The sequence below is a fragment of the Heloderma suspectum genome, chromosome 5 (genome assembly GCF_057233095.1).
Source record: "Heloderma suspectum isolate Gila_16-S chromosome 5, 16-S_ref, whole genome shotgun sequence".
NCBI classification, from domain to species: domain Eukaryota; kingdom Metazoa; phylum Chordata; class Lepidosauria; order Squamata; family Helodermatidae; genus Heloderma; species Heloderma suspectum.
The window spans coordinates 141,910,426-142,198,783 of NC_139462.1; the positions used below are offsets into that span (position 1 = coordinate 141,910,426).

General features: G+C 44.9%; 1 protein-coding gene across 1 annotated transcript; it reads right to left on the reverse strand.

Annotated features, from left to right (window-relative positions):
* Nucleotides 1–7,021: 7,021 nt before the first annotated feature.
* Nucleotides 7,022–120,017, reverse strand: VWC2 (von Willebrand factor C domain containing 2). The gene is made up of 4 exons (XM_084857702.1): nucleotides 119,362–120,017; nucleotides 115,429–116,222; nucleotides 79,784–79,913; nucleotides 7,022–7,961 (listed from the first exon to the last, which is right to left on the reverse strand). Exons 2-4 carry the CDS (start codon nucleotides 116,146–116,148, stop codon nucleotides 7,810–7,812), a joined length of 1,002 nt encoding a protein of 333 aa, XP_084713828.1. The 5' UTR covers nucleotides 116,149–116,222; nucleotides 119,362–120,017; the 3' UTR covers nucleotides 7,022–7,809.
* Nucleotides 120,018–288,358: the final 168,341 nt, after the last annotated feature.

Genomic DNA, 288,358 nt, shown 5'->3' on the forward strand with positions numbered 1-288,358 from the left:
CATAAGTAATGTTATGCTACTTTGATTTAGGGATTATATAGTCACTATAGTAGCTTTATTCAGTTTTTTCCAATCTGTATTGATTAAACACATGAGGAGGGGGAGTGTACTAGCCCCCCTTCATCGCTCTCTGCATGTGGAGGCTGACTTTCTGAACAAGAGAGCCTCCTGTATCTGGAAGTTCTCCATGCAATTTCAATCACTGGAAAATCAGCATTCAAAATCATGTGGAGAGCCACAGATATAGGAGGCTCTCCCCTTTAGAAAGTTGCTCTCCACATGTAAAGGTAATGGAGGGTCTGGGGTTAGTGTGCTCCTCCTTGTGTGCTTATGAAAACAGATTGGAACAACTGAAAAAAGGCTATTGGATGACAAGTTTAGTGTAAATCAGATGCTGTGGCAGAAAAGGTATAGCTGTATTAACAAGAGCAGTTCCCAAGACTTGAAGATAGTTGATTGCATAACTGCAACATTTGACATCATATAATTGGGATAGACCCATTTCTGCATATTGGAACCCTATGCTATACTTGACTGAATTCTGAAATGGAAGTAGTTAAGTTAAAAATGCACATGCCAGTAATTTAGAAAAGTAACTATTAGGCTGTCGCAGCAAAACAACAGAGTCTCTTGTGGGACTTTTTAAAGGCCAACCTGTGGTGCCACAAACTTCATGGACATGAAAGTTTAGGCCACAATATATTTGTTAACATTTCAGGTGCCATAGGGCTCTATGTATGTGCTATTCTCTAGTTCAGGGTTAGAGAATCTGTGGCCCTTCAGATGACGTTGGACTCCCAGCTCCCATGAGCCCAGCCAGCATGGCTAATGGTCAGGGAAGAGAGGGATTGTGATCCAACGTCTGGAGGGCCAGAGGTTTCCCATCCCTGCCCTTGGGCATACAAATAACATCCGTATTTCAAAAGGTTATGGTTTTGCTTATCTGCATTGCTGCCTCTTGCCCTTCCATGTTGGTTAATTTTCTGATTCTCAGGGAAAAATAATACACCACTTTGCAAACATCACTTAGCTGAATGTTTTCCTTATCCTTTACATTGGAAAGTACACTTGTAAAATTACTTTCTGGCAGTCTGTGGAGGATGTATGAAGAGGTATTCTGATGCTTGTGCTCCTTTTCCCCCCTGACCCATAGGTTGCCTTTAAGTATTCATAATTTCCATGTTCCTTATTGGAATTGTGAACTGAAGTGCTGGCCACAGCCATATATATATATGTGTGTGTGTGTGTGCGTGTGTGCACGCGCACGCACGCATGCGTGCACGCACATGCATGCTACTGACAGCTGCCAGATTCGGCTAATTTCACATCGGCCACTGAACAGCCGTGAAATGATAAGGTCTCTTGCTAGCTACAAGGAAAGCTAGAATTGTCCAATGACATAGATGTGAAAAACTTCTGTGTGCCCACTATGAATCCTGTGAGCTTCCTTGTCGTTGTTCCTGGCATGATCTTAAAACAGTAACTTTTCCGGTTAAAAGAGCAAAAGGACATTTTTGGTACGCCGCATTTTCCCTTCAACACCTTGAAAACTTTCTGTCTTTTTTAAAAGGCCCACTATTACGGTCATTGCCATGAAAGTATTATTGTTTGAAAAAAAAGGGGTGCTTTAATACTCTACCTGACATTCTGTACATAACCACATATCTCAGGTGCATATGAAAGCAAGATTGTAACTGACTTCCACTCAGTGAACTCAAATTTGGCTCTGTTCTATCGAATGCACAAAATCTTTGATAGAACTCCATGTCTTCCCTAATAGCAATCTCATACAGCCCATAGTTGTGTGCACTCTGCAGAGTAGGTTTATCTGTCTTCTGATTCTTCAGCTATTCTTGGGACCCAATGAATTGAAAGAAAACTTGTTTGAAATATTTTAAAGTATGAAATATTTTAAACGTAGTTCGTTGGCACAAAACATACTTTACGTTTTGTATCTTAGGAATGCAATCCTATACTGACAGGAAATGTCCAATTGCTCAAGACAATATACTAAACCAATACCTGACGGAGCGCCTCTCCTGACACGAACCTACCCCTACACTCAACATTTAAGGCCCTCCTCCGGCTGCCTACTCTGAGGGAAGATCAGAAGACGGCAACAAGGGAGAGGGCCTTCTTGGTGGTGGTCCCCAAATTATGGAATGATCTCCCCAACGAGGCCCGCCTGGCACCAACGTTGTTACCTTTCGGTGCCAGACCTTTCTCTTCTCCCAGGCATTTGGCAGCATAAGTTAAATTTTAATTGATCCTGGAATGGCATATGGTTATAGTTGTTTGCTTTGAGATTGCTTGTTGAAGTTGTTTTAGATACATGTTCTTGTATATTGTTCTGTTTGTGTTTTTTTTAATGGAATTAGCTTTTAAAATCTGTATATTGTATTTGTAAATGTTTTAATCTTTGTAAACCACCCAGAGAGATTTGGCTATTGGGCGGTATAGAAATGTAATTAATTAATTAATAACTAACTAACTAACTAACTAACCCCTTTGCAATCAGTTGCTATTGTTAACGTTGAGAGCATTTAAAAACACATAAATAAAATTAGGGATAGTACATTGTGCTTTACCCAGTAGTTTGGCAATATGCTTTTGTGGTGAATAAATCCTTTATGGTTTGCTGTCAAGAATAAGGTGTGAATTCCTATATGATACCCTGTATATATTGCAAATGGATTTAATAGGACCATAACAAAGCTGCTGGTATTGCTCCATTTCAGTATTCACATCTCCTCGGGTATCCAGATGTTGAATGTGTTACGGGTTGCTAAAATGAAACAGTTTATCTGTACAGTGATACCTACACAAAGAGAATATGCTACCTATGTTCATTCCATCAGTGCCTGATTTCTGCAAGGGGAAAATCTGACTTTCAGAATACTTGGAGGATGTCCAGAAACATGTAGTGACAGGCAATCCTTTAGACATCCTATACTTGGATTTTCAAAAGCTTTTGACTTAAGTCCCTCACTAAAAGTGTTTTAAGGGATAAAAAATACCTTCTTATGGATCAGCAATTCATTAAAGACAGGAAGCAGATATGAACGGGTTTCACAATGAAGAATAGAGTCTCTAAAGCAGGGGGTGCAAAAAATGCAGCCCATGGGCCACAGGCAGCCCTCCCCAAACCCTCTCTCGCAGCTAGCCAGAAAAAAAGGAAAGCACTGTATGACCAAGCTCTGGTTCCTGCCATAGATAACTTGTTCCTAAAGCATCTCTGGAGTGCCCTAGGAAGTAGTACTTGGAAGCTCCTGCCCGCTTCCTAGGGTGCTCTGACAGGAACCATAATGCCTGTTTCTAGAGCATATTTTCATCTCTTTTCCTGTATCTCCCCCCCCCCCCATTCCAGGTAACAGTGTGGATGTTAGGCTCCTTCAGCAAGAGAGTGGATTAGAGAAAGGAGAAGGGCTAGGTGTCAGGATTGCTGGATGGCTGGGTAGTTTGAGAATGGAAGTTTCTGGGAGGAGTGTTGGTTTTATCTGATCATGTACCAGGCCTCTGAAATGCTCTTGGGCAGGATTTGGATTTGAGTGGTGTGTGTGCGTGGTGTGTTGTATGTGAATGTGTGTGCGTATGCACATTTGCAGACCCCCCCCCCCCGTTAGATTCCCCATGTGGCTGAAAAGTTTGTGCACCCCTGCTCTAAAGGATCTGTGTTGGATCTAACATATTTATGAATAAGGTACTGGGAACTCTGAGGTAGCCAAATTTGCAGATGAAACTGAATTATTCAAGATGGTGAAAACCCAAGCAGATTGTGAAGTCCTCTAGAAAGTTTTCTCCAACATGGGTGAACAAGCAACAAAATGGCAGGTGAAATTCAGTATCAGTGGAAAATAATGTACATTCGGATTTCCACCAAACAAAAAACTAGTTGACTATGATCATTTTCTTTAGTGCTGTGCCGAATCCTGCCCCCTATTTTCTTTTCAGGAACGCTTTCTCTCCCTGTGAAAGAGGCATTGCTTTTTCTGCCTCTTTCACATGGATGGGGAGAATTTTGGAGAATTTTCTCCTTGAGGAGGGGGACAGGGTTTCCACATACCTTTTTAAGTGTAGGTGATTCTTCAGAGGTTTTCTATTTTTTAAAAAACACCCCCTGCACTTCCAGGAGCCCAGGCCTCTTCTCCAGCCCAGCAGTTCTTTCTGAACTCTCAGGAGATCAGGTGACCTCTCCCTCTCCAATAGTGACTCAGCAAGAACTTCCAGCTGGAGAAGAGTTCTGGGCTCCTGCAAGTGCAGGGTTTTTTTGTTTTTGCTTTTAAATAGAAAGAAGACTCCTCAAATACCACCTACACTTAAAAAGGTATATGGAAACCATGTCCCCCTCCCCAAGGAGAAAATTCTCTGAAATTCTCACCTCTCCCAGCCTCTTTTTCCAAAGTATTCATTTTGCCGCCCCCCCCTCCAAATGCCGAAAATGGAAAAATTGAAAATTTCGGCACAGCACTAATTTTCATTGGGAAAGATCACCAAAAATGTTGAGCTGTGTCGTGACAGTGAAGAAGGAATGCTCAGTCTTAGGAATGATAAGGATTGAAAAACTGAATGCTGGTGCAACAGCATTTGGAAACCATATAGTTCTGTGGCCCAATCTCATAAATGGTATATGGAAAGGATAATTTTAGTCCTAGTTCTCACTTGGGTAGTACTGCCTGTGGCTTGAATCTACTATTTCAGACTGCAAGTGGAGGTTTGTTTGAATGCTCCATACAAAAAATAAATCCCTAGACATAGAAAGGTAGATGTCAGGGAGAAAGCTTCTAGCCAAGTATCTTTATAACATGCTAATTTTCTATATGGAGGGGGCTTTTTTGTATGGAGGAGCATTCTGCCATGCATAGCATAGTCCAGAAACAGGTTTACTGCTTCAGGTGAGAACCAGGCCTAAGATGACCAGGAAATGCTAGAGAATGTGGGGATGTATTAGTTTAGAATGAGTATCAATGAGACATAATGGAGGCTCACTAAATTATGAACAGCATGGAGAAGATACAGTGAAAAAGTTATAGTAGGAACTGAGGGTCACTCAAACAAACTGATTGGCAGTAGACTTAGGACAAACAAAAGAGTACACACAACACAGAACAACCTTACGCAAGTCATCACCATGAGATGTGGCTGCAATGTTATTAAAGATAAAAGAGACAAAGTTATGGAGAAGAGGGCTGTCAACCACTCGTAGCCATGATAGATCCTTGGAGGAAAAAAGGCGGGATATAAATGTAATTAATAAATAAATAAAATAAATAAATACTCGGGAATACTGGGTGCAGGGAATAAGCGATTGAATGACCATCCCCTTCGTGTTCCTCTAGTGAACTTCCAGGGGCAGTGGGCTGGCTTAGCTTGGAAAGAGATGCTGGATTTGATGCTCTAAAACAGGCATCCTCATGATAACAGTTTTGCTGAAGGAGAATTAAAGCATCTAATTGTGTTCTGGCAAAATCCTTGGTCCCTTTGAAGTGACCTTGTGCACATGCATGTGTGGAGAGGTTTATCCAATCGTTTATCCATGTAACCTTTCTGGGGAAAAGCAGGAGCTGAAAGAAATCTAGATCAAGGTGTCGTCCCCTAGACCAATTATCCAATTCTGACCATTTTCCCAAATGCATGTGCTAACAGGATCTTTTCAGAAACCTTTCTGGGGTCTGGTTTATACGTACAGTAGAATGAGGTTGGAATCTATCCAGACGTAAGGTTGTATTTTTGAATATTCTCCCTATCTAAAAAAAAATTATCCATCTGTACAAGTAGAAAACTGGCATAGCAGTGACACTGCAGGCCTACCACATTTCACCCTGATTTGCTAGATTTTTGCTTGCAGAATTTCCTCCCACGTCTGCAGCCTGAAATGTTTACTTTGCCATATCATTCTGACCTATGTCTTAGCCTCAAACAAGATAGGACACATGCCTATCAGTATCTTTTCTCTTTGTATGGGAGAATAAGCTTGTGGGGTGGGATTTTGAGGGGAAAAAACAGCCTTAAGTGAAAGGGTTCAGCTGCAGCCTCTGCGTAACCTTGCATCCTTACAAGTCTGCTTTAAAAAACAGATCGGAAAGCTATACATAACTGCATGCCTGGTCTAGTTCAGGCCTTAAGAGTATGAGCTGTTACACTGCAACCAACTCTCTGCCAGATGTAATCGCTAGTGAAAGATGGCCAAGTCCTGTTAACTCAATGAACACACTAATATTAGATGCGAGGCAACGTTACATCCTAGGTAGAATCGGCAAAATCCTGTACAGAAAATTCTATTTTAATTATAAAAATTGGGAACTAATTTATGGCCAGGCTCCCAAGAACGACTTTAGGCATGCCAAAGAGCTTGGTTGCGCTTAGTTGGATGTTTGACTTCTCTTTGAATAGCAGGACATTCTTTTTGCCAATCCCTTGTGGGCAGACCTGGTGGCACACTTGAAAAACATTCTGTAATGCTGCTTATTTTTCTAAGTATTTCTTAAACAGCAGTTGTCTAGCAGTATTACATTAAGTCAGTTCTTTGGTTTACAATGCAACCATCTGATATAAAGCTGAAAAATATTAATGTTTACATTACTGTAATTATTTTAGTAATTTTAAATTATCTTGAGCACTTTTTGTAATAAAGTTGACTAAAATTGCAACCCTATACACACTTATTTGGTAGTAAGTCCTCTTGAACTCAGTAAGACTTACTTCTGAGTAGAAACATACAGGATTGCACTGTAAAGTAGTATAAATGAATACATGTTAAATAACTGGGGTCATGAAAATGTCCATTTTTTACACATAAACACCAGCATTTCATTAACTTTCAGTGATTTTCTAGCTTAGGAAATGCGCTTAGTTGGGAATCTGCACTCCTTAGAAGCATGGGGGTTTCTCTCAGGGGAGTGCTCAGTTTGAACAATGATTGACAACCTAGCCTTCCAGGGATAATTTACATTATTAGTGTGAATGTCCGGAATGATGTGTTTTATCTGTCATGACTTGCATACCAGGAAAACTATTTAATTTCAAAGTAGAGAGCAGCACAAATTGTTTTTATTCACACCTATTAAATGCTTAACCACTGGAAATTCACAAATAATAATCTTTCAATACTAGTGATGGGAGATGAATCTGTTTTATACCAGAAAATAAAAATTAATCAAGATACCAAGCAGGTCACAGAGTAACCCAATGTTTCCCACAATACATTTATGCCGGTGTAATCAATATTCTTCCACATCCGAAAAAAGTGAATCTGGTTCATATTTTGCATGTTTCACACAATTCTGATCTCACTTATAGTCAACAACAAATGCCCCAATGAATTTAATAGGTCAGCATTGGACTCCTTGTAAGGTTTCTTTTAAAGTAGGCCCTCTGCAACTACTTATAATTTTCAAATTTATCCTTTCCATGTCTACTGTTGCTGCCCCACAAAAATAGCTTATATCATAAAACTGTATTTATTTTAGACATGACCAGGTATGCAAGAAGACGGTCAATCATTCATAGTATTTTAATCTGTATCATCTCTATAAAACATTTATTTTAAACTCTATAATGGGATTATAGAAATAATATAATCTTTGAGTGTACTTTAGAGTACTCACCTTGGAAATATAATACATTTAATACGACATAAACCGTTTAGTCCAAACCTCAGAATATTTAGCTGTGGAAAAAGAAAATATCTGTAGGCTACTTTGTCCTCAACCAAAACAAATTTTCTTTTGAAGTTGATTCTTGTTTTCTTAAATATCATCTGGTGCATGGAAATATTTTATAAAAACATATTGAGTCACTGGATTCATAAATCTAGATTTGCTTGCATTCATGTCTGGTACACATAGCTTGTCGTTCAATTCGCCAAGTAACTTCTTCGTAAGTACAGTGACATATAGTGCATTCATCTGTCTTCACTTCTCGGCCTGCTGGAATAACTGTGGTCTCTGCAAAGCAGTTGGGGCCTGAAAGAGAAGAAAGGGATGGTACTTAGAAGAGCTGTTTCACATGATCCAGATTCCATGGGGCTTGTGGTGGATGGAAAATTGGGTTTGGATGTGGAGCCTCAATGTGACATCCCTTCAATACGATCAAGTTCACAGTACGGCCTTGGGCAAGTCACAGCCTTTCAGCCCGACCTATGTCACAAGGTTGTGAGGACAAATGCTTTGTACACCCAAAAGTGCTGTGTGGAGTTATTTCAGTTAATGACTCCTACGGCGCCTCCAAATAGGTTTTGAAGCCAGTTCTTCCATCTGGCTTTTGTGGAATCAGTTGTTCAAGTGATTCACCAAGAACACATCAAGATTGTGGGTTCACAGTGTACCTGCTAAAGTCACATTCAAGTTTGTGAAGACCTGTGATCATGGGAATGTCAGCTGGTGAAATGAGGTAGAGTCTGTAAAGAGCTGCTTAGCAACAATCAAGAGGTGGGCACATTATTACCAGCAGGCGAAATGTGGAAGAAGTGGATAGTTAGATCGTGAATGTGCAGGGGCTTGGCTCTTAAATGGCCAGCAATACTTGGCATAGCAACCTCCCAGCTGGACTACTACAATATGTTGTACATGGGGTTACTTCTGAAACCAGTTCAGAAACTTCCATTAGTCCAAAACAGAGCTGCTAATTTATTACTTCGGACTGGTTGATACGATCATGTGATGCCACTACTTTGTCAGATGCACCAGTTTCCATTTCCAGTCTCAATTCAAAGTGTTTAAAGCCCTAAATGGCTTGTGTCCAGAGTAGCTAAAGAAACATCTTGTGTATGTACTTGCTCAGACCCTTAGGTCATCTTCAGAGGCCCCCACCAAATGAAGTTAGGCGGGGGGCTACAAGAGAGAGGGCCTTCTCAGTTGTGGCTCTGCTCCGATCCTCTTATGGAATTCCTTTCCCAAGGAGGCTAGCCTGGCATGCACACTGTTACCTTTTCGGTGCCAAAGTCATTACTCTTCCAGGAATTTTAGATTTTATAGTTAGATTTTGAGAATTTTTAAGTGCCCATAGAATGTTGGAATGGCTCTGTTTATATATTTTATATTGATTTTTATTTCTTGTGCTGATTGTTATTGTAATTAAAGTTGTGTATTTTTATTATTTTAGTATTATATAATCTGCTCAAAAAACTCTTGTTACTGGACAGACTAAAATAAAATAAGCAAGCCAGTGGCTGCTGGGCCCACCTCCTCCTTGGTCCTTGCTCAGTGGTGGTGGTCTCTTACGACCCTCTGCTATACTGGCCAGCCATTAGGAGGTTACAAAATAGTAATCTGGGTCAGTTCTATCTATATCTTAGCAATTATTTGTTTAACATATTTATATTCCTCCTTTCTATTAATATATTCAAGGCACCTAACAGACAAGCTGAACCAATACAAAAATAAAATACAAACGCTACAAATCAAATCCCCCCAAAATTGTGTGAAATTATCTGTTGTTTTAAGTGCTTTACCTGGAAGTACTCGTCAAACTTCAAACATGTCACAGTTTGCAATTTAAAACGAGATGGAAACAGTGGTCTTGCTTTTTAAATGGAATAGTGCAATTGTGTTATCTGCAGCTGGAATATAGTTATGCTACAGGTGACAGCATACAGATTTCCTGGAACAAGGTAATGCACTGGATGCTTGTTGACATTTTAGAATGAACTGCAGTCACTAGACAATACCTGCAAAATACTGGTTTTCTGAAAAAATTGACTAATTTTTGACTTATCTGAAATCAATCTAGACTGTTAGATTAGAGAGCTTCCAGAAGTAAACAAACCTAGTATGAATTACACCATAGAAGAGCTAGTTTGTTCAAGCTGATGCCTCCAATAGCTTCAGTCTTTTTGCTTCAGATGTATATCTAACACACAATCTAGAACTTTCTGCCAACAGAAGAAAATCTGCTTCCATTATTCTTCTGTTTTAAAAAGCTTTCCAACCGATTTTAGTAATATCTTATACATTTTCTATATGGACTTCATCTCACAAGAAACACAGTATCATCACTTCAGGAGCTGATTGTTAATTTATGTTATACAATGCACTAAAATGAATACACAGCATACTGCATGTTTAAATGCATTTGGAACCTCAAAGAGGTCAGAAAATTTAAGTGGTTGGATTCAGGGTATGCCTTCCTTGAGAGGAAGGGCTCTGTTTATGGAAGGTCCCTCCACCAGAGTTTTGGGGATCCTCCTGCCCCCCACCCACAGCTCACCCCATTCAGCAAGGTCTCCTGACTCTGTGTAGCACAGCAGTCCCCAATAGTTTGGGGTTTGGTGGCCACACTTGGAATTTTGAGTGTGTTGTGGGCTCTGTCATAAAACATTTCCCAGAAGGCAAACTGGTGACAATAAAAGAAAAGTAACTTGCTCAAGAAACTAAGTACGAGGCAGAGGTAGGGCCTCATCTCTACAACACACAGCTCTACAACACTCCTTTGAAAACAAAAATGGCACTGGGGACAGCCTTTCATTTTGCAGCATGCCAACCTGCCACTTAAGAAGTAATTTAAAAAATCTTAAACTAAATAAAAATCAGGTGGGGCAGGGAGCCTGACACCAAGGGAGGTGTTTGTGAGCATGCTGGCGCTTGTGGGCACCAAGTTTGAGAACCCAGGTGTAGCATTTTCAGGGGGCTGGAGGGATTGCCATGAAAAGGAGGGGGCAGGGAAGTCCACTTCTGCCAATGCACTTGATCCAGCATAAATCTGGATCCAACCCACTATAAGCAAAAGTGGAAAAACTAAGTGTTGTGTTGCTTGGAAAATGTTAGAGGTCTCTTCATCCATAGCAGCATCAACCAAATACAATACCCGTAGCAAAATCCTGAGTGAGTCCCAGTAAAAACTCAAAGGCCTCATTTTGTGTGCAAAGAATACAAGCGTATAAGCTACAGCAGGGATGCAGAAGCTCAGACTTGGGGGCCAAATCCAACCCTTCTGGGTTTCCAGTCTGGGCCTTGGGTTCCCAAGAAGGCTGCACCCCTTTCCCCTGACCACCAACTATTTGGCAATTTTCCAGCTTTTGTGCAGTTTTTTCCCCATTCTAAAAGGCTGAAGTGCCTCTCCTAAGGCTTCGTTACTGCAGTAAGAGCTTTAAGCCAAAATATGCTGGTATTTGGCCTCACCCCTTTTGCATTTAGCCCTGCCCACCACTGGAATGCGGCCCCCAGAACCTTCTCTGAAGTGGAATATGGCCCTCAGGTGCAATACTGCTGAACTTCTAGATAAAGACTCTGCAGCTAAGTGATATAATTAGAACATTAGCACGGAATTTCAGCAAGGCCAGCTTATGCTCTAGTATAACCTCCTCCATCTTGGTGCCCTCCAGATGTGTTGGACAGCAACTCCCATAATTCCCAGCTAGCTAAACTAGCTGGGAATTATGGGAGCTGCAGAATTATGGCAGCTGCAGTCATACAGAATCTTTCCCAGCCCTAACTCGAAATGCCTGGATTAAATCTGGGCTATTTTGCATGCAGAGTTCGTGTTTTACCACTGAGCTATGGCTCTTTCCCTAGACATTTTTTAGAAAGGTTCAGCCTTGTCACTACTCACATATGCTTGTCTGGGATCTTTCTTGTCAAATGTAAAAGTCAATCAAGCTCTTTGGACAGACATCTTTAAGCAACATGAGCTATTTGATATTCCATCCATTAGAATTGCAATTTATGCACAGCTATGAATGCTTACACGTTATTGAAATAAGCAGAATGTAAATATGTATGTGTGCTGGATTGCACCCCATGAGACTGCCCTTGAAAACAGACTTAGAGAGGGCATGACCTGTTCACATAACGTAACACTTCAGCCAAAACTGCTTAGAGAGCATTTTGCCAAAGTCTTTAAACAGCTAAAGATCCTGACTCTTTAAATTCTGTGCAGTGCACATGTCTGTCCTCAGGGGCAAATGTCGCCCTCTTCCCTTATACCAGTACTGGGAGCTAACCTTTCCCACTCTACCAAAGCAACACTGGTGCTTTAGCACAGGAACACCACACAAAGTAATTTAGGCAGTGGGGAGGGACAAGGTCTCCGTCAGCCACTTGCACACCCTAGCTCCTGATGTGGGCACAGCTTTACAAGTTGTGCAGCTCTAACCAGCTTGCTTTGCACAGGAAGCTGTAGTAGTTGGTACAACACAACAGCCACAGGACGAAAAAGGCCCAGGCTCTCTTAAGTACACAGTCACTAGATCATCCTAAATTGACACATCAACCTTCAATCTGGCTTAAATACATCAATCATTATTCCTTGGAGCAGTGTTGGGCAACATATGGCTTGTGGGCTGCGTGCAGCCCTCCTGGCCGTTTTTGTGCCTCCCTGCTCCTGCTGCCAAATTTGTCACTGTGGTAGCCGTGGCAGCAACCTCCCTACCCCGTGATTTTTATTGCAAACAAGGTGCATGAGGAGTGTTTGCCTTGTTTGCAAACAGAATAGCGCTTCATAAATGATCTGGAATTAGGAGTGAGCAGTGAAGTGGCCAAGTTTGTGGATGACATCAAATTATTTAGGATGGTTAAAACAAAAAGGATTGTGAAGAGCTCCAAAAGGATCTCTCCAAACTGGGAGAATGGGCATCTAAATGGCAAATGTGGTTCAGTGTAAGCAAGTGTAAAGTGATGCATGCTGGGGCAAAAAATCCCAACTTCAAGTATAGCCTGATGGGATCTGAACTAGCAGTGACAGACCAGGAAAGAGATTTTGGGGTTGTGGTGGACAGCTCAGTGAAGAAGTCAAACCCAGTGTGTAGCCTTTGTAAAAAAAAGTCAAACTCCATGTTAGGCATAATTAGGAAAGGAGCTGAGACTAAAACTGCCAATATCATCCTGCCCTTATACAAATCTATGGTGCAGCCACACTTGGAATACTGTGTCAAGTTCTGGTCACCACACCTAAAAATAGATACTGGAGAGCTGGAAAAAGTGCAGAAAAGGGCAACTAAAATGATCAAAGGGCTGGAGCATCTCCCCTATGAGAGAAGGTTACAACAGCTGGGATTGTTTAGTTTGGAAAAAAGGAGGGTAAAGGGAGACATGATAGAGGTGCACAAAATTATAGGGATATACGAAAGGCACTTACCTGGTCCCGCAGCTTGCTTCGCGGTGGGGGGGAGGTGCTTCGGTTCTCCCCCCGAAGTTCAGGCCGGGGGGGAGTTGCCCCGCCTCGCCCGGCCGAAATTCAGGCCGGGGAGAAGCGCCCCGTCTCCCCGGCCGCGAAATAAAAAAGTGGAAAAAAACCCCCCACCCATGATAGGCTACGTAACGATTAATGTAGCCTATCACGGCTAGATTTCCAAAGTCAGCCGTGATAGGCTACGTAAATTGTTACGTAGCCTATCACGGGTGACTTTGAAAAAAAAAAAAGTAATTTTTTACCTTTTTGCGTTCCTTATTTGGTCCCGGTAGTCTACGTAAAGATTTACGTAGACTACCGGGACCAAATAAGGAACGCAAATGGCGGCGCCCATGGGCACCGCCATTTGCGTACGTGCTTTTTTTTTTCTTCCAAAGTCACCCGTGATAGGCTACGTAACGATTTACGTAGCCTATCATGGCTGACTTTGGAAATCCAGCCGTGATAGGCTACATTAATCGTTACGTAGCCTATCACGGGTGGGTTTTTTTTTTCCACTTTATTTTGTAATGGCGGCGGCAGCAGCCGGTCGGAAGACTGGCCGCTGCCCCCGCCCTCAACGAAACGCTGCCGAAGTCCCGCCGGGACCCGCCGCCGAGAGGGACATTTGAGGGAGGTAAGTCCCATCCCGGGGGGTGGTGGTGGAGAATTTCACCAACAATTTCGGGGGGCCGAATGCGTTGGCATTCGGCCTCCCCGAGATTCGTGGAGAAATTCTCCGCCATCTCTACAAAATTATGCATGGTGTGGAGAATGTGGATGGGGAGACATTTTCTCCCTCTCTCAAAATACTAGAACCTGGGGTCATCCCATGAAGCTGATTGGTGGGAGATTCAGGACAGATAAAAGGAAGTACTTCTTCACACAGCACATAAACAGTCAATTTCCGGGCCCAATTCAAAGTGCTAGTATTAACATTCAAAGCCCTTAACGGCTTGGGGCCAGGTTATCTGAAGGATCGCCTCCTCCCACATGTGCCTGCCTCGACCTTAAGATCATCGTCAGCAGCCGTTCTTCGTGAGCCTGTGCCAAAGTAAGTGAGGCGGGTGGCTACTAGGAGGAGGGCCTTTTCTGCTGTGGCGCCCTGGCTGAGGAATGAGCTCTGGCACCTACATTGTATTGCTTCTGGCGCCAGGTGAAGACCTTTTTATTTTCCCAGGCATTTTAGCATTTTAGCTTTCTAGTCTTTTAGCTTTGCTGTTTTAAATCTGTATTTTAAATCTCTGTATTGCTGGTAGGTTTTATTCTGGTAGTATTGTTATATTGTGGTTTTAATGCTTTTATATTTTATATTGTTTTACTGTGTGCTTTTTGGTTTTAATTTCTGTGAACCACCCAGAGAGCTTCGGCTATTGGGTGGTACAGAAATGAAATGAATGGATGAATGAATAAATCTATGGAATTTGCTACCACACCATGAGGTGATGGCCACCAATGTGGATTACTTTAAAAGGGGGGTGGACAAATTCATGGAGGAGAAGGCTATCGATGGCTACTAGTCCTGATGGCAATCTGCTACCTCCAGTACCAGAGGAAGTGAGCCTATGTACACCAGTTGCTAGGGAACATGGGTGAGAGGGTGCTGTTGCTCTCCCTCTCACCCATGAAGCCATAGGCATAGTCTCCCTCTCACCCATGAAGCCATAGGCATGGTCTCACGGGAAGACTTACATTTCTTTCCATTTCTTTGAGAGTGCATAAACAATACAGGAGTAGCTTGTGCGTGCACACACACGCATACACATGTATACTAATAAACACACTTGCTATTGGCCTCATAGTCTATCGGTATGGTAATAGATAAGTGGTTCATTTTGCATTCCGTGGCTACCACCTTTATCCCTGACAGAGGCTGTGTGCCTTCAACAGAAGCAGTAATTCAACAGGAACAGCTTTTTTTCTATGAAGAGACCAGGATGGGATATACCTCCTTGTGGGTTCCTGGTTAACAGCTGGTTGGCCACTGTGTGAACAGAATGCTGGACTAGATGGACCCTTGGTCTGATCCAGCAGGGCTCCTATGTTCATGCTAACATTTGTTTTTGTTTAAATAGTAAGACACGTTATCACAGTTTTGTACTGACCCCTAAATACAGTAAACACCAAGCCATTAGAAATCTGTACCATCTATATTTTGAAGTAAGACTAAAAGTACAGCCAGTGTGGTCTAGTGGCTACAATTTTAGACTAGGACAGGACAGACCTTGATTGAAATCTACACTTAACCATGAAGCTGACTCAGTGACCTTGTTGTGAAGATAAAATGAGGAGAAGGGAATAATATATGCTATCCCAACCTCTTAGGAGGGAAGTTGGGATAAAATGTAACAAATAATACAGTAATGAATAAACAGAGCATATCTGTGTAACTTCTGTTCATTTCAGTTAGATTTGGCCTCGGATTCTCACAAAATCCCCAGTGAAACAAAAGGAGGATGTAGATTTCAACCTTGGTTATTTCCTCTTATCCCATTATAATAAACAATTCTCAATGCTATTCAAAAACATGAAGTTTCTAATACACCATGAAGCACCAAATCTTTTTAAACCTCTGATACTTTGTCTGTAGGATCCTATTAGGGATGTACGAAAGTCACTTACCTTTTCGCAGGGGTGCTTCGTGGTGGGGGGGAGGCGCTTCGCTTCTCCCCCCGAAGTTCAGGCGAGGGGGGGGAGGCGTCCTGCCTCGCCCGGCCAAAATTCAGGCCAGGGAGAAGCGCCCCATCTCCCCGGCCGCGAAACAAAAAGTGTAAAAAAACACACACAAAAAAAACCCCCGTGATAGGCTACGTAATGATTAACGTAGCCTATCACGGCTAGATTTCCAAAGTCAGCCGTGATAGGCTACCTAAATCGTTATGTAGCCTATCACGGGTGACTTTGGGGGGGGGGGGGAAGTGCGTACGCAAATGGCGGTGCCCTATGGGCGCCGCCATTTGCATTCCTTATTTGGTCCCGGTAGTCTACGTAAAGATTTACATAGACTACCGGGACCAAATAAGGAACGCAAATGGCGGCGCCCATAGGGCGCCGCCATTTGCGTACGCGCTTTTTTTTTTCAAAGTCACCCGTGATAGGCTACGTAACGATTTACGTAGCCTATCACAGCTGACTTTGGAAATCTAGCCGTGATAGGCCACGTTAATCATTACGTAGCCTATCACGGGTTTGTTTGTTTTTTACACTTTTTGTTTCGCGGCCGGGGAGACGGGGCGCTTCTCCCCGGCCTGAATTTCGGCCGGGCGAGGCGGGACGCCTCCCCCCCCCTGCCTGAACTTCGGGGGGAGAAGCGAAGCGCCTCCCCCCCACCGCGAAGCACCCCTGCGAAAAGGTAAGTGACTTTCGTACATCCCTAAGTAATACAAGATTTTGAGAAGACCTCTGTTATGCCCTGCTGCTGGCATTGATATTCGCTTTTGTTCTCTTGATCCACTTATTTAGCAATATCTTTTCTGAATCCTCCTTGCCTCATTGTACCTGATCCTTCACTAGTTCCTTGCTCCATCTACACTACTACACTCAACATAAATTGGCAAATTCTACCCTCCCCACACACCATCCATTGAACATACATATTGTTATGCCACGGTTTCTCTACTTCACTGGAAACCTCTGCTTTGCAGTTTACTGCCTTGCTTCCCTTAGATGCAACGCTGTACTGGCAAATTTTGATGCACAGGTGCTCATCATGACAGTCCCCAAAGCCACACCCCGAAGAGGCCAAAAACAATGCAGGCAGTTGTGTTGATTTGTGGGGGGGGGGAGGGGGGAGAGAACACACTCCAAAGAGCAGCAGTACATAGCATAATACCCAATGTGTTAAGGTCAGCTGACAATCATAGACTAGTGAGCTGGCAAAGGTTAGTGTAGTGGTTAGTATGTTGGACTTTGGCTGGAGAGACCTTAGATTGCATGAAAAGGGAAAGACGGGGACACAACATGTCCCCAAACAGCATAAGACCACCAGCCCAAGATTTTCCCAGAGTTTCTTTTCCCAGCACCTGGGAGAAGCATTTTGTCTCAAAAGTTAACAAACCAGTTCTTGCTGTTTTCTTTCCATCAGGAACACATCTTTTGTAAAGCCAATAGGTCTTAATTGTACTTCAAGACCAAGCCACCCCCAAATACTTTATATTACAACAGGAATGGCTCGCAACAATATATTCATTGTTGCTGGGAAAACAATTAATGGGAAAGTTTAGCTGAGGATTGCAGCTAAACTTGGAGGAAACAGGGAAATCTGAGGGGGGTGTGTGTGAGGACTGGAGCAAATGATGTCATAGTTCCTACTAATAAAAAAGTTGACCTGGCACCACTACAACACTACTTTGCTGGGCTAACAAAGCTATTTAAAGGTAAAGGTATCCTCAACCAGTCGTGTCCGACTCTAAGGTGCGGCGCTCATCCCCGTTTCTAAGCTGAAGAGCCAGTGCTGTCCGAAGACGCTTCCGTGGTCATGTGGCCGGCATGACTGTACACCGAGGTGCACGGAACGCTGTTACCTTTCCCGCCGAGGCGGTACCTATTTATCTACTTGCAATTTTATATTCAGAGGTTCAGCAGGAAGTTAATATTCCAGCATAGACTGATGTAATGTAAACAGGGCAAGAGCACAATCAGATGAAGGGCAGATGGCTTTTTTCTGTGTGTGTGTGTGTGTGTATATATATATATATATATATATATATATATATATACATACACCCCCGCACACACACACACAAACAGGGGTGTATGTGGCCACCTACTCATTACCGTGTTTCAACATTGATTAATGTTAGGAACATAGGAAGCTGCCTTATACCATGTCAGACTACTTGCCCATCTAGTGCAGTATTGTCTACCCTGACAGGCATCAGCTCTCTGGCAGAGGTCTTTTCTATCAACTACCTGACCCCTTTAACTGGAGATGCCTGGGATTAAACCTGGGATCTCCTGCATGTACTCTACCCCTGTGTTATCATGTGTCCCCAATTACATGTTACACTCAATATGCAAATGCACATGTGTGGTTGACTGACATGTGCAAATATAGATTCTGGACCTAGAGACAAGGTGTGTCACAGGGAGGCTGCACTTTTCATTAACACCAAGGGGAAATTAACTACTGAAGATTGATCACATCTTAAATCAAAGAATACAGGCTTTATACAAAATGGCTTTGATTCAGAAGTGAGAAATTGGTTAGATTAGCCCTATATAATCAGAAGGTAGACAAAGAAAGAGAGTGGCAGAGGCAAGGAGGTTATGTTTGCCAAATAAGAAACAAGGAGGGCACTTGGGTTTTGGCAGGTGATCTGGAAGCATAGACACAATGGGGCAAACCCAAAATGTACATTGGCCTTTATGTTGCAGGCCATTAAGCTGCAGATCACTGTCTCCTTTTGACCCATCTTGCAGGAAAATAATTGGAACCAAAGTATTTTTTTGCACATTTATAAATTTAACATCTTATTCTCTTTTATTCTTAAGCAATTTGCTAAGGGTAAAGCTGGAGTCACTGGCTATTTAGTAGACTTTTGTTTTTAATTCGGAATCTGTATAGCCAACGGAAATGGAGGTGCATTGTGGTCAAGCAGGATACCTCCCTGACTAAGTTTTAACTAAGCTGCCCTGCTCTGTCAGACAAGGCTGGGGCTCTTATGCCTTTTGCATGCCTTTGCTGCTTATTATTCTAAAAACTGACTATGGATAATTTATGATAAAACTAAGATTATGAGTTGGAGCCAGACAAACCTGAAGTCCCATTGATTTCAATAGGTCTACTCTTCTAAGAATGACTAAGGCTGGATTCAACGCTGTGATTTTCTCTAAATATAGAACTTTTACATGGACTATAAATGGTACTTGAATTGAACAGGTCTCAAGATAAAAGTATTTTAGTATCTATTTACAATCTTCCCTTATCCGGTCTTTGCTAAGCAATAGGTTAAGGCTAGGGATGCTAGAGAAATCTGAGACAGACTAAAATGAGCTCGGATTTCTAAGAATCCTACCCGTGGAATCTGCAGCAGAGCAACCCCCGCAGGCCATGCGGAGTCCGTGGACTTTTTTTTTTTTTTTTACTTTCCCAAAATTTATGCATATTTATTCGTAGGAAAATACGAAGTTCCTACTGAGGAAAAGTTGAATGGAATGGAGGACAATACAGTAAATGTTATGTACTAAGGTAAATTATGTAAATTGTTACGAAACCTCTTACATAAATTATTTGCGCATTTTTTTGTACGACGAAAAGAATCGCCTCCGTCTGTGAGCGGATGATGGCACAAAAGGTGCCTGACACTCCACAAAACACACATAGCGAGGATTCTGCAGTTCGTATATCCCTAGTGAAGGCTGTGGTAAAGAACTCAGCTTCTGCAATTGTCTGCTTTTATTGCACTAAAGATGGGACCTACGTGTCCTAAGCACTAAATGTTTTAAGGCCACATCTATTATCCAGTTGCTGTTTGGAGCTGCAATTTGGATTAAATATGCAGGACCATTTGCGGAGGTGGTGTGTACAGCTTTCCATGGGCCTGACAGTCTTCCAAAACGTGCTGGGGTTTCAGCTCTTCAGCTGGAGGTTGGATTCCAATCTAGCTCAGCCCTTTGAAACTCTGGATTCAGTTATACGGTTCTGAATCTGTAGGGTGTCTTTTTTTGGAGTCAATGGTGTTTTTGCATGGATGAAACTGCATTGGAACCAGATATATGCACTTGGGTTTTCTCCTGAAGTTCTGGTAACGATGAAGGTTAATCAGGCTAAAAATGTACTCAGAGAATTAGGGATTCAGACTTCCAAAATATGTGATTTCTAGTAAATAGAACTTTTTGTTGTTGTTGTTTAATCTCGGTTATGGGATTAAAGAGGCAAAATATTTATAAGTATTAAATCTTCCTAAATATAGACATGCTCTAACATAAGCTAGGTTCATTACCCTCTGTACAGCTACAAGGAAGATTTCAAACTATTCCTTTTGCTTTGTTTATATTGTGGGATTGGAGAGGTTAATTCTGTTACATATTTCTTATTATATTGTCCATTTTATGCAGAGATCAGGTTGAAATTATCAGATTTCAGGAAATCTTTGAATCAGCTAATTGGATGTTTTGTTTTGGTAAATAACATATCAGATTGTGGTTTCTTTTTCTGTAAACATCTTTCTGCTTACAACAGGAAATTATTCTGGAAAATACCTCATAAATTCCAGGGATGTCACTGAAGCAGTGACCACTCCTGAAATAATAAAGATCACATGAAGTTTATGATCAAAGTTCCAAAGTAGGATTATGTGCAGTCTCAGACTAAGTTTACGATGAGCAATGATATGCACAACTGATCTTCATTATACACCCCAAGACTGAAGAACTGGGTGCAATCCTATGGGTTGCGCCCTCACAAGACGGAAGCCTCCCAACTCGGAGTCTTCTGTGTAACCAGTGTATCCAGCCTTCCCGTCCTCCGATCATTCCATTTTTCTCTAGATGGGCTTTTTTGCCAGCCTAGTGACAACACTTCACACAAGGAAGGCCGGAAGTTGGAAGAGGCTCAGGATAGCTCGTACCTTGTCCTCTCTGGTCTGCTCTCCTCCCCATCCATCAGAATGCCCCCTTTTCCCCTCTCGAAGGTTGATTTTCCAACCTTAGAGGCCAGCCAGCATGGCTCTTTCCACACCAGCTATGAAGGGGTGGGGGAGGGGGTCGGATCTCTGACTCCCTCTTCCAAGTTTGGAGCGCTGTCTCTGACCTCAGAAGGGGGAATCCCCACTATCCTATGGCTCCTCAGACAATGTCTATGGGTCATAAGATTGCTCCTTCGAGCAATTAAAAACACAAAGAGTCTTGTGGCACCTTAAAGACTAACACATTTATTATGGTATAAACTTTTGTAAACACTTGTTAACCTCAAGTTGGCAGATTCATAAGCATATGTTGGGGGTGGGGGGAGAGGGTGCTGTAAACAATGAGGTTAGAGAGAACTGAAATGCAGAAGGAACAGACAGTGATAATTATCTTAACAGTGGAGCGGAATACAAATGTTGTAAATAAATAAATCAAGAAATCATTGCAGTGTTGTCTTTCAGTTCCCACTGCATTCCAATTCTGTCTGATCTCACTGTTTACAACCCCATGACTCCATGCCCCCGGCCTATGTATATAAATCTGCCAACTGCAGGTTAATACTTCATGCAGCTGATGAAGTGTACAGTGTCTATGAAATCTGAAGCCATAATAAATACATTAGTCTTTAAGGCGCCACAAGAATCTTGGTTGTTTTTGCTGCGACAAACTAACATGGCTACCCCTCTGGAAACTGTTAAAAACACAAGAATCCCTAGAAGAACATTCATTTAAAGTAAGCCTCCTGCAGGATAGAACAACCAATAAAATGCATATTTGCCTAAATTAAACCACCAAATGCATGCCAGAAAGGAGCACTATTACAATGCTTTTATATATTGTTTGGCTCTGGCTAATCTCCAGGGTAAGAAAGTTCTATAAATCTGAAGCCACAACATGCCCTCAACATTCAAATTTTACACATGAATTATCCTATTACAAGATGCAATTGGTTCTCTTGGCTGATTGAGGGGACTGTGATGGGATGTGTGGTCACAGTGGGAATTTGTGAATAAATGTTATTAGAATACTATATATGTACTGGATTAAAACTAGAGAATTACTCTCCATATAGTGTTATAAAATGAAGACATTATGCTAAACTCTGAACTATTTTAAATCCTTTTTTTTAAACAAGGAAATTAGGAGGAGGAAATATGAAAAAGTGAAAATGGGAAGCATTTAACTCCAGGCTCATCTTTTCTTTTTCTCCAAATCTAATCACAGGTTTCTGAAATAAAGCAACTCGTATGTATTTTATCTCCTTCCCAATCTTGTAATCTTTTCTTTAACAATAGCTATCTTCCCAATTTGAGTCTTCCAGTATGTTTGCCTATGATGTATGTTTTATGAAATAAACTCCACTCACAGCAATATTTCTTATGGAAAGAAAAGGGTGCCGTTAGATCACCTGGTAACTGTGTTCGGAGGCTGGCATGCTGAGTCATTCTGAGACACAAGTTCATTGCTAGTCACCACTGCAGTACTGACTTGTCTAAATCCAATTTTGTCTTTTACAATCCCATATATCTCTTTGGTTACCACTGGAATTGTGGAGTGTTTTCAATTATAAGAGCAGGATTCACTTTAGAGCCAATTTTAAGAACACTTTGGCAGTTTTAAAGCACAAATAATGAATGGGCATCTTCTTCAGCTTAACAGGATCTTTCTCCACAGTGGTTGTTTTAAAACAATCAAAACATCTTTTAGAGCTGCACTGGATGTCTACATTAAAGGGACTGGGAAAGAAGCTCAAGTCCATTTGTAGTAGTAGCTTCTGTAGAACATGTCTGGGTTATGGTTTAAGATAAGTGTTGCAATATATTTCATATGGTCTGAGCAACTTGCTGAAGAAATAAAAAATGGGGTGAGTGGGAGCGGGGAGAGGTTGTCCTGGATTCCATACCTCATACATGCATGTTAATTGGCTAGTCAACCTGATGCCCCCTTTGCTATACTTTGTCGGACCATCACTAGCCTCTTTGCCAGATCAGGCTATGAAAAAGGTTTTGTGGGGCATTCCGCAACAATTCTAAATGGGAAATTAGGCTTACTGTAAAGTTCTGTTCAGCCTATAGGAGAGCAGGCCGCAAGGGATTTAGCTCTTCTTTGATTAGAAGATAGGGCCAGTGAAGTGGAAAGTTGATGTCTCATCTCGACAGTACATCAGAAACTGACTTGATAAAAAAAAAAGTGTACTTGATAAAAAAAAAATGAAACTGAACATACCGCAATTATTTGTATGGGATGAAAATCAATACCAGAGAAGCAACTTGCAACAGACTAGGTCATTCAATGCAAAGGTGAAAAGGAAGGAAGTGCAGAGTGAAAGAAACAGATGGATTTCCAAAGGTCTCCCTATCCTATACTGCCCAAATGTCAGGGGCTTGTGCAATGCAGAACTGCTGCCCTCCTCTAGAGATTAAAACTGGGGAACATGCTAAATAGAAAGGAACATCATAGTAAGTCTAACGGCCAAACTGGACATGACTTTAAATGCCTCTTTGCATTCAATGGCTGGGTTTTAAAAATGTAAATAGCATCAGCTGATAAGTATCAGGATTGCAGCAGGCATGGAGGGGGGATTTAACCCTTCTATTCCTTGCTGCAGACCTGAGTAAAATTCCTCTTCTGAAGCTGGTATTTGGCAGGAGAGCAGTGGGGGTGGGTTGGACCCCAGCTGGGTTGGTTGGGCCCTAGCTAACCAACTAACCACCTCCTGTTGGCCTGAGGCTCCTTTGTGGTCAGAGCCATCAAGCTCTAGAAGAGTGGTTGGTGCTAAAAGGCATGCAGTACCCTTCCGTTCCTAAGGTGGAAGGCCAGTATAAATTGCCATGGTACTCAGCTGTGGCCAAGCAGGTGTGGAGGAGCAGGCAGATGGGCAAGGCTGTTAGGGTGTTGACCTGTTGCAGGTGACTCCCTTCAGCTCTAGCCAGCATAGCCAATGATGATGGATGATAGGAGTTGTAGGCCAAAACATCTGGAGGTCTACCAGATGACCACCCTTGAGCTGGTGGCTGCATACCTTCTTGCTGACTGTTGAGAGAATGCCATTGGCTTTATTCTCCCCACATTCCTGGCCCTCTGGCTGGGCAGATACAGGAGATACATCTCCGTGCAAGCCGGCCTGTGTTAGCATAGCAGTTCCTCCTGCCTGTGAATGGGGGTGGGGTGTAGGGAGACACAGTCCTGAGACAGTGGAGAACATGAACAGGCTGATGAAGGAGAAAGCTAAAAGGAGCTAAACCCCTTGCTGTCTGCTCTCCTGCAGCCTGAAGAAAAATATGGAGGATGGTTAGAGGACGATACTGATATATGGTGCTGCTATGGTTTATGGATGGAAGGTGTGCTTAGGAATTAGTAAGTACTTTCAAAAGTTATGGACAATCCCACTTCCTAGAGGGTTCATAACTATAGCTATGAACTATAACTATGAATACTGTTAATGGAATAGGGGGGGAAAGCATCCTCACAAAATACCAGGACTCCAACTTATCTGACGAAATGAATTTGTCAGTATATTCTGGGTGGACAAAAGGAAATACTTTATATAATGCCACAGGCTGTAAACTATTACATCAATTCACTGATCGCTATTGAACTCTCGGTCTGACTAATCTACTACTGTCTGTCTAGTCCAGCTGCAGCAGCAATCCAGGGTCTTTCCCAGACATGCTGCCTGAATGGAATATGTAACCTGAGATCTTCTGAATGTAAGACATTTGTTCTACTCCTGAGCCCACCCCAAGGTATTTTGCATGTATTTTAGAAACTGCTCCTGCTATATTTATAGTACTTGTCCCCTGAAATCTGAGTTACCTATTCTTTCTTCTGCATGTAACTGGAATAAATTACTCTTCGTGCCCCGTCATCCCTATGATTGCTAAATTTAACAATAATTACTCCCAGTTTTTAGTAAACTGACTTTAACCCTGCTAAGTAAGTCAGCTATCACCTTAGAGAGTATTCATCTTTGAGGGACAACAATGAGAGCTCATTCCAAATGCCACCAAGTTAGCTGTCTGAGGGAAGACCTCCATGGCAGAAGCAGTCCTGCCCTCCTGGCTGGGACATTATCTGATCTGTTCCTGAATTTGGGGTGGGGAGGAGGGTTCAGTACTTCTGGGGGGGTTGTTCTCCAAGATATCCAGAACCTGCAGAGATAACCAAGCGCATGTTTAGGGCAGGGGTGCAGGACTCCGGCCTGGGGACCAAATCCTGTCTTCCCAAGGTCCCAGTCCAGCCCCTGAGGGTGCTCCAGATGGACACATGGCATTTCCCTGGCCACACCCTCTTTCCCCTGACAGCTGATCACTGGGTGGTTTTCCAGCTTTTCCATGTTTGAAATTCCAAGCTGAAATGCCTCTTCGAAGGCTTGGCTACTGGCAGTAAGAGCTTTACGCTAAAATATGCTGGCATTTTTGGTATTTTGGCCCCACCCACTATGCAGTCCTCAAGAGCTTCTTTAAAATTCGACCCTTGGGCTGAAAGACCTTCCCCACCCCTGAGTTAGGGAGTCTGCTCCTTAGGTTGAAATTAGAAGATTTACATGGAAAAAAAACCTTCCTTGCTGAGAATTTATTGAAACATGCTAGGGCCACATTTTACTATGTAAACTGCTCTGACAATTTTTGTTTGTTTGTTAAAAAGTGGTATACAGTAATTGAATAAATAATTTTGATGAGGATTATACTGATTAATGTTTCTGCAGTGATACCAAAATCCAGTCTGACACATAGTCAAAGTAAAAACATTTGCTCTAAAACAACCCACCCCACCCCACTGAAAAGAAAGACTACAGTATCACAGAATTGGGACTCTGTGTAAAGGATGAATTGTAGTTGGAGCATATGCCACTGGGGGTGGGGGATCTTCATGAAAACGGAATGGGAGGCACATTGGAGTATTATCTGGATTTTAATGGAATTGGCTTTGGTCTGTCAGGGACGCATGAAGCAAGTTAAGCCGAGTGTGCCGTACCTTTAAAATCTGGTTTTCAGTGGTCACACAGCGCTTGAAAGGAACATACATCCGGGTGGGGTAGGGGGAGTAGAACTGAACGTCATCAAACTGGCAGGGGCTGCTCAACCAATGAGAGAGGCTTGTTTCCCAGCCCATATCCAGGCTTCCCCCTGCTATTACATTATTATGAATGGAGAGCAACTAATAGGCTCCCTATGAGAGCATCCCCCATCCCATTTCACCAAATTCCAGCAATCTGCCGCAGAGTTATTCCTCTCTCCCCTGATTCCCAATGTGCGCACTTTTGCCTTGAGAAGCCCAAATCCCCAGTTCTCAAGTGCAGCATCTGAAGGTTCCCCCTGACAGCATCCCACCCTATTTTTGTCTCATTCCAGAAAACTGTCACGGAGTTATTTAAGCGTTATTGCTCCCACCCAATTTTTCCCCATGCGTGCAGCAAATCCCCTGTAAGGACAGTCCCCAGATACATTAAAACTGCTAAATCCTGAAGTGCTAGAAAACATGACTCATTCAAGGTTTTCCAAATCATATGTCCACTGGAGTCACAGCAGTTCTCCATAATGCCAATTATTTCACAAATTCACAACATTCACACAATGGCTCTTTCTTTTGTTTGTTGCATTGCATGGTTGGAGTAGAATCTGCAGTTATATAAAAGTTCATAACTGAAGAAAAGTTCTTAACAATGGGTAGTATCCAATGCTGCTGGTGTATCCAATGCTGCTGGTGGGGACCCACCACTAGTGCAACAGGAAGCTAGTGCTTCCTAGAGCATCTCTGGAAAAGAGCCAAAACACTAATTTCAGGACTGGTCGCCAGAGCTCATTTCTGCTAGTTCCACCAACATGTTCTGTTCTGGAAACAAGTGTTTTGGCTCATTTACGGTTGCTTTAGGAAGCACTACTGGTGCGTCCTGCTGGCATATGGGCAGCACTGGATGCTGTCCTACATTGGCACTTTTTATAGCCTACAAGTACATCTTGTTTTGTATGTTTTGGTTTGGCTTAAACACAAAGGCACAGCCTGTGCAAGGGGTAATTAGTGGAAACATGCACTAAATGAAAAAACAAAATTATGTAGTTGTACATAAAAACATATACTTCCTCTTAACCATACTGAAAACTTAGACATAAAATCATCTAAAAAACTGGCTTTGCTAAAATAAAAACAGTTTGCAGGCATCCTGTCTGCCAGCAGCCAGCTCACTCTGGTGATGGGCTGAACTTCTGTGATACGGAATAATCGTAAACATTTTAACTGTCACTAATAGAGCAGTGGAAAGGTGGGAGTTTCCTTTTTCTCCCTACGAAGGTACAAAGGATTTATTAAAATTTAACAGGGGGCTAGGCGTCCATTCTTACTGTTCCATGATCTGATCTTACCACAGCAGAGTTCAATGCCACTGTCAGCAATATAATAATAATAATAATAATAATAATAATAATAATAATGCCATGAATTCCTTCACCTGTATCAAAGCTTGACACTCTTGCAGCATCTGTAAGGAAATAAACAACTATTTCCCCAACTACATTATCCAAACCATGCTTTTATATCCATCTGTCATCTCTCCAATTTAGCTAGGAGTCCTGATTTCTTTCTATTTTTCCTTATATATTGAAAATGCTCCACTTTTATTGCTAAGTTCTGCACCTTCTCCAGCTTCTGTATACTCTATACTTTTTAAGATAGGTGATCAAAGCAGTACACAAGGTGGGCAATACTGGTTTATACAGAAGCGTGATACTATTATCTGTACTGTCCTCACTTTCTTTACCAACTGTCCCTAGTATTGTTTGCCTTTCCTTTGGCTGCAGCATATTCAGCTGCTGTTTTCAGACAGCTATACACAATAGTTCTAAGATTTCTTTTTTAGCATTAATCCTCCATTTAGACTCCAACAGTGCATAAGTACAGCTGGGGTTGTTTATTCTTCCCCAATGTGCCTTGCATTGAATTTCATCAGCTGCTACTTTGTGTTATAAGTTTTTTTATGTAGTAGTACATGGTTTGCTGCAGAATGAGTTGTCCTGAATAGACCTGTATCATCTGCAACCTTTGCTGTTCATACTTTTTCTTCAATTACAAGCCAGTCCTTTCTGATAATTTCTTGTAATCATCAATGCACAATTTTTTTTTACCAGTCCACCTAGAAAGGTAGCATGGATCTGACAAACTATTTTCCTATAAATCTGTTAGTCTGTAAGGTCTCACAAGACTAGTTATTTTTATTTGCTCATATGAATTGTCGTATGCCATGGATGCATGGCAACTAAAAGTCTGCTATACATATAAAAACATGAAAATACATATATACGTAAAATATACACATACACAAAAATGACAAAATTTGTACCTGTATCTAGTGCTCCAGATACATACTGTATATCAGGACCCTGTCTCTACAGCATCCAAGCCAGATGGTAGATTTTAATGACTTGACAAAAAGCCTAAACCAGGGGTAGGCAACCTGGTCCCCTCCTGATGTTTTGGACTTCAGCTTGCGTAAGCCTCAGCTTATGGTTGGAGGGTATGGGAGTTGTAGTCCAAAACATCTGGAGGGCACCATGCTGCCTACCCCTGGTCTAAACCAAAAGGATCAGGGGCAATATTCTTACTGTGTCATACATAAGTGTACTGAAGATTTGAGTTTAGAAAAAGGAGAAAGGGGTGTAGAGTCCAAGACATCTTTTGAGTTCATATCATGATTCCCCCACCCTCACCCAAAATGAATTTACAGTGCAATCACAAAAGCTGCTAATGGACTATGATGTTCCCAGTTGCAGATATGATTTTAAACAACATTTTACAACCATCATCATAAGCTGAAAAGCAAATGTCCCAAGGTGTGCGTTGTGACTGATATATTTCTCTTGGGACCATGGGGATCACTGTGATCAAAGTTTTTATACCCAAACACTGGAAAGTTGGGGGGCGACAAGGTGATCCATATGGAAATTACTGGAAAAGATCGTCTGAATACCTTCATCCTTAGCCTTAAAAAAAATCCACATATTTGCAGCTATATATACAAAAGAACATGAAAACTAACACAATCTCATGTACAGTGTTCCATTAGAAGAGGCCCTGTGCTTATCAAATCTTGAATCCCAATGCAACACTTAGGACTGGTGTACTGAATAAAACTGCTACGAAGATATACCTTTAAAAACAAGTGGGAGGGAAAAAAAGCCTTCTTAACACAAACTAAAAGTTGACTTATGTAATATTCCAAAGAGTAGAATATACTAGAGACAGGAACTTTAGTAAGGAGAAATCATAGATTTTAAAATTCCTTTATGATGTGCCATCTGTCCTAAGAGGGTGTAGGGATAGTGCAACAAACAAAGCCCAAAATCTGCAGAGGTTTTCACTACCCGATGAGGTGGCACTACAGGCATACCCTGAACAAAGAACAATCCTGTTGGACAAACTCCTTTGCAAAAGATTTTGGGAGATGACATCATGGGAACAGGAACCCGTAAGGGAGATTTCACTCCCTTCACCACTTCCTTTTCTCTAAAGGTATTAACTCCCTGGAATTATTACTAAAGCATTCAAGCTATATTTACAGTAATTAAATTACTGTAAACCTCTTCTTAAAATATTTGCACATTATAATGTTCTTCTTTGTAAGATTATTTCTGAAGGCTAGTATTATGGAAATGTAGGAAACAAACAGCTGGCACTTTAACATTTATCTGAAAGCTGTATTTGTTTTCTCTTAGGCAAGAGTAGAACCTTCCAAAACTAGGAATTAATTCCTCACACACTAAAAGACTGGCTTCCAGTAAAACTCACGATGGGTGCACTAAACAACAACAAAAGGATAGAAAAGAAAGCCACTGTGTACAGCCAAAAAGCTTAGTTTTACTCTTCTGATTAAATTGTTCCTATTCTACAAGGCAAAAGGAAAACTTTTGAGAATAACAAAGAGAAACACCTGGTTTCTTTAAATTTAAATTTATTTAAGAGTAGGAGAAACAAGGTTTTAGTTAGCATGTTTCAGCTGGCCTTGCTCAATTGTGAACATAAACTTTGTGCAATGAATATACTTGCACTGTTTGCCATACGAACTGGTCCAATAAAATTGCCACCTTGATGCTACCCTTCTCTGAAGTCAGCACAATAATTTTCTTCCCTCCCCTCCAAAAACCAAATCAGAACCCCAGACACTGTCACTTTCAACAATTCTGATTTTTTAAATAATCTGGGGAATGCAGTTAAAAATACCAACCATGGCTATAGTCAAACAGACCTGGAGGGTGCCAGGTTGGGGAAGTTGTTTAGTCAAATAGTTATTAATATTGTATTGTTTATTAACTGAATTGTTTACTTAAGTACTGAATCAAAAGTTAATAGGTTTATTGTAGTATTTTTGTCCTAAACCTTTTCACATTGTTTGTTTGAAATTATAGTATATGTTTCTGTATGGTGCTAGCCACTTTGGGTTTCCTTCTGGAGAGAAAAGCTGGGTACAAATGAACTGAATGAATATGATCAGGACCTCCTTATCAGTTCCTCTTGGCCGTGTGCTTGGGGGTGCATGAGGCTCCTTGATTCTGTGAGCCAGCCTTTTGTATCACAGAAATCAGGAGGATTTCCAATGACTAGAGGTATATCTCTCTGAAATTAAGACAACTTACTCTGAGGTAAATGCTTTTAGTATAGTGTGTAGATTATGGCATATGATTTTAGTTTCTTCCTGTCCTATGTTTTTATCCTTCCTATAGTACTGACAAAGACTAAAGAATCAGATGACTTAAATGGAAATTAAGACACCCAATTACAGAAGGAGAAATATCCAACACACACATGCACACACAGCTATATATACATGGATTCCCACAAAAGCAGCGGTAAGACAAAAACACATTGATCTTCAAAACCAGTAGCTTGGAATCTGAGAATGCAGTGCACAAAGAACTACTCATTCCAGAGTTCTCTCACTGATGTTCAATTGAAATGCACTGGCCTATTCCAGGACTGCCCTGTAGTAGGCTGTTTGTAATTGCAACCCCCATTAGCCTTTTTCAGAAGACAGATGAGAATAATGAGCACATACCACATTCACAAATAACAGGGAGATTATAACGTTTGAACTCCAGAGTGCGAGTGTGTGTGTATCCCCATATACATAGCACTAAAACTAAAATACATTTGGAAGGCTAACACAGGGAAGCTAGCAGGTGGATTACCTTGCCTTGGAGTTGGAGGCTGGGACTAAAGAACATTTTGATAAATTAAAACTCAGAGGAGGTTCTTCCAGGTGGAGGAATCCTAGTGTCAACAATAAAAAGGCACTGTGCAACTATTCCATCTTTTCTTCCTTAATGGTTCTTTTTCTGGCAAGAAAAAAGAAGGAAGAACATGGGACAGCTGGACAGTAAAGACATCAGTCTGGATCCTGCCCTCAGCCCTGATAAAATTCCATGAATGAGGCAGTGCAACTCCATAATAAAAGCCTTGTTTGGAGGCACACCAGGATTCTATGACTGAGGTTTTCCTTTTAAATTAACTCCTAAAAACGACTTAATGTTTTATATAGTATTGCTGTTAATAAGGGCTTGGTTCCAGGATCTGCCTTCTGTAAGAGGAAGGGCTCTGCTCATGGAAGATTCCTCTGTCTGATTTTGGGGGATCCCCCCTCCACACTGCTGCTCTCCCCATTCAGCAAGGTCTCCTGACTCTCTGTGTAGCGTTTTCAGGGGGCTTGGACGGAGGGGCAGAGAAATCCACTTCTGTCAGTGCAGTTGATCCAGGAGAAATCTGGAAACAACCTATAGCACGTTTGCAAGCCAAAAATAAATGAAAGTGAAAGATTAAAAGAGTTTAGCTGCATGAAACATATCCCATTCCTGTAGTATCCAGATATAAGTGGTCTGCTCAATATGACCACCTTTTGACAAGCTACTGGCACTCATCTAGAGTGCAGACTACAGGGAAGACAGCCAATACATGTAATCCCAGTAATAGAATTAGTGCTCGTATTGCTGTTGGCCAACATCCCACATTTAAGGGAAATACCTTATATGATAGGCTCACTCATCATTCCAGAGCATTACCTCTATAGAAAGTACAGGGTAGCCTTTAATTCAAAGTTCTATGATTTCAAAGGATTTACATCTTTTCAAAGTTTTCTTGTTTATGAAATGTTGACTCAACTTCTGTTACAAATGTAATTAGTGCAATTAGGGCGCAATCCTATGCTTGTGTAGACAGAAATAAGTCTTACTAAACATGCATAAGATTGCGCTCTTAGTCAGTCATCTGCTTGCTGGGTAACCAACAATTGCCCTTAGGGAAGTGGCAGCAACCTCTCCAGGTTTCAGAGTACAGTGTTGTTTCTGATCTCAAGAAAATATGGATGCCATATTACTGCAGCTGTACATATATCTTCTGCCCATTTTAAGGGCAGAAGAGGCATCATGTACAGGCAAAATAGCACACAAGCATCCCCCATCCCAGCCACGTTGGAGTATACTGCAGCTGGCCCTCCTGGCACTTTAAGTTGTAGATAGGCGGGTGTGATAGTGCTTTAGCACTCTTGTCCCCTGAGTGTGTGTGGGGGTGTCCTCCATGGTCAATTTGCTGCAAGCTGGCTCCGTTTGGAGGTTGTTCAGGGCACATAACATCATGGCCATCCTGCAGCCACCCTGGAGCTTTTTGCGGAACACCCACTTTTTCTGAGACCACTTTAAGTTTGATTTTTTTTCTTAATTTGGGTTCTCTGCACTATAGCTGTTATGTGCCCCAACCCCTGCATTTACATTGGGCATGCTAGCCCTGCCCAGGGGTGTGCCTTTCACTGTGATCCTGGTCAAGGGGTGTTTCCTGTCCCTGTGTTTCCCAGCACAAACCTATTAGTGTCTAATCAGAAGTAACTCCCATTGTGGTCAATGAGGCCTGTCCTCTAAATCCTCACTCCTGAAGTTACTGAGATCCCCATCAATCAAAATAGCACATTTTAAAGCACTAATTAACTCCCCAAAAGGCTCTGAAGCGCTATCTTGAAGCTTCGTTTCTTTGATGTTTGGTTTATTGCTGTTAGGCAGTAACTAATGTGCAGCTTTGATCCTTCGCAGCACCAGGTTTGAGAGGGGGCTAGTTGGAGCCACAGTCAAGTGTTTACAGGGGTAAAGGGTGACTGGAATAAGTCCCCTAATTGGGAGCTTAAGGGGGAAGGTGAAAGAGGGGTAGAGCCTGGAGGGCAGGGGAGCCTCTCTTATTGGTTGAGCAGCCCCTGCCAGTCTGATGATGTTCGCTTCCAATCTTCTTGCCCCACCCTGAAGTATGTTCCTGTCAAGCGAATTACAAAAGTGCGGTGCACTTATTCGTGGGTCCCTGCATGGACCAAAGCCGATTCCTTGAAAAATCCGGGTAATCCTCCATTTCCGTCTCCTTCCGTTGTTGTGGAGATCCCCCCACCCCCGCATGGGAAAGATTTTTCAGGGTGTGGCAAGTAGGAATATGGCCATGTATCACCATGTTTGGACATATGAATGTGCCTTGATTTTCCTCATGCAAACCGCTTGCTTGAGTGGCCTGCTCAATAAAGACATTCTGTGTCCACACATGGAAACAGATGTTTGAAACTCAACATACATCAGGCACAATCACTGAGAATATCTCCTGCACAAACTGACTTCAAATTAAATAGTAATGCTCTTATTCAACTCCTGGATTACAACAATTTAAACTAATTTCTACAGAGCATACATTGTCAGTAACCATTATCTTATGTTCTTTTTCAACTAGCTTGCTTTGTCTGTTGACCAGCTCACACTAATGTGCCATGTCTATTTTTTTAATGTATTTTTTCTCTAAGCATTGCAGCTAGTGTGAAGAGCAAATGCTCACTCTTCTTCTTTTTATTTCCATCAGTACACTGGTCCAATAAAAGATAACATCAACATAACTTTTAGTTGTTCACTATTTTTATAATGTACCAGCATTTTATTTTTTAATTTCTTTGAATTAATATTTTGTTCAACTAATATTAAAATTATATAAAATTTAACAAATCAATATGCACATATTCATTCACCCATAGTCTGATTTTTAAAAATATGAATAGTCCATATTAATTAATATTAGCTTGACTACAGGAAAAGTGAATAACACTCCTCTTTATTTCTGAATTCTATGACTGTTTGTGGTGATGGGAAACAGAGAACTTTGCTAATTTACAATAGATGTTATAGGATACTTCAGAACAGGTGCGGGGGGACTGACTTCTGCCTTGTGTGGTCTATTTTTTGGTTGTAGTTTTAAGACTCAAATCCCCATGGCCCACTAGCGCCACTTAAATTTGCAAAGCAAGAGTACACAGATAAGACTTCTTAAAAGGTAATGAATAACTAATCTGCATTAAGTGATCCTGAGTATACAAATTGCAGAGACCTCTGAGGGCTGCTATCTGGTTTTGTAGGATGTCTGTAAAACTTGAAGTGGCACCTAATGTGCTCCATTTGGCCTGAGCAGCACCACTCCTTGAGCAAAGTTGTTTAGGGAGTGGTGCTTCTACACACCAAAAATGGCATACAAGGTGTTAGTTCTTACATAATGGAACCATATGTGAAGCAACATCATGCCCCAAAGTCATATGTTATTGTGTATGGGCCTGTGAGGCATGCTCCCAGTTCATATACCCTGTCCTGTCCAAGCACTTTGGAAGCAAGTCACATGCCCCAGGACCAGTCTAAAAAGCTGCCTATCCCTGCCTTACACTATAGCAGGGGTGGGCAACTTGTGACCCTCCAGATGTTTTGGCCTACAGTTCCATCAGCCCTCACCAGCATAGCCAATGGTGAGGGATGATGGGAATAGTAGGCCAAAACATCTGGAGGCTATAGTTTTGTGAACAGAGCCACTGTAAAATGTGAAAAGAAGTTAAGACACTTAGGAATGAAGGCATCTACATGAAATTTATATAGTTTCTGGCAAAGCTTTAACATCCAAATTAGCCTTCTTTAAACATTGTAAGTTCCTGCTTTAGCTCAATTCCATCATACTGAGAGCAGTGCTCTGGGTAAGAAACGCACCAATAGTAGGACAAGTTAATCCAACTGTAAAGATTAGATTATCAAGAGAATTGTGTAGCCAGAAAACTCTCAAGTGTTCTTTCACACTAAAGTAAATACTTCAGAACACTGAATGTATTTGCTTTTCAGGATCAAGCCATCAGTCCCAGAATACTCTACTGAAACTGGGACAAAGTCAAAAAGCTCTAATCACAGGTAGATAATAATCTTGATAAATGTAGATTTCAGGTTTTCAACATTCTTGGCATAGTGTGCCATTTTCCCTGAGGCATGAAGCCTTAAAAAAAATAAAACAACCCTACACCTGTAATTACAAGACTCATTTTTGACTAATTATGTCCTATTTATTCATACTAAATAAAACTCTGTTGACAGGTTGTGACTGAATGCAGACACCAACTGTCAGGAAAGAGGCAAAATCTTAAAATAGAATGAAATGTTTGGTCTGGCTGAAAGAGGCAGCAGAATTCCACCTTTTCCTGTGACTTCCAAGATACTTCTCAAGCACCTTTCACTGTAAGGAATATCTCGCATTTGGCAATCTTGCCAACAGACTGCCTTAGGTGCAGCTCCTAAAGGGGCAGGAAAGTAGGGGAGGAAGGGACAGATGTTTGAGATGCTGGCAACCAAATAATAATTTGGGGACAGAAGGGATTGAAGACTGGCAGACTGGGAGAAAAGAAGTTGTGCGAAGTAAAGAAGTCTCTCCTCTAATCACTGGTAAGCCCCATTCTCCCACTGGCCTTGGAGTCTTTAGCAAATATTAAAAAGCTGCATACTATATTGTTCCTATAACTAGGAGAACTAGAAACATGCCCCCTTTTTTTACAATAAGTTTTGATGCTCAAGAATCTGATGCATGTACTAGTTTCTGAAGACACTTTCATGGCCCCACCAAAAACCAGTATTCCTTGTGAACTGTGGAGTGAAACTGATGCTCACAAATGGGGAAGGAGTAGCCTAGAGTTTCTACTGATTTAGTTCTATCTCTTTTTCGAGCAGGGTAAGGGTGCTTTTGAATAAGGTTTATATGGTGCCATTGCCCTGCCTCATTCATGGAATTTTATGAGGGGTTCAGATGTCATCATCTTCCATTTGTAGCCCTCCTGAGTTTTCCTACCACTTCCTCCATCTCTTTTCCTTACCAAGAAAAATCCATTAAATAAAAAAAGATGAAATTGCTGCACAATGCCTTTGGATTGTTATCAGCAGAAGTCCTCCATCTGGAAGCACCCTAAAATGCACCAATTGGATGCTGCAACATGCTCTGAAATAATACTTGGAATGGCATATACTTGTAGAAACATTTTGACTGCTGACCGTTACTAACTTAATGTGATATCAGTTTAGTGAATTAGGTAAAGCCATTCTAAACTGTGGTTCTATAAAACTAGAAATCCTCCCTAGAACCCATAGCAGCTTAAGAAAAAAAAATCCCATTACATTTATTAAGAATTTCATTGCTTTGTGATCACAGGCATCAAGGTGCTTTGCTATTATTAATAATGAAATTAATACTGTCCTTTGAAAATAAATTGGACATACTGGGAAAGATTTTGTAGGATTGGGTTTAGATTATCTCAAAAACATTCTATCATATTTGGCAGAAGTATTTCCTGGATTTGTGTGAGAAATTGCACAACACAGCACAAATATGGCACAACAGACAGTATGTATTAAAATAAGCACTGACCCCACCCCCTAGTTTGAGGCATACTTTCAGTGCTGTCCTTGGTGCTGAATATGTTGTCTGCCTTTCCAATCTACTGATTTACAAGCAATGCTTTTGAAAGTTCAAACCTGAAAATGAGTGCAAAGTCATCAACATCTATTTTATTTTCACAGTGAAAAATAATCATTTAGAAGGGAAAGAGTATTTGGGGGTAGGGAAAATTTGAAAGAGACAGTTTGAACAGCAGACTATATGAAACATGTAATTTCAATTTCACTGAAGATCATGCCTCTCTTATTCATCTGCTATAGTGCCGAGAGCTGATTGCTTGCTTCCCTAACTCCCTGCTGGAGAAAGCCCAATGATGATTACTCATGGCATATTAGGTGCCCATGAGAGGGAATTTACAGGAAGCACAATGGCATTTCTTAAGAAGGAATTTAACCGGCAGACACACAAAGAAATCCCATAGCATCATGCTGAAGCAGGATGATTTCAGTGAGGATCAACAGCTAGATGCATAATGTTATTCCCCGGTCTGCACTCCCCTCCCAATTGCAAATGTGCATTGGTTAAGTATAATTTACTCAGAAGCAAGAGCCATCTCTATGGTCTCCAAAATTGTTCCTCTGTGATACTTTATTTCCAGGGAACTCACATAAAACCAAATCCTACATAATTCGTTTGAATGAATTCACAATATGCATGGGGACCTGGCCTGCTATTTGTTTTCAATGTGGAGAACACGTTCTAGAAATACCTTCTAATGGCTAGAAATACCTTCTAATGAAGTCACAAAAAAGTACCAATAACCACAACATTTTTTCTAAGTTTTCCACCTCTCCCATTTTGGAGTACACTTCATGACAGCATGGCATCTTGTATTTGAACCAGCTATGAAGTACCTTAGTGGGGGTGCCAAAGAGAAGCACTTTTTGTGTACAATTCTGATTATGAGGCTAAGTATATTCAGTGCCAATTCGTTACTAATGCATTCTTAGTATTGTGCATTGCCTTAGGTGCCTACGGTCATAAACTTATAAATGCTATCAATGAACAAAGACCATACTTCTCCTGTAATATAATCCATTACTAGTTGTTCAACTTCTCTACAGAAGATTGGACAACTGCTCCCCTGCCATTTCTTTCTGCGGTCCTGTTAGAGAAAACTCTCCAAATATCCTTCTTCCTATCTTTTCTTTATTGATAAGCTTTCCAAAGCCCTTCAGTCTTGCCTTTCAGGACTTTTAATCATCTTTATAGTTCTCTTCTGCAGCCTCTTCCAAACTTGTCAACGTCCAATTGAGTGCCAGAATTGAACACAACACTCCACATAGTGTGTTCTGTATATCCGTGGCTAGGAATAGCAATATGGGTCTATCCCAGCTGCCAGTCCTGGCTTCCAAGGACCAGGCTGTAAGGTTCTCCTGCATACACCCTATTGTAGTGAATCGGGGCTTTAGACCAACAGTCCTTGCTTATTGACAGACTAAGCAGCCACAAGTTAAGACCACTTTGCTATGTCAACACATCTAGAAGCAAACAGCAATAGCACCCATATATTCAACATTTACAAAGATAAATCTATGGGAACAATCCAGCCAAAGTCCCATTTTTTTCAATGGGGAAGTTAGATGTGTTCTTAAATCTCTCACACTTTATTTTGGCTGAATTATACTCTATTTTTAAAAGACTGAATATTTAAGCTTCTTAAAGACTGAAATTAAAGTATCAGTAATTTAGAACACTTTAAAATGGTGTCCTCTAAGTGGTAGTTGAATACAGTAATAGTACACAAATTAAAATGCAGAGAAAGGAATAATTACCCCACAGGTTTCTAAAACTCTAATTAATGCATCTTAATCAGGCTGAAGAATGATTAAAGCATTCCTGGTCAATGAAAATTGTATAGTGGGGCCTTGTTATTTACAGTAGCTTTTACTGTGTTTGAAAATGAATTCATTAATTTAAAAACCATAAAAATTTCTACAGGATCCTTCACTACCAATCCTAAAAGTAATTGCCTCATTATCATTAAAACATGCTTAAGTGACTTGTTTGAAAGGGCCTGAATGATAAACAATGAAGATTTTAAGGCCCCTTTTAATGTGGTATGAGCTAAACATTTAAGTTATCAAACTCAGAACTGTTTTTTAAGATTGATTTTCCATTTTAATGGCCATTCAATTTATTGTTCCATTCCACTCCCCATTTTTCACTCTGCCCTACTTCTCCATTTGTTGTCAAATGTTATTTGACAAGTGGGCAAAGATGGATTTGACATTCTGAATCTAGTTTTGCTGGAGGGCCAGAATTTTAGAAAATAAGAACTTTAGCTTACTAGAAATGTAATGTCATGATAATGACAATACATTATTTGATTTCTAAATTGTTGTATAGCTCAGCCAACATAAAGACGTATTTCAACTTCTCTCTGTCAATAACCTAAAGATTAGCTCCATTTGCCTAGAAAACAGAAAATAATCCTGGAGTGGCTTCCTGCCACTAAACACATATTACTTTTTAATCTCTCTGTAGATGGAACTCCAGTTCTTCTCAACCTTGCACATCAGTGTATGATGTAATATATTTTATTGTTTATCTATGCAATAATCTTGCACAGCTTTTTAAACAATTCAGCCATGCTTAGGGAGCAATCCTATAGCCGTTAGGCAGTGGCTAGATGGCCATAGGATATGCTGTTTTCCAGAAACCGACCTCCCCCCACTTCCGCGCTGCCTCAGAGGCAGCGCAGAACAGCCCCATCCTCCGTGCTCACAACAGGAGCACAGAGCGGCCGGAAAGGGGCGTGGCTGGGGGTGTTCCGGGGCAGGGAGAGCATAACTGCCTGTACAACACATCCTATGTGTCGTACAGCAGCCTCCTTCCCCGCTCCGTGTTCCCGCAGCTAGACAGCCGCAATTGGCTCTCTAGCCAAAAAAGCAGGGCAGGAGAAGCATGGAGGGAATGATCCCCTCCATGCTTCTCCTGCCGTGCTTTGGATAGGCGGTCGCTTCTGAGTTCGGAGGCGGCCGCCTATCTAGATAGGATTGCTCCCTTAGTATACAAAAGACGGAAGTGGGTTTTAAACACTCCAGCTATAAGGTATATAAGTAGTGAGCTCTCTTGATGTTATTTAAGTTAGCACCTGGAGGATGTACACTACATGATGGACCTGCTGTTCTACAGCACAAAAAGAGAACTGGAGAATACAGCAGGCACAGTAACTTAGTGTATAAATAAAAATCCACTCAAAAACTGAAACAAAGATTTAAACAAAATAATTTTCTAATGGTATGATACAGCTTTGTAATTCTAAAAACATAAATAAAAGGATATGAAACAAAATCACCAGTTTGTTTGTTTACAACATTTATATATTGCTCCACATCTAAACAGATTCTGGAGTGGTGATAAATAAAAGATGAAATGATAAAAAGATAAACAGAATAAAACACCATATTAAAAATATTCTTTTAAAAACAAAGTGCCAATAAAAACTGTGGCCAGTCAGTCAAGGAAGGCTTCCTGGAATAGAGCTGTTTTGGGGAGGTTCTGGAAACAACACAGTGATGGTGCCTGCCTGACCTCCAGAGGCAGGGAATTCCACAGAGAAGGGGCCACTACACTGAAGGCTCTTTTCCAGGTGGACTGAAGTTGGGCCATAGATCCATGTAGCCATGTACGAAAGTCACTTACCTTTCCGCGGATTAGATGGTGGGGGGGAGGCATTCTGTCCCTCCCCCTGGAATCCTCGACGGGGGGGGGAGGCGATCTGTTCCTCCTCCCTGGAATCCTCCACGGCCGGCTGTGCTCTGTGGCAGCTCCGCGGGGCAGCCGGCCAGGCCCAGCCAGGCCAGAGCCGTCTGCAGCCGGATTTCCGGCCGTGGAGGGCTCTGGGGGAAAAACAACAAAAAACCCGCGTACGCAAATGGCGGCGGCTACGGCCGCCGCCATTTGCGTTCCTTAGTTTTGGCCGTTTTAATCTACGTAAATATTTACGTAGACTACGATGGTGAAAATAAAGGGGAACGCTAATAGCGTAGCGGGCACTATTTGCATCCCTTTTTGATCCACCATTTTACCTACGTAAATATTTACGTAGGCTAAAACAGCGAATCAAAAAGGGACACAAATAGTGCCCGCTACGCTATTAGCGTTCCCCTTTATTTTCGCCATCGTAGTCTACGTAAATATTTACATAGACTAAGATGGCCAAAAATAAGGAACGCAAATGGCAGCGGCCATAGCTGCCGCCATTTGCGTACGCAGGTTTTGTTTTTTTTAAAACCCAGCCATGATAGGCTACGTAAAACTTTACATAGCCTATCACGTCTTTTTTTTTTTTTTAAACCCAGGCATGATAGGCTACGTAAATCTTTATGTAGCCTATCACGTCGTTTTTTGTTTTTTTTTTACACAAGACTGCAAATGGCGGTGGCGGCAGCAGGTTGGAAGACCAGCCACCGCTGCTGAAGCCGCTGCCACCCGGAAGATCCGCCCCAGGTGAGTCTTGTCCCGGGGGGGATCCGTGGGGGGGTGGCAGGCCGTTCCGCCATGGAGTTCGGGGGGAATCGTGGCGGAATTCTCTGCCATCCCTAGATCCATGCAGAACCACCAGGAGCATACCTTCTGATGACCTCAGTGACTGGGCAGGTTGACAGACTCATATCGCTGTTCCCAGTGAGGAAATGTAGTATTATGTTCAGTTCCAGGCACTAGAGTTTGCTGGCTACTGATAAGCTGGAAAGGGATTTAGAAGAGAGCCACAGGGGGACTGGTACAGCAAATTTAGCAAATTTGACAGCAAATTCTGTCAAACTAACTTGAATTCCATAAAAAGAAATATTGGGAAGCTAGTCTAGGCACATAATGTAGCCATGATGGAAGACCCATATAGGTAGATGAAACCTACAATGCACAAACCAATTAAATCAGAGTATCTTCAAGTCAATGTGACTTGGCTAGCTGGGGCATGCTGGGAGTTGTAGGCCTTTTTTTTCTGCCTAAACATCCATAGGATTGTGCCCTTAAAATGTTAATTGGTGTTTAACTTAAAATATACCCTTTCAAAATCCAAATATTTGGTTTCAGTTTGTGGAATAGGCTGAAAGAGAACATTGGAAGAATGGAAGCACTGATGGCAGTTAGGAGCAGATTTCAGTGTCTACTATGTAGAGCTTTCGAGCAGAGATGGGAGAATCAGCAATTTTCAAACTTGCCTAAACTCTTTGAAAATCATTTGAAGCTTGATTCAGCTTCCTCCCATTTTTGTTTTTGACTGTTTTTTTTGGCTCATTCAAATGGGGAAAATACGCATTTTGAATAGGAAAAGTACTCATTTCTGTGCATATTTTTCAAAATATGCACTTTCTCCCCATTGACTAAAGTGTAAAAATGCACATTTGTTTATTGCGTTTGGGATTGTGAATGTGGCATGTTTGCTTGATTTGAGAACAGAAACAAAATTCTTGTATGCCCCTACTTTAGAGAACCCCTATATTCCAGTGTTGACCAGCAGTAATCTAGATTGTCTGGTATTCAGGTCCCCTGCTGGGAATGTATATCCCTGGGCTCAGACCTAATCTACTTTTCCTGTTTAATCCATTTTTCACAATAGCCAGCTGGTCCAAACTGGCTGGCTCTTTTTTTATCATGGATGTTTTAACTCATTAGGAAGATGGGAACATTGTTCTGGTTTGGCTACCTGAACCACTAAATCAGACATGGAGCTTATTTTGTGACTGATTCAAACAACATGCCATCTCAGAAAGGGGTCTGGCTTCCACTGGTCTCAAATTCCCATAAATAAGTGGAATATAGCCACAGTGTTTGGTCTTCTTTGGGAACTACATGTGCTGAAACCCAAGGCTCTACTGCAAGCAGGAAGGGAGGCTTGGAGGCTGGAGCCGTTTAAGTATCTGGGTTCATGATGTTACAACTAGGGATGTACGAAAGGCACTTACCTTTCGCAGATTATGTTTATGGTTGGGGGGGAGGTGTTCCGTCCCTCCCCCCGGAATCCTCGCTGGGGGGGGAGGCGCTCCGTTCCTCCCCCCCACCTGGAATCCTGGCCGGCCGGCTGTGCTCCACAGTGATTCTGCGGAGCCACCGGCCGGCTCCGCCAACAGCTGGACATCCGGCTGCTGGCTAGCAGTGACGCAAATGGCGGCAGCCGTAGCCGCCGCCGTTTGTGTCCCTGCAGTCAGCCGTGATAGGCTACGTAAATGTTTACGTAGCCTATCACGGCTGACTTAAAAAACAACGCGCGTATGCAAATGGCGGCGGCCACGGCCGCCGCCATTTGCGTTCCTTATTTTGGCACGTCTTAGTCTACGTAAACATTTACGTAGACTAAGACGGCGAAAATAAGGGGAACGCAAATAGCGTAGCGATAGTGTTTACGTAGACTAAGATGTGCCAAAATAAGGAACGCAAATGGCGGCGGCCGTGGCCGCCGCCATTTGCGTACGCGCGTTTTTTTTAAGTCAGCCGTGATAGGCTACGTAAACATTTACGTAGCCTATCATGTTTTTTTTAAAAAACCTAGCTGTGATAGGCTACGTACATCTTTACGTAGCCTATCACTTTTTTGTTTATTTGTTTTTAAACTGGAAATGGTGGTGGCGGCAGCCAGTCGGAAGACTGGCTGCCGCAGCCGCTGCTGCCGAACCGCTGCTGGAGCCGCCACCGCCAGGAAGATCTGCCCAAGGTAAGTCTCCTCCCGGGGGGGGGGGGCATTGCGCCACCAATTTTGGGGGGCCGAATGTGCTGGCATTCAGCCTCCCCGAGATCCATGGCAGAACTTTCGTACATCCCTAGTGCCAGGTGGTGACCGAGCTCAAACAAGCGTTTCAGCCTTTGTCCAGAAGGCTTACAATATACATCTAAAAAGTGGCAGTGGGGTAACAGTCATGGACCGATAAATGAGTTGCAGTGATCCAGTATGGGAGAGCAAAGGAAGGTCAAGTGGCGGTGGAGGAGGTGCCGGTGGATTAGTAAGACGTTGACTTAAGAAGTGAGTATTGAAAAGGGACTTGAAGGTGGAGATGGAAATGGTTTGACAAAGATGACCCTGTGTGCGAAAGGTGTATTTGGTCCAGGTAGAGGAAACAGTAAGGTAGGAGACACATAATGGGAGAAGAAGACAACAAAACTGCGGGGTGGGAGGGGGTGTAAGGTAGGGAATTGACCTTTGTTTTGTTTTGTTATTTTTATTTTATTACGGTTCTCCAAACATCAAACATAACGACTCTAAAAATATTCTTTTACAGCCCCAAACTGCCCCCCATATCTTTCCCCTGCCCACCTGCCCCTTATCCCTCCCTTCACCTGTCTGCCCTATGATTATATAACGGGATTAAATTTATCCCCTCAAAATAAAAGAAAAAAAAGTGGAAGAGGAGCTGAGGCAAGATAAAGAAGGATCAGCGGCTTCTCTTCGTGGTTGGAGCACAACTCTAAATAGTTGCACAATTCTGTACAGTTATCTTCATTGTTTCTTTTGGTTCATGTCACTTGCCTCTGTGCTGCCTGTGCCAATAGGTCATGGACCACTGGTCGACATCTAGGGGTCACTTTGATCTCCAGTTTTTGAGAACTAATCACTGAGACTGTAGAATCATCACCACATCCACTGTGGCTGATTTAATACTGGAAATTGTTAAGAAAGAGAGGCAGGTATCAAAATATCCTAATTTTAACCCTACTAGCACCCACATTTAGAATATTATATGCAGTTTTGATCAAATAAGAAATGCTACATCTCCTCTAGGGAGAAAAAACGTTATTCACACACTGTGACCTTAGTATTACAAGGCAACTATCCAAAATAACGGTTCAGCAGGTTTGCTGACTGTGCTGGTTGGCATGAAATTACAGTACAAAGTTATAAAGCATATCTAAGAGATACATTCTTTTTTATATACATGGGCCCACTGAACTATGAATTATGGTTAATTCTTGTTTGAGCCAGAAGACATGCCAATATTAGAAACTGACCCATGGGACCTGTAACAGACATTCTTACAAATACAGTTTGACATTAAAGGAATCGCTAAGCTGTTTCACAAGTTAATTTAAACAAACACATTTTAAGCTGCCTTTACTGTGTCAAGTATTCTCAATTAGTCTAGCCCTGGCCCTTAATTAATCAAGGGCCAGAGCTTAATTAATCAAGGGCCAGGGTTACCAGCCCAACTACAAAATTATAACCACCACAGGAAATTCAACCATGTGACCACAACAATGAATGCACACTCTCCTCAACCTTGTATCCACAGGGGAATGGTAATATCCAAAAGCATGCATAACTGCACACAGCTATTTTGCTCGTAACTGAAGGCACACATAGCTAGCAGAGAGTCTATGTTCCAAAGGCTCTCTTGGGGAATGCTGGGATATGTAGGACTTTATCCATCTAAACATACACAGGATTGCGCTCTTATTCTCCTGGCAGACAAGAGGAGAGGTAAAGATTAGGCATAGTGATAAATGAACTCCCCCTGCCCCCCGCCCACCGGCTCAGTTCAGAATTGAGTTCACTATTTATGAGCTTTCTTGGTGAACTTGTCTGTTTTCTGAAAGTTCTCTCCCAGCTTGCACCCTTGGAGCTTGAGTTCTATTGTGCCTTATAAATTATCGTATTCCCTGCCCTAGGAATTGTAGTTCCCAGGGTCAACCATAGAGGAGAGCTGTTTCGGAATTCAAAACTTCCTTGACAACAAAGAATGGTTTTAGATCTGAATGAAACATATCCAACTATATGTTTGCAACAAACGATCAAGAAATTTGACCCAAAATAGTGTTTCCGTTTTATTTTCTCTTTTCTTATTGTCAAAAAGCATCTTCATTTTTTGGGGAGGTCAGAAAAAGTGCCCCTCAAAGTTTATTTTATTTTTGCCCTAGTCCTGGACACTAATCGCAGCTCAGACAACACTTCCAAAGTCTGCTTTTTGGGACTCCAAAGAACGTTGCAGTCCCTGCTAGACACAGCTCAGGGAAACCCCTGAATGTTGGGAGCAGCAGGACTGAGTACACCAACCTTCTACAGTGTGGTGCCTGTGCCTGCCAGATATTTTGGACTGCAACTCACATCATCCCTGATCAGTGGCCATGCTGACTGGGGCTGATGGGAGCTGTAGTCTGACATATCTAGAGGGCGCTACATTGGGGAAGTCTCATGTAGACTCAGAGCTTGTCTTTGAGAAGCTCCCCAACCAAAGTGGGCCAAAGTTTAAACAAAGCTCTTTATAATTCTCTGTACCCCCTCCCCTCCTGACTGCGGGGGCTTTGTTATCCAACAGCTTATAAAGAGTATATAAAAGGAACTCCCTACATTTAGCTCATTTGGGAAATTCCTGCAGGCTTGGTAACCAGGGAGGTAAGGCATCTTGCTCTAATGGACTGGGTACCAATCAGGGCTGTATTGTCCAATCTGGTCTTACATGTTCCCCAATTACAATTTTTAGATGACTGATTTGTTCCCATTTGTAGAATTTTATACGTGAACACTCTATAACAAACTACAAGTTATGTATTAACATGTAGTAGAGCTGATTACATACAGCGAACAAACTGTTTAATTCCTTTTAACAATTGCAAGGTTTACACTACTTACAAGAAAATTGCCACTGGGAGGGCTTGATCCTCAAAATAACAACTGAGCCTTGATAGAGCAAAGGTCTTGGTGGTAACACTCCTCACTGTGTTCCCTTTCCTTCTGTAAGTTACGTATAGATATGGTTTGAGTCCTTGCCACATCCTCTAGTTGGTCAAAGCAGGCAAGAAGAGTGGCCTATGCCATCTTCTGCCCTATGTTGGTCTTAGCAGTCAAGTTGGGGGTGGGTAGCACTGGTGGCAGGCAGGTTGCTGGTATTATGGGTGGTGGGGAGGTCTTGTGCCCATACCATGCCAATCTGTGGAAGCTGTAATTTAATAAAGCTGTTGCCTGATTTATTTTTGGAAATGTGAGAAATTCTTGTGGGGACCACCACTAAATGGCTGCCATGGGGCCTGGCTAGTCACAAAACAGACATCATAAGAGGCCTGGCTAGTCACAAAGGACAAGTAGTTTGCCCAAGAAACTGAGTACAGGGCAGAGGTTGGGTGCGAGTCCCAAATGCCAAACCACATATTTGACCCCAAACTGCACAAAAATTTCTCAATTCATAGAAACGAATCACCACCAAAACATACATGAACAGGCTTTCTCATACAGAATCACCACCTAAACACGCATGCGCGCGCACACACAAAATCTTTCTCTGGATCACCCCTAAAACTCTTTCCTTCTCTTTTTCTCTTTCTCATACACATGCACCCACACTTAAGTCACACTGATTTCAATGGTTCTGCTCAAAGTATGACTGAGTCTGGATCCAATCCACATACTGTACAATACAACCTGTTATAGGAACTCAGTAATCAAGACCTATCCTTTGTCTAAACATGTTATATGGCTTTCCAAAAACTTTCTAGGCACATGGTACCCTTGCAAACAGTTTGTTGTTGTTTATTCGGTCAGTCGCTTCCGACTCTTCGTGACTTCACGGACCAGCCCACGCCAGAGCTTCCTGTCGGCCGTCGCCACCCCCAGCTCCCCCAAGGTCAAGTCCGTCACCTCCAGAATATCATCTATTTGCCAACAGTACACTCCTGTATTATGACACTGCTCCATTGTATGATTGTCTTATAATGTTTTAAAGTATTTATTGTTTTTATTGTCCTTTCTCTGTTTTTATGTTGGTTTTGTACTGTACTATATATTACTTCCAAACAAACAAAGGATACTGACATGCTTAACAGAAAGTATACTTGACAGAAAGGAAAACCTCTGGATCTACAAACTCAGAACCGTTAGTTCATATGGCCTTAACCTGGAGGACAATTCATAAGTTTCATACCACTCACACTTCCAGTTTTTTCTTTTTAGGTATTTTCATCTTCTGGCATTCCAAACTGCCACCCTTGGTATCCATTTAACATCACAGCTATAGATAAAGGCAGAAGCTGAAATGGTTGTGTCCTTTCTATATCTTCTTTGGCTAGAAAGACACAGGAGTAAGGAGTGGGGTTTTTCTGCAGCTTGCTTTACTGAAACTTCTAGAAGAACTGAGAAGCATAAAATGGGCCTGAATGGGCCTGAATTTCTCTGCAGGCAGCCCTAAATAATCATAAGAGAACAACAGATCACAGGCATGCTCAATCAACTACAGTCACAACAACACTGACCCAATAAACTACACTCCTCCCTCCTAGAGAGAACCAATTGTATATATACAGATTCATTCTGGTGGTTTTATTTGAGTGGGGTACCGACAGTTACAAGTAGAAACACTTGGTGTGTCTGGCGATTCGGGCACTATGGAACTATCACCAGCAGAGCGTTCCCTTTGGGGGCAGGTGTTGATGGTGCTAACTCAGAAATTGCAGGTGGAACTCCAGCCATATCCGTTGCTGCTTCTTTGATCTGAACCTCTGATGTCTTCAGCTGGTCAATGTGTCATCTCTAAATATTGTTGGGAACATTATCTACAGTATAAGAGAGAGGTCCAGTCCTTTCTTTGATTGTTCCAGCTACCCACTTCTTTTCTCCTCTGTAATCTCTTGCTAGTACAGTCTAATGGAGAAGTGTCATGCTTGTCTAATGGAGAAGTGTCATGCTTCTCTGTGAGAAGATTGCTCAACTTGTTTCAGGTGTTTGTCCTGACCACTTCTTCTCAAGTTAGATGTGAGAGGATCTAACCTGGAATGTAAGCTACAGCCCAAGAACAACACTGCAAGTGCTTGGTTTGTTGCTGTGTGAACTGCATTGTGATATGCAATTTTAAAAATTGCAAGCTTTTGGTTCAGTGTGATGTTTTCCCCAGACATTGCTCACAAAGCATTCTTTAGGCTTTGAACAAACCTTTCAGCCAATCTGTTTGTAGCTAGATCATATGGTGCTGATGTTATATGTCTAATTCCGTTCTTTTTCAGGAATGTCTGAAACTGTTCAGCTACAAATTGTGGTCAGTTGTCACTCACTAGTTCAGGAACACCTGTTCTTGCAAAGAGTTCCCTCAATACATCTATGGTATGTGTGGCCGATGTTGAAATCATTGGAAACACCTCTGGACACTTGGAACATACATCCACCACATCTAAAAAGGTGGTGGCCAGAAATGGTCCTGCAAAATCTATGTGAATCCTTTGCCAGGGCAAGGCAGGCCATTTCCACAGGTGAAGTGGAGCTGTTTTGGCATCTTTTGGACATGCTGACAACCTGAACAAATAATTACTAGCTGTTTGATTTGTTAGTCTATTCCCAGCCACCAAACACAATTATGAGTTAATGCCTTCATCTTTACTATTTCTATATATCCAGCATGTAGCTCTTCCAACACTCGAGCTCTCAGCTTGGATGGAATGATGAGTCTTAGCCCCCACATTAGACAACCACTGTCAAGTGTAAGTTAATTATGGTATTGATAGAACTCCATGAACTGAGATTTCTGCCATGCATTCCAGCCACTTTGGGTTGCCATGAAGACTTGAGACAGTGTTGGGTCGCTCCTAGTTTCTCTTTGTATCATCTCCACTGTGATGGGAAGACTCTCAGTCTCTGTGAGAGAAAATATGTCAAAGGAATCTCCATCTGATGTGTGTGTCTCAGATTTTTCACCCTCTAGGGGTAAACGGGACAATCCATCTGCATTTGTGTGACTGTATGTCCTCTTAAATTCTACTTTGTATCAGTGTCCTCCAAGAAACAAGGCCCATCACTGCACTCGGGCAGCTGCTGTAAGTGGAATCCCCTTTTGTGAGCTGAAAATGGACAGTAGCCACTGATGGTCAGTGACTAGGGTAAACTTTTGCCCATATAGGTACTAGTTGTCAGGAGCGCCCTAGCTGCCTCTTGCAGTCCCCACCAATAGCCAACTCAGGACACAGACGACGAGGAATTATTTCCAATACTTTATTCCTTTATGACTCTTTCAGAATACTAGTCGCTAGCCCCAAAGCAAGGAACAGCACTGGGGAAAGGTAGCTGAGTAGCCTAAGCTCCAGGTAAGGCAGTTGGTCCCCGTTTGAAGGAGAATCACAGGAAGACCCTGAACTTATGGGCTAGGGAGAGATCCTCTTTCCCTTGGGTCCTTGGGACGTGACTGTTGTTTGTGCGCCAAACGAGCGCTACGCCTCCTTTCCACGCCCTCCATCTGACGTCGCTCCCTGCGTCTGCACCGAGCGTCCAGCAAGCCCCCCTCCAGTGCTCTCTTACTGCCAGGGTCACTATCCCAGGAGTGCTGGCAGGAGGAATCTCTGCCAGCTGCTGTGCTTGTGAGAGATGAGTGAGCTCCTCTCCCATGGATTGCTGTTCCTCCTCAGAATCAGAACTGCTCTGGGGCTCTATTGGCTCAGTTTCCACCCTGACACTAGTTGAAGCATTTAACCCCCGAAACTAGACTCAGGGTTTCCCTAACTGTGCATAATTTTTCTCCTCAGTTGTGAGTGAACATGATGCAAAAGCTATTGGGTGTTCACTGTCATCTTTCATGATGTGTGACATAACTGCACCAATGCCATATGGCAAGGCATCACAAGCTAGTTTCACTGATAGGTGTGGGTCATAATGTGTGAGCATAGTGTCTGATGTCACCATTTTCTTTGCTTCCTTGAAAGCTTGATCACACTGTTTTGTCCACTCCCATGTCTTCCCCACCTGTAGCGAAGTGTTCAAGGGAAGGAGCATGGATGCTAAGTTGGGCAGGAATCTGTTGTAATAATTAAGGAATCCTAAGAAGTATCATAGTTTTGATATGTCTTTTGGCCTTGGAGCATTTACAATTGCTTGGATTTTGTCTGCACACTTGTGTAGAATTTGTGCATCCACAGTGTGACCACAGTATGTAATACCAGGTTTAAAGAACTCATATTTGTTGTGTTGTGCTCTAAGTCCATAGTCTGCCAATCTCTGCAGCACTGTCTTGAGGTTTTGTAGATGCATCTCATCATTCGCTTTGGTGACAATGATGACAATGGTGTAGCATCTAAGTAGCATTGGGTGGACAGCCTTGTAACACCTGATCCATGGCTCTCTGCCAAAGTGCTGGTGCTGATGTTGCTTTAAAAACAAGTCTGTTATAATGATATAGTCCTTTGTATTTATGGTGGGAAACACTTTAGAATCTTCCTCCATAGACTTCTGCTAAGTCTATTTTGCTGAAATGTGGTCCCCCAGCTAGGTTAGCAAAAATGTCCTCAATTCTGGGCAATGGATATTGTTCAACTTGTAATACTGGATTGATGGTAACTTTAAAATCACCACAGCTCCAGTCGTCTTAGCTACGGGAATCACAGGTGTAGCCCATGGGCTCCAATCAACTTTTGAAAGAATTCCCTTAGTTTCTATACAGTCCAGCTCAGTTTTTACTTTTCTGCATATGGAACTGGCGGGCCTTGTGAAACTTGGATGTGGTGTTCACTTGTAATACTATTTTACCTTTGATGTGCCTTAGTGTGCTGATACCAGCTTTGAACACAGGCACAACAGTATCCAACACCTTTTTTAGCCTACTCTCGGTCGACTCTGACATGGGGAGTGTGGTACACAGACTGCTGATGGCACTCCAATCCAGCTGCAGCTCCCTCAACCAATCATGGCCTCAGATTGCTGGTCCACCTGTTTACACCACATATAAGTCCAATACCTTTTGGTGGTTATTATATTTCACAGTTACAGGCTTCATTCCAATGGAAATGATCTTTTATCCAGTATAAGTTTGTGACTGTATTTCTGAAGGCCTTACTTTAACATGTTAGAAATGCTGCTCAAATCATGTTATAACTGATATAGCAGAACCAGTGCCCAATTGCACTCATATTGTTTTGGTATTCACTTCTGGTGTAAGCCATATGGCTTCTTATTCCACTCTTTACGTTATGAAGTTCCAGGCTAGTTAGCCTTGTTTCAATTTCATTATCATGTTCTTTATCTATAGTATGCATCTCTGCATGCTTTTTTAAGTGGCTTCTTATTCCACTCTTTATGTTATGAAGTTCCAGGCTAGTTAGCCCTGTTTCACTTTCATTATCATGATCTTTATCTATAGCATGCATCTCTGAATGTTTTTTTAAGTGGTGGTGTTATCTTTATCTCTGTCATTAGCAGAGGATTGGCTTTTCTCTGAGTGACAGGCTCTCTGAATATATCCCACCTTATTACATTTTCTGCACGTTTTACCTCTAAATCTGCATTGGGCTGGTGTGTGTGAACCTCTGCCACAACAACAGCAGAGGCCATCTGAACCTTTTAATCTCTGCTTTTATCTTACTGCAAGCTTATTCACATTTGCTTTCACTCCTGACTGCAACTCTGTTGCATCTCTGGCAGCCATTTCCATGGATATAGCAATTTCAATTGCTCTCTTAAATGTTAAATCTGCCTCTATTGAGAGTCTTTTCCGAATGCTTTCTTTTAGAATTCCACAGATCAGCCGGTCTCTCAACGTATCATTTAGTCCCTCACCAAATTGACAATGCTCAGATAACCTTTTAACTTCAGCTACATATGCTGCAAGGGAGTCTCCCTCTTTCTAGTTTCATTTATGGACTCTGAACTGCTCTGCAATCAGTAATTGGTTTTGGTGCCAAATCCTCCTGCATTATTTTTTTTACTAATTCTGCAAAGCTGAATTGGGAGGGTTTTTGTGGAGCAGTTAAACTTCTCAATAAGCTGTATGCTTTGCCTCCCATAACACTTAGTAAAACTGACATTTTCAGCAGCAATCTCATTTGTTTCAAAATACTGTTCAAGTCTCTCTGTGTATAATATCCAATCATCTGTTGCACTATCGAACATATACATCTTTGCAATACAGCTAGACATCCTGCTGTGCCCTTTTTCTCTTTGCCTTTACTCACTATGACGAGGTCTCGTTTTTTTGTTTCTTTGTTTCACTGGTCTTTTTTTTACAACTCCTCTCTCCCCTTCTGGAGATGAGGCTATGCTTGAAGGCTTCTAGTATCCCATCCTCGTTGCCACTGTTGTAGCCTTTCTATCTTCTTTGGCTAGAAAGCCACAGGAGTCAGGAGTGGGGCTTTTCTGCTGCTTGCTTTATTGAGACTTCTAGAAGAACTGAGAAGCACAAAATGGGGCTTGCCTGAATCAGTCTGCAGGCAGCCCTAAATAATCAAAAGGAGAACAATAGATCACAGGCATGCACAACCAACTACAGTCACAACTACACTAATACACTACAGAAATGTTAAGCACTAAATATATGTTTAAATTACTCTGTCAGTCTATCATTCATATATATATATATATATATATATATAGAGAGAGAGAGAGAGAGAGAGAGAGAATTTAGGATATTAAGTGTTATAAAAGTAGTATGTATGCATGTATATAAATAATTTGTACTGGCAAAAATGACCCCATCAGTGTTTGCATAAGTCAGTACTATACTGTGTTCCCTGATTATATTCCAGAGAAGTCCTCGGTTTGTAACAAAATGCAGTCCAATCTAGAATGAAATGGATAGCCATTCCCAAATTTCATAAAATAAAACCTTAAATTAATTCATCAAGATTCCTTTCAAACTACAATCTTTTGGGGGTATGAAAGTGTGATAAAATATACTCTAACTTTATCCTGTATCTGCTTATTTCAGATTTCTACTTAAGGCCAGTCTGTATTTCCAAAGGATGGCTGAAAGCACCTTCCTGGACAAGGTGCTTGAGAGGATGGTTGCAGGACAACTCCAGGCTCTCTTGAATGAAACGGATTATCTAGATCCATTTCAATCGGGCTTCAGGCCTGGATTTGGAACAGAAACTGCCTTGGTCACCCTGTGGGATGACCTCTGCCAGGAGAGGGACAGGGGGAATGTGACCCTGTTGATTCTCCTGGATCTCTCAGTGGCTTTGATACCATCAAACATGCTATCCTTCTGGATAGGTTGTCTGGGTTGGGAGTTGGTGGCACTGCACTGCAGTGGTTCCACTCCGACTTGGATGGCCGATTCCAGAAGGTGGTGCTGGGGGATTATTGCTCTGTACCATGGCAATTACGCCATGGGATTCCACAGGGCTCTATTTTATCTCCCATGCTGTTCAACGTCTACATGAAACTGCTGGGGGAGGTTATCTGGAGGTGTGGGCTGACGTGCCATCAATATGTGGATGACACTCAGCTCTCTCTCTTTCTCATCAAAACCAGGTGAGGCAGTGGCTGTTCTGAATCAGTGTCTGGGCATGGTAATGTACTGGATGGGGGTCAATAAATTGAAACTCAATCGAGACAAGATGGAGGTACTGTTAGTGGGTGGTTCGTCTGCCCGGCTAGGTGATATTCAATCTGTTCTGCAGGGGGTTGCACTCTCCCAAAAGGATCAGGTTTGTAGTTTGGAGGTATCTTGAACCCAGAACTCTCACTCGAGGCACAGGTGAACTCAGTGGCACAGAGCACCTTTTATCAGCTTAGGCTGGTATACCAACTACACCCTTATCTGGACAGAGATAGCCTAGTTACAGTTATACATGCTCTGATAACTTCTCGTCTGGATTACTGCAATGCATTATACATGGGGCTGCCTTTGAAAACGGTCCGGAAACATCAGCTAGTCCAAAATAAGGCAGCAAGATTGTTAACACGGACTGGCCAACGAGATCACACTACGCCAGTAGTTTTCCAGCTGCACTGGTTGCCAGTCTATTTCCGGGCCTGATTCAAAGTACTTAACAGCTTGGGGCCAGGTAATCTGAAGGATCGCCTCCTCCCATATGTGCCTGCCCAGACCCTAAGATCATCCTCAGTGGTCCTTCTCTGTGAGCTCCTGCCAAAGGAAGTGAGGCAGGTGGCTACCAGGAAAAGGGCCTTTTCTGCTGTGGCACCCTGGCTATGAGCTCTCTAGAGAGGTTCACTTGGCACCTACGTTGTATTCCTTCTGGCGCCAGGTGAAGACCTTTTTATTCTTCCAAGCATTTTAGCTTCTTAGTCTTTTAGCTCTAGTGTTTTAAATCTGTATTTTAAATCTCTGCATTGCTGCTAGGTTTTATTCTGGTTGTACTGTTATATCGTGGTTTTAAAGCTTTTATATTTTACATTGTTTTACCCTGTGCTTTTTGGTTTTAATTTTTGTGAACTGCCCAGACAGCTTCGGCTATCACGCAGTATGGATATATATATATAAATCGAAGTTCAAGTATTTCAACAGTGCACCCATGTTGGCTCCCAGTGCATAGCAAATCACTTGTGTATGTCTGTTGCCATGGGTAACTTTTTTGTATGCTGCCACACTCAGTGACTGCACTATGTGGCGGCAGGCCTAAAGCCAAATCCTGCATGTGATAACAGATGCAACAGCCAGCCCACAAGCCAACCAGGAGCAAGTTTTTCCCAGGATAACAGATAGCTACATGCCATACATCCGTATTTGTAGCATTTAGACACACTAATCTCCTTGTCACTAACACAATATTTCTGTGCAAGTGACTGATCTGTGCAAGTGTCTCGTTTCAATGAGGACCATTTTCCTGAGCTGCCATTTATTTTCATTTTGGAACCAGGATAGTGGATAGGGCAGCCTTCCCCAACCCGGTGCCCTCCAGATGGGTTGGACTACAACTCCCAGGAATGTTGGGAATTGTAGTCCCTCATCAGGAGAGCACTAGGTTGGGGAATGCTTGGGTAGGTGGGGCTAATACGATGGGAGTAGGTGACTGAATAAACAAATTTTGTACAATCCAGAGATACCTGAGCTTGTTCCAAACAAGTTACAAGAACATACTGTTATTAACAAACCTAAATCCTTTCTGGGCAGATGGGATTGTCTAGACCACAGAACTAAACGTAAAACCCCAGGATTTTTTTTTTTTGGGGTCTCTAGTACTTTGGTATTGAAAATGTACAAATCAGCACTGGGAGGCAAGCTAGTATCATTCCTATCATAGCAGCTTTTCTCATAGCGGCTTGTCTCACAAGATTTAATAAAGCAATAGGAAATGTTTGGCCCTTCAACCCTAAAGAGGGCATCCCATAGACATTAAAAGCATACCTCATTAAATTAGGCTCTTGGCTCCACTAAACTCAGCCTTTCTTATGTCTGTGATTACTGTCACCAAGGACTGTGAATGGATGTTCTCTAGCAGTAAACTGCACCCCATTTATGGTGTGCAATGTATTAGTGAAAGTGGCTGGGGCATGCCCCATTGTGTGCAACAGGAGGGAAAGACTTCCCATCCCACTCCCTGGTCTCATCTAAATGTTACTCTATTAAACATGTTTTAACTAGAGCTGAGCCTTGAACAGACTAAGATATAAACATGTTTCAGCTTAAATCCATTTTTTCTGGTTCTAAAAAGAAAACTGGATATATTTTACTTAGATTTTATGAAGATGAACTTAAAAAAAATCATTCTGAATATACTCTGGCAAAAGTCTGGACTGATAATTAAAGATGCGTGCAACTTTTATCAGATTTGTCTCTTTTGAACAGTAGGAGTCTATAGGAGAAAGATGAAGATTCCCATTTGTATTAATATTTTCTAGGGCAGCCACATCTTAAAACTCTTGAGGAAGGTCAGGCCTTTATTAGACTATCTGATATGAGAAATAAAATTGATGTCAAAAAATATATAGGGTTTTTGTGCATTTGTTTGTTTTAGGAGAAGTATGATGTGTCTATCATAGTCTTCTCTGTAAACATTACAGAGATGGTATATGAAACAGGATTTAAATGGATGATATAACATGGAATTCTTTGCAATGTTTAAAAATGAATATAAAATAAAAATAAATGCAATAAAATGTGGCTTTAAAAATGAAGCCTATTCTAGTATCTTCTCCGTAACAACTATCAATTTGAGCAATGAGGGTGAAAACAAAAAACACGCACTTCTGTCTCTCACACACACACGCACACACTCCCTAACAAAGAAGTGGACATCATTAAGTCTTCTCTAATAAGATGTCCTTATGTCGCTATCCTCTGTGATTCTCTTGCCTATGCAGTTCTATTTTATACAGGGAAAGGATAGAGCACTTAGTATGCCCAACACAAAAGCTGTGATATTTGACTTATAATCTATTTAACTCATATTTAGTACTGGATCTAAATATATTTATTCTTTAGAACTAGGGGGGAATCTAAGAACTGTGTTCACAACAGGCGTCAGTTTTTCAGTCTTTGGAATAATGATCTCCTATTTATTCAGTAAAAGGGGATTCACTGAACGATTAGTGTGTTTTAACAATCTGGTTTCCCAGCTCAGATCCTATAAAGTGATCAATCAATCAGTTTGAAGTAGGATGGCAGTTTATCTCAACTGAGAGTCATAACTTATTCATATACCCATGAATCTTCAGCTAATCAATCCCACCCCCTCATTTTCTATTGGTTAGAGATGTTGTGAATATTTTATCATGGTCCTCTGAACAGATTTTCTACATCAGTTCAATGAAAATTCTTGAGGGGAACTATGATTTCTTTTCCTAATCCCCCACCTTTCTACCTCTTGCTTGTTGCCTTACGTTCTATAAAGCCAATCTTTGCTACAATAGCATTTACTACTGAAGCAGCTAAGTCTGTTTCAGTCAGCAGTGGTATTTCAAGGCTGCCACACCATCCCTATATGTCGGCTATTAGTCAGAGAAGCAGCAGCCATGATTGGTGTTTACAGACTGCGCAGTCATGCTGCCTTGTTCACAGAATTTTTTGGGTGGTCCAGATGTCACCGTCTTCAGTTTGTAGCCGTCCTGTGCTTTTCCACCACTTCTTCTATTTACTTACTAGAAAAAAAAAAAACATTAAGGGGGAAAAAAAGATGGAATAGCTATACAATGCCTTTTGAGTGATAGTGTTAAGACCTCCCTGTCTGGAAGCATCACTTGTGATATATGAAAAACAGTTGTCCTTTGGCTTTCAGGATCATTAGGCCTAATCCAGGCAACTTTTCTATCCAAATTCTTATTTGAACATTACATTTAGTAGGCATAGAACTAGTACTACAAGTAATGACTTTGTAATATGCCTTATTTTGTATTCTAGAATTATATTCCTTCTTTATTTTAAACAAACATTTCTATGTTGAAGTTTAAACATGTTTTGCCTTGGGTTTAGGGGACTGTATCCATCTTTAAGTTTCAGACCACTTAAAACAGCTCAGTTCATATTTTAGAGCAGGGGTCCACAACCTTTTTCACCCTGAGGTCCACTTCTGGTGTTGCTGAAGGGTCCTGGGGCTACACACACAAGGACCCATGGGGGGGGGGAGGCGTGCACACACACACACAAACTGCGGAGGGGGAGAGGCACGATGTTGTTGCATTTAAAATGGAAACTGCACTACTGGTTTCTATGAACTGGGCCTTAAATCAGGTCATAATGTAGTTCAGAGCTTTCCAAACTTTTCGTGTTGGTGACACACTTTTTAGACATGCATCATTTCGTAACACAGTAACTCAGTTTTACTAGCAAACCGGAGGTTAAACGAACCCGTTATAAGAGATACGGACACATACATAAATTGTAATAACGAAATGTATGGGGATACAACATATCTCATGAAAAACTTCCATTTATATTTTTAAAAATATATGATTTGTAAGATAATAACATACATTGTTGTCATTTATGAGTAACAGTATGTAAATATGTGCAAGAATTTTAAAAAGTTGAACAACACCAATAACTACTTACCATTTCCAGGTTCAGGTAGGAGCTCAGCTGCAAAAACACATGAAGTAGAGAAGCAAAAGTCCAACAAAAATGGTGTAAATATATATGTCTCACTACAAGGCTATACTGCTGTAAATATTTTCAATGCCTATGTCCAGAGTCCAGTTCCAGCACTCCCCAGTGGTACACTGCCAGTGGGTGGTTAATCCACAATTACAGCAGAGTAAAAATAAAAATAAATGGCAGAAATCAACTGAGCTCCGTTCCGACTGGCCAAGATGGCCGACGGCCTGTTCGGTGCAGTCCCAGGTGGCGTTTCCACCTGTGTGTTACTTTGGCCTGGCCACGCGGCAGCGCGGTGCAGAAGTCTGCGAAGGGCATGCCCGAAACCACGCAGGGCTGGTGGCCGCTGCCACTTCTCCGCGCTGGTGTTGGCCGAGCTCTGCTCCCAGGGCAGTGCCTCCCTTCCCCTCTCTTCACCCCGCGCCTCTACCTTTCTGGGGAGTGCAGGCTCGAAGCTCCTCACCTGCCTGGCGCAGCCCTCCCTGCTCTGGGGGCGTCCAGCAGGCCGTTGTTCTCCCCTGCTGCCCTGCAGCCGCACCGAGGACGTGGGGAAGCCTCTCGCCCGAGCTGATTGAAAATTGCTCAACTAATCGCTCTGCTAACTTTGAATTCTCCACACTCCTCGTGCAGCCAGCATTACCACACTCCTCGCCGTACTACTCCAACACCGCCAATCACGTGCGTCCTGCATCAAGACGCCACATGATCCTAAAGCAGCTAATGTTAAAGCACCTAAGCCTTAGCAGCTAAGCTGCTTTAACATTAGCTGCTTTAGGAAGTTCCGGGGGAGGGACCAAGCGAAGCAAACGTAAGGGAACTCCGTGGTGCCCTTCCGCACAATTTTTGCACGACACACCTACACACTGCCGGCGACACACTAATGTGTCGCGACACACAGTTTGGAAAGCTCTGATGTAGTTGATAACTTCCTCTCTTCCAGTTTCTGGTTAGGATCTATTTCTTTGTTATGAAAAAATGGATGTGAATTTTTTCAGGTAAACGACCACTTGGCACATGCAAAAAGTATTTTGTAGTCTGCCACTCTTACTTTCTCTAGAAAACTGTTCCAAGTACAAAATCATCTACAGAAATATACTATCCCTTTTTATTCCTTTCTAATTCTCCCTTCCTCCCATATTTACATGGATCAAAAGAAATTCTACCCCTCCTGCTTGCAGAGGCCTCAGCCCAGACCTATGTACTGCTCAAAAAATGATGAGAGAGTTGGATGTTCTTGTATTTTAGGAGATTAAAAAACAAACAAAAAATATATCAGGCACCTGGTCGGCTTCTACTCTTGAGGTTTATAGAAAAATCACTTGTCAGGGTCTAAATTAGTTCAGCTGCAACGCAAAGAAAAAGCTTCTTACTCAACCTACAAGCCATGAAGGCACATACATGTACATTTTCAAATCAGGTGTGGAATTCAGCAATATGTTCAAAATACCAGAAATAATAGTTAAATGTGACAAAGTGAATATTACAAATTCCAATTTACACAAGAGCATTCAATCCTACCATTTATATCCTAGGTACAACTAGGCAACCCAGACTCCCTTCAAATTGCTAATTTAGGTCTATTATTACTATGTTCTTCTTAGAAGACCTTAGATTATCAAAATATTAACAAACCACTTTCCCAGGAAGTTCAAACAAGTTTACAATTAAAAATACATTTTAAAATCAGTAATATAATAACATACATAACTTAAAACCAACATAGAAATAGCTACCAAAAACACGACTGAAAGCAAAATTGTCAACCAAAACCTGACAGAAGGGGGATGCCTTAGACCCCTTTGAAAAAAACATCAAAGAGGTAGTTTTTCTCTTCTCTTTAGGAAGAATGTCCCACAAATATAGGACAATTCCTGTAAAGGTCTGGCTTCTGGCCATCACTATCTAGACTGGTCACAGTGATGGCATGGTCTAAGGCTCTTGACTAGATGTGAAAGGGGCCATATGGGGAAAGCCAGGTCTCAGGCTGTACAAGGCTTTAAAGGTTGAAACCAGCACCTTGAATTGGATCTGCAAGCAAACTGGCAACCTATGCAGTTGGCACAAAACAGGCTGAGTATGTGCGTATCTCCCAACAACTGTTAGAAAGGTCTGTGGCAGCACTGTGACCAGTTCAAGCTTCTGAGTCATCTTTAAGGCAAGCCCCACATAGACTACATGGCAGTAATCAAGCCTGGAGGTTACTGAAGCATGGATCCACATGGCAAGGTCTCATATATCCAGAAGAAAATGCTTCCTTATTATTTTTTATCTATTTGCATTATTTATCTGTTGCCCCTTTACAAAATGTTATCTGGATGGAAATCGTAAAATGGAAAAAGGAACTCCTAGCAACGACCCCAACCAGCTTCTCAAGAAGCAGCGACAGGTCCAGGAGTTCTCCCAAGCCTTTTAGCTAATCAGAAAAGGTCACAAAGACCCCGTCAATCACAGACAGGCTAACCCGCTTCAGTCTAACCCGCTCCAGGAATATCATGCTCCACAGTATCAACAGCTGCTAACTGGTCCAAAAGAATCAGCAATGATTCCCCTTGTCAATCTCCAGGTTATTATTTATTTTAGAACATTTATATTGTTGTTCAGTCGTTAAGTCGTGTCCGACTCTTCGTGACCCCATGGACCATAGCACGCCAGGCCTTCCTGTCCTGCGCTCTCTCCCGGAGTGTGCTCAAATTCATATTCATTGCATCAGTGATGCCATCTAGCCATCTCATCCTCTGCCGTCCCCTTCTACTTTTGCCTTCAATCCTTCCCAGCATCAGGGTCTTTTCCAGGGAGTTTTCTCTTCGCATTTGGTGGCCGAAATATTTGAGCTTCAGCTTCAGTATCTGTCCTTCCAATGAGCAGTCAGGGTTGATTTCCTTTAGGATGGACTGATTTGACCTCCTTGCAGTCCAGGGGACTCGTAAGAGTCTTCTCCAGCACCACAGTTTGAAAGCATCAGTTCTTCGGTGCTCAGCCTTCCTTATAGTCCAGCTCTCACAGCCATACGTTGCTACTGGGAAAACCATAGCTTTGATTATACGAACATTTGTCGGCAAGGTGATGTCTCTGCTTCTTACTCTGCTGTCTACGTTTGCCATAGCTTTCCTCCCAAGGAGCAAGCATCTTTTAATTTCATGGCTACAGTCGCCGTCTGTGGTGATCTTGGAGCCCAAGAAAGTAAAATCTGTCACTGCTTCCATTTCTTCCCCTTCTATATGCCAGGAAGTGATGGGGCCAGATGCCATGATCTTCGTTTTTGTAATGTTGAGTTTCAAACCAGCTTTTGCACTCTCCACTTTCACCCTCAACAAGAGGCTCTTTAGATCCTCTTTGCTTTCTGCCATTAGGGTGGTATCGTCTGCGTATCTGAGGTTGTTGATAATTCTCCCAGCAATCTTAATTCCGACCTGTGATTCATCCAACCCGGCGTTTCTCATGATATACTCTGCATAAAAATTAAATAAGCAGGGTGACAATATACAGCCTTGTCGTACTCCTTTCCCAATTTTGAAGCAATCGGTTGTTCCATGTCTGGTTCTTACTGTTGCTTCTTGACCCTCGTGCAGGTTTCTCAGGAGACAGGTAAGGTGGTCTGGTACTCCCATCTCTTTAAGAATTTGCCACAGTTTGTTGTGATCCACACAATCAAAAGCTTTAGAGTAGTCAATGAAGCAGAAATAGACGTTTTTCTGGAATTCTCTTGCTTTCTCCATGATCCAGCGAATGTTGGCGATTTGATCTCTAGTTCCTCTGCCTCTTCGAAACCCAGCTTGTACTTCCGGTAGTTCTCGGTTCACATATTGCTGAAGTCTAGCTTGTAGGATTTTGAGCATAACCTCGCTCGCATGTGAAATGAGCACAACTGTGTGGTAGTTTGAACACTCTTTGGCATGGCCCTTCTTTGGAATTGGAATGTAAACTGACCTTTTCAAGTCTTGTGGCCACTGCTGAGTGTTCCAAATTTGTTGGCATATTGAATGCAGCACTTTAACAGCATCATCTTTTAGGATCTTAAACAGCTCAGCTGGAATACTGTCATCTCCGCTAGCTTTGTTGTTAGTAATGCTTCCTAAGGCCCACTTGACTTCACTCTCGAGGATGTCCGGCTCAAGTTCAGTGACCACACTCTCATGGCTATCAGGGACATTAAGATCTTTCCTGTATAGTTCTGTGTATTCTTTCCACCTCTTCTTAATCTCATCTGCTTCTGTTAGGTCCCTGCCTTCTTTGTCCTTGATCATGCCCATCTTTGCACAAAACGTTCCCTTGAGATCTCCGATTTTCTTGAAGAGATCTCTAGTCTTTCCCATTCTATTGTTTTCCTCGATTTCTTTGCATTGTTCATTTAAGAAGGCCTTCTTGTCTCTCCTTGCTATTCTCTGGAACTTTGCATTCAGTTGGATATATCTTCCCCTTTCTCCCTTGCTTTTTGCTTCCCTTCTTTCCTCAGCTACTTGTAAAGCCTCATCAGACAGCCACTTTGCTTTCTTGCATTTCTTTTTCTTTGGGATGGATTGAGTTGCTGCCTCCTGAACAATGTTACGCACTTCCGTCCATAGTTCCTCAGGCACTCTGCCTATCAGGTCTAATCCCTTAAATCTATTTGTCACCTCCACTGTATATTCATAAGGGATATGATTTACATCATACCTGAATGGTTTAGTGGTTTTCCTGACGTTCTTCAATTTCAGCCGAATTTTTGCAACAAGAAGCTCATGATCTGAGCCACAGTCAGCTCCAGGTCTTGTTTTGACTGCCTGTATAGAGCTTCTCCATCTTTGGCTGCAAAGGACATAATCTGATTTTGATATTGACCATGTGGTGATGTCCATGTGTAGAGTCGCCTCTTGTGCTGTTGGAAAAGAGTGTTTGCTACGATCAGCGTGTTCCCTTGGCAAAACTCTATTAGCCTTTGTCTTGCTTAATTTTGTACACCAAGATCATGCTTGCCTGTTATCCCGGTGATTTCTTGACTTCCTACTTTAGCATTCCAATCCCCTATGATGAAGAGGACATCTTTTTTGGGTGTTAGTTCTAGAAGATGTTGTAGGTCTTCATAGAACCGATCAACCTCAGCTTCTTTGGCCTCAGTGGTTGGGGCACAGACTTGAATTACTGTGATGTTGAATGGTTTGCCTTGGATTCGTACTGAGATCATTCTATCGTTTTTGAGATTGTACCCCAGTACTGCTTTTCCCACCCTTTTGTTGACTATGAGTGCTACTCCATTTCTTCTAAAGGATTCTTGCCCACAGTAGTACATAAAATGGTTACCTGAATTCAATTCACCCATGCTTGTCCATTTTAGTTCGCTGATTCCCAAGATGTCGATGTTCAATCTTGCCATCTCATGTTTGACCACCTCCAGCTTACCTTGATTCATTGATCTTACATTCCAGGTTCCTAGACAATATTGTTCTTTACAGCATCGGATTTTCTTTTCACTACCAGACACATCCACAGCTGAGTGTCCTTTCGGCTTTGGCCCAGCTGCTTCACTCTTTCTGGCGCTACTTGGAAATTCCCTCTGCTCTTCCCCAGTAGTATACTGGACACCTTCCAACCTGAGGGGCTCATCTTCTGGCGTCATATCTTTTAGCCTTGTGATACGTTCCATGGGGTTTTCTTGGCAAGAATACTGGAGTGGGTTGCCATTTCCTTCTCTAGTGGACCACATTTTCTCAGAACTCTCCGCCATGACCTGTCCATCTTGGGTGGCCCTGCACAGCATAGCTTATGGCTTCACTGAGTTACGCAAGCCCCTTAGCCACAACAAGGCAGTGATCCATGAAGGGGAGAACATTTATATACCACTTCCCATTTTAAAAATCCTGAAGCAGTTCACAACGTATTACAAAACAATTACATCATTAAAAGGAGAACAGCATTTAGATTTATGGTTGGGAAAAGCCAAGGTAAAGAGGTTAATTTTTAGTAATTGTTGAAAGCACATGATTGACAGTGCCTAATGTATCACAAAGGGGAGGTCATTCCAGTGGGAGGATGCCATCACAGAGAAGGCCCATTGACATGATACTGCCTGATGGGACTTTTCAGGGTGTGGCACAGACAGCAAGGCCTCCCTTGAAGATTGTAGTGCTCTAACAGGTCTATATTGGCAGAGACTATCTTTCAGGTAACCTGGTCCTAAGTTGTTTAGGGCTTTATATGAGAATAATAATACCTTCAACCAGGCTAAGTCACAAACTAGAAGTTCATTCACTAGGGTACAAGGGTATATCCACCAAGGTATCTCATTAATTGTCAAAACACATACATCCTGTCTGGAATGTTAGTACTATTTCCATTTTACAAAAGCTGAATAGATGCTACAGGCCAGAAAGGCAATTAATAAATATTGTAATGAATGAACAAATACCAACAATAGTGTTGCAGTGGTGACACAGTGCAAGGTCTAAGCAAATGCTATAGTTGAATCTGCATCAGGAGGTAATCTTCCAAACTGTGGTGCAACTACGTTACATAAGAAAGGCAAAGTTCTGTTAGTAGAACTCCCTGCTCATATTTTATGCGGTAGTTGTGCTGTGCCATGCCAAGAGAATTGTGGTCAAGACCATCTAACCTGGCCCCAGTTCCCTCTCATCACAGTGAAAAAATGAACACACCCTGCTGTTCATAAGATTTTTCTGTTTTTTTCAAGCTCGCCATGAGAAAAGACTGAAACACTGCAGTATATTCCAAAGCAAGTCTAAACAGAGAGCCTACGGATTAAATGTAGCTGTCCATGTTCTTTCAACCCAGAAAATGGTGATAATCATTGCTTTTGTTGTTTAAAAATCCTTCTATTCATCATGATTGCAGAGATCAATCAAGAAATCAGTTACCACTTATGATAATATTTGCTTTAAAATATCATAAAATTATTTAAAACATTTATTTATTTATTTCTATATCGCCCAATAGCCAAAGCTCTCTTTTTAAAAAACATTTGAAATCCTATTACATAACAGGTGGATCTCATTCTTTTCAAATGAGATCCAAAGAATGAGATGCCAGTCTCCAGTATAAACTTCAAGATTTATATTCTAAGCCTTACAACACTGCTTTTCTGCATTCCCATCTGAACTGTTATGCTACAAGCACTGAAGTTAGGTATACTATTAAATTAAGGGCACAATCCTATCCCCCTATGGGGATAGTCGGCCACCTCTGAACTCAGAGGCAGCTGACTATCCAATGCAGGGTGGGCAGAATGCGGAGGGGATCTTCTCCTCTGTGCCCTAGCCACTATGCATTTGCAGCTGGACAGCTGATTTCGACAGTCTCAGCAGGGCATCCTCGGAGCAGGGGGAAGGGGGAGGCTGTACGGCGCATAGGAAGTGTTGTAACAGCACTTCTGCAGTCCCCCAGCCCCCAGGAATACCCCCTTTTCAGCTGCTCTGCGCTGCTCTTCTGAGCACGGAGCTGGGGACGACCCACGCTTCCTATGAGGTGGTGGGGGAGTGGAGTTGGATTTCTGGGAACTGAGCTCAGACCACTGGCTCTGAGCTTGGTTTGCAGAAACTGAAAAATCCTATGGCCATCTAGACGCTGTCCAGGGGCCATAGGATTGTGCCCTAAATTATTTAATATGAAAGTATTTTCTGTTGGTTCAAGTGATATCTTTTACAATTTTTTTTACACAGATCCATACAAAAACACAATCCTATCAATGGGCAAAATATTTTGTATTCTTTCTTTGTTGTCAGTGCACTATTTATTTAGTACCCCGCCTTTCTAGCATAAAAATGGCACTCAAGGCAGCTTACAGAAACAATTAAAATGGATTAAAACAATACATTAAAATACAATAAAAACTTAACTTACAGAAAAACATTTTATTAAAAACAGCACATAACCCAACAGAGCCACTTACAGGCCAAAGGCCTTAAATAAAGCGGGCTTTGCCTGGTGGCGGAAGGACAGCAGAGCCAGTTCTAACAATTTCTGCACATTCTTTCCTAGGCTGGGCGGGGGGGGGGGGGAATGCCGGTCAAGATTACCCCCACATCTCCCCACCTATTCCACCGGAATAATGATAAACCTTAAATACTTGTCTGAGCAGAATGAGACTTTGTTTTCTCTTGGATATCTGGTGCATTGTCAGATTTATTACAGTTTAACATGGATTTGTGGGCCTTCTTTACTGATATGCAGTTGTTCTGCCTTGCTGGAAAATAGCCAGTGGCAGCTTCCAGCTGCAAATCTGAAAAGCTGTAAGACTGAACTTTATCTCACCAGTAGTCTCAAAGCTCATAGAAAGAGAACGACTGTGAAACCTCCCTTTTTGTTCAAACAAGGCAAATTGGGTTTCTTTCAGTCTGACTATAGTGCAGCTTTGTCAAATGCCACTAATGAAATGCATTAGCTATAGATAAATAATATGTTTCTTTGGCTGACTGTATAGATTTAAGGGTTTTTATATGAGAATCATTCAGTTTCTTCATAAACTCTTCAAAAGCAATGAATTGTGGTGTGTGTAAGCATTTAACCTAGTTCTATAACTTGTAAACACAGAGAGGTGAGATTGAATAATTTCAGTTTAAAATGTTCTCTTTAGGGTAGAGGAGGGGAATTTCACTTTCTTGCAGCACTCCAACCTTAGCTTAAGTGCTCCATATGAATAGCTGCTGGGATTTGTGGATAGGGATGTCAGAGAATTCCGCCACGGATCTCGGTGAGGCCAAATGCCAGTGCATTCAGCCCCCCAAAATCTGTGGCAGAACGGCCTGCCCCCCCGTGGATCCCCCCGGGGACGAGACTTACCTGGGGCGGATGTTCTGGGTGGTGGCGGAGGCTGGTCTTCCGAATGGCTGCCGCCGCCGCCGCCATTTGCAGTCTTTTTTTTTTACAGAGACATAATAGGCTACGTAAAGACTGACGTAGCCTATCACATCCCGGTTAAAAAAAACCAAACGCGTACGCAAATGGTGGCGGCTATGGCCGCCGCCATTTGTGTTCCTTATTTTTTGCCGTCTTAGTCTATGTAAATATTTACGTAGACGATTATGGCGAAAATAAAGGGGAACGCAAATAGCGTAGTGGCCGTTATTTGAGTCCCTTTTTGATTTGCCATTTTAGCCTACGTAAATATTTACGTAGGCTAAAACAGCGAATCAAAAAGGGACGCAAATAGGGCCAATACGCTATTTGCGTTCCCCTTCATTTTCGCCGTAATAGTCTATGTAAACATTTACGTAGACTAAGACAGCGAAAAATAAGGAACGCAAATGGCGTATGCGTTTTTTTTTTTTTACCGAGCTCTCCGTGGCCGAAAATCTGTCGAGGATTCCGGGGGGGGGGGGGGAGGACCGGATCGCCTCCCCCCCCTGTCGAGGATTCCAGGGGGAGGGACGGAACGCCTCCCCCCCCACCATGAACATAATCCGCGGAAAGGTAAGTGACTTTCGTACATCCCTATTTGTGGACTTGAACCATCCTGGGCTTAGATCGCCACCTATCAGGGATGCTTTAGTAGCAGATCTCTTGCATCAGCAGGGGGTTGAACTAGATCGGGGGGGGGGGCTCTTTCAGCACAAAGGCTGAATTCAAGTTTGGATAAGGTCTCAGGGGCCACATTCCAGTTTGGTTAGGTGGCTGCTGCACTCTCTCATTTAGCTTCTGCTGTCCCTGTGGTTGCTTGCGTAATGCATGGACAGTCTCTTCAGCTGACCTCTGTTCTTTTGCTTGAGCCCTCACTAACTCTAGATACGTTGAGAGTTTTTTCTAATGTGAGATCTTCTTCATGCAACAGCCTTTTTTGTATTGCATTCTCCCCAATACCACAAATAATCCTGTCTCTGATCAGAGAGACTGTTAGGGTCCCAAAGGCACAGGTCTTGCTAAGGGTTTTTCGCTCCGTAGCATATTGCTCTATGCTTTCCATCCATTTTCTGCATGCATGAGCGTACTCATACCAAGCAAATGGTGTTATTTATTTTTTTTATTTATTGCATTTATACCCCGCCTTTTTTCCTCTTGCAAGGGACCCAAGGCGGCTTACATTCTCCTCCTCCTCTCCATTTTATCTTCACAACAACAACCCTGTGAGGTGGGTTGGGCTGAGAGTCTGTGACTGGCCCAAAGTCACCCAGTGAGCTTCCATGGCCGAGTGGGGACTAGAACCCGGATCTCCCAGCTCCTAGTCCAACACTCTTGCCACTACACCACACTGGCTCTCACACTGGTGTTGTTAGTGTGCTTCAATGATTTACCTTGGGAATGTGTACATCAGGGGTGGGCAACTTCAGTCTGGCCCGGGGCCATTTCCACCCTACGAGGGCTGTACTCCTGTTGCTGCCATTGCGCCAGAGGCTGAAAAGGGACACATTTTGCTTGTTTTCAAGCAAAATTTTACCCTTTTCACCCTCCTGTGAAGATACAACTTTGGCTGCAAACCACAATTTTCATTTTTGTGGGTGGCATGATGGGGGTGGTACAGGCTGCACTAGGGATGGGAGGCCACATGTTGCCCACACATTGCCCATGGTTTATATGACATAAATTGAGTAATCACAGCATATGTATGTATGTGTTTGTGTGTGTATCATCTATCAATTCATTCATCCACCCATATTTTCCAAACAGAACTTGATCATAGGTTAAAATCAGAGGGGAAAGACTAGGTTGCCCTGGGACTGGTGCTCACTTCCCCACTTCCTGCCAGAAATAACACTCAGCTCCAACTGACAGTTGCCCTGGGACTGCAGAAGCAAGGGAGAAGGAACCCATTGGCGTCATCTAACAGCCAAAGGAAGAAGAGCCACCAATTGCTATTCAATCCAAGGGAAGATCAGTTTGGCCCAAAGTGGGTATAAATGCCCACTTGTAACTTACAACTTTGTTTTGGCTTTGAAGAGTTTATCTCCTTCCTCTACCTTTTCTCTCCACTCCCTTTCCCTTGCGTGTCTTGTGTTTTTAGTTTGTAAGCCCGATGGCAGGCGCGCGCTCTCTCTCTCTCTCTCTCACACACACACACACACACACACACACACACTTTTTTATTGATGTGATCTACTTTGGGAGAAAGTAATTGCCTGAAAAGAAATAAACATGCAGTAAATAAATGACAGTAAAAAGTACAAAAGCCATTATTTAGGCTATTGTGTACATGTACAAGTCAAGAACTGGTATTTAATGGCTTGTAACTTAAAGTGCCATATATGGGTTCTGCACCTGGATAGAAAAGCTTCACTGCATTTTCTGTCCCTGCCTCTTGAAGAAAGTTTTGTGTGCTCATGTAAGAACATAAGAATAGCTGTGCTGGATCAGACCAAAGGCCTGCCTAGTCCAGCATTCTGTTTGCACACTGGCCAACCAGATGCCTCTAGGAAGCCCACAACAGGACATGAATACAATAACACCCTCCTGTTTGTGTTCCCCAGCAACTGGCATACCAGAGGTACTATATAGCCATAATGACTAGTAGCCGTTGATAGCCTTCTCCACCACGAATTTGTCTAATTCTCTTTAAAGCCAAACAAGTCAATGGACATCACTACATCTTGTGGTAGTGAATTCCATAACTACGTGTTGTGTGAAGAAGTGCTTTCATCTGTCTTGAATCTCTCACCATTCAGATTCACTGGATGACTCCGGTTTCTAGTATTATGAGAGAGGTCTCCTTCGCCACACAATACACAAATTTATACACTTCTATCATGTCCCCACTTACTTGCCTTTTTCCTAAGCTGAAGTGTCTCAAACATTGTAACCTTTCCTCATAGGGGAGCTGTTCCTACAGCTACTCTACAATATGTATGCTGGGACAAAACTGTGTATGCTCATTCTTATATTACTTCATAAACATATTTTTAAATACGTGTTTGTGTGTGTGTGTGTGTGTGTGTGTGTTTTATACATGCTGGAATAATGCCATAGATTTACTTGTGAACTGGTCAAGGCTTCACCTGTGTTAGTAGTACAGCTCTGAAGAGTTCATTCAGAATACAGCTAGCAAGAAAACACCTATTACAGAAAAGTAATTAATTGATGTATTGGAGTGACACATCTCTCTCTATTACAGAAAAACAATTAATCATATCACAGCGGGTATGATTAATCTAGTCCACAACCCTCTGTTTAATTAACTTGACTGTTTTATTATCTTAAATACCAAGGAGCTTTCCCAGAGACCTTGTGTAACTTGCTAACTCCAACACTAGGCTGCATGATTTGTGGTTACATGACAGTTTATGGAAGTCTAGCTTGGGCAAAGTTTGCTAAGTTGCCTGAATGTTCACCACAGCAAAAGGCACCCAAGTTAAGGAGTATTTCTTGCCATCTGTGCATTCACTGAATGCATGAATGGATTCAATGATGTTGCTTTTCACACTCTTATCACAAAATAGAAACACATGACACAATGAATTTGTGGGCTGCTACTTTCCCCTTAAAAAAAATAAAAATAAAAATTAGCTGGGAACTTTAAATATACAGTACATTTACTAAAAACAGTGACTCTTTGATACAAAAGATTCAAAATCGCAGGAATGCCAGTTGCAATGGGAGAACTGTCCAAAGGTTTCTAAGCTGTGAAACTCAAAGAAGGCAGCCGTTGCACAAGGAGACTGTGTACTGATATTTTACTCAGCTAGAGTAAAAGCTAGAACCAGAAACATGTGCAGTACTTATTTGAAAGAGAGGTTTTTCTCTCTCTCTAATGAATAGCACTTAATACTTGCCACTTCCTTTACATTTCAAACACTTTCGCACTTTGGCAAAATTCAAGGCGTGATTAGTAAATTAAAAATCACTAATGACAAGTGGGACCTACAACAAAATGTTGCAGTATGGTGTCCTTCTGTTCACTGTTTCAGTCACCCATGCCCTCCTCCACGATATTAGATTCCTTTCCCTCTCCCACCCAGTTTTCTGCTCCCCCCTTCCCTAGTCAGTCAGCTTTCCTTGGTCACTCAGTTTTCATTAGGCTTTGTGTGTGTGTGGCGGGGGGACGAGGGTAGTCTCCCCATAGAGTTTGTTTGGACTTAAGATTTTTTTTTGTAATACTGCAAACCTTGGGGTTCCCCACAAGCCTGCTGATACCTCCCTCATCTGCACAGAGGGTGCTGTTTTGGCTACATGAGGACCAGCACTGCCTCTACGCATCAGAAATACAGTAAACAAATAGTAATGAAACACATGGACATGTGATCTCAACACTAACATGTATTTATTTAGTTTCATAACCTGTCCTAAACCGGAGTTTCAGTGCAGATAATATGAAATGTATGTGTGTATATGGGAAGAGGGGGCAAGAATAAATTATATTGTTCAAAAATCATTTGGGAATCTTGAAGATCATGTCTGATTAGCAAATGGTCTTTGGTTCAAGCTCAAAATTTTTGCTTTTGAGCCAAATGGAGAGCAGCACATGCTACCTATACTAGGGCAAACACTGCTACATCACCATTTACAGGGGCTCAGACACACCTCACTGCTGTTGAGCGTTTTCAATCTATGTTCCATTTCATAGACTCAACGTTGGAAGGGACCTCAAAGGGGATCCAGTCTCTCCCCCACCTCCATGCTCTCACACTGCAATTTAGAGTTAAAGCTAACTTGAGGGTTGTTCAGGTAAGGACCTGCTTAGTTTTGTTGTTGGGAGTTTCAATCAGCCTAAGGGCTCCTTCACGCCGGGCTTTTATCCTGCGACTGAGATTGCTCCTTTGCGGACGTTTGCGGGCTCATTATATGATGCAGCGACCCTCCTGCACTAAATGCCCTTTGTTCCGTTTTCAAATAGCTTGCAAATAATGAGCCATCAAATTACCCTGCTGTGTTCCGCTTCAGTTCCCTCCGTCAAAAGAGTTAAAGCGGCAAGAAGAGGCGCGAGATCAATGAAAGATAATGGAAGACTCAGATACGGGGAGAAGGAGGGGGGGTTGCTTTATTTGCTATCGCTATGCTTTAAGGCATGGTATTGTGTATTGAGGAAATTGTGAAAGAAAGTAGGAATATGAATACTGGGAATCAGCCTAGTCCAGATGGGTTTCCAACTGAGTGGTATAAAACATTTTCCAACCTGTTCGTTCCAAAACTTCATTTTATAATTGTATTTTTTGGACCAGGCTCCCTTTCTTCATTGTTAAATGATACTTACATTACTGTGATTCCTAAGCCTGGCAAGGATCATACTTACGGTGCTACTGGGCTATTTCATTAATTAACATAGAATTCAAAATATTAACTGCAATTCTGGCTGACAGATTGCAAGACTATATCACAACATTGGCTTGAACAGTTCAGGTGGGATTTATTAAACACAGGCAGGGGGCAGATAATCTCAGATTAGATGTGGACCCTATAGCTTTAAACACGGACAGAACAAAACAGACAGCTACTGTTTCTTTGAACGCTGAAAAGGCCTTTGACAAAATTCATTAGAAATTTATTTTCATTACGTCGAGTAATTTTGGCTTTCCTGCAGAATTTCTGAAATGGGTTAGAATTTTACATTCATCCCCAAGAGCTAGAGTTATAACTAATGGTCTTTTTTTTTTTTTTTTGGCTTCTTTTCACTTGGGATAGGCACCAGACAGGGATGTCCACTTTCTCCTCTGATATTTGATTTATGTTTGGAACCTCTGGCTTGTGCTCTTAGACAGACTAGTCGTATTCACAGTTTTGTGTATGATAATTTATAATTATTCTTTCTGTTGATGATCTTTTATTGTTTATCTTGAAACTTCAGTCATCTGTTCTGGCTTTGAAGCAGCTGATTAATACTTTTGGTAATTTGTCTGGCTATTCAGTTAACTGGTCAAAGTCTGAACTGATGCTGACTGGAGATACTATATCTTGCAGTGTATTAACTAACTGGCAATTTTGATGGTGCCCAGATGTTATTACTTATATGGTAATACGTAATTATTATACGTAATTATTAATAAGTAATAATTAATAATTAGTAATAAGTAATAATAAGTAATAAGTAACTGGCAATTTTGATGGTGCTCAGATGTTATTACTTATATTCTATCTTGCAGTGTATTAACTAACTGGCAGTTTTGATGGTGCCCAGATCCTATTACGTATTTGGGAATACTCATTCTCAGAGACATATCTCAAATGATCAAGCTCAGTTTGAATAAGCTGATTAATGTGATCTCACAGTTGAGTTTGTGGGGTACGGTAAATACTCCCAAGATGAATTCTTTACCTCTGATTGTTTATGTTATACGTGGGATTCCATGTTCTACTACTGACAAATATTTGTAAATTTGGGTGTGTGTGTGTGTGTGTGGGGGGGGGGGGGGAGATATTCCTTCCTGCCACAAATATCCTTGAAAAGTATGTAATTTCCAATTAAAGAAAGTGGGTTTGGTTTCTGGGTCTTGCTTTATATAATCGGGCCTACTTGCTGACCAGTACTAAGCATTAGTCTTTTCCACTTAGATCAGATTTTCCACCTTGGTCAGTTTTGGAATCTTCTTATCTGGATCCTCTCTCCAAAATGGATGGTATTAGTTTTTCAGTACATTAGGGTTCTTCCCACAGTTACGGCTGTTAGAGACGTGTGGTGTATAATGTCATGTCAACTATATTTTGAGCCATGAGCAACTAATTTTCCCCATGTGTGAAGATTTCCCTGAAGAAACCAAAACCCCCAGTTCTCCAGTGCAGCATCTGAAGGCTACCGAGAGCTGCTCGCCCACCCCAATTTTGCTGCATCTCAGCAATCTGCTGCAGAGTTATTGCTCCCACCCCATTTTTCCCCCATGTGTGCACTTTTGCTTATTGCTTCCACCACCACCCCTTTCTCCTTCTTGCTCGTAATGAGAAGCTCCCATAAACCTAAAAGATCATTACTGCAATAAAGCAGAGAAGGGACTTTACATAACAACAGAGAAACTACAGAACACCAAAGAAGCACAACATCGCAATAGCGATTTAAGAGAACATTGGAGAAGCAAAAGAATGGGGCAAGTTACTTAACTTAACATTTAACCCTTTCACTGCAAGGGAGTGAGGCTTATCTCTTACTTCTGAGTAAACATGCACAGAAGGGGGGAATATATTAAAGATTAAAAGCAGACTAGCTAAGGTGAATGAGTGTCCCCACTACTGCGGTAATGTGAGGGGTCGCTGCTGTGCTCCTGGGGGTTTTCTCAATGGGAAAAACTACTTCCATTGGGGAAACAAGAGGGAATGGGGTATCCCACCCCTTTGACCACATTACTACCAGGTCACAGAGGCACGCCCAGGATTTAATGCGGGTGCGGGGGACACGGCACACTGTGGTAAAACTGCCAGGGAGTCGCTTTCATTAAAAAAAAAACTGAGTAAAAAGAGTTTCAGAAAATGTGGCATTTCAAGAGGGAAGCGGCTGGTTGGCAGCAGATTGGTGACGACGTCATCTGTCGCAAAGGAACTCAAACTGCTCTAACTTTGCACTGAATCGCTCATGAAGACAGCCACTGTGTTTCTTTTAAAAAAGACTGTATAGGAGCTCCATTATATGCATTTGCATGCAACATGCATTTAGCCTTCTGTTGTAGGAAAGAAAAACATAAATACAATGGATGGCTTGGATACAAGATCAATTCTACAGGGTCCAATATGTATCTGGCATAGCAGAAAACTTCTGTTTTTTAATTCTTTGTTCATTATCCAAGAAATTTTACGACAAAGGATTTTCATCCTAGGATACTGTAACTGTCCAGTTTTTTTTCTTTTCTGCCCCATGCCAAGTACTGTTAATTTGTTAATCAAATTATCCCCAGGGAAATAATTTCAACTACTATGTTAGCAGAGCAATCATACGGGCATCTAACCCATTTCTCCCATAGGCTAAAGAGTATTAAAAGTGTTTTGGCTGTTGTCAAAAACAAAGCAAGTCACCACGTCTGGGAACAGGTTGAAACTGTCTCATGAGCTTTGGTTTACTGGCCCCCATCCAGTTCATTACTAGGCCCAGAAACTGATTCAGCACTTCCACTGCCTCACCAGAATCCGATGTAAAGGACTTGTAGAGTTGAGGGTCATCAGCATATTGATGGCACCCAACTCCAAAACACTGGATGACCTCCAAAAAGTTGTGTTGCACTGCATATCTATAGGCACTTATATTCCAATGCTAAACAAATTGACTGGTGAACTATTTGTCATTTTTATTGTATTCTATTCTAATTTTCTCAAGTAGTGACTGAGTTCCCCATCCCCATTCACTGGCAGAGGCCCATCTCAGTGAAAGGAACATGTCTATTAACTGTCCAGAGCGTGTGGAGTTTCAGGATATATCTGATGGCTACTGCTGAGCAGCAACAACAAACAAGTCTAGTTCTCGCAGGCCCAGCCCCGTATTAGTGGGAAGGGGGATGAAAGGCGCCTGCCTGCCCACAGCAAAAGCAGGAAGCCATCTGGGGAATAAAAGGTGAGGCCCCTGCTCCTCCAGATATTGAAAAGTGAAGACTGCCTTCTCAGCCTCAGAGGTGACAGGTGAGGCTTTCCCTATGCTAGCTGTCCTCTTCCTTTTTTGGGGGGGAGGGATTAATTTTTCCCCAAAATGTCACTCCCCCCCCCCAAACCGCCTCCTTTTAGGGCACAATCCTATTGAGATAGATGGTCACCTGAAACTTCCTCTGAAGTTGGAGGCAACCGACTGTCTGATGCAGGGCGGCTGAAGGGGAGGAGAGGATTCCTTCTGTGCTCTGGCTGCCCTGCCGTTTTCCTTAGATGCCCGATTTTGGGCGTCTGAGCACGGCTTCAGGGAGGGGGCGGGAACGGGGCTGGAGACCGCATAGGAGGCTGTCTAAAACAGCTTCCACGGTCTCCTCCCTGCCCCCTCTTCACTCTGTCCGTCCTCCGTGTTATGAGCATGGAAAGGCACAGAGACTGGCACAGCCGCTGTGGTTCTCTCCACCCTGGCTATGAGGGGAAGGGGACAGGGAGCATAGTTTCCTGTCTATGAGCTCGGAGCTGGGAAACCAAAAAATCCTATCTCCCCCAGATGCTGTCTAGGGGATATAGGATTGCTCTTGTAATTTTAAATTTTCCAGAAATGTTTATGGAAATAGTTGTGTGCCTCTAAGCATTCCTGAAATAATAAAACTGAGTACCATGGGACTGGGCTCAGACTAGTGTTTTATCTTAGACAGAAATGAATGCCTAATGGTGAAAATAAGTACTAAATTGTGTCTTATCTGCTTAAAACACAGGCTCTACAGCAGAAGTGGGCACCTTCTTCAGAAATTCAGGCTATTCAATCAGGTGCTTGAGCAGTATGTATTTCCAGTGTAACTTCCATGAGGCTCCATAGACTTTCAACAGAAAGCTTTGCTTTCTTTATGAGATGCCAAGGTATCAAAAGGCATGGATCAGCAAACTGTAAAACCGGGCAGTTCCATGGCAAACTGATATTAGCATAAGGGTGATACCTCAGGAACAAGCCATAAATCCCATACTCCTCATCTCCCCCACAATAAAGTCCTCCAGGTGATGGTAGACCAAGCGTGTTGTTATTGTCAAAGATAAAGTGTCCTCTGCATTCATAGCAATGAACAGCAATGGGCACCACATTTATAATAATTTTAGATATTATCTTTACAGTTACATAACTTCGTCACTCTACTGCAAAATGTATGATTAGAGCATCCTTTTGTAGTGTCTTTGCAGATCTTGCCAACGTTCATAATTGATTTGTTTTGCTGGTGCAGGGGCCTTCATTATGTATGTGGATATAACTTGCCACTGAAAATTTGACCAATAATGTCCAAAAGGTACCTTTATTTTAAATAGAATTTAATTTAAGATTCTGAAGCCTCAGTTTCCATTAATAAATTATTCTCTTTAATATATTATGAACTTGAAAATCATGGACTTTTCTTTAAAGCAAGTAGAGGCAAACTTATGGAAAGGACTTACAAGAAAAATAAATGAATAAATATTATAATGTGTATATATAGTAAACTTTGATAAAGGAACAACTATGGCAACGGAATGGGGTTGATTTTTTTTTACTTTTTTTTACAGACAGATAATGTCTAATATAATCTAACTTCCCATCATTGAAGGCCTAAATATCCTGTCTATAATTAAATCAGCACAGCTTATGTGGAGGTGTGGCATTGCTGGTGGTATTTTATGTAAAAGATAAACAAGTTAAAAGCCGTAGATGGTCAAGACTGCCCTTGTAATCTGTTGAGTTAATATTAGGGATGTGGATCGGATTCAGACAAAGTCTGAAGCCTGAGCAGAATTGGATCACTTCAGTCCAGTTCTTTTGGGTCCTGAGGCAAAGCAGACTTCCTTCTGAAGCCAACTGTCATGTCCCCCTTGGAGGAATCCTCTTGAGAGGATGATCTCAAGCCTCCTGAGCCAGATGTCCTCAGGGAACAAATCACTTCAGGGGATCCTGGGCCTGACTAAGAAGGTGCTGGGCCCTCAGGAGAGAGGGCTTCAGATCACCCCTCTTGAAAGGTGGAAAGCTCTGCTTCCAAGTCAGAGGGGGATGATGAGCCACCACTCAGCTTCCAAGAACACCAGTGCCTGAAGGTATAGGCTAAGAGCTTGGCCTGGTGAAGGAGTGCCCACTTGCAGAAAAGGTCTCCTCAGGAATAAAGACCTTTGTGAACAAGGCCCTCCTCATGAGTAGGACTTTTGCCAGGGGGCTTCTAATGAACTGCAGCTGAGCCTTGGGTGGGGCTCTGGAAGCTCTGGCTATATAAGCCTTCAGTTTCAGTTACTTTCAGCTCTGGCATTCCTGACTTCTGCTTGCCTCTGCTCTTTGGACTGCATTTCTGTTTGACTACTCTTGCATCTGTGCATTGAGGCTCCTCAGCTTCACCTGTCTAGCTGCACACACAACAGGTAGCATTTCAGAACAAGGTACCTTGGAGGTCCTCATTTTCAACCTCCCACCTAGAACCCTAAGTTTGCCTTCCAGGACCTCCATGTCATTGATGCTACTGTGCTCCATGACCATGGACTCCACTCCAGCACTATCTACCTGGCTATCTAGATATGTAGGACATCATCAAAGTTCACACCAGGTAGGCAAGTCACTGTGTAGTCTACATGCCAATCAAACGCAGGTGTCTATGTTTCTAATAATTTAATCACCAACTACCAGGAGACCACCACCACCCAGGGGCATATCCTTCACATGGGCCCCTTCTAAGGGATCATTTCCTCTGCCTCAGAGTAATACCCTCCTTCCCCAAGACACTCATTCTCTGTGATAGCAAAGGAGGGGGATGCTGGTATCCTGTCTCCACAGGCCTTGTTCACCAACCTCTCTCAGCTTCTCCAGGCCTCAAGGGAACAAACTTGTTCCCTGAGGGTCAGAAGCTCACTACCCTGAGGAATTCCTCCCATTGTACTGTCTTGAGATGGAGAATTTGTCCCCAAAGTAGTGTACATCTCTCATTATCAAGAAGGATTGAGAAAGAGAAGGCAACAGCAAGAAGAGGCTGAAAATTGTGGCTGTGTTGGTAATAAGATTCTAATGTTGCTAGGGACTGTAGTGGTATTATGGAGAAAAGATCTGGTGGACATGTAGGATTACACAGTGATGGACTACTGTACATATGTGTGCAGGTTGGAAGATATATATTATATTTATGGGCAATGGAACACATGGACTATAATGTTTGGAAGCTAGTGATCCTTGACAACATGTTGCCATGCTAAGATTTAGTTGTTGTTGATGTGCATATGCACAAGGAGGATTAATGCAAATCATGTGGAACAGGATTGTTACATGTGACATCACATGTCTCTATATGTATAATCTGTAAGTACAGTAACATGTTCCTGTAACGTGTCTATGGTTATGATTATGTGTTCCTGTTATATCTCTGTGCTTTATGGTGAGTATCTCTGGTGTGAGCGAGATGTGTGAGAGGAAGAATGGTGGATTTGCATGTGTGTGTTGATTGGCTGAATGAGTGAAGGGGGAGTGTGTGTGTGTGCTATATAAACTGTGCTGTGTTGAGAGAGTCAGATAAGATAGGGAATTGATGTGAGATGATTTAGATCAGAGACAGGGACTAGGAATGAGGGATAAGATCAGAGTTAGGATTTGTGATGAGGATATACAGAAATAGGGTTAGGATTTTAGGATTGAGAACAGACAGAGAGCAGGAGAGAAGTCTGTGGTGATTCGTGAAATGACCGTTTGAGAATATGGTTTGAGAGAACATATACTGATAAAGCCATTAATAGTTACCTGTTTATTATTCAACAACTTATTTGCTATAGTTAATAAAGTTTATTTGTTTAACCAAATCCTATGCATTCTGCTTTGGGCTACCTAAGGGGAAGGTATAAATGGAACAGTACATGGTTATAAGTAAAGTCTGTGTGTCCTTGCAGATACAGGGCTGAGTAATGGGTTGGCCCTAAGCCTTAAAGGTCCTGGCAGAAGCGAAACCCTGTGTGTGTGTGTGAGAGAGAAGGTGGTTCCTGCTGGGGGTGAGAAAGAGAAGGGGAATTCTCACTAGGAGAAAGCAGGAACACCACATACACATCACCCAAAGCAAGAAAAATGTAATTTTGTACAAAGAAGGCACATACCTGTTAAAACTAAACTTTTGTTAATATTTACTGGCAGTTTTACTTTAATTGTTGCTAGCATGAAACAAAAGCAGACTTTAGTGCCTTCTACTGAAGCTTGATCTGTTACTTACCATTTTTGCAGATGGGACAGCACTGATCTGGTTCATATACAGGGTCCACACAGTCAGTTTGCGGACAAGCAGACACCGTGCACACGACTTCACCATTGGCTTCGCAGCGGCATTTCTCACAAGGTGAAACCTGAAATAAACCCAACTATATTTTAGTCCAGGGGTTGGTAGACATCAGGTTTGAGGATCTACTTTGTGTACATTTTTACTAAACCCTAAGGTCCACCAACCAGAAACAGGTGCAAAACAGAGCCTCAGGTGTGTGTATTGCAGAACCACATGCAAAATGATGTGTCAGGGGTTGGAACCAATGACCTTCTACACCCACCCTATGAGTGGGAGGTCATAGGTTCCAACCCCTGACCTACCATTTTGCACTCACCCTATGACTGGGAGGACTGGCATATACAAGTACACACATATTGAAAGGAGGGTTATACATTCATAAAATAGAAAGATAAAAATACAAATCAAAATCTGAGTTGCTACCAATCAGGGATTCAAACAGTATTTCCTTTGGGGGAAAGGGAGCCTTTTGGTTGTTGTTAAACAACGGAAGTCAGAAAACCTTGCTAATCTACTTCATATCTTTCATTGATCTTTCAGTAGATCCCAGCCTACCTTCCGCCTACCACTGTTTTAGTCCAGTTAGTATATTCTCACTGGTTAGGTTGTATCTGCTTCGTTCCATGTCGTAACTTCCTTTGTTCTTCTAATTGTTTAAACAGCAAGTAAACATGCTGATCCCACATATTTCCCTGAGCCTGTGCACTAAATCCACTTGTGTGTAAAGATGGGTAGTATAACCTTCTCAAAATGTGCAAAGGGATGTGCAAAAGAATATATATGCTCAACATACTAAAATGTCTGCATGAAGATACTCCAGTTTGGACCTTCTTATGCAAAAATTTGAAAATATACTGACAGGAAGCACATGGAAGGAGTGCTTTCCTCTTAATAATGTGGCTTGGTTATCTTGTATGAGTCACGTGGAGCTATTGGCTTGGTTAGCACATAATGCTAACTTGTTGTTAATTTAATCCATAGTTAACCCACAGCTTGTTGCCCTATCCATGGTTTGTTTGGCAGATGAATTAAAAAAACATGGTTTGTTTTCTCAATCCCTGGGTTGTTTCCCTCCTTCATCTGTTCCACCCTTTTCCTCAAACACCTTTATGACACTGTCATGGCTTCACCACATCAGCTGTCTGCTTACCATTAGTCTATTCTACACAAAGGGCATGGAGTACTTCTTGGCTGTTCCCAGGACTGCTTGTAGCCTACTGAAGAAAGGATCCCTTCACCCAGCCCTAGGCAAAATGCTGGATGACTTGCATTCAAAGAAATTTAACCCTTTTTCACTGAGACAGTGTTGCAAAGGAACCGTTATTTTACCAAAATAAAGAAAATACCTTTCAACATTTTTGAAGTCCTGCTTTTCAATTAAAAGCTCATCTTACAGTAATGCACTCTCCCCCTCCCCCCACCAAATACTCTGATGAGTCCCATTTCCCACCCACACACCATACTAATTATTCCAAACTCAAACTGCTCCCTCCCAGAGCTTCTGCTGTATTACTGTAGGAAACCCTCACTCCACTACCCATTCTATCTTCCAAAATCCCACCTCTACCCTCTTAGAGCCAGGCACTACTGATAACATACCACTTAACAAAGCTAGTATCTGGCTCCCCTGTACCCAGTTACTAATTGTGTGTCAGCCAGCAAACCTTGGATTGATACACACCTGTTGCTAGTTCAGTTCAAACAAATAACACTCTACATGTTCATGTAATGAAATATTTTACTGGTTATTTAGGCTTTTCTGTAGAATTGCAAGTGAATCTAATCAGCTAATCAACACAGTAGAGGTAGCATAGATGGCAAGTGCATGCATGTGACTCTAATCAGCTAGTTAATGGGGAGCAGGGAGCATAAATGGCTAGTGGAACTAGTCCTTGAAAACTCCCTAGTGCTGTTAGGAGCCACTCTGAGCTGCTGGAAGGAGAAAGGCATTTGATTTGCCTTGCTGGTGTTGCTAGACAGACTTTGCCCTTCTATTTCTAGAAAACGGCAAGTGAGAGCACAGCTGCATGTAGAGAAGCTGGGCTTTTTTCTTTTTACAGTTCTTGTTCGCCACCCCTGTAGCCTGATGAAACAACCCATAAACAACACGTAGTTCTTGGTTCACGCATAATGACAATCCTTCATTTAAACAACCCAATAACAATCCATAGGTTCTCCTTCTGGGGTGTTTGCCATTAACAAACCATGGTTTGTTAACATGGCTGTATTTGCATATCACGTCAACCCAGAGCTCAACAACAATATCTTAACTTCACGTATGAACTAGGCCAATGTCTTACAAGCACCTTTCAGTGCACATTTTCTCAGCTTGTGGTACCTTGTGGTCTGCGTGTGGATAGTCCTGCCCTTAAGCAGGATGATGGACTGTCTGGCCTTTTAGGCCCTTCCAACTCTTTGATCTAGAGGGAAAATTAGAGCTTAGTCTAGCAGTTAAGCTCTACCTCTCGTTCAAATCTTCACCAAGGTTGGCCGTAGAAACCCTGTCCAAATGTCTGGAGATGGTGAGTGGCTGGATGGGGAGAAATAAGCTGAAGCTGAACCCTGACAAGACTAGGGATGTCAGAGAATTTTGCCACGAATCTCGGGGAGGTCGAATGCCAGCGCATTCAGCCCCACGAAATTGGTGGCGAAATGGTCTGCCCCCCCACACCCCCCCCCCAGGACGGGACTTACCTTGTGCGAATGTCCCTGGTGGTGGCAGCGGCCGGTCTTCCGACCGGCTGCCACCGCCACCATTTCCAAGTAAAAAACCCCCCAAAACAAAACGTGATAGGCTACGTAAAGATTTACGTAGCCTATCATGGCTAGATTTTTAAAAAACACCGTGATAGGCTACGTAAATGTTTACGTAGCCTATCATGGCTGAGTGAAAACCAAAAACCGTGCATACACAAATGGCGGCGCCCATGGGCGCCGCCATTTGCATATGCGCGGGTTTTTTTTTTCCACTCAGCCGTGATAGGCTACGTAAACATTTATGTAGCCTATCACAGCTGACTGCAGGGTCCCGGCTGGCCAGGATTCGCGGCGGGAGGGATGGGGCGCCTCCCCCCTGGCCAGAATTTCAGGGGGGGAGGGACACGGCGCCTCCCCCCCAGCCAGAATTTTTTTGGGGGATGGAGCGCCTCCCCCCCACTGCGAATCAAGTTTCGGGTTCAGGTAAGGGTCTTTCGTACATCCCTAGACAAGACCGAGGTACTTTTGGTGGGAGACAAGAGGAGGTTGGGGGATGTTGATCTGGTGTTGAATGGGGTACAGCTACCCTTGAAAGAGCAGATCCACAGCCTGAGGGTCATTTTGGACTCCCAGCTGTCCATGGAGGCTCAGGTGTCAGCTGTGAGCCAGACAGCGCTGTATCAACTCCATCTGATATGGCAGCTGCGCCCCTTCCTTCCCGACCATCTGCTCCCATCGGTAGTACATGCCCTAGTCTCCTCTCATTTAGACTACTGTAATGCGCTCTACGTGGGGTTACAATTGAAGATGGTTCGGAAGCTACAGCTGGTACAGAATGCGGCGGCTCGCCTGATTAAAGGCAGCCGCCGGAAAGATAACATCACTCCAGTGCTGAAGGAGTTGCACTGATTACCAGTTGTTTTCCGGGCCAAATTCAAGGTGTTGGTTTTGGCCTTTAAAACCCTTAATGGTTCTGGCCCAGCCTATCTTAAGGAGCACCTCCAGCAACACCAGACAGGCCGCTTAACAAGATCAGCCTCGGATGGCCTTCTCTCTGTCCCGTCAGCCAGGACAGCTAGACTGGTGGGGATGAGGAAGCAGGCCTTCTCTGTGTGGCCCCCACTATGTGGAACTCCCTCCCTAGGGAACTCCGCCATGCCCCCTCTTAAATGAGCGTCCGCTGCGCCTTAAAAACATGGTTGTTCAGAAAGGCATTTGGGGTGGGTTAGGGTATTTTTTAGAAATATGGTATTTTTATAGTAGAATTTTGTTTTAAACTGTTCTGTTATATATTTTGTACATCGCCCAGAGTGGCTGGATGACCAGCCAGATGGGCGATTAATACATTTAATAAATAAATAAATAAAAATAAACACAAGCTCATTTATCTGAATATGAAAAAAGCACAACTGACCCAAAATGTCATTGAGGGAGGGTGGGAAATACTACTTCGGGGGGGGGGGGGATGAATTACCCTGTTGGGAAAAATGTCAGCCTTTTCTCATCCAGCAGAACAATCCTATACATGCATACTTCAATGTTCCATTGTGTTCAATGAACCTTACCACCAGGTAAGACTGCATAGGATTACAGCCTAACCTGTTAATTATACTCTAGCATTTAAACCTAAAATTATGCACTTTGGATTAAAAGTATGAAACTTGGCATACTTATACAATGACCTATACTAAACATTTTTTGATATGGATCCCAGTAAGCAGTGCCCCAAGAAACTGACAAATGTGTTGTCTTTTATTAACAAACCAGGACAAAAACTCTTGTTATAAGTGATTAATAATGCTGAATGTGGTTTTGTTTGGCAAAGGCTATGTGAAGAGATGACAAATATGTGGTAGATATGCAGCAATCACATAGTTCAGTGTGTGTTATCACAATTTCTAGAAATCTTACCCAGGGCTCCTCCTGTCATACAACCAGGTGAAACGATATGCTTAAGGAAACAGGGGAATGCAAGATCCAGAATGCTTTGTGTGGTCACCCACACCTCCAGGCCACAGCACTGCTTCTGGCCCAATGCTTTGGGCACCAGACATTGTCAAGTGCACTGTCACCATGCCAATAATAGCCAAAATATCCATAAATGAATAAGAAACCAAGTGTGTACACTCCAACTATATTTTAAGGCACCCCAAATCGTATATGCAAGCCTCAGGGAGAGTGGCTTCTATGAGGTGCTACAGCCTCACATGTGGGCCAATGCGTTGTTGGCACCTGCATGCCAATAATACCCAATGTAGTAAAAACTGCATAAAGAACTGGGTGTATCTACCCTGAAGTAAGTGTTAGACCAACCCAAATCAAACACCCCAACCTCCAGAGGAGGGTTCTCTACGAGCCGGCTTACCATCATATTTGTCACTATCCTTCATTGGGGTACAAGAGACCTTTGCCTCCATGCAAATACCATCTAATGTATGCAGAAAGGAATATGGAAGTGGAAGTGTGCACCCCACAATAAGCTTTGGGCACCCTAAACCCAAACGCCAAGGAGAGTATCCTCTATGAGTAGCATGCCATCATGTCTGACCCAACTCTGTTTGGCCGCAGAGTCTATGCCCACTTGGTGTAATATGACCTTGTTCTTTGCTGAGAAAGGCAAAAGGTTAGCTTAGGATACATGGAATATATTTCTAGAAGTCACAGTTGCACGTCTGACACTGGCAGAAGCCCCAACACATAACCCTGACAATGCCATGGTGCTGATTGGAAAGATCTGTAGTACTTCTCTATCATTGTGCAAAGTCAATGAAGCAACGCAGCATCTGTTTTCAAGATCATGATCCCTGGAAAATAATCCACCAACATATGAAGTTCTCCAATAACACACAATACATATAATCCGTCAGGAAAGGTATTTCAAAGAGATACTAAGTTACCAAATCCTGCAGACCGAGGTTGAGAAGAAAGATGGATCTCAATGGCAACCAAAGTGGACAACTCTTGGCAAAGCTCAGGAAAAGTGCTATGAACTGATACACTGTAACTGTAAGAAGGCATGAAGAGGCCTATACAAGTGCTACAGTCCCACTTTTAATTGCACAGCTCTTTGCCACCATGAACAAAACTGTTTTCAGGAATAATTTAGCTTGAATAATAGTGATGACATTATATACTTCACAGAGTGACTTTATGCCAGAAACTGCCAGAAACCCTTGCCAGCATGACCAATGGTCAGAAATTCTGGGCGTTGCAGTCCAAAACATCTGGGGATCTACTTTTTTGCCAACCCCTGGCATAAACAGATCAAAAAGGTTTCTAGTTAGGGTTGAGCCATAAAATAGGTACATGACCATGACCATATTTATGTCCCACACAGTATCAGTTTGCACATATAACCAAGATATTTGCAAATTTATTAATGTTTGGTGTTAATATTAGGTCAATGATGGATACAAAACGGTTTTTCAGAGACAATATCTGGAACGGTTTAACAGTGTTTTCTAGTGAACCATTTTTAATTTTTAAAAATTAAATGAGAACAAAAGGCAAAAAAGAACAACAGATGTCAAGTTCAATACGTTTATGAATGTAAGGTGATAATCCAAGTTAATTAAGGATACGAACTTAACATTTAATATATACTGTAACATAGTTTATAATATATTAAGAAAAAGAAAAGAAAAAATATTCTGGAAATATATTCTCTCAAAGCAAACAATTAAATGAAAGTAGGCCAAATTGCTTGAAAGTCCTCCTCTTTATCACTCTGTAGAAAAAGAACCAGTTCAAATTTCAACAAAGAACAGACATCTGCTATCCAAGTCAGGAGTAGATTTGTCCCTCCAATGCTGTATAATAATTCTCTTGGCTACGCCATATGCCCAAAGAATCCATACGTCCTGATATAAGGATAAATTCCATATTGGAGGCCCAATTTATCCTGCAAAAGGAGTATTGACCTATTTTAAAACTAGAGTTCTCTCACAGTGTAAGCTTGAGTAAAAGGGCTCAAACAATACCTGCAACCCAGTACTTTCCATATACAACTCATGGCATGAAGCACTGTTATTAAACAGATCCCCAGACAAATACGGAGCCTAGTGTTTGCCAAGGTTTCAGCAGAGTCAAATAATCACTTTCAGGTTGTGCCCAAAGGGCAACTGAGTACTGGGAGTCTTTATTCCAGCCTGAAACAGAAGCTAAAATATATGCCCAATGATAAGCTTGTAAATGTGGAAAATTAGACCTAACTTATCCTATAAGTAATTACAATTTATGTAATGAAAATCTGGGTGGGTATCCTTGCCAAAGAAAATTATTGAATAATTTATGAATTAACTTGATAAGATGAAGGTACAGAGATAGAAAGACCTCTTAAAATATACATCAATGTCGGAGTAACATTCATTTTGATCACATTTATCTTGCCCCAAATATGCAAGGGAATTCTAAATCACCTATAGTTGTATCAAAAGCCTTTATAAATTTAAATTGACTAAATGAGAAAAGTTCCTGGGATCTAATTTGCCAAGGCAGACAAAATAATCTGGACACCACTTAAAACTCCCACGTCCTAAACCTATCGGCAGTCCTATTACAGCCCAGAGGAATCAAATCTGATTTGCCCCACTATACAGAGTAACCTGATAAAATGCCAAACTTTTGAATTAAAAAATAAGACTGGGAATAGAAACATTTTCCTTATCAATAAAACATAAGGTGTCATCTGCATACAAAGCTATTGTATACCCAACCTTACCTAGTAAAATACTTTTGATATTTTTAGGGTTTCTAATAACACAAGTAAGCAACTCTAAGATTAGATTAAAATGAAAAGGGGTAAGATGCACCCTTGCTGTGAACCACTTGCATGCATATCCAATATTTAAAGGGATGTTATAGAGTTTCATGTTATATTATGAACATGCACACTCCATGGTGTGTGTGTGTGTGTGCGTGTGTGTTTCTATGCACATTGCATTTAAATTTATCATCTAATTCTACTGGGCCCTTACAATGACCACTGGAACATTCTTTCAGTGTAGAAAATATTTATTTCTAAGCAAAAAGAATAAAAATTAAAACTCATTACTTTCAAAACAGAAGTAGATTGGGGGGGGGGGCAGGATCCATTATCAGGAAATGTTTAAGTATTATTGCGTGTCCGTGGCATGTCTGATCCAAAGTGCACTATTTCGTAAAAAAAAAATCCTGGCTTCACTCTGCTATTCCTACTACATGCCCCCTTCTACCCACTCTATCCATCCTCATTTCTCCAAGTGAAAAGCATAAAACAAATCAACAACAGTTTGGTACAGTTGTGCATGGTGACTGATTGTGAATTGGTCCTCTCAGACAACAGTATATGGAACACCCAATTCAGATTTAAATTCCAGATGTTATGAAAAGTCAGCATTAACGCTGAAGTGTTCATATTTATACTCAGCCTGACTTCAAAGGGACTATTCAAAAGCACACAAACTATCACTGACCTTCTAACATATTAAATGTTGAGCACCAAAGAATGCTGAAGTAGCATATTCTCTACCTTGCTATGGATGGGCCACTTCTGTAGCAGAATCTCATCTGTGGAACTCCCTCCCTAGGGGATTAGACTAACTCCTACATTGTTTGCCTTTCAGGGAGCAGTTAAGATTTTCTTTGTTTTGTTCAGCATTTAATGATTGTTAATGAGAAGCTGATTGTTTGGTTTCATTCCTATGTATTGCTGCTTTGTTTTAAAGGCTGTTATTAAATTGTTTTAAGCCTTGTATTGTACACTGCCTTGAGGGCCTATTGGCTGAAAGGCAGGAAAAACCATGTTATACACACACACACACACACACACACTTGTCCGTATGTCCTTGATGGACTCGAAAATTATACATCCGATTGTTACGAAGCTTTCAGGATGATTTGTACCTCTATCAGGGATGGTTTGGTGCATAGTGAAAATGTAATCCCCCATCTTAGAACAAAATGGCGTCCAATCCAAATTTTTAAAGATGTACTGTTCAGTGTAACTGTTTGTATGTCCACAAAGACTGAGAAACCTAGACACTTGAAACTTGCCACGCAGACTAAGGGGATCTTACAGGTGTACACCTCAGGGTTATTTGTTTCTTAAAACGCATAACTTATAATTTATTTTAAAGTGTCTGTGAGATTGAAGCCTGCAGTACATGGCAGACTTTCTTAACCAGGACATAGTTCTGCAGTTCAGACAGTGTAAAGCCAGGAGGACGTGGTCTGAGTGAAAGAGTTATACGGTTGCACGGTTGCCTCCTCCCCTCTTCTGCTGGGAAGCCTTCCTCAAGAAAATGAAGTGGACAGACCCCTCCCTCAAGGGGCTATGGGGGTCACCATGGCAGGGGTTGTACCCAGGGGCCAGGGCAGGCATAATATGTCCAGCTCTGGCAGCTGCATAATCCAGAGCAAGTAGTCATGTGATAAAGAATAATTAACGGTTCTAACCTAACTTTGGTGATCTCACTAACTGCTATCACTGTCAGCTCCCACCTCTAACTCAACTAATTCTCTCTTCTATCCAAACAACTGCTTCAGCTCCTACTCACTAACTGACTTTCCCAAATGACACTAACTCCACCCATTATTCCATTCTGCCCCCTGCCACCAGCACATTTTGTCCTCTTTCCTCAGTCTCTTTCTTGAGTCATTCCATTTGGAGCAACATTTCTATGTAACATCTCCCCCCCCCTTTCTGCTAAAGCTATAACCAAATGTCATCAGCATGATTCAGACTGCATATCAGCTAAGTTAATCACATCTTACCCCTTGCTGTGCAGACCCCCCCCCTGAAATGCAATGCACAGACCCTTCCTTCAGGGGGCTATTGGGGTACACCATGCCACAGGCCATGCCTAGGAGTGCCAGTGGGCATGTCTTCACTCAGATAGAGCCAGCACAATGTCTCCAACTCTGACAGGTGTGTAAGGCTTTGTTGCATCAAACTAAGGGCTCTTCCCAAACCATGTGAACCTGGGTCCATTTACTAGTAAATAAATAAAAATTATTTGACAGGTTATTCACACAGCATTTCTCTCTAACACCACTGATTATACTGGGAGTCATATCATATACTTCCATTAAAATCAGTGGGACTTAAAACTGCTTACTTTGGCGTCATTACACCCACTATGGGTATCAATGAGGAAACTACAATAGGGATTAGAATGTTAAGTATTATTGCTGTGGGACTGAACATTGCCATTCTTCTTTTTCAACTTTCAGTGACTGGGCATTTATGCACACCTTTGTGATTCTCTTTTATGTCCACATCTGAATGTTGTTAAAGTGGGATAGGAAGTAGCCATTCTCAAACTGAATGTACATTTTACTTAATGTAGATATTAGATTCTGCAGATGCAGGAAACACAAAAAACAAGTGAAGTGCCTCATGCAAAAACTGCCACAAATGCTTACTACTCCAACTGTGTCTTCCCTCTGCTGGAGCCAACTTTCAAAGTCTCTCTATATCTATTTTCTTGTCTACCTTCTCCATTCTGCTATCTTTTCTTGACCTACTCAGTCCTTTAGCTCCATGGCATTTATTCACGTGTTGGCAGTTTCCTTAACGCTGCTCCTCTACTAAGAACATCCTCCTTTCAGTAACCTAGGCATCTGCCAAGTTCAATCAATCTCCCACAGTTAATTCTTTCAGTGGACCTTTCACAGATGTCTCTTTCCCTTCTACCCATGGTGGATTAATTTAAATCAAAGCACTTTAAATCAATGATTTGAGGGCTAAAGCATACATTACTTTAAAGACATAGGTAGCAGCGAAGGCTATTTTTTTACTCTAGGGAAACCACAGGGCTCCTGATCTGGATTGGGACCCTAGTGTGTGAGCAGAGGTCCTTCCACCCCCACTGCAGTCCTGATCTAGATCTGCACCGTATATATTGACAAATAGTGATCACTCTAAATGACAAAAGCACAATTCAGTACAAAGTTAAGTGTGCTGGATCGTGGGCCAAGTCTGTGGAACTTTCCAGAAGCGATGGTGATGATTAATTCTAAGCTGAATTATTTTTAAAAGCACTTCATTATAACTGAAATCTTAAAAAAAGATGTAAACTTAAAAAACTTGATACACACATGCATCATCAGTTGATCCACCCTGCTTCCAACCCTACAGCCATTAAGAAAACCAGACTTCAAAACTAACACAACCTGTTCTAACAACAGGTCTGTTCAGATTCTCATGTCACCTTACTCACGTTTCTATCCAGCTCTGGCATCCAGCTTTATTCAGAATAAATCCTGCAACTAAGAGAGATAAGCTCTTGCCTCACTTCTCAGTCAGTCCATAGACAACAGAAGATAATTTCTGGTATTTGGCTTCTGCCCTGTGTAGGGCCCCAGTGAGCTAACAGTAGTTTTACAAATGCTTAGAGATCCATAATGCTCTCTGCTTTGGTTCATTATTAATTGAAGCTCCTTGTAGTTAGGCCTTTTGGCTCATTAGATGAGTTGAAGGCCGGTGTACCTCCCCCTCAGCACATTCCATGCTAACAAGCTCTGGTACCTTTTATCTTATCAGAGCCTAGGATGTGCCTGAGAGTGAAGCTATGTTTATCTTAAGCTGCAGGTGTCCATGCTGAGAAAATTGTGATTGTCTTGCTTCTGCCAAATAGGCTATGCTGGGAAAGTTGTAGATGAACCCTAATTAATGCTTTCACCTGTCATATTACCTCACTGCTATGCCTGAACAACATGTATGACATAAAAATCATCTTGCAGCACAGCTCTTTGTTCAGAGCTTTTGTCTGATCCAACCACTGGGTATACCTGTGCGCTGTAAGTACTCAATAAAATATTCTTGTAAGCAAACCTGGATCTGACTTATCATTTTCTCAGCACCTCTAAATCTTGGAAGCCCACAGCCGGGGCATACACCCTGTAATACACCCTGTACACCTTCTTGGGTCAATACTCCAGCTGACAAGAGCTTCTTGCACTAGGCCACTCTTCTTTATGCCAAAGCAACCTGTCCTTTCCATACAGAGCTTTGAGGCCTTTGAATTGGGCTGCCAATTTCTAACCAGCGTGATCTCCTATCTCATGGCAAAGTTTGGTGGGCTCAGCTTTCCCTTGCCACAGTGCTGCAATGGCTCAAGCATTAAGATCATAAGAGCCATGCTGGATCAGACCAAGGAACTATCTCGTCCAGCTTTCTGTTCACACGGTGGCCAACCAGCTGCTCATGGGAAACCCACAAACAGGACATGAGTGAAAAAGCACCTTCCTGCCCAAATTCCCCAGCAACCGGTGTACATAGGCATACTGCCTTTGATACTGTGGAGGTAGCATAGAGCCATCAGGACATGTAGCCACTGACAGCTTTATCCTCCCTTGGACTAGGCAAATTTATTGAATGAATTTGTCCAATCCCCTTTTAAAGCCCTCCAAAGTAGTGGCCATCACTACATCTTGTGGAAGTGAATTCCATAGTTTAACTATGCACTGTATGAAGAAGTATTTCCTTTTATCTGGCCAGAATCTCCCACCAATCAGCCTCATGGGATGACCCTGGGTTCTAGAATTATGAGATAGGGAGGCTTTTTCTCCCTATGCACTTTCTCCACACCATGCATAATTCTGTACACCTCTATCATGTCACTGTCATTGTTCCTCATTAGGGATGTATGAAAGTCACTTACCTTTTCGAAGAGTGACATTCGCGGTGGGGAGGAGGCGCTCTGTCCCTCCCCCCGAAATTCTCTCTGGCCGGCTCTGCTCCGCAGAGATTCCGCAGAACCGCTGGCTGGGGCCGCCCGCAGCCGGACATCCGGCCGCTGGGCAGCCTGCAGGGCTGCAAATGGCGGCTGCCGTAGCCGCCGCCATTTGCGTCCCTGTATTTTGCCGTGATAGGCTATGTAATTATTTACGTAGCCTATCACGGCAAAAAAGCACCAAAAACAGCGAACACAAATGGTGGCTACGCCATTTGCGTTCCCTCCTTTTTTTGCTGTAATAGCCTACGTAAATATTTACGTAGGCTAAAACAGCAAAAAAAAGGGAATGCAAAAATATTTACGTAGGCTAAAACTGCAAAAAAAAAAAGGGAATGCAAATGGCGGCTGCTGTAGCCGCCGCCATTTGTGTTCCCTTAGTTTTGCCGTGATAGGCTATGTAAATATTTACATAGCCTATCACGGCTTCCGCAGGGACACAAATGTTGTCCCTGCGTTAGCCGTGATAGGCTATGTAAGTATTTACGTAGCCTATCACAGCTATATGGAAGAAGTGAATGGCGGCTGCAGACGCGGCCACCATTCGCAAGTCAGCACAGACAGCAGCAGGTAGGTGCTCCGTTCCGGGCCCATTTCGCGGGGCGGGGGGGCTTCGTTCCGCCACGGATTTCGGCCTCAACGAGATCCATGGCGGAATTCTCTAACATCCCTATTCCTCACACCTGCTGTGATGGGAAATGGAAATCCTATTCATCAGAACCTACTGAACATCTTTGTCAAAAAAATCTCTTAAGGAATCAGGAGTTTGCAGCTCACAGGATTGGCAACCTTAATTTGACCCTTCTGCAGTTTCTGTCCCTAAAGAAAAAACCTCTGCTCTTTTTACTACACAACTGCTCACAAGGTCAAAGGTCTCCTTCCGAAACCAAGATACTGCATCATGTTGCGTTAAGTGGCTGGTGAGAGCTTCCTCCTTTTACACTTCTGATACAGCACAAATACAGTCAGGGCCAGAAATATTGGAACAAGGATAACTGTTTCAGCAGTTGGCCTCTGTACACCACCACATTGAAGTTGAAAGGAAACACACCCAGATGGGAGCCAAGTCAGGACTTTCAGCTATAATTCAAGGGGTTTGACAAAAGTGTGGCACTAGCCATTCAGGAAGTACAGCCAGTGACATACACACACACACCCGTTGTTGGCGGCCCATAAGTAATGGAACAAACCAACATCATTTCAAATTTAAGGATCGATGTAATACCTGGATGAAAATCCTTTGCAGTCAATGACTGCCTGAAGTCTGGAACCCATGGACATGACCAAATGCTGAGTTTCCTCCCTCGAGATTCTTTGCCAGGCCTTTCCTGCAGCTGCCTTCAGCTGCTGCTTGTTTCTGGGTCTTTCTGCCTTCAGTCTTGTCTTCAGTAAGTGAAAAGAATGCTCTATTGGGTTGAGATCAGGTGACTGACTTGGCCACTGAAGAACATCCCACTTCTTTGCCTGGAGAAACTCTTGGGTAGCTGTTGCTGTATGTTTTGGGTCATTATCCATCTGCAATATGAAGTAGTGGCCTATCAATTTGGCAGCATTCGGCTGAATCTGAGCAGAAAGTATAGCCCTATGCACTTCAGAATTCATCCCGCTGCTTTTATCAGCAGTCAGGTCATCAATAAACACCAGTGACCCGGCTCCATTGGCAGCCATACATGCCCATGCCATAACACTGCCTCCACCATGTTTGCCAGATGATGTGGTATGCTTTGGATCATGAGCTGTTCCTTTCCTTCTCCATACTTTTCTCTTCCCATCATTCTGGTACAAGTTAATCTTGGTCTCATCAGTCCAAAGAATCTTATTCCAGAACTGGGCAGGCTTTTTTAGGTGTTTGTTGGCAAAGGCTAATCTGGCCTTTCTGTTCTTGAGCGTTACCAGTGGTTTGCACCTTTTTGTGAGGCCTCTGTATTTACATTCATAAAACCGTCTCTTGACTGTAGATGTTGACAATGACATGCTTACCTCCTCAAGAGTGTTCTTGACCTGGCTAGATGTTGTGAAAGGGTTCCTCTTCACCATGAGCAGAATTCTGTGGTCATCCACTTTAGTTATCTTCCATGGTCTTCCAAGCCTTTTGCTGTTGCTGAGCTTGCCAGTTGATTCCTTCTTTTTCAGGATGTTCTAAACTTGTGTTGGCCACTCCCACTGTTTTTGCTATCTCTCTGATGGGTTTATTTTGTTTCCTCAGCCTAATGATGGCCTCCTTCAGTCGCATGGACACCTCTTTGGACCTCATGTTGGGAGTTCCACTGAACAGCTACCAAATGCAAATGTATCACTTAGAACCACCTCCAGGCCTTTTATCTGCTTGACTGGTCATAGGGTACCCAGGAAACAGGCCACACCTGGCCATGTAGCTGCTTGTCAGCCATTCGTTCCGTTACTTATGAGCCACCAACGATGGGGGTGTGTGTATACCACTGGCTGTCCTTCCTGAATGGTTAGTGCCCCACTTTTGTCAAGCCCCTTGAATTACAGCTGAAAGTCCTGACTTGGCTCCCATCTGGGTGTGTTTCCTTTCAACTTCAATGTGGTGGTGTACAGAGGCCAACTGCCAAAACAGTTATCCTTGTTCCAATATTTCTGGCCCTGACTGTATAAACTGTCTGGATTATCAATGTTAGAGAGTATTTAAACACTTGCCAGACTAACAAAGTTGAAGGCTGCAAGATCCTGGCATTCTTTGGTTTGCCCATTAAAGTGTTTGAAAAGGCCCCTAGCTAATCCTCAGGGCTCCATTGCTCCCTCCCCACCAGAATTCAGGATAGAGAATTTTGACTTATGCACTATACTGAGCCTTTAGGAGTGGGCTACAAAATAAAATAAGCAAACAAAATCATAGTCTTGAAAAATCAGAACACTCATATTACAAGGCAGCCAATTTTATATACACAAACTAAACTGTAGTCAAACTGTGAAAAAAGATAACAAATATTTTGAAATACTCTCTTTTAGCATCTTGTACAAACCTAAGCTGCTAAACCCAAAGAAGCAGCATGTTTGTAAGAATTCTATATTTGACAGAACCCTCTGCCTTTGCCAAAACTGAAACTACGCAGAAAAAAAAGTGATGTTCCCACATGGAAACTAAATGCTATAAAGCAGAAGGTTAGTTCTCAGTTTTTTGTGTGGGATACAATTTTCCTAAGGGGGGGGGGCTTTTCACACTTTCATGTAACATTCCATATGAAAACTGAGGTGACACAATCTGTGCCATTTCATTATGTACAAATTAAGTTTTAGCCAGGTCCTTTCAGATGAAGCAAGATACTGATAAGCCACTCCAGGAACCCTTTGGCTGAGGAGCAGGATAAAAATACTTCAAATAAATTAAATAAAAATGTCAAGCATCAGTTCACTCAGGTATTTATTTTATGCAGTTACCTAGGAATACCACTATTATTCAGCCCTGTATCAAGCTGGCTCCTCAGAATTTAAAATACATTTTCGGTCTTACTATAGCCCACTTCAGAAATGATACTCATGCACTGAAGCAAAGTCTGAGCAGGGCTGAACTGGCTAGCCCTGCCCTTGACATTGTGCATGCCAGCCGGCACACCCTGTCCCTAAAGTCCATGCGTTTGGTGCAAATGTCTGGACTGATGAAGGCTTTGCATGCACAGCTGTAGACGCAAAGGCTTCCATGTGATCTTGGACCATCTGTGATTTGGGTTCCATATTGTGTTGATGCCTTCACACATACAGCTGCATGTGTTAAGTCCCCCTCGCTGCAGACACCTGTGCTGAACGTGTGGCATCAGGAAGCAGAGCAAGCTGGTGTGTGCGATGTTGGGGGTAGAGCTAAGTGGCACAGTACCACCAATTCCTGCTCATGTGTTGATTGAACTCATGAGCATTACTTGTGAAGAGGGCTTTGGAAGCTCTCTGATTGATTGATTGCATTTATATCCTGCCTTTTTTCTACTTGTTGTTGTTGTTTATTCGGTCAGTCGCTTCCGACTCTTCATGACTTCATGGACCAGCCCACGCCAGAGCTTCCTGTTGGCCATCGCCACCCCCAGCTCCCCCAAGATCAAGTCCGTTACCTCCAGAATATCATCCATCCACCTTGCCCTTGGTCGGCCCCTCTTCCTTTTGCCTTCCACTCTCCCCAGCATCAGCATCTTCTCCAGGGTATCCTGTCTTCTCATGATGTGGCCAAAGTACTTCAGTTTTGCCTTTAATGTCATTCCCTCAACTGAGCAGTCTGGCTTGATTTCCTGGAGTATGGACTGGTTTGATCTTCTTGCAGTCCAAGGCACTCTCAGAATTTTCCTCCAGCACCACAGTTCAAAAGCATCTATCTTCCTTTGCTCAGCCTTCCTTATGGTCCAGCTCTCGCAGCCATAGGTTACTACGGGGAATACCATTGCTTGGACTATGTGGACCTTTGTTGTCAGTGTGATGTCTCTGCTCTTCACTATTTTATCAAGATTTGTCATTGCTGTCCTCCCGAGAAGTAAACGTCTTCTGATTTCCTGGCTGCAGTCAGCATCTGCAGTAATCTTTGCACCTAGAAAGAAAGTCTGTCACTGCCTCCACATTTTCTCCCTCTATTTGCCAGTTATCACAAGCTGGTTGCCATAATCTTGGTTTTTTTGAGGTTTAACTGCAACCCAGCTTTTGCACTTTCTTCTTTCACCTTCATCATGAGGTTCCTCAGCTCCTCCTTGCTTTCAGCCATCAAAGTGGTATCATCTGCATATCGGAGATTGTTAATGTTTCTTCCAGCGATTTTAACTCCAGCCTTGGCTTCATCAAGCCCAGCACGTCACATGATGTGTTCTGCGTACAGGTTGAATAGGTAGGGTGAGAGTATACAACCCTGCCGTACTCCTTTCCCAATCTTAAACCAGTCCATTGTTCCATGGTCTGTTCTTACCGTTGCTACTTGGTCGTTATACAGATTCCTCAGGAGGCAGACAAGATGACTTGGTATCCTCATACCACCAAGAACTTGCCACAATTTGTTATGATCCACACAGTCAAAGGCTTTAGAATAGTCAATAAAACAGAAATAGATGTTTTTCTGAAACTCCCTGGCTTTCTCCATTATCCAGCGGATATTGGCAATTTGGTCTCTAGTTCCTATGCCTTTTCGAAACCCAACTTGTACATCTGGCCATTCTCGTTCCATGAATTGCTGGAGTCTGCCTTGCAAGATCTTGAGCATTACCTTACTGGCATATGAAATAAGTGCCACTGTTCAATAGTTTGAACATTCTTTGGTGCTTCCCTTTTTTGGAATGGGGATATAGGTTGATTTTTTCCAATCTGTTGGCCATTCTTGTGTTTTCCAAATTTGCTGGCATATGGCATGCATCACCTTGACAGCATCATCTTGCAAGATTTTAAACAGTTCAGCTGGGATACCGTCATCTCCTGCTGCCTTGTTATTAGCAATGCTTCTTAAGGCCCATTCAACCTCACTCTTCAGGATGTCTGGCTCTAGCTCACTGACCACATGGTCAAATCTATCCCCGATATTATTATCCTGCCTATACAGATCTTCCGTATATGCTTGCCACCTTTTCCTGGTCTCTTCTGCTTCTGTTAGGTCCTTGCCATCTTTGTTTTTGATCATACCCATTTTTGCCTGGAATTTACCTCCCATGTTTCTAATTTTCTGGAAGAGGTCTCTTGTCCTTCCTATTCTATTATCTTCTTCCGCTTCTGCGCATTGCTTGTTTAAAAATAATTCCTTATCTCTTCTGGCTAACCTCTGGAATTTTGCATTTAATTGGGCATATCTCCCCCTATCACTGTTGCCTTTTGCTTTCCTTCTTTCTTGGGCTGCTTCCAGTGTCTCAGCAGACAGCCATCTTGCCTTCTTGGTTTTCTTTATCTTTGGGACGTTTTTTGTTGCCGCCTCCTGAACAATGTTGCGAACTTCTGTCCATAGTTCTTCCGGGACCCTATCTACTAAATCTAGTCCCTTAAATCTATTCTTCACCTCCACTGCATATTCATTAGGAATATTAGCGAGCTCATATCTGACTGATGTGCGGGTCTTCCCTATTCTCTTTAGTCTGATTCTAAATTGTGCAATAAGAAGTTTGTGATCTGAACTACAATCAGCTCCTGGTCTTGTTTTTACCGACTGCATAGATGTCCGCCACCTTTGGCTACAAAGGATGTAGTCAATCTGATTTCGGTGTCGACCGTCTGGTGAAGTCCATGTATAAAGTCATCTCTTAGGTTGTTGGAAGAGAGTGTTTGTTATGCACAGTGAGTTGTCTTGGCAAAATTCTATCAGCCTATGTCCTGCTTCATTTTGTTCTCCCAGACCATGCTTGCCTGTAATTCCAGGTGTCGTTTGACTACCCACCTTAGCATTCCAGTCTCCTGTAATGAAAATAACATCTGTTTTTGGCGTACTATCCAGTAGGTGCTGCAGATCCTCATAGAACTGATCTACTTCTGCTTCTTCAGCATCTGTGGTTGGGGCGTATATTTGGATCACTGTGATGTTAAATGGCTTACCCTGAATTCGAATTGAGATCATTCTGTCATTTTTGGGATTGTATCCAAGCACTGCTTTAGCCACTTTATTATTAATTATGAAGGCTACTCCATTTCTTCTGTGGTCCTCTTGTCCACAGTAGTAGATCTGGTGGTCATTTGATGTGCAGTGGCCCATTCCAGTCCATTTCAGTTCACTGACACCCAAAATGTATATATTTAATCTTGACATCTCCCCAATAACCACATCCAATTTGCCCTGGCTCATAGATCTTACATTCCAGGTTCCTATGGTGTGTTGATCTTTAGAACATCGGATTCGTTGTTCACCACCGGCACCATCGGCTGCTAGCCGTCCTTTCGGCTTTGAGCTAGCTGCATCATCACATCTGGGGCTAGTTGAACTTATCCTCTGTTCCTCCCCAGTAGCATTTTGACCATCTTCCGACCTGGGAGTCCCATCTTCCGATGGTATACCGACATATCTCTGGTTGTACTGATCCATTTAGTTTTCATGGCAAGAATACTGGGGTGGGTTGCCGTTTCCTTCCCCAGGGATCGTATTTAGTCTGACCTCTCTGCCATGACCTTCCCGTCTTGGGTGTCCCTTCATGGTTTAGCTCATGACTAAACCTTCATGGTTTAGCTCCAGCACCACAACAAGGTAACAATCTCCTTTGCTGGGATTTCTACTTTTTTCTACTTGCTGGGATTCAATTTGTTCCAGTGGTTACTTTACCATACTTACCCACTGTCCTACTGGATGGGTTGGCCTTCTTTTCTATTCTTGGGTGCATGTTGCTAATTTTAAATTGGCCAATGAGCCACAGCATCTATTTCTGCCTTTTTGTGCTACAACAGAAGCCAGACACATCACTCCAAGTAGCCAGATTAAGTGCTCCCTTCAATCAGGCCCTTCCCACATCTCTTACAACCACCATCCCTGGTAAACACAACTCAGAGAAGGATTTGGAGGAAATCAATAGGGGCTTTGGAGGACTTCCACAGACATAGACCAAGGGGAAATGGGGAGAAAGCCTGGTTGGGATTCAAATTGCCTTGCAGATTGCTAGCACGGTGCATCTTGATCTTCCCTGATAACAGCAGATACGTACACACTATAAATCTAGATAATATGGAATAATCTATTAGGGGTGTTGAATATGGAGAGTCATAACTCAGTGCAAGCAGTAGGCCTAGGAAACCCTTAGGTCCTTTCTAGCTAAACAATCCAAATGATTTCACACTGTTGTGAAAAATATATTAATCTTGGTAAAGAAACTAAAATCACATGAATCAAATTGCATAATAGCACTATGGGGACAGTAACCAACTGTTCCAAGAGCAAGACCAACATCTTTTTGAAAAGTCCATCCCTCAACCCCCTTTCCTCCTCCCATAATATTCACATTGCTCTGCCACTTTTCACTTTTTATGTATCCCCTGTGGCCATCTATTGGCACTACTACAAAAGTAGGCCAGAAATAGCTATAATTTTGTGATAAAGCATCCAGATATGGAAGCGCATTGGGGTCAAGGCTTTGCCCTATTATGCACAGTTCACCCTAGACAACAGCAAAGTAAATACCTTGCTATGCGTAAAGGACAGAATGATGATAGAATGGCTGTACTAATTGCCAACGACAATGTTAATGTTTTATGTGAACAGGATTGCCTTCTTGCATAAATGCTCAGCAATATGGTGTATATGCTGCACAGCCTCATCCTATGTGGGCTAATTTTTCCTGTGTTATCAAGCATGTCTTGGTAGTAACATTTTCTAGAGAACCAGTGAAGAGGAAGAGATGCTAAAGCAACATTAACTCTGCTCCTTGTAGGCTGCCTTAGGCAATCTTATGTGAATGTTCCTGGACCAAATGCGAGAATGTATTGCTTCGTTCTTTTAAAAACTATATAAAAAAATCAGTTTGTTGTTTGTATGTTAACAGACGCAAAATTATAGGACAGGATGCAAATTCTTCCATGAAAGCAGATAATCATCTACACGGGTGAGAATGGCAGAACTTAGAAAGGGAAGATGCTGCTGCTCTTCCGCTTCATCTTCACAACAGGACACATTGCAGAATTTCTATCATCATCATCATTTATTACTTATTATTTTCCAAACAGTGTTCTTTTAGATAGCTGTTTCTCTCTCTCTCTCTCCTGACTTTTTTCCTCTTGGAAGGAACCCAAGGTGGCTTACATTATCCTCCTCCTCTCCATTTTATCCTCACAACAACAACCCTGTGAGGTAGGTCGGGCTGAGAGTCTGTGACTGGCCCAAAGTCACCCAGTGAGCTTCCATGGCTGAGTGGGGACTAGAACCTGGATCTCCCAGCTTTCAGTCCAGCACTCTCACCACAACACCAATTGGCTCTTATATCCTTACTAGTGAACAGACCTGGCTTCGCACGGGTAGGAATAGCCCTTATGTTGATACACTGAAGCCTTCAAGCAAATTTAACAGCTCTCAGAGTTGGACACAGTGTGCCTGCCCCATCTGAGTAACACCACACCCACTCACACTTCTAGGCACAGCCCCTGCCATGGTGCACCCCTATAGCCCCCTGAGGGAGGGGTCTGTCCCTGAGGTGGGCTACCCCACAGCAGGGGGAGGGTCTGGTGTATAACTGTGTCTCTCGACCTACTAATCTGCTGCAGCTTCAAACTGTACGGAGTGCAAACCTATGTGCTAGTTAGTGAAGTCTGCTCCTAGTGGCTGAAATCTAACTGAAGGCTTCAACCACATGGTCACACTTAAACTAATTAAAATTAATGCATTTTAAAAACAAAATAACCATGAAGTGCACATGCCTAGGGTCCCCTTAATATGCATGCCACATTTCAGGTACCTAGCTTTCATGGTCTTGAAGCTATGGCAATAATGGACAGACAGAAAGACGGACAGAGTCACATAATCTTTTAATGATTATAGATAATCATATCGTAAAAATGGATGGTTAAAATTTGCTCACTGCAGTGCTGAATCATGATGCAAAGTTTGGTTGAAGTACATCAAATGGAACTGAAGCAGTATATCTTAAAAAATTTTGATTGGCCGCCATTTTGTTTCAAGATGGCAGATGAAATTTTCACTATGTAGAGGTAGAACAAACCCTAAAAGTTTCGGAACAGTCAGATGTATGGTTTTTGAGTTCACTGAGGACATACAGACAAACACTTCCTTTTATAGATAGATAGTTTTCATGGCAAATGTTGGTTGTAGAGCAGGTTAAAATAGGAATCTGGGACATGTGCTTGACATAATCTCAAACTCGGAGTTCCCAGTAAGAATATCAATTTACTGGCAAAAAGAAATTGAGAACTACAATTCTGTGCCTCAATCCTGGACATATTTGCTTGAAAATAAATACCACAGGCTTCAGTGAAATGAAATGTACTTCCATGTAAATGCACTTAGAAATGCAGCAGCAGTGGAAGACAGGTTCGGGAAACAAGCTTCCAGTGCCAGAAGACAGCTCATCCCTCTGCTCTGATAGAAGACCCATACCTGTTGGGCCAGGTTTAAGATTCTGGTACTTGTTTACAAAGCCCTGAACAACTCAGGACCAGGATACTTAAGAGATCTTCTGATCCCCTACTGACCTGCTTGGTTGCTGTGATCATCAGGAGATATCTGCCTGGTGGTACCCAAGATTTTGGAGATTCGTTCCATCATGGTTCAGAATAGTGTTGTAGTGCCCACTCTCTCGAACTTCCTACTACTACAAATTAGGCAGGCATCAGCCCTTCTGGGTTTTCAGTACCTCTGGAAAGCATACCTTTTCCAACAGGAGTCATCTTGTCCTCTTGTGTGAAGACTTGTTTTTGTACATTGCTTAAAAATTTATTTAATATAAGCAATTCATAAATATAGTTAAATAAACAAAGAATGGAGCAGCAGCCATTATAGTTGCACTGGGAGGAAAGAGTACAGGTAGGAAAGGGTACTGACTTATGCTGTATTCGAAAGACAGTCAGGTAGTTCTGACCTTCCAACACTAGCAGAAAGCTGAAACAAGGGTTTAGACAGGTTTTATAACTTTGCCCTATTTTAATGCATAGGATGTCAATTTAGCTGTTGTAACACATTTCTCTTTTTGCTCCACATCTCATAAAGGAAGAAAATGGCACTAGGCTGCTTGTGATTCACCCCTGCTTGGCTACGTAATGTGTAGAAATTATACCTCTCCTTTATAAAGCAATTTAGAGTTAGGTAAAGAGCATGCATTAAGCAAAGTTTAATGTAGTATTTCAATAACAGCAGGTCTGTTTTTCAGAAGTATTTTAACAGCAGGTCTGCCCTTCATAATGCAAAACAGAACAAATCACAAAGATGCAATACCATTGCATCTTTCACTCTCCCATAAAGCCTATATGAAATGGATAGACTGCAAGTGGCAGAGACCTACACTTCTGCAAATTGAATAACAGTAGTTCAAAACTTTCCAAACTAGCACTGACTTGTCTTCCACATAGTGATTTGATTAAATATGTTACCAATGGATAACAATGTTAGGATTCTCCCCTGCCTTTCTGTTATCACAAGCCCAGGGAAAAGCTTTAGCTCAGGTGAGGCAACGTATCTTGGATTTACACTTTCATGAATTGTTGGCTGCAATAAACATAAAAAAAAAAAATCTCCTCTGTACCCAAGATTGGATATTGAGTGTGCCATCCCTATGCATATAATTAAACTTACACACACAAAACCCCCGAAGGCAATCACTCTAGCAAGAATGAATAGCTTTCCTTCTGCTGTTACGCTGGGATGATATAGAGTGATTCCCTTGAAAGAGCGTCTATGCCTATATGCTCAGTCTGAGGTGGAGATTCTGGAACACATCTACATGGAGATGCTTTCCAACGCGATTCAGTTTAAAACCGCGTTTTCATCAAATTGGATTTGCTCCTCACATGGCACACACTGCCAAGTAAAGCAATATATACAACAGCAGCAGCAGCAAAAAAAGAACCACTTTTTCGTGGCAGACTGCACGAGAAATGGCATTCGTTCAGGCATATGTGGGTGGAGTCTCACGGCATCAACAAGTTTGTTTGTTTTTTAAAAAAATCATTAAACTTATGTGCAGGTTCACTCCTCTGGATGAGCCAGATTTGAAACAAAAGGCAAAGCAATCCCCTTCCCCACCCCTCCCTCTGCTTTGGTGCTGAGTAATTGCAATGGAAGACAATGGGAATTACTTCTGAGTAGACATGTTTTGCAGGCTGTTTCCAGCATGCTGGCTTTAATGCCCATTGGGGGAAAAACAAAACAGCGCCGGTGCCATCCACCCAAAACTCTTCGGGCGGCATGTGTGAGCATGTGCATGGGAAAATTAGGAGGCTGCAAGAAAAGGCAAAGAGATATCATCTCCCCCCTTCTTCAACTGCCGCCCCACTAATCGCAAAATAGCTGAGATCAGCACAGAGAGCTGTGCTGTTTATAGGCGTGTTTTCAGTAGGGATGTCAGAGAATTCCGCCACGGATCTTGGTGAGGCCGAATGCCAGTGTATTCGGCCCCCTGAAATCTGTGGCGGAATGGCCTGCCACCCCCCCGCGGATCCCCCCCGGGATGAGACTTACCTGGGGCGGATGTTCCGGGCAGCGGCGGATCTGGCGGCAGCTGCGGCGGCTGCAGGTCTTCCGACTAGCTGCCGCCGCCGCCATTTACAGTCTTGTCTTTTTTTTTTTTTTACAAAGATGTGATAGGCTACGTAAGTTTTTACATAGCCTATCACATCTCTGTAAAAAAAAAAAAAGATGAAGAAAAATAAGGAACACAAATGGCGGCGGCCGTAGCGGCAGCCACCATTTGCGTATGTGGGTTTTTTTGTTTACCCAGACATGATAAGCTACGTAAGTTTTTACGTAGCCTAAAACGTCTGGGTAAAAAACAAAAACAAAAAAAAACGCATACGCAAATGGCGGCGGCTACGGCCACCGCCATTTGCGTTCCTTATTTTTCTTCGTCTTAGTCTACGTAAATATTTATGTAGACTAAGACGAAGAAAAATAAGGAACGCAAATGGCGGCAGCTGTAACCGCTGCCATTTGTGTACGGGTTTTTTTTCCCCTTACCCAGAGCCCTCCGCGGCCGGAAATCCTGCTGCAGATGCCCCTGGCCTGGGCCTGGCCAGCTACTCTGCGGAGCCGCCACCAAGCACAGCTAGCTTTCGAGGATTCCGGAGGGGAGGACCGGATCGCCTCCCCCCCCGGTCGAGGATTCGGGGGGGAGAGACAGAGCGCCTCCCCCGCCACCACGAAGCAGATCCACGAAACGGTAAGTGACTTTGGTACATCCCTAGTTTTCAGCTCATTTTTCCTGGAGGAAGAGAAATACAACAGAGAGAATCAGGAAGCAGAGGGGAAGCAGCATTGCAAAAATAACCTCTCGTCGCAGGTGCGATGGTGCATGGAGATTTTTTAAAAAAAATGCATCCCAAAAGCAACCTGCTGACTTTCTCAGGAGTAAGCCTCATTGAAGAGAATTGGGATTTACTTCTGAGCAGTTATCCATGCTAGCTAGTTGTTCCTTGAGACAAAGAAAAAAGACAAAGGAGAGAATCGGTCTCATTCATTAAGCTTATTTGAAGGGGTGATCATGCAGAGGTATGCATTAGCAAACATCCCCCCTACCCTGGTCAGCAGAGGGCAAAGCAGATAGTAAAGGTTAACTCCTTCTATTCCTGTCAGCTCCATCATTAGCTGACAACATCCCACTCCTTCTCACAGTGCTGAAGCCCCTCCTACTCCTGCGGAGTAGCACTACAAGCTTACAACACACTGAGTCCCAAAACGCAGGCAAATCATGATGAGTGTCAGGATTCCCTTAGCCTCCACTTTGCTTCAATGCCCAAACATACAGACGAGAGGCTTCAGTCTACAGCTTTTAGCCATTACTTCACAGTGTCATACAGATGCAAATTCTCAGACAACTCTCCGTCTAAAAAGGAATGCCTGATCCAAATGGAATTTACGAGAGCTGCCCGCCATTTGAAAGGGAGGCAGTCTCTCTAGCCTAACTTAAGCGGGGGAGGTCCCTCTCTTGTTGTGAGGCCTCTAAGCACAGCTTTTCATGCAAGGCCAATCGGGTAGACCGTCTAAGTTCCGCCCCGGCCTTCTCTGCCTTTACTCTGTGCCTGGCATCTATTAGGTCAACCTCTGGTTCGTTGCCTCTCACGGGGGTGGGTGGTGGGTGAGGAGGGACCCTTAAGTCCAGCCATCTGTACGTTTGTAACCTGAGAAGCAGGCCTACTCATATCTGGACCAGCCTGGGAAAACACCTCCCCCATGTCTGATGGTTCTCCTTCAGAATCTGAACTGCTATCCCACTCCCTGCACTCAGAAACACCCCTGACAATAAGCAGAAAATCCGTCATAAAACGACTTTGAAAAAAATGTGTTTTTTTATGGCAAGAAAACCCATGATGGATGAGGACTGGAGGTTACATCGTGTATCATGCCGATGTGTGAGGTGCAGTAGCACTGCAATGCATTCCCTGTGTAGATGGGCCCTAACTGTTACAATTAGGAATGTACGGATTCCCCACCATCCGTTCTGGTGGGGAATCTGCCTGGGTGTGGGGGGGAGGCGATCTGTTCCTCCCGCCCTTGGAATCCTCTGGAGAGGCTCCGTGAAGATTCTGTGGAGCCGCCCAGCTTGAGAGCGGCTGGTCTGTCCTGGGCCCGTTCGCCTTCGCGCCGATCGCCATGTTGCTTAAAACAATGGCGATCGGCAGGATGTGCCCATAGACTTACATGCAAAATAGAGCTGTGAATCTTGCATATAAGTCTATGGGCACATCCTGCCGATCGCCTTTTTTAAAAAAAGCGATCGGCGCTGAGGCGAATGGCTCTGGTTAAGCAAGCAGCTGAGAGCCGTTCTGCACAGAATCCTCCTGGAGCGGAGGTAAGTGGGGCTGTCCCTCCGCGAATTCCAGAGGCTGGATTCTTTGGAATCCGGCCTCATTTGAATCTGTGGCGGATTTCTCTAACACCCCTAGTTACAATATAACCTGTATAACCCCGCCCCAAGACAGAAGTTCATTGTAAAGTGTTTGGAGGATGAAAGAAGCTGTGAAGAAGAGGAAATACAGGTATTTCTCCTTAGAAACCTGACATACAGGATTATACTTGATTTCGCACATTTTTAAAGTGTAGTTTTGTCTATAACGAAGGAATAGGCCAACTGTATGATCGCTTGTCAAGATGAAGATGTTTAATAGAAGGAAAAAGTATGTCAAAAGTAGTGGTTTTTTAGTTTAAGGGCCCTACTAGGGCAGGGCAGGAGAGTTTGTTTGCTTTCATGTTGTTGTTGTTTTAATTGTAAATAGTTTGTTACTTTTGTAACTTTTTATATGTAAACTTTGTGGATTTTATGCGTCTTTGCGATGGCAGTTGGCTAAAGCAATAACGATTATTTGATTGAATAATAAAGGTAGTTTATGGCCATCAATTTGGATGGCTTTAAAAGGGGGTTAAACACATTCTTGTCGGAGAAGGCTATCAATGGCTACTAGACCTGATGGCTATATACTACCTCCAGTATCAGGGGCAGTATAGCTATGTACACCATTTGCTAGGGAACATGTGCGGAAGGGTGCCACTGCACTCTTGTCCTGCTTGTGGGTTTCTGGGCAGCTGGTTGGCCACTATGTGAACAGAATGCTGGACTAGATGGATCCTTGGTCATAGCATGGCTGTTCTTATGTTCTTATGCAATTCTATAAAACAATTTTTTTAAAAAAATTTCCCTTTGGTTCTACACATACTGCTGCAAAAACAAGTGTCTATATGTAAATAGGTAGCTGATTAGTTAACTTTTGCTGGTAGAGGACAAGATAAAAATATTAGGGCTGTCAACTGATTAAAGAGATCTGAGTTGATTAATCATATGGGTTTTTATGGATTAGAGAATTAAATATGCATGAATTTCCATATTAATAAAACAATAGTTTTGAAGGGAAAAAGCATTCTTTGTTTTTAGATTATTCATGCATATGTCACAGCAGACACCATTTCAAGAGAGGCCTTCTTGTGTGAGGGGGAATGCTTCTTCTCTCATTTATGATTTTTGTAAGCATTTGTATTAACAGCCTGATTAATTGTCAACAACTTTTAAAATTATCAAACGGATCTGGAGACTAGAGATCGGGGTGAAAAAAAGGAGAACAATGAACAGATTTTACATATGAGGAACCTTTCCTCTGCACTGTTCTCCTAGACAAAGGTTGACTATTATTTTACTTCTTGATCCTCTGAAAACTTTTTTTTACATGAAGTGCAACATCTAGCTCATTCATTGCTGGTTTGTTATGTGTAAGGCTTTAATTACACTTCAATTTACGCTTTGCACAAGAACCTGGTCTAGGCTGACATGCATGATTATTTCAAGATACTTTAGGTTTTTGGGTGGCTCCTCAGGATCTTACCTGGATTTGCTGTCTTCTACAATTTCAAATGAATGGCTCATACATCAAGGCCAGAGAAGGGGAGGAGGCAGAAGACAGAAAACAAAGTATAAACAAGAGCTAACTTCTTCACTAGTGTGGCTATGTGTCCTACTTTACAGGGAACAGTCCTCTATTTGAAGGGCTGTCAGAAGCATTCCTCTGTTTGAAGGCATCCTTTATTTGAAGGGCTGTTCAGTTCAAGTTCAGTTTAAAGATAAAGAAAGGAAAGCAGGGGTCTTGAAGTTGCCCCTCAGCAGTTACCATCTGGATCAGACTGAACAGGCACATGTACATTACTAGTCATGGTCTTTTCCACTAGGGTAAGCTGTATTGTATTTGTATTTAAATTATTGCAATTATTTCTAAATTTGTAAATATTCATATAAATTAGCATATGCAAATTTTAATGCAAATCAGTGTCCTCTTTTGTCATCTATTTTGGTGATGCATTTCCTCATTTTTGGCAATGTAAGTGGCCACCCTATTTTTCACAGCTTGTGTTTTACCAATAATCTACATAATTAACTATGTTTCTGCACTTGTCTGTTGTTACAAAGCTCCAGGCAACTTTCCAAATTCTGGTTTGTTACAGAGAAACAAACTTTCACCCTGGCTGTTATCCAAAAAGAAAAGAGAAAGGGCAGGGGGGGGACCAAGTATGTTCAGGAGAGCATTACACTCTTTTGGGTGTCGTTCTCAAGACTAAAGAAACAACCTGTGGTTCAGTTTATTAGACCCAGAGAATTATATTTTTATAACTTGCAAAGTTATATTGAGCCGGACATCCTAGAGAGTGAAGTCAAGTGGGCCTTAGGAAGCATTACTAACAACAAAGCTAGAGGAGATGACAATATTCCAGCTGAGCTATTTAAAATCCTAAAAGATGATGCTGTTAAAGTGCTGCATTCAATATGCCAACAAATTTGGAACACTCAACAGCGGCCACAAGACTGGAAAAGGTCAGTTTACATTCCAATTCCAAAGAAGGGCAACGCCAAAGAATGTTCAAACTACCGTACAACTGCGCTCATTTCACATGCCAGCAAGATGATGCCCCAAATCCTACAAGCTAGGCTTCAGCAGTATGTGAACCGAGAACTACCGGAAGTACAAACTGGGTTCCGAAGAGGCAGAGGAACTAGAGATTAAATCGCAAACATTCACTGGATCATGGAGAAAGCAAGAGAATTCCAGAAAAACGTCTATTTCTGCTTCATTGACTACACTAAAGCCTTTGATTGTGTGGATCACAACAAACTGTGGCAAATTCTTAAAGAGATGGGAGTACCAGACCATCTTACCTGTCTCCTGAGAAACCTGTACGAGGGTCAAGAAGCAACAGTAAGAACCAGACATGGAACAACCAATTGGTTCAAAATTGGGAAAGGAGTACGACAAGGCTGCATATTGTCGACCTGCTTATTTAATTTATATGCAGAGTACATCATGAGAAACGCCGGGTTGGATGAATCACAGGTCGGAATTAAGATTGCCGGGAGAATTATCAACAACCTCCGATACGCAGACGATACCACCCTAATGGCAGAAAACGAAGAGGATCTAAAGAGCCTCTTGTTGAGGGTGAGAGTGCAAAAGCTGGTTTGAAACTCAACATTACTAAAACGAAGATCATGGCATCTGGCCCCATCACTTCCTGGCATATACAAGAAATGGAAGCAGTGACAGGTTTTATTTTCTTGGGCTCCAAGATCACTGCAGACGGTGACTGCAGCCATGAAATTAAAAGACGCTTGCTCCTTGGGAGGAAAGCTATGGCAAACCTAGACAGCATAGTAAGAAGCAGAGACATCACCTTGCCGACAAAGGTCTGCATAATCAAAGCTATGGTTTTCCCAGTAGTAACGTATGGCTGTGAGAACTGGACTATAAGGAAGGCTGAGCACCAAAGAATCGATGCTTTCGAACTGTGGTGCTGGAGAAGACTCTTACGAGTCCCCTGGACTGCAAGGAGGTCAAATCAGTCAGTCCTAAAGGAAATCAACCCTGACTGCTCATTGGAAGGACAGATACTGAAGCTGAAGCTCAAATATTTTGGCCACCTAATGTGAAGAGAAAAGTCACTGGAAAAGACCCTGATGCTGGAAGGATTGAAGGCAAAAGGAGAAGGGGACGGCAGAGGATGAGATGGCTAGATAGCATCTCCGATGCAATGAATATGAACTTGAGCACACTCAGGGAGAGAGCAGAGGACAGGAAGGCCGTGGGGTCATGAAGGGTCGGACACGACTTAACAACTGAACAACAATCTATGTCAATGGAAATACACAGTGTTTGAATACACTGTGAGCCAAGCAGAATTGTGCTCAACTTCATACTGAGTTGTTTTATTTATTAAAATATTTCTATCCTTCCTTTCGATACGGATTCTCAAAGAGGTTTAAAACCTCAAAAAAAATAATAAGACAACAATAACAGTTATGATAATAGCAGCTCAGAACATTTTAAAAGTAGCAGTGAAATCACATACATTATTAAAACTATTAAAAGCCTAGGAAAATAAAATTGTTTTTACTTGGCCCCTAAACCCCAGCAAATTTGGCACCAGGTTACCAGCTAAAGGGAGAGGTATTCACAGCTGAGGTGCCATTACCAAAAGGGCCCATCTTTGTTAGCAACCCACTTCAACTTAGGGCGCAATCCTATGCACGTTTAGACAGAAGAAAGTCCTACAACTCCCAGCATCCCCCAGCCAGCTGGCTGGGAAATGCTGAGAGTTGTAGGACTTTCTTCTGCCTAAACGTGCATAGGATTGTGCCTTTAGAAGTTGAGGGCACTCAGACCTGGACCTCCAGTGAGGGCCAGGCAAGTATGCATGGGAGCAGATGATCCTTCAGATATCCTGGTCCTTGGCTGTTTAAGGCTTTAAAGTTCAAAAACAGCACTGACAACGAATTGGTAACTAGTGAAATTCTTTAACCACTGGTGAAATATATTCGTTTATAGAAGTCCTGGTTAACAGCCTTACAGCTGTATTCTGAACCAGCAGAAGTTTCTAAACAGTTTTCTTACACAGCACGACAAGAGTGCACTACGGTAATCTAACCTGGATGTTACCAGAGCATGGATAATTATGGCCAGATCAGGTTTTTCTCCAGGAAGGGTCATAGCTGGCAATCAAGTTGAAGCTGGTTAAAAGCACTTCGTACTACAGATGACACCTGTGCATGCAATGCATCCACAGAGCTAAATCCAACATCAATCCAAGCTACAACCTTCATCCATCATGGGGAAAAGACAGCCTGAGCCCCACATCTAAGGCTAAAAACTTTGCCCCACCCCCTCTCAGCATCAGCTCTTCCTTTATGCTGTATCACTGATACCATGTGCTCTGGTGTCTCCAACGTTTTTGGGCCCATGGACACATTCGGAAATTAGAGACACTGTGGGCACCACCACAAGATGGCTGCTGTGGGGGCATGGCTAGTGACAAAGTACAAGTAACTGAATATAGGCAGAGGTTGGGGGCTGAGCCCTAAATATTAAGCCACATATTTGACCTCACATACCACAATAAAATATTCTTTTCACAGAAGGCACACTGACAAGTAATTTGCCAGCCTTTCAGGATCAGCCCAAGACATTTTGCAGCCTAACGTTATGATCTCCCCAACCCCCCAACATGCCTCTCTCTCATGCAGGATCACCACCCAAACACACACACATACACACACACACCCTTTCACAGCAAGGATCATCACCCAAACACATACCCTTTCGCAGCCAGACTTACCAAATACATACATACACACCCTTTCTAAGTTATTCAGCTCTAGGTTATTTTGCTGTCCTGAGACCTCCACATACCTCAAGATTCTTCCTCAGCCCTCCATGGCCCTAGGGACCCTCCACTGCTCTCTCCCCACCCCCACCGCCCCAGTCCTCTGTGCTTCCTGCTGACCTCTCTAGTTTTTTCCCCCTTCCCAATATTGCTCTGCTGCTCTTCTCAGCCACCTGCAACCTCCTCCAGTCCACAATTACCAGATGGCGGTGATCCCTTTCTTTTTCTTTCTTTACAAAGGCAACTGGGCACATTGGCCTCCAGCAGGCCACCATCTTCACATGGAGCTCAGAGGCATTCTGGGGGAAATGAAGATAGTGGGTGGCTGAAGGCCAGCACTTCCCTTTGCAGTGCGCCAAGCTGCCCGGTGCAATTGTTAAAAATAAAATAAAACCCAGTAGGAACAGGGGGCCTCACAGACAACAAGAGAGGTGTCTATGGGTGCTGCACTAGGGAAGATGGTCTTAGAACATAAGATCAAGGGTGTCATCACACAAGGCAGAAATCCCGCATCCCTATTGGGCTTTCTTCTTCCAGAGTCTTTCCAGCATCGCGATCGGCACAATACATGCGCCTTCCCTTGTGTGTGTGTGTGTGTGGGGGGGGCATTTCCCTTGTGCGGAAGTTCCCTAAGTTCCATTTCTTCAGCCACTAGATGGCACCGCAACATTACAGCGATATCGCAGTTCCTGGAATTACATGTCCTCTTTCATGGCGGTATAATTTATTACTACATTATTGGTGAATTAAATTACTGCAGGATAAACCTAAAAAACCTGAGGAGAGGCACAAGAGGATGACAATGTCTTGAAAAGTATTCGTAAACTTCTATGAGTGACCCACCACGACTGCCCAATAAAAGCCTTGTGTGATGATGCCCCAAGTAACAGGAGACCTATAACAATAAAGTAAAACTAAAAGCTCTCTCAAAGCCTAAAATATACATACCCCATTAATAACTTGACTTGTGACTGCTTAAACCCTTATAAACTTTCTATGCCGTAAGCTGTTAGCCCGTTATGAATGCTGTCTCCGAAGAGATATCCCAAAGAAAGTAGCAGGGAAGAAATACTTTGATTTATCTTGAGGATATATTTCTGCTTTTTACCCTCAGAATGTGAATAATACAGAAGTCTAGAATTTAAAAAAAAACAAACCCTTAGGTGTGCACCAGTGCTACTGTGCACACTCTTAGGTGTGCACCAATGACAAAAACAAAATGAGAACTATGCAATTATGACTCTGAGTTTTCATTTTCTTTCTGAGAATATTAGATACTGGCTGAAGCTGTACATTTCTTCATAACTGTTTCCTCATCACTTCTATTTCCAGTGTAGATATAATAGACCAATTTGCACAGTCACCATGACTAAAATAAGCCATGATGGCTTGTTTAAGCTGTGGCGTGTGCTGGGCACCATTTGCCTAACCACCTGACTGGGCGTGGCTTGTCGTGTCATCTGAACCCAGGCATCATGGCTTGTTGGAGGGAGAAGAAACCCTCAAATAACCCAACAACAGCCCATGGATTATTTAAAGGTTGTTTCCCCTTCCAACAAGCCATGCTACACAGGTTCAGACAACACAACAAGCTGTACCCAAGCTGGTGATTAGGCAAATGGTGCCTGGCACAAACTATGGCTTGTTTAACCCATGGTGATCATGCAAACCAGGTCGATGTGACACGGACTTTTAACTGGGTTACAGGCTACAGGATCACACATCCCTCCCATGCATGGACTCTCCGCCCCCACATCCTCATTCCCTCATTTGGCATTTGATTATCTGTGCTTAACACAAAACCAGAAGGATTCCAAAACCAGCTTCTGGAATCTCCTTTCATTATGGCCCTGTGTTAACCTTGATCTTCATCAGACATAACACCAAATCAAGATAAATGGGAGCAGAAGGAATTCACATGAGAGAGGGCTGGGGTTATGGGTAAGCAGAGGCAATCCTGTGGCCCACTCTTTCAAACCTAGTTATGGGGCAATGAAATGTCACACGTGCACTAACTTCAAGTGTTCATTTGTTAAGATCTGAGGTTTGGTTAAGACAATCACCTGAGCTAAAACTACACATGACATGCAGTAGTGTGTATGTTTCTTCCATTCTTGTCTTTAACTAAAAGCATCTGTGGGAATCTTGAGTAAAGGACCAAGGGGGTGGAGGAGAGAAGGGGCTACTGAACCCTTTCCACTCTGGATTTCTGCTCAAGAAAACTGATCAGAAGGGAAAAGGTTAAGCAGCCCCTCACCTTGTTGGCCCCTCTACTCAAGGTTGCACCCTCCTATGGCTGCTTTCAGTTTAAAAAAAAAGTTGGGAGAAACATATACACAGCTGCATGGCACATATAGTTTCAACCATAGAAACATGCTCTCAAAAGAGCATGTAGATAAAGTGTTATTCTCTACACACATATAAAGAAAAAAACTCTTTTGTAATCAATATGCAAGGCAAATTACCCACTGTCTATAAAAATGTTTTGTCTGAAAAACAAAAGTCTAGTTGAGCCCTCAGTCCAAATCCTTGCAGTGTTCTGGAAAGTATAAATTACATTTTCCAGGATAATAAAAATATTGTCTCATTAGAAAGAGTTTTACCTGATAGAAACGCTGACCCTGATTAAACTCACCTTATAATGCTCCCTGAAATATGCTTAGTATTACACCAAAGGTCCTTAATCACTCTGACAGATAGAAGATTATATAACTCTGACATCTCCATTTGAAGAGGCAAAAAAATGTGTGCATGTGTGGGGGGAAAGTAGCGAGCCAGATCACAGAAATACATTCCTTGTACCACTTTGTTGTTAACAACTAGTATGCCCGCCCCCAAACAAAACTGCTTAGGGAGCAATCCTATGCGGATCGACGGTCACCTCTGAACCTGGGGGCGACCGCCTATCCAGTGCAGGGAGGGAGGAGTGGTGAGGAGGGGACCCGCCACCCTGCTTTCGCGGCTAGACATACGATTGACAGCAGAGGTGCAGAGCGTGGGCTCTGAGGTTGGTTCCCGAGAACCGACCAATCCTATGGCTGTCTAGCCGCTCACTAGCAGCCATAGGATTGCGCCCTTAATGCTCATAAAACACAGGAATAATAAAACCATATTCTGAAACCCCCCCCCCCGAAATCCGCAGAACATCGATGCTACTGTTATATAGTTTAACTGTGGTTACGGGCTTTAAATATTCTTTTAATTATATAACAAAGGAATCAAATAATGATCACAACTCTTGCTGTTAAATGTTACTTTCCATTTAACGAAAAGGGTTCTGGTTTTGCAAGACTGTAAGTGTAAGGAAGGATCACAAATGGTCTCCAAGAAACCATTTTGAGAATATAAAGGGCAACAGCAGGGAGAGGCCATTAGAATAAGCAGCCTCCCTCTTATCACCACCACTGCAGTGACCACCACTGCCTTACCATGAATTCTTCCAATGTCTGGTAGATTTTCCCACGGAACTCACAGTAGTTTTTCCTTTCTTTGCACAGTGGGCAACACTGACTAGTGTCTACATGAATACAGCGAGGGTGGAGTTTAGGACACTCTGGCTGAATGCACAGAGGGCCCTCTTCCGTGCAAAGGCAAGGGCATGCAGAGGGACCTGGAGTAAACTTTTCCCCAATCGCATAAACAAAGCCACTTTCATCCACACAGCCTTTTCCACGGTAATCTGGATAAGCATATTCCTCTGGAGGTTCCGGGGTAGTACTAGCAACAACTTCCAAGACTGAGGAATCTTCAGCAGCTGGAAGTTCCTCCTGAACAGCATCCATTTGATCTTGAGCTTGGAGGCTCCCAAACTTACTGCTTGTTGCCTGGCTACTCAACGCTTGTTTTTGCTTAGTCCAAGATTCTTTATTAGAATAATTTCTGTTGCCTTTGCTCTTCCAGTCTCTGGTGCCTTCCTCCCTTCCATTTCTGCCCATTTCATTCATTTTCCCTGGTCCCGTCTGATTCTGGCTCTCCCGGGCTGATGTGTGGTCCCTCTTTTCTTGGCTTGCTTTTATTTCCTGCTTGTCTTGAGCCCTGGTCAGTTTTTGCAGAGGTGCGGTGGAGCTACAGAGAGCAACCATTAGGCAGCAGGTCACAAGAAGGGAACTAGAGATAGCCCCAATTGCCATTGCAGTATTGCTGGGCATCACCTAAGGCATCCCAGAGGGGCAGAACATGTTTCATTCACATCAAAGGGAGTCACTCTGTCAATCCACAGTCCCTAGAAAGAGATCAGTTAGGACACTTCAGATTACAGTCTGTATTTTTAAAATAGTAAACAGTATATACACCTTCATCTGTCATGTATATGAAAGAAATGCAGGCCAGTAAAAGTCTAGGAACTGGGAGATTCACTTCATATTACAACACAGCCGTGGATCTGTTTGGCATTCGTGCATAGGTTGATGCTTCTCAGCCTCAGTTCCCTATCTCTGAGATAAGAATAGTGACCTACATCATCCCAAACAGCTTGCAGGGTTTTTTTAAAGGATAGGTCAGAGATTTGGCATCTTAATCACTCTAAATCACTAAAGAGGAAAAATCAATATAATGCTTAGGGGTACCTAAAACATCTGGATAATCAGACATTCATTAAAAAAAATACTATTTTTAAAGTATTAAATTAACAGGGGAGGTTCATGTTAGGGATGGGGGAAAGAAGGGTTTTAGGGTATATTAGGATAACAAGGAGTTCCAAATAAGGTAAGCTTGGTACAGATTTAAAAACACATTTTTACATTTGAAAAAAAAAATCATGTAGCTGACTTTGTGCAAACTGGAAACACATAGAAAGAAATGAAACCCTCCAAATCCCAGGAGTATCCAGAACAAATATCCACCAATATATTTCAATTTTCTGACTGCACACACCATGATTTTCAATAATCTTTCGTTCAAACTGAGTAGAACAGTTACCTGCTAGTGAGTAATCTTTATTTTAAAAAATCTACACACAAAATCCCACAGTTCAACAAGCTAAGTTCAATATATTGAAACCAGACTTGTGTGTAAATTCCTCACAGCAGAATGTCCTGTCATTTTATTTTAGAACTGATAGAAATAATTTGTAGTTCAAGTATAGTACTGTAGAGAGTTAGTTCAAAAACTACACACAGTAGTCCCAAATCATACATTCCCTAGACTGAAGCTAAGAAAGAGCAACTATATATGTATCATTGACTACCCTCCATATTCATGAGCTTGTAAACATGCAACCTCTTCTGTTGTTTGCAGATTGTAAATTAATATTCCAACTATCATCCTTTCTAACATAAAAGCACCCGTAAGCCTTATTTCATACCCCAAGTTCACAGCAGAAACCTACCAAGACAGACACAGCAATGCTACAGTTTCTGTTTTTGATGGAAATAGTTTGAAATCAGTCTATTCAAGAGTAAGCAATTTGAAGCATTATTTGCCTCATCTCATTGCTGTACTTTCCACCACAGATTCTCATTGGCCATTTAGATTAACAGCAAGTCATTTTAAAAATTCACACAACATCCTTTCGTGTTGTGCTCTTGGGGAAAGATCCCATGTACTGAAAAGCAAGAGGGAAAGCAAAATCATATGTGTCCAGGGATGCTGAGTCGCTACAAGGCAAAGAGGTCGGAGGCAGGTGAGGGGAATTGAATCACTGGGGTAAGTACAGTGGATAGTGCTGGATTTAACTCTTGGGTTCAAGTTCCACCTCATATATGGAAAAACAATGAAGAGTCTAGTGGCATTCCTTGTTGTTTTTTCTGCAATAGACTAACATGGCTACCCTCTGAAAACTGTCTTATATATGAACAAGGAGTTTTGTAGTACCTTAAAGACTAACAAATGTATTGTGGCATAAGCTTTCATGGACTGTAGCCCACTTCATTAGATGTATGGAGTATGATGAAGAGTTTCAGGTTTATACAGTATATTTTGTGGGGAGAGAATTGTAAACGGTGTCAGAAGGAAATAACACTGCTACCTTCTGGAATTTGTCTCACATATGGAATTACTTTAGCAAGTCACTTATTTTTCAGCCTCAGAAATACCTGTATTTTACAAATCTACTCAGAAGTAAGCCCCATTACGTTCAATGGGATCTACTTCCAAGTAAGTATGCATAGAACAGGAGCATTTATTGTAGCATGACCCTGTAGGCAAGACCCTGCTTCATCAATTCTGATGAAGTAGGCTCTAAAATGGGCTCTTTCAGACACTTTTAGGCTGAGGAAGATGGTTTTTTTCAGAGATTTGAAAGTGATTTGAAAGAGGCATCATCACTCATGGTCTGTCCACTGATTCCACCTTCACTTCTGATAAAAAGGTTTTTGAAACAATACAGGATCTTGCAGAACCAGTTTGACCAGCGGCAACAGTGGGACAAAATAAATATGTGCAGCTGTATACCATGGAAAGTGATGGCTCTCTCAACCACCTGATTTATAAAAAGCTCTTGTCTGTCTCCAACCTTTAATCTAGTTAGCCCTTTGCACCAGACTGACATGCCCACTCTTCCGGAATTTAGCTTTCAGACTGTTTTCCCATCTGTAAAATGGGAAAGAATCCACCAGGTTCCTTAGAAGGTTGAAGAATGTAAAAGGCTTTTCATATTTTTAAAAGGTGCCAGATAAAAAGGACCAAATACTAACAATAAAATATTTAAAAGAACAGTTCAGGGTTCAGATATTTAGGCAGCTGCTAAAACTTTAGAGGCAAACAACAAGGCAGGAAATGAATATTGCCAGATACGTGGTTTGTAGGCACACGATGCAACCACCTTGCTGAAGCTAAGCAGGTTGGGATCACCTTAGTGCCTAGACGGGTGGATGCCTAGAAACCGCATGTACGCCACCTTGAGTTTCATGATGGAAGAAAGACAGGAAATAAAAGTATTAAATAAAATAAGAAATAAATATAAAATGCCCTCACATACGCTATAAAGACTTCACTACTTGTGAAGACCCCCCCCCCCCATCCTTCCACGTTGCATCATCATAATTATCCGGCGCAATCGATGTGGCAGTTGACGGAATAACAAAAATAAAAACTCAAGTCCCTGCCTCAGAGAACTTACAGTCCAAATTCTGAGAGGCGATGGGGGGAGAACAAAAGGACAAGGTAACAGGAGAAGAAGATACACGGATTTAGGCTTAGCAGAAAACGTTTCAGAGGGGCAGCCGCCTTAGGCTTGTTGCAGCAAAGAAGCGCATGCCACCCCAAAGCTCTCCTTACAGGTGCCACGAGACTCTTCGTTGCTGCGCACAACCCCACACACAGAGACACGCTCCAACTTTCCGGGTTTCCCCCAGCAGCCGAAAGTTCGCGTTCACTGCTGGCGCCCCAAAGAGCAGGAAAGCCCAGATTATGGGTATGATTACCTTCGCACACATAGCCCAACCGAGGCGGGTCCCTCGCCTTCGCTTCAGCCCAGCCAGCTGACTCCTCTGCGCGGGAGAAACGGCGCCTCAGTCCTTTTCGGTCCCATCCTGCCCTGAATGGAGGGAGGGGGGGGGGCGGCCGGGGCCGCTGCCGTCGCCTCTTCGCCAGGCGAGGCGAAGCCGCAGCGCTGCTGACCACGACCGCCGCCACACAACGCAAGCGCACCGGCCGGGCCTCGTGGCGCGGGGCGGGGGAGCGCGCAGGCGGGCTCCTCCCTGGCGCTTGTCACATTGCAGCTGCCTCGCAGCCCTGCTCGCCCGCCGTCCCGGCCGAGAAGCCCCCCGCGCTCGGAAGGGCCGGCGCGAGGCGTGCGGGGTCCCGCTCCACGGGAGCGCCGCGGCGCGCGCTCCGTCGGTCCGCCCCTCTCCCGGCGGCGGGAGCTGCTGCTTGCCCCGAAACGCGGGTTCGTCGTCGGCGTCGGCCCCGCCGAGACGGAGGGCAAGCGGCCGAAGCTGCCAAGCTGTGGCTGAAGAGGAGGCGAGGCGTGGTGGTGGCTGCTGAACTGCCGCCCGCGACAAGGCGCTCCAGCTGCAGCAGCGGCGCTGCTGCCGGGTTGAGGGAAGGCGACCTCGCCTTTCCCTGGGCGCCTCGCTCTGGATTCCCGCCTTCACCCGGGGGGCGGCGGCAGGAGCGGTCACCTGCCGGCGGACTGGTGGAAATGTGATATGTCGTGTCTCCAATGCTTGGCAAGTGCGGGCACGCGCTGGGGGTACGGGGGATTCTCTCTTTAGAGGGAATGCTTGCTGAACAAGCCGGGTTGGGCCACCCGCGGGCCCTCTGAGCCTGGATCTGCCCAATGCAGTGGTGGGGTATTGGCGGCCCTCCAGACGGAGGCGATCCTCGCAAGGGGGGCACCTGGCCCTCGTGGGGGGGGGGGCGGGCGGGGAGAGACTGGCCTCTGGGAGAGACTGGCAAACACGGACCGAATGGAACGGAGCTTTATGGATTTTCCCATCCCTATTGCCTCACCGGCCGCAGCAGGCAACAGCTGCCAGTGCCTCCACATGTGGTTGGACTTCAACTCCTATCATCCCTGACCCTTGGGCATGCTGGCTGGTGCTGATGGCAGCTAGGAGTCCAACAACATCTGAAGGGCCACATCCCCCCCCCCCCGCCCTGTGATTTAATGTGTCTAAAATGTATTCTAAAGTGTAGGCTGTTCTCCAGTTTTAGAGCACAATCCTGTGCCCGCTTAGAAAAAGGTCCTACAGTTCCCAGGATTCCCCAGCCAGCATTATAGTTGTAGGACTTTTTTCTGTCTAAGCAGGCATAGGATTGCGCCCTTAATACATTATGCTTTGCTTCCCTTCCCTTCTTTTTCCCCCCCCCCCCCATGCTCTCTCTTAGGGCCAAACTAACAGAAATGAGGGGCGATCCCTGATCTGATTCTTCTGTTTTATTTTTAGGTAAAAGCAGCCACTGATCTCTCAAACTGAATTGGGGCAGCTGTGTTGGGGAGAGATGGGGTTTAACCCTTCCCACAATGCCATTCCCCTGTTCTAACCCCCTCTTAGCTGCTGTATGCACTGCTGGGAAAATATACAGGTATGTGTAAAGGTGTGGGGGTGGGTGGGTTAAACCGTCCCCCAAGTCCAAATCTAAGTCCCCTGTGCGGGGGCTTAGAACTAAAAGTAGAAATGTCCCTTGTGTAGTTTAGCTCTTACGTACACATATATGCCGTATTAGGACAGTGTGCCCCTTAGACTGAGGCTTCAATTCTATGCACATTTGCTTGGGATGAAGCCCTATTGCCTTCAGTGGGTCTCCATTTCTTAGAAAACATGCATAATATTGGACTTAAGACATGTCAGTAAAAGGGTGGAAAGATGTGCTAAGTTGCTGTTGACCTGTCACGAGCGTTGCCCTGTTTGCAGTTTGCACTTGTGTTGTGTTGGTAATTATTCCATTTCATTGAGAAAGTTTTCAATTATACAATAAACCCCCAATCCCCCTCCCCCTTCCATCATTCCAATACAGGATCAACGTAAATCAGAACAGGTCAATGGAGCAAGTACAAGCATGAGGTTAAAACATCAGAGTTTTGTGGCATCCTAAAGACTAATGAATTAAGGTGCCACAAAACTCCCTATTGTTTTTCCTGCAGCAGACTAACATGGTTACCCCTCTGGAAGTCATGAGCTTGCAGGTGCCACCTTGGGCATTCCACAAGGATCCAGAGCAAGTTAGTCACAGACCGGTCCTGCTGGAGTCAATGTGAAAAGTAAGTCACGGTTAACTGAAGTCCCACTGATTTCAGTGGAACCTAAATATGACTGTGTGTGCTTTTATGTTATGTTCCCATAACCATGTGTGTCCAGAGGGAAATTTTTGAACCCAATGGGAAAATTCTTATAACCTTCAGTACTTAATTTTGAGAAAAAGAGATGTCGGAGCTTAAACCTGCTGTTGAAACACCACCCTATGATCTGGAAGCCACCCCCACCCCAACCAACAATCTCATGCTTGATGCAAAGGGACTGTCTGTAGTTACTCAGTGGTAAGGAAAATGCTCTCTGCACCTGCTCTGGTGCACTCCTACCTATTGTTCCAGTTCTAGCTCAGCCCTGAGTGAAGCTCCCCACCCTGTTCTCCTCCTCCCCTGTCTAGTTAGTTCTCTGACTCTTAATTGTTGACTTCCCCGATTTCTTTTATTTCCTCCTCTTGTTACATTCCCACAGGGTTTTGTGGGACAATTTATTTTCTATTAGTGCTGTTTTAAAAAAACCACACCCTTTTTTTACTCTTGTGTTACAGAATTGCCATGCTTTCCCCCCTCCCTTTCTTGAATTGTATACATGAATTTTCCAGCATGGGTATGCAATGATGCAGAAATCCTCACTTGTGGAGAAGCTTCGTATCTCAGTGGATGGGCATATGTTTGCATGGCTAAGCTTCCAGGTTCAGTCCCTGGCATCTCAGGGGAAGAGATTTGGGGTTGTTTGGAAGTATCAGCATGGGGACCAGCATCCTCCCTAGGTTGATTTCAGGTGTCAGGTGTACTGATTTAACACCATTGACATCTCTGGGGGAAAGCTGACATCTGGACTTATCGTAGATATATGCTTCAACTTATGAAACATGACCAACAGGGGCCAGTGTGTGCTGTGAAATCTTCATGGTTGATTTCCGACACAGCAAGCAGGGCTCTCTGTCCTGAGTGAAAAGGAATTTGCCTTCCCTGATGCTCAGCAGGAAGTACAAGTCTGTATTACAGACAGCAAAGAAGAAGAAAATAGAGCAGAGTATTTGTTGTCTAAATTAATGATAAAACTCTATACAGTATGAACTTGCTGTCTAGGGTATGGTTATAATAGAACAATGTATCCACCCAGACTCAAGATGCATTTATGTTTCTTAATAAGGTGAACGATAAAGAAATATATATTCATTGAGTGCTTCCAGATGAGGCCTTTATTGTGAAATAGCACTGCCTTTTTCGTGGAATTTTACGGGGGTCCAGATGATACTGTTTCCCATTTGTAGCCTTCCTGTATTTTCCCACTACTTCCACCCTTTTTATTCCCAGAAAAAATCGACTGACATTTTTAAAATCCATTGGAAATTTTAAAATTATTCAATTTTTCAAGCAATTTCAAAATGGTGCATAACAACCATGTAAAATTCAACAGAATTAAATAACTAGCTAAACAAACATAAATACTGTGACACACCATAACGAAATACAGAAGCAAAAGAGCAGAACGATCAGCAACTCAATGATCAAGGGCTTTTTGAAAAGAACCCCCCTCCTCTGTGCAATTCTATACATGCCTACGCAGATGTAAACAGTACTAAGTTCAATGGGATTTCCTCCCAGATAAGTGTGTGTAGGATTGCAGCCTACATTGTCTTCATAAAGATATCAGCAAGGAGGCTGTGTGAAGCTCTCACAGGAGGGCATCCCAGGCCATAGGATCCCACTTCAGTCTGCAGCAGAGCCTCATTAGTAGATCTGTTAATCTTAAATGAAGGAGATAACTTGTTCAAAAAGAACAGGAGGAACAGAAAGGGAGGTGGGATTGCACTATATGTGAAAAATACATATCTCTGCACAGAAATACAGGAGGATGAGCTTGGTAGCCCCATCAAGAGCATCTGGATCAAAATAAATGGAGCAAAGAATAAAACCTGGTGGTCGGAGTCTACTACCGGCCACCCAATCAAGGAGAAGACAAGGATGAAACTTTTGAAAAGCAAATTGCCAATATTTCAAGGACGCATCATGTAGTAGTAATAGGAGACTTCAATTTCCCTGATATTTGTTGGGAGACAAATTCTGCAAAACATGGCCCCTCCAGGAAATTCCTGACTTGTGTGGCGGATAACTTCCTCCTACAGAAAGTAGAGGAAGGAACTAGAGGGTCGGCTATCCTTGACCTGATCCTAACCAACAGAGATGACTTGGTGGATAACGTAGCAGTTACAGGAACTCTGGGGGAAAGCGGCCATGTTATACTTGAGTTCTTGGTTCTAAGGGAAGCAAAAGCCAAGTGTAGTCAAACGCATACCCTGGTTTTTAGGAAAGCTGATTTTAATAAACTCAGAACAATGATAAGTATCATGGCAAGCGACTCTAACAAGAAAAGGAGTCCAAGATGGGTGGGAGCTTTTAAAAAAGGAAATTCTCAAGGCACAATTACAAACAATTCCAACAAGAAAAAAAGGTGGAAGACAATAGAAGAAACCAATGTGGCTTCACAAAAAGCTTAGAGATGACCTGAAAACAAAAAAGGACACATGCAGGAAGTGGAAAGAAGGCCAAGCAACAAAGGAAGAGTACAGGCAGCTAGCACAGAATTGCAGGGATGGCGTCAGGAAGGCTAAAGCTGAGAACGAGCTTAGCTTAGTGAGGGATGCTAAAAGCAACAAAAAGACTTTCTTCAGCTACATGCATAGTAAAAGACAGGAAAGAAATGGTGATTCAGCTATTAAATACGGATGGCAAAATTATAACAGATGACAAAGAAAAGGCAGAGGTGCTCAATTCCTACTTTGGCTCAGTCTTCTCCCGAAAGAGGGTCTATGACCCCCCCCCCCCGGCAAAGGCGAAGTACAGGCTGAAGGGGCAGGATTGCAGCTTGAGATCAATAGGCATATGGTCAAGGAATACCTCATTACTTTGAGGTATTCCTTGACCAAATCTCCAGGGCCAGATGAACTGCATCCTAGAGTAATAAAGGAACTGGCAGAAGAACTTTCAGAACCACTGTCTATTCTCTTTGAGAAATTATGGAGGACGGGTGAAGTGCCAGATGACTGGAGGAGGGCTAATGTTGTCCCTTTCTTCAAAAAGGGTAAAAAGGAGGAACTTGGGAACTACAGACCAATCAGTCTGACATCAATCCCTGGGAAAATTCTGGAGCAGATGATAAAGCAATCCTTCTGGAAGCACCTTGAAAACAATGCAGTGATTACTCCAAGCCAACATGGATTTGTCAAGAACAAGTCCTGCCAGACGAATCTGATCTCATTTTTTGATCAAGTAACCTCCCTTGTGGACTGTGGCAATGTTGTAGACATAATATACCTTGACTTCAGCAAAGCTTTCGACAAAGTGCCCCATGATATCCTGATGAGCAAACTAGCTCAAAGTAGGCTAGATGAAACAACGATCTGGTGGATCCACAGTTGGCTACAGAATCGGACTCAAAGAGTGCTTATCAATGGGATCTTCTCAAACTGGGGAGAGGTAATGAGTGGGGTACCACAGGGCTCAGTCCTGGGACCAGTCCTCTTCAACATTTTTATTAATGACTTGGAGGAGGAGGTGCAGGGAATGCTGATCAAATTTGCAGATGACACAAAATTGGGCGGGATAGCTAATACTTTGGAAGACAGAAACAAAATTCAAAGCGATCTTGATAGAATGGAGCACTGGGCAGAAAACAGGGTAGGTAGGGTTGACAGAGAATTTCTCCCCGAAACTTCGGGGGGCCGAGCGCCAACGTGTTCAGCCCCCCGAAGAAGTTTCGGGGAGAAATTCTCCGCCCCCCGCACCCCCCCCCCGGGACGGGACTTACCTTTCCCGAATGTCCCTCCCGGCGGCGGGTCCGGCCAGTGGTTTGTCGGGTCTTCGTCAGGGACGGGAGCGGCAGATCTCTTCTCTGCCATACAAAATTATCTCCGCCTAAGCACACCCACACACACTTATCTGCAATATAATGCTGATCTACCTCACCCTGTTTATTTAGTAGGAGGGAAAGGTGGGGAATAATACAGAAGAGAGCCAGGAGATTCCATCTAAGTCCATCTAGTTCCGGTCGCTGGCTGGCTCAGTAGATTACATTTTGCTTCTTAAGGGGTTAAGCTTGAGGGGCTGTTCCCCTGGCTGGACTGCAGGAGGAAGCATTAGCTGTCTTGAAGGGCTGGGCTGGGTAGCTGCCTTGCCTCTCTCTCTGCCACTAGCTCAAGAATATAAGCGCCATGCTGGATCAGACCAAGGGCCCATCCGGTCCAGCATTCTGTTCACACAGTGGCCAGCCAGCTGACGGCCAGGAACCCACAAGCAGGGCATGAGCGCAGCACCCCCCCACCCATGTTCCCCAGCAACAGGTGTACACAGGCCCTCTGCCTCTGGTGCAGTATTGGCTGGCTGGGGCTCTTCTACTGTAACTGTGCTGCTCTGAGCTGGAGCTACCTGGGCAAGTCAGCTCCCCTTGGCTTCTGTGCCTCTGTCCTCTTTCCTGCCGAGAGAATGAAGGGGCTGAGGCAAATACAGCAAAGCCCTGTCCCTTCCAACTGGCCACGCTAGCCCCGTCTCTCTGTCCTTCCCGGCCAGCTCCACTCCTGTGCTTGTTCTCACATGTAGTGTAAGCTGGCCTCAGGACTGGCCCTATTATTAGGCAGCATGAGGCAGTCGCTTCAGGCAGCAGGTGCTGGGAGGCAGCAGGAAAGGGTTTCAGGAGGGAGCAGTGGGCCACGTGGCTTGCCATGCTCCCCCTGATGCCTTGAGATGCAGGGGAGGAAGCTGTCCCATTCCCTGTAGCGAAGTAAGATTCATCTGCTAGTCCAGTTGGCTTTTAAGACATAGAATGGGAAAGGGCGCCATCTTGTAGGGTAAGCGAAGCACTTAGCACACCATTCTCCCTCCCAATCTGGAGCCCTCGAGGGTGTTCACATATAAAACTAAAACAATGGTAGTGGCTAAAAGACTGAGGCGAGCAACAGGGAGTCCTGGGTTCAGGACTGCCATTCCAATAAAAGAAAAAAAAAATGCCCCCGTGATAGGCTACGTGACGATTAACGTAGCCTATCACGGCTAGATTTGCAAAGTCAGCCGTGATAGGCTACGTAAATCGTCACGTAGCCTATCACGGGTGACTTAAAAAAAAAAAAAGCGCATATGGCTAATGGCGGCCCCCATAGGGAGCCGCCATTCACGTTCCTTATTTGGTCACTGTAGTCTACGTAAAGATTACATAGACTACGGAGAAAATAAGGGCAACGTTATGAACTCAAGTGGAACACAAGCAAGGTAATTTGATAGCTCATTATTTCCAATCTATTTAAAAACAGAATAAAGGTCATTAGGTGTGGGAGATGCCCTGGAGGTTCACGATGTCATCTAAAGGGACCTCAAACTTCCGTGAGTGAGCAATCACAATAGCAGGACAAAAGCTGCATATGAAGAAGCTGGTAGGAGATGTTCTTGTTCTTTGCCTCAGGCAACAAAATGTCTTGAGCTGGGCCTTGCTGGCCTTACCAGATGGCACTGGCTCAGCAACTGTCTGCCAGAGTGGCCTCAGCGGGGCCTCAGCTGCCAAAAGGAAGTTCACCACCTCCTGGTCAGGAGAATTTCACCACCTCCTGGTAAGGTGGTGATGGATCAGGGCCACAACAACAGGAGTTGCCCACTGCAAACTGTCCAGGGATTCATGACTCAGCAGGGATTAATCCAGGTTGCTCCTGTCCATCCCAGGCACACTATCAACTATACTATATTGGTTTTCGAGTCGGTTCGGTTGGCTTGAAATCTCTGAGTAAGCAATATGTAATAATAGCAGAACATCACAGTTGGTTATGACATTGTAGCGCTGCACAGCTTGGTGCGCCCTGTTGTAAGTATTTCTGGGCACAGCAAATATTAAGTTCCAGTGAGCTGTAATAAATATTTTTCTTTTTTTAAAAAAGAGCCCACAGAGCGTAGTAAATGCTGTCGCTTCTTAGAGCAATTCTTCTGTTTGTATCGTATTATTCTCTCTTTTTTTGTCATTGCTATTTCTTATAGGAACATCATGTTCAGAAAGGTTCATATCACATTGTATGAAATTGAACAATTTGCAGAAATAACATGAGCATAACTAAAATGTTAGCCTCCAGGTAGGGATGTCGGAGAATTTCTTCACGAATCTCCAGGAGGCCGAATGCCAACACATTCGGCCCCCCGAAATTGGTGGAGAAACGGTCCACCACCACCCTGCAACCCCCCCCCCCCCAGGATGGGACTTACCTTTGTCGAATATCCCTGGCAGCGGCGGCTCCCGGCGGCGGTTTGGTGGCAGTGGTGGCGGCGGCCGGTCTTCCGACTGGATGCCACCGCCGCCATTTCCAAGTAAAACAACAACAACAACAACAACAAACGTGATAGGCTACGTAAAGATTTATGTAGCCTATCATGGCTAGATTTTCAAAAAACACCGTGATAGGCTACGTAAATGTTTACGTAGCCTATCACGGCTGACTTTGGGGGGGGGGGGAAAGCGCATACGCAAATGGCGGCGCCCATGGGCGCTGCCATTTGCGTTCCTTATTTGGGCACGTGTAGTCTACGTAAACATTTACGTAGACTACGGCGAAAATAAGGGCAACGCAAATAGCGTAGCCTATCACGGCTGACTGCAGGGATGCAAACGGCGGCAGCTATGGCCGCCGCCATTTGCGTCCCGGCAGGAGACTAGATTCGCGGCCAGAGGGGTGGGGCGCCTCCCCCCCGGCCAGAATTTCGGCCGGAGGGATGGGGCGCCTCCCCCCTGTCCAGAATTTCGGCGGGGAGGGATGGGGCGCCTCCCACCCCGCCCAGAATTTCGGGGGGAGGGATGGAGCACCTCCCCCCCACCGCGAAGCAAGCTGCGGGACCAGGTAAGGGACTTTCGTCCATCCCTACCTCCAGGTACATGTTGGCCTAGGAAACCAAAACAAAAATTGAGACATAAGGCCACTAAGTATCACATTCATCTTGTACAATGTGAAAATTGCATTAAAATTAGAGTTGTGTACAAATGGTGTCTCAAAATTCTCCAGCCCATCTGTGGGCAGAGAAATTGGGGGAAACAATTTCACCGAATTTCTCTGGGGGGGGGGAGAAATTCTCCAACAGTTTCTCACAGACAGGGCTCAGCATTGGCAGAGGGTGTAGCACAGCTTCATTCTGTTTTCCTCAGGGTTTTTGGTTTACTGCACTGCTTCCGCAGCTGGCAACAGCATCAACGTTGCTGAGGCTTCCACTCTTCTGAAGCAGAATTTTGAATTTTTTTTGGTGGCATTTTTGAGCTTACCTAATCCCTGCGAGGTGTCCGCGGGTGCCGTGTGCGTTTTTTCTCCCTATTACGCATCTTTCCATTGCTCTGCAGCCTCCCAGGCCACCTGCGCTTCCTGAACTGGAAAAGCCGCATGGGAGCAATTGCCTCATGATGGCTTTAATTGGAGCGCTGGACGCTGAGGAGGCTACAGGCTGCCAAAGGGATTATTAGGGATGTTAGAGAATTCCGCCACGGACTCCAGTGAGGCCGGATTCTAAAGAATACAGCCCCCTGGAGTCCGTGGCGGAACAGATCACTCACCTCTGCCTCCCCGTGGGATCCATCTGGGTCGGATCCCTGTCCACGGGGAGCCTGCAGAGCCGGCCACCAGCTCCGCAGGGCTGGAGAAAGTCGATACGGCCGGCAGCCATTGCTGTGCCGCAACTCTGTGTAAGTCACTCCCCCGGACGCAAATGGCATAGTGGGTGCCATTTGCAGCTGTAAAAGCTGGTTGATTAGCTTAAATGCAACCATTTATGGCTGCATTTTGGCTAATCGACCAGCTTTACGGCCGCAAATGGCATACTCTACGCCATTTGCGTCCCTGTTTTTGGCCATGATAGGCTACATAAATATTTGCGTAGTCTATCATGTGAACAGGGACGCAAATGGCGTCCAGTATGCTGATTCCGGGGGGGGGGGAGGAATGGATCGCCTCTCCCTCCATCGAGGATTCCAGGGGGAGGAATGTATCGCCTCCCCCCCACTGCGGACCCCCGGTGGACTGGAGGTAAGGGATTTCGTACATCCCTAGAGATTATTGTATGATGACAGGACAGTCATGCACACTCCTCAGCCACCTCATAAGTAAGCTAAGAACAAGAACCCCAAACCCACCCCATGAGAATTACTCAGAAATGTCTCCTCCTTTGAATTTCCTTTCAAAAGCAATTTCTTTTCTATCAAATTGAATGAGAATAAATAAATAAATGTTGGAAAAAATGTGGAAGAATTGTTCAGCACAGCACTAATTAAAATGGTCCAAGCCCACAAAGAGGCATGACAGTTGTTCCAAAGGGTTAAGCCTCTCTGTGTGTGTATCCATACCTTAGGGCGCAATCCTATCTAGATAGGCAGCCGCCTCCAGACTTGGAGAAGCACGGAGGGGATCATTCCCTCCGCGTTCCTTCTGCATGCTTTTTTGGCTAGACAGACGCTTTTGGCTGTCTAGCTGCGGGAGCACGGAGCGGGGAAGGAGGCTGCTGTACGACACATAGGATGGTATAGGATGTGTATACAGGGACGACATAGGATGTGTCGTACAGGCAGCTACGCTCTCCCCACCCTGGAACGCCCCCAGCCACACCCCTTTCCAGCGGCTCTGCGCTCCTCTTGTGGGTGCGGAGGACGGGGCTGTTCCGCACTGCCTCCAAGGCAGTGCGGAAGTGTGGGGAGGTTGGTTCTCCGAAAACCAACCTCAGAGCACAGGCTCTGAGGTCAGTTCCCGGATAACAGCATATCCTATGGCTGTCTAGCAGCCATAGATTTGCTCCCTTACTTAAGTTACAATACACTGGTATTTTTTGGATTTTGGCTCTGCCGCTTTTGCTTTCAGCCCCACTCACCACTGGAATGTGGCCCCCAAGAGCATCTCCGAAACTGAATTCAGCCCTCACAGTGTGGTCAGAAATTGCATCTGGCTCCACTCTCCAAGAGGCACCATTTTGCCCCACCTGCCTCTGGTTGGTTTACCTCAGGGCGCTAGCAATAAACAAGGTACATCTCACAAGCCTTAAATCTACCCATACCTGTTCTAGATGCAGGTAATTTTGCTCTGAGATTGGGTGATGGGATTTCTCAGAATGCAGAAATTACCTGCATTCTGAGAATAAGAATTACCTGCCCTCTGAAGAGGCCATCCATTTTGTCTCTGCATGAATTATTGCTCTGACTCTTTCCGAGTAGCAGGTATGCCCAGTTCTGTGTCTCTTTTTTAAAATTATTTTTTTCATTTTTTCATTGTGAGTTTTAATAAAATGAAACAAACATAACAAAACCAAACCAATTTATATATATATATATATAAAACATATTCTAAAATCCTCCATTTCAAATATTACAATATTCCGGGGGGGGGGGGGGAGAAAGAATAGGTTACACATAAACTTCAGTAAAAGCAGACCAGATAGCCAAATATAAGTCCATTTGCAAGTTATGCCTATATACCACACTTTCAAATATTGCTGGTGTTAAGCCTTCAATCCATTGCAGTATAGGTGGTGAGCTTTTATCCTTCCAGTATTGCAATATTAGTCTTTTAGCAACCAAAAGGGTAGGGATGTTGGAGAAATCCGCCACTGACTCCAGTGGGGCTGGATTCTTTGGAATCCAGACCCCCAGATTCTGTGGCGGAACGGCCTCCCCCCTACCGCCACCCCCCGAAATCCCCCCGGGATGGACCTACCTGGCGGTGGATGCGGAGGCGGCGGATGCTGCTCCGGCTTGTCTTCTGGCCACTGCCGGGCTGCTGCGGCTGCAAATGGCAGCCATTGTAGCAGCCGCCGTTTGCGTGCCTGCATTAGGCCGTGATTAGGCTATGCAATACTTACGTAACCTATCATGGCAAAAGGCAGGGACGCAAATGGCATAGCGGCTGCCACTTGTGTTCCTGCCTTTTGCCTGATAGGCTATGTAAATACTTATGTGGCCTAATGCAAAGACGCAAATGGCGGCCGCAGCAGCCCGGCAGCGGCCGGAAGTCCGGCTGTCGCCGGCCCTGGCCAGCAGCTCTGTGGCCTTGCTGCAGAGCGGAGCCGGCTGGGGAGGATTCCGGGGGGAGGGACGGATCGCCTACCCCCACATCGCGGATCTCCGGAACGGAAGAAGGTAAGGGATTCGTACATCCCTACAAAAGGGTGCGAAAGATCCATTTACACTGACCATGTGTTACATTCCAAAAAGCAGGTAAATAATTTAAGAGAACATTTACATCAGTAAATATTAAAGAGGTTTCCAATACAAAATTTATCCATATAATAACTCCTTCCCAAAAGGAGGCAATTGTTGGGCATTTCCAAAACATATGAATAAGAGAAGCATTAACTGCGTTACACCTCCAACAATTAGTCGAGATGGACAAGCTTTTATTAAAGGGATGTTGCAGAAACACCACACAGGGGGCACGCCTCCAGTGCTGGTTCCAGGTTTTTGAGGGCCCTTGAGCAAGACACCCTCTATGGTCCCCTTCCCTCAGTAAGTCTATCTTCACACCACCATTGTCACCAATGGATGTTGCTCTTCATCTCTGTTCTCATAATTGCTCCCACTTGCTTCTTGACAGGCAGAGAGCCAGTGAGCAAGTAGGCAGTGGCATCTACTGCCCTTCCTTTTCACCACCACCTTTGGTCCAGAACAAGATGTAGATTGCAATGATGAAGAGGAGGAGCCCATCCCGGGGAGTTTTGCCAATGGGACCCTGCTGGGGTGTGAGCCCTTGGCAGGTGCCCAGCCATGCCTACCCTTGATGCTGGCTTTGCCACCTATGACCACACATGACCTAAACAGAAATTAAATTATCTATTCATTTCCAAGGTTATAGTCCTATCATGACTGGATGCTTTGCCAATGATAGTGCGCCTGGGAGCAGCTTATCACATAAATCTTGCTTTCTTCTCCACAAAGGTAGAGAGGAACAAGGAGTCCCAGTACTGCAAATTTCCCCATGCAGAGTAGGCTTTTGCCCCACATAGCCAGTTTTTGAGGGAGAAGCTCTTCAGGGAAGCCCCCTGGCAAAACAACAGGGACATTCTTCATTGCTTTACTGGGGCTACTTTGAAGAGATGCCCCTGGGAAAATGCAGCAAATTTAGATGGGTTCAGCAATGAACTAAGCAAGCCATTTATGGATAGGTGGTGGTGGTGAACACACTCAGCATATTTCCAAGCCAACCTGATGTGAGCCAGGGGGATCTCACCCGTCTCTGTCTTAGATGGGAACGGTCTTATACTGAGCCAGACCATTAATTCCTCTATCCCAATATTGTCTCCTCTGACTGGTAGCAGCTCTCCAAGCTTGGGGCAGAGGATTTTCCAGTCTTTCCATCTAAGATCATTTGTAGAGGAGATGCCTGGGAGGCTGGGATCGAACCTGGGACTTTGATCACCCAAAGCATCTCCACCAGCCTTCCCCAAACTGGTGCCTCCAGAAGTTTTGAACCACAACCCCCAGACAGCATGGCCAATGGTCAGGGAAGATGGGAGTTGTTGCTCAGACCATCTGGAGGGCACTGGGTTGGAGAAGACCACTCTAGAGGGAGTTCTTTGCATTAAATATCAAAGTCAGTGAATGCCAGAAATTTGTAATAGTGCAGAAATTGGTGTGCATTGGTTAGATGGAACTGAGAGGATACAGAGCACTGCTACCCTATTGGTTATCTCTGTTTTCCTAATCCAGTGTGATGTTATAGTCAAATATGAGACTTGGAGCACTGATGCACAGGCAAATGCCTCCACCCTTCACAATGGTTGCATCATTGATTCCAACTCTGGAAGCAATTTCATGTGCAATTTCATGTGCTTCCTCCCTTGGAATGAACGGGGCAGCTCATTGGCATGGAAGACTGGTGTCTATAACACCAGCCTCCCCCAGCCTAATGGCCTTTAGATATTTTGGACTAGGACTCCCAGAATTCCTAACCAGTGGCCGTGCTGGCTGGGGCTTATGGGAGGTGAAGTCCAAACCATCTAGGAGGGCACCAGGCTGTGGAAGGCTGCTATACTGCATGGGTCTGTGGATCGGTGCGTGTGTGTGCATGTGCATGCAAGTTAAACTTGAGAGTTGGAAGATTTGAGTCCAGCAGAGAATGGGAGCATAGGTGTGTTTGGGGTATGGGTGGGGAAGCCAATTTGATGGTCTCTAAGAAACAACATCATCATCAATAACAACAACAACATATTATTATTATTATTATTATTATTATTATTGATTCAATTCATAACCTGCCTATATACAAAATACTCTAGACAGCGTACAAAGTTAAAAACAATTTAACAAAAAATCCAGCAATAAAAATAATACAGCATAAAAACAGTATACATATAACAGTCAACAAAGAGGAATGAAAGTTAGGGAAGGCCTGCTGGAATAATAGAATCCCCACTTTAAAACCTTCAAACAGCAGGCGCATTTCAACCAGCAGGTCATTCCACAACTGAGGGGTAGCAAAGGAAAAGTCCTCTTGCATGTGGCTGCTACTCTCACATTAGGCAGCCACAGCAGAGAGCCCTCAGAGGACCTTAAGTGGCGGATTGAGATGTAGGGGAGAAGGCACTCCCCAAGGTTCCTTGGACCTAGATCATGTAAATTGTATATTTAAGATCTTCAGTCTATCTCATTCCAAACACCACCTAAAGAATCATATTCATTTTGCTTTTCCTCTTTATTGATATCCCACTTCCAGTGGAGGCTGGTGGCTCTGAAGTCATGGGGCGGTAAATTCACTCTGGGTTTCAGTCAGAGCCAGTCATAACTCTAAAGGGGCTATCCAAAGTTCTGAACCTAGGCTCAGCACCTTGATGAGCCCTTTTAGAGTTCTGACTGAAACTCAGAGGGGTTTCTGAATTCTGAATCAGCTCCCAGTGAGTAACCACGGGTGTAGACAAAACACACTCGAGTAGTGGGTTAGGAACAGACTTTGGGCATCTCTACACCAGCCTAAAAACCTGCATTTAAAATGAGGCTTTCTGCTTCCATTTTAAATGCAGGGTCACAATTGACTCCCATTACACACGCTTCCTTCCCCCTCCCCTTCTCCCCATATCTGAGTCTTCCATTATCTTTCATTGATCTCGCTCTTCTTCTTGCCGCTTTAACTCTTTTTATGGTGGAAGCTGAAGTGGAACACAGCAGGGTAATTTGATAGCTCATTATTTGCGATCTATTTAAAAATGGAACAAAGGGCATTTAGTACAGGAGATGCCCTGGAGGGACACAGCTTCATGTAAAGAGCCTGCAAACTTCCGTGAAGGAGCACTCTCAATCGCAGGATAAAAGCTCTGTGTGAAGGCGCCCTTTTATTGGAGGTATTACAAACTTACATCTCAAGGTAAGGTGGCTGAGGTCAGCCTCATGGTCAGCATCACTTACAGGAGGAAGGAAGGAAGGAGGGAGTAGAATGGTAGAGGGAGGAGACAAGGAAAAGGTAGAACGACCTCCCAGCAATCCCCTCCCATCTCACTCAGGTACATATTAACACTTTGAGTGCAGGTTAAGTGACTCATGGCCCGAGTCCTGCCAACAGATTCACTGCCCCACTGACATCAGAGCCACCAGCCTCTGCTGCCCACTTCCTTACTGTGTTCAGCGAGGCTTGCAGCAATCTAAAATGCATGCAGATCCCCCTCCCTAACCCAACCTCACCATCTTTTTGACCCTGTACCCCAACCTCTTCTTTGACACCCATCCAAAATTCTGTCTTACCCTCCAAGCTACGTTCTTTTAGAAGTGCCATGCCATTTCAAAACAAGTCACACATTTTAATTCATGCCTATACATTGGATATTTTTGCATATGTATTTTTAAAAAAGAGCATATAAAGTATGATTTGTAGGCTATTGAAAATGTCATGTTGTGCACGGTCCCCCGGTGCTTTTTCTCTAGCTCTAATTACTGAAACTGATTACATTTAAAGGAGTATCTTTGCAGCTGGGAGGGATAGGGATATGTTTCCTTAAATGTATTCCTCAGGCCATTGCAACAGGAAAAGTAGCAAATAGGTGTTGTACCAGCCCTGGGAAAGCTGTCTTGTTAGTGCTTTGCTCCCTTGCTGACATGGATCAGCATGCTAAGTGAGTGCTGAAGCAACCAACAAACTGCATTTACCTGGCGGGAAGCAAAATGCAAGCTTGCTGGCATCTGGGCAGGCAAGTCCTTTGAGTTCATGAAACATCTGGCAGCCTTCATTTCAGCTTGGGGACTCTCCTTGGAGATTCAGGCCTAGCTAGTGGTATAGACCCTGCATCTGAGCCTCACCACTTCAGACTGCTCCTGCAATTGAATATTGCTCCATAGATAAATACTTCCTGCACATAGAAAGCTAGCATGTCAAGTTATAGCACTCTCCCTCACATGCTGCTTTTCTGTGTGTAGGGAATATTTCATATGGGGGGGGGATTGTAGGTGGGGATCACTGGAATCCCCACCTACAACCTAGACACAGGGTTACCTGAGAACAAGGCCTCAGTTCCAAGAAGATAAAGGGGAAACACATCTTTATCCCTGCACCATCACTACCACACACCATTCCTTCACCTATTTTGTATTCATTCAGTACAACACTGTGTTAAGAGCAATATCAAATACAGAGTACAGAAACAGATTTTTCATAAAGAGTGCATAATTCCAGAGTTACAGCGGAATCACATGGTGAAACATTTTGGGCAGATGTCTCGGTACAGAATATGGATGTGGGATCTAAGATCCATGTCATTACCTTTAAAACCCACCATGGCCTACCCCACTTTTATGTTACTGCTCTTATCCTAAGAAATCTTTGCCTGTAATCTTTGGTCCTTCAACTCCCCCCTCCCATTGTTCAAAGGTCTCCTACTCCTCAAAGGACTCCACCCTATCTCCCTTACTGCCCTGTATGCTCAGAATTGCCTCCCCCAAACCATTTGTGTAATGCTGCCTCACTTCCTTCCAATCACATCTCAAAACCCTTTTCCTTGAAGTGTCCTGGTTCCCATGCCCTACGCAGCCTGTAAGCCTAACTACACATAACTGAAACTACTGCATATTCTTTCCCTGTTCTTCCCCTTCCTCTGTTGTTTTCCCTATGTTGCATTTCAGATTGTAAGCTCCTCAGGGCAGAGACATGTCCTCTTATACTCAACAAAGTGCCATTTAACCTGATAGCACCATATACACCAGCCTTCCCCAACCAGGTGCCCTCCAGATGTTTTGGACTATAACTCCCAGGATTCCTAACGATTGGCCACATGGGATGGGGCTGATGGAAGCTGAAGACCAAAACACCTGGGTGGCACCAGGTTGGGAAGGCTCAAGGCTGATATTTACAAAGCCACAAGAGATCCAGTAGAAATTGAGTATGCTGGGAATAAGGCTAGAGGGTAGCTTCAAGTTTCGGTCTGATGTACTAATTTGCTGTGTGCTGGAAATTTCTCTTTTCCGCATGGGAACATTTCAGACGCAAGACCCCTCCTTCCTAGTCTGTAGAGGCACAGCCCAAGAAAAGCTGCATCATGTGATTCCTCTGCATGTGTAGATTTGACCTGAGCCTGAGAACTGGTCTCCACATCACTCTTTTCAGGTGAAAAGCAGGCACATGTGAAGTAAGCTCTAACCAAGGACAATTCTGGGGTTCTGCCCCCCCCGGATGAGAATGCTGTAGGCAATCACAGAGCCCTGAATCTTGGGCTGCGTTCCCCCCACCTCCCAAATTACCCCATTTTGACATCTGTTTTCTCCCCGATGCACAAATATTGATCTCAAAAGTTCTCACTTCAAGAACTCTTGCCTTGGCATTGTCGCATAGTTTTATTTATTTATTTATTTAAAACATTTGTATGCCCTATATGATTAAGATCTCAGGGCGGCATACAGATAAAATCAATTTAAACAGGATAAAACAATAAATAATTTAAACACTTAAAAACATATTCAGGGCGCATTCCTATGGCCGCTAGTCAGCAGCAAGATGGCCATAGGATAGGTTGGTTCCCGGGAACTGACCTCGGAGCCTGAGCTCTGAGGTCAGTTTTCCTGAGAACCAACCTCCACCCCCTCCCGTGCTGCCTCGTAGTCGTAGGCAGCGCTGATCGGCCCCGTGCTCCGCGGGGTCCCTCCTGGGGGCAGGGCGGGGTGAGGAGGGTGGAAGCACCGTTCCGACGTCTGCCCCCCCGCTCCGACTTCCCGTGGCTAGACAGCCGAAATTGGCTCTCTAGCCGCAAATGCAGGGCGGCTGAAGCATGGAGGGGACGATTCCCTCTGTGCTGCTCCTGCCCTGCATTGGATAGGTGGTCCCCTCCGAGTTCGGAGGAGGCCACCTATCCCGATAGGATTATGCCCTAAACCATTAAACAAGCTAATACCAATTAAAATCTAAAACAATAAAACAGTGTGCTACTTTAGGGAATGCATTTAGCTCCCAAAGGCTTTGGTAAAAAGCCATGTATTTACTTGGAGCCAAAACGAAACCCGTGTCTGCGCCAATCGGGTCTCCAAGGGGAGGGCATTCCACAATCGGGGTGCCACAGCAGAGAAGGCCCTCTCCCACGTCCCATCATAGTGCATGTCTTGCACTGCTGGGACACAAAGGAGGCCCCCTCCAGCAGATCTCAGTCCTCGGGCAGGCATATATAGGGAGAGGCGCTCCCTCAAATATTGAGGTCACAAGCTGCTTGCTGCTGCCTCTTGTTTGCGTCGCTTTGCATTTGGCCTCACACTGTAAAAAACAAAAAAGAAGCTTCTCTCAGTGTTCAGGGCATTTACCTATTCACTCTTTCATGGCCCGCACTTAGGGATGTACAAAAGTCACTTACCTTTTCGCAGGGGTGCTTTGCGGTGGGGGGGAGGCGCTTCGCTTCTCCCCCCGAAGTTCAGGCGAGGGGGGGGAGGTGTCCCGCCTCGCCCGGCCGAAATTCAGGCCGGGGGGGAGGCTTCCCGCCTCACCCGGCCGAAATTCAGGCCGGGGAGAAGTGCCCCGTCTCCCCGGCCATGAAACGAAGTGTAAAAAACAAAAACAAAACCAAACCCCGTGATAGGCTACGTAACAATTAACGTAGCCTATCACGGCTAGATTTCCAAAGTCAGCTGTGATAGGCTACGTATATCATTACGTAGCCTATCACGGGTGACTTTGAAAAAAAAAGAAGAAAAAAGCGCGTACGCAAATGGCGGTACCCTATGGGCGCCGCCATTTGCGTTCCTTATTTGGTCCCGGTAGTCTACGTAAAGATTTTAAAATCTTTACGTAGACTACTGGGACCAAATAAGGAACGCAAATGGCAGTGCCCATAGGGCGCTGCCATTTGCGTACGCGCATTTTTTTTTCCAAAGTCACCCGTGATAGGCTACATAACGATTTACATAGCCTATCACGGCTGACTTTGGAAATCTAGCCGTGATAGGCTACGTTAATCATTACGTAGCCTATCATGGGGTTTGTTTGTTTTTTTACACTTTGTAATGGCGGCGGCGGCAGCCGGTCGGAAGACCGGCTGCCGCCCCCGCCCCCGACGAAAGGCCAACGAACCGCCGCCGGGACCCGCCACCGGGAGGGACATTCGCCAAAGGTAAGTCCCATCCCGGGGGTGGTGGCGGGGTGGTGGTGGAGAATTTCACCGCCGATTTCAGGGGGCCGAATGTGTTGGCGCTCGGCCCCCCGAAGATTCGGGGAGAAATTCTCCGCCATCCTTACCCACACTGCATTCGTTAGTCTTTAAGGTGCCACAAGAACCGCCGTTGCTTCCGTGCTCATTTGTTGCAGAGGATCCAGACTTAAGACAGATATTCTGTCGCTGGAAAGATGTTGGGTGTCTCAACATTAAACAACCCCCCCACATCCTTTCTGTGGCTTTATGCTTTTGCTTTCTTTGTGGGATTAGGATGAGCTTCTTCACACAGCAGACATGCATAGAGGAAGCACCTCCCTCCCTCCCTGGCATGTGTTCAAAGTCTTGCTTTCTTCGCTTAATTTGTGCTGTACAGTTTCCCTGCAGCCCTAGGCACCTCATTTGGGAGTAAGCCCCATTGGATTCAGCGGGATCTACGTCTGAGTAGACAATCATGCTGTAAATCTGCAACCCTTGGCACGCTTACTTGGGAGTAAGCCCCACTGAAGTTAATGGAGTGCTCTGAATCAACAGAGGACATTGATTCTGAGCTTGGTGAGGTGGGGATCAGATCTGTCTCCCTTTATTGCAGGGAGGCATTTTACTCTCTTCTCCCTCTGACTGGCACTCAAGAGATACGTGGTTTGAATCGAGGAAAGTCCTTCCTCGGCAAGTTCATGGTGTTAAGCCAGCATTACACACTGCTGATGCAGCGCTATTAACTTTTATTACTAGTTTATCTCCAATCTTTTTGAAAGTGTAATAAAGGGGGAAATGTGCATGAGGCGACCTGGAGGCTGATAACGTCATGTAAAGGACCTGCAAAATTCCATGAATGACCAATCACGAGCATACAATGAATCGCTCATGTAGCGATACCCTTTGCCAGATTGGGTAGCTCACTTTCTTAGCCATTATGCTGCACCAGCTTTCCCCACCTGGGGCCCTCCAGGTATTTTGGAGAACAATTCCCAGTGGCAAAGTTGGCTGGGCCTCTTGGGAGTTGAAGTCCAAAACATCTAGGAAGGGCCCGAGGTTGGGGAAGGCCAGGCTACACTGACAGCAGAAGCAGGCAAACGATGGTTAGTACAAACTGGGGTAGCCTCCAGACTATAATCTGCAAATCCACTTCAAATCATGGCTTCAAGACAGGATTTGGAGGCCAGCATAAACTGTCCAGTTCAGCGGACACAATAAATGATGGGTAGGCAAACCAGGAAAGGAAGGAATAAGCATACCAGAGTAAGGAGGGAGAGAAGGAGAATGGAGGAAGACTTTGAGACTGTAAACCATAGGTGGGCAAGTTCTGGCCTCTGGAGGTTGCCTATCCAGCATGCAGAGGCTTGGGCTCCCTCTGTGGGCTCTGTCCAGTCTCTTCCCTAAGCCCTTCCTACTCCCCAAGTCTCACCCCTTGGCCTGGAGGCTACTGGGGGGTTTGGGAGGAGGTGGAGAGAAGAATCCCCTTATTATCTATGATCAGAGATAACAAGGGGAGTCCTCTGTGAGTAGTGTGAAGGGGAAACCCTTGTTATCTCCAGTTGTAGGTATGCAATTGTCTGGCTCTTGCCGGAGCTCCCACTGTATATTCATAGTCCCTAAAACATGTGATGCTTGAATTGAACCATTGTCTGAGGGTTATTTTAAAATTGATCTCTACTTGATTTTTAAAAATTACTTTATTCATTGGGACTTCCTTGAAATGTTTTATTGGACAATGAAAATTCAGAATCTCTCATTCTCCCTGCACCTTCTAAACAATATGACAAGTCTGACAGAGTAAGAAGTTATTAAAAATGAATACTTCCCTTTATGTATTGCCACTTGAAAAACTTAAAAGATAGCATCTCCTATTGATTTTGTTCACTCATTATTCAAAAGGGCATTGATTTACTTTTTTATATTAAAGATCAGAATTTCAAATTGGACTTAAAAAAATGCACACACCATTATAGCTCTCTTTGCAAAGCTTACGACCAATGCATCTTGTCTTGTCATCCAGTCATCAATGACAGCATTTCTGAACTTAAAGGAACATCCAGGCATTGAGAGAACAAGAGCCCAGACAGATAAGCCATTCGCTCAGCAAGACTAACTGGCCCCATTCACATATATCTGACCGCAACTACTTTTCTGGGTGAAATTCCATGCTGCTCATGACAGGAGCATGTGTGAATGAAGAAATGACATGGGTACAATCAGTGACATGGGTCTTTCCCAAACTATCCTTGCTTGGATGTCAGGAAGGGCAGTGATCAGATGAGAAAGGCCTGTACAAGTGGTCCCACAGACTTGGTTTCTCCATTCACACACACACTCCCAAGTGGCATTGTATCAAGGATGTTATTTTCATCTTGTGGGTGCTTCTCTCTCTCTCTCTCTCTTTCTGGGATCTTTATTTATAGCAGGGATGCACAACCTCAGGCCCGGAGGCCAAATCTTGCCTGCCCGGAGTCCCAAACCCGCTCTGGGGCTCTCCAGATGGCCACACTCCCTTTCCCTGGCCCCAGACCCTTACTCATGACCACCAATTGTTTGCTGGTTTCCTGGCTATTCTGCAGTTCTTCCCCCACTCCCCTCTAAAAGATTGAAATGCTTCTCCTAGGGCATTTCATTACTGGCACTGACAGTAAGAGCTTTAAGCTAAAATGTGCTGGGTTTATTGGACCTGCCCTTTTTGCCATTAGCCCCACCCCTTTTGCTCTGGGCTCCACCCATCACTGGAAAGCGGCCAGCAGGCCAGCAAGATTTTCTCTGAAATGGAATTTGACCCTTGGGCTGAAAGAGGTCCTAGGAGCCTAGTTTTCAGAAAATACTTCCATACAGGGTTTTTGCAAGATCAACACAATTGACCCTCCATGTGTGGTCACATCATTCACACATACTGCTGCGCAGCATGGGCTTGCCCCATAGGGAAGTGTTCTCATATTATTGTGATTGCATTCGTAGGACCACTGCTTACAAGAAAAGACCCTTGAAGGCTTGGTTGGTGGGGGGAGGAATGGGCAAGTGAACAGACCTTAAGTTTTAAGTTTAGTTTAGGGTGCAATACTATGCATGTTTCGACAGAAAAAAAAGTCCCACATGGCTGGCTGGGGAATGCTAGGAGTTGTAGGACTTTTTGCTGTTGAAACATGCAAAGGATTGCGCCTTTAGTTAGTTAATTCAAATATATCTTCAATGTACATAACACTTTAGGGCAAAAAACAGATATTATTTTAAATCTGTATCTAGCAGTTATCTCTTTCCCCCCCTTTTTTTACTCTAGAGTAGGTGCAGGGTCCCTGATCCACATCAGGACCCTATCATGGGTAGGTAGAGGGGCTTTTAAGATCTGGATTGGGGACTCTGAACCATCTCTAGAGTAAAATTGAAAAAAGATATAGCTACTAGATACGGATTTAAAGTAATGTCTGTTTTGGCTCCTAGACAACAAAACAAGACAGGCCTCTCCCTGCAAGGACCAAACATCCTGGTCATCTGAGAGTGGGGAGAGGTTAGTAGGGATGTACGAAAGGTACTTACCTTTCGCAGATTATGTTTATGGTTGGGGGGGAGGCGTTCCGTCCCTCCCACCGGAATCTCCGTTCCTCCCCCCCCCCCCCCCAGAATCCTGGCCAGCCGGCTGTGCTCTGCAGGGATTCTGCGGAGCCACCGGCCGGCTCCGCCAGCAGCCGGACATCCAGCTGCTGGCTAGCAGGGACGCAAATGGTGGCAGCTGTAGCCGCCGCCGTTTGCGTCCCTGCAGTCAGCCGTAATAGGCTACGTAAATGTTTACGTAGCCTATCACGGCTGACTTAAAAAACCAACAACAACGCGTGTATGCAAATGGCGGCGGCCATGGCCGCCGCCATTTGCATTCCTTATTTTGGCACGTCTTAGTCTATGTAAACATTTACGTAGACTAAGATGGCGAAAATAAGGGGAACGCAAATAGCGTAGACGCTACTCTATTTGCGTTCCCCTTATTTTTGCCATCTTAGTCTACGTAAATGTTTACGTAGACTAAGACGTGCCAAAATAAGGAATGCAAATGGCGGCGGCCATGGCCGCCGCCATTTGCGTACGCGTGTTTTTGGTTTTTTTTAAAGTCAGCCGTGATAGGCTACGTAAACATTTACGTAGCCTATCACAGGTTTTTTTTAAAAAACCCAGCCGTGATAGGCTACGTAAATCTTTACATAGCCTATCACGTTTTTTTTTTTCAAACTGGAAATGGCGGCCGCAGCCGGTTGAAGACCGGCTGCTGGAGCTGCCGCCGCCACGCCGCCGCCGCCAGGAACATCCGCCCAAGGTAAGTCTCGTCCCGGAGGTGGGGCGGGGGGGCAGGCCGTTCCGCCACCAATTTCGGGGGCCCGAATGCGCTGGTGTTCGGCCTCCCCGGGATCCGTGGCGGAATTTTCGTACATCCCTAGGTTAGAGGAGAAATTGAAGGATAGGAGAGGCAAGGATAACCAGGGGTGAATGTGCAACTGCAGTTGCACATACTTAGGCTGTTTCCACAAGGCATTTGTCATATGCTCGTGACTGGCCACTCACAGAAGTTTGCAGGTCTTTACATGATGTCGTCAACCTCCAGGACATCTCCCAGGAGTTTTCCTGGTTATCCCACTTTAAAAAAGGTTGGAGATAAGCTGATATATATATATATATATATATATATATATATATATATATAATGGGGCCGCGGTGGCTTAGTGGTTAAGATGCTGAACTGCAGACTGGAAGGTCGGCAGGTCAGCAGTTCGAGACCCGAGTGCTGCGTGACGGAGTGAGCTCCCGTCTTCAGTCCCAGCTTCTGCCAACCTAGCAGTTCGAAAGCAAGAAATTGCAAGTAGATAAATAGGTACCGCCTCGGCGGGAAAGGTAACAGCGTTCCGTGCACCTTGGTGTTCAGTCATGCCGGCCACATGACCACGGAAGCGTCTTCGGACAGCGCTGGCTCTTCGGCTTAGAAACGGGGATGAGCACCGCACCCTAGAGTTGGACACGACTGGTTGGGGACATCTTTACCTTTATATATATATATATATATATATATATATAAACCCACCATTTCCGCAGTGTGTAGTGCCAGGCATAGCACGATCATTCTGCCACTTGATGGTGCTGTTTCATTGAAAACTATAGAAAGCCCTGGCAAGGCTGGTGAGAACGGGTGTTTTCAATTCCACATCATGTCTGTTGTCGAATGGAGCCCATCTGAATCGTGCCACAGAAACAGGAGCAAAATGCTCCGGTAGGGCTGTGGGATTTTCCATTAATGTAGAGACACCCTTATACTTGGTTGTATGTGGGGATGAACAGGATCTTTGAAGAAACAATGTTTTGGGGTTTCAAAAGGCCAGTTCTCTGCCGTCTTTCTTCCATTCGCAATACAATCAAGTGTTATTTGCACCAGGGTTTGCACAGAGCTCAGCTGCAGAGTTGCAGAGACAGTTTTTGAACTTCAGGGTTAAACTTTGCAAATATAATTTGGCAGTTAATTGGAGCATGACTGACCATGTGCAAAGTACCTTATCTTCATTGCTGAGTAACACCCCACCCCCCATACAGTTTGATTGGCATTTCTTATTTCTAGTTAAATGGGGCAAATGATGCCAGATAAAGAGGACCTGCTCCATAGAGATACAAGGATAGAGTGACTCCCCCTATCAAAGGCCAGATCTACAGCTCATGTCATATCAATACAATCCCATCATGGGGACGCTATATCTGTCTTGTGCATTTATACCTCGTAGCACACACAATGACATCTGTTGCGGCATTTTGGATAATACGGAATAAAAAGTGGGAAATAACACTAGAAAAGCAGTATACGGAATGTGTAATGTGCCCCAATGGTTATCAGTGCACTTCACTACTGATAAAAAACATTAGTGTAGAACTAGCCTGAGTCATCATCCAGTCACTCAAACTGTGGCTTTCAGTTTGGCAAAGGTTCAGGTCTGTGTCCACTTAGCCTTGTCTGAGTTCTCTGCCATAGCCAGTCCCCTCTGTGTAATGCAGGGGTGCAGAACCTCAAGCTTTGGGACCAAATCTGGCCCTCTTGGGCCCAAATTGGCCCTCTGAAATTCCCCAGAAAGCTGTGCCCCCTTCCCCTGGCCCCATCTCCTTTCCCGCAACCATTGATCATTTGGTGGTGTCCCGGTGTTTGTGCAGTTTTTCCCCTGTTCCAAATGGTTGAACTGCTTCCCCTAAGGCTTAGTTACTGGCAGGAAGAGCTTCCAGCTAAAATATGCTGGCATGTTCGGCCACACCCCTTTTTCCTTTGCCCCCCACCACTGGAATGCTCCCCCCCAGAGTTTCTCTGAAATTGAACTTGACCCTCTGGCTGAAAGAAGCTCTGGACCCCTGGTGTAACAGATTTGGAGGCCGGACTTCTATGCGAGGTTGAGCCCAGTACAGATGGCCATATAGGAAACATCTCCAAATACACCTCCTTACTATTTTGATTAAGCATGTGCCCCACTAGTTATGGAGTAAAACCTATGCCAGAAAAATGTATTGGGGCTTTGGAGGTTGGGGGAAACCTGGAATTTAAGTCAGTGTTTTATAGAGCAGAAAAAAAAATGCTTTTCACCACTAACCCATTTAAATGCACATTGCTCGAAGTATATTAATCCAATAATCAGTCTTTGCCTGGAACTATACAATTAATCTTTGTCTGTAGAAAGTCAGCACTGGTACTACAGGAACTGTGTGCTACTTTAGACCATTCCATCCTTGAAGACAAGTGGAATGTCAAGCTCCTTGTGAAACGAAAACCCAGAAGGGAGCTGGGACCTAAAAATCTTCTGGTATTTTCATGGACTTCACTGATGGCTACAGCACAGGTCAAAGTGATTCATGCTCAAAGCTGATACAGGAGGTCTGAGGTAACAGTTACACTGGGGATCAGCTGGTAGGACAAAGGCTAAATCTGGCCCTCACAGGGGCACCATCTGGTCCTCAGTAGCTAATTTCGAAGCAAGAAGTCTGTCTCTGTCTCTGTGTGTGTGTGTGTGTGTGTGTAATACAGATGTGAAGGCATGGGGGGGAAACTAGGGGGGGACAGGAAAATTTGGGGGAAACGTAGTTTTCCCCCCAATTTTCCCAAAATCCCTGGAAAAAAACACAAAAACATTTAAAAAATTATTCTGGTCCCCAGAATAATAACTAGGGGGGACAGGAAAATTTGGGAGAGAAATGTAGTTTTCCCCCCAATTTTTCCAAAATTCCTGGAAAAACATACAAAAACATTAAAAAAAATTATTCTGGTCCCCGCTTTCTCCTGTCCACTTTGAAAAGATTCCTTTGAAAAGGAAAATACTTTCTCCTCCAGGCCTTCTGAGCGTTGGTAGTGGTCATGCCAGAAGTGCATTTTGGTGATTGAAAAGCGTGGGGGGAAACAAGAATAATACTGGGGGACCCGTAGACAAATTTGCCTATCGCCACCCATCACCTCCTCAAAGTGGCCCTCCAGTAAAACGACTCTGCACCCTGTACTAATGGAAACTGAAACAGCTCACTTGAGCGACAGTGAAAACCACTTCAGCATGATGACCATACAGGTAACACCTGTAAGATTTGACCACCACTAACAACATGGTTTTACCTACTCTCATGTAGACTTTACAAGCCAGCACTGCAGCAGCCCTCGTGGCTACCAGCACTGCTGTGGGGAGTCTCTGCAGATTTGGGTCAAACTAACCATGGCTAGTGGTTTCCAAATGCTACAGTTCGTGTGTAGAGTGCCACTATATAAAGATGGTGAATCAGACTGAAGATTAATCTATTCCAGTCTATCATTTCCTCCAGTGGTACAGCTGGACCTCAGAGCTTAGAGCTCTGTAGCCCAGGTGCCCCCCTCCCCATGACCACCCAGAGAGCACCGCCTGGTGGGGCCAATGACAAACAGGCCGCTCACTGCAGCATCGTAGCTTTCTCTTATTAAACACACACACGCACACTTTATAGTCAGGGTGAGGGCAGCTGGGCATGTACTGGTACTGGTGGCTATTTTTCTTTGTGGTATTATTATTTTATGATTTTTTTTAAGCTTCAAAAATAGGTTATCCTTTTCTACAACAAAATCATGCATTTCCCCAAGAAAATGCATATCGCATTGTGACAGAAGAAGCAAACTCCATTTTATCCCTCTTTTCATGACGGGTCTATGATTCAAGTGAGTTTAACATGCAAAGCTGCATATGCTCAGAGCATTTCTTTTTTTTCTTTCTTTTTTAAAAACAAGATTGGCAAACTGGGTTCCCTTAAGATATAAGAAATGTAGAAGCAGTTGTGAAGCGTGGAATAGTGGCTGGGAGAAGAGACATGTCAGCTGTGTGCTTCACAACTGAAGTAATACTCGCGGCTGTGTAAAGCCCCACCCAATAAGACCATTAATTCTGTGCTTCACAACTGGTGAAATACACAGAACTGTCTCAGGGTAAGACCATTAAGTCCACAGTGCGGAATTACCTAGCTTCACCACTGGTTTCCTCCAACAGCAGCCAGCCAGCTGCCTCTGGGAAGTTCACAAAAAGGTTATGATGGAAACACCCTGAATTCTGTTGTTACGTTCCCAGCATCTGGTACTCAGAGGTATAAACTGCCTCTAAACATGGAGGATCTATTTACCTATCGCAGATAATTGACCTCCCTGATTTTCTCTAATTCCTTTTAAAAGCCATCTGAGTCACCACGTCATGTGACAGCAAAGTCCACAGGCCATTTCTTTATTGTGTGGAGTAGTTCTTTCTTTTGCCTGTCCTAAATCTACTGATAAATAATTTCGTGGGATGGCCCCAAATTCTAGTATTATGAGGGCGGGCAGGTTGGGGGACTCCCCATTCTCCATTCTGTGCATGCTGTTCATTGATCATGTCCTCTCCCACTTTGTTTGTCATCATTTCTCCCCTAAACTAAACAACACCAGGTTTGGGGCTTCTTCCCCACAAGGATTGCAACCAGTGGAACAGCTAGGTAATTTTATACCCTGGACTTAATGGTGTTACCCTCAGACACTCCTGTGTATTACTCCAGTTGTGAAGCACAGAATTTGCATTTCTCTTCTCCCTCCGCCCCCATCCCCTACCACTCCACCATTCCATTCCATCTCCTTCTACATTCCTGATGATGTTAGAGCAAACAAACCACATAGCCTGTTTGGTAACCCTGATTTAAAAACAAACTCTGAGCGTGTGCAGTTTTGCATTCTGAATAAATAAATAACATATTGAATAATATAACTTTGAATAATAAGCAATAAAGAAATTTTAAACTCACTTAAGGGCACAATCCTAGCCATGTTTAGGCAGAAAAAAAGCCCTACGACTCCCAGCATGCCCCAGCCAGCATGGCTGGCTGGGGCATGCTGGGAGTCGTAGGACTTTTTTTGGTCTAAGCAGGCATAGGATTGTGTCCTAAATCACAGCAGACTACAGAAATAAAATGGAGTTTGCTTCTGTTGCTAAACACAGTTACTTGGGAATAAACACCATTTTGCAGTAGAAATGTTTACAGGCAAAAATAATATTTATTCATTACATTTATATCCCACCCTTTTTCCATTGTGGAACTCAAGGTGGCTACACGTGGTTCCCAAGTAGTCTGTCTTCCCTCTAAGCACTGACCAGGCCCAGGCCTGTTTAGCTCCATCATGGTGGCTGTATCATTTGCCTTTAGACTATGACCTGGGTCATAATAAAATGAGCATCTGCAGCCATGCACATGCCTGGCCGGCCACCCCCTGACTATATTTTTTTTAAAAAATAAGAAGAAAGTAATTCCAGTAGGTGCCTGGACTTGGATCTGGAATAATATATCACAGCAGACTATTAGCACAAACCTGAAATAATTTTTTTTTTAAAGTTTATATTCCTCTGGTATTTAATGCCTGTAAGGCTTAATTGCATTTATCTTAAGGGTGATAACTGGTGCTGGAGATGTAAAATGCCTAATGCAGATATGGTCCATGTTTTTTGGTTTTGCCCAATCATTAAGGACTATTGGCTAAAGATAATAGATGAAATTGAGATTATATCAGGATATAGACTACCTTTGGATCCAATAATTATTCTTTTTGGTTATATCAAGGAAGTTGTTCTATCTGATGACATAGAGATGATAGTACATTTATTAGCAGCCGCCAGAATGCTGGTATCGGCAAACTGGAAAAAAACGAAAGCCCCTACAGTTGATGACTGGATTATTAAAGTATGGGAAATAATATGGTTAAGTTAACTAATATAGTAGGGGTTAGAGAGGGAAGACAGCAAAATAATAGATTTATAGAAAAGTGGTCATTATTTGTAATGTATTGGTGTAACAAGGATCAAGAAAATGTACAGCCTTTTGTGTTATTGGGAACTTTGTGATATTTGCTGGTTTTGTTGATTAATTTGATTATATTCTATATTATTTGAACTGTTGATAATTAAAAAAAATAAGAAAAAATAAGAAGAAAGCAAAGATGCTGTAGCAAGCAGCATCAGTCCTGGTGAACCTAGTCATGCCCATACTGACCCAGGTGCTGATGTCAGGCCTGTTTGCTGCTGTCCCCATCACCTACTGCTCCCTGGGTGGCCATTTCAGGGATCTCCCTGGGCTGCAGGGCCCTAGATATCAGCCCTGAGGTCCCACCCCAGCTGCACCACTGTTCACAACATAGAAGCCGGCCATTCATTTGTTCACTTCAGTGGGTGACAGAAATCTACTGAAGAATCTGGTTTGTGGGATATGAAGCCTGATAAGGAACTGCTAAGGCAGGATAAAGAAGCATCTGAAGTATGTGTTCTAGAGGCCACTGCTTTTGAATAGCAGCTGTCCAGCAACTGATCATATGGCTGAGAGCACTTCTAGAGAAACCCTCCTGATCTATAGCGAAACCCTTGTGAAACCATTCTGCTGACCTTAAGTAGCTCCACAGCAGCTGGCTACATGCGCCCAGGTGGTGAACTCCAGCTAGAGGACAAGAAGCTGTTAATGAGAAGCAGTTCAGCTGAAGGCCATAGATATAATACGTTTGGGCATTTTCAGACATACGTCGAGCCACATTGTATATACTGGCAAATTTCTTTACACAGTGCTCCACAGCTGTGCTAATGTCCTCTACCACCAAAGTTATCTCTGGGTCCAAGGGCAACTTGAGTAAGCCTTGGCCTGTAAAGAAAATAGAAAGAGGAGTTGGAGACTCCCTCTGCTTATTCTGTGTCACCTTCTCCCAGCCAGAGGTAGGGATGTGCGAATCAGCGACGCTCAAGTTTGTCGGGTTTCTCCAAATTCTACTGTGAAGCTGACTCGTGTCTGTATCAGATGTTGAACTCTGTTTTGTTTCTTTGGGTGCGAATATTTTTTCATATTATCATGTGCATTTCCCCAAATTTATGCATCAATTGTGTGCTTTTGAAAAAAAAAGTAGGTATTTTTCTCCCATTGATTGAAGTGTTTGTGCACATTTTTTTCAGCCTGATGCCCTCCAGGTGTTTTGGACTTAAACTCCCATCAACCCCAGCCAGCATGGCCCATAGTCAGGAGTGCTGGGAGATGGAGTCCAAGACATCTGGAGGACATCAGGTTGGGGAAGGGAAGTTTTCACCATAAGTTAAAGGCACCAAATCTTTCCCAGGTCTCTTAAGAGGAAGATGGATTGCGTTCAAGTGTCTATATTTATTGCATTTATACCCCGCCTTTCTCCCTCTCGCAAGGAACTCAAGGCGGCTTACATTATCCTCCTCCTCACCGTTGTATCCTCACAACAACAACCCTGTGAGGTAGGTTGGGCTGAGAGTCTGTGACTGGCCCAAAGTCACCCAGTGAGCTTCCATGGCCAAGTGGGGACTAGAACCCGGATCTCCCGGTTCCCAGTCCGTCACTCTCACCACTACACTACACTGGCTCTCTATACACAGTGAAATCATTATATATCTCTATCTCTGTCTCTATCTCTGTCTCTATCTCTCGCCATCATATTATAATATTCACAACTGTATTTGCATCTGGCACTGGTTAGTGGATCTTGGGGTCCCAGTAAGCCCACCCCAAAAGGAGATAAGTGAAGCTGGCCCACCTCTGTCCTAGAGGACAACACATTTTTGAATGAATCAATGACATTTAGAGAACTCATGCATGACCCTAGCATTTATTTCTTTAATAGTTAATAATGAGATGATTCAGACCCATTCATGTCAGTTTTTTATTTGTTACAAAATGAATGCAGACCACCTAATAGTAATGCTTTGGGTATTCCTCCTCCCCGCACCCCCACCAACATCTATCCACTTGAAAGTTGCATCAGGGAATCTGGGCACATCCTTACTTCTTCCCTAGGGATAATGTCACTGGGCACATATTGGCAGACAAAGGGGGAATCAATGATACACGTTGCCTCCCTGCTCTAATGGACACAGAATGATGGAGGCATCCAATATGGAAGCTTAATTCTTCAAGGCATACTTCATCCTCTCTTGCAGAATGCCAGTATGTCCTGTCACGCTATTTGGGAATCACTAGTGTATATAAGAGCAGAAGGTGATATGATCAGGGCCCGCATCAAGGGTAGGCATGGCTGGGCGCTTGCCAAGGGCCCACACCCCAGCAGGGGCCCACTGACAAGAGCCCCCTGGATTTGCTCCTCCTCTTCACCATTGCAACCTGCTTGTCCACCACCTCTTGCTCTGGCCCACACAATGGTGGTGGTGAGAAGAAAGAGACATAGATCTCACTGCCTATTTGCTCACTGGCTCTCTGCCTGTGAAGCAAGCAATGATGAGAAAGAGCATGAGGTTCAATAGCAGCTGGTGACAACGGTGGTGAGAAGTGGACTGCTGAGGGAGGGGGACCATTAATGGTGCCTTGCCTAAGGGCCCTCAGATACCTGGAACCCATGCTGGATATGATGACCAAGACAAAGCACTCCGCCATTGGTTTCACCCCTGTGCTGCAGCATCCCCACCAGGACCAGTCTGTGCCCAGAGCAGGATGGCCAAGGAGTGCCCTGTTTCCCTGGTGTAGAAAGTTGGCTGTCATTGTTATAAACAAAGCCCTTCACCTCGAAACATGAATGCACAGCAGATGCATATGGTAACAGGAGCCGTGTGGCTAGAACCTTTGTCAAGTCTGAAAATTTACTACCAGCTGCTCTGCAATAAACAAAGCTGGGAGAGAGGGAAGAATTGAATACTTAGATGCGCCATAAGGAGACCTGAGACAGTTCCCAGCAGAATCTGGCTTAGTGCAGCAATGTCTGCATTGATGAATGGTCTGGGATAGGATGCTGAAATAAAATATAATGGGAGCTGAAGAGGCTTTTTTTCCTTTAAAAGAAAAAAAAAAACCCAACACAAGCCCAGATGCTAAATAAATAAAATAAGACAAACTTGTTTATCAGTGAGTTAAATCAGAAAGCTGCATTCTTGACTCAGGGGATGGTTCATCCTAAAATGATCTCTTTTGATCTCCCCTTAAAAGAACAATTTTATCCTCCCTCTAACCCAAAGGTAAATAATACACAATCACCACTTTCAATCAGGGTAATGTTGAAAGCAGCCGATTAATTTAAAATGAGAGACGTCTCTCTCTCTCTCTCTCCCCCCCCCACTCTGAATGAAGGCACACTCTGAAATGAGAGCCATGTATCACGAAGAAAGGATCAGATTAAAATGGCAGTGCTTTGTAATAAAACTGAAGGGACAAGCAGCTGGGAAGTCAGCCAGTGAACAGGAGACGATCAACAATTTTCATCAGGAAAGATTATATATATAAAAAATACTGCAGCAGAAGTGTTTTTCTCCCATCCACCTCTGGACAGCAACAGCTCCTTACGGTAAGAAAACATTTTTTTGTTGTTGTTTGAAGATAAAGAAGTGCTCCAACCACACTGTGTGTACATTGGCACCTCAAAGCTGTTGACCTCTGAATGACAAAACTGCTGAAGATCCAAACATTTAGACACCTCCCTCTTCCCCCCTTCCGCTTCTGCAAGATCAACCCCTGGGGGCTGCTTCATGTTAATTCTACAGACAAAGAGATCAGGGCACACCGGAAAGAAGCAGGAGTCCTGAGGCATGAACAGTGGTGGCACCACAGCGCAATTCTCGTTCCCCACCCAGAATACACCCAGTAAAAGTAGATAGGCAAAGAAGCCTCTTGGGAGTTAGCGGTGAGCAAAAGTAACCCTGGACCCATTTATACATCCAGCAAAATAACAAGTGGCAAAACATTCATGGAATGGAAAGATTTCGTCTCTGAGGCATGCACATGGGGAAAAAAATGATGGCTCTAACCCTCTCTGGGTTAGATCCATCATCATGCAAGTCAACTTCTGCTTGCACAATGGGACTTCCTGTTGCTCCCCTCCCCTTTGCAGTGCCTCCCATCTGCTCTGGAGGGTCCCCTATGGAGGAGAGTTGGGGGCCACATGGACGGCTGCAGCGGGAGGGGACATCCATTCTGCCATCAGTCTCTGTTTTGTTGGTGGATGGCAAACACGGGATACAACTCAGAGAAAAACTGCATTTTAGGGAGAAGGCTAGCCTGGGTACAGCAATTATTTCTATGATGTGGATCAGGGGTAGGGGACGTCAGGACTGGGGCCAAATATGGCCTCCGTGGGGTCCCAACCCAGCCCTCCAGCTTTCCCTAGATGGCCACGCCTCCTTCCCAAGCCCCCCCCATCACTGATCATTTGATGGTTCCCTAGCTTTTGTGCCATTTCCCCTCATTCTAAAAAGGTGAAAGGCCTCTCCTACAGCGCAGGTATTGGTAGTAAGAGCTTGAAGCTAAAATAGACTGTTATTTGTATTTCTGGCTCCACCCGTTTTGCCTTAAGCTCCACCCACCACCAGAATATATTCCCTGAGAGTTTCTCTGAATGGCATTCAGCCTTCAGGCTGGTGAAGTTCCCCACCCCTGATGCAGATAATTTGATATAAATTCAAAATGCAAAAATCTAGGTGCCCGGTAGCTGAAAAACATGGACCTGGGCTTCAGAAGAGGGCAGGAAACAGATTGATCCTTCTTCCATACGTGCTACTGTTTATAGGAGATGCCTCCTCTTACTCTTTTAGCCCCGGCTTTGTTCCTTTCCCAGCATAGTTATGAGCACATTCTTTCCATCAGGACTGAGTAATTGCAGCCAGCAGCTACTTGTTCAGGGAAAGGCTTCCAGTTTGAAGGCTACCATTTCCAGGCAGGATTGAGCCCTGTCACGGCTGGCCTCAGGGGCTGGCATTGTCAGTCCCTACCAAGGCCCTTGCCCCAATAGGGACCAATGCCGATCCCTCGAGCCTCCAAGCCCTACCACTCTTCCTCTTTGCTGTTGCTGTCCTGTTCATCTGCCCCTCTCCACGTGAGTAGGGATGTTGTGGAAATCCAGTTGGAGCTCGAGCTCAGCGATTTCTCGCCAGCTTGGCCTCTCAGACACCAGTCTATGGATCCCTGTGTTTGCCCGACTTGGTGCGTGCCAAGTTGGGCAAGTGCAGGGATCCCCAATTTCTGCGAGCTGCCATTTTGCATAAAAATGGCTCAGCTATTTACAGAAATCGCCATTTGTGTAAAATGGAGGCTGTAAATAGCTCTATTTATGCAAAATTACAGGCGTAAATGGTCTAATAGGGGGATGCCGTGGGCTGCGCACCTGCAGACTGTCCAATGGCTCATGCGGCATGCCGAACAGGGATGGCCGGCCGGTGGGGGTCCGGTGAGTGGCCCGTGAGGTGGGCTGCGATGAGTTTGTCCATCCCTACACATGAGTGAGCAGTGAAAAGAGTGAGGACAAGAGGCAGCAGCCTCCACATCCCCTTGGCCTCTCTTTCTGGGAGGTGGTGAGAATGGGCCCAGAGGGAGGGGCCAGTGAATGGGCTGTGGCAACCATGGGGGTGAGGAGGAGGAGGAGAGCATGCTCAGAGAGAGCCCGCTGAGAACACTTAGCCCAAGAGTGGGGAACCTCAGGCCTGGGGGGATGGATCTGGCCCTCCTGCGGCCCCAGAAGAGAGAACAAGGCCACAGTGCTGAAATGCACTGGGATAGTTTTGTTTTATTATATTTATTTACAATATTTATATACTGCTCCACATCAAAGATTTTGGAACGGTCAACAACAAGATAAAACAATAAAATCCCTTAATTAAAACAAAACATTTTAAAAGAACAGATTCTGAACTTAATAAACCATGGCTGGTCACTCAGGGAGGGCCTCCCGAAATAACAATGTCTTCAGGAGGCAACACAACATTGGCGCCTGCCTGACCTCCAAAGGCAGGGAGTTCCACAGGGAGGGGGCCACCACGTTGAAGGCTCTTTTCTTGGGGGACTCCAACAGGGCCATAGGTCCATGTGCCTCTCCTAAGGCAGTAAGGGCTTACCGGCAGTAAGAGTTTTAAGCTACAATATAATTTGAAGAATTATTTTCCTATATCCTCAGACTGTTCTCTCTGTTCCACTGTTTCTCCAGGTCTTTGCTGGTGGACATCTGGTGGCCATTAATAGAACTGAAGAGTTCCATAAAACCTGATGATGCAAGTGGTACATGGGAACAATGCTTGATATTTGCTTTTAAAAAATCTTCTGGATGTGTTCGTTGTGACCTAGGCCTTGCCACCAAGCATGCAGAGAGGACAGAGGGTAACGAGAAACCTTTGTCTTTGTGATGCAATATCATGACTCCTAAACTTTCAATGGACAATTGGATATGGGATGTGAAATCCTGGAATCCTAATATCTGAAGAAAGTCTATTTCTGTGGGCTTCCCCATTTTTGTGGTCTTATTGTTTCTGGAACATGGAACCTTTGAGTCATGGGTATGCTGGTAGTGCTCAGCATGATAGAGCCATTGTCCAGAGTTAGCCACAGGAACATATCTATGTAAGCTGGAGTCCCCAAGAATATCCAAGTGTTTTTGTGGCTGTCATTTTTACAGATTCTGCCTGTACTGCCATGAGGTCTAGAAACTTAGATTTAAAAAATAAAGGGTAGAATTCTCAGAATTTCAAGAGTCCATAATAAAATGGGTCTTGGGGGAACGGGACATATTGATCAGTTTGCACAATCATGGAGGGGGAAATAAACTGCAGTGGCTTATTTCCCCTGCTGTGTGTGCTGGTTGTATTCTGGGGGCAGGGGGATGGCATAATTACCCTCGCCGGCACAGTTTACTGTGTCATGCAAACCCAGTGAGGGTGGCTTGTTGCCGTGGTTAACAAGCCACTCAGAACCCTTGGGGTCTTTTAGCGTTCTGGGGTGGCTTGTTAACCATGGCAACAAGCCATCCTCACAACACGACAAGCCAGGCTGGTGAGGGGAATTATGCAAATCACCCAGCACATGACTGGCTTAGTTCCCCCTCTGTTATCATGTGAATGGGCCCATTGTCTACCACTAATTGATATCCTAATTGTGAAAGACTGTGAGTGTGTGATCGATCTTGGCTTGGTTTTTAAAATACTTGCAGCCCTTCTTAGCAATTTATGTAATTAAATGTCTTTAAATTGCAGCTATCAATAAATATAGATAGATTAAAGAAACTCTAACCTCCCCCTACAATTGCTACCACCACTTTAAAATCAACGCCACCATCATTATAACACTACATTCATGCTAAATCTGAGTAAATCAATGTTAAAATCTTCTGCAGAAAAGCAGACATGGTAATTTGGATGATAACAGCTAATACGTTCTGACAAGAAGAAAGCCCCCTGGGATTAGGCTTGCCACATCTAACACATAAAAGAGGAACAATCTAAAGGCTGTTGCACTGCTTTGGAATACAACTGACCCCAAAATGATGCAAAGTAGGAATGCTGATGTGCTTGAAAATGTACTCCAGCATTATTTAACAAATCACAAATATGCTTCACAGAAAAGGTGTTTTTCGAGGAGGCATTTGAGGGAAGAGAAAGGTGGCAACATGTAAATGTTCTGGGAGGGAGTCCAAGACTGCAAGAAAAAATAGACAGAGACATTTAAATGCAGACAGATACGATCAGCTCAAAATCCTTGTTTATTACCTAAAGATGTGATGTTCCTTGCTCAGAAAATGTTCAGTAACATTTTATGTCTCTCTCATGTTTGTGATCTCTCCATATACTTTAAAGCAGGGGTGGAGAGCTATACTGGGCTCAGGGGCTGAATTCTCTCCTGGCACCTCCCCCAGTAGTCCAGTGGGAGCTCCAGTTCCGGAGGGGCAGTGATTCCATTTTAGGTACCTCCAGCCAAACCCCTAAAGATGCTATCCAAGATGCTGAACCCATTTTGGGGATAAGGTTCAGCACCTTGGGTAGCACCTTTAGAGTTTTGGCTGGTTGTAACTAAAACCCAGAATGGAATCACTGCCCTTTCCAGAACTGGAGTCACCAGCCACCACAGCGACAGTCCCAAAACTCCTTCCCCCTTAGCTCTGCTCCCTGGTGTTATCTTCCCCTTTCTCCTTGCACAGATTGCTCTCTGTGCCCAGAGGAAATGGCAGCTTTTCTTTGCTCAGCAGGAGAGAAAGGCTGCCTTTCTCTACTGCTGAGCAGGGAATGCCACTCTTAACTCTGACAGGAGATAAGAGCAGGTTTTCTCTGTTCAGGATTAAAGAAATACTTTCTTTAGCACTGAAAAGGGAAACCCCACTCTGATCTCTGATCACTGATTGGAGATAAGGGTGAGGTTTCCCTGCTCAGTGTTAGAGAAAGCCTTTCTGAGCAGGGGCCAGAACCTAGGAGAGAGGGTCAGGTTGGGGATAGAAACTGGCAGGTTGGATGGAGAAGCTCTGCAGGCCAGATGTGGCCCACAGACTGGAGGTTTCCCATCCCTGCTTTAAAGTAATAATGTGTAGAGCTCGGCTTTCTGTAAAATGGTCACTCACTGAAAAACAGCAGTGTGCAGCAAGGCACACATTTCCAACAGATCATAATTGTAAATGAAAGAATTGTGCATAATTATGGCAGGCAATATGTGTGTTTATGGGGAGGGTGGGCTTGTATATTGCAGAGAACTCAGGCAGGAAGGAACGAGAGTGTTGCAGCAGTGCATTTCTGCATCCCTGCGCACCAAGATACATTTGTTTCCCAGACAGTCCCTCTTAGTGGAGGAACGCAAATGGCGTCTGCCACGCCGGACGCCATTTGCTTCCACAGACTAGCAGCAGATGGCAGCGGACGACCCGCACCTGGCCGGCGGCAGGTAGGATCCGGCCAGCGTGAACTTCACGGGGTGGCGGAGGTGAGTGGTCCATTCTGCCATGGACTCGGGGGGTGGGGTGGATTCTTTAGAATCCGGCCTCATTGGAGTCCATGGTGGAATTCTCCGCCATCCCTACCCATTCGGTTCTCTGGGACTTGCCCAGGAACACATCCGAGAGAGCTGTGCCCAGTGTTAAGTTGGTACTATTTGGTCTGGTGATCTGTGTGATGATTAAGCTAGGAGGAAGTTGTTTGAATTTGATAGTTGTTCTCTCTCTCTCTCTCTCTCTCTCTTGCTCATCTTTTATATTTTCTATATAAGACTTGAAGGATGCAAATTTAAATAAATAACACATAGGAAGAAAAATGTATCAGAAGCTGAGAAATTTTTGATCTTAACAGCACACCAGCTTTTCAGCCAATTCTCAATCTGAGAATGAGAATGATGACATTTAGCATCTCCAGGCCAGGGTCGGGGGGTGGGGATCCAACTTGGTGCTTTTGGTGAAAGTTAAAAATGTAATGGCATTCCACAGAAACGACTGTTTAGATCTGAAAATCAGTTTCAGTGTGTGTGTGTGTGTGTGTGTGTGTGTGTGTGTGTGTAAATAGCACTAAGCTTTTGTTTTGGACAGGTTTCGCATTTTACAGCATGCCTTGCTGATGACATACATAAAACAATCCTTACTTATTTAAATAGCGAAATGGGTTTGCTTACACTTTTCAAGGAAAAATGTTCATATGCCATTATGCTGTATGACAGCAACAACTGGTTTTTGCTGTTAGTCAATTTCACAGTGCTGCATTTATTAGGTCATAGCAGCCTGGGGTGCACTTAGCAATAAAGTGCTAGAGGTGTGTTGCTGTTTTTTTTGTAGCTGTTGTTGCTGTTTTGCTTTGGCTTCATTTTAACCATTTATCTGCTTTAGTGGCATCAGTGAAATTGAAGGCAAAAGCTCACATTAGCTGTTCTTCCTTCATGCAGTGTAGTTAATTCATCCAGTTTTAAAGGTCAGTTGCTTGAAGCAGATGGATTAGCTAGACTGAGCTGCCACTGCCTAGGTCCTATAAATAGATGCTAACCAGCAACTGCAGGACCAGCTAATCCTTGGACAGGTGGAAGATTTGCCCTGAGCAGTGGTCTCACATGTGATGCATGGTGGCCATTGGAGAGGTGCTCCTGTGTTGCTGCTTCCCTCAATGGTAAGTAGGGATGTCAGAGAAATCTGCAATGGAACCAAATGAGTTCGGATTTTCATTAATCTGACCGACAAATTCCACAGCAGAGCGGTTTTCCCCCTGTCAGGTGGATTCCGCAGACTTGTGGACCAGTTTTCCAACTTTCCCAAGTTTTGTGCAAATCTCGTCATAGAAAAATAATACAGAACCCCCAGCCAAAATGCACATTTCCCCCATAGGCTAAAGTGTGAAAATGCACGCTTGGGGGAATGGTGCATTTTCACATGTGCGAATTTGCACAAATGCGACTTTGCGCAAATAAGCATTTGCACAAATTCGGAAACAAAAAAAAAATTCCGATTCCGTTGATGGGTGGAGGACAGAACGAAAGGCACCTGACATCCACAAAAAACAGATGGAATGGATTTTACACAGTCCCTACATCCCTAATGGTAAGGTTCCATTTTGCCAGCCCCAGGTGATGGGGACTCCATTGTGCCGGCTACTGCAGCTGATAGATTTCTCCAATCAGGGTTGATTCAAACAATGGCTAAAGAGAGTGAGACATAATGCTGAAGGAATTAAGATTACGAATCATAACTCTTCACTATGGCACAGCTGTGATGCAGACTGGTTGTGTGTTTCTAACTGATTGGGAGGATGCCGCCACCACCACCACCCTCTTTTCCTTCTAACTTTGGGTAGGGGACCCCAAACTGCAAGCAAGTTATCTGCCTGGGATGTGGTAGCAACTAGCTCAGGCCAGGAGACAGTGGATGCATGGGCACTCAGAAAATCCTCAGGGAGCCCAGAAGAAAAGACTTTAAAGTGAAGAAAGGATTTATTTATTTATATTTATACACACACGCATGCACATATATATATGCTAGCCAATGAAAAGGCAGGGTTAGAGAGGCCTCTAGGAGATGGACATCAAAGCAATTGGTTGGTCTCAGTCTGACTGTTGCTGCTGAAACATCCTTGCTACCTAACTCCACAGAAGCAGCCTCTTCTTCAGCACTGGGCAATACAGCCTGGAACTGGACAGCTCTGTGTCAGTGGAGGCTGGTGGCTCCGATTTTGATGGGGCTGTGCATCCATTCCGGGTTTCAGTCAGAACCAACCAGAACTCTAAAAGAGCTATCCAAGGTGCTGAACCCTATCCACAAAATAGGCTCAGCATGGATAGCTCCTTTAGAGTTCTGGCTGGTTCTGACTGAAGCCCAGAATGGATGCACAACCCCACTGAAATCGGAGCCCCCATCCTCCAGCAGTGTTCCATGTCAAGCCTGAGATTTTGGTTCCTGGTGCCTGAGGAGTTTTTCCTCACTTCTTGCTACGTCCTGCAGTTTATCTCTACCTCCAGCTGTTGAGTCAACACTTTGCAGTACTCCCTTCCTGGAGCTGCCTCCTTTGTTTCACATTGGTCCTTAAATTGGTCAGATGAGGAAAAAAGTTGGATAGCGGTTTTTCCAGTAGCCAACCTGACTGACTTGGCCAGGTGCAAACAGCGTGACCGTGGCTCATCATGGCTGGCTGTAAGTGCCAGGACTCTGGCTTGGAGCCTTCTAGTGGCATGGCCTGGGTTAGCCAGTCCCATGCTTTTTCCTCCCTCTGGAATAGGGGCAACTCCCATCATTTCTGACTATTGGCCATGCTGGCTGGGGCTTCTGGGAGTTGTAATGCAAAGCATCTGGAGAGCTCCAGGTTGCCTACCTTCCTCTACCCAAAGTTATTAACTGTTGAGGTTGGTGAGGTGACTGAGCCAGTCAACCTCATCACAGAATGGCCATTATGCCCAACTTTTTGCTCCTAGAATCTTGGAGGGGGTAGAGAAACATTCTCTCCCATCATTATCCACTTTCTGTTTAGTCTGTGAGAATCCCTTAGAGGAAGATTTTGGACCACAACTTCCATCAGCCCCACACAACATGGCCAATGGTCAGGGTATATGGGAGTTGTAGTCCAAAACATCTGGAGGGCACTGGGTTGTCTGCAGTGGAGGCTGGTGGCTCTGATGTCAGTGGGGCAGTGAATCCGCTTGGGTCTCAGTCAGAACCAGTCAGAACTCTAAAGGGTGCCTGCAGTGGAGGCTGGTGGCTCCGGTGTCAATGGGGCTCCTGCACCTTGGATAGCTCCTTTAGAATTCTGACTGCTTCTGACTGAGACCCAGAGCAGATTCACCCCAGTGGTGGCCCCACTGGCATTGGAGCCACCAGCCCCCACTAGTTGTCTGCCCCCTGCTCTACAGCTTTCAGCAAAGTCATAAAATCTTCCCAGTAAAAGAAATTAAAGGAAATGGTGCCCCCTAAGGAAAAATGCCCACACATGCCCCAAAGGACACCACAGCTGGCCAACAAAGCAAGGGCCTGTGCACAGCTCAAGGTTCTGGCCTTAAAACCAGGTCCCTTCATGCCTCTTAATCACTGAAAAGTACCAAGGATCCAGCAGGAAGATAAAGGGTAGGATTTGCACTGCACAATCACTCAGCATAAGAGCTTGGCATACCTGCCTTGCCCATGTCCCATCCCACAGCTCATGGACTCTATTGCTCACCAAGGACTGAATCACAAATCACCAGCCCTTCGTAAGGCTAAGTTGTAGCTTTCATCAGGCTGGCATTTCAGTGGGAATGGCAGTAGCAAAGGGCAAGGTTTGTAAGTCACCCTATTATATTATGAAATGGTTGCGTGCTAATAGGATGCCTCCCAGGAGGTGGTCAGGAAAAGCTCATGCATGGCCACAAAACAGACAGCCATTTATTCCTTTCTCTGAAGTCAGTGCGATGGGAAACTCTAACACCACTCTGCCTCATATACCAACATGCGTGCGCTTTGCTAATATAAGGACTACCTGGTTAATTTTTCTTCTGCTCTCCTCTTTCTCTCTCTGCCTTCCCAGGGAACTGGGAGCTCTGATTCATTCCAGAGACATATTTGGATAATTGCTGGCTCTCGTATTTTCAAAGGACGATCCTCCTCTAGATCAGCGGGTGTTGGATCCAGGATTTTCCTTCTCTTGATGGAAGAGCTCTGCCCATGGAAGGCACTTCCTCCCAATTTTCAGGGAACTCTCCTCCCCCTGGACCACATCTCACCCATTTAGCAGGGTCCCCTGATCCTCTGTATTGCATTTTCAGGGGGGATGGAGGGGCTCCTGTGGGGAGCAATTCCAGGGTACTGGGGAAGTCCGCTTCTATCAGTGGATGTTTCAGGGTCTCATGGGTATGCCAGGAACTGCTGCTGGGTAGAAAGCTTCTGAGAAGAGCCCTGTGATGCTGGGAGCACATTTGGGGGACTTTAAAAATAAATAAGAAGCCCCCTCATCTTCCATGTACACTTAATAAGATAAGTGGAACACCTACCTTCTCTCCCCAGTTGTTTGTTTGTTTGTTTTGTTAAAACAATATCCTGCCTTTCCTTAAAGGAGCCCAAGGCAGCATACATGATCATAAGAACATAAGAAGAGCCCTGCTGGATCAGACCAAGGGTCCATCAGTCCAGCATTCTGTTCTAGTCCAGCAGATGTTTCCACAAGAGAGTTAAGAGACCGGCCATGAAGGAGAAAACAAGGAAAGGAATAAATATGGATTGAGTCATAAACAGGAAGAGATGAAATAAGTATTGGCAAAAAGGAAAAGAAAAACAAACTGAGGGCGAAGGAATCTAAGCGTGTTTCTACATTAAGCAAAACCCCCACAAAACCCCACATCCTTTCTGGAGCTTCCTGCTTTCGGTTTCTTGGAGGGATTAGGAAGGGCTTCTTTACATGGCAGCCACATAGTGTGAACTGAGGGTGTGCCTCCCTCCCTCCCTGGCATGTGTGCAAAGGCGCGCTGGGGGGGGCAGTCTTGTTTTCATAGCTTAACTTCTGCTGTACTCTTTTATCGCAGCTCCCAGGAAACCTCTGACTTACTTCTGAGTAGACATAAAATGTAAGATTGTGCTGTAAGTCTGAAACCCTCAGCACATTCACATGGGAGTAAGTTGCATTGACCTCAATGGGACTTACTTCTGAGTAGACATAAGATCACCCTGTAAGTCTGCAACCCTCAGCACACTTACTTGGGAGTAAGCCCCATTAAACCTAATAGGGTGCTCTGAATCAACAGAGGACATTACTTCTGAGCTTGGTGGGGTGGGGGATCAGATGTGTCTCCCTTAGCCGCAGGGAGGCATTTTACGCTCTTTTCCCTCCAACTGAGAAATGCAGAGGCAGGAGATGCAATCGGCAGGCGATTCTTTCCCTTGCTCCTGTTAAATCTCATCCTGACCACGCCCCCAACAACTGAAAACAAATGCCCACAGCAGGCAGACACAGAAGTTTATTTGGAGAATTTCACAGGGAGGTCATGGTGTTCCTGTGGAAGCTGGAAAAAATGGCACATTTTTTGTGTTTGGGGAAAACAGGAGATAGGCTGGAGGAAATGGTGGGAGGCACCCTGGAGGGTAACGGCGTCATCTAAAGAGCCCGCAAACTTCCTAGAGAAAGTCATCTCAATAGCAGGATAAAAGCTCCATGTGATCAACCCCTAAAACAAGGAGCCAGCTGATAAAGAAATAGGTTGGCTATGCCCCAGAGAGGAGAAGGAAGTTTAGTTGTTCTCTCATGCTGTACCAGTTCTGATCTTGTTTGTGTGTGAGTATGTGTGTGTTTTTCTGTCTCATAACTTTTCTCTTTAAATTTGTAAATTTGTCTAAATATTCTGAGTATTTATATAAGACTATTGTGGTACTATAGTGATAAGCTTTGGAGATAAGAGCAGGGAGGAGAGAATTAAAAAGAACTGAAGGAGATACTGGCTCTTGGAAGCAGGAGCAAAGAATCTTTCAGGAAGAGGGTATGTATAGAGGGGGGAAAATTGGGAGGGATTGGAAATAAGGAATAAGTAAAAGGGAAGTATATGGTACACTCACTGTACATCTCTGAATATAAGAGGGGAAGGGGGTTGAGTAAAACAGACTCGAATGTATAAATTGATATCTGAAATGAAGCCTGAGATATTATTTTTGCAAGAACTTCATAAACCAAAGACAAACAGTGGGATATTGGGCAGCAGACAATGGGGACATAAATTCTTAGCTCCAGGATCTAGAAGAGCAAGGGGGCAGGGATATTAATTGAGAAGGAGATAAATTTTCAGTTAAAAAGAATGATGAAAGATAAAAAGGGGAGATATATATTTGTGGAGGGATATATAATAATTAAGAGGTAATAACACTGGCATCAGTATATAGCTCTAACATGAATCAATTAAACTTTCTACAGAAGATCTTAACTAAAGTTAACAGATTCTCCAAATCAGAAAAAAAATCATTGCAGGAGATTTAAATTGGAATCTGCACGGGGCAACATCAAAGGGCGATATGAAACGAAGAATAATGTTAAAGCCGGACAGAAGAGTATCCCAGTATATGGAAATTTTGAAAAAACATGATATTTACGATGCTTGGATTGAAATAGACCCAAATGACTATAGTCATACATATTTTTCAGAAGTCTATAAATATTATACTTCTAATATTAGAGGTATAATCCCTCTAATAATGCACCTATTTAGCTTTCCCAGCTCCAAACTGTGCATATTTAAATATGCACATTTTTATAACTTCCTGTTTTACGTAGAAATCAAAGGCACGGAAATGGCGGGTGCTCACCGAACGGGATTGCAGTGAGTCCCGGAGAGTGCGAGCGGGCACGAGCGGGGGGCAAACAAGGAGCGTCTTGGCGAGCACAGTCCGGGGGTTGCAAGCGGAGGGAGCCCGACGAATTCCCAGACCGAGTTGGGTGCCCGCAACATCCCTAGCTAAGAGTGCACAGAGGAATAAAGAAAAGAGACACTTTCGAGGAGGATTGGAAAAAATATATAGATTTTATGAAAAAAGAGTCAAATGGAACAACTTTGATAGAAGCTTACAGAAATCTGTGGGACTCATGAAAAGAACAAGATAATAAAAGAATGAAATAGGATGAATTTATATATACCCTGGAACAGAGATAGAAAATACATGAGGAGAGAAGAAGAATCCTGAACCTGTTTGAGCTGGGGGAGGGACTGGGGAGGGATTCTGAATTAATAAGAATGTGTGTGGGTTTTTTTTGTAATTTCTTTTGAAAAATAAAAAATATATATATAAAAAATAACAACCCTGTAAGGTAGGTTAAGCTGAGTCAGTGACTGGCCCAAAGTCACCCACTGAGGTTCATGATCGAGTGGGGACTAGAACCTGAGTCTCCCCTACCCAGTCCAACCCTCTAACCACTACACTGCACTGGCTCTCCTACATCACACCGGACTTTAGAAATGTCTCCAAAGTCTCCCCCTTCTTGTGACAGAGGTGGAAGAAACAATGCCTCTTTCACCAGGAGGAAAGAACTTTGTGAAAGCAGGAGAAAGGTTCGGCACACCACTAAACTTAGCACCTTGTCCTCTGGGCAGTGAAATTGGTGGCTCTGATGTCAGTGGGGGCAGTGAATCTGCCCTGGGTTTCAGTCAGAACTCTAAAGGCACTATCCCAGATGCAAAGAGTTCTGACGGGTTCCGACTGAAACCTGGAGTGGATTCACCACCCCACTGACATCAGAGCCACCAGCTTCCTCTGCAGGCAACCCAGTGCCCTCCAGATGTTTTGGACTACAACTCCCATAAACCCTGACCATTGGCCACATTGGCTGGGGCTGCCTCTGGGCGATGTCCCTTGCATTCCAGGTGATGTGATGGACCACCCTTCCCCACCCTTGTATCCTCCAGATGTTTTGGACTTCAATTCCCATCAGCCCCAGCAAGCATGGCCAAATGCCCGGGAATGCTGGGAGTTGTGGCCTCCAGATGTTTTGGACTACCAGGCTGAGGGGGACTGTGATAGAGAGATTTCTGATCTCTGTCAACTGCCATGGGCACGTATAGGGATGGGTGAAAGAGTCTCCATTTCACTCCATTTTTTAAAAAAAAGTCCTCACAAACCTTCATTCATATTTTTGTGAGCATTTTTTCAAAATGTGCGTTTTTCTACACATTTTTCCCCAAGACTTCACATCACTACACGCACACAGGGCGGATGCATCTATTAGACTGATCCTCTGCCCTTGGCAGCTCCTCCTTTTGGTTCTTGTCACATACATTACCCTGGAGACCTGGGTGAATCTGTTGGTGTGACTTGAAGTCAGTGCCCAAAGTGGGAGAAAGAGAGTGGTGGGATGGTTTTAAAATGGGATGGTTTGGACAGACTCAGTTATGTACATCAGAAAAGATGCAGGATAGCATCCTCATCCCACTCTGAGCACTGCTTTCGGTGTAACGAACTCTAATCTAACCACTGTAGTAGGTACTCTTTGTGAGAATCCAATTATTAGAAATAAAGAGGGGTTCGGCCTAGGCACACAGAGAGCTTAAGCAGCTTCCCCCTGCCCCCTTACGCTTTATATCTGTTTCTCTGTCTCAGATTTGATTTCTTTAAAAAAGTCTTTCTGCTAATGAGGAGAAATATTCAATTAGGGAACTCATGCCGAGTGGAGGGAAAACCCTGCAGGCAAGCAAGGAGGCAAAAATCCCCCCAACTGCAACTGAGAAAAGTATTATTTTGACAGACAGGATTAAATAAGAGCCACGCAGTTTGCAGCGGGAGGCCTGGGAAGATGAACTGAGCAGCGTCCTGCCGCTGAGCGTATGGTTGTTGTTGTTCTTACCTTGGTTAGCGATGTGTGATATTGGCATGTGCAGTTCCTTTCTTTCCTGCCTTTTGCTTTGTGTTAACCATGGTTTGAAGCACATTCAGCTAGCCAGTGCGTGGCACGCAGCCTTTTTGCCCAACCCTGACCTTTGCACAGTTTCGCTGGAGTGCCCCTGCCCCTGGTTGTGGATTCCTGATGGAGCACTCTAGTGCTGGCTCCAGGCTTCTGAGGGCCGTTGGGCAAGACACCCTCAGTGGGCCCCTCCCTCGGTGACTCTGCTTTCTCGCCAATATTCTCACCCGCTGCTCTTGCTCTTCCTCCTCTTCCTCCTCACGGCTAACGCTTGCTTGCTTGACAGGCAGACAGCCAGTGAGCAAGGAGGCCATGGCGTCTCCTCCTCCTCCTCCTCACCACCACCGTTGTCTGGGCCAGAGGCAGGTGAACAAGCAGGCTGCAATGGGAAGAAGAGGAGCAAGTCCAGTTGCTTTTGCCAGTGGGCCCCTGCTGGGGCGTGGGTCTTCGGCAGGTTCTCAACAGGGACTGCCCTTGACACTGCAGCCCTGCAGCAGTCTATGCCATGAGGTGAATCTCGGGAAGGTGTATAACTAGCGAAGAAGGGAACTGTTACGCCCCTCTCCCAACATGCCTTGGATTGCTATTCTGAAACAGAAACAGCAGGAGCCTGCCTCAAGGACGCTGCCCAACCCTGATCTGTGGCCATCACATATAGGAAAATGAGATGGTAGAAACCTGAGGTGGTAAAGTGGACGGCAGACATTCAAAAACAGCACCTTTTGCCTGCAACTGGAATACTTCCTTATCTAAAACAACACAAGACTTCAAGTTAAGAAAAGCAGCACTGTGGAGAGAGTTCGTAAGAACATAAGAAGATCCCTGCTGGATCAGACCCAGGGCCCATCTAGTCCAGCATTCTGTTCACACAGTGGCCAACCAGCTGTCGACCAGGAACCACAAGCAAGACAGGAGTGCAACAGCACCCTCCCACCCATGTTCCCCAGCAACTGGTGTACATAGGTTCACTGTCTCTGGTACTGGAGGTAGCATAGAGCCATCAGGACTAGAAGCCATGGATAGCCTTCTTCAGGAATTTGTCCATTCATTCATGGCATTTGTCCAATGCATTTCCACTCACTGCACTGAAATATGTTTGAAATGGCACAGTCCAAACCAGCTTTCCCCAACCTGGTGCCTTTCAGATGTGTTGGACTACAACTCCCATCAGCTGAGGTCCAGCACAACTGGAGGGCACCAGGTTGGGGAAGGCTGATCCAAACAGAGCTGCACTGCGTTGTAATTCTGATGAGCCCTTGTATGTAACACAGTCCACTTTTTCACAGTCCACAGTCCTTTTTCACAGTCCACAGTCCACTTTTCACAGTCCACTTTTTCACAGTCCACAGTCCACTTTTTCAGTCCACAGTCCACAGTCCACTTTTTCTGCCGTGTCACATGGGACTGCTTTCCCCCATCTAAAGAGTCCTGCACACATTAAATAAAATAAATAAAAATAAACTTGGGACAAAGGATTTTGCGAAATCTGTGTTTTGAGGATTGTCAGGCATCTTTCGTTCCATCATTTGCTCATTGACTGAATCGGATTTTTTAAGGGATATACGAGAATTTCATTCCGGTTTGCACTTGAGCAAGTGCGCATTTGCACAAATCCCTCCCGCCCCCACCAGTGAAAAACTGGTTCATGGAATCGACACAACTCCTCTGCTGCACAATCTGCAGGTTGGATTCACAGAAATCTGAACTCATTTGGATTCATTGCAGATTTCTCTGACATCCCTGCTTGGGAACACAGCCCACCCGCCATATCTCGGGAGCTCCAAGGAATCGAGGTGCTTGTGGAGCCCCCTGTTTTGATGTTCCGGCCAAGCACCCAAATCAGGAGGTTTATTGAGTCCCCGGTGGGCCACTAAATGTAACTGGTGAGCTGCATTTGGTTTTCTTTCATTTGTATTCCGCATTTCCGTCAAGGTAGCTAACAATAATTAAATACAGATTAAATGTAGCCTAATTAAAACATGACAGCATCAGTTAAAAACGTATTAAAAGCACATCAGTTAAAAAGAAATAAGAACAGGGGGGTTACTTATGAATCAGCAAAAAAGGATGCCAATTAGCATAAGATTTGCATATGCTAATTATTATGTATAGATGCACATTTAGAAATAATTATTATAATTTAAATAGAAATACAGTACATCACACCATAGTGTGGAAGACTGTGATCAGGTGACCTGTGTGCCTTCCTGTTCAGTCTGCTGTCCAGGTGCTGTTGACGGACAATTTTAAGGCCTGGCTCTTCCTTCCGATGGTTCTTTCTCTTTATAGACTTGGACTGGACAGTCCTTCAAATAGAGGATTCCTTTGAAGTAGTGGACAGTCCTCTGGCAGCCCTTCAAATAGAGGACTGTCCTCTGTAAAACAGGATACATGGCCACCCTGAGGTCTGGATATCTGTGTCATATCCTCCCTGTCTGTGTTTCACAGATTGTCAGGCACCGTTCGTTCTGTCATCCGCTCACAGACGAATGTGATAGTTTCCCCCTGTCATGCAGAAAAATACACAAATAATTACGTAAGAGGTTTCATAACAATTTATATAAGTCACCTTAATACGTAACATTTAGCGTATGCCGTATTGTCCCCCGTTCCATTCAACTTTCCTCAGCAGAAACGTGTGTGTTTTCCTATGAATAAATATGTGTAAATTTTGGGGAAGTAAAAAAATCATCCGAATGTCCACGTACTCTGTGCAGCCTGAGGGGGGCGCTCCATAGCGGATTCCGCAGGTTGGATTCATAGAAAGCTAAGCTCATTTTAGTCTGTTTCGAATTTCTCCAGCATCCGTATCTACTAGGGATGTACGAAAATCACTTACGTTTCCGCGGACTCTGTTCATGGTGGGGGGGGAGGCGTTCCATCCCTCCCCCCGGAATCCTCGACGGCCGGCTGTGCAGCCGGCCAGGCCCAGGCCAGGGCCGTCTGCAGCCGGATTTCCGGCCGCGGAGGGCTCTGGGTAAACAAAAACAAAAAAACGCGTATGCAAATGGCAGCGGCTATGGCCGCCGCCATTTGCTGTCCTTATTTTTCTTCGTCTTAGTCTACGTCAATATTTACGCAGACTAAGACAAAGAAAAGAAGGGGGAATGCAAATTGCATAGTGGGCGTATGCGTGTTTGTTTGTTTTTAAAACCCAGACGTGATAGGCTACGTAAGTCTTTACGTAGCCTATCACGTCTATGGGGAAAACAACAACAACAACACAGATTGGAAATGGCGGCGGCAGCAGCCAGTCGGAAGACCAGCCACCGCCACCGCCGAAGCCGCCGCTGGAGCCGCCGCCATCCGGAACATCCACCCCAGGTAAGTCTTGTCCCGGGGGGGATCCGTGGGGGGCGGGGGGGTGGCAGGCCATTCCACGATGGATTTCGGGGGGCCGAATGCACTGGCATTTGGCCTCACCGAGATCCGTCGTGGAATTCTCTGACATCCCTAGTATCTACGAAGCAGAATTCTAGGCCTCAGGAGCTTCTCTGGAGCAGCCCTAGGTAAACAGTCAGGCAATGCACTCACGATCTATCCGGACAAGATGGTCTGTTCTTTTCCCTCTCCTATTTGGTCCTAGTTTAGCAAATCCTCACCTTTGGAATGTGATTAGCCCCTCAGAATTGGGCACCTTAATCAGATAATACCATTTGTGGGTTAGATTGTTGTTGTGCGTTAATCTTTCAGAATTAACAGCTTGCCCCCTGATAATGCTGTAGTCATCCCACCCCCATATTAAGTGCCAACTGTCTTGTAATTATGGAACACTCACAGGAACAACCCAAGCTGCTCACACTGATTGTGGGACTGCCATGTAGCTCTGTGGTATATGGAACAAACAGAGAATTTGCTGTGAGCAGCAGCAGCAGCTGTATAATTACCATAATTATAGAGCAGGAGTTGTAAAAGCCTCCCCCCTTTCCCAAACACGCTGCTATACCTTTCTGCAGCCCTTAGCATCATACATAAATAAGGAACACCACGATGTCTTCTATTAATAAATGGCAACCCAATCCATCTGCACCTGCTTTTTATTTAGCGTCTTCTGCCTGGGATTTTCTGAACTGGATTGATTCCAGCTGAATGGCTCAAGCACCTCACCAAGCAGCACTGAGGCTGCCCATGAAAACAGCTGAAATAACTGTCAAGGGCCACAACGTGTTCCTCATATTTCATGCACGAGACAACCTTTATAAGACAGCCTCTATTGTCATCACACATTTGTGGTGAACATAAAGGTTGTTTTACAAAGGTTTTTTTTCTTTTTTGCTCACAGCAAAAAACAAGAAGTTATTTTTTGCAGGACTGGGTTATCATAGAATCGTACCACTGGAAGAAAGACTCAGCCAATGCTTGTGCTATTTCAGGCTGTGGGTTCTTGGTGGCCAAGCCCTGACCCCTGGAAGAACCCAAGAACCCAAGAATGTTCTGCATCCTGGATGCAGAATCTCCATGAGCCACTGGACCTAAAAAGGGTGGGGGGAAGACTCCATTGGTACCAATGGAGGCTTTCTTCTTCTTTTTAGTCCCTGTGTGTGTGCGTGTCAAATTTCAGAAAACCTGCTGCTGGAGGGGAAGGTTTAAATCTCTGTACAGTGGTTCCAATCCAGATCAGGGCCCCTTACACTTACTAGAAGGAAGGAAGGAAGGAAGGAAGGAAGGAAGGAAGGAAAGAAAGAAAGAAAGAAAGAAAGAAAGAAAGGCAGCTGTATGCTACACATTTAACATACTATGTAGCTTGTAGCTTGACCCTGAGTTTACGTGTTTGCTACTTATTCTTAAGGTGCTATGAGATACGTATTTTATAGAAGAAAATATTCAGACCGAAAAGTTGTATGCCTTTGTGAGTAATTAAGAAATTATGGATGTACTGTAGTTCCTTTCCTGTTTAAGTATAAAGCGTTTCTGATTGCTGATACCTTTCTACATATTCAATTGGGACCAGCTCAGGAGAATACAATTATTTATTTATTTATTTATGTATTAATTACATTTTTATACAACAGTCAAAGCTCTCTGGGTGGTTCACAACAATTATACCCATAAAATGTATAGCTTTCATCACTCCTAAAGGTGACAGTTGTCCTGTCCCCCTTGATCGCTGTTTAATATTAATTTAATAGTAATTTTACATAAATTTGATATCAAGTTTATATCAACTTTTATCTAAAGCTGATAAAATCTAACTTAATCTAACATTAACCTAAAATGTAACTTTCTATTAAGTTAATAATAAACAAAGATCAAAGGGAGTGGGACAACTGTCACCTTTTCGTTTGATGAAAGCTATATGTTCTATTCTTCTCAGCTCTGTTGCTTATTTTGAAGGATGTAATTGCTATGGACACTAAGTCCTGCATAGGCAGGAATTTATGTAGTGATGAAAGGCAGATGTCCTAAGAAATCACGGAGGATGGGTGAAGTGCCAGATGACTGGAGGAGGGCTAATGTTGTCCCTATCTTCAAAAAGGGTAAAAAGGAGGAACCTGGGAACTACAGACCAGTCAGTCTGACATCAATCCCTGGGAAAATTCTGGAGCAGATGATAAAGCAATCCATCTGGAAGCACCTTGAAAACAATGCAGTGATTACTCCAAGCCAACATGGATTTGTCATGAACAAATTCTACCACACTAATTTGATCTCATTTTTTGATCAGGTCACCTCCCTTGTGGACTGTGGGAATGCTGTGGACATAATATACCTTGACTGCAGCAAAGCTTTTGACAAAGTGCCCCATGATATCCTGATGAGCAAACTAGCTCAAAGTAGGCTAGATGAAACAACGATCTGGTGGATCCACAGTTGGCTACAGAATCGGACTCAAAGAGTGCTTATCAATGGGATCTTCTCCAACTGGGGAGAGGTAACAAGCGGGGTACCGCAGGGCTCAGTGCTCTTCAACATTTTTATTAATGACTTGGAAGAGGAGGTGCAGGGAATGCTTATCAGATTTGCAGATGACACAAAATTGGGCAGGATAGCTAATACCCTGGAAGACGGAGACAAAATTCAAAGTGATCTTGATAGGCTGGAGCACTGGGCAGAAAACAACAGAATGACATTTAATAGGGATCAATGCCAAGTTCTGCACCTAGGAAAAAGAAACCAAATGCACAGTTACAAGATGGGGGATATGTGGCTCAACAACACTACAAGCAAGAAGGATCTTGGAATTGTTGTTGATCACAAGCTGAATATGAGCCAACAGTGTGATGTGGCCACAAAAAAGGCAAATGCTATTTTGGGCTGCATTAATAGAAGCATAGCTTCCAAATCCCGTGAAGTACTAGTTCCCCTCTACTCAGCACTGGTTAGGCCTCATCTGGAGTACTGTGTCCAGTTCTGGGCACTGCACTTTAAGAAGAATGCAGACAAACTGGAGAGGGTACAGGGGAGGGCAACGAGGATGATCAGGGGATTGAAAACAAAGCCCTATGAGGAGAAACTGAAAGAACTAGGCATGTTTAGCCTTGAGAAGTGAAGACTGAGGGGATATAGGATAGCACTCTTCAAGTACTTGAAAGGTTGTCGCAGAGAGGAAGGCCAGGATCTCTTCTCACTCATTAAAATTAAGGCGTTATCCTTGCAGAATCGGGGCTTCTCTGCAATGTTTTTTTTTTTCTAATTCAGGCATGATCTTCGAAGATTTGAGGTTGTGAAGCTTCCCTACTTCAAATCTTCGAAGATCTTGCCTGAATTAGAAAAAAAAAATATCATGGAGAAGCCCTGATTCTGCGAGGATAATGCCTTAATTAAAAAAAAACCCATCCGGAGCGGGGGATAGGAGGGGGTAAAACTTAGTCTCATTTCAAGGGATAGAACAACCCCCTGCTCAATGCAGGAAGCCTGATTCCCAGGCAGTCGCCCATCCAACTACTGATCGGGGTCGACCCCGCTTAGCTTCCGAGATCAGACAAGCACGTGCACATCCAGCCCTTTGCTTGTTGCTGAGGAAACGGGGGCTGTTGAGGAAGCTATGTGATCAGTAGCCGGAAGAAGACATGGGGCCGTTGAGAGCTGTGATTGGACAGGAGGGAAATACAAACACCGCCGTATATGGACAGGCAGGGGAGGGGACTATGACTGGATATGGTAGCGAAGGCGGAAAATCAGAGCACATTAAGGGGAAATACCGGGATATTAGAGTATTGAAAGCGGGAGCACGGAAGTGGGAAATTCCGGTTCCAATTCGAGGCGGGTACTGCGTAGTGTGAAAGGCGGGCGGTAAAACCTCATTGGAAGCGAAAAAAGGCGGTAAGTGTAGATCCAGCCAGAATAATGGGCTCAAGTTGCAGGAAGCCAGATTCCGGCTGAACATCAGGAAAAACTTCCTGCCTGTTAGGGCAATATGACAATGGAACCAATTACCCAGGGAGGTGGTGGGCTCTCCCACACTGGAGGCATTCAATACAAGGGATCTGTCAGGGATGCTGTGACTTGGATTCCTGCATGGAGCAGGGGGTTGGACTCGTGGTCTTATAGGCCCCTTCCAACCCTACTATTCTATGATTCTATGGTGACCCCTTGAGGCAATATCTGGGATACTGTTTGAATTAATTGAACACTATTCCCACCACCTCCCTTCAGTTTGTCTTGGTTTTGTTATCTGTTTGACAAACCCTTTTCTTGAAGAAACATTCCCATTTTTCCATTATTGTTTCTGATCTGCTGACAGTTTCATCCCACAGAGAAAATGTTTGAGAATAAGTCATTAGGTTTTAAATAATTTACATGCTTCTACTGTTCTACAGTTCTCTCCACCCCACCCCCACCCCTCAACGAGTCGTCTCCTTTAAATTCTGGGCTTCTATGCCCAAAGCGATGCTTAGGGCAAGAGAAAACTTCTAATTAGTTGCACAGGTTTGCTCTTTAATTATGGAAGATCTTTCGCTAGAATGACATCTCCAAGTAATGAAAAGAGTGCCTGTGTGTGTTTGTGAAGGGAAGACTGCATTGGTAAAATTAGAGAGAGAGAGAGAGAGAGAGAGAGAGAGAGAGAGAGAGAGAGAGAGAAGGGTAGCAGGAATGTTTTTGAAATTTGTTTCCCTGGGCTTAGATCTCTTCTGAGCCAACTGAACATGCAATTCCCTGCATATTTATTGAGAAGTAAGTTCCATTGTGTCTCATGTGGGCTTACAACCTAGAACAATGTTTCTCAAAGATTGTGGGCCGGGGACCACCAGTGGATCTCAGCCCACTTTCGGATATTATGGCCCAAACAGTATCTCCATCAGGGGGGAAGGTTGAAAGAAACTGGCTTTGGGGGTATAGGCTATAAGTTAAATGTGAAAGGGGAAAGGGGGAAGAAATAACAGGAGATGAGTAAGAGCATTTTGAGAAGTGTGTCTGTGTTTGTAGGAAAAATAAAATAAGAAGTCCTTCACCTAGAGCTTCTGGATCAGCAAATTCTTCCTGAAATGGGGAGGCTGAGTCATACCTCCAGAACCACTGTGTACTTAACTTGAGAACAGCTAAATTACGGAACTCCCTGCTACAAGGAAACCATGATGACAAGGAACTTAGCCATTTCCCAAGAGGGCTGCGGTATCAACATAAAATTATATCAGTAATTGCCAGTTGATAATGCCAAGCTCTGCCTCAATTTGCTGCCATTTCGTGACTGGATCCACCCATGCACTACCATTTTGTGACTGGTGGGCCTCAGTTGTTTTCTGCTCTCTCAAGGGGGCCCTTTGGAAAGAAAGTCTGAGAACCCCTGCCTTAGTGTCTGTGTTTAGGAGGGCAGCTTTACATATGAGGAAACAGGCTGTGCTCTGGAATACATCGGCCTATCCATACGCACCTGGGCAATGTGGGAGGGGGGGATTAAAATGTGTTTCTCCCAAAACGTCCTGAGTTTAATGACCATTTTGTACCCATGTTGCATTAGCCCTGTCAGGCAAGTAGGCAATTAGTCATTTCTACTTCCAGGGCGGGCTCTCAATTCTATATTCCCATCCGCTCATCGGTTCCCCAAGGACTAAACCCTTTGGGGAGTGACTGCTAATGTCTGTGAAGAATTACTTATCTGTGATTTTGTCCCTTTGCCTCCAGTAGTGTTCAGTGGTGGGATTATTAGTCATTGTATTTTGTTACTATGTTGTAGTTCACCCTGAAATCTGTTTTGATGAAAGGTAGCATAGATTTTTTTTAAAATAAAAAAATAGGCTTTATTGTATTCGGCTGCATGTGAATTGCTCTCACTAAACCCCTGAACAAAACTAAAATTGGTCTTTTTAATTGCCACCTTGAAAACATGTCTAATTTTTCCAGCCTGAAAAGAAAGCATTACATATTTGGATGTTATTTTAAATAACGGTCAATACATTGCACAACCTTTGATGCCCAGTTAGCACCTGTATCTAGGTTGTGCATAGGGGCAGGTAGGTTTTTCTCCTTACCCTACCTACACTACCAGTGTTAGGAGTCAAATGCACAGTAGATCCAGAGAGTTCGGGGAAGGCTTCGACCTACACACCAACTACAGAACTTTAGCTAAAGGAGGAAACTACAGGGTAACCAGCCGCAAAAAAGCCTCAAAAGAGAAATTGGCCAGAACAGGTCATGTGGTAAGGCCTGAACCCTACGGCAGTTTCCAAGTCAGGGGTTGTCATTGGACTAAGTAACAAAGGCCTCTCTATGCCCTCCCACATCTGCAGCACGCCAGTTTTACAGTGGCGCCAAGGACAATTTCTCAAATTGCAAAATATACTCGCAGGCCCCAAAGGTTGCCCACCTCCATTATAGAGCCCCTGCTGAGAGTGTGCAGCTACTAGAAAAAGAGAGCGAGTGAATGAGAGAGCGAGAGAGAGGCAGAGAGCCACACTTGAGGTAGTTGGGAACTACCAGTGGGCCCTGGGCCTCGCAGTGAAGAACACTGGCCTATTTAATTGATGCCCGTCAGTCTGTCAGTTCCAGCTTGCCTGCCCTAAAGCCAAGAAGCAGCAGGAAACTAAGTCATCTCACACAATGAGTCATCTCCACTAAGCCTACAGAACTATAGGGCTCCTTCACACTGGGCTTTTATCCAGCTATGGAGATTGCTTACTCACAGAAGTTTGCGGGTCCTGTACACCACGCAGCCCTCCTCCAGGGAACCTCCCGTTCTTTGTGAGCTCTATTGCGTTGTTTTCCATGATGAGGAAAGCCTGGCATTTTCCCTTCTCTCGCCATGGACTCCACAAAAATGAGGGTGTACAGTTTAAAGTCACCTTTATTACAAATAAAGCAACACCGCCACCTAGAGGCTTTGTAAAGAAACACATAGAGTTCATTGAGAAGTTTAGGGTTTTTTTTTTTTTTTTTAAAGCCACGTGGAAAGGACCGGATCTGATCCTACAGAGATTCCAGAAGCAGAATCCCCAGTAAATTGCAGGATTTTTAGCCTTGTGTGACGAAGCCCATAGAAGGAAATAGCACCCGGCCATTTTGCTGGCTGGAGCAGAGCCCAAATGGCCCAGCCCAGCTAGGCTCAGCACTTCAATGAAAGGCACCGTAAAAGCTGTAATAGAATGGAATGAGCCACAACGGCCCCTTTATTTGAAAAATCTGATGCCAAAAATTGACCTGAGAGGTATGTGAGAACATTTAAGAACCCAGAAGCCATCTGGAATGGCCTGGAATGTCAACTTCCAAGCTAGCCAAACTAGCCAATTTTTTTTATTATTATTATTATTATTATCATTATCATTATTATTATTATTTCATTTCTATACCGCCCAATAGCCGAAGCTCTCTGGGCGGTTCACAAAAATTAAAACCAAACAACACACAATAAAACAATTTAAAATATATAGAACATTAAAACCACAATATAACAATACAACCACAATAAAACCTAGCAGCAGTACAGGAGTTTAAAATACAGATTTAAAACAGCAAAGATAAAAATTTAGAAAGCTAAAATGCCTGGGAAAATAAAAAGGTCTTCACCTGGCGCCAAAAGGAGTACAATGTAGGCGCCAGGCGAACCTCACTAGGGAGCTCATTCCAGAGCCGGGGTGCCACAACAGAAAAAGCCCTCCTCCTAGTAGCCACCCGCCTCACTTCCTTTGGCAGGGGCTCACGGAGAAGGGCCGCTGATGATGATCTTAATGTCCGGGCAGGCACATATGGGAGGAGGCGATCCTTCAGGTAACCTGGCCCCAAGCCGTTAAGGGCTTTGAATGTTAACACCAGCACTTCGAATCGGGCCCGGAAATGGACTGGCAGCCAGTGCAGCTGGAAAAGTACTGGCATAATATGAGCTCGCAGGCCAGTCCCTGTTAACAATCTTGCTGCCCTGTTTTGGACCAGCTGAAGTTTCCGGACCGTTTTCAAAGGCAGCCCCACGTATAAAGCATTGCAGTAATCTAGACGAGAAGTTATCAGAGCATGGATAACTGTAGCTAGGCTATCTCTGTCCAGATAAGGGCGTAGTTGGTATACCAGCATAAGCTGATAAAAAGTGCTCCGTGCCACTGAGTTCACCTGTGCCTCAAGTGACAGTTCTGGATCCAAGAGCACCCCCAAACTACGAAGCTGATCCTTTAGGGGGAGTGCAACCCCCTCCAGAACAGGTTGAATATCACTTAGCCGGGCAGACGAACCACCCACTAACAGTACCTCCATCTTGTCTGGATTGAGTTTCAATTTATTAGCCCTCATCCAGTCCATTACCGTGCCCAGGCACTGGTTCAGAACAGCCACTGCCTCACCTGGTTTTGATGAGAAAGAGAGGTAGAGCTCTCTTTACCACACATGCATGACTAACTAGTATTATTTAGAGGCATGTGGCTGCTGATCTCAGTGGCAGCATATAGCCATGCTGACTAGTAACCATTGATGGCTTTATCCTCAGTGAATTTGCCTAAGTCCCTTTTAAAGCCAGGTAACTTGGTGGCCATCACGGGGCAGTGAATTCCACAGCATAATTATACACCGTGTGAAGATGTACTTCCTTTTGTCTGTGCCTGTGGGTTTCCCATAAGCATCTGGTCAGCTACTGTGGGAAATAGGATGCTGGACTAAATGGGCCTTTGGTCTGATTCAGCAGGGCTCTTCTTATCTTCTTAGGATATGAGCAAACTACTTGGGGATTCCATCTTGCATAACAAGAATATTGAATAAGAACACCCATGAAAAAGGGTGGATCCAGACTTAGTCATACACAGGGAAGACCCAAATCAATGGGATTTCAGTTAGCCCTGACTAACTTGTCCTATTGGGTCTACTTTATGTATGACTATGTCTGGATCCAACTCATTTTTTTGACTCAATAAAGAAAGGTGTGTGTGTGTGTGTGGGGGAGATGGTGCCGTTTGCATATGCTCCTAATATAGGCAGGTGTGGTCCTGTTGCCAAGTCTTGATAATGAACCAGAATACATTTGGGTAGAGATTGTACATTTCTAATCAGACATTGCCCATCTGGCAAAAGGTTGTAAGCTCTAGAGTAAAAAAATATCTGTAGTTTTTCTTTTAAAGGGGTTCATACACCAGTGTTTTGTGGGATATTTCCCAGGTGGCCTCAAGGATTAATGCTCCACTTACAGCTTTGGTTGTTGGAACATGAGGTTGTCTGAACTGTCATAAGAAATGTTGGGTCAAATCCTGGTGTCAGAAGTCAACATGGTCAAGAACGTGCTGAGGCTCACAGCCCAGCAGGCTGTCTACTGCCAATGGAGGATGTTGTGTAATCTCCCGTTTTCTGCCTGGTGACAGGAGAAAGGACCAAGGGCAAAGGAATCATTGACTGCGCCCTCTGTTACTACCAGACTCCACTCTGACTGAGAAATGGGAGAGCACCCCGGAGGATCCTGAAGCACTGCAGGGATGTCCTAATTTTATCTCCAGTGTTTTGACTGGGGGGCATCTGATCACGTGCCAGGGAGTTGCACACTGTTACCGCCCCTCCCTTAGATTTGGTGAAAGCATTGTGGTTTATTGCATCAATCCCATCAACGCCCATGTGAATTGGGTTGGCTAGGGTTTTGTTTTGTTTTGTTTTGTTTTGCAGAATACCTTTTATTGCCTGGAACAGGTACTGAACATGCACTCTTACATGTGGGTCACTGCATTACTCTGATCTGGTCCAATGTGAATTGAAAGTTTGGTTGGTTTGGCTAGCTCATAAGCTGTCATTCTGGCCCATTTTTCTGGAAACTTTTTATTGCCTGAAATTAGTACCAGAATGTGGATTATGTGCAACGTTTGCAGCCTATTTAATCATAGCCATTTAATTCAACCTGACTAGTGAATTTTGGTTAGAATGTTGGCATTCTGGGCCATTTTTCTAGAGTACCATTTATTGCCTGGGGTGAGTCCCAGAATGTGGATTTTGTGGACATTTTGTGATTTATTGCATTAATCCCAGCTAGTAATGTGTGGATTTGGCTACTTTGGCTAGCTTGGAAGTTGGCGTTCCAGGCTGTTTTTCTGCAATATGGATTATTCCCCAGAACATGTACCAGAATGTGGATTCTGTGGAAGCTTTGTGGCTTATTCCATCTAGTCATGTGTGACTGGTGAATTGGGTTGCTTTGGCTAGCTCAGATGTTAGTGTTGTAGGCCATTCTGTTCTGTACTGGATGACTCCTAGGTGTTTAGGGGTTAATAAAAGTATTATATTGGAAGGGTTTCAGTTTTTAAATATTGTTCTCAGGTGTCTCTAACACATCCCACTGCTTTTGGCATGACTCTTTTAAATGCAGGGATGGTTCTGGACCATCCTGGCTTTAAGGTCTTGATGCACCATTCACAATCAGACACCAATTCCTGCCTTGGCCTATTCCTGCCATCTTTGTGCTGCCTGAAAGAGATTGCTTTACCCTGCACCTTGGCAGAGCTAGCCCTTGCTCCCCTTCTCCTCCCCTCCTTGTGGCTACACACAGCCCTGTATTTTAAAAAACACATCACTTTTATGAATTAGAAAAATGCTAGAATGAGAGGCTGTTGGTTCAACATGTTCTCTGAGTCAATTTTAGCCTGTGTTTCCTCGCACAAGGCAATCTTGCAGTCCCAGGAAGGTTTCTTCCTGCACACGATGCTCCATCTGTGCAGCTGGCTCCTGGGCACATTTCCCATCTTTTATTCTTTCCACTGTTCTCTTTAATCTGACTCCTAGTAACCTGCTCTTGTCCATTCTGTTCCATCTGTCTTTCAATTACCCTGTACCTGTGAAGGGGTTCCTTCATGTCGGGGTCTCTTCCAGGCAGTTTCCTCTTTCCCCCCTGTACCATAACCAGCTCCACTATTTCACATCGTGGCATTGGTGTTTTGCGCTCTTAGCTGCCTATTTATTTTCAGAACAAAGAAGCATGATGAGGGTTTGTAAACACTCATGTTTAAAGAGATGCTTTGTGATTTTTATTCTCTCTCAGCCCAGTTGCGTGGTTGGCTCCTGTTTCCTTCTCATCACATTTTCTGCAACTCTTAGGATAAAAAACTCTGTGTTGTAGTTCTTTTGTCCTTCATAGAAGGTGTGAAGGTTTGAGGCCTACAGAAGTGAAGGGAAAAACGGTCAGGCTTGGAGGCCTGGAGTTTTCTGTTGGGAGGGGGTAACCCTGAGAGGAGTACTTTCGTTTCTCTGGTTAAGTGTCAGTTTCATTTCTCCACTTAAGCTTCATTTCTTCAGGTTTGAAAGAGTACTTTCGGTTTTGATGGAGGAGGCTATATAAAGAGAGTAAGAGAGCCAGTAAGAGGAAAGACAGCCAGAGCCTGAAGTGAGAGGAGAGTCTAAAGAGTGAGCAGGAAGAAGCAGCATTGAAAAGTGTAAGGACAGCTAGGGTAAAGGAGCTTGTGTTTCACAACTATTATTTTCTTTTACTGCCTATTGTATCGCTCAGTTCTATTGTGTAAGTACCTTTAGTTGTAAATTGTTTGCTTTAAATCTACTAGCAAATGGTTGTGGTTAAAACCTATGCCTAGAGTGTCAGTCACCCCACGTCTACAGCCTAAACCCCACATAACTGGGAAAGGGAAGTTTCAAAGAGGGAAGGTGGGCCTCTTAAGGAGGCAAGAGAACCTTAAGGAGTTGCTCACAGCATCCAGGTCATAAGGGGAACCTTGACATAAGGATACGTATTGATACTATTCATTAAAATGCTTAAGATCAGACTCCGATTCCTCTTATCTATGGTAGTTGTGTAGCTCTTCCCTACAGTTGGCAATTATTGATTTTGCCTCAAAATCAAAATATCGGAAAGCCTCAAGATGGGCCTAAGGAATGGAGACACAGACCCTTCATATATTCAAAGTAAAGTTACCAATTGATCAGAAAAAAGTAGGGATGGGTGAATTAGTCCTGCTTGATTTTGTGCTGGTTCTCATTTTTCCACTGCTAAATTCATTCCATCCCATTTCTGCATTGGACTGCATTTTTTAAATAGTCCACATAAAAATATGTAAGTACAAATGTATGTATTTTTGTGCACATTTTTCAAAATATACACATTTTTCCATGCATTTTTGCAAGTGATATTTCCATCGAATAAAACGTTTTTGTGTGCATTTTTGTGAGCATTTCCCCCAATATATGCATTTCTTTGTACACACTGTTTGAAATCTACACATTTTGTGTGTGCGCTTTTTCAAATGGATGCATTTTGGTATGCATTTCCCCTGGAATTGCACTGATAACTTTGGAGAAGTACCAATTTCAGTGTTTAACTGCATTCTGATTCATATTTACGTTTGGACAGTGTAAATTTGGTAGGTTCACACTGAAATGCAAGCCAAACAATTTTTCATCTATCTAGGAAAAAAGTGGCTTGGTTTGGTTTTTGTCCTCTGCACCATTTGCCAGGATTGTTTTGACTACCATCAGAATTTTTTTGAATCAATGTCAACATTGGCACTCTCATTTAGTGTATACACTTGAAGTGTGTAAGCTATAAATGTGTACGAAGAAGCCAGGTTGTTGAGAGCAGTTTCAGAGAACCATTTCAAATGATCCTGCATGCGCACCTCCTCTGTAGCCTGTCCATACAGGCTCTGCTAAACTATAGGTACTGGGATGGATGGTAGTGGAGCAAGGTAGTAACTTTGCAGAGATCAGCTGTGGAAAATGGTCTGGGCAAAATGTAGGCCCATCACCCCCAAAAGAGGACAAAAGGGGACACCAATTTGCCTAACATTTGCTTATGCAAATGTAAATGCATCGGTGCTAATTTAGAAATAAGAACTATAATTTCAATAGAAATACAAGGCATCTCACCTTAGTGGGGAAGTCTGATCAGGTAACCAAATCTGCTCGGTCTGTTGTCCAGGTGTTAACGGCTGATGAGCAATTTCAAGCCCCCTGCTGTCTCTCCTTACGGTTCTTTGACTTCAAACCAGACTTTATTTATTAGTAATACTTATGTACCACTTAATATAATAAATTTCCTAAGCATTTCTTGGACTGGGCAGCCCAGCAAATAGAGGACTGTGCTCTGCAAGCTCTCCAAAACAGAGGACTGCCCTCTGTACAGTAGGGCATGTCTGCCTTAACAAAGTGTCCTCTAGCAGGCCTCTTCTGACTGAAGTGGGCACTGGTGGGCTTAACTAGCTGCTGTGGCTGTGCACCTAGCAGCACTGGGCAGCTGGGTCTAGCTACTCCATTTCCCACAATGCCCCGGAGCAACACTAGGTTGGAGGCTAGACCCAGCCACCTGGTGCTGCTCAGAGAGCCAGACAAGGACAAAAATAAATAAAATGGGGGGGGGGTATTAGCAGGGTCCCCTGCCAGGCTGCTGGGGCTCTGGCAGCTGCCCAAGGATACCAGTTGTTGGTGCTGGCCCTGGCCAGCAATAGGAATAAATAGGGAGCTTTTGCTCTTAGCTCTGCTCCTGCTGGAGTCCCATGGCCTGTTGCTGGCTCCATCCTTGGCCCTGCCTAGGTCCCAGAACAGTTCAGATCAAAAGTTAGCAACCCTAAGCTGCAGGCAGTATTCTTCCAACTATCAGAAACTAGAACTAGAAACTAGGGATTTTGTAAAATCCATTCCATTTGCATTGCATGGATTGTCAGGTGCCTTTTGTTCTGTCATCTGCTCACTGACGGAATCAGATTTTTTCCAATTTCCCGAATTGGTGCAAATGCGCATTTGCAAAAATGCACAAATCCCCCCATGCGCAAATCCCCCCAAATGTGCATTTTCATGCTTTAGCCTATGGGGGAAATGTGCATTTTCAGAGGGTTTTTTAATTTTACATATTTTTCTACAGCTAAATTTGCTTAAAATTCTAGAAAGTAAAACATCGTAGAAGGTCTGCTGTGGAATCCGAGGGTCAATTTACAGAATTCCAAACTCATTTGATTCAGTTGTGGATTTCTCCGACATCCCTGCCAGAAGCTGGGGGCAAATCACAGAGGAAGGCCATCACCTTTATGTCCTACTCATCATGAGGAATCAAGACCATCTTGCGGGTTGACCTTGTGGACAGAACGCAGGACTAGATGGTCTAATCAAGCAAGAGAGTTCTGCTGTTCTTAAGAATTTAGTGGATCATGGGCTCCCTCTTTTTTATTATTATTATTATTAAATTTATTAATTGCCCATCTGGCTGGTCACCCAGCCACTCTGGGCGATGTACAACATACAATAAAACAGTTTAAAACAATAAAATTCTACAGTAAAAACATTTTCTAAAATACCCTAATCCACCCCAAATGCCTGCCCGAACAACCATGTTTTTAATGCACGACGGAAGCTCATTAAAGAGGGGGCATGACGGAGTTCCCTAGGGAGGGAATTCCACAGAGTGGGGGCCACCACAGAGAAGGCCCTCTCCCTTGTCCCCACCAGTCTAGCTGTCCTGGCTGATGGGACAGAGAGAAGGCCATCTGAGGCTGATCTTGTTAAGTGGCCTGTCTGGTGCTGCTGGAGGCGCTCCTTAAGATAGGCTGGGCCGGAACCATATAGGGTTTTAAAGGTCAAAACCAACACCTTGAATTTGGCCCGGAAAACAACTGGTAACCAGTGCAACTCCTTCAGCACTGGAGTGATGTGATCTTGCCGGCGGCTGCCTTTAATCAGGCGAGCCGCCGCGTTCTATACCAGCTGCAGCTTCCGAACCGTCTTCAAGGGTAACCCCACGTAGAGCGCATTACAGTAGTCTAAACGAGAGGAGACCAGGGCATGTACTACCGATGGGAGCAGATGGTTGGGAAGGAAGGGGCGCAGCCGCCGTATCAGATGGAGTTGATACAGCGCTGTCCGGCGCACAGCTGACACCTGAGCCTCCATGAACAGCTGGGAGTCCAAAATGACCCCCAGGCTGCGGACCTGGTCTTTCAAGGGTAGCCGTACCCCATTCAACGCCAGGTCAACATCCCCCAGCCTCCTCTTGTCTCCCACCAAAAGTACCTCGGTCTTGTCAGGGTTCAGCTTCAGCTTATTCCTCCCCATCCAGCCACTCACCGTCTCCAGACATTTGGACAGGGATTCTACGGCCAACCTTGGTGAAGATTTGAATGAGAGGTAGAGCTGCGTGTCATCCATATATTGATGACACCGCACCCCAAACCTCCTGATGATAGCCTCCAGCGGCTTCACATAGATATTAAATAGCATCAGGGAGAGGATGGAACCCTGTGGCACCCCACAAGTGAGTGGCCACGGGTCTGAAACCTCCTCTCCCAGTGCTACCCTCTGGTACCTGCTGGAGAGGAAGGACCGGAACCACCGCAATACGGTGTCTCCAATGCTCAACCCCTCCAGGCGGTCCAGGAGGATACCGTGGTCAACGGTATGAGAAGCCGCTGAGAGGTCGAGGAGAACAAGGAAGGAGCATTCACCCCTATCCAGAGCCCTCCCCATATCATCTACCAAGGCGACCAAGGCCGTTTCTGTCCCATGCCCAAGCCTGAAGCCCGACTGAAATGGGTCTAGATAATCAGTTTCTTCCAAGTGTGCCTTCAACTGCATCGCCACCACCCGCTCAATCACCTTGTCCAAAAATGGCAGATTTGAGACTGGGTGAAAGTTGTTCAAAACTTGAGGATCCAAGGAGGGCTTCTTTAAGAGCGGTCTTATCACTGCCTCCTTGAGGGCTGATGGCATCACTCCCTCCTCAAGGGAGGCGTTCACCACCGCCCTGATCTCCTCACCCAGTCTCTCTCTGCAACCCATAATGAGCCACGATGGGCAAGAATCAAGTAAGCAGTTGGTCGGCCTTACAGATGAAAGCACCTTGTCCACTTCATCAGGAGGAAGAAGCTGGAACCGATCCCACAAAACCGGTTTGCCACAGGCTGCCTCTTGCTCACTAACTGTATCCACAGTGTGCAGAGTAACACACCTAATCTGATCAATTTTATCTGCAAAGTGCCTTGCCAAAGCCTCACAGGAGGCCTTAGAATGCTCCAGTGGTTCAGGAGCCACAGGACCGACCAGGCTCTGGACCACTTGGAACAGCCTCCTGGGACAGCACTCTGCAGACATGATAGAGGCAGCATAATGATGGAATATTAGTGGGTTGTGGCCAGAACCTGGGAGTTCTGGAGATGAGGCAAATAGCAAAAAAAGAAAAAAAGAAGGAACGTCTTTTTTGTTTGCTTGCCATTAACCAAGTTGAATGTACAGCAAAACCTTCTGCAAATATTTGAAAGAAATATAAGTCTATGTTGTTCAGCTGTAGTATTTTCTAGCTTTTCAGATCCTGTCAAATTATTTCACAGGCCAAAATGGATGCCTAACAGAACACCTTCATTAGAGTGGAGATTCTAGGAACAGCAGCTGACTGCCTTAGTTTGGACACAGCATCACCTGTAGTTAGAATAGCAACGTAACAGTTAAACTCCCCATTGGTTGCAACAGTGCTTACCTGCCAAACTGCAGTATTACAGGACAGACCAGTAAAAAAGAAAAGGAAGAATATTTGGCAAGCCCTCTTTCACATCTGTTTGTTCACACAGGCTATCCAAAAGCCTGTGTTTTGGATGACATTTTGGATAAGAGCTATCCAAAATGTAACTTTTCTACATATTCAACAATCATGCATAGATAAGAAACTGGGATCTCACTTACCAGCCAAGGAAATGGGTGCATCACATTCCAAATAAAAGAAAAAGAGGCCTGGTTCCAATTGCTACATTCAGTCAGCTGAAACAACCGACTCCTTGGGACAGCCAGCTGCAGCTTCCAGGAATGTTTAATTAAATGTCCTGGATCAGACCTGTGCTATAGAGATAGTCCTTCCCTCAAAATAACAACAACAGAGCACCCCGGAGAAGCACACCTCGAAAGCACAAGGTGCTTGACCAAAACAAAGCTCATCCACACCCGAGTCTGTAAACTCCTGTGTTCTTTAGCTGTGTTTACTAGTTTCTGTTCATGTGGCCTCATTTTATGGAGACAGTGCAAGGCCTCCCAAAAGAATGAAACAGATCTCACAATTCTGGGTACAATTGCCACATTTTCAATGGACCCCTGTAGTTGTGTCCTTAGCTGCAGGTCGATCTGCAGCAATTGACAAGTGATGATAACGTTTCTCTCCATGCTGTGAAAAGCTTCAGCGACTAAATCCTGCGTATTGGATTGCCAGTTCTTGAAATAAATGGTTGTTTCTGATGCCTGTGAGGGGCCTGGAAGCAGAGCCCAGGGTAGATCTGTGTGTGAAGATGAAGGGGGCACAGCACAGCACCTTTTTCCCAGGACGGTTGGCAACCTTACCTGAGTATCAAACTATGACAAAGGCACAGCTACAATCTGAAATCCCAAGCAAGTAATGAAAATTTCAAATTAAAAAAATAGTATCCAGCCACACAGTGTCCCAGAATTCCACACCAGTGCTTGTTACTACTCACCTGATGCTGAACTTCAGTGAAAGCCATGGGCATCACTGTTCCCTGCTCCATGATGCAGTGCCTGTGTGGGCATGCGTGTGCAGGAAAACCTTTCAAATCCCAGAGATTTTCTGCCTTTAGTGTTGCTGCCTTTGTACACTGTGAAGTCACAAGTGCATACAGCAGGACTCCGATGTCCAAGAAAATGGGAAAAGTCCGGTAAGTCACAGCGAGCTATGGCTGGCTGGGGCATGCTGGGAGTTGTAGGACTTTTTTCTGTCCAAACACGCATAGGATTGCACCCTAATTGGCTGTCAACAGCAGGATACTCAATGGCAGCCTCTGCCTCCCAGAGCCACTCAGCCAACAACGAAGCTGCTTGGCTTCAAGGTGTTGTTTATCTCCTTCTCCCCCATTGTGATCAACCCCACATATTATGACATTGAGACTGATGTAGGAGCCGCTGCTAGGGAGTAAGTAGGTAGCCAGGTGGCAAAGAGTACTCTGAGGGAGTAGAGGCTATTTTTCACTGGCATAAGCAGGTGCTAATGGGAAAGGTAGACATTCGAGGAAGGTGAGATTAGGGGCTCCTTCACATGCAGCTTTTATCCTGTGATTGCGATTGAAATCCTTCATGGAGGTTTGCGGGCTCTTTACATGACGCCGTGACCCTCCAGGCCGTCTCCTGCATTAAATGCCCTTTGTTCTGTTTTTAAATAGATCACAGATAATGAGCTATCAAATTACCCCATTGTTTTCTGCTTCAGTTTCCTCCATGAAAAGAGTCAAAGCAGCAAGAAGAGGAGCGAGATCAATGAAAGATAATGGAAGACTCGGATACGGGGAGAAGGGGAGAGGGGAAAGGAAATGCATGTAAAGGGTGTCATTTGTGATCCTGCATTTAAAACGGAAGCAGAAAGCCCCATTTTAAATGCAGGATTTTAGGCTGGTGTAGAGATGCCCTTCTGTGCAAGCACCGGGTCATTACTGACCCCTAGAGGGACGCTGCGTACGCTGGCATTTTCATGGCAGACTATAGTGGGGTGGTTTGCCATTGCCTTCCCCAGTCGTGACTACCTTTCCCCCAGCAAGCTGGGTACTCATTTTATCGACTTCGGAAGGATGGAGGGCTGAGTCGACCTGAGCCGGCTACCCGAGACCTGGCTTCCGCTGGGATCGAACTCAGGTCGTGGGGAGAGTTTTGGTTGCAATACTGCCGCCTACCACTATGCGCCACACGAGGATCTATAGAGATGGCCTAGGAAGAGGTAAAGCAGAGGAAGATTGGCAATGGCAAGTTTTCCAAGAGTTCTGTCAGAAGCGTATAAAGACACATTACAAAATGGGCTATCTCTGACTCTCCAGTATACATGCTTGTTAGTATACAGAAAATATCCAAATTTGATTTTGAAAGACTTCCCCCCCCCCCAAATGTAACTAGCAACCAATCAAGTATATTTATCAGTCTGACCTAGGATTACTTGTAACGATTCTTAAATATGAACTTTCTTCAACACATTTAATAATAAACCCCCTTAGTTATCCAATGAACACTGCAACCATTTAAAACTTTATTAAAAGAAAAAAAGGCACAGTTACAGAGCCTAGTCAGCAACCCTAATTGTGGGCCTCCTTGTTTATGTTGTCTGAGCGTGTCAGTCCCATGCATTGCAATCCAGCGTTGTCTCCTAATGTTGTCTCTACACCACCATGGGGACCACCAGCTGGCTTAAAATTAAAGCTGAGATTCTCTTAATAAAAGCGAGCATTCCAGCCACATGCTTCCAATACGTTCAGTATATCCCCCTTGAAGCACTTATAAGCAGAGTTCTGCTTTTTTTTTTTTTTTTGTCATGGAAATAATGGAACTATGAGGACACCACATGAATCCAAATACTTTTTCATGTGGTTGCTGGCATCATGGATATTGGTATATTGGCTCCCAGAGAGGGAGTGAAATGATTGGGGGTGAAAGTATTCTCCTTAAAATTCTTTGTCCATCTTTCATTGGCTATCGACTCCACTCACTAGCCTTTCCTTTTGCAGCTGGAGAACAGTCAGGTGAAATGTATGTAAAAGAGCAATCCTATGGCCGCTAGACAGCAGCTAGACGGCCATAGGATATGCTGTTTTCCAGGAACCGACCTCCCCCCACTTCCGCGCTGCCTCAGAGGCAGCGCAGAACAGCCCCATCCCCCGTGCTCACAAGAGGAGCACAGAGCGGCCGGAAAGGGGCGTGGCTGGGGGCGTTCCGGGGCAGGGACAGCATAACTGCCTGTACAACACATCCTATGTGTCGTACAGCAGCCTCCTTCCCCATTCCGTGCTCCCGCAGCTAGACAGCCGCAATTGGCTCTCTAGCCAAAGAAGCAGGGCAGGAGAAGCACTGAGGGAATGATCCTCTCTATGCTTCTTCTGCCGTGCTTTGGATAGGTGGTGGCCTCCGAGTTCGGAGGTGGCCGCCTATCTCGATAGGATTGCACCCTAAAACAACAACTCAAAGCAAAGCAAAAAGAGCCACCCGCAGAAAACCCAAGTGGATTGGCCACTTAGGGCATATGCTAGCCAGCTGTGGACCTGATGGTACTGTAACACTGTATGACTGCATAAAGTTCATTTCAACAGCAGTTTCAGGTTTCCATTCCCCCCACTCCAAACCCATGTAGTTTTAACATTCTTTTGGGGTCAAGTTTGCTACGGAATTGTTCAGAGAGATAACAGAGCTCATAAACCAGCTTGGAATCCTGCTGTGTTTGATTCGGCTACACAGAGTAAGTCATTATATTTCCCCATAACCCAGGTTCCCTCTCAGACTTTCATGTGAAGCTTCTGCCCACCTTTGTTTCAAGCACAGGCAGCTCTCTTAATTACAGCTGCTGCCTTGGATACAAACCCGACACCTGCTAAGCTATCTGATCCCCCCACTCACCTTTCCCAATTTTCCAGCTTGTCTGAAGCAGCCTTAATTTTAATCCACGGTTTTGGATTTTCACCATCAGCTCAAAGACATTACTTGATGCCTCCTTCCTATGAAACAATCTCCCTTTGCGTTAAAAAAAATCCACCACTTCTTTCTTCCTTTTTTTCTTTCTTGTCATACTCAATGGGTGACGGTGTCACGCTGCAAAAAAAATAAATAAAAATCCATAAAAATCATTTCCTTCAAAGGACATGCAGCGGAGGTGAATCTGATAACTCATCATGCTCCTGTAGTATATTCTTATCGTTCGATTAATGAGCAGTTCCTCCAGACCTGTTGAATCAGGAAAGGAAATATTTTGTGTGTGTTTATTTTACTTTCCTGGACCACAGTCCCCAGAGAGAAGAAAACTAGTTCCAAACTGCTCTACTGGTCAAAACCTTGTTGAGGAAAATGGTGTTTGAATGGGCACAGGGGCTAGTTATGTGGGTGTGCCCTATTCCGACAGCGTCTTCAACCCAGCACCGTCAAGTCAGGGCTGCCATTTTGATTTAAGAAGTACTGCCTCCTCACGGGTGGAAGCAAGGGGTGGAATGAGATGGGCCAAGGTGTGTGTATGTTGGTTGTTTGCGTCTTCTTTCCGTTGCTGCAGTCAAGGAGACTTACAGAGCAGCATTAAAAAAAAAAAAATCAAACAACCAAATTATATTTAAAGCCAGGACTTGAAACAAACCAGTTATTTAACAATAACAACCAGGGGTTGGATCCAGGATCTGCCTTCCACAAGAGGAAGAGACCTTTCGCAAGAGGAAGTTCCCTTCACCTGATTTCGGGGGATCCACCCTTCCCCCATGCCCCACAGCTCGCCCCATTCAGCAGGGTTTCCTGACTCTCTGATGTGACTGCAGGCTGGTTAACCACCCTGGACATGCTAGTCCTGTGCTGTGGGGATTAGTATAATTACCCTCGGGAGCACGGTTTGTTGGGTCATGCAAACCCGGCCAGGATGGCTTGTTGCCATGGGCGATAAGCCACCCAGAACCCATGGGCTGTTATAGGGTTCTGGGGGCTTGTTACCCATGGCAACAAACCACCTTTGCCAGGTTCGCACAAGCCATGCTGCTGAGGGCAATTATGTAAATCCCCCCAGCACCCGAATGGCACACACGGCAGGGGAAATAAGCCACTGCTGCAGCTGATTTCCCCAGCTGCAACTGTGTGAACCAGACCAACGCATAGCATTTTCTGGGGGCTGGAGGAGCTGCCATGGGAAGGAGCGGGCGGGGAAGTCTACTTCCACCAGTGCAGTTGATTCAGTGTGAATGTGGATTCAGCTCCACAGCTTCAGAGAGTGTTATGTATTGTAGGCGAGGAGGTACTGTGGGTTAGTCCATAAATTGTTGTATAGGTAGAGGGAATGACTGTAAGGCTCAGTAGGCCTCAAACCGAACTGTCCTTTATTGATCACACGCAGAACTCTAGAATTTAGCAGAAGCGCCATCCACTGCTGCTACTCCCGACTCTACAGGAGCTGCCAAGGTTCAAAGCAATAATTAACCCACAGTCGGTAAAATGAGTACCTAGCTTGCTGGGGGAAAGGTAGCCACGACTGGGGACGGCAATGGCAAACCACCCCGCTGTAGTCTGCCCTGAAAACGCCAGCAAAAGCGGCGTCCCTCTAGGAGTCAGCAATGACTCGGTGCTTGCACAGAAGGAAAAGCACCCCCCCCCCCAATACATAACAGAGAGAAAGGAAAGGAAATCAGAAGGGCCTGCCAAAATGAACAGCCAAACAGATGTACCTAGCAACCTTTCCAGAAGGTGAAGAAGGGGGAACAGTGGGAGGAGACCAGCGGCGGGGGGGGGGTCAGGTCACCACTAAGGCCTTGGGTGCTGCATGCAGCCCACTGACCACACTTCTGCACCCCTGTTATATCCAATCAAATGGGTCTGTGCATTAGCATCTGCATGTTAATGGTACAAATCCTTTTGCATAAAAAGAGGAGGGTCTGCTATAGTAATTGAGATGCATACCACATGGAGTCACAGGTGAAGGACTTAAAATAAAATGTTTTCCTTTTCTCGTTGCAGTCCAAGAATGGGATTACGACTTTGATGAATCTGGTGCCTGGAGGGTTTTCTCTTCTGACTCTGAGGGTTACCAGTGTATCCTGTGTGTGTGTGTGTGTGTTTGCTCTGCTCCTGTGCAGAGATGCCCCTGTGCAGCAATGCACCATCAAATGCATGCGTAGCATGGTGAAATTCACTGCAGCCCTACTGCAGGAGAAGCCATACAAGAGTTTGCTCTGCTTGCTATTCAAGGCCCAGGATTCCACAGTATGACAGGATTCAGCAGCAGCAAACCCCTTTAAGACAATGAATCCATTCTGTACACAAAGGGTCATTCTTACAATGCGGGTCTTCTCAGTTTTGTCTACTTCATTTGCCCTTTCATCTGCTTTATGTTTTAGGTTTGGGGCTGATGCTGAAAGAAATAAAAAAGTGACATTTCCATTCCAAGTAACAGGAAATATCACAGTAAATAATTTAAAATGAACCAAAAGCTGCAGCAAAGGCTTTCCCCTTTAAAAGCAGGGAACGTGGTACTTCTACTTTCCTTTGGGGGAGAAAATCCGATTGATACTGGATTTCAGCCTTGCAGTAGGAGGATAAAACTGACTGCCATTTTTGCACAAGGTCCTTCCTTACCAAGTATCCTGTTCCCCCATCCTCCCCTGCCTCCCCCCCCACACAAAGAAATGGTTTCAATGCTTGTTACAAAAGCAGATATGAACACACACAAATTTCACCCTTAAGAGTTAAAAAATACATACATTTAGTTCTATGAGCCTGTGTTGCAAGGTACATTTTGAGTTGCTAATTAAAATTAAGAACTGGCAACTCTTTTGTTCTGTTTTGCCCTGGTACTTATTCATCCATTCCATCATAAAACTATATGCATAAAATACCTCCCAAAATGGGAAATGTTGATGAACCTTCTTCAAAGGAGAATAGTTCCAAGCAGGGCCGGCCCTACAGTTAGGCAGAGTGAGGCAGCTGCCTGAGGCAGTAGATTACGATGTCAGGAAAGGGAAGCAGATGGTTAGTTATTTACTTTGTTATTATGAAATGTTTACTGCCAGAGCTGAGGAGAGGTGTTTGTGGGATTTTCTGCCTTGTGTGGCAAAATAATGTGGCCAGCTTTGGGTACTATGCACGTTGTCCAGAGTTTTGAGCTTCAATGCATCAGTATGCTGATGACACCCAAATCTATCTCTCCTTTCCATCTAAATCCAAGGAAGCTGTTCTGGTTCTAAATCAGTGCCTGATGTCGATAATTGCCTGGATGAGGGCATACAAACTGAAGCTTAATCCAGTCAAGACAGTGATGTTTTTGCTCAGTCAAAAGGCAGATCAGGGAATAGGGATTCAACTTGTGCTGGATGTAGTTACATCCTCCTGAAGACTCAGGCTCATAGTTTGGGTGCACTGCTGGACTCGGCCCTGAATCTGGATGCCCAGGTTTCGGCAGTAGCCGGGAGTGTGTTTGCACAGCCGTTCTTAGCAATGTCTGATCTGGCCAGACTCACATATGCCTTAGTTATCCTGTTTGAACTATTGTAACATACTCTATGTGGGCCAGCCATTGAAAACTATTCAGAAACTTCAGTTGGTCCAGAATGCTGCAGCCAGACTGTTCACTGGGGCCAATTACAGGGAGCATGGAACTCCCTTGCTACAACAGCTTCATGGGCTACTGGTCTGTTTCTGGGCAGAATTCAAAGCGCTGGTTATGACCTACAAGGCCTTATATGGCTTGGGACCAGAATACCCGAAAGACTGCCTTCTCCCATACGAGCCTGCCCAGCTGAAGATCTCTAGGGGAGGACCTTCTCTCAGTACCATCACCATCAGAGGTGGGGACACGAGAGAGGGCCTTCTCGGTGACTGCTCCCAGGATCTGCAGCTCCCTGCCAAGGGAGGCCAGGTTCACTCCCTCTCTGCTATACTTCTGCGGGCAGGCAAAGTCCTCTTTACTCAAGAAGGTCTTTGGCAGGTGTGAGTCTGTTTGGTTGGGTACTGTTTTTATTCTGTTGTTGCCATGTTTTTATTGCATTTTAATGTGTTGTTTTATTATTGTTAAAATCAAGTTTTATTTATGATTGGAAGCTGCGTTGAGTGCCATTTTTCTTGGTTGAAAGGCAGGGCACAAATCAAATCAATCAATAGAACAATCGCAACAACAAAAGTGGTTTATCTAAATTAATTGTTGTGAATTGCCCAGAGAGCTTCAGCTATTGGGCAGTATCAAAATGTAATAAAAAATAAATAGATAATACAATAATTATTTCTAAATTTGCATCTATAGATATAAATTAGAATATGCAAATGTTATACAAATTGGTGTCCCCTGCTGTCCTCTTTTTTTGGCAATACATTTCCTCTTCTTTGGTGATTCAAAAGGTGCCACCCTAACCTGTAATTCATATATTCTGTGCTCGCTCAGAAGCTTGATGTAGTTGGGCACTCCTGCAACGGGAATGGGCACTCCCACCAACTGGCTCCATGTTTTCCTTGGAGAAGGCTGACCTGCATAAAGAGCAAGTTGGCCATAGTAGGATTCAAACCTGGCTTTCCAACATATGGCTGCTATTTCCTTACAAATTCTAGCTTTACTTTCAAAATACCTGGTGACGAGGCCAAATTCCTGATGGGATACCAACAAAAAAGTTCTGACAACTAGCCAAAGAGTAAAATTAAAAACTGCAACAAACCCAACAATCCAATAACCCAGCCAGCAGGCCATTCTCTCTCTCTCTCTCCCCCCGCCCCCCGCACCTTGATGGGTAAGCAGTGCTATTCAGAGACAGCCCATGATATTTTGGTGCCCAAGGCGGAAATCTAAAGGATACCCCCTCAGGCAGGAAAAATATAAGAATAAAATGAACAAATAAACCATTTGCTGCCATTTCATGGTATCACAATGTCTGTCCCCTAGGCTGGGCTGCTTCACTCTGCTTAATGGCAGGCCTAATCCTCTTTCTAGTTGCTCCATATTGCAGGCTCGCTTGCCTGATTTATTCGGCATGCTTGCAACATGCAGCAGATTCCTTTAAGGGGATGGGGTGGGCAGAAGGTAGATTTCCAGAGGTTTTGGACTTCAACTCCTAGAAATCCCTGCCAGTGGCCAGGAATGCTGGGAGTTGTGGTCCAACATCTTGAGATCTACTTTCTGCCTATGAAGAAACTCTAAAGCATGACTGGGAATGATGGGAGCTGTGGTCTGACACATCTGAAGGGCACCAGGTTGGGAAGGCTGCTCTAAGGTAGGGCTGTTGAACTCAGGCTCATGGGCCAAATCTGGCTTGCCTTTGGTTCCAATTTGTCCATCCAGGGTTCGCTAGAAGACTACGCCACCTTCCCCTGGCTCCACCACCTTTCCCCTGCCAATTCTTTGGTGGTTTCCTGGCTTTTACACACCTTTCATATTCTAAAAGGCTGAAATGCCTTTCCTAAGGCTTAGCTACTGGCCACAAGAACTTTCAGCTAAAATATGCTGGTGTTTTGGCCCCAATCCTGTTTACCCTCTTTCCTGCCCGCTGCTGGAATGTGACCCCAAGAGCTGGAATTCAGCCCTCGGCTATAAAGAGGTCCAACATGCCTGCTCTAAGATATTTACAGGATATGGATTCACAATACCAAAAGAACAGTGGCCAGGCCAGCCCAACTCACCTCAATTAGACATGAAGAGTCAACAGTACAGGGATTTGGTGTGCAGAACTCATTAGGTATTATGATGATTTAAGGTGCGCACTTGCAGCTGACAAGTTAAAAATTACACAAGGAGTCTTCATCCATTGTGAAGCCTCTGCATTTATTTCCTTGTGCCGGGTAATCAATGCTCTTTAGGCTCCAGCTCTGACATATCATTAGCCACCCGTTCCTAATCTTATTGGTATGCTGAAGCGCAGTACACAAATGACCTATTGAAAAAACACATACCTGCAGTGAATTTGCTCGGGCTCACTTTGTAATCGTTGCAAAGGATGGTTACCGAATGCATGCCCTATAGATCCTTTGGATAGTTCATTAGCAGCAACATCTGTTATTCAAGAGTGTCTGCACCCCCCCCACCATACACTTGTTTTTCAGAAGTTATAATTCCCAGCGCATTTGTGCTAGAAGTGAAAGTATACTCTTGCAGCAGAATGTAAAGTAGGTGGCTTAACTGGCTGAAGCAATTTCTTACGCAGAGGCCCTAATTCTGGTTTCGAGCTTGTTTATAAGCACTATGAGTAATCAAATGGCATGTAAAGGGCAAGCAGAGGTGGCTGTTAACCTGTTATGTCGAGAAAGCATCACTATAGAGGCCTGCAGTCAAGCATTTGTCTGGTCATTACAGATTGAGATGTGGACCGGCCTTCCTCACCCCTGTTGCTGAAGGGCATGTGTGACTCTCCCCTCAGCCAGTGGGGTTCCCTATGTTCTCTTCCTTCCTTCTGGTCTTCTCCCCTTCCCCTTGTTCCTCAGGAGCACTCCTTCTTCCAACTCCTATCTCCTCTTTTCCTTCTATTTTGCCTTCCCCAGGCCCTTCCGCTACCTTGCCTGTCTCTACATTCAGAAAAGCTTAGCCAACAACAGCCAGAGACCCTTCTGTTCACCCTCTGTGAAGGGCAGTGCAAGCCTCCTGCCGCTGCTAGGGGGTGGGGGTGGGAAATGGAGAGGATGAGCTGACGCCACTGCCGGGATGGGGGAGCGCAAGTCGCTCCTATGCGCTGCTGCAGGGAGTGAGGGGGGGAGGGAGATTCAGCGCCACGTGCCAATGCTGGGGTAGTTGCATGAGCCACCGCTGCTGTGTTCCCCTCAATACCTTGCTCTGAGGGGTCCTTTTCCACAGCGAGGTATTAGCGGGAGGAGGCCCTGGAGATCACCTGTGTGAGGGGCACCTCCCTGCCAGTGCCTATCTCTGACAAAGGACCCACCAGAGCGAGGCAGTTGGCTGGGCGGGCTCCTTCGTGCTGCAGCATTGAGCGGGGGGTGAGGGGAGGGTCCTGCCTCTGTGTGATCGGGGTGACTTAGCCATTCACTGACACAGGGTTCACTACTGGGATCAGAGTCACCACCATCAAATCCTTGAATGCATTGCAATACAGATTACAGAACATTAATGTGCTGTACAATCTGGGGCTGTGTCTGAGTCCTTCGGATTGAGGAAGATGAGCCTCCCTGGTTTGCCTGACCATTGGCCTCTGCTGCCTGATGCTGTCACAGCTTGCCAGTAACTGCCACCACTTTTTCAGTGTTAATGCATAAGTTGATCCATCTGTGCAAACCAGACTTTCTCAGCCTGGTGCCCTGGCCATGCTGCCTGGGAGTTGCAGTCCAGCACGTAGGGTGGCCGCGAGTCCTGCTTTACAGAGGACAGTCCTCTATTTTAAGGGCTGTCCAGTCCAAGTACAATTTAAGGATAACGAACCATGTTAAGGAGGTTGGGCAGGCGTTTTAAAGTTGCCCATCAACCTGGACAGGAGGCTGAACAGGCACACAAGTTGTGGTCTTCCCCACTGTGTGAGATATATTGTATTTCTGTTTAAAAGATATTTATTTATTTAGTATATTTCTAATCTGTCCAATAACTAATGCTCTCTGATAGTAATTCTTTCTAAATTGGCATCTACATCTAAACATTAGGATATGCAAATCTTCTGCGCAGCACTGTCCTCTTTTGTCCTCTTTCCTGGTGATGCATTTCCTCTCTCTTTTTTTGATGATGTGTAAGTGGCCGTCCTATATTTCAGGGGTCCCTAACATGATGCACCTCCAATAGTGCCTGCAAAGGGGTCCCCAACATGGTACACGCAGGCACCCCATTTTTTTTAAAGTTATTTTTTTCATACAAATCCATTTTTAAAATATATGTACATAGATCTGTATGAAATGCATACAACTTCCTTGCAATTATACATAGGCTTCAACAAAAGTGAACCAAATATCCAAATAAATAGCCATTTGAAATGGGTGTCTGTATGCCACCCAATCAAATATTGAAAGCATTGTAAAGTCTTCAATCCATTGCGCTATAGAGGGCAAGTGTTTATCCTTCCAATGTTGTAATATCAGTCTTTTAGCTGTCAAAAGGGCACAGAGGATCCATTTACACTGACCATTTGTTACCTACCTCCATGAAGCAGGTAAATAATTTAAAAGAGTGTGTACATCAGTGAATATTAATGACTGTTCCAGTACAAATTTATCTGTGTAATTACTTCCCCTGCCAAAGAAACAGCTACTGGACATTGCCAAAATGTATGTTTAAAAGAAGCATTAGCTGTATTGCACCATCAGCAATTGGCCGAATTAGACAACCCCTTATTAAAGAAATTTTGCAACCTCTAATAGACACAACACAAAAGTTTTTGCTGAATAAGACACAGCCTTAGATTTATAGATGTGACAGGTAGATGCCAAAGTGGTGATCCACTCATTAGGCATTTTGTGGTGGTGCCCACAGCAGTTTCTCAAATTTCCAAATGTGCCCACAGGTCCAAAAAGGTTGGGGACCCCTGCTATATCTGGAGGCAACCAGGTTGGGGAAGGCTGATAAAAAGAAATCTAGCGGTGTCTATATGAGAAGGGAAACTGTGCCTGGCTGGGTAAGATGTTGCTATAGTTTCTCCTCTCTCCCTGAGTAGAAATATACATGATGAGGATGCCGTTACCAAAGGTCAAAGCAAAGGATTATGGGAAAGCCAGTACTTTTCTACTCAACATGTCTTGATAAAGCATGGAAGAAAAGCAGTTGCTGAAACCCAGCTGGAGTGGCAGCATAGACAATACATGATCCTAGACTGGCCCTACCATGAAGCGGAGTGAGGCAGCCACCTCAGACAGCAGATGCCGGGGGGCAGGGAGAGGCAGGAAGGTGTTGGAGGACAGAGGTGTGTATGCCATGCTGCCTGCCCTAAGCCCCTTAAACTAGCCTGCTGCCTTCAGGTACAGTGGAGGACGCTGTCTCATTGCCAGCACTGAATTAGGATCTGACTCGCAGTCCTGTTGGCTTCTGTATGTGGCGTGGGAGGGTGCCATGCCATCTCATCCTTCATCTCCATGAGCAAAATGTCTTGGGCCAGCCATGCAGCAGTGAGAGCAATCCTATGGCTACTAGACACCATCTAGACAGCAATAGGATTTTTTTTGTTTCTGGAAACCGAGGTTGTCTGACCTCGGTTTCCAGAAACTGCTCTCCCCGCCCCCTGCCCCTTCATAGCCAGCATGGTTCTTTCCATGCTGCCGCCATCTCTGTGTTTGGAAATGGAGCGTGGAGATGGGGTAAAGTGGGTGGTCCTGGGGGCGTGGAGGGGAGGAGATCACGGAAGTTGTTTTAGACAGCTTCCTATCAGGTCTCCAGGCCCGATCCCTTCCCCTTGCCGCAACCGAGATGCACGAAAACTAGGGATGTTGGAGAAATCTTCCACAGACCCCAATGAGGCCAGATTCAATAGAAGTCCGTGGAGGATCGGATCTCCTACCTTGTCTTCCAGCGCAAAGTCCTCGCTGGTGGATCCTCCCTGCCACTGGCTCCGAAGACCCAGTGATACGGCCGCCATGGCCATATCACTGGACTGCGGACGCAAATGGCGTCCGCTACGCCATTTGCGTCCCTGCTCTTTAATGTGATAGGCTACGTAAAGATTTACGTAGCCTATCACGGTAAAGAGCAGGGACGCAAATGGCGTTCCCCCCCGCGGACCCCCCAGCGGACCCAGGTAAGTGGGGTTTGTACACCCCTAACGAAAACATGCATCTAGCCACAAATGCAGGGCTGGTGGGGCACGGAGGAGCCCATGCTGAAGTGGATAGTCAGTAGCCTCTAATTGAGGCTACCGACTATCTCAATAGGATTGCGCCCTAAAGTAATTTTTTGCCAAAGTTAGTATGGGAATAACCACTGCTGTTTCACCTCTTCTTTAGAGGTGGCAGGCTTTGCAGCTGAGTGATGTCCAGGGTGATTTTATGAATTCCAGGCCGAAGGGGAAAAAGGTCTAGGAAAAAAGGCCTCTATATTTAACCCAAACCACTGTTGTTCATCATTGTCTCCTCCCGCCTCCTGAAAGTGGGGCCACTGGATTATGTGAGTGTGTTTACTTCTGTGATATAATTACTCCTTTATCCTATTCCCCAAGCACAAGAAAACATTTTAAACTGGTATTGAATTTAGATTCTCTATAGCCTCATGAGGGAGAAAGATTCATAATTCTTGTAGCTGTGGATTTTAAAAAAAGACACAGGTTTCAAATCAGTCATCAGACGATCAAAGAGCTGGGTGTAATCAGAGGTAGGACAGAATATAATAGGGTTAAGCTCCCCAATACATGAATTTTACACATAGGTTACACATGGGTACTCAAAATAAATAAATAAATGGGGGGGAGAGAGTCCAAATGTGACAACCAGATCATTCTGTCAAAGGAAGGCTTAAAAATTACACTAATCCTTTCTCACTTGCCCCTTGGGGCCTCACCAGGATCCTTCCAAAGCAATCATTCTTCAAAGAGTGGCCTTCGGTGCAATTTCCCAAGAAACGTTTCTTTCAAATCTTGGCACATTGTTCCCTCCATGCGCTATGCAATTTCTGCTCTTTGCAAGATTCAGGCGGCAATCCTGTATGCGCTTTCTTAGGTGGGAGTACCATTGAACTCAGCTTACTGCTGAGTAGACATGCCTAGGATTCTGCTGTAAAGCTACAATCCTAAACATGCCTATTCAGGAGGAAGCCTCAATTGAACAGAGTGGGACTTAGTTTCGAGTAACATGGAGAGGATTGCACTGCGAACTGCATAGCCAAATGGAATTAATGCAAATTAGGGCTGAGTCTGTATGACAGGGGTGTGGAACCTCTTTGAGTCTGAGGGTCAGGGTAGGGATGTACGAACCCTCCATTGTCTTATCCAGGGGGGTGTCTGTAGAGGGGCAATTCGGGCCACTCAGGGCCCCGTGGAATCCTCTGGAGCCGAGCCGCATCTGCCAGAGTTGGCGGAGCGGCTCTCCAGCTCCCTGTAAGACGTGATACGCTAATGGTGGCTGCCATTAGCCTATTGTGGGAAAAATTCAGCCATAGATGGTGTATTGTATGCCATTTGTGGCCATAAAGCACTGACTTTGACCTAAATTGCAGCAGTTTCTGACTGTATTTAGGTTAAAGTAAGTGTTTTACGGCCACAAATGGCGTACAATACACCATTTATGGCTGTAACTTTCCTGAGATAAGCTAATCACAGCCGGCATTAGCGTATTGCGTCTTATAGGGAGCCGGAGAGCTGCCCTGTGGGAACACCTCCGGACCTGGAGGTTAGTGCAGCTGCTCCGCTGCAGACTCCGGAGGTTGGATTCTTTGGAATCCTGCCTCATTTGAGTCTGTGGCGGAATTCTCCAGCTTCCCTAGGTTAGAGTCCATTTTGGAGAACCTCTCAGAGGCTGTATTCCACTGGTGAGCAGGGCTGAAGGCAAAAGGGGTGGGGCCAAAGGCAAAGGGGGTAGAGCCAAAGGCAAAAGGAGTGGGGCTAAAATACCAGCACATTTTAGCTTAAAGCCCTTGCTGCCAGTAACAAAGCCTTAGGAGAAGCATTTCAACCTTTCAGAATGGCGGGCGGGGGGGGGGAATTGTTCAACAGCTGGAAAACCAGCAAATCACAGAATCATAGAATCATGGAATAGTAGGGTTGGAAGGGGCCTACAAGAGCACTGAGTCCAACCCCCTGCTCAGTGCAGGAATCCAAGTCAGAGCATCCCTGACAGATGGCTGTCCAGCCTCATCTTGAATGCCTCCAGTGTGGGAGAGCCCGCCACCTCCCTAGGTAATGGGTTCCATTGTTGTATTGCTCTAACAGTCAGGAAGCTTTTCCTGATGTTCAGCCGGAATCTGGCTTCCTGTAACTTGAGCCCATTATTCCGGGTCCTGCACTCTGGGACAATCGAGAAGAGATCCTGGCTTTCCTCTCTGTGACAACAACCTTTGAAGTACTTGATGAGTGCTATCATATCTCCCTCCAGTCATTGGTGGAAAGAGGGTGGAGCCATGGAAAAGGGGGTATGGCCATCTGGGGAACCAAGGAGGGCTGGATTTGATCCCCAGGCCTGAGGTTCTCCCCTCCTGCTATATGACCTGCATTTCACAAATACGCTGCCTGTGACTTTTCCAGAACAGGTGATCAGAGGAGCGGGGCAAGGATTGTCCTGGCAGACAGGTCAATGTGTAAAGGGTTCCCCCAAAGCAGAAAGCTTGAAAGCCGCTATGTTATGTCTTGTAATAATGGCCTGAATTACTAGAACTCTGTAGAAATTATTGCGCTGGGTTGAACTTGAATGTGGTGTTTAAGCTGTTTGATAAAGTGCACTCACCTGTGCATTTTCTGGGGATTAGTACAAGGGGGGGGGGCACTCAAAATGTGAGACCCAAACATATCAAGACATGCAGCCTTCCCTAGTTAGTGAGATTTATAGGAATGTCTGTTATTTTCCTCCTCTGTTTATTACTGAAAATTATAGATTTAATATACATTAATCTTATACTGGCACAGGAAAACAAAACTGACATCGTCATAAATCTCCCAAATGAGTGAAGATTCGATTGAGTTTAGCCTGGCTTCTAGTAAAAAACCCAGTGGATTAAGGGTCAGTGGAATTTGTTTTGTCATTGATGCTTAAGATCTGTGCAGTGCAATCCTATACAGTTTATTACAGTTATTTATATCCCAACTTTCAGGATAAAACTCCTTCCAAGGCAGCTTACAAGTAGGACAATAACCCATTATAAACAATACTTTAAAATAACAACACATAACGGTCCATCCCACAAGGGCAGTTGATGGTAGAAAGCCCTGTGGGTGGAGGAAGGGGCAGTCCACACTCACTCTTTTTCAGGATCTTTTCTAACTCCCCCGAACTCCTTTCTCTCTCCCTCTTTCTCACACACATTCAGCCTCCATCTGTTCAGACATACAAGCACACAACCCGCCCACACACTGCAAGTTGCTCCTAGTTGGCTCCCCCAGCCTGCACTGGTTTCCTGCTGGCATACTTGACTGCCCCCACCCTCCCAAGCTGGCTGATCACTGACCTTCCTAGTCCATACGGACTACTGGATTTTGTAAAATCCATTCTGTCTGCTTTTCACAGATTGTCAGGGACCTTTTGTTCCACTATCTGCTCGTTGCAGGAACCAATTTTTTCCAATTTCCCAAATTTCCGCAAATTCGCAATTGCACAAATGTACACTTCGGAAATGCACAAATACCTCCTAAAATGTGCATATTCCCCCCCCCCATGTGCAGATCCCCTGCAAATGCCCATTTTCATGCTTTAGCCTATGGGGGAAATGCACATTTTTGGCTGGTGTTTTAAATTTTTTAATCTACAACCAAATTTGCATAAAATTCCAGAAAGTAACCCCCCACACACAAAAAACGGTCCTCAAGTTCACGGAATCCATGTGACTTGGGGAAAGCCAGTCCACTATGGAATCTTATGGAATTTATAAAAATTTGAACTCAGTGGATTTCATGGCAGATTTCTCCAACATCCCTACTAGCTCTCCTCCCCTTCTACATAGCCCCCTCAGCTTACCAGGCAGAAGTTACAGGCTCCATTTTTTATTTCCCCTTCATTTTGGTGGGGGTGGGCATGCTGCTGAGAAAGCCATTGGCCTGCACCCACCGGCTGCCACCTTCATTTCCTAAGAATGTCTCTTGAGCCCCACGTGAGGCATTCATGGGAAATGAAGATGAATGGGACTGGAGGCCCTCACTTTACCTTGGAGTGATCCCAGATGCTGAGAGTTGTAGAACATTTTTCCTGTCTAAATATGCATAGGATTGCATCCTTAAGAATAATAGTTAGCATTCATATTGTGTTTCTGAATAATCAGAGCACATCACATATTTCCTCCTGTTGTAGTCCTTACAGCAGTCCTATATAGGGATGGGTGAATCAGTCAGTTTTTCTTCCTCCCACATTCAAAATATTTAAAATCTTTCTCTCTTGAATATGAAGAAGTTTGTGAATTTTGGGAAATTCTTATTAAATGAACTGAAATAAAATCCTTTCCCATCTGCACCAGCCAAATTCAATAGCTACAGCTATTCCAAGCTAGGGATGTATGAAAGTGACTTACCTGTTCGCCGATTATGTTTATGGTGGTGGGGGGGAGGCGTTCTGTCCCTCCCCCCGGCATCCTCGACGGGGGGGGAGGCGCTCCGTTGTCCACCCCGGAATCCTTGAACAGCTGGCTGTGCTCTGCGGCAGCTCCGCGGAGCAGCCGGCCAGGCCCAGCCAGGCCAGAGCCATCTGCAGCCAGATTTCCGGCTGTGGTGGGCTCTGGGTAAAAAAACCCCCAAACCCAAAAAACACACCGCGTACGCAAATGGCGGCAGCTACGGCCGCCGCCATTTGCGTTCCTTCTTTTTGGCCGTCTTAATCTACGTAAATATTTACGTAGACTATGACGGCGAAAATAAAGGGGAACACAAATAGCGTAGCGGGCGCTATTTGCAAACCTTTTTGATTCACCGTTTTAGCCTACATAAATCTTTATGTAGGCTAAAATGGCGGATCAAAAGGGGATTCAAACAGCGCCTGCTACGCTATTTGCGTTCCCCTTTATTTTCGCCATCATAGTCTACGTAAATATTTATGTCGACTAAGACGGCCAAAAAGAAGGAATGCAAATGGCGGCGGCCGTAGCCGCCGCCATTTGTGTACGCGGGTGTTTTTTTTTTTTTAAACCCACCCAGCCATGATAGGCTACGTAAGTCTTTATGTAGCCTATCACGTCTTTTTTTTTTTTTTTTACCAAGACTGGAAATGGCAGCGGCGGCAGCTGGTCGGAAGACCAGCCGCTGCCGCCCCCGCCCGGAAGATCCGCCCCAGGCAAGTCTCGTCCCAGGGGGGATCCGCGGGGGGGCGGGGGGCGGCAGGCCGTTCTGCCACAGATTTCGGGGGGGCCAAATGCACTGGCATTCGGCCTGACCGAGATCCGTGGTGGAATTCTCTGCCATCCCTATTCCGAGCATGGAGAGGACCATGATGTATCCGCCTACCATGGAGCTGCTAAAGATGAAAGTCTGCCAGAAAAAAGAGGCGGCACGCCGAACTCAGCACAAAGATGGCTGAATGCACAAGGACGCAAACCCAACCTTTTAAGAGCACAGCACTCAAGGCCCTGGGCCTGGATGGACGAACCTGTCTGTTTTGGCTTCTCCCACATTAGGTTTGGAAAAATCTTTTAAGGCACAAACCTACGTTGTACTCCTTCCGGCACCAGGTGAAGACCTTTTTATTCTCCCAGTATTTTAGCATTTTAGCTTCCTAGTGTTTTAGCTTTGGTGTTTGAAATCTGTACTTTAAATCTCTGCATTGCTGCTAGGTTTTATTCCAGTTGTATTGTTCTATTGTGGTTTTAATACTTTCATGTTTTATATAGTTTTATCCTGCGCTTTTGGTTTTAATTTTTGTGAACCACCCAGAGAGCTTCGGCTACTGGGCAGTATAGATATAAATGAATAAATATGTTATTTTGTTTAGACAGAAAAAAGTCCCACGACTCCCAGCATTCCCCAGCAAGCATGCATAGGATTGCACCTTTAGTCCTGAATATGTAGAACTTTGCAAATTTAAGTAAATTCTTAACGCAACTGAACTGAAACAAAATTCTCACCTATCCCTAGTCATGTAAGGTCAGTCCCATCATTGCCATATTGCAGATGGGGTAGGGGTTGGGCTGAGAAAGGGTGGCCTGCCTAAGGCTACCGGTGTGTTTGTGGCAGAAGCCAGATTCGATCCAAGGGACAGCCTGATTTGTAGCATGCAGCCCACTCCTGTGCATGTTTACTGAAAAGCAAGTCCCACCGTGTGCAATGGGACTTGCTCAGTGTGCGTAGGATTGCAGCCTCAGTCGTTTAGCCTCTTTGCGACACCAGCTCTTCTTTAAGCAGTACATCTGCTGCTCTTTGGGTTTTGCATGTTAAACATAAGAGCCCAGATGGCTCAGGCTGGTGCTGTCACACTGCTAAGTGGCTCTTAAGACCCCTTCACACTTCATGCTCTCAAGGATGTAAGAGCTGCCCTGCTGGAACAGACTAAGGCCTGTCTCCAATAGCAGCCAGCCTGATACCTCTGGGAAAATTATGCATGATGTGGAGAATGTGGATAGGGACACATTTTTCTCCCTCTCTCAAAATACTAGAACCCGGGGTCATCCTATGAAGCTGATTGGTGGGAGATTCAGGACAGATAAAAGGAAGTACTTCTTCACACAGTGCATAGTCGAGCTATGGAATTTGCTACTACAGGACGTGGTGATGGCCACCAATTTGGATGGCTTTAAAAGTGGGTAGAACAAATTCCTGGAGAAGGCTATCAATGGCTACTAGGGATGTACGAAATGTACTTACCTTTCCGCAGATTATGTTTATGGTGGGGGGGGGAGGCATTCCGTCCCTTCCCCCGGAATCCTCGACGGGGGGGAGGCAATCCCTTCCTCCCCCCTGGAATCCTCAATGGCTGCCGGCTGTGCTCCGTGGCGGCTCCGCGGAGCAGCCAGCCAGGCCCAGGCCAGAGCCATCCGCAGCTGGATTTCCGTCCGCGGAGGGCTCTGGGTAAAACAACCACCACCGAGTATGCAAATGGCGGTGGCTACGGCCACCGCCATTTGCGTTCCTTATTTTTGGCCGTCTTAGTCTACGTAAATATTTATGTAGACTATTATGGCGAAAATAAAGGGGAACGCAAATAGTGTCCGCTATGCTATTTGTGTTCCCCTTTATTTTTGCCATAATAGTCTTATGTAAATATTTACGTAGACTAAGACGGCCAAAAATAAGGAACGCAAATGGCGGCGGCCGTAGCTGCCACCATTTGCATATGCATTTTTTTTAACCCAGCCGTGATAGGCTACGTAAATCTTTACGTAGCCTATCACGACTCTGTAAAAAAACAAACAAACAAATCTCCAGATTGCAAATGGCGGCGGCGGCAGCTGGTCAGAAGACCAGCTGCCTCAGCTGCTGCTGCTGAAGGCACCGCCGGAGCTGCCGCCACCTGGAACGTCCGCCCCAGGTAAGTCTCATCCCGGGGGGGATCCACAGGGGGCGGGGGGGTGGCAGGCCATTCTGCCACAGATTTTGGGGGGCCGAATGCACTGGCATTTGGCCTCACCGAGATCCATGGCAGAATTCTCTGACATCCCTAATGGCTACTAGTCTTGATGGCTATGTGCTACCTCCAGTACTGGAGGCAGTGAGCCTATGTACGCCAGTTGCTGGGGAACATGAGTGGGAGGGTGCTGTTGCCCTCATGCCCTGCTTGTGGGTTCCCAGTCAACAGCTGGTTGGCCACTGTGTGAACAGAATGCTGGACTAGATGGACTCTTTGTCTGATCCAGCAGGGCTCTTCTTACGGTCTTAAGATTATGGCAACGCAAGAGGGTGGATCCTTTCCCCCTGTTCACCCTGCAGATCTTGGCCTTCAGATGTGTACACCACCACTGCTCATGGTAGCTCTGTTTAGTGGTCATGCCTAGCAGGCATTGATAGAACCACCCCTCTATGAATTTTTCTAAGCTTATGCAAAAAGCAAGCTAAGCTAATGGGCATCAATACATCTGCAGGGTATGAGGATAATGGCCACACTCTGCTCTTTGTTCCCAGCTTCTGGCATTCAGAGTGTTCTGAATAGCATCTAATGTTCTGCATCTGGTGTTCAGGAGTGCGCCAGGACATGCGGCACACATGTGGCAAACACCTTGGCCATGTAAAGTGTGACATTGTCACTCAGCTGCTCTGAGGCCCTTCTTACACACCCAAGAACTAATTTATCCTAGCTGGGGTGGGTAGAGTCAGTTTTAACCCTCTCTGTTTTTAAAACCATAAAGATATGAGTGATCTCTGAACACATTTAAAGGGCTGATCTCTTAATGCTCTTTTCCAGTCCAGGTGATTGCTAAGCCACAGCATGGGTTCCCAAACCAACTATTCCAATTACAGACAGAAAATGGCAAATTAATCCATTCTGTAATCCCTCCTAATGCAGTCATAAAGCTTAGGCCTCTATGTGTGTGTTCAAAAGCTGAATATTGTATCATAAATTAAGGTGGCTGTCCCATTCGCGGCTACGTGTGCATTTGATCCAGGGCCAAAGTGATGGATGAATTAGCCCCCATTCTCAGAATGGAATTGAACTATTCTCTCTCCCCCCTCCCAACTATTCTCTCCCCCATCCCATATCGGAAGGTTGTTGGTTTTCCATGCCCACTTCTGAATTTTGATCACTTTCCACTCCTGATGACTTTGCTGTGAGTTCTGAAGGCTCCCCACAAAATCCACCTGGAGGCCCCCTCTCCCCACATCCCATTCCCTTCCCATTCATCTGGCAGTAGGGAAGTCTTGCTGGAGCAAGGCTTCCTCTTCTTCTGTTACTTGGGGCATCTGAGTCCATAAGGACTCAGGCGCCTTGGGAAAACTACATTTCCAGGGCACCTGGAAACTACATTTCCTGGTGCCTGTGGTGCTGCTGTGAAGATGAAATAGAATTCCCTCCCCTCTAAGGTGCATCTGGCACCTTCATTGTATGCATGCCATCGGCAAATCAAGACACAGTTCTTTACCCAGGCCTTTGGAAGTGGATAAAAGATGAGATCATGTTGTTTACCCCTGTAGTGGAACTGTGTTCTGAATTATTTCATCATGTTCTGAATGAATTGAGTTTTTATAATGGTTTTAAGTTGTTTGATATTGTTTTATTGATGTGTATGTACTCTGCCCTGGGACCATCAGGCAAAGGGGGCGGGGGGCATTAAAGTTCAATAATTAAAAAACACACACAAAAATGTTGAATGCAAAATGTGGATTTGCATATTCAATGATACACTTGACCTTGGAATTTGGAAGCCTTAGAATGTGTATCTTTTGATTGTTTTGGCAGCATCACATTTGAAACCCATAAACTGACTGCTGCAAAATAGTAAATGCCATTCAGTATTCCTAAATGGTCAACTTGATACTTTAGGGAAAGGGTATGGAATCCCTTGTCTATGGGTAGAATTTGTCACGTTGGATCTCCCCATCGGGCCCACAAGGGCCTCTAGTGAGGCCCCTTGGTGAAGGCCTACCCGTTTGGAGAAGGATGAGGGGATGGGGCGGCAGCTGAGTAACTGCTTTGAGGAGTGCCCCTTGAGGTGGCAGCTTTGCTTGCCCCTCACCTTTCCTGGTCAGGTTCAGCCTTGAGGAGCGCTCCTCAGCTTAGCGGCTCAGTCAGCTTTACTCGCCTGTGGGTGTCTGTGTGTGAATATGGTGTTGTGGTGGGATACCCCAGAAGACCACTCTGTTCTCGAGGAGAATAGCAATGGCGTTTTAGAATAATTCTTCCCCACGCTTGCAGTTCTCTGCTTGACTCTCCCTTTTAACATGCTCTTCACCAGCCTCTGGTGTCCATTAGAGAATTTACTCTTTGGGCCGGAGGAGATAAGATAATCAGTACTGGCTGTGAAGCGTAACAACATCTCACCAGTGATTCATGTGTATGACCTTGGGAGTGTGCGTCAGTTAAGGATCCCGCTGAGTCTGATTAGCATGTAGCCAAAAACACAGGTCTGATTGATAGATCATTAGTTAAGTAAGCATGAGTTAGCAAGTTAAGTAAAATAGAATAAAAACCCCAAGAGGCCCCTCCGTGGGGAACCTCTCCGAGGGCAGAGAGCACGACGGTGCCACGGTATGCTGGTTCAGGAGCATCATCCATACTTATAAAGGGTTCCTCAGTACTGAAGGGATGTACGTTTGTGTGCTTGCCTTCCCCTTTCCTCTTGTTTTTTCTGTACCACCTTCCCTCTCCCCCAGAATAAAATTAGTTTGGGAAAGGAATAGCTTGGTTCATTGCCTCGTTCGAATCTTAAATGAACTTTCTGCCCCTGGCAGAACAGGGGTCTGTGTGTTTGACTGGGATGTGTGAATAGGGTGTGTGTGAGAATGTGTGTATCTGTGCATGTGAGTGGGGCCTGGGCAATCACATCAAGGGCCACATGTCATCAGTGGGGGTGGGCCCATCCGCCATTGGCATGCACCCCCCCCCCCAATGTGCTTGCCTGGAGCAACTTGACCAAAGAAGGCTCACCACCCCTGGTTTAGGGGAAATCAGTTGAGGCTGGCAGCTCTGATTTCAGTGGGGCTGTGAATCTGCTCTGGGTTTCAGATAGAACCAGCCAGAACTCTGAAGGAGCTATCCAAGGTGCTGAACCTATTTTGGGGATAGGGTTCAGCATCTTCAATCGCTCCTTTAGCATTCTGGCTGGTTCTGACTGAGACCCAGAATGGATTCACAGCCCCACCAAAATCAGAGACAGGGGGAGAATGCAACCCTGTCTAGAATATGTCGAACAACACTCTTTGGGTCAGACAAGCCACTTACAAAGACAGCCTCTATTCATATTGCGATTGAGAGCCAGGCTTTTGGTCCCCATCTGGTGCATTCCTGTTTCCTGATCCCAGACATTGATTTAGCACCTCCTTCTTTATTTCTCCTTATTTCCTGTCAATCCAAATTGTCTAATGAAGCCATGATCCTCCTCAAGAGGTTTAATGCACATGGCTGCCCCTGTAAAAGGAGGATTCATTTATATGGAAATCCCCATTGGTTCCTGTCTCACAGACTCCCAGCAGATGGTAGCAGCGGTAACAGCCTTCAAGGGTCTACATTCATCCCAAGCCAAAGGAGACCAATCGGATAAAAGACCGATGAATTGTCAATGCTTTCCCAAAATATGTTTGGAATCAGATCTTTAGAGCCCATTATCATGAAAGCTAATTAAACTAGTCCTCGGTTTCTTTTCAAAACCAGAAAAGCTAGACAGACCAAATTGCACTTTTGATCCTGTCTTGTTCAATCGGCAGTGTCATGCTTAGAACACCAACGAATTCATCACAGCCACAAAACTCACTTTCAGAAGCACAAATGATTAATAACTATGGGATAGGAAGGATGTTCATTAACGGCATCAGAGACGTAACCTGGCACTTAGGGAAGCGTTTAGAATAGCTTTAATTAAAGAGCACTTGTATAGGCTTGGGCAATTCTTTTTACTGTTTTCAGATTAATGTTTTAAAGCATTTCACAAAAGTAATGAGACAGAGAGACTTCAGCCAAGGCACACCTCGGGCAATTGTAACTCCTCGGGGCAAAGCATATTTGAACATACCAGGAGAGTTTGCTTTCCATCAGTAGGGATGGACGAAAGTCACTTACCTGATCCAGACACTTGCTTCGCGGTGGGGGGGAGGCACTCCGTTCCTCCCCCCGAAATTCTGGGTGGGGGGGGAGGCACCCCGTCCCTCCCCGCCGAAATTCTGGCTGGGGGGGAGAGCCCCGCCTCTCTGGCCACGAAAGTTCTTCTGCTGGGAAGAAGTAAAAAAAAAAAGTGATAGGCTATGTAAAGATTTACGTAGCCTATAACAGCTAGATTTTCAAAAACACTTTGAAAAAAAAAAGCGTGTACGCAAATGGCAGCGCCCATGGGCGCCGCCATTTGCGTTCCTTATTTGAGCACGTCTAGTCTACGTAAATATTTACGTAGACTACGGCGAAAATAAGGGGAACGCAAATAGCGTTGCCCTTATTTTCGCCGTAGTCCACGTAAATATTTACGTAGACTAGACGTGCCCAAATAAGGAACGCAAATGGCGGTGCCCATGGGCGCCGCCATTTGCGTACGCACTTTTTTTTCCCCCCCAAAGTCAGCCGTGATAGGCTACGTAAACTTTTACGTAGCCTATCATGGTGTTTTTTGAAAATCTAGCCGTGATAGGCTACCTAAATCTTTACGTAGCCTATCACGTTTTTTGGTGTGTGTGTTTTTTTCACTTGGAAATGGCGGCGGTGGCAGCCGGTCGGAAGACCGGCCGCCGCCGCACCGCCGCCGCACCGCCGCCGGGAGCCGCTGCTGCAAGGGACATTCGCCGAAGGTAAGTCCCATCCCGGGGGGGTGGCGGACCGTTTCTCCACCAATTTCGGTGGGCTGAATTCGTTGGTATTCGGCCCCCTGGAGATTTGTGGAGAAATTCTCTGACATCCCTATCCATCAGAAAATGGAAATGACATGCAATGTCTCAAAATCAGCTGCTTTTTAAAGTGAGAGAGCAAAAACAGGAGAGGCTGGAAGCTTATAATCATTGAACAGCATTGCAGTGGAGTCAAGGCTCCCAGCGTAGAAACAGCTAGATGTTTTTATTAGCAGGGATTGTGTCATCATCTGTCCCTCCCAGTTACCTCTGAGTTTAACTGTAATCCTCACAGTAGCTGGGGGAGAAATAGATTTTCCCTGTTGTAATGCAAGGTATTTCAGGATGGCTTGTCTTGAATGGGCAATGAAGACCCATTCGCTTTACAAAAGACCAGTTCCTGGTAGAGGTGGAAATTGCTTGAACCAGTGAACTATAATTAGGGATGTATGGATTGTGTAAAACCCATTCTGTCTGTGCTTCACAGATTGTCAGGCACCTTTCCAACGGAATCAGGGGTTTTCTTTGTTTCCAAATTTGTGCAAATGCACATTTGTGCAAAATTTGTGCAAGTGTAAATTCCCCCTAAATCTGCATTTTCACGCTTTAGCCTATGGCGAAATGCACATTTTTGGCCAGTTTTTCTTTTTTTGTGTGTGTATTTTTCTAGGATGAAATCTGCACAAAATCCGGGAAGTTAGAAAGATGGTCCACAAGTCCGTGGAATCTGCCCGACAGGGGAAAAGCCGCCCTTCTTCAGAATCCACTGGTCAGATTCATAAAAATCCAAAATCGTTTGGTTCCATTGCAGATTTCTTTGACATCCCTAACGATAATGCGATACCTGCTTTGAAGGTTGAGAGATCACAGTGAAACCTGGTAGTACATTTGCAACATAATTCTCTGTTTGAAGTTTGACTCTGATGCCCATTTTCAAAGACAGGGGGTGGGGCGGGGGAGGTAATTGCAAAACAGACTGCAATGCTGCATGTCCATAGGAGATCAAGGTATCAGAGTGCCAGCTGGTGTGCATATTCAAGATATCCTTTTTCTAGAGAAAACAAGAGAATACTATGTCTTATCACCTATAGTTCCTGGCTAAAGCACTCAAACTTTGTATCAATGATACACAGCCCATCCTGGACAATGAAACCTCCCTCTCACAGGCCTTAGGTCAGGGGTGTTGAACCTCAGGTCTGGAGGCCAAATCTGGCCTGCCCAGGTGGCCACACCCCCTCCCCCCGGCCTAACCCCCTTTCCTCGAACTGCTCAGGTGGTTTCCTGAATTTTGCCCAGATTTTTCCCATTCTGAAAGGTTGAAACGCCTGTCCTAAAGTTTAAACGCTGGCAGTAGGAGCTTTACTGTAAAATATGCTGGCATTTTTGATATTTCTGTTATTTGGGGGCCCCATCCCCTTTGCCTTCGGCCCCACCCACCATTGGATTGTGGCCCCTGATAACTTCTCCAAAATCAAATGTAGTCCTAAGGCTTAGGTGGAGCCCCCATATTTACTTACAGGCAGCCCTCCAACCTAAATCATCTACTCACCAGCAAAAACAGCCCCATAACAGATATATGGAACCTTTGGCAGGCCTCTGATATTGCTCATATTAAGCTTTCCCAGCCCCAAACTGTGCATATTTAAATATGCACATTTTTTAAACTCCCTTTTTTACGCAGACAAAAAGGTGGCAAAATGGCGGGCGCTCTTCAGACAGGATCACAGTGAGTCCAGGAGGGTGCGAGTGAGGACAGGGGCTCGATGGATACGGTCTGGGGGTTGCGGGCGGGGGGCCCCTGCCAGACTCCCAGACCCAGTCAGGTGCCTGTGACATCCCTAGTCTGTGTTATCACCCAAGAATGTTTTGTGAATTGCCACTGTTAATAACATAATTGACACAGTCTATACTTCGTGTGTTTCATTTCACTCTGTCCTCATGGTTTATTGCCAATCATGTGTGTGTATATATAATATAATGCACATGCACGTATATACCTGTAACTGTGGGTAACACTTCATGCATCTGAAGAAGTGGGCTGTAGCTCATGAAAATGTATGTCACAATAATATCTTACTCACCAAGGTGCCACAAGGCTCGTTGTTCGGGCTGCAATGGATTAAGGCTTGGATCCAATGGTGCCGTTCTGCCAGTGGAACAGAAACCCCTGGTGGGATGGATTTCCCCTCCCCTCTGCAGCCCTCCCACTCACCCCCTTCCCCAAATCTACTCCAAAGGGCTGGGAGACCTTCTATGCAGATTTTGGGGGTGCAAGGGGGACTGCAGTGCAAGGAGAGGAAGGTGAAGTCTCATAGTGTGAGTGGAAACCTGCTTGCACAATATTGGATTTCAGCCGATGACAGCTAGCCCTCTAGAAATTATCCAGAGAAGACATGTTCCCCATTGTCAGGGGTAGGGCATACCCCTTAATGGAATTATGCTTAAGCCATTAAGTTGTGCAATCCTATGCATGGTTTGACAGAAAAAAAAGCCCCACAATTCCCAGCATTCCCCAGCCAGCCATGGGAGTTGGAGGGCTTTTTTTTAAATCTAAACATGTGTGGGATTTCACCTTTAGGCAGCAATTCTACACACACTTAGCTGGGAGTAAGTCCCACTGAACTGAATGGGACTTACTTTTGAGTAGACATGCATAAGATTGCAGTGTTAATCTGCTCTTACAGTCTTCCTCTCTGTCAAGGTTCCACTTATAATCGGGATCCCCTGAGCAACTCCTTAAGGATCTCTTGCCTCCTTAAGAGACCCACCTTCCTTCTTCTAAACTTCCCCCTCCCAGTAACATGGGGTTTAGGCTACAGATGTGGGGTGACTGACACTCAAGACACAGGGTTTAACCACAACAGTGTACTAGTAGATTTAAAGCAAATAAATGACAACTAAAGGTACTTACACAATAGAGCTGAGGGATACAAAAGACATTAAAAGAAAATAAAAGCTGAAAAATGCAAATTCTTTTACCCTATATGTCCTTTGACTTTTCTTGGCTGCTTCTTCCTGCTCACTCTTCAGACTCTGCTCTCACTTCAGGTTCTCACTGTCTCCTCTTATTGCTTCTCTCGTTCTCTTTATATGCCCTCCCTCAAAACTGAAAGTACTGGGTGAAACCTGAGGAAATTAAACTTAAGTGGAGATATGAAACTGGCACTTAACTGGAGAAATGAAACTACTCCTCTCAGGGTTCCCCCTTCCAACAGAAAACTCCAGGTCAATAAGCCTGATCTTTCCCCCTTTTGCCTCTATAGGCCTCAAACCTTCACACTCTCACTAGTAGAGAAAGGACCCATAAAGGACATTACTCTGTGTATGTTTGTCACACTCTTTAAATCCAATGCAGAAACAACTGCTTATGCCAGGTTTTGTGATAACATTTCTAACTTAAGAGTAAACAGTTATTAAACGTCTTGCTTGCACTGGAGCTTATCAGAAAATGTAATTCTGATGTTTGCAACAGGAAAATTCATTTGTTTCCTATCACCAATAAACAAACTTTGTTTTTTAGAATCTCCTTGAGATTTCAGCATGATGTTTGTTGTGCTAGTTGAGGGGAAAAAATGAATTTGCTAGTTGAGGGGGGAAAAAAAGGAAATGAAATGGATACAACTTGAACAACACATGGTTCCTCTAACCTGAAATTCACAGCATGAGCAATTAAATTGCTTTAGTGCAGGAGACAAAAAACAAAATTAGATGAGGAAGAATGAGCACCAATAAAATACACCATCAATAATGGGGATGGAATTATCTTAAATGTAACTCATTAACCCGCCCCCCCCCCCCAAACTTCCTTGTCTCAAACACTCAAGCAGCTGGCTCAAAAGTTAATCTCCACTGGAACTATGTTATTGGTACATTTACCAGACAATAACTTTTTAGGATATGTGCGTTACTAGCAGCCAAAGAAGCAAGATGTGTATGCATTGCACACATCTACACTTCACATTACACAAGTCAAACAGCACTAGAATATTAACATGCCTCATTTTAGAACCCGGCTTGATTTGAGCATATGAATGATGTGCTGAGAATTAGGATTTCATGGCTCAATTATGGCTAAGAAAATGTCTGCCAAATGACAACCGAGCGGAGGTAGAAAACGTATATGAATTATCTATATTTATTAACCAACTGGAAGCTTCTCATCCAATGAGCCAAAGACTCAGGCTGCATCCAGTGAAGCCAGTGAACTACCATCCACGGATTTTAATGGACCTACACTGCACAGCACACACAGAGGTAAACTGAGCTGGGAAGACCCTAGTTCAAACTCAGAGCAATCCTGTGGCCCCTAGACCAGGGGTCCCCAACCCTTTTGGACCCATGGGCACATCTGGGAATTTGAGGAACTGCTGTGGGCACCACCACAAAATGGCTCCCATGGCGGATATGGCTAGTCACATAATGGTTGCCATGGGGCCCTGGCTGGTGAAAAGTGAGCTAAGGAGGTGGTGGGGAGAAGAGAAATAGTGAGGCTAGAGCCTGGGAGGGTGGAGGAAATAGCAAGGCAAAGGGGTAGAGGGGAGAGAAAGAGCCAGGCTAGAGGCTGGGAGTGGGGAGAAACTATATAGTAAAGAGGTGGGAAGAGAAAAAGTAAAGCTAGAGGCTGGGAGGGAGGGGGAAACAGCAAGACAACAGAGTAGGGAAAGAGCAAAGCTAGAGGCTAGGAGAGGGAGAAGAGTGAGCTAAAGAGGTGGGGGGAACAGTGAGGCTGGGGGCTGGGTAGGAGAGAGAAATAGCAAGGCAAAGGGGGAGAGGGGAGGGAAAGAACAAGGTGAGACGCTGGGAGTGGGGAGAAACTGGACGGTGGAGAGGTGGGGAGAGAAATAGCGAAGCTAGAAGCTGTGAGGGAGGGGAAACAGGAAGGCAAAGGGGTAGAGAAAAAGCAAGGACAGAGGCTAAGACAGGGAGAAACAGTGAGTGAAAGAGGTGTGGGGGATAGAAACAGCAAGGCTAGAAAGGGAGAGAAAGACTACCCTAACATTTTCCAAGTTTTTTATTAAAAAATTTTTTTTGAAGGCTGCAGGGAATGGAGAGCTTTGTGGGTGCCCTTGGAAGTGCCCACAGGCTCTGTGGTGCCAGTGGGCACCACGTTAGAGACCCCCTCCCCTAGACAGCATCTGGGGCACTGTAGGATGCTGGGAATCCTCTCCTCTGCGGCTACAGACAGAGCTCTGGCCTCGATGGAAAAGTCCCAGCCATGGAGCTCTCTGTTCCCTCCCCAGCCTCTCTCAGCCACCGCAGAAAGCTCAGCAGCATCCCCTTTCCATGGTTGGAGCTCTGACCTCAGGAAGAGGGCTGAGAGGGAGGGACGGAGGGAGGGAGGGAATATGCCTGTGGGCAGGATGGGGAGGAGAGAGGCGAGGCCAAGGCTTGGCTGGATCCAAAGGCCTCTCAGGCCCTGCCCTCACCCCCAGGAGCTAGACAGGCTCAGAGGCCCATCTAGCAAAGCAAGGCGGTCTGGAGGGCAGAGAGGTGGAAATGGCCTCTGTCACTCCTCCTGCCCTGCTGGCAACAGCCTGACAGAGCAGTGGATCCTCAGAGGCCTTCGCCTGGGCACCGAGACAATAGGATTGTGCCCTAAGGCCGGAATCTTACCCACTTACCTGAGAGTAAGCTCCACTGAACACAATGGGTCTTACTTCTGAGGAGACATATGTAGGATTGCACCGTATGTGACCTTAAGCAAGTGATTGTTCGTTCGGCCTCAGACAACCCTACTACAGTGACCGCCACCTTGCCGAGCGGATGCGAAGCGCTTTGGACTCATATCTGTGAAGCATTATTATTATTTCAGATTCAGGGTTGCTGCAGCACTGCCAGCACCCTCACTCAGCGCTAGCACAAGCCCTAAACCACTGTGCCGCCCTGTCACTGAGAAAGAGGGGCCTTTTCTTTAAATTGGGGATGAGCTCATCTTGGCCAATTACTCGTAATTCCCAGCTGGCCTGCTAAAGCAGGCGTGGAAGGAAAGGGTCAGATAATTCACTTTAAATGGAGCCGTCTTTCACTGGGGAAGAAATATAGCCAGTTTGAAAACACCGGATGGCATTTGCCAAGTTGTCATCTAATTATAGGAAGTTACAGGGAACAGCCTAATAAAATTTAACACAGCATTTCACAGCATGGTCTTTAAAAATTAATAAAGGAACCTCCCTTCAACTCTGACTTATGTGGCTCTTGGCAGGGAGCATAAACAGATAAAAACAGCAGCCAGAATGCTGGCACCCCCCAGTTGCAGCCTTGCTAGCTGATAAACAAGTTGGATTGTTCACTCAGATCCACAAAAGGCAAACAAAATCACCGTGGATTCTGGAGATTCTGCGGCCCGCAAGCCTGCGTCACATTGGACCCTCTAAACCAGGCGTAGCTCACCAGCCATTCTTGCCAGCCACTGTGGGGTAGCTAAGCCTCCTGGTTTTGCTGCCAGCCTGGGACTGCAAGAACAGGGGAACATAGGAAACAGCCTTATAACAGGACAGATTCTTTGTCCATCTAGCACAGCTGACTGGCAGCAGCTCTCTGGGCAGGGACAGCCCTAGGATACATAGGGCCCTGGGTGAGGAGTACCTTTTGTGCCCTTCCACCCCCACAGTCAGTTTTGCAGGGCCGCCCAGAGGTATGATGTCCATCAAGAACGACATCGTTCAAAACCTCTATCTCTCAGCCACTTTACTACAGTTTGCGAAAAGTTCGAAAAGCCGCATTCTGAGCAGTGGCAGTGCGCTATGCAACACAGCAGAACTATCGCAGATTTTACAGTTTTTGTGTTGTAGACGTTCCTATCTTTTGCTGAGCATTCTTCATTTTAGAATAGCCATTATATTTATTTTTCAAAATAATAAAGAAAAGTTATAAATAAAAAAAGGTATCCAGCTGACCCCTTTCAGTTTATGGCTTTATTATTATTAATATAGTGCTTATAGCGTTGACAGTATTTGAAGGGCTCAGTAACGTTGCCTCAAAGTAAAGCTGTGTCCCGCTGATTTTTATCTAGTGCAAACGACCGCAGTGTGGAAAAAGACGCATACTTTCAAGCTCAATGAAGAAAGATTGTTTTGGTAGTTATACCCAATCAACCTGTAGAACCTTGAAAGAAACATTACGGGCGCTTGCTTTTTGCCACCCCAGCTCGCTGCAGACAGTACATTCAGAAAAGCAGCCACTGAGCTCAGCTTGGCATCCCCTCAGCTCAGCTTGCCTCCCCACCCCAGTACAGTGCCTTGGGCCCAACTCAGCCACCCGTAAGGCCAGCCGGCAGCTACCTGATCCTTTACATTAGGATGCCAGCAGGGATTGAACCTGGGACCTTATGTGCACAAAGCATGTGCTCTGACCCAAGCCACCATCCCTCCCAGGAAGTTGTTGCATGTCTGGCAGGATAAGAGGCCTTCATTTAGCTGGGTGGGCTTCATTTGGCTTCCTGGGTCACAAGTTGTATAGACTTGCTCTAATATATTGAATCATGGTTGCATTGAAAGGATTATTCACAGTCACTGTACCTTAGATCCACCTTAGAAAGCCAGGCCCACCGAACACACTTCCCTTCCCTTCCCAAAGGAGGAAGCTGCAATGTGCAAGTCATGTGCAGTGCACCTCAACCTGGTCCCCACCAGATATTTTGTACTACAACTCCCAGCATTCCTGATCATTGGCCATGCTGCCTGGGGCAGATGAGTGGTGAAGTCCAAAACTTCTGGAGGGCACCAGTTTGGGAAAGGCTGCCTTAGGTTATTTCAGGAGCCACGGACTCAGGGGTTGTTAGCTTGAATCTGAACCCCCTTCTTTATACAGGGAGTCCTAACTATTCCAGCTTGCTAGGAGTCTTGAGGAAAAACGGGTTGTGGGTTTACCAATCCTGTCACCCATCACAGTGATCGCTGTGAATGAACAATGGATATGTGCTTAGGGATAAGTCGCCTCAGACGGGCTTGGGAATGAAATTCTGGGGCTTGAAATGCCCGCCTCAAAAGAGGGGCAAGCTTTTATAGCACCCAGATTCTTTATCTGAGCCAGAAAAGAATATTAATTAATTAAAATATTTATCCATCACCTTTCTGCCCCAAAGGGCCCCCAACTTCCCAACTTTAAAAACAAACTCATATCAAAACAATCAAATTAAAGATAGTTAGATGTTTAAGTGTAGTAATTCACCAGGCATCCCCTGTATTCAGTGGCATCACATTTCCAACATTTATAGATGTACAGTAGTCCATAAATCCAGTCACTACCTTGCCAGTGGCGAGTGGCCCTTCCCCACCTGGTGCGTGGCCCTGCATGGTATCCATTTCATAGGTCTTTTAGAACATTTTTATGCCACAACTGATGTGCAGATTTACTTTCATAAACAGAGTCACAGGGGTCTATGTGGCAGATAAGGTAACATATAGGAAACAGCATGGCATTGAGTGATAGTGGATGATATATTTACAAAAATGAGTGTGAATATAGAAATCACGTCCGTCAATGCAGCACATGGATACACTTACACGGCTGTATTGTAGCATCAATTACATAATTGCATGGTTATACTAATGACCATAACAGGGATGGGGTTTTGGCAACGACAAAAAGAAATTGAACATGGGTGAACAGTTTTGTCTCAGTCCAAGGCACAACAAAGAACAGCCTTTCTCTCTCCTGAAAAGCTGACTGGGTATTGGTTAAAAGCTTGGCGCTTTTCACTTAGGGGATGTGAAAAACTATTCCTGTTCCAGGTACCCATTGCTTTAATGTTTTCATATCTCACTGCATGTCTGGCTCATCCATTTGCATGGCGCATGAATAAAAAGGATGTGCCAAATACTTCAGATGCTAAATGCAATAAAACAGGACAATGAATTTTATTACAGGGGAGCCCCTTCTGTAATCAGGAATGCCAAGGAGAGCATTCATTTCACACATGCTGCTTGGATACCAGTGTAAATGAACCAATATATGTACCTGTGACAGCAGCTGAAGGCGGCGGCAGCGGCGGGGGGGCACTTTAGAATGCAGTCCTTATAAATCCTTTGATGGTGTCTTTAAAGTGTTGGTTCATATAGTGGTGTTATTTTCTGAAAAATGCCAGTTGTGTGGATATGATCCAGACTTCCCTAAAGGGAATGGAAATAGCCATGCTGAATTTGAAGGGAGAAAAATCAAGAGACATTTATTTATCTATCTATCTATCTATCTATCTATCTATCTATCTATCTATCTATCTATCATTTATTTATTTATTGTTTATTTATTTATTTATTTATTTATTTTATTGCATTTATATTCTTCCATTGTGGAACTCAAGGTGGTTCACTACATGTGGTTCCCAGGTGGTCTCCCCTCCAAGCACTGACCAGACCCAGACCTGCTTAGCTTCAGCATGATGGCTGCCTCCTGTGCCTTCCGACCATGCCCTATTAAGGGTGCAATCCTATGGGGATAGGCAGCCTCCAAACTCGGAGGTGACCGCCTATCCGATGCAGGGCAGGAGAAGCGCGGAAGGGATCATCCCCTCCGCTCTTCAGCCGCCCTACATTTGTGGCTAGACAGCCGATTTTGGCTGTCTAGCTGCAGAGTGAGGGAAGCGGCGGCTGGACAACACGTCAGATCCTTCCCCGCCCTGGCACTCCCCCAGGAACGCCCTGTTTTCTCTGCTCTGCGCTCCTCTTCCTAGCGTGGAGTGTGGGGCTGTTCCGCGCTGTCTACAAGGCAGCACGGGAGGGGGGGAAGGTTGGTTCTCAGGGAACTGACCTTGGAGCATGGCCTCTTGAGGTCGGTTCCCAGAAACCGACATATCCTATGGCCGTGTAGCCACTGATTGGGGCCATAGGATTGCTCCCTTATTTATTTTAAACTATTTAAATATTTGTTTATTTAAAACATTTCTTGGCTGCCTTTCAGGGAAGAAGCCTTCCCAAGGCAGCTTGCAGCAATAAAATACATAAAAACAGTTAAAATATTTTAAATGATAAAAATATAAAGGCACTGAAATACCAATAAAAACAATGATAAAAGCCGACAGTAAAAGCAGCAACAGCGATAACGGCAGTAACAGCAAGAATAGCAGTCATATCAAGAGAAGGCCACGGTAAAGTAATGCATTTTCAAGGCCTTCTTAAAAGACTGCAGTGACGGAGCATGGTGGACCTCTGATGGCAACATGTTCCAAAGGTGCAGGGCCACTGCAGAGAAGGCCCTCTCCCATGTGGTCACCTACCTGACTGCTCTCATGGTTGGGCAAATGAGAAAGGCCTCTCTTTCTGATCTTAAACTGCGGGCAGGCTGATATGCATAAAGATGGTCCTTCAAGTAACTGTTCAAGGCTTTAAAGGTCAAAACCGGCATTTTAAATGGGGCTCAGAAACACACCAGTAATCAGTACAGGTGGCACAGTATAGGCATGATGTGATCGAATCGGCTTGCCCCCACCAATACTCGGGTGGCAGCATTCTGCACCAGCTGAAGTTTCTGAACCATCTTCAAAGGCAGCCCTACGTACAGTGCACTGCAGTAGTCCAGCCTGGACATCACTAGTGCATGGATAACTGAGACAAGGTCTGTCCTCTCCAGATAGGGCCACAGCTGGTGTATAAACCTAAGCTGTTAAAATGCACTCCTGGACACTGCAGCCACCTGGGCTTCCCCAGTTAGCTCAGAGTCTTCACTTATGTGTATTGTTTTGGACATACAAACCATAGGAGCACAGCATTTGCATCCTGTGAATCTCCACTTTTTAACAGCAGCAGCAACAACTTTGAATTTGCCTGGAATTTGCCTGATAAAATCTTAAAGTGACATTTCAGTGGGGAGGGCTGAGTAGGACTTGGGGCAAGCAAAGCACCTGTTACATGCGTACTTCTTTCTTGCTCCCCATGATTAACATAAACAGAATTAATTATGTAAATTAAACAAATGTATGTAAATGTGCTTCCTTTGTGACATGTATAAATGTTCAGGGTTCCATGAATCCACCTACCACATTGCCAGTGGTGAGTGCCCCTCCCCACCTGGTGAGTATCCCTGCACTTCCAGCAAAGATACTCCCAGCAGGTGATACTCCTACTTGTAGGAGAGAAATGACCTGTCCTTTCCTCTCCCATTCTCCATAGAGGAAGAAAGGAGAGGTGGTTACTGTCCAGTGAGTTGGGCTTCTGCCCAACCCTGCTCCCCACAAACTGCACTTTGCTGCTATCCTCTGCAAAAACCCAACTGAAAGTGAGAGAAACCCATGCCTCTTTCTTCTCCATAGACTCTGGAGGAATGACCTCCTGGAGGAATCCCCACTGTTCTCTCCAACCTGAGATCAGAGATAACAGTGGGGATTCCCCTGCAGCACACAGGGGAATCCCTGCTGTTATTTCCAACCTGAGATCAGAGATAACAGTGGAGATTCCCCTGCAGCACACAGGGGAATCCCTGCTGTTATTTCCAACCTGAGATCAGAGATATCAGTGGGGATTCCCCTGTAGCACACAGGGGAATCCCTGCTGTTATTTCCAACCTGGGATCAGAGATAACTGCAGAAGTCCAGGCGCAGGGGACTCAGTCGGCACTGGGAAGAGTGGCTTCGCATGATGTGCTCATCGCCCCTGGGGATGACGGGTGCTGTGCAAAGGCTCTCAGCTGGCATCAGGAAGAACAAGTGCTTTCCCAAGAGCAAGCCAAGGGGCTTTGCGTCTGAATCCCCATGCCTGCTTCCCTGACGCGCACTGCACAAAGCCCAAGGGACCATCTGCTCCTCCCGTGCCGGCCGTCTCTTTCTCTGTCCTGAGAAAGGCACAGAACTCCATGCCTCTTTCAGCATATAGAAATGGAAAATGGGGTTTTTTTGGCGGGGGGAGGAAATGATGCTTGTCAGTAGGTGCAGCCATGCCCACTGAGCCTTCAGAGGGCCTGGGGGGGCGCAATCCAACTCCCCACCCATATCTGATTCTGCATGCCTACCTAGAGAAAGGAAGGGGTGCATTTCTTTCCCTTTCCACTGATTTTTTGCAGGAGGCAGCAGCAAGGTGCTGCTGGCACTTACTACAAAAGTCCAACCTGCAGACGCCACAGAGTGTGAGGAGAAAAAGAGAGGTAGTTTTTGGTTTGTCAAGTTGGGATGCTGCAGGAAGTGGAAGCAGTGCTTCATTGCTGCCTCCTCCTCCTACAGAATTCAAACAATGGGAAAGAAACTGCCCCCACCCCCATGGAGAATTTGGGGAAAGAATGGAGGGAAGTTCTATGCCTTGTGGCTGGGATTTTGCAGGCAGCAGAAGCAAAGCTCTGCTGGTGCTTCCTGAAAAAGCCCACTCTCAGAAGAGCAACCACCACTATTTATGTTCCCTGCCCCAGTTCTCTGTAGAAGAACAGAAGGGTATTTTCTCTACCTTGCCACTGGGATTTTGCAGGAGGCAGGAGCAGTGAGGCCCTTTCTGCAAAAGTCCAACAACACAAAGGCAAGTCTTGTGCAACTCCTGCCCCCAGTTCTCTGATTATCTCAGGACTAGGGATGGAAGTATCGGCAAGGCTTGACCTCATTGAGGTTCTCCACGTTCCATCTTGAAGCTTGGTCCACCTCATTCCTGTTCCAGATTGTGAGCTCCTCGCATCCGGATGGGAAAAGTATGCATTTTGGAGCACATTTTTTAAAAGCGTGCACCCAAATGAGTATTTTCCCCCCATTCAGTGCCGGCCCTACCATTACGTGGGATCATGCACCCACATCAGGCGGCGGAGGGGGAAAGAGTGATGAATTGTGCTGCTCTTCCTGCTTTGCCCCTGCCAGAGTGCAGAGTGCCCCTGCTCTGCCCTTGCCAGAGAGCACTGCCAAGTGCTCAGCCCGCTTGGCGCGACGTCAACAGCTGCATCCTGATGCCCCATGGGAATGGGGTGGACTTTCTCCTCCTAGCCTTTAAGTTCAGAGGCTTCCCACCTTTTCCCTCCAAACCGAGACCAACTGACTCCCTAAGGCTAGAACCCCCTGGTAGGCTGTTCCCTCTTAAGTTTTCCTCTTAGGCTAAGGCAATTAGCATCTGTAAGCGTCATTAGGTTGAATGGAAATAAAGCCTTGGAAAAGAGCCCTTTTGTCTGCCTGTTGATTCTGGGCTACTTGAGGATTTCACAAGGCAGTAAGGCTGCTCCTGACAGCGGCTGGTGGCGGCTGGGAGTGCGGTTGGTGGCAGCGGTTGCAGTGCCTCAGGAGGAACATCAGGTAAGCTGGCCGGTTGAGTGGAAGAGGTGGCCAGACACCTTGGGCCAGGCCTGCCCACACTGACTAGAGTGTGAAAATGCACATGTTTAAAGTGTGCATTTTGCAAATGAGCATCACAAGCTCAGAAATGTATAAGCCTTGCCTGCAAGACGTGTTTGCATTCAGAGGTATGAATGGGGCAAGTTTTGATCTTAAGCTAATGGAAATGAAATTCTCATACATCCCTACTCAGGATCTAGGGAAGAAAGGAGTTGGTGGTAACCACAGGTAAGGGATTTGGCTATGAAGACAAGCCAAAATTTGTGCAACAACAACCTCTGTTGTTGTTGTTGCACAATTTGTCTTTTCTTTTTTAAGCACAGAAAGGCTTCACAGCCCACTTTCTGACACCACCCAAATATCTTATTTCTGAAACGTTAGGGAGTTTGGGTGACACATGAGGTGGCAGAGTTTGCTGACAATACCAAATTATTCAAGATGGTGAAAATAAAAAAGGATTGAGAAGGGCTCCAAAAAGTTATCTCAAAAATAAGTGACTGGGCATTACAATGGCAAATGCAGTTCAATGTAAATATATGTAAAGTGATGCACACCAGGGCAAAAACCCTAACTTCACATATGCACTGATGGGGTCTGAGCTGCTAATGACTGACCAGGAAAGAGATCTTGAGTTGTGATGGACAACTCAATGAAAATGTTTACCCAGCATGCAGCAGCTGTGGAAAGGTACATGCCATGCTGAGGATTGTGTAAGCCCACTTTGCCTACCAGCAACCCCATGGGGTGGCAGAAAACTATAGGACATGGGTTCATACAACGATGAGACATGGGTGAGGGAGAAAGATGTTGACCCCAAATTAGCGTGTGATGTCTCCAGCCCACTGGGACCCCATTCCCTGAAAAGGGGTGGTAGAAAAACCAGTGATCAACTTATAAAACAAGAACTAGGATTTGTTTAACAAGCCAGGGGGAAAGGTGGTGGGGTAGGGAGGAAGAAAAATAAAAATTCAAATGAATAAGTGATTTAAAGTAAGTCTCTAGACCATAGAATGGAGGGAAGGGAGTCCAATAGGTATTTGGTCCACAGTGTTGTTACTTCTTTAAACCTCTCTGTAGCTGTGTCCAGGACTCAGAAGTAACTGTAGGCCTCAGTTACTGACAGCTGGTTGTCAGGCGTCTACTGACTGGTTACTGGGGAAAGGGCAGAATGCTGCTGCTGCTGTTCTTTCCTGGGTCTGCCTCAGCCTCCTCTGGACCTCTCTTTTCGGTCTCTTCACAGTTTCCTCAAAACCTTCCTTCATGATCTCTTTCTCCTTTTCTCTCCTCACAGGTTCCTCAGAATCCCACTTCACAATCTCCCTACAGTGGATCATCCAGGTCAAAAAGGGTCCAGCTGCTGGCATTATACCAGAGAGCTGTCTGCACAGGGTTACAATAGTTAGGAAAGGGATCAAAAATAGAACCACCAATATGATAATGCCCTCATACAAATCTATGGTGCAAGCACACTGGGAGTACTATGTACAGTTCTGGCCACAGCATCTCAAAAAGGGTTTTGCAGAGTTGACTAAAGTTTAGAAAAGGACAACAAAAGTGATCACGGGGCTGAAGCAACTCCTCCCATGAGGAAAGATTACAACATTTGGGGCTTTTTGGTTTAGAAAAAAGTCAAATAAGCATGAGTGTGTGTGGGAGCATGACAGAGGTGGATAAAATTAGGCACGGTGTGCAGAAAGGAAAGGGAGACAAATTCTCCCTCTCATAATTCTAGAACCCGGGTCATCCAATGAAGCAGAATGGTGGGAGATTCAAGACAGGCAAAAGGAAGTACTCCTTCACACAGCACATAGTTTATGGAATTTGGTACAAGATGTGTTGATGGCCACCAACTTTGAGAGGGGATGAGACAAATTCAGGGAGGATTAGGTTATATTAATGGCTACTAGTCGCAATAACTATACATTATCTCCAGTATCAGAGGCAGTATGCCGTTCCATACCAGTTGCTGGGGAAAGAAGTGGGAGGATGTTATTGCACTCGTGTCCGCTTATAGGTTTCTCCTGGACATCTGGTTGTCCACTGTGAGAAACAGGATGCTGAACTAGATAGGCTGTTGGTCTGATCCAACATGGCTGTTCTTATGTTCTTCAAAGTCTGCTGTGTGACCACACCTAAGCCTTTTGGTTGCACACATTCTTTTATTTAGCTATGTGCCCCAGATTTTTTTCTGTTCCTCTCACAAAAAAGCGAAACATTACCATAAGAGCCATGGTTTAACCAGGCTTGCTTTCAGTCCCACAGTTAATAAAGGCCTTTTCTAGATGACGCCATTTGCGTCCCTATGCAAAAATATTTGCATAGCCTATCACATCAAAAAACAGGGATGCAAATGGCGTACTGGATGCCATTTGTGGCAGTAAAGCTGGTAGATTAACCTAAATGCAGCTGTAAATGGCTGCATTTAGGCTAATCTACCAGCTTTATGGCCGCAAATGGCGCCCACTACACCATTTGCATCTGGAGACTTACTTACAGCGCTACAGCATGGCAATGGCTGCCAGCCGTATCAACATTCAGCAGTGATGCAAAACAGGTGGCTGTCTCCACAGGATTGACGCGGAGCGGAGCCAGCCTGGACGAATTCCGGGGGGTGGGACGGAGCGCCTCCCCCCATGGGCGGTTTCCCCTGTGGAACAACAGATAGGGAATCCGCCCATCCCTACTTGGAAAGCACAGAAGAGGCATTGTCTAAAGCACCTGCAAACTACTGTGAGTGAGGAATTGCGAGCACACAATACATGCCTTGTGTAGAAAAACTCAAAGGCATCTTTGTTGGGATTTTTGACAGTAGTATCCAGGTCAGCTTCCTTCTTCACATGTCTGATTTTTCATCCTTCTACTCCCAGTCATTCTCACTACAGGCCATACTTCCTCTCCATCATTACTTTCTGTTCCAAATTGAGTTGAGTTCTACAAAATCCATAAAGGTTACACAAGCATTAGGCCTATTTTATCTCCCTCCAAAAGTAGAGGGGGAGATTGCTTTAGAGCTATTTCCCACAGGCCAGGAATACTTGAACAGTACCCCTTAGGACAGCTCCTGTCCCACGGCCAGATCCAGGTTTGAGGGGGCCCTCTGGTGCCCACCTTCCCACATCAGTGGATTTACCTGGCAGTGGTGATGGGAGTAGTGGGAAGTCATTTCAGTTTCCCACAATGTTCTGGAGTGACACTATCCCAAGGGATTGTGGGAAATTAAAATGGTAGCTTGCAGACCGAGACACCAGTGGAGGTATCAGTTCCAGTAGGCCTTGTTTGGGAACTGAGACCCTGGCAGCTGCCCGGGGGTGCCAGGCATTGGAGCCAGCCTGCCCTATCCAGGCTAAGAGACTGCCTGGGGGATACTTACTGCCTCAAAAGTTCAGTTTGGGTGAGGAAATTTGGTTTAGTTCTTTCTCCCCAACTCCCTCATGTCTTGATTTAGGTCAAATCTACCAAGCCCTCTTATACTTTATATAAAGATATAAAAAACTGAGGAGCCACTGACTGCAGGTTTCTCCTAGGCATCTGCTCCTTGCTCCATCTAAGAGGTTGTGAATTGCTCTCGCTTGTGTTTATTGTGTTTGATTTTCTTCACTGAATTTCCCTCCACGTGCATACGAATGTTCCTTCCTGGAACAAAATGTCCCTCCAGATTTATATTAAGGTTATTGGAACAGGTTATATACTAAAACAAACAAACAAAAACACTATTGGCTCTCAATTCAAGGTGTGTTCCTCCTAATCATGCCCAGTGTGCCCGGTGTGTGTGTGTGTGTGTGAGAGAGAGAGAGAGAGAGAGGGGTGGGGGGAGGAAAACATAATTTATCATGACTGGAGAGCATCCCTCCCTCAGAATACCATTTGGAGCCACAGGAATGAGAAGCTGTGATATCTCAACATTGGCAAAATTAGGCTGCCTCTTTGTTTCCTGTTTTTTTTTTTTTTTATTTAAATCACCCATCCCTTCTGTCAAAATGTCCCTCAGTCTATGGACACCATAGGACACATCTCCGAACATGTATACTAAATACATGGATGGGGAGTGGGATTGCGCATGTTGGCTTGGCCTCCAATGACTACATTTTGTGAAAGGGGCCTATGTGCATGCAGCTGTATCGATACTCCGCAGGGCTCCCTCAGGTAACCAGTAATCTTGTTCACTTGAGGGTTCCCAACTGTGTGAAGCCCTACTCAGGTATACACGGACGCCCCTTTCACACTAATGGAGAACATGAGTATGGCAGGGGTGTGTGGCTTGTGGGCATGCTGCCATCAAGGTGGGACTCCCCCTCCCTATGCGCCATGGTCCGGATCACACCCTCCCATAGCTGCTGCTTTAAACGCACACATGCGCACACACACTGAACATGATACATTTTGCATCACATGTAGTTTCAGGCCTAGCCCAAGATGTTTTGCTTCCTGAGGTGGAGAAGCAAACCCCTCCCTGCGCCCAGGTCAAGGTGCAGGGCTGCCAAGCAAGGTCGGTCAAGTTATTTCTGGCTCCTGGGCCCGAAAATCCCATAAGAACCTCTCCCTGGCAGTAAAAATACAACAACAATAATTTAAATGGCTACGAATTTGCTGCCCTTTCATGACACCTGGAATCAGCTGCCACCTCACTCTGCCTAGCGGTAGGGCTGGCCCTGTGTAGTTTGGCCCTGAAAGAAAGAAACGGTGGAGCTAGAGAAAGTAGGGATGGACTGACTCACCTGTGCCCGGCTTTGTCGGGCACATGCTGAGCCGCCACCGCCTGCCCCTGCTCATGGCACCGTGTGAGCTTCTAGACCGCCTAGTGAGTGCCTGACAAAGCTGCGGAGCCACCCACCCTCGCAGCGAGTCACCATTGTGCACAACAATGGTGGGTCCGGAATGTCTGTATTTTTAATGTTGCATACATGGCGGCCATAATGGGGCCATTTACATACATAACATTGAAAATATGGACGTTCTGGAGCTTTGTTGCCCGCCAACCCCTTGTTTTGCCCTCCTTGCAAGGAGTGGAGAAGGCGGGGTTGGCAGGTGACTCCTGCCTCTGCCGCCTGTCAAGGCTTAAGGGGCGGTGAGGCAGGAGTCACCCACAAAGCTCACATTCGCCCCTACTTGCAGGGAGGGAAGAACGTGGGCTTGGCAGGCGGCAACCGGGACTCCTGCAGTCACCATTTTATGCAAAATGGTAACTTGCTAAGGGACTGGGTGGCTGCCAGACCTGGTCGCCAGGTGCAGGGCTGCTAAGCGAGCAGGTCCGGGTGAGTGCAGAGGCTTGGCGAGCAGGTCCGGGGGTACGAGTGGGTGTCAGCCAGACTCCAGCCCCTTCCCAGAATCTCGCGACATCCCTAAAAGGAAGTAAAGGTTGAGGTTCTTCCCCACCCATTACCCTGTGTATGAATGTTCTGAACCAAAACAATGATTCGGAGGCCTGAAACAAGGATTCCAAACTGATTGTCTCGCATCACTGTTGCTAGCTTCCTGGGTGCCTGACTGTAGCTGTTGCTGGAGGTTGCAGAAATTTCTGAAGCCTATCCCTACAGAAGGAGTTGTCTTCACAGCTGCAGCCTGAGTAAGCATAGCGACTTTGATAAATACGCCTTCTGCAAGGTATATTCTGAATTCCATTTTGTTCTTTGATGCAGAGTGCACCTGGTCATTACTGTGAGGCCAATGGAGCCAGGGCCAGCCCCTACCATTAGACAGAGTGAGGCGGCTCCCTTAGGTGGCAGATGCTGAGGGGCAGAGACTGGCGGTAAGATGCTGGAAGATACTGCTGTGTGGGCCGCACAGCCTGCTCCGCACCCTCTGTGCTAGCCTGCTGCCTGGAGGATGCTTTCTCATGGCCAATGTTGATTCAACTGCCAGTCTGGTCAGCTTCTGTACATGGAATTGTGTGTGTTTGGTCGGGGGAGCCATCTTATCCTTTTCCTCAGGAAGCAAAATGTCTTGGGCCAGCCCTGAACGGAGCAGATCCTTTTCTGAGGCAACGCTCCTTTGGTGGTCCCACAAGGATCCTTACCCCTTGACATATCTACCAGCTACATTTGATAGTCTGCATAAGAAGCAAGGAGAAGAAAACATTTTTTAAAGAGACATATTTACCTGAGATCGGCAGATTAAGGCTTTCCAGCAAGTGTTTGGAATGGCTTTATGAAGACCTCTCTGGAGGTGTGTCAGTGAAAGTTCGCGTACCGTTTGCGCATGGCCTCACCCTGCAGTTGCTAAATGCCTTTGAGATGGAGATTATTCCTGAAGAACATTTTGACTTCGTGGACGTTTGGCTATTCTGATGTTTCTTTTGCAAATGTAATGGAGACCTCTGCCTTTTTAGCTAAAAGAGCAGTCGGCATTAATGATTCATTATGTCTGGAACCAAACCTGGCTAAAGAGAGAAAATGTGCATGCTAATGTTAACATGGAGTCAAACACATCTGAAAGGCTGAGTACAGCCCCACAGTACTCTTGAGGCTCATTGGAGAGAAGGCACATAGCTGGCCTCATCTCATTTCCATTGCTTTGAATGGCCTTTTGTTGTTTACTTTTCATGTTTTCCTAGGGATGGGTGAATCTCTCAAGCTTAATCTCACTGAGGTTCTGGTTTCTCCAGCACCAAACTCATTCCAACTCGAATTTGCATTGGATTGAGAGCCTTGTTTCCTCCACATGGAAATTCAAACATGTTATTTGTACTCATTTCTTAAATGTGTGCATTTTTAATTTGCATTTTCTCATTGAGGAAAGTATTTTTGTGTGCATATTTGAAATTGATGCATTCTTTCTGTGCAGATTTCAAATGTCTGATCTTTCTTTCTTTCTTTCTTTCTTTCTTTCTTTCTTTCTTTCTTTCTTTTTGTAGTGCACCCCCACCTCCATCCCAAAACTCATTTTAAGATTTGGAAATGTAAGGATTTCATCAGTGAGATGTGGTCCATTCCTTGTTTAGTCTCAGGAGGTGTAAACTGGTATTCTCACATTAAAATGAAAACCCAACAAATGTCTCACCCATCCCTAGTTTTTCTATGTCTGTAATCAGACAGGGCACCTTTAGTGCCAGTTAAAGACTTCGTGTATAACGTAATATTTATACAGCATTTCCCCCTCAGTGCTTAAGGCAGTTACTTTCACTAATTATGTGAATAGACCTTACACAGCAATTCTGTAAGGCAGACCAATATTATTATACCCATTTTAGAGAAGCGCTCCAAGGCTTTGAGCTCATGGTGTGGCTACGATCACCCAGTAAGTTAACAATTGGTTTAATTGTGCACCAGCCAGTTGCTTTTGTGGATCTTTTGTGTAGATACAATTATACTACTTTCAAACTTTTTTGTTTGGAGACTGTCCTCACAACAGTTAATTATATGGGGGGTTTGCACTGGAAGTGGAAAATCACATAGCTTCACAGACTATCTGGAAGAAGCACAGAGGAAGAACTATGACTGACTTCCATGGCCTCTCTCTGTGTTTCCTTATAATAATATCCAAACAAGGAAAACAGACAACTCCCCCTATGTTGAGATGCCTGACTTCCATCAAAGCATAGAGCCTTTCTCAGGGGGGGATCTGAGAATTACCTCTGTTGACATGGTAGAAGAAGAAAAGCACACAGGGTAAGCATAAGCTGCCACTTTAAAGAGTGGGCTCCATGTCATGCGGTGAAAGAAACAAAAAAGTGACAATAGTTGGCTTGAAATAGAGCTCCGGAACGCTCCTATATGAAACACGCAATGGCACCATTCTTCCCCCTTCCCTAAAAAATAAAATGATGACAGAAAGGAGTATAGAGGGGGGAAACCCACCAATATGTAAATGACAGGAGTTTTACAGAGCAGGGATCTTCCCCACCAAAAGTCAGATGTGATCAAGATGTTAGAATTTTATTTGGCAATTTATGGCTATCAATAATCAATTCCTTCAAGCAGCTCGGCATCATAACAGAATATTCATCATCCCTTAGACAGGGGCAGGCAACCTGGTGGCCTCTGGATGTCTTGGACTGCAGCTCCCAGTATTCCTGACCATTGGCCATGCTGGCTGAGGCTGCTGGAAGTTGAACGTCAAAACCTCTGGAGTGGCCTACCTCTGCCTTAGATTATTATTAAAAAAAATTAGGCACGATCCATCCCACTTGGCCACAGCTGCCATGCACAAAGGGATCAGGAAGACAGGGCTCAGCAGACTCTGAGCCCACATAACGTGCACTCAGATTCGACAGAACTGGATTAGGATATAGGTGGCCTGCAGTGGAGGCTGGTGGCTCCGATGTCAGTGGGGCGGTAAATCCGCTCCTGGTTTCAGTCAGAACCATTCAGAACTCTAAAGGAGCTATCCAAGGTTGGTGGCATGTGTGGGCCTACCATTCCAGTAATTATTATTAAAATGTCATATCCCATTTTTCCTTTGAAGAACTTAAGGCGCTAAAAGTGGTTCCTCCCCCCCCCCAAGGTAGAGTGGGAACATCTCTCTCTCTCTCTCTCTCCCCCCCCCCAGCCTAAGTAGGAGTGCAGAACCACAGGCCTGAAGGTTCACCCTGGCCCACCTGGGGTCCTAACCCATCCCTTTAGGGTTCCCTGGATGGCCCCACCCTCTCCGCCTAATCACTGATTGTTTGGGGGTTTCCTGCCTTTTGTGCAGGGTTTTGTTTTTTGCCCATTCCAAAAGTTTGAAATGCCTCTCCTAAGGCTGAGTTGCTGGAAGTAAGAGCTAAAATATGCTGGTATTTTTGCCCCTGCCCCTTTTGGCTTTGCCCCGCCCACCCCTGGAATGCAGCCCCCAAGACCTTCTCCAAAATGGCATTCAGTCCTTGGGCTGCAAGACATTCAACACCCCTGACCTAAAGTCACCCCAGGGGCTCCTTAGGTAAGTGGGGATTTGAACCTGGATTTCCCTGGTTCTAGCTGCACTAGAGCTGCGCACAAATAGCTTCTCAAAATTCTCCAGCCTATTTGTGGCCACAGAAACTGGGGGAAACAATTCCACCGAATTTCTCCTGGGGGAGGAGAAATTCTCCAACAGTTTCTCATAGACAGGGCTCACTATTGGCAGGGGCTGCAGCACAGCTTTTCTTTATTCCTCAGGGTTTTTGGTTAATTACACTGCTTCTGTAGGTGGCAACAGCATCAACTGTGTTGAGGCTTCCACTTTTTTGAGGCAGAATTTTGAATTTCTTTTGGTGGCATTCTTGAGCTTACCTAATCACTGCAAGGTGGCCGCGGGTGCCATGTGCGTTTTCTCTCTCTTTTACAGATCTTTCCATTGCTCTGCACTTCCTCTGCCCAGGCCACCTGCAGTTCCTGAACTGGAAAAGCCCCATGGGAGGTATTGCCTTATGATGTCTTCCTCATGATGGCTTTAACTGAAGGGCTGGAAGCCGAGGAGGCTACAGGCTGCCACAGAGATTATTGTATAATAACAGACAGGACAGTCATGCACACTCCTCAGCCACCTCATAAGAAAGGTAAGCACAGGAACCCCAAACCCAACCCACAAGAATCATAGAATCATAACATAGTAGGGTTGAAAGGGGCCTATAAGGTCATCGAGTCCAACCCCCTGCTCATTGCAGGAATCTAAGTCAAAGCATCCCTGACAGATGGCTGTCCAGCCTCGTCTTCAATGCCTCCAGTGTGGGAGAGCCCACCGCCTCCCTAGGTAATCGGTTCGTTGTCATATCACTCTAACAGTCAGGAAGTTTTCCTGATGTCCAGCCGGAATCTGGCTTCCTGTAACTTGAGCCCATTATTCCGTGTCCTGCACTCTGGGATGATCGAGAAGAGATCCTGGCCTTCCTCTCTGTGACAGCCTTTCAAGTACTTGAAGAGCGCTATCCTATCTCCCCTCAGTTTTCTGTTCTCCAGGCTAAACATCTTCTCAAGGCTAAACATGCCCAGTTCTTTCAGTCTCTCGTCACCGAAAGTTCTCCTCCTTTGAATTCTTTTTGAAAGCAATTTCTTTTTAATCAAATTTAATGAGAATGGTCGGCACAGCACTAAGTTGGACACTAACTACTACACTACACTGGCTTTATACTTGATGATACACACTCATACACACTGCATACATCATGGAGGGAGGCAGAGGAAATAGGGTCTACTGAATCTTGTGATCCATCCACATGCCTTCCTTCTTAACTGTTCTGAATCCATCTGCTAATATGCTTTTAATGTATTATTTCATTTGACATTAAACCCATAGCCATTTCCTTACATTCTCCAATTTCTTCCCTGCTAAAACTCGGTGTGAGAAAGCCTGCAACTGCATATAGTGCACCCACTGAAAATTTTATATTATGCTGATATCTGTTGCTGTATTAAAAGTGAAGGAATCTTTTGTTTGCACGTTTAAAGGATCGTTTATATAAGCTTCCTTGATGTTACCCTTTTGACAGTATGTCCTTTTCCTCCCTATCTAGTGATACTAGAAACAGCATAGCTAAATTGTAGCATTTTGTTCAAGTGGCATTAGACTTCAAGACAGGGTTTTAATGGCGCACTCTGTCTGTCTTCTCTTTGGATGCCTTAAAAATATGCCAGCATTGCAGCAACCGCCCCCCACCCCACCCCAAGGGAGTGTGAGCATGGACCTCATAGGAGAAGCATAACCTAAATCTGTCTAGGTCTTGCAAATGACAGAGCTAAGTAGCTCTAAAAACAGAAAAAAAGAAAAAGAGGGGTGTGGGGTGAAGCATCTCATGAAAAGACGTGCTCCTCCTACAGATGATTCTCCTCCTAAATTAGAGAGATTTTGTTGGCTGTACCTTCAGGAGCAGCATCCCGTGACCAACATCGATTAGGATTTAGACCAGGGTTTGGGAAAGGAACATCTTTAGTACAGTGGAGGCTGGTGGCTCTGATGTCAGTGGGACAGTGAATCCACTTTGGGTTTCAGTCAGAACCAGTCAGAATTCTAAAGGAGTGATCCAAGGTGCAGAAGTGTTGGTACTAACTCAACTCCTTTAGAGTTCTGACTGGTTCTGATTGACACCTGGAGCAGATTCACTGCCCCACTAACATTGGAGCCACCAGCGTCCACTGCCTTTGCCAGAGGTTCAGAACCTCAGGCCTGGGTCCAAATCTGGCTCTTCTGGTCCCCCCTGACCACCAGTCATTGGGTACTTTCCTGGCTTTTCTGTTTTTTCTTCTCCATTCCAAAAGGTATGTGTGGAGAGATGCCTTTTAGGCTTAGTGACTGGCAGTAGGAGCTTTAAACTCAAATATACTGGTATTTTTGGCATCTTGGGCCCCTCCCCTTTTATCTTGGCTCCACCCACCACTATAATGTGGCCCCCGAGAGCTTCTCTGAAATGGAATTCAGCCTCCAGGCTGAGAGAGGTCCAACACCTCTGCTTTATGCACTATCTATGTCTAAAATTGGACAGATGTTCTGGATCTGTTAGTGGATTTTGACATGATGGATCACAAAATGCTCCTGGACCAATTGAGTTGGGTGGGAAACATGGGTCCTGAATTGTAGGGGTTTCATTTGATCTACAAGTGCCAAAAACTAAAATTGAGTCAGAGCTGCTTTATTCTATCAAATTGATCTGTATTGTCCTGCATGTATCTATCTTGTCCTCTCTTCTTTTTAACATTCAGGGTGCAATCTCATGCACGTTTAGACAGGAAAAAAGTCCTACAACTCCCAGCATCCTTCAGCCAGCATGGCTGGCTGAAGGATGCTGGGAGCTGTAGGACTTTTTTCTGTCTAAACAAGCATAGGGTTGCTCCCTTAGATGCAACCACTGGTGGAAATGCCTGTGTGTATTTTCATAGAATCATAGAATCATAGAATAGTAGGGTTGGAAGGGGCCTACAAGACCATCGAGTCCAACACCCTGCTCATACAGGGATCTAAGTCAAATCCTAGTATTTTGATAATACTAGGGATGGGAGAGAAATTTGTTCAGTTCACATTTTAATGCAAACTGACCTAACATCACATTTTCAAACCAATATGCAAAGCAAAACACAGCTATCCTTTGAAATGTACACTTTTCACAATTTTGCAGTGGAGTCCTCCCATTAGAAAATTTATTTATTTATTTATTTATTTATTTCATTTCATTTCATTTCATTTCATTTCATTTCTATACTGCCCAATAGCCGAAGCTCTCTGGGCGGTTCACAAAAATTAAATCCAAGCAACACAGAATAAAACAATTTAAAATATATAGAACATTAAAACCACAATATAACAATACAACCACAATAAAACCTAGCAGCAGTGCAGGAGTTTAAAATACAGATTTAAAACAGCAAAGATAAAAATTTAGAAAGCTAAAATGCTAAAATGCCTGGGAAAATAAAAAGGTCTTCACCTGGTGCCGAAAGGAATACAATGTAGGCGCCAGGTGAACCTCACTAGGGAGCTCATTCCAGAGCCAGGGTGCCACAGCAGAAGAAGCCCTCCTCCTAGTAGCCACCCGCCTCACTTCCTTTGGCAGGGGCTCACGGAGAAGGGCCGCTGATGATGATCTTAAGGTCCGGGCAGGCACATATGGGAGGAGGCGATCCTTCAGGTAACCTGGCCCCAAGCCGTTAAGGGCTTTGAATGTTAACACCAGCACTTTGAATCGGGCCCAGAAATGGACTGGCAGCCAGTGCAGCTGGAAAAGTACTGGCGTAATATGAGCTCGCAGGCCAGTCCCTGTTAACAATCTTGCTGCCCTGTTTTGGACCAGCTGAAGTTTCCGGACCGTTTTCAAAGGCAGCCCTACGTATAACGCATTGCAGTAATCCAGATGAGAAGTTATCAGAGCATGGATAACTGTAGCTAGGCTATCTCTGTCCAGATAAGGGCGTAGTTGGTATACCAGCCTAAGCTGATAAAAAGTGCTCCATGCCACTGAGTTCACCTGTGCCTCAAGTGACAGTTCTGGATCAAAGAGCACCCCCAAACTATGAACCTGATCCTTTAGGGGGAGTGCAACCCCCTCCAGAACAGGTTGAATATCACCTAGCCGGGCAGACGAACCACCCACTAACAGTACCTCCGTCTTGTCTGGATTGAGTTTCAGTTTATTGGCCCTCATCCAGTCCATTACCGTGCCCAGGCACTGATTCAGAACAGCCACTGCCTCACCTGGGTTTGATGAGAAAGAGAGGTAGAGCTGGCTGTCATCTGCATATTGATGGCACCTCAGCCCACACCTCCGGATAACTTCCCCCAGCGGTTTCATGTAGATGTTAAACAGCATGGGGGATAAAATAGAGCCCTGTGGAACCCCATGGCACAGTTGCCATGGCACAGAGCAACAATCCCCCAGCACCACCTTCTGGAATTGGCCATCCAAGTAGGAGCGGAACCACTGCAGTGCAGTGCCTCCAACTCCTAACCCAGACAACCTATGCAGAAGGATACCATGGTCGATGGTATCGAAAGCCGCTGAGAGGTCCAGGAGAATCAACAGGGTCGCACTCCCCCTGTCCGTCTCCCAGCAGAGGTCATCCCACAGGGCGACCAAGGCAGTTTCCGTTCCAAAACAAGGCCTGAAGCCCGATTGAAATGGATCTAGATAATCCGTTTCAGTCAACAGTGCCTGGAGCTGTCCTACAACCACCCGCTCAAGCACCTTGCCCAGGAAGGGGATGTTGGCCACTGGCCTATAATTGTTAACATCCTCTGGGTCCAGGTTAGGCTTTTTCAGGAGTGGTCTAATTACTGCCTCTTTTAAAGCAGCAGGCACCACTCCCTCTCTCAAGGAGGAATTTACAACCTCCTGGACCCAGCCGGACAACCCCTCCTTGTTTGATTTAATAAGCCATGAAGGGCAAGGGTCAAGCACACAAGTGGTCGATCGGACTTGGCCAAGCACCTTGTCCGCATCCTCAGGCCTCAGTAACTGAAACTCATCCAATAAAACTGGACCAGACGGTGCTCTGAACGCCTCTACCGATGGAACTGCATTAATGGTGGTGTCCAATTCATGACGAATCTGAGTGACTTTATCCTCAAAGTGCTGTGCAAACTTGTCACAGCGTGCTACCGAGGGTTCCACAGTCTCTCTCCCTGGCCCAGAATGTAACAGGCCGCGAACCACTCGGAAAAGCTCCTCTGGACGACACTGAGAAGATGCAATGCTGGTGGAAAAGAACTGTCTCTTTGCCATCCTCACCGCCACAGAGTAGGCTCGATAGTGGGCTCTTACCTGTGTTCGGTCAGACTCAGCACGAGTTTTCCTCCACCTGCGTTCTAGCCGTCTCCCCTCTTGCTTCATTGCCCTCAGCTCAGGTGTATACCAAGGAGCTGGCCGGGCTCTGCTCAGAGGGAGAGGGCGCTTGGGCGCGATCGTGTCAACCGCCCGAGTCATCTCTGCATTCCACAGAGCGACCTGGGCTTCGACAGGAGCACCAGCCATACCAGCAGGAAAATCCCCCAGAGTCCTCTGGAATCCATTAATCTCCGGGGGCGGACCATTTTAATAGGTCCCCCACCCTTGCAGAGGGGAAAAGCCGCCAGGAGTCTAAACCTCAGCAGGAAGTGATCTGACCATGACAAAGGGACAGATGTTAATTCCTCCACTTTCAGATCACCATCCTCCTGCCCAGTTGAGAAAACCAGATCAAGCATGTGTCCTTTTATATGTGTTGGGCCGATGACATGTTGGGACAGCCCCATGGTTGTCATGGCGGCCATGAAGTCCTGAGCCGCCCCGGATACAGCGGCCTCGGCATGGAAGTTGAGATCCCCCAGGACCATCATCCTAGGGGTCCTCAACACCAAGTCCGAGACCACCTCCGTCAGCTCAGGCAGGGAGTCTGATGGGCAGCGGGGTGGGCGGTACACCAACAGACTCAGCAGCAGCACCACCAGACCCGAGGGTAGACTGGTAAGGCTGCCAGGAACCATCAGGTTGGGGGAAGAACCAGAAGAGGGGACAGCTGTAAGGTGTCTAGCCCCTCTTCTCCTCAGCTGGCCTGTTAATCCCCCAACGCCATACCTCCCCCTGCCCATGACCACAGTTATGGTGGCACCTCCCCGACCCCCTGAGTTGCCCAATAGTCCTCCCAGGCACATATTAAAATGTTAGGGTATAAAATGCACAACAGTTTAAAAGAATATAAAAGATAAGAGATAAAAGAGAACAGCAGCTAAGAAGGAGCAGATAAAGTCCACGTTTGCCCCTTTCCCCTTGTCTTTAAAGCTGCTGCCCTCTGCTGCTGCTATTTGCTGCTGGCATTGTGGCTGCTGGTGTCTCTGGAGAGGCAGGTGGGTAGGTCTTCAGATCCTACGTGACTCCAAGTGCGACGCTAAGTGCACACTTAGCGTCGCACTTGGCGCGACGCCGAGGCGCACGCTGAGGCGCTGCCTCTGGCAGCCCCGCCTTAAATACCTGTGGGCGGGGGCAGAAGCAGGCTCAGGCTCAGGATCCACCTGGTGCAGCTGCTGGCTGGTCCTCCTTCCCCCAGGCTCCTTACAAAAATGAGTGTATCCGTGAAAATAACATGAAAATGCATTATATTAGGAAAATTATATTAGGCAAAGTCTGTACTGAAATGCACATATTAGGAGAAATGCACACACAATGCCTAGAAATGTTCATGCAGACATTAAAGAACTGCTCAAGGTTTGGATGGAACTGAACTGAAGACTGGAAAAATTCTCAAAGTTAGGGACAAAACAAACTTAAGATGGGAAAAATGAAACTGAAAGACACTGAAATTGACAGATTTGCCCATCCCTAGATAACAACACATCTATTTTTCATTTCCATCAAATCCAGTGGCCAAATCCTTCAACAAGTATCTGAGTGCAGGCTGAATGCAGGCTAATAAACTAAAGCTTAATACAGACAAAGAAGTATTTATGGTGGCAGTTCAGATCTTGTACTCCCACATCTGGCAGTGCTTCCCGGATCCTTTCTGGACATGAAGTCTCCATTTCAGAGTCTGCGGCGACCGGATCACAGAATTTGCCCCTGGATTCTGGGTGTTTTCAATATAGGGGTGAATGAATCTCTCCGTTTTGTTTTCTCCCACATTCGATTTTTTAAAATCTCGAGTTCTTTCTTTCCTAGATATGAACTTAGTGCATTTTGGTAAATATTTATCTAAACAGAATTGAAACTAAAGTCTTACCCATCAGTACCAGCCAAATTCATTAGGTACAGCTATTCCCAGCATGGAAAGGATCATGATGTAAGTCCCTTTGATCCATACTTGGGATTGAAACCCAAGTATGTCACAAAGACCCGTGGACTCACCAGGTATGCTGTCTCCCGAGAGGATGGATTAGAGACGTGACTGAAGGGAAGGAAACTCAAGAACTTTGGGAAGGAAACTCAAGAACTTTGGAGCCCAGATAGTTTTCTCATCCATCCTTCCAGTAGTCAGAAGAGGGATAGAAAGGGAAAGAAAAATACTCTGGGTGAATGACTGGCTATGAAGGTGGTGCTGACGAGAGAGATTTGGATTCTGGGATCACAGGCTATACTTCCTGGAAGATGGGCTGTTGGCAAGGGACGGGTTGCACCTCACAAAGGCTGGGAAGAATGTGTTTGCCCACAGCATGAAGAACTTTATCAGGAGTGCTTTAAACTGAATGCTACGGGGAAGGGAGACATAAAGTTGGGGGTAACAATGGATGAAGGCTCATGCACCGCAATAGAGAGAACAGCTCTAATAGTGCCCAATAATAGTCTTCACAAACATGTAGGAAGAAAGCCAGTCCGTGAAGCACATGGTCTTTGATGTCTGTATACTAATGACCAGAGTATGGGAAACAAATGGAACGAACTTGAACTCTTAATACAGGAGGGAAATTATGATTTGATAGGTGTAACTGAGACTTGGTGGGATGACTCTCATGACTGGAATACAGCAATTGAAGGATATAACTTGTTCAAAAAGAACAGGAGGAACAGAAAGGGAGGTGGGGTTGCACTATATGTGAAAAATACATATCTCTGCACAGAAATACAGGAGGATGAGCTTGGTAGCCCCATCGAGAACATTTGGGTTAAAATAAATGGAGCAAAGTATAAAGGGAACCTGGTGGTCGGAGTCTACTACTGGCCACCCAATCAAGGAGAAGATGAGGATGAAACTTTTGAAAAGCAAATAGTCAATATTTCAAGGAAGCATGATGTAGTAGTAAGGGGACTTCAATTTCCCCGATATTTGTTGGGAGACAAATTCTGCAAAACATGGCCACTCCAGGAAATTCCTGACTTATGTGGCAGATAACTTCCTCCTACAGAAAGTAGAGGAAGGAACTAGAGGATTCGCTATCCTTGACTTGATCCTAACCAACAGAGATGACTTAGTGGATAAAGTAGCAGGTACAGGAACACTGGGGGAAAGCGACCATGTTGTACTTGAGTTCTTGGTTCTAAAGGAAGCAAAAGCTGAGTGTAGCCAAATGTATACCCCTGGATTTTAGGAAAGCCGATTTTAATAAACTCAGAACAATGATAAGTAAGGTCCCATGGCAAGCGACTCTAATGAGAAAAGGAGTCCAAGATGGGTGGGAGTTTTTAAAAAAGGAAATTCTAAAGGCACAATTACAAACAATTCCAACAAGAATCAAAGGCAGAAGACAATGGAAGAAGCCAATGTGGCTTCACAAAAAGCTTAGAGATGACCTGAAAATAAAAAAGGACACATATAGGAAGTGGAGAGAAGGCCAAGCAATAAAGGAAGGGTACAGGCAGGTAGCACAGAATTGCAGGGATGGCGTCAGGAAGGCTAAAGCTGAGAACGAGCTGAAGTTAGCGAGGGATGCTAAAAGCAACAAAAAAGCTTTCTTCAGCTACATGCATAGTAAAAGACAGAGGAAAGAAATGGTGATTCAGCTATTAAATAAGGATGGCAAAATGATAACAGATGACAAAGAAAAGGAAGAAGTGCTCAATTCCTACCTTGGCTCAGTTTTCTCCTGAAAGAGGGTCTATGACCCCCTTGGCAAAGGCAAAGTACAGGCTGAAGGGGCAGGATTGCAGCTTGAGATCGATAGGCATATCGACATCAATTATGACTTGATAGGTATAACTGAGACTTGGTGGGATGACTCTCATGACTGGAATACAGCAGTTGAAGGATATAACTTGTTCAAAAAGAACAGGAGGAACAGAAAGGGAGGCGGGGTTGCACTGTATGTGAAAAATACATATCTCTGCACAGAAATACAGGAGGAGGAGCTTGGTAGCCCCATCGAGAGCATCTGGGTTGAAATAAATGGAGCAAAGAATAAAAGGAACCTGGTGGTCGGAGTCTACTACCGGCCACCCAATCAAGGAGAAGCCAAGGATGAAACTTTTGAAAAGCAAATAGCCAATGTTTTAAGGAAGCATGATGTAGTAGTAATGGGGGACTTCAATTTCCCCGATATTTGTTGGGAGACAAATTCTGCAAAACATGGCCCCTCCAGGAAATTCCTGACTTGTGTGGCGGATAACTTCCTCCTACAGAAAGTAGAGGAAGGAACTAGAGGATCGGCTATCCTTGACTTGATCCTAACCAACAGAGATGACTTAGTGGATAAAGTAGCAGTTACAGGAACTCTGGGGGAAAGCGACCATGTTGTACTTGAGTTCTTGGTTCTAAGGGAAGCAAAAGCCGAGTGTACTCAAACGCGTACCCTGGATTTTAGGAAAGCTGATTTTAATAAACTCAGAACAATGATCAGTAAGGTCCCATGGCAAACAATGCTAGCGAGAAAAGGAGTCCAAGATGGGTGGGAACTTTTAAAAAAGGAAATTCTCAAGGCACAATCACAAACAATTCCAACAAGAAGAAAAGGTGGAAGACAACAGAAGAAGCCAATGTGGCTTCACAAAAAGCTTAGGGATGACCTGAAAACAAAAAAGGACACATATAAGAAGTGGAAAGAAGGCCAAGTAACAAAGGAAGAGTACAGGCAGGTAGCACAGAATTGCAGGGATGGCGTCAGGAAGGCTAAAGCGGAGAACGAGGTGAGGTTAGCGAGGGATGCTAAAAACAACAAAAAGGCTTTCTTCAGCTACGTGCATAGTAAAAGGCAGAGGAAAGAAATGGTTGTTCAGCTATTAAATAAGGATGGCAAAATGATAACAGATGACAAAGAAAAGGCAGAGGTGCTCAATTCCTACTTTGGCTCAGTCTTCTCCCAAAAGAGGGTCTATGACCCCCCTGGCAAAGGCGAAGTACAGGCTGAAGGGGCAGGATTGCAGCTTGAGATCGACAGGCATATGGTCAAGGAACACCTCATTACTTTGAATGAGTTCAAATCTCCAGGGCCAGATGAACTGCATCCTAGAGTAATAAAGGAACTGGCAGAAGAACTCTCAGAACCGCTGTCTATTCTCTTTGAGAAATCATGGAGGACCGGGGAAGTGCCAGATGACTGGAGGAGGGCTAACGTTGTCCCTATCGTCAAAAAGGGTAAAAAGGAGGAACCTGGGAACTACAGACCAGTCAGTCTGACATCAATCCCTGGGAAAATTCTGGAGCAGATCATAAAGCAATCCATCTGGAAGCACCTTGACAACAATGCCGTGATTACTCGAAGCCAACATGGATTTGTCAAAAACAAGTCCTGCCAGACAAATCTGATCTCATTTTTTGATCAAGTCACCTCCCTTGTAGACCGTGGGAATGCTGTAGACATCATATACCTCGACTTCAGCAAAGCTTTCGACAAAGTGCCCCATGATATCCTGATGAGCAAACTTGCTCGAAGTGGGCTAGATGAAACAACGATCATGTGGATCCACAGTTGGCTACAGAATCGGACTCAAAGAGTGCTTATCAATGGGACCTTCTCAAGCTGGGGAGAGGTAACGAGCGGGGTACCGCAGGGCTCAGTCCTGGGCCCAGTGCTCTTCAACATTTTTATTAATGACTTGGAGGAGGAGGTGCAGGGAATGCTGATCAAATTTGCAGATGACACAAAATTGGGTGGGATAGCTAATACTTTGGAAGACAGAAACAAAATTCAAAGTGATCTTGATAGACTGGAGTGCTGGGCAGAAAACAACAGAATGGCATTTAATAGGGACAAATGCCAAGTTCTGCACCTAGGAAAAAGAAACCAAATGCACAGTTACAAGATGGGGGATACGTGGCTCAACCACACTACGAGCGAGAAGGATCTTGGAATTGTCGTCGATCACAAGCTGAATATGAGCCAACAATGTGATGTGGCTGCAAAAAAGGCAAATGCTATTTTGGGCTGCATTAATAGAAGCATCGCTTCCAAATCCCGGGAAGTACTAGTTCCCCTCTACTCAGCACTGGTTAGGCCTCATCTGGAGTACTGTGTCCAGTTCTGGGCACCACACTTTAAGAAGGATGCAGACAAGCTGGAGAGGGTTCAAAGGAGGGCAACAAAGATGATCAGGGGACTGGAAACAAAGCCCTATGAAGAGAGACTGAAAGAACTGGGCATGTTTAGCCTTGAGAAGAGAAGACTGAGGGGAGATATGATAGCACTCTTCAAGTACTTGAAAGGTTGTCACAGAGAAGAAGGCCAGGATCTCTTCTTGATCATCCCAGAGTGCAGGACACGGAATAATGGGCTCAAGTTACAGGAAGCCAGATTCCGGCTGAACATCAGGAAAAACTTCCTGAGTGTCAGAGCAATACGGCAATGGAACCAATTACCTGGGGAGGTGGTGGGCTCTCCCACACTGGAGGCCTTTAAGACGAGGCTGGACAGCCATTTGTCAGGGATGCTCTGACTTGGATTCCTGCATTGAGCAGGGGGTTGGACTCGATGGCCTTGTAGGCCCCTTCCAACCCTACTATTCTATGATTCTATGATTCTATGATTCTATGAATCCCTGGGAAAATTCTGGAGCAGATGGTAAAGCAATCCATCTGGAAGCACCTTGAAAACAATGCAGTGATTACTCAAAGCCAACATGGATTTGTCAATAGGGATGTTAGAGAATTCTGCCACGGATCCCAGGGAGGCCAAATTCCAGTGATCCGTGGCGGAACAGAGCAACCCGAGCCACTACCCTGCGGAAGCCCCCCAAAACAGAGCCTACCTGGCTGTGGCTCTGGTGGCGGCGTTGGCTTTGGCAGCGGCAGCAGCGGCTCCAGCAGCAGCTCTGGCAGTGGCGGTGGCTCCAGACACTGCTGGGCTGCGGCCGCAAATGGCGGCTGCAAATGGCGGCCACTACACTGGCCGCCATTTGTGTCCCTGGCAAGCCATGATAGGCTACGTAAGTATCTACGTAGCCTATCACGGCAAAAGCGGGGACCCAAATGGCATAGTGGCTGCCATTAGCGTCCCCGCTTTTGCCATGATAGGCTATGTGAATATTTACGTAGCCTATCATGGCTCAGCGAAGGGACGCAAATGGTGGCCACTATGCCGGCCGCCATTTGCGTCTGCAGACCTGCCACTGCGGATGTACCCGGCCGGCGGCTCCGCAGAGTCGCCGCAGAGCGGAGCCGGCTGGGGTAGGATTTTGGGGGGAGGGACGGAGCGCTTCCCTCCCACCACGGGATGCCACTTACGACATAGGTAAGTGGTTTCGTACATCCCCATTTGTCAAGAACAAATCCTGCCAGACGAATCTGATCTGATCAAGTAACCTCCCTTGTGGACTGTGGGAATGCTGTGGACATAATATATCTCGACTTCAGCAAAGCTTTCGACAACGTGCCCCATGATATCTTGATGAGCAAACTAGTTCAAAGTGGGCTACATACATGAAACAATGATCAGGTGGATCTGCAGTTGGCTACAGAACTGGACTCAAAGAGTGCTTATCAATGGGATCTTCTCAAACTGGGGAGAGGTAACGAGTGGGGTACCTCAGGGCTCAGTCCTGGGCCCAGTGCTCGTCAACATTTTTATTAATGACTTGGAGGAGGAGGTGCTGGGAATGCTGATCAAATTAGCAGATGACACAAAATTGGACGGGATAGCTAATACTTTGGCAGACAAAAACAAAATTCAAAGTGATCTTGATAGACTGGAGCTCTGGGCAGAAAACAACAGAATGACATTTAATAGGGATAAATGCCATGTTCTGCACCTAGGAAAAAGAAACCAAATGCACAGTTACAAGATGGGGGATACATGGCTCAAAAACACTACAAGCGAGAAGGATCTTGGAATTGTTCTTGATCACAATCTGAATATGAGCCAACAATGTGATGTGGCTGCAAAAAAGGCAAATGTTATTTTGGGCTGCATTAATAGAAGCATAGCTTCCAAATCCTGGGAAGTACTAGTTCCCCTCTATTCAGCACTGGTTAGGCCTCATCTGGAGTACTGTGTCCAGTTCTGGGCACCACACTTTAAGAAGGATGCAGGCAAGCTGGAGAAGGTACAGAGGAGGGCAAAAAGATGATCGGGGGACTGGAAACAAAGCCCTATGAAGAGAGACTGAAAGAACTGGGCATGTTTAGCCTTGAGAAGAGAAGACTGAGGGGAGATATGATAGCACTCTTCAAGTACTTGAAAGGTTGTCACAGAGAGGAAGGCCAAGATCTCTTCTCGATCATCCCAGAATGCAAGACACAGAATAATGGGCTCAAGTTACAGGAAGCCAGATTCTGGCTGAACGTCAGGAGAAACTTCCGGACTGTTAGAACAATACGACAATGGAACCAATTACCTAGGGAGGTTGTGGGCTCTCCCCCACTGGAGGCATTCAAGATGAAACTGGACAGCCATCTGTCAGGGATGCTTTGACAGTGACTTAGATTCCTGCATTGAGCAGGGGGTTGGACACGATGGTCTTGCAGGTCCCTTCCAACCCTACTATTCTATGATTCTATGATCAGTTAGTGTGGATCATGAGAGCCAGTGTGGTGTAGTGGCGAGAGTGTTGGGCTGGGAGCTGGGAGATCTGGGTTCTAGTCCCCACTCGGCCATGGAAGCTCAGTGGGTGACTTTGGGCCAGTCACACACTCTCAGCCCAACCTCCCTCACAGGGTTGTTGTTGTGAGGCTTAAATGGAGAGGAGGAGGATTATGGACACTGCCTTGGGTTCCTTAAGGAGGAAAAAAGGTGGGATATAAATGTAATGAAATAAATAAATAATATACCTGCCTGCCATAAAGCTGTTAAAGATGAAGAGAGAGGAAAAGTGGCAACCCTAATTCAGCACTGACATGGTTGAATATACAGGGATGCAAACCCAGACTTTGAAAAGCTCAGCACTTGACCCTCTAGGCCTGGATTGATGAATCTGTCTGTTTCACGTTTCCCCCCACTCTGGATTTTTTTTAATAAAAAAAATCAAGTTCTTTTTGTCCCGAGTATGAAGATCTTTGTGAATTTTGGTAAATTTTTATCAAAACCAAACTGAAATGAAATTCTCAGCCATCCCTTTTTCAATAGCCAGAGGCATCTCTAAACATGTATCAAACTGATTATTTGCACAGCACACCTTCCAGATGCAGGTTGAGATAGTGTGAGTGATTCCTGAGCCATGCATGTGTTCAGTCCTATTGTGTAAATGGGTCAGATATGACATGAGCTTTATGCAGGCATTTGCTTACCCACATGAGGGCTAAAACTGTGTAGAGAAGTGGGGGGCACACACAAGTCTACCCCCCCCACTCTCCAGGCATCTCCAGGCATCTCCCCAACATCTCCAGGGCTCATTTAAAGACCTTTGCATGTTTAACGCTAAGGTCCGAAGGGGGTTGTTATCCAACAGACACTTGTCAGGCCTGGACACTGTATGGTAAACGTGGTATGTTAAACATGGCTCTTTAAGAAGGCATTTGGTTAATTGTTTAATAGCCCTTGGTGTGGGTGAGTGTGTGTGTTTAAAAAAACAAACCCATATGGATAACTGCTGTTCTTACAACAGTGATCATAGCTGTTTATTCATTTGGGTTTTAAAGGTTCTTTTAAACATTGCTGATTTTATCTGTTTGCCACCTTGGAAATAGGCAGGACATTGGCTTTTAAAATAACATAAAATAGAAGTTTAAAAACACACAGTTGGGAACCTGATTTTGGGAATGGGGCTTGCACCTGTGTGCCCCCCCCCCAGCCCTCATGCGACCAGGCTGAATCTCTCAATGGCTAAGCTCGTACTTATTCCTGCAGGCATCTTGGAGCTGCCAGCTGGATTATGGCATGTTCCAATGCTTCCATATGTCACTTTGATAGGTGAAGCTGAGGCTAGCAAATAGGAAATGCAAAAGGAAGTTTTGCAGTTGTAGTGGTACTGTTAGAGCTACCACCACAGTTTTGCCACAGTTTGATTGCTGTTGTCCAGAAGGACTAGCTAGATTTCCTGTGTAGATCCTGCTAGCTTATCTGGGCAACAGAAATCCAAATGGGGATCTCTGTGATGATGTGATTGGTCAGTGATCTCTGATTCAATTCTGTGTTAGCAGTCCTGTGGGCTGCTTGGATTTAAAAATGAACGTGGTGGTTTTCTGGACGCTGGATCACACCACCCGATACCATTTCCTGTGCTTGCACAGTCAGTGTAGTCACACAATGCAAATCACAATAAACGTTTAGGCTAAAGATTCACTTCAGAGCTAGGACAAATTACCTGTGTGGTCAGGTCATCTTTCAGATTCAGTACACATTTTACTGTTAAAGAAAAAGAAAACACTGTTCACCTATGCTTTCAGGTGCAATCAGCAATGACAATCCAATCTGCATTAGTGAATAGAAACAAATTCATAGAAACAGCAGCCAGGTGAAAAAACAAAGCTGTAACTAGTGAAGGCTGGTTGCTCTTACTTCAGTATGGCAGTGAATCCTCTCTGGGTTTCAGTCAGAGCTCTAAAAGTGTTATCCAAGGTAATGAACCCATTCTTGGGAAAGGGTTCAGCACTCTGAACATAAGAACAACAGAAGAGCCCTGCTGGATCAGACCAAGGGTCCATCTAGTCCAGCATTTTGTTCACATGGTGGCCAACCAGCTGTTGACTGGGAACCCACAAGCAGGACATGAGTGCAACAGCACCCTCCCACCCATGTTCCCCAGTAACTGGTGTACATAGGCTCACTGCCTCTGATACCAGAGGCAGCACACAGCCATCAAGATGAGTAGCCATTCATAGCCTTCTCCTCCAGGAATTTGTCCAACACCCTTTTAAAGCCATCCAAATTGTTGGCCATCACTACATCCTGTGGTAGCGAATTCCATATAAGAACAGAAGACACTCTGGATAGCTCCTTTAGAGTTCTGCCCAGAGAGGATTCACTGCCCCACTGAAATAGGAGCAACCAGCCTCCACTGGCTGTAACTCAGGGGTGCAGAACCTCTTTCAGCCTGAGGGCCAAATCCCATTTCAGAGAAGCTTCCAGGAGGGGCATTCCAGTAGGGGTGGGGCTAAAGAAAAGATGGGCAGGGCCAGAACACCAAACCTACCAGCATATTGTAGCTAAATATCCTTTCTGCCTGCAGCTGAGCCTTAGGAGAGGCCCTTCGACCTTTTTGAATGGGGGGAAAAACTGCAAAAGCCAGGAACCCACCAAATGATTGGCAAGTGGTGGGAGTGGGGACAGGGAAGGGTGTGTGGCTGTTTTGGAACCCCAGAGGGTTAAATATGTCCCCCAAGGCTGAGGCCCTGTACCCCTTGCTGTAATTTTTTTCAGAGCACAGTGGATTTTTGTAATGTAATGTAATGTAATGTAATGTAATGTAATGTAATGTAATGTAATGCAGTGTATTGTATTGTACTGCAGTGCAATGTATTACATTTTGTAATGTAATCCTCCCCTAAAAATCTATCTATCTATCTATCTATCTATCTCTCCCTCCATCCATCATCTATCTATCTATCTATCTATCTATCTATCTATCTATCTATCTATCTATCATCTATCCCCTTAAAAAATAATCCAATCTGCTCTGCTTGAAAACACCTGACATCATGTCTTTGCCCTTGCTACATGCCTCCAGTAAACAGCTTGTGAAATTAAATGCATGTCTCTGTTGCCTTCATATCTCCCCTTTCTTCTAGGGAGCTTGGGTTAGTATGGCATGAGGTTCCTGGGTAATCTGCATACAGGCATTGACCAGACCTGCTTAGCTCTAATAAAGGCTGTTACATCTTGCGCTTTCACACCATGTCTTGGTGCCATGTAAGAGCATGATATAGAAAACTTAATAACAATCCACTGAAAACCCAATGCTAAACTGCCCTTTATTACACACTTTTTAAAGTAAGTCATTAGGATGTAGAAATTTTTGTGTTCAACAATCTGCAATAATCTCCCCAACTGGATTTGTTTCCCCAATCCTCTTTTCTAGGTGAATGAGAGTAAAATTGACATTTTTTTCAGTAGTTTCAAAGTAGGCAATGTTTTGCCCAAAGTACCAAGGTAAAACTGACCTGAATCTTTGACATCTACAGGACCCCATCTTCCAGGAGCTCAATCAAACAAACTTCAGAAGGAATGTTGCAACAAAGACAATGTACCACCTGTCTCTAAAGGAGAAAAGGTGAGTTCTGTCAGATAGGAACGCACCCTGAGAAGAATGCACAAATATTGTGCATTCTCAGATATGTGGAGAAGAGCTGCATTTTGTTCCTTTTGCATGTGCAAATGGTTATGAACAGGATTGCTGGTTTGGTGCTGAACATGTTGATTAAAGACATGAAGATTTGCTTTCACAATATATTTTAATTAATCTTTTTACTGTGGTTTTAACAAAACAAAGCAAAACAAAGCATGAAGGAAAAAGAAGAAGAAAAGCCCCCCCCACAAGAAATTACATACATAAAAATATAAATATACCATCAAATACGACCTTCTGAAAAAGACAGAAGATTATACATAAGCTTCAACAAAAGCAGACCAAGTAACAAGGTATTTATCCATTTGTGAGTGGTGCTGATATATCACCTGTTCAAATGTTGATAGCATTGTTAAGTCCTCAATCTAGGGATGTCAGAGAATTTCGCCACGAATCTCGTGGAGGCCAAATGCCAGCGCATTCGGCCCCCCGAAATTGGTGGTGAAACGGTCTGCCCCCCCGCCCCCCCTAGGACGGGACTTACCTTGGGCAAATCCTCCTGGTGGCGGCGGTTCGGCGGCGGCAGCAGCCAGTTGGAAGACCAGTCGGAAGACTATGTACATTTACGTAGCCTATCACGGCTAGATTTTTAAAAAATACCGTGATAGGCTACATAAATGTTTACGTAGCCTATCATGGCTGACTGCAGGGACGCAAACGGCGGCAGCTACGGCCGCCGCCATTTGCGGCCCGGTCGGCCAGGATTCGGGGGTGGAGGGACGGAGCGCCTCCCCCCCGGCCAGAATTTCGGGGGGAGGGATAGAGCACCTCCCCCCCACCGCAAATCAAATTTCGATACAGTCTTTCGTACATCCCTACCTCAATCTCTTGTATTATAGGAGGTGAGCATTTATCCTTCTAATGTTGTAATAGGAGTCTTCTAGCTGTCAAAAGGGCTCAAAAATCCATTTGCGCTGATCGTAAGTTAACTTCCAAGAAACTGGTAAATAGTTTAAGAGGGCATGCACATCATTCAATATTAAAGAGTGTCCCAGTACAAAGTTTATCCTTATTATGGCCTCCTCATAATATTAAGAGGAGGACCTCCTTATTATGTGGTAGCATATTTCTCAGTTATTTTGCTCCACACAGATAAATATTGGCCCCAGTCCAGCTAGAACTGGAACATAAGAAGTTACCTATCTAGCTCAATTGCATCTACACTGACTGGCAGCAGTTCTCCAGGGTAAGGTATTTGTATTTATAGTTACCGTTTTGCCTTGAGTGTTGATCCTGCCCTTGTACCCTCAGTTTTCTCCTGCTCCAAATTTCTGGCTATGAGTCTGACTACCTACACTCTGGAATATCAGGTATCATGTGTATGAGAATGTGTGTGTGTGCGTGCGCGTGTGTGTGTGTATGTGGTGGCGGCGGCAAGGGTACATCAAAGCCTCCTGCTTCCATGGGTTCAATAGTGAAAACAATACAACCTATTTTCCCCTCGCCCCCCACACAAAGCTTTACTGCAGCATTCAAAACAATGTGTACAGAACCCTTGCATTGGCTATACAGGTACATCTAGACCTGGGATTTTCTTTCTTTTAAGATAGGGAAAACCATCTTGGCATGAGGAAGGGTTTATCATTTGTTTCAAAGTGGCCCATCCCTTGGGCAAGGCAGGTATCAGCAGAGCCGACTACTTGGGCTTCCCTCCGTGGGGCTGGGTAGGTATTGACATTATGGGAAATAAAGTTCCCTTGCTATAGTTCCTGTGTTGCTTGCTCCTCCAACCAGGATCTTTTATGCTGAACCGATTCCTTGTCTTCTGACCAAGGAAAAAGATGTTTGCGGAACTCACCTGAACCTCCAACTGAGGCTGCACCCTAGGAGAGTTGTCTGGTCTCTTCTACTAGGTATGCATACGCCCTTGCTGTCCTACCTCTCTCTCTCACTATTCCCTGTCTCCTACCTTCTTTTGCCTCTGTTCCCTCCTCTGGCTTTCTATGAGTCTCTGTGTGTCCACTCATGCCCTCAATGGGACTGCCATGCTCAGCCTCCTCCAACAATCCTACTACCTGATTTCTGCTGTGTTCCTGCCTCCAGCTTTACCTTCCAGTCACCACATCATCCCTTGGTTGGGTGGCGGCTTTCTGGCCAGCATCACTCACACCTGAGAAGACCTCTGGGAGCCACACCTGGTGTATAAACAGCTCTCCTTTGCTCTGAGAATGCAGTGGGGACATGATGGAAAAGACTGGGTGGTGATAGAGACCTAAGTTGAAAGAAATGGAAATGAATGAATGATGTTGGAGTTTAATTGAGATATTCTGTGTTCAAAGCCCATTTGATATAGGCAGAGACAGAGATGTAAAAGTATCTAGTCCTAAATCAAAAGCAATGAAGCTGTCACAATCCACTGTGAAATAAAAATGACCTCTTTGGAACGTTGCAATTTTATTTCCTGAAATCTTACACTCACTTCCATAAAGCTAATGATTCAGACAGCAAACTTCCCTGTTAGAAATGGTAATGTGCTGGGGTAAAAAATGAGGGCTTCTGGCAGTGGACCACTGTGCCTTATGCTCTGTACCAGCTAGCAAGACCTGTTACAGGGAGGGCCTAGCTTCGTTGGCCACCATGAGGTCCATTTACACTTGGGGCAAATCAGATTCAGTGAATTCTGACCAAGCAGGAGTCAGGTTTCCCAGACATTCCGAGAGAGGAACAAGAATAGTACAGCACCATGGAGAACTCCAAGTGATGCTGGGGCTGGAAGTAGGGATGTACGAAAGTCACTTACCTTTTCGCAGGGGTGCTTCGCGGTGGGGGGGAGGCGCTTCGCTTCTCCCCCCAAAGTTCAGGCGAGGGGGGGGAGGCGTTCCGCCTCGCCCGGCCGAAATTCAGGCCGGGGAGAAGCGCCCCGTCTCCCCGGCTGCGAAACAAAAAGTAAAAAACAACAACAACCCCGTCATAGGCTACGTTACGATTAACGTAGCCTATCATGGCTAGATTTCCAAAGTCAGCCATGATAGGCTACGTTAATCGTTACGTAGCCTATCATGGGTGACTTTGGAAAAAAAAAAAAAGCGCGTACGCAAATGGCAGCGGCCTATGGGCACCACCATTTGCGTTCCTTATTTGGTCCCGGTAGTCTACGTAAAGATTTAAATAAATAAATCTTTACGTAGACTACCGGGACCAAATAAGGAACGCAAATGGCGGCGCCGATAGGCCGCCGCCATTTGCGTACGCGCTTCCCCCCCCCAAAGTCACCCGTGATAGGCTACGTAACCATTTATGTAGCCTATCATGGCTGACTTTGGAAATCTAGCCGTGATAGGCTACATTAATCGTTACGTAGACTATCATGGGTTTTTTTTTTTAACACTTTAATTTGTAATGGTGGCGGCGGCAGCCGGTCGGAAGACCGGCTGCCGCCCCCGCCCCCGCCGAAAGGCCGACGAACCGCCGCCGGGACCCGCCACCGGGAGGGACATTCGCCAAAGGTAAGTCGCATCCCGGGGGGGCGGGGGGGCGGGGGGGCGGAGAATTTCACAGCCGATTTCAGGGGGCCAAATGTGTTGGTGCTCGGCCCCCCAAAGATTTGGAGAGAAATTCTCCGCCATCCCTAGCTGGAAGTCAGACAAGCTCGTCTGTATATTGCTCCAGCAAGAAGCAAATTGTGACTAAGCCTTAAATATGATTTTGGCTTCCTTTTGGCTGGTTAGCCCTGCCTCCTTGTTGACTGAGGGCTTCTCCATTAAAAGGCCTGATCTATTCCAGCTGTGATGACACAGAAGTGGCTGCAGCGTAGTGATAACTTCATTGGTAGAGTCCTCTGAAGACAGCAGTGTGACCTCCTCTGGCAACAAGGGAGCTGGTCCCTGGGGTGTTCCTAGAGAAATAGGTCCTAAGAAGGTAGGAACCTCATGATGACTTTTCCCTGATCTGTAAACTCAGGAACATCATCCTCTGAGTATGAGGGGCCTGCATCTTGGACAATGGCACTGTGCTAGTTTGCTGGAGCAGCTGGCTTGTTCTCTGCTGAGCATCATCTCCAGCATTTTAGGTGGCCAGAGGGGTGGTATTGTAACTACCAGCTCAGCAGGGATCAGGTGACCACAAGAGACTAATAGGGTTCCACCTGATTTTAAAAAGGTTCTGATTCTGGCCTAGCTTCTCAGTCTGAGCAACTTGTTCCTTGGGCACAGATTAAGCTGCTCTCAGTCTGCTTGTCTACACTTATCCACTAGCCTGCTTGATTGCCTACTTCTTCATTTGGTTACCTGCTTGGTCAGGACCTGCTTGCCTCCAGTTTACCAGCTGTGACAGAAATATACCCATGTGTATTATGGAAAATCCATGCCCTGATAATGCAGGAGGTTTGATTTCCAAAATAGATATTATAATCCCATGAATGTGAACAATGATCCGAAACTCACTTTCTGTCTAATGTAACTTGATTTATTTGCCATTGGGGGAAATGTTATCGGGGGGGGGGGATACTTCAAACGGTTGCGCAAGCTAGCCAGCGATTTAAGGACAGGTTGCTCATCCGAAGTTCTAATATGCACCCCAATGAATGCAAAAGGCTACATTCCAATGCACCCCCACATGCAGATGCTGTCCTTTGCTTTCAGCAGGGTTTGGGATGTGCAGCCCACTAAAAGCAAGAGACAGCCCCTACTCCTGGATGCACATTCTGATACACATTTGGATGTACCTCTGATTTATGTCCCCAGCTCTTAAAAACAAGGCTACGCACAACACTTAGCAGAAATGCTTATGGTTGTCACTGACGTTTTAGTTGTTTTATAGGGTGGTAGCATTTTAGTGGATAATGGTTTTTAGCTGTTTCAAATTGTGTATGTTTTAATTTCCTTGCAAGTTGTCTTGAGACTTTTGTTTTTTTTAGAAAAGGTGTCTAAGAAATAATAATAATAACAATAGTAATAGTAATAATAATAGTAGTAATAATTAAAAAAAACATAATCCAAGATCATGAAGTGGAAAACTGTAGAAATGAAGGGACAGAGGTTTTACATATCCCTAAGTTTTTATTTTAATCTGTTTAAAAGAAATTGTGTTCAGGAGTAGAAAGATGGCCTGACATTTATCTCAGAGGACAGAATATACAGCATATATTCAGCAGGGTACTTCTGTTTCATGTTATAAATCTTCTTTTGCAAGTTGCTAGATTTTAGCTTCAAATAGCAGAGAAGATCCCCAAATAGGCCTTACCTGCTTATAAAAAATGTAGTTTGATGGCTGAACATTTTCCACTAGAAATTCTCTTCTTGGCTTGGCTGGGCAATTTCAACGACTTCCTCTAAAAATGTCTAAATGCTTCAGAAGAGACATGGGAAACGTTTTAGATAGCTTAACATATCCTGATTCATATGCCATGGGTATATTGTAGCATATCTATTAGAAATGACAATGAACATGGTAAAGCGATATGGGTAAAAAGGTAAACCCCCCAAGCAAACCAGTATTGGGGTCAAACTACATGTTACGCTAATCACTGAGGCTTGTCTTACCTTTTGCTCCTGTAAAAAGTTTACTCTTGTTTACTCTTACATTGCCACTACTTGGATTGGGACAATGGCATTCTGGGAGGGTAGGGTTTCCTCTATTTTTTCCTAAAACTCCACCTGCCTGTCTGTGTGTGTGTGTGTGAGAGAGAGAGAGACAGAGAGAGATTTAAAAACATGGTGGAGGGGGGGAGCCTCCATTGACTCTAATTGAGACATTTTTCTTTGTTTAACCCCGTGGGAATGTGTGTAATTTTGAGAGAGAGAGAGAGAGAAAGGTGGGTCAGGAGGTTTAACCCTCCCATCCCAGAGTGTCATGGTCCTGATCTGAATCAGGGCCACGCACACTTACATGAGAGTAAAAACCAAGACAAGCCTCAGCTATGCACTACGCATTTAGCGTAACATGTAGTTTGGTTCTTTCTGGGTAAAGGGAAATGAACAGTTCATTTTGGCTAGGACAGGACTCTTCTCACAGAGATGTGCCAACCCCACCTGAGAAATATGGCTAAATGTTTAGTGTTCCACACACCCATTCATTCTCTCTTTCTCTTACACACACATACCAATTCACACACACACACACACACACACAACACACACACGCCGTCTTCCCCACCCACTCCAGCAATCTTGAAATGGTGATTTTGAACAGGATTGCTGCGAGGTGAGAGAGTGGCTTTAACCTCACAGCCACCCCAATTTATCTGGAGGGGGGAAAGTGTTTCCTGCCACCCAGCAGGGCAACATGGAAAAGTGGGTGTAGGGCTACTTGTGGTCCCTGGGCAGCAGATTACCAACATATGGTGTGTGGGGCAGACTTCAGCCTTGTGGATCTGCTTTGTTTTTCTAGTAGGACCCTGAGATCTACCAACTGGAGTCTAATGCAAATGACATACGCTTAGAATAAAAGAATCCCGAGCCCAGGAATTTGTCTTGAGTACCAGAACAGGTTGCTCCTTCACCGTAAGGCCTGTAGCATCTCACAGTTCTTCTACACAAAAATCAACTCTTGGATCTTAAAACACACTAACACTTCTTTTTTAAAAACTGAAAGAATTAAAAGCCTGGAAGAATAATAAAAAAAGGTCTTCACTTGGCTCTGAAAAGACTACATTGTAGGCGAGCCTCTCTGAGGAGAGGATTCTTCAACCTGGGGGCCACCACTGAAAAGGCCCTCTCCTTAGTAGCCATCCACCTCAACTCATTTGGTGGCAGTGGCAGGGACGGGGGCTCTGAAGATGACCTTAAGGTCTGGCTAGGTATATATGGGATGAGATGATCCCTCAGGTAACCTGGTCCCAAGCCATTTAGGGCTGTAAAAGCTAGTATGTCCAAGTAAACATGCATAGGATTGCACTGTTAGTCTTTCTTGGTTCTCTTTGCAGTATTAACTTTCTGTATCCAACCCAATAAAATGAAGATAAAATGATGGGTAGAAATGAAAACATTTTTCATGAGTGGATTTCTTCCCCTTCCCCCTTTCTTGGCACTGTCATTTGACTTCTGTATTAACCGATGTTTAATTACCTTTAACAACACCATCTAAAGCAGGAACAGGTTTGTGTTGGTAAATTTACAATCTCTTGTACCCTTCAGGATTTTGGCAGAACAGCTTGGACCTGCCTCCCTGCGCTTACTTGGAAGTGTTGCTTAATTGAAACATTAATGTTATTTATTGTGATCCTGAACTGCCGAGTGCATATTTGGATTGAAAATGTCACTTGAATTTCCTCGCTACTTCAGGGAAGAAGCCTCTACTTATGTTCTTATGGGAAATTTGGCATTAGTCTCTAATTATTTCTTATTTTATTTGGAGCAGGAAGGAAGAGCAAAGAAAGACTTGAGGCAAAGCAGGAGAAGAAGAACCTAGTGAGGTTCATATCATAATTATCAAACTGTTAATGCCATATTGAGGAGGTGGAAAGGATGTTTTAGAGCCAAGGCAGTTTTTGAGTCTGAGGGGGAAACTAAGTGAACGGCATCCTTGCCTTCCATATTTTCTTCCTGACAACATATTTACAAGTCAAGTTTATTTTGATCAGACAAATGTTAATGTTCATGCCTCAAATTAATCTCTTCCACTGGCTGTAATAAACATTATGCATATTTAATGGATAAATGCGTAATACATACAGTTTGAAAGTGGTGCCATGCCAGGAAAAGCTTTGGAAAGATGGTAAATTCTTCAGTAGATTTATTCAGGAATGTCGTCCACTCGTTGTAAAGCTGTCTGAAGCCCTTGCAGAGAATTGATTCAATGTGTCTTTGGGGTTCAGTAGAAAATACTAGCCATGAAAACTTGAAATGTGTAGTCCAGCAATGCGTCCTACTTTCAACACAAGTCCATCAGATGCCTCTGGCTGCTCACAAGCGGGACATGAAAAAGACAACCTTCCCTTGTTTGACCCCCAACATTTGGTACCAAAAAGCATATTGCCCCTGAATATGGAGATGCCATTTAAGCCATTTTGGTTAATAGATATTGATAGACCTATCCTCCATTTATTTTTCTATACCCTAAAAAACCCCTATCTAAACTAGCCTTCTCCAACTGGCTGGGGGGATTATGGGAATTGTAGTCCAACACATTTGGAGGTCATCAGCTTGGGGATGGCTGATCTAAGCTACTGACCAACATCACATGTTAGCTGGGGCATGCTGGGAGTTGTAGGCCTTTTTTCTGTCTACACATAAATAGATTGCAGCCTTAATTATGCAGGGGTGTACGGAATACTCACCCTGTTCCGTCCAGGTGTCCGCAGGGGGGTAGGCGATCCGTCCCTCCCCCCGGAATCCTGCCCGGCTGGCTCCGCTCCACGGCAAGTCTGTGGAGCTGCTGGCTGGGGCCGCCCATAGCCGGACTTCCATCCGCTGCCGGCCTGTGGCCGCAAATGGCATCTGGTGTAGGGGACACCATTTGCGTCCCTGCCCTTGGGCGTGATTGGCTATGTAAATATTTATGTAGGCAATCACGGCAAAGGGCAGAGATGCAAATGGCGTCTGCTACGCCAGACACCATTTTGTTCCTCAGCCCGGCAGCGGATGGCTGCGGAACAAAGACGACCTGAACCAGCCGCTGCCAGGTAGGGTCCATCCCAGGGGTTTTTGGGGGGTGGCGGGGGGGTAGTCTGTTCTAAAGAATCCGGCCTCATTGGAGTCCGTGGCAGATTTGTCCGCCATCCCTATAATTATGTATTGTGTCTGTATGGAAGCCAATCCATTTCATTGGGTGACCCCAAATCCTATTATTCCGGTGAAGGAGAGGAAGGGTGAGAGAGAATTCTACCCCCTTTCTATACCATTCATGGTGTCACCTTAATAAGAGACTATCAAATTACAACAAGCAAATCACTGTTTCTGATATTTCATCTCAAAATGAAAGTGAGTTTTTGTTGGAAAATGTTGCTGTTTGATTGAAGTTTGGGCAGTAATAATGGAAACCCTTTTAATTAGGGCTGTTGAAAGATTGATGATTTTAGTTGATTACCACAAGTCTTTTAATTAATCACATTTAAGAAACAAGAATGTCATTCAAGCCTCAATATAGATGCCTCTTAGTGGATCCAGTAGGGATGTACAAAAGTCACTTACCTTTCCGTGGATTATGTTTATGGTGGGGGGGAGGCGTTCCGTCCCTCCCCCTGGAATCCTCGACGGGGGGGGGGAGGTGATCCATTCCTCCCCCCTGGAATCCTTGAACGGCCGGCTGTGCTCCACGGCAGCTCCGCAGAGCAGCTGGCCAGGCCCAGCCCAGGCCAGAGCCGCCCGCAGCTGGATTTCTGGCCACGGAGGGCTCTGGGTAAAAAAACAAAACAAAACCGCGTACGCAAATGGCGGCGGCTATGGCCGCTGCCATTTGCATTCCTTATTTTTGCCCTCTTAATCTACGTAAATATTTACGTAGACTATGATGGCGAAAATAAAGGGGAACTCAAATAGCATAGCGGGCACTATTTGCGTCCCTTTTTGATTCCCTGTTTTAGCCTACGTAAATATTTATGTAGACTATTACGGCGAAAATAAAGGGGAACCCAAATAGCTCCTGCTACGCTATTTGCGTTCCCCTTTATTTTCGCTGTAATAGTCTATGTAAACATTTACATATACTAAGACGGCCAAAAATAAGGAATGCAAATGGCAGCGGCCGTAGCCGCTGCCATTTGCGTACGTGGTTTTTTTTTTAACCCAGCTGTGATAGACTGCGTAAATCTTTACGTAGCCTATCACGTCTCTCTTAAAAAAAACAAAAACAAAATACTTCCAGACCGCAAATGGTGGCGGTGGCAGCCGATCAGAAGACCAGCCGCCACCGCCGCTGAAGCCACCACTGGAGCTGCCGCCAACCGGAACATCTGCCCCAGGTAAGTCTCATCCTGGGGGGGATCCACGGGGGGGGGTGGGGGTGGGGTGGCAGGCCGTTCCGCCACAGATTTCGGGGGGCCGAATGCACTGGCATTCGGCCTCACTGAGATCCGTGGCGGAATTCTCTGACATCACTAGGATCCAGAACAAGATTACATAGAACTGCTAACGTGCAAGATAACTTACCATTTATGCTAAAATCATGTCACACAGATAAGCCTGTTACCAGAGAAAAATACACATCAGAAAGAAATGTTAACATCATGACTAAAGCCCTGTGCAGGCATTTAGTAGGTAGAGTGGCTAAATTTTTTTAGTCTGTTTTTATCATAATTTTTTTGTAATTATGTTGTTGTATTTTTTATGAATTTTTGTAAACTGCCCAGAGAGCTTCGATTACGGGTTGTATAGAAATGAAAACAACAACAACAACAACAGAGTGATGGGGCCAGACATGCTGACCCTGCCCCCTATGTCTCCGGGTGCACTGGCCCCGCCCCCCCTCAGTTCAGACCTTGCTGTGTTGAATCGGCAAGGTCTGAAAAGGTGTTCTACTGACATTTGCTTGAATGTGAGTAGAACTCCGCGTGACCACAGATCCTGAGGAGTGGTCTTGCGGGGATGGAGGATCCACCACGCTTAGTTTTTGTGAACCACCCAGAGAACTTCAGCTATTGGGTGGTATAGAAACAAACAAACAAACAAACAAAGCCTCTAGCCCACAGGCTGCCCATCTGTGATAAGGTATCAAGTAACAAAATACAATATTTCCTCAGGAAATAAATGCAGAAACGCAATGGCGGTAGTTGCATGGACATCTTGGGCGCATCCCAAGTCTGCTGATGATGATACGAGTTGTATGATGATGTTTTACTGCCATTTGTTTCCTTGTTAGGTTTGTTTATACTTCTTCTGTGATTGAAGTTTTGAAACTGGAAGCTGCCATGAGTTTGCCTTTCTCATAGAAAGATAGGATGCGAATATTCAAAGAGATAAGCATAAGAACTAATCCACACAGAAGCTTTGCTATAGAAACTGAAACCAATGGGAGAGCTGCACAAGTGCATCACATTCCCCTTGCATAGCTCCCATCAGTCCAATGGAGCTTGCGCTGGAGTGCACTCACTGCCCAGTGATGGTGCCTTGATCTGGCCTGAGCAGTTTGAAAGTCCTGGGGCAAATGCACAGGCCAAATTTCCCTTCATGCCATCTGCTGCAGAAAGGAGTATCACAGATTTTCAGGCATATTTTATACACATATGAGCTCCCTTCTGCATCTGCAGCCTATGAGGAAGTCATGTGCATCCCTATCCACAATGCAGTCCTTATCCAGGCCCAGTCAACTGGCTGACCGTGCATTTTGATGTGCACAGGGGAAGCACATCTCCATCCAGAGCGAGGAGTTGCAATGTGCAACAGAGTTGCTGCTAAGTAGAGTTGGAATGGGGCCAAGCTCTTCAAGGTTGGTCTATTTGTCATTATGGAACCAGCTAAGAAGGGTATGATTTTTTCCCACTCTTCTGAATTTGCAGGGAAGGTTTTAATAAAGTACCTTTGGAGAGAAGTTTGGGCAAGAAACCTTTGGGTAGAACATTTTGTACAGCCTTTTCTATCTTGCTGCTAAATCCCTCCTCAGAGCAATTATGTTGCTTACACCATCACTTGTGGTACCCTGAAAGATGCTGCTCCGCGGTCTGGCTGAGCTCTTCTCCTCCTAAGGGGAAAAGATTACATTGGCTTGATAGTGTGACAGTCCATCAACATTGTGACTTCAAGGCTGGAAGTCATTGTTACAACCGTCACATGTTCCCCTCTGAGACATGCAGCAATATGCATGCATGTCACATCAGACTTCCATCAGTAATAAAGCGTTTTCAGATGGATGAAATCTACACAGTTTGGCAGTGTAGATGATAGGGACCTGCAAAGAAAATCTCTGCAAATTCTACAGGGGAATTGGGTGACTGGGAAGGGGGAAAAATATTACCTTGGCAACAGGAAACCTCTTTACAGACCCCTTTGGAAGACTAACATTCTTCATCAGGCATTTGCTTTGATCCCACAAGAACAATCCACACCTGTGCATCTGCTCTAGTGAGGGGTAAAGATTATATGAAATAGCATTCAGCAGGCCAGTCCAACTGCACTAGCAATTGATTGCTTGAGGCAGGAATATTTTAGAGCAGGGGTGTTGAACCTCTTTCAGTGCATACACAAACATGCGCATTTGCAAACAAGCACATTTGCAAAAGGAGAAGACTCTTACGAGTCCCCTGGACTGCAAGGAGGTCAAATCAGTCCATCCTAAAGGAAATCAACCCTGAGTGCTCATTGGAAGGACAGATACTGAAGCTGAAGCTCCAATATTTTGGCCACCTAATGCGAAGAGAAAACTCCCTGGAAAAGACCCTGATGCTGGGAAAGACTGAAGGCAAAAGGAGAAGGGGACGGCAGAGGATGAGATGGCTAGATAGCATCACGGATGCAATGAATATGAACTTGAGCACACTCCGGGAGAGAGCGCAGGACAGGAAGGCCTGGCGTGCTATGGTCCATGGGGTCACGAAGAGTCGGACACGACTGAACGACTGAACAACAACAACAACATTTGCAAAAATGATCATTTTGTGCATACACAAATATGCGCATTCACAAAATGAGCATTTTCGCACATACGCAAATATGTGCATTTTGCATTCACCATTTTTTTTTTTTTAAATGGTGACTGCAGAGCTTGATGAGGCTGCCAGGGTGAGTGCAGGCCACTCTCTGAGCATGGGCAGGGGGCAAGTGGGGACAGGGGCTCGGCAATCAGGGCTTGGGGGTGCGGGCAGAATGGTTCCACCAGATTTCCGGAATCTGGGTCCTCAGAAATGTCTGGAGACATTTCTACCCTCATGAAGGCTCCTCTTCCCTCAGCGGTCATCACCAGCAGCCATTTCAGCAGGCTGAGCTGAGGGAGATGACAAGGGAGAGCAAGGCCATTCTACTGGTCTTGCTGAAAGGCTTACTTCTTTCTTCTTCCCTTCCCAATTCCTTTTTCCTTATGTGTTGTATCTTTTTGGATTGTAAGCCTGTGTGCAGAGACTGCCTTAAACACACACACACACACACACACACACACATATTACAAGCCACTCTGGGAACCATTTTGCCTGAGAAGGACAAAAATACTTTAGATAAATAAATAAAAAATTCAACCTTTCATAATGGGGAAAAAACTGCGCAAAAGTTGGGAAACCACAAAATGATTGGTGGCTGGGGGAAAAGGGATGGGGCCAGGAGAAGGGGTATGACCCTCTGGAGAACCCTGGAAGCCCAGATAGTGACTCCAGGTAGGCAGGATTTGACTGGCAGGCCTGACAGCACCCTTGATCTAGTCCATCATTCTGTTTCCTACATTTATATTTATTCATTATAAAATTACTCTAAAGTTCATGTTGTGTTGTGTCAGTTTAAGTGAGAGTGTAAAATCCAGCCCATTATTGACGTGAAACTGTGAGCAGCACATCAACTGGGTTCCATCTGACAACACAACATGAACTTTGGAATAATTTTAACATGAGTAAATGTAAATGTGAAATATTTGTAGATGAAAGATAAATAAAAACTCATACATACAAACTAAACATGGGAGCACACCAAATCCAGGGGCAATCAAGGAAAAGGAACAGTTAAGAAGTATCCCTGAGGAGAAGATATATCCATAAATGATAAATCCACAAAGGAAAGGAATAGGCCAGGCCACTGTAATCCACCAGTTCTCTCTTTTCCCCTGCTCCTGCGACCTGACCACTCGCCAGATTGCCTCAGCAGCCTATCTTCTCTTCTTCACCAATTTCAGTTAATTTCCCCAAGCCTCTGAGGCAGAGCCTGAGCAACCCCCTGGCCCCCAGGAGAGCTGTTGCCTCAAGCGACAGGCCAGTAGGGCTCCAGTGAGGAGTGCTCACTTGCAAAGGACTCCTCAGGAGTAAGTGACTCCCCAGGAGTGGGGCGCTGAACATCATGCTCTGATTACTGCAGCTGAGCTCTGGGTGGGGCTCAGCAGGGGTTAAAAGCCTTCACTGTAGACTTAGCCAGTGTTGGAACAATGTTGTTCACTAGCTTTTGTGCCTTGTACCTTGTTTTCTGGACTGTGCCTTGTGACTGACCTTCTGTGCTACTAACTCTTGGACTCCTGTGTGACTCTGCTTCTGGACCATGTATGGTAACTTAGTGCTTCCTCTGTGCTTTGACTTTTGCTTGTATCTGGACCGTTCCTGCCTTTGCCTGATCCCATACTGGACTAGAACTTTTGTGTATGACCATTTGCCTGCTTTGTGGCCTAGCCTTTTAGACTGCCCCATAATTTGCTCCAGCTCAGAGTCTGCTGCAGCCAACGCAGGACAATGATTCAGAGAAGGATTTCAGAAGATGTTCTTACAACTGCTGATGCCAGCGAATTTTGTAATTAGTCACCTTGTTGGTCGAAACTCATCCATTTGTAATGGCCACTTTTGTAGCAAGCCCAGATCGTAATTCACTATTATGTTCAGAATTGATTGCGAGCTTTGGAGCATGTGCACTAAAGCACTACACAGATTCCCCTTCCCAAATTTTCAGTTGTCTTACCATCCAAAAACTTACTTGAAGCAGTCTCCTTAGATGCTTTTGACTCTGTGAGGAAGAGGACTCTGTGGGGTCCATCTTCATACCACGGATTGGCAACAGCGAGTAAACATCACATATCATCATGCAGGCAGGCCACATGAAAACAACCAGTCAGAAAGGGGGTATAACAGGGTGATGAATGACATCATGCTGCACTACATGATTCCAAACTACAGCTCCCAAAATGCACGTTGATATTGCGCATGCCCCCAAACTCGAATACATGGAATGAGAGTTCATATGAATGGAGAACTTTCATCTGAGCGCATATGTTTGAATTTCTTACTTTCTGAGTAGAAAGTACGCCCATCACTACTTAGAACATGACAGATTCATGTGGGAGAAGGCAGTCCTTCAGGTAGCTGGATCCCACACTGTGAGCCAGTGTGGTGTAGTGGTTAGAGTGATGGACTGGGAGCCAGGAGATCTGGGTTCTAGTCCCCACTTAGCCATGGAAGCTCACTGGGTGACTTTGGACCAGTCACAGACTCTCAGCCCAACCCACCTCACAGGGTTCTTGTTGTGAGGATAAAATGGAGAGGAGGAGGATTATGTATGCCACCTTGGGTTCCTCAAAGAGGAAAAAAGGTGGGATAGAAATGTAATAATAAATAAATAAATAAATAGGTATACTACCTCTGAACATGAAGGGCCATGCAGCTCTCATGGCTGATTACCCTTGATAGACCAATCCTCCATGAATTTGTCTAAGTTCCCTTTAAAGCTATCTGCATTATTCAACACCATTACCACATCATGTGGCAGCAAACTCCATAAGCCGATTATGCATTGTGTGAAGAAGGGCTTTCTTCTGTCAGACCAGAAACAACTATCAATCAATTTCACTGGGTAAATCACCAGTTCTAGATTTATGAGAGAGTAAAACATTTCTTTCTATCCACGAACATGCCTTTGATGGAAAATAGTTACAGAACAGCCACATACGTGGGTGGAGGCAGGGCTGTGCGTAGAAGCAAAACTCAAGCTCGTCGAAGTTCTCTGAATTCCACCTCAAAGCTCATCCTATCTCATGTCCATATCAGACATTTTTCTCCCTCTCGCAAAATACTAGAACCCGGGGTCATCCTATGAAGCTGATTGGTGGGAGATTCAGGACACATAAAAGGAAGTGCTTCTTCACACAGCACATAGTCAGACTATGGAATTCGCTACCACAGGCTGTTGTGTTGGCCACCAATTTGCATGGCTTTAGAAGGGGCTTGGAGGAAAAGGCTATCAATGGCTGCTAGTCCTGATGGCTATGTGCTACCTCCAGTACCAGAGGCAGTATGCCTATGTACAGCAGTTGCTGGGGAACATGGGTGGGAGGGTGCTGTTGTGCTTGTGTCCTGCTTGTGGGTTCCTGGGTGACCTGGGTGACACTGTGTGAACAAAATGCTGCGCTAGATGGACCGTTGGTCTGATCCAGCAGGGTTCTTCTTATGTTCAGATTGAAAACTTTTTTTTTCCACATGAAAATTTCTCTGTATTTTTTGTGCATATTTTCCCATAGGTTAAATTGGTATTCCTCTCCCACCGATTAATGCGTGTTCGTGTGCATTTTTCAAAAGTGCGCATTTTTTTCATGCACATTTTTTAAATCTACGCCTGCCGTCAAACACATTTCTTCGGGTCTGCTCAGAAATCTATGGACCATCCGCAGATGTTCAAATCTGTGTTCAGTGTGCATGGCATGAACTGCATAAATCCTGATAAAAAACGAACTGAAATTAATTTCTCATACATCCCCATGTGGAGCATTCAGCCAGATTCTGAATAAAGGCAAACACCCTGATCCCACAAGTGAGATCCATGTGAAAGCAGTGTTCTGTGAATGGAGCCAGTGCAAATCCAGGTTTGCATCTAGATACACATCTGCATTTATAATCATGATGTTCAGCCAGCCCCCCTTGAACTAGCACTTCCTCACCCGGGGCCACAAGGTGTTGCACATGACTAATTGCATGTGAGTGAAGTTGGATCAGAACAAAGCCTACATGTGGGACCTGCAGTGTATCGTCACCTAGCAGGAGAGCTCTTGCTCAAGCTGCCAGTCAGCCACGTCCTCAGACAGGCCCTCCCAGCCCTCCCCCACCAAACATTCCATGTCTATCAAGCATGCTCAGTTCTCATTGGCCTCAATTCACATCCCCCCCCCCGTGCTTTTGACCCCTTAGGTCTTTTTTTTTTTTTTGTACTTCTGCAAACCTTGGAGTTCTTCTGAGCATACCGATTCCGTCTCTTATTTCTCAGTGCCCCTATTTTGGCTGCAGTAGTCTTGTTGGCACTCCCCACTTGAGTTCGCTCTTAGAGGAAGTGATTCCACGAGGGATGTCATGAGTGCCTGCCTGGGTCCGGGGGTCCGGTGGACTCCTCTGCACCTGGCCCCAGCCCCTGCTCGCTGAGCTGCGGGGCACTTGCGGGCATGCTTGTCCAGCACTGTGCGGTCCAGGAGCGCCCTGCAGCTGCCTGTTCTTCGCTGCGAGCCACCATTTTTGCACATGATGGGGTCTCGGTAACTTCCGTATATTTAATTTTAAACACGATGGCAGCCATACAGGTCCATCTCCACAACATTAGAGGTGTAAAGGGGCCTTCGCACCTCTAATGTTGCAGAGAGCCAGTGTGGTCTAGTGGCTAGAGTGTTGGGCTGGGAGCCAGGTGATCTGGGTTCTAGTCCCCATTTGGCCATGGAAGCTCACTGGGTGACTTCGGGCCAGTCACAGACTGTCAGCCCAACCTACCTCACAGGGTTGTATTTGTGAGGCTAAAATAGAGAGGAGGATTATGTATGCCACCTTGGGTTCCTCAAAGAGGAAAAAAGGTGGGATATAAATGTAATAAAATAAATAAATAAATAAATTACAGAGCTCCCCTCTTATGTAAAAATTGCAGCTCGCAGTGAGCAGCTGCAGGGCACTCCTGGACTGCTCACCGAGTTCTTCAGGGCTCGTGCAGCCCAGTTAGTGGGGGTGGGTGGCAGCAGCAACTTGGTGAGTGCCCGCACTCGGTGGGTGCAGGTGAGTCCGTCCATCCTTAGATTCCCCCTCCCCTTTTGACCTGAAGGTGTTATGTGCTGCTAACACTTGCACAAAACCAGCTGCTGGTTTTCCAATGTCATCTTTAGCAGGGTAGATTATGGTGGTGAGATTTGATGGCCATCTAGTGATTAACACCAAAATATTTCAAGGGGCAAAAGGCTGTATAGTATCAGAATTATAACATAATTACGTTGGAACTGACATTTCCCTGTAGCTTTGTACTGAAAGTAGAAATGTAACTGTTCACTTAAATTTGCTTTTCTTACAACCCTGTTACTAGCAGGCTAAGATACTTTTTGAACTGATATAGCTTGACATGGTTTTGATGGGGCACTGAAAAATCTAATATGCCAGTCAGACATGCACCACAGAAACCTTCTGGCTAACAAAATTCAAGGGGCATTAGTTAGAGAGAAACATGCCTCTGAAAAGCAACAAAGCCAGAAATGGGCAAGCATCAGTATTAAAAATGTGATCAAATGAAGAGAGAATTCCAAGATCAAAGATACCAAATGGACAAACATGAATTGTGAGTAAATTACAACTAGGTGGTCATGCATACAGATCACTGAATTAATGTGAAGTAAAATACAAGAGATAAGAGAAATAGTCAATATTATTAATGCAGATGCTAGCACAGGATAAAGCTGATCTTTAATCATGTTAATTCAACACAGCAGGAAAAAAAAGACTATTAATCTTTACACAGAATTAGGTTGTTTATTCTTACGTGAGATGCAGGGTGGCTTATAGCTGAGGCTTCTGCCAGAGATGTGCCATCTCGGGCTTAGGTAGTGCCCAAGGCATGGTCTGAAGGCACATGAGACAGCTACCTCGCTGAAGCTAAGCAGGTCTGGGTCTGGCTGGTCAGTGCTCGGAGGGGAGACCTGGCGACCACATATAGCCACCTTGAGTTCCACAATGGAAGAAAGGTGGGATATAAATGAAATAGAAGCATAGAATAGTAGGATTGGAAGGGGCCTATAAGACCATCAAGTCCATAAATAAATAAAATTAAATTTAAAAAAAAGTGTTGGTGGGGGAGATTCTCTCCTCCACTCCCCACAATTCAGGCTTATGTTAAATAGGTACATGCAGGAATCACCTGAATCAAGGCTACCTCAGGCTATTGACTGATCAGTTTTAATTTCCAGCCTCTCTGTGGGAGTTCCTGCCCTCCATAGAAATACCTTTGATTGTGAAATCTTTGTCTTAGAGCGGCTGGCAAAGAATCAAGGCCAGGCTTCTCCATGCTGTGGAGGCCCGGGTAGCCCCATCTGCAAGGTGCTTTAGTATGCTATTCTTAGGGTATAGGTTCCTGATAAATCAGCCTTAGCTAATTAACTTTATGTTTTCTGTTAATTTGAAAGGCAACTGACCATTTCTGAATGTCTAGCTGCTTGATACTTAGGGCGCAATCCTATGCATGTTTAGACAGAGAAAAGGCCAGCTGGGGAATGCTGGGAGTTGTAGGCCTTTTCTCTGTCTAATAGGATTGTGCCCTTAAATAAATATTTTCATTTGGAAACTGGCGTTGATTTGGGGCACAATCCTATACATGGTTAGACAGAAAAAAAAGTCCCACAACTCCCAGCATTCCATATTGGCGAGGAATGCTGGGAGTTGTAGGCCTTCTTTCTGTCTAAACATGCATAGGATTGTGTCTTTAGTTATTTTGCCTTGTGTGGGATTGGCTTTACCCAGACCGCCTAGACTACTTGGCTCATTCTACAATGGTTTCAAGGGGATTAAAGGCTGCTCTAAAAAAACAGGCCTGTTCTTCTCCACGGGTATAAGCCATAAACATGGATTCTCATGTATTCAGTTGAAGAGTTGTTAATCATCATGTGAATTGTAGCGGATCTACCTCCAAAACATACAACAAAGGGTGTCTTGAAGCCTGTCCTACCTCAGAGGGTTGGAAGTACAGACACTCATTTGTCACAACGGGCTACTTCAAGGTTCCAGCTCTCCATATTTTGGTTTTTTCTCTTTAAACTTGGTGTGGCCTGGACAGCCCTTCAAAGAGAGGACTGTCCTCTGTAAAGCAGGACACATGGGCACCCCTCAAGACAGGCCTAGCACAACTAGTGGAGCTCCCCAACCTCTGCCTTTTATGCTCGTGCCCTTCCACGGTGCACTGGACATCTCAGGGCATGCACAAATCATGGAATGCTGTGCATTCCAGATTCCGAAGTCCACTCCAGAATTTTGGTGGAAATGGAATAAGCTCATTTCATACACTGCTGAAGCTTTTCTGGGTAGAACCAAGTTTTTTTTTTTTTAAATTATGATTCCATTGTGGTTCTGCTCATTCCTAGACAGGACACAATTATTAGAGTGTCGAATGAACAGCGCTACCTCCACAGTTGCTTTCAGTTGAGTGGACAGAGTGGCATTAGATCAGGGGTAAGCAACCTCTGGGGCTTGGAGGAGGGGTGTGTTGCCACCCCTGGAATCTACTGAGGGCTGCAACCCCACCCTGTCACAGAATTTGCTGTGACAACATTTAAAATTGCAGTGATTTCGGGGGGAAATGAAATGTGTGTGTGGGTGCAAGTCTTGTTTTCCAGCAGAATCCCACTTCTGAGGGGCTTCCAGGACAGAGATTCTGCTTGCAAACAAGGAGCGTGCTCCCCGAGTCCCTTGGTTCCCTACAAAATTGCTGCCATTTTGGCTGGTGGCACGATTTTCGCAGCAGCAGTGGGACATGGCAGATCCCGCAAAAACAGCCACATGGGGCACATATGTTCCACGGACCATGTATTGGTCACCCCTGCATTAGATGAGAGTGATCAGTGACAAAGGGAGGCATTGTGATGACTTGGCAAAATGTCAGTGCCTTCACTTCCAAAATGGTCACTCTTCTCCTGGATTCACGCCTTCCATCCCATATGCACTCTCCATCCCATCAGCCACACTTCAGGCTAGAGGTGGAAGAGTCTGTCAGATTCGCTTTCTCCCAGATTTATTTTTTTAAATCTCAAGTTTTTTCTGTCCCATTTATGAAGAAATTGTCCTTTTTTGGTAATTTCTCATTAAAAAAACCAAACAAAATTCTCATCCAAATTCAGTGGGTACGGCTACTCCCATCATGGAGGGGAACATGTACTTGCCTGCTATGGAGCGCTAAAGGAGGAGGTGCCTGACAGAAAAAAGGGGGGGGCAACCCTAATCCAGCAGCACAAACATTGCTCAATACACAGGGATTCAAACCCAGCCTTTAAGCTAAGCAGTCAATGTCCTCCACCTTGACAGATGAATCTGTCAGTCCTACATTCATTTTTTTAAATATCTCAAGCTCTCTCTCTACTGAGCATGAAGAAATTTGCCATTTTTGATAATTTCTTATAAAAAAAAGAAACCAAACAAAATGCTTTCGCTCCCTTACACTGGGCCAGTCCCTGACGGAATGGGTCTGCAATCCCAACTACACTGGGGTCCCATTGTCCCCACTAGCAGTGCTAGGTTTCTGAGGGCCTTTGGGCGTGACACCCTCGATGGGTCCTGACCCCCAGTGGGTCTACCTTCTCGCCATCATTGTCACCAGCTGCTATTGCTCCTCATCTTCTGCCTCATGTATTTATTTATTTAAAATATTTCTTGGCCGCCTTTTAGTGCAGAAGCTCTCCCAAGGCGGCTTACAGCAATAAAATACATAAAAACAGTTAAAATATTAAAAGTGATAAAAACATAAAAACAATGAAAGCCAACAATAAAACCAGCAACAATGTTATTGACATTAACAGCAACAGCAGCAGTCATATCAAGAGAAGGCCAAGGTAAAATAATATGTTTTCAAGACCTTCTTAAAAGTCTGCAATGATGGAACATGGCAGACCTCCAATGGCTGCTTGTTCCAAAGGAGCAGGGCCACTGCAGAGAAGGCCCTCTCCTGTGTAATCACCCACCTGACTGCTCTCACGGGTGGGTATATGAGAAGGGCCTCTCTTTCTGATCTTAAAGTATGGGCTGGCTGATATGGGTGAAGGCGGTCCTTCAGGTAACTTGGTCCTAAACTGTTTAAGGCTTTAAAGGTCAAAACCAGCACTTTGATTTGGACTCAGAAACACACCGGTAACCAGTGCAGCTGGCGCAGTACAGGCATCATGCGATTGAAGCACCTCATCATTGCTACCCCTTGCTTGCTTGACAGGCAGGGAGCCAGTGAGCAAGGAGGCCATGGCCTCTACTTCTCCTCTTTCTTGCCACCACCATTGTCTGGGCCAGACCAATAGGAGGGTGAACAAGCAGGTTGCAGTAGTGAAGAGGAGGAGCAACTCCAGAGGGATCTTGCCTGTGGGCCCCTGCTGGGATGTGGGCCCTTGGCAGGTGCCTAACCATGCCTACCCTTGATGCCGACCCTGCTAACTAGGAAATGCCATTTGCATTCTTCAGGCATGCACATGGTCCTGGCTGCCCCTAGAAATTCCCCCCTCCCTCAACCCAAGGACTCAAAAGTTTGCAAAAGAGAAATTATTCTCTCTCTCTGTCTCTCTCTGTGGGTAACTGTTGTCCCATATGTTAAATTTCTGGAAGAAAAATAACAGAATATATCATATTAATGGTCCCATTGAAATATATTTTCTCTGAAGTAAGTCCTATTGATTTTTTGATTGTGTTAACTTTCAAGTAAATGTGCTTAAGGCTGCAGCCTTATTTTAATTCTCAGTTTATGATTCAGTTCTTATTACCACAGGGATCCCCCACTTGGCAGATGGGGGCTGAGCTCCTTGTCTGGGAGAGGGCACTTGCCTCCCCGCCCTCCTCCGTCGGGTGCTGGCTGCCTTTGAGCTTCTCCTGTATTCCGACATAGGGCAGGAGGTCCTTAAAGTTTCAAAGCATTTAAAAGAAAAGTTAGGATCTGTACAGGCGAGGGCCCAGCATCTGTAGCCACACTTGCCTTTTTTTGTGGCCCACTGCATTTTAGGGTGTGGATGGCAGATATATGAATGGTCCTACCATATGGCAAGGGGTTGCAACTGATGGCACTGGTGTAAGCTCTCTCGCCACCTGAAGTGGGAAAGTAGATACGCCACTGCTGCGTTGCACCCCTGCCCCCTGCCACTGCCACATTGTGTCCTCCCACCCCCTTCCCCCAACCCATGCCCTCCTTACCTTTGCCATGACTGCCCACCGTCTGTTCGCCTTGTCAAGCAGAGAGCCATACATCTGGAAGAAGTGGCTGCAGGGCTCTTACAACAGCTTGCCTGGATCTTGCGAGATCACTTGGAACTCATAGGAGCTCTCGTGAGACTCAGGTGAGCTCTCATGAGATGTCCGCAGCCGTTTCTTCTGGCCATGTGGTTCTCCACATGACAAGGCAAACAAAGGGTGGGTGGCTGCTCTGGAGAGCCCCACCAGCCACTCCCTTGCTGCAGCAAATGCCATGGTGGGAGAGTGGCTGGTGGGGTTCTCCAGAGCACTCGTTGGAGGTGGTGGGGCAGTTGCATTAGCAGGCCCTCCTGTTGGAGACGGGGAAGGGATCAGTGCAATTTGCTGCTCCTCCTGCCCTACCACCTGATGTGGGCGCTTCACCCTGCTTCATGGGAAGGCTGGCCCTGGTTGCTTTGCACACCCAATTTTAACATCCTCATATAGTGACTTGTATGGTTAAAGAGCCATCACAGATCGGACACTGCAGATAAAATCTCACATCACCTTTGCGTCACCTCTAACTTAATGCTTTTCAGTAGAATTAGTTCAGACTTCTAGCTGCAAGTCATCATGTCTTGAGTAGATAATGTGTGTGAATAATATTATTTATATGCTGGGAACATTAAGCAGGAGTTCAAGGCACCAGTTTAAACACAATCCAAAAGTGGAGTAGACAGAACATTGCTCCCAATGATCCACACACAACGCACACACAGCACACACACGTGCACACACAACACATGCACACAGACAACACACACACACACACAGGATTAGTTAAATTAAAATGGAACAAAGATATAGATGCTAGAGTAGTACATTTTCATGCTAAGAGTGGTGAAGAGGACACAAAAGAGAAGTAAAAAGAAAAAGCCTCTTCACATAATTTAATCCCAAATAGGCAAATTGTGGTTAAATGGGATTCTCTCTTTTAAAAAGCCTCTCTTTCCTTGCTATTGTTGAGATGTTATTTAGCTTCATAGAATTTTGTAGCTGGAATTTCAGTTGCCTCTAATAACCAGACAGTGTCACTTCCTTCTGCTGCCATTACCCTTCCCAGCTGGGCTCAAGGTATTTTTCCGTAATCTGATGGCTCTCAGTGCTGTTATGTGACTAGAACTGTATTTAAATGCACGGGTGCTTTTTCACAGGCACTCTAAATGATGCAGTTTCTCAACTGGAGCACACAGGACACCTTGAACCTGCTTTGGCAAAAGAAGTATTTCTCTTTTCTCTCTTCATCTTCTGGTATATCTGTATCGCATCTCATACTAGGGGAGAATATTGTACAAATGCAGCGGCAGCAATGAAGACCTCTGTCTGACCACAGTGACTCTTCTGTGCTAGTCTGGTAATGAACATAACTGTTCTCTCTTGCTCTCAGACCTAGCTAGCTCTTCTATTCTTAGCAGAAGAGAACTGTGGGAAGGATTTGGGATGAACATGGCCTTGCAAAGACCTTTTGCCACCATAATGCTAGAGTGTTATATACTGAGCTGCACATACTCCACAATTAAAGAAAAACCCAATTCTGCAACTGGAAGAGCTGGATTCTTCAACCTCTTGTCAGGTGTAATGCCCCCTTCATGGGGAGAGGCAGATCCAACCCACCTTGCTTAAGAACATAAGAGCCATGCTGGATCAGACCAAGGGTCCATCTAGCCCAGTTTTCTGTTCACACAGGGGCCAACCAGCTGTCAACCAGGAAATCCCAAGCAGGACATGAGTGCATCAGCACCCTCCCACTTATATCCCCCAGCAACTGGTGTACATAGGCATACTGCCTTCAGTAGTGGAGGTAGCACATAGCCTTCAGGACTAGTAGCCATTGATAGCCATTACTTCCAGAAATTTGTCTAATCCCCTTTTAAAGCCATACAAACTGGAGGCCATCACTACTTCCTGTGGTAGCAAGTCCCATAGTTTAACTACTCACTGTGTGAAGAAGTACTTGCTTTCATCTGGCTTCATGGTGAAGGCGAACAGAAACCAGAACAGCTTCCGTGGATTTAGATGGAAAGGAGAGATCTGGTTGGGTGCTATCAGCATACTGGAGGCACTGAACCTCAAAACTCTGGACGATCTCTCCCAGTGATTGCATGTATATGTTACATAGGATGGTGGACAAAATGGAACCCTGAAAGATACCACAGGCTGGTGGCTATAGTGCTGAAAAATAATTTCTGAATGTCACCTTCAGAGATTGTACATGCCACCAAAAAACAGTGCCTCCATGTCCCATCTCAGAAAGATACCATGGCAGTATCAAAAGTTGATGAGAAGTCCAGCAGAACAGGTTCACACTCCCCCGATCCAGTTCCCAGTGTAGATCATCCACCAAAGTGACCAAAGCAGTCTCTGTCCCATAACAAGGACTGAAGCCAGATTGAATTGCATCTAGATTATCTGTCTCATCCAGAAATCCCTGGAGCTGAGACACCATCACATCCTCCAATACCTCACCTAAGAATGGAATACTGGAGATCAGCCACAAATTATGCAAAACGGTGGAGTGCGGGGAGGGTTTTTTAAAGCAGAGATCTTATCACCATCTCCGTTAGGCAAGATGGAATCATACACATTGCTTTGAAGAGGCATTCACCACTATCCTTATCCACTCAGCCAGTCCCCCCATGGCCACTTTTATAAGCCAGGAAGGGCAACAGCCTAGCACACGCTTGGTAGCCCTCACCTCTCCAAGGCTCCTGTCCACATCCTTGGGTTATACACATGGGAAGGTATCCATTATAGTTGGAGAAGCAGATGCCAAAGCTACATGCATCTGTCCCGTATCAGCTATGGCACCTGGGCTGGCACAGATACGGTTGATTTTATCTGCAAGCATTCCACAAATTGGTCACAATGGGCTACACTGATATTTTAATTCTAACCTCCTTCCAAGGAGCTCAGTGCAGCATGTACTATTCCTGTCTGCTGATTTTATCTTCACAATAAGATCATCCAATGAGCTTCATGGCAGAACAGGGATTTGAAACCAGACTTCCCTCGTCTACGTCTTACACACACTGGCCAGAGTTGCACCCTGGTGCCTGACCCGCTGTTCTATAGAGGAGCTGCTGACCATGATGCATGTAGGGAAGCAGCCGAAACACAACTGGTGGAAGCCCATTCGTAGGCCTATGTAGTGGGAGTGAGGGTGGTGAAGAAATCTCTCTCCACCACCACCTTTGCATCAGCTGAATTGTGTCCAACAGAGTTGTTTCGGGTATGTGTAAGGGGAGAGGCTGAAGTGCCCAAGGGTTGATCTGGCAGATCTTGAGTCATCTAGTGCTCCCTGTGACCATGTTTCTCAGTAGTTTACTGATAAACCTGCTCAGATAAGTCCAAGTTGGGTTTGGACTTCCTGGGCACAGAATTTTCATTGTTGTCATTTTTTTGCATAGACTATAGATGGCCGTGCTTACACATGCAGTGCATTTCTTCTGCCTCTGCATATAGTCCATTCCATAGAAGGGGAGCCACCCCCCAACAATGCCATCACCCCATTTGGTGTTTCAGCTCCTTCTGGATTTAGTCATTCTTGGACAGGGATGGGGAAGAAATTCATCCCTTTCACATTTTAATACAACAAACTTGCCTAATTTTGCAATTTGGGACCAATATGCCAAGGGTGCAGAACCTCAGGGAAAGGGGCCAAATCTAGCCTTCCAGAGGTCCCAATCTGGCCTCCAGGGTTCCCAGGACAGCTATGCTCCCTACTCCTGTGTTTTGCAAAAGAAGTTCTTTTTTGGATTCAGAGCAATGACTATACAAGGGAGTAAGAGTCAAAGATTTATTTAACTAGCAGGCAGAATATTACAACTAAAGAGAGGATGTTATAAAGCAAAACTAAGCAAGATACCTTACTTTTCCGTTCTGCTTGGGAGCCCCAGATAACGACAGCAGAGACTCCAGTCGGCCGATGCGCAGCGCAGCACCTCCATGGTCCTGGTCTGAGCCAAAGCTCCAACTGGGTGACGCTCTGGAGGGACTTACATACCTAAAAAGTCTCCCATGATGACGTGCTGTCTTTCACAGCTCCTGAATCAATCACACCTACTGTGATAGTCCCATGATGTCTAGGCATTTTTTTTTTATCTCACCCCCCAAATAGGTTAAATCAGCAGGTGGACTGCAGCCAAAGGGATCCTCCTTGCCTGTCAAGGCCATACCATCCTAACTTGTTGGAAGAACAAGGAGTCAGGCCAAGAAGCTAGAAGGCTCTTAAAGAGGCCTGAAAGACCTGGTTTTTAAGGTCTCACAGGAGTTTCAGGCATAAAAGAAGCAGTTGTCGCATGTCACACTATCTCCTCAATATACAAAGGTATTCTGGGGAATTTCCTCTACACCCTGGTCCTATCTCCTTTCCCCTCCTTTCCCAGCTTTTGTGCAGTCCTCCCCACTCCCCACGCAAATTCTAGAAGGTTGAAATGCCTCTCCTAAGGCTTAGTTTCTGGCAACAAGAGCGGTAAGCTAAAATATGCTGGATTTTTTTTTTTTGGCCACACCTCCTTTACCTTTGGCACCAGCCACCACTGGAATGTGGGCTCCTGAGAACTTCTTCAGAAATGGAACATGGCCCTTGGAGTGAAAGTGGTTCTACACCCCTGCAATATATGAACCAAAACTCAGTTATCCTTTGAAATTTGCCCTTCTCTGAATTTTGCAATGGAGCTCTCCAATCAAAACATGTATACACAAATGTATATATTAGGGAAGCATACACAGAAAATGCTCATATTAGTGAAAATAACACCCCCAAATGCATTGCATTAGGAAACTGATGCAAAAATCTGTATATTGGGCAAAATTGTGTACAAAAATGCACACAGAAGGGAAATGTGCAGAAAAATACATAAATTTTTCACGTGAACGTGACCCCCCACCCCCCGCAAGTCAGGATGAACCAAACTTAAGCTTGGAAACAATCTCAGTGTTCAGGACAAACCTAAGATTGGAAAAATGAGAAACTGAGAGATCCCAGCCCTGACAGAGGTGTTCATCCCTGTTTCTTGAATTTGAAGGATGCAGAACAACAGCTTGGTTAGGAAGCTCCGAGCAGTGTTGTTGTGCTCCTCGTTTTGAGAGACTATTAAATGCTCGCCAATTTCTATCCCTCCTGAAAGATTTCTCTTCCTTCTTAGACAGCAGCAAGTTAAAATGGGTTGCGCTTGTAACGAGAGTGGCTTCATTCTTTAGCATATAATTTGTATTCTTAACCCTTATTTCATCTAAATAGGTGACAGCAGCTGTACGGGAGGGATTCTGTTTCTCACATGCCCAGCTCAATTACTGTTAGTTCCGCCAAGGGAGCCAGTGCATAACTAGCTCCCATTCTCCCAGAACACAAAACCCAAATTCATTCTGACTGGGCCCTTTCACATTTTAATCACTCAGTGAGCGGGCAGCAGTGATGTATGGCTCTTAAACTGCTCTCCGACCGGCACCAGCTCTCCCTTTTTGCTTGTTGATAGAATTTCATTACATTTTAATAGAACTTTAGTCCTGGGCCACCTCATTCCTGCTGCAATTTTCTTCCCAGTTCTTTAAAGAGAGGTGGAGATTTTTTATTGTTTTTTAAAGGCAAAGCAGAGTAAACAGACTACAAAGCAAAAGGAAGAGCTTTAAGTCTGTGGTAGGTAGGTGGTAACAACATCAGTTCCATGAACAGGCCCAGTATAGCTTGTCAGGCAGATATTTTATTGACTGAATGACTGAGGGTGCAATCCTATGCGTGTTTAGACAGAAAATGGTCCTACAATTCCCAGCATTCCCCAGCCAGTCCAGCTCCACAACCAGGGATGTCGGAGAATTTCTCCACGAATCTCCACGAAGCACCGCCATTTCCAAGTAAAAAACCCCCCCAAAACAACAAACGTGATAGGCTACATAAAGATTTACGTAGCCTATCACGGCTAGATTTTCAAAAAACACCGTGATAGGCTACGTAAATGTTTACGAAGCCTATCACGGCTGACTTTGTGGGGAAAAAAAAAAGTGTGTAGGCAAATGGCGGCGCCCATGGGCGCCGCCATTTGCATTCCTTATTTGGGCACGTGTAGTCTACGTAAACATTTATGTAGACTACGGCGAAAATAAGGGCAACGCTATTTGCGTTGCCCTTATTTTCACCGTAGTCTACGTAAATGTTTACGTAGACGACACGTGCCCAAATAAGGAACGCAAATGGTGGTGCCCATGGGCGCCGCCATTTGCGTACGTGCTTCCCCCCCCCAAAGTCAGCCGTGATAGGCTACGTAAACATTTACGTAGCCTATCATGGCTGACTGCAGGGACGCAAACGGCGGCGGCTACGGCTGCCACCATTTGCGTCCCGGCAGGAGAAGAGGTTTCGCGGCCAGAGGGATGGGGCGCCTCCCCCCTGGCCAGAATTTTGGCTGGAGGGACGGGGCGCCTTCCCCCCGGCCAGAATTTCAGGGGGAGGGACGGAGTGCCTCCCCCCCACCGCGAAGCAAGCTGCGGGATCAGGTAAGGGACTTTCGTCCATCCCTATCACAGCATCGTTTTTTAGCTGTGGTGACCAGAACTGTTCACAGTATTCTGAGTGTGGTCTCACCATGGATTTGTATAAGGGCTGTATGATATTGGCAGTCTTATTTTCAATTCCTTTCTAATTATGCCTAACAGGGACTTTGCAGCAGGGTGGCATTGTTATCAATCTGTCCACCACAACCACCATATCTCTTTCTTGGTGAATGGCAGTTGAAGAAGTTAACTGAGTCCACTGGAAAACAACATATCTGGGTTGATATGAAATTTCTGTTTGTGCTACTATATGCTTTCATGCACACAAACACACACATTCTTATTTGATTATGTAGTTATCAAGCAATGAGTGTGCATGAGTGAACCAGACCTTCCATGGTACCATAAAAGAATGACAGAACTATTTGCCTGGTTCTTCATACCATTACCTGGCAATGCTGGCAAACAAATTGGTTTAAAACGGGGATCATAGAGTCATAGAATCATAGAATAGAAGGGTTGGAAGGGGCCTACAAGGCCATCGAGTCCAACCCCCTGCTCAATGCAGGAATCCAAGTCAGAGCATTTCCAAAAGATGGCTGTCCAGCCTCGTCCTGAATGCCTCCAGTGTGGGAGAGCCCACCACCTCCCTAGGGAATCTCTTTCACCCCAAGGGCCCAATTCCGTTTCGGAGAAGCTCTTGGGGGTTGCATTCCACTGGTGGGCAGGGCCAAAAGCAAACAGGGCAAAGCCAAAGGCAAAAGTGGTGGGGTCAAAAATACCAGCATTTTTTTAGCTTGAATCTCTTAGTATCAGTGATTAAGCCTAAAGAGAGACATTTCTACCTCTTAGAATGGGGAGAACTGCACAAAAGTCAGGAAACCATCAGACAGGGTATTCCCAACTCTTGGGGTTCTGGTGGACAGCTCAATGAAGATGTCAACTCAGTTTGTGACCACTGTTAAAAAGGGAAACTCCACGTTAGGCATAGTTAGAAAAGGAATTGAGAATAAAACTGCCAAGATCATACTACCCCTATACAAATCTATAGTGCGATCGCACTTGGAATACTGTGTAGAGTTCTGGTCACCACACCTAAAAAAAGATATTGTAGATAGGGATGGGAGAGAATTCTGCCACGGATTCCAGTGAGGCCGGATTCTAAAGAATCTGGTCCCCTGGAATCCGTGGCGGAATGGCCTCCTGCCCCCCCGCAGAATCCCCCCGGGACAGCACTTGCCTGGGGTGGATGTGGCGGATGTGGCGGCGGCGGCGGTTCCGGCGGCAGCGGCGGTTGGTCTCCTGGCCAGCCGCGGCAGGGCTGCTGCCATTGCCATTCTTGCAGCTGTGATAGGCTATGTAAGAATTTACGTAGCCTATCACGGCTAACCACCCCGCCAAAACATGCAGCGTACGCAAATGGCGGCGGCTACGGCGACCGCCATTTGCGTTCCCTATTTTTCTCCAATTTATCTTATGTAAATATTTACGTAGGTTAGAATGGGAAAAAAAGGGGAACGCCTTTATTTTTCGCCGTTCTAGCTAGGGATGTACGAAACTCCCCTTACCTGGCTCCGCTGGGGGGGGGAGGCACTCCATACCTCCCCCCGGAATCCTGGCCAGCCGGCTCTGCTCTGCAGGAATTCTGCGGAGCTGCCGGCTGGCTCCGCCAGCAGCCGGACATCTCTGCCATCTCTGCCATCCCTAGTTCTAGCCTACATAAATATTTACGTAAGATAAAACGGCGAAAAATAGGGAACGCAATTGGTGGCCGCCGTAGCCGCTGCCATTTGCGTACGCTGCGTGTTTTTTTGGGGGGGGTTAGCCGTGATAGGCTACATAAATTCTTACGTAGCCTATCACGGCTCCCTGGCTGGACGCAAATGGCAGCCGCTATGGCGGCCGCCATTTGCACCCACACCAGCGAGTCCGCGGCCGGAAATCCGGCTGTGGACAGCCCTAGCCTGGCTGGCTGCTCTGCGGAGCCGCTGTGGAGCAGAGCCAGCCATCGAGGATTCCGGGGGGGAGGACCGGATCGCCTTCCCCCCAGTTGAGGATTCCGAGGGGAGGGACGGAGCGCCTCTCCCCCCCACAAACACAATCCGCGAAAAGGTAAGTGACTTTCGTACATCCCTAATTGTAGAGCTGGAAAAAGTGCAGAAAAGGGCAACTAAAATGATCAAAGGGCTGGAGCATCTCTCCAATGAGGGAAGGTTAAAATAGCTGGGATTGTTTAGCTTGGAAAAAAGGAGGGTAAAGGGAGACATGATAGAGGTGTACAAAATTATGCATGGTGTGGAGAATGTGGATAGGGAGACATTTTCTCCCTCTCTCAAAATACTAGAACCTGAGGTAGGGATGCCAGAGAATTCCGCCATGGATCTCGGTGAGGCTGAATGCCAGTGCATTCAGCCCCCCAAACTCTGTGGCGGAATGGCCTGCCACCCCCCCCGCGGATCCCCCCCGGGATGAGACTTACCTGGGCAGATGTTCCGGATGGCGGCGGCTCCAGCGGTGGCTTCGGCGGAGGATGGTCTTCCGACCGGCTGCCGCCGCCGCCCCCATTTGCAGTCTGTTGTTGTTGTTTTTCCCCCCCATTCGTGATAGGCTACGTAAAGACTTACGTAGCCTGTCAAGTCTGGGTTAAAAAAAAACCAAACCCATACGCAAATGGCAGCGACTATGGCCGCCGCCATTTGCGTTCCTTATTTTTGGCCATCTTAGTCTACGTAAATATTTATGTAGACTAAGATGGTGAAAATAAGAAGGAACGCGAATAGCGTCTGCTACGCTATTTGCGTCCCCCCCCTTATTTTCGCCGTACGCGTTTTTTTTTTTTAACCCAGACGTGATAGGCTACGTAATTCTTTATGTAGCCTATCACGGCTGAATACAGGGACACAAACAGTGGCAGCTACGGCCGCCGCCATTTGCGTCCCTGCTAGCCAGTGGCCGGATGTCCGGCTGCTGGCGGAGCCAGCCGGCGGCTCTGCGGAATCCCCGCAGAGCGGAGCCAGCCAGCCAAGATTCCGGGGGGAGGCACAGAGCGCCTCCCCCCCGGCGAGGATTCTGGGGGGAGGGACGGAGCGCCTCCCCCCCCAGAGGAACCCGGCGGAGCCAGGTAAGCGGGGTTTCATACACCCCTAACCTGAGGTCTTCCTATGAAGCTGATTGGTCGGAAATTCAGGACAGATAAAAGGAAGGGCTTCTTCACACAGTGTGTAGTTAAACTATGGAATTCGCTACCACAGGAAGTAGTGATGGCCACCACTCTGGATGGCTTTAAAAGGGGATTGGATACATTCCTGGAGGAAAAGGCTATCAATGGCTACTAGTCCTGATGGCTATGTGCTACCTCCAGTAACAGAGGCAGTGAGTTTATGTACACCAGTTGCTGGGGAACTTGGGTGGGCAGGAGCTGTTGCACTCATGCCCTGCTTGCGGGTTCTTGGTCGGCAGCGAGGAATGTCGCAAGTGTCCGGTTGGGGTTCAAAGACCAGCAAGAAGTTGCTGGTTTGGCCCCCTGGACACCAGTTCGTGGACCTGAGCTCTTGCCCAACTCGCGGTGTGCTGAGTCGGGCAAGCGCTCGGGCGCCTGCTCCGTCAGCAAGGAGAGGGAAAGAAGGCAGCGCGGCAGCGCCTCTCCTTCCCCCATCCTTGATACAGCGGCAGTGGTGTGTAGGGATATCGGAGAATTTCTCCACGAATCTCTGGGAGGCCGAATGCCAACGTATTTGGCCCCCTGAAATTGGTGGAGAAACGGTCCGCCCCCCCGCCCCCCCGGGATGGGACTTACCTTGTGCGAGTGTCCCTGGCGGCGGCGGCGGCTCCCGGTGGCGGTGCGGCAGCGGTGGTGGTGGCTGGTCTTCTGAAAGGCTGCTGCTGCCACCATTTCCAAGGTGAAAAACAACAACAACAACAAACATGATAGGCTACGTAAATCTTTACGTAGCCTATCACGGCTGACTTTGAAAAAAAAAAAAAAGCGCATACACAAATGGCGGCGCCCATGGGCGCCGCCATTTGCATATGTGCTTTTTTTCCCCAAAGTCAGCCGTGATAGGCTATGTAAAGATTTACGTAGCCTATCACGGCTGGCTGCAGGCCAGGGACGCAAACGGCGGCGGCTATGACCACCGCCATTTGTGTCCCGGCAGGAGAAGAACTTTCGCGGCTGGAGAGGCGGGGCGCTCCCCCCTGGCCAGAATTTTGGCAGGGAGGGATGGGGCGCCTCCCCCCCGGCCAGAATTTCGGCGGGGAGGGACGGGTTGCCTCCTCCCCCGCCCAGAATTTCAGGGTTAGGGATGGAGCGCCTCCCCCCCCACTGCAAAGCAAGCTGCGGGACCAGGTAAGTAACTTTCGTCCATCCCTAATGGTGCGGGAAAGGCTGGTTGTTATCCGTAAGTTTTCCTGGCCTTACAGAAAATGGCCAGCTTGTCCCTAGCCACTGCAGCTGAAGCAGGTGGGGAAGGAGGGGAGAAGGAGGTACCTATACTCTTCTCCCCCCCACACCTGCTGGAGGCCAGGGTGAGAAGCTAGGGGTAGATGTGCCGAGGGCCTCCTTCCCCGGGCCGGCCTTTGACAGCCGGCACATGGAAGAGGGGCAGCTCGCACAGCTCGCAGGCAGGCAGGGCGAGCAGGGAAGCTCGGTGAATAGGCCCGGGCTGCGCGAGCTGCGTGGGGGCAGTTTGTCAAGCTCCCTGATCCCAGACGGAGGTGGGCTCCTTCATCCCTATCGGCAGCTGGTTGTGTGCACAGAATGCTGGACCAGATGGACCCTTGGTCTGATCCAGCATGTCTCTTCTTATGTTCTTATGTTCTTAGATGATTGATGGTTGGGTAAAATCGTTGGGGCCTAGGGAAGAGGGTATGGCCATCTCGAGAACTCCAGAAAGTCCAATTGGGACCCTAGGAGGGATAGATTTGGTCTCCAGGCCTGAGATTCCCCACCTGTGGTTTAAGGAGTCTCATTTAAAGAATCTGTAGGGAATTGGCTAAGTGAGTTAACAATTTAGGAAAACAAAATATTGCTCAGTGGATACAAGGGAGGATATCAGAGTGGCCTTATATACAACTCTTTCCCACTACTGCATCTATGTGGCATCTATCACAGCGTGTATGCCAAACGAAGCTTACTTCGCTGGGGGAAAAATCAATCATGTGCTAAAGGGACCATCAAGATTTCACAGTAAAACATTAAAAGAAAGACACTCCGCATCTAAGAAGTGGGAAAAGAAGATGAATCAAAATAACTGTTGAATCACAAAGGTGGTGGTGAGGTGGGCGGAATCAAGGATTCAAGGTCAGAAAGATTGTGTCAGCCATGAATTCGATTATTTTTTTTAAATCCATGTACATCAAATATTTGCACACACATTCAGATACATTACATTTAAAATTCAAACCATGTGCATGGTCTGCATTAGAATACACAATGAGAATGGGAAAAAATAATTTGGCTAGAAGTACTTATTTACCCTGCAGGTTTTTGTCTGTTAAAGCAGGGATGAGGAATATGTGGCCCTCCAGATGTTGCTGGACTGCAACTCTCATGATCCCTCACCATTGGCTTTACTGGCTAGGGATGATAGGAGTTTTAGTCCCACAACATTTGGAGGGCCACATGCTCTCCCCATCCCTGTCTTGAGGCTGGGATCAATGAAATGTTGTTTGGGGAAGAGGGAATGGCTTCAGCCACTTGAAATCTTGCAGTACAGACTCATCTGATGCGTATCCCTGGCTCAATGGCTATTTTAAGACCAAACTGCGGTAGAGTCAAGGTGCCCCGCTTGACTTAAAAGAGCGCATTGTACTCATTACATATGTGCTATTTCTGTGAGACTGCATTTTTTCTTTTCCCTTCCACATAGAATGGACTGTGTGTGAGGGGGCACATATGTGCATTCAGCTGAGTTCCAGGAAGGAATAGAAGGACTTACTGAATCACCCCACAGGCATTTTGGCTGAAACGCAACATGATGAAAGGGCTGCCTATGTGGCATAATCATTCCAAATTTGGGCACGCATCTTGGGTGCTGTACCAAGGGATAAATGGATGTGTTTAGCTTTAGGTAGTTGCAGGCCTCACTCTTGGGCATCGTTAGATGCCATGCATTCGTGGTAATTGAAAATGTACCTGGAGGTCAGAGGAACCAATGGCAGTTATTGTTTACCCTGTGGCAAATCTCTCTCTCTCTCTCTCTCTCTCTCTCTCTCTGTGTGTGTGCCTTTTGATCCAAGTGAAAGAAAAGCAGTGTCTTGGACTCAGCCATGCCAATTCCCTCTACTTCTTTGGCTGCTACCATGGCTTGATTGATGAGTAGCAATCGGTATGCAGAGCTAGACAGGAAGACTGGTTTTGTTCAATTATAATGTATGTTATAATAATTCAACCGCGAAGTCTCATTAATAGGTAGAGTAACTAGTTATTTTAATAAAAGAACAGGCTACATCAACAGACATGTAGAAGGAAGCTCTTGGGCACAAACGCCAAGTGAATGCTGGAACCTAG

Bases quoted from the DNA above. Each gene is read 5' to 3' on its own strand.
- VWC2 (XM_084857702.1), bottom strand. From the start codon at position 116,148: ATGCCCAGCAATACTGCAATGGCAATTGGGGCTATCTCTAGTTCCCTT. The intron at 79,914-115,428 runs GTAAGGCAGTGG...GGTTTATTTCAG, and splicing joins AGACATTGGAAGAATTCATG to GTTTCACCTTGTGAGAAATG. The intron at 7,962-79,783 runs GTAAGTAACAGA...CTTCTCTTTCAG, and splicing joins CTGTCCCATCTGCAAAAATG to GCCCCAACTGCTTTGCAGAG.